The 288,358-nt window shown below is 41.9% G+C and overlaps 10 protein-coding genes and 3 long non-coding RNA genes across 18 annotated transcripts; 7 read left to right on the plus strand and 6 right to left on the minus strand.

The window, feature by feature from the left end:
• Positions 1-8,702: 8,702 nt before the first annotated feature.
• LOC117448638 (uncharacterized) lies at positions 8,703-10,838 on the minus strand. The gene is made up of 3 exons (XR_004552355.2): positions 10,750-10,838; positions 10,063-10,119; positions 8,703-9,167 (listed from the first exon to the last, which is right to left on the minus strand). It is a non-coding gene; the product is annotated as an uncharacterized lncRNA (long non-coding RNA).
• LOC117447637 (uncharacterized) lies at positions 10,137-11,670 on the plus strand. Of its 2 annotated transcripts, none has more exons than XR_004552256.2 (3): positions 10,137-11,275; positions 11,388-11,455; positions 11,528-11,670. It is a non-coding gene; the product is annotated as an uncharacterized lncRNA (long non-coding RNA). The 2 variants fall into 2 exon arrangements; XR_004552255.2 differs by having other exon boundaries at positions 11,554-11,670.
• A 763-nt stretch (positions 11,671-12,433) lies between these two features.
• tbxas1 (thromboxane A synthase 1 (platelet)) lies at positions 12,434-26,507 on the plus strand. Its single transcript, XM_034084267.2, has 14 exons — positions 12,434-12,593; positions 13,055-13,205; positions 13,513-13,606; positions 14,284-14,336; positions 14,488-14,584; positions 14,692-14,808; positions 16,226-16,314; positions 16,400-16,548; positions 16,764-16,894; positions 17,014-17,358; positions 17,517-17,605; positions 24,268-24,405; positions 24,515-24,677; positions 25,137-26,507. The coding sequence occupies exons 2-14, from the start codon at positions 13,105-13,107 to the stop codon at positions 25,284-25,286; spliced, it is 1,716 nt and encodes a 571-aa protein (XP_033940158.1). The 5' UTR covers positions 12,434-12,593; positions 13,055-13,104; the 3' UTR covers positions 25,287-26,507.
• On the minus strand, positions 26,318-36,338 carry parp12a (poly (ADP-ribose) polymerase family, member 12a). The gene is made up of 11 exons (XM_034085099.2): positions 35,916-36,338; positions 34,784-34,919; positions 34,442-34,706; positions 34,209-34,358; positions 30,500-30,689; positions 29,929-30,103; positions 29,214-29,449; positions 29,013-29,094; positions 27,796-27,926; positions 27,272-27,423; positions 26,318-27,112 (listed from the first exon to the last, which is right to left on the minus strand). Exons 1-11 carry the CDS (start codon positions 36,233-36,235, stop codon positions 26,856-26,858), a joined length of 2,094 nt encoding a protein of 697 aa, XP_033940990.1. The 5' UTR covers positions 36,236-36,338; the 3' UTR covers positions 26,318-26,855.
• A 1,855-nt stretch (positions 36,339-38,193) lies between these two features.
• Positions 38,194-39,647, plus strand: LOC139433982 (uncharacterized). The gene is made up of 2 exons (XR_011643377.1): positions 38,194-38,870; positions 39,091-39,647. It is a non-coding gene; the product is annotated as an uncharacterized lncRNA (long non-coding RNA).
• A 2,744-nt stretch (positions 39,648-42,391) lies between these two features.
• Positions 42,392-49,164, plus strand: cfap263 (cilia and flagella associated protein 263). The gene is made up of 9 exons (XM_034085759.2): positions 42,392-42,546; positions 43,043-43,178; positions 43,430-43,585; positions 43,665-43,814; positions 44,453-44,563; positions 44,711-44,806; positions 45,537-45,644; positions 47,667-47,822; positions 48,028-49,164. Exons 1-9 carry the CDS (start codon positions 42,455-42,457, stop codon positions 48,166-48,168), a joined length of 1,146 nt encoding a protein of 381 aa, XP_033941650.1. The 5' UTR covers positions 42,392-42,454; the 3' UTR covers positions 48,169-49,164.
• Positions 49,165-49,259: 95 nt separating this feature from the next.
• srgap1a (SLIT-ROBO Rho GTPase activating protein 1a) lies at positions 49,260-152,419 on the minus strand. 4 transcript variants are annotated; one of them, XM_034084613.2, is made up of 22 exons: positions 151,743-152,419; positions 114,492-114,687; positions 107,571-107,733; positions 93,677-93,739; positions 88,771-88,950; positions 87,913-88,041; positions 86,185-86,406; positions 85,551-85,652; positions 80,849-81,046; positions 80,266-80,350; positions 78,763-78,790; positions 76,818-76,851; positions 75,318-75,378; positions 74,480-74,557; positions 74,179-74,313; positions 71,930-72,035; positions 71,483-71,707; positions 66,716-66,795; positions 62,061-62,241; positions 58,283-58,420; positions 53,102-53,483; positions 49,260-52,240 (listed from the first exon to the last, which is right to left on the minus strand). In XM_034084613.2, the coding sequence occupies exons 1-22, from the start codon at positions 151,804-151,806 to the stop codon at positions 51,833-51,835; spliced, it is 3,258 nt and encodes a 1,085-aa protein (XP_033940504.1). In that variant the 5' UTR covers positions 151,807-152,419; the 3' UTR covers positions 49,260-51,832. The 4 variants fall into 4 exon arrangements, with proteins under 4 accessions (XP_033940504.1, XP_033940503.1, XP_033940505.1 ...); XM_034084612.2 differs by lacking the exon at positions 76,818-76,851 and adding an exon at positions 77,441-77,546; XM_034084614.1 differs by lacking the exon at positions 76,818-76,851 and adding an exon at positions 77,441-77,546 and having other exon boundaries at positions 52,147-52,240; positions 53,037-53,483.
• A 617-nt stretch (positions 152,420-153,036) lies between these two features.
• On the minus strand, positions 153,037-163,677 carry rxylt1 (ribitol xylosyltransferase 1). The gene is made up of 6 exons (XM_034085216.2): positions 163,428-163,677; positions 163,091-163,276; positions 160,802-160,904; positions 160,333-160,647; positions 160,046-160,216; positions 153,037-155,159 (listed from the first exon to the last, which is right to left on the minus strand). Exons 1-6 carry the CDS (start codon positions 163,567-163,569, stop codon positions 154,757-154,759), a joined length of 1,320 nt encoding a protein of 439 aa, XP_033941107.1. The 5' UTR covers positions 163,570-163,677; the 3' UTR covers positions 153,037-154,756.
• A 195-nt stretch (positions 163,678-163,872) lies between these two features.
• LOC117448098 (cytochrome b-c1 complex subunit Rieske, mitochondrial-like) lies at positions 163,873-165,848 on the plus strand. The gene is made up of 2 exons (XM_034085218.2): positions 163,873-164,101; positions 165,127-165,848. The coding sequence occupies exons 1-2, from the start codon at positions 163,990-163,992 to the stop codon at positions 165,735-165,737; spliced, it is 723 nt and encodes a 240-aa protein (XP_033941109.1). The 5' UTR covers positions 163,873-163,989; the 3' UTR covers positions 165,738-165,848.
• An 85-nt stretch (positions 165,849-165,933) lies between these two features.
• Positions 165,934-168,361, minus strand: LOC117447837 (protein C19orf12 homolog). The gene is made up of 3 exons (XM_034084758.2): positions 168,241-168,361; positions 167,713-167,873; positions 165,934-167,620 (listed from the first exon to the last, which is right to left on the minus strand). Exons 2-3 carry the CDS (start codon positions 167,870-167,872, stop codon positions 167,355-167,357), a joined length of 426 nt encoding a protein of 141 aa, XP_033940649.1. The 5' UTR covers position 167,873; positions 168,241-168,361; the 3' UTR covers positions 165,934-167,354.
• Positions 168,362-170,325: 1,964 nt separating this feature from the next.
• Positions 170,326-179,629, plus strand: uri1 (URI1 prefoldin like chaperone). 2 transcript variants are annotated; one of them, XM_034084756.2, is made up of 11 exons: positions 170,326-170,720; positions 171,567-171,601; positions 173,560-173,638; positions 173,889-174,024; positions 175,182-175,273; positions 175,357-175,420; positions 175,571-175,793; positions 175,889-176,120; positions 176,238-176,377; positions 176,483-176,723; positions 178,891-179,629. In XM_034084756.2, exons 1-11 carry the CDS (start codon positions 170,649-170,651, stop codon positions 179,077-179,079), a joined length of 1,503 nt encoding a protein of 500 aa, XP_033940647.1. In that variant the 5' UTR covers positions 170,326-170,648; the 3' UTR covers positions 179,080-179,629. The 2 variants fall into 2 exon arrangements, with proteins under 2 accessions (XP_033940647.1, XP_033940648.1); XM_034084757.2 differs by lacking the exon at positions 170,326-170,720 and adding an exon at positions 170,734-171,359.
• A 4,029-nt stretch (positions 179,630-183,658) lies between these two features.
• On the plus strand, positions 183,659-208,678 carry LOC117448459 (zinc finger protein 536-like). The gene is made up of 5 exons (XM_071203474.1): positions 183,659-183,745; positions 192,080-193,892; positions 199,573-200,484; positions 203,666-203,703; positions 208,252-208,678. The coding sequence occupies exons 2-5, from the start codon at positions 192,287-192,289 to the stop codon at positions 208,309-208,311; spliced, it is 2,616 nt and encodes an 871-aa protein (XP_071059575.1). The 5' UTR covers positions 183,659-183,745; positions 192,080-192,286; the 3' UTR covers positions 208,312-208,678.
• Positions 208,679-239,551: 30,873 nt separating this feature from the next.
• Positions 239,552-256,209, minus strand: tshz3a (teashirt zinc finger homeobox 3a). Its single transcript, XM_034085909.1, has 2 exons — positions 255,840-256,209; positions 239,552-243,769 (listed from the first exon to the last, which is right to left on the minus strand). The coding sequence occupies exons 1-2, from the start codon at positions 255,877-255,879 to the stop codon at positions 240,450-240,452; spliced, it is 3,360 nt and encodes a 1,119-aa protein (XP_033941800.1). The 5' UTR covers positions 255,880-256,209; the 3' UTR covers positions 239,552-240,449.
• Between the last annotated feature and the right edge of the window lie 32,149 nt (positions 256,210-288,358).

Here is a 288,358-nt window from a genome sequence, read left to right on the forward strand (position 1 = left end):
GAGGAATTTTGCAATGAGATGGACGTTTTGAACGATGAATTTGACTATTCGTCGGGAGATGACATTGATGTGGAAGCATCTACAGTTACCAGGCATCCCATGGACTATGCTTATGAACCGATTCGGTCGAATAGAGTGGCATACGATCCGGAATCCGCCGAAAGTACCGACGGTTCTGAACTCGCTGAGTGGGACCACCAGTTCCAGTACCGACTCGGTCTCAGAGGAAGAAGATGTTGCACAAAACCCGGGACGAATGGACAACACAGATTGGTGTACATGTAACAATTGTGTGGTGATGCCATCGGAAAATGTCAAAAAAATAAATAAAAAAAAAAACATACTCTGTTATCCTCTAAGGCCCCACGGAACCGAAACTGCGTCATTTGCAGGAAACAACGTCTAAGGAACCTTAATATTTAATAAACTATGAATATTTTATATCCATATAACGGGAAAAAACTAATTTAACTGATCTTTTTCATTTATTTTTTCAAAAAAAACACACAATGCTAACAGTGAGCCTCTGAATTAGCCCGAGCGAAAAATGCTAACCTATTACTGCACCGAAAATCACTCCTAGCTCCCTTATTACTTATCCTCGCTGCACATCCAACACATTGTTTATGATCGTAAAGACACAGAATCTCACCTCAACACTGAAAGATACAAACTCGCGAGGTTATCAACAAAAACGTACATCAAAACAAGTGGCACTAGGTACTAACATGCGCTAGGCTAACGGCTTACCTTCCTCATTGTCTGGTCTAAACTGGTCTTCAATGGCATTACAACGATAAAAACGATTATGTAGTTAATCCATAGGTTAATATCCAATGGGGCTGTGTCCCCTTTGAAATGTTCTGATAATCTATAAGCAATACAACTGCAATTCTGTAATCTGCTGTCCGCTCTGTGCTCCGTGCGCTCTGGGTCCTGCAATACCATCCATTGAACACCTAGTCCAGCAATACTAGCCTTTTTAGGGCTGTTTTCGACAGATGAGCGTGTGTATGCCAGTTTAATTAGTTGAGCTATAGAACACCCCCAATTCTCCATTGTACGTCATAATAATAGCTACCATTTAGTTTGGACGCGATTGCGTTAATTAATAAGGTCACACTGTGTCAGTAAATACATGTGTGAGCTAGTAATCTGGCAGTGCTGCAATATTTACCTCTCTCTCGGCAGCTGAAGCAACTCGTTTGGTGGCTCGAACTTCACGTAGTTGACACTGTCATTGTCTTGCGCGGCCGACGTGCTGGGACGGTCGGTGTTCCCGACTGCATACGTTGAGAAATCGAATATTGTGGGAACAGATCCTGGCTTCAAATTCAATGTTTTGTATTGAACCAGGCATCCAGACTGGACTTTGAGCAGCTTCTCATCCGTTAGTGGCAGCCTATGGAAATAGGCTAACGGCTTACCTTCCTCATTGTCTGGTCTAAACTGGTCTTCAATGGCATTACAACGATAAAAACGATTATGTAGTTAATCCATAGGTTAATATCCAATGGGGCTGTGTCCCCTTTGAAATGTTCTGATAATCTATAAGCAATACAACTGCAATTCTGTAATCTGCTGTCCGCTCTGTGCTCCGTGCGCTCTGGGTCCTGCAATACCATCCATTGAACACCTAGTCCAGCAATACTAGCCTTTTTAGGGCTGTTTTCGACAGATGAGCGTGTGTATGCCAGTTTAATTAGTTGAGCTATAGAACACCCCCAATTCTCCATTGTACGTCATAATAATAGCTACCATTTAGTTTGGACGCGATTGCGTTAATTAATAAGGTCACACTGTGTCAGTAAATACATGTGTGAGCTAGTAATCTGGCAGTGCTGCAATATTTACCTCTCTCTCGGCAGCTGAAGCAACTCGTTTGGTGGCTCGAACTTCACGTAGTTGACACTGTCATTGTCTTGCGCGGCCGACGTGCTGGGACGGTCGGTGTTCCCGACTGCATACGTTGAGAAATCGAATATTGTGGGAACAGATCCTGGCTTCAAATTCAATGTTTTGTATTGAACCAGGCATCCAGACTGGACTTTGAGCAGCTTCTCATCCGTTAGTGGCAGCCTATGGAAATGTACTTCTTCCTTCTTCGTATAAAATCCATTTGTGCAGCCTGGGGCAATACAATAAACTCCTGACGACGACCGTTTTCTTGTAATGTAAACTACTGGTGCATTGCACGCCATGTTGTTTGTTATTGAGCTTTGGCCCAGGAAGCCGTACCCACTCAGTGACATCACTGGAAAAGTCCCGGAGCAATGGAAGCACCCATGGTCATTAGGCACGTATTTCAAAAAGTAAATTTGCGTATCTCGATCGTTTACATTGGAAATAGACTAGATAAATACATTTCCTAATGGGAATATTGTCGCATGGAAAGCAGTTTGAAAAGTGTTTCCATTTCCCTTTAAGAGAACGGAATTTACAATTAAAAGGCTGTTCAACGTGTGTTGCTAACTTGATCGGTATCCTAGCTTAATCTGTTATCTGTAAACGTTCCCTAAATCTACTAATTTAGGGATAATCCACTGACATCCTTTAATACACATGTTAATTTGAATCAGATGTACTGATAATATCCGCAATATAAATCTTTAAACTTCTTCTTACCTTTAAAAGTCCGTCACGAATAGTCTATTATGCTGCAACTCCACAGCTCTGCTAGCCTTGGCGCTAACTTCCGGGGAACTATTGAGAGGCTCCACGATCCGCCATTGCTGTAAAAAAGTGGTCCATTGGAGTGAACGGAGATGTCGTAACTCTTCTATTATACGGCTCTGGCTACAACCATAGAGGCTACAACGTTAGTTAGTCATAGTACTCTACTTGACCCTTTAGCTTTAGCCGTGTTCGTGGTGATTGTGCCTTTTAGGGAATATTGTTACAAATACCAGACAATTAAAATGTCGTGCTGTGCGCTTGAATGTACTAACAGAACTTCCAAGAAGTCTAAAATGATAATATTATACATGTTAACCCTGTTCGCAGGTGTTTATGTGCTTGGTAGCTTAGCTTGTTACTTATTAGCCAGCTAAGGACGTAACCCTTTATGCATACATATACATTTTAGTTTATGATTCAGCCTTGGGTAAGACTTTTATAGTCTATGGCTATGACGCCCATAATGCTAAACGGGAGCAAATGTTAATAGGGGACCCAATTATAGCTAATTCTCTTGCAGATTGTCTCATTTGATTATGAATGTAACGTTTATATAGGGGAACTACACTGTTAGCAGTAACTTGGTATGCATGTATTTCATGTTAGCTTAGCTTCTTAGCCTGACCTCGCTCTGTTTACTTCCAGTTCGGAGGCAGCAGGTCCCGCCTCGGCTCCGCCTCTTGGCCCTTATTTGGAGCAGGCGGGATTAGACTCTGACGTCACAGTCGAGCCGTTAGTGGCCGACTCCGCCTACTAAGAGCTTCACGGCAACTCTGCAGAATCCTATGGGTGACGTCACGGACACTACGTCCATTTATATATACAGTCTATGGTCGTTTCTCTGCAGGCAACACACTCTCACTCCCTAAGCGTCCAATAGCGACGTTTGGTCAGTGTCCGTGGCGTCCAATTGTGACGCTCCTAGGCTCCTTCAGCGTCATAAAGAGACGCAAATAGCTTTCAACTGATTGCAATGTATTCCCATCTGCGTCGGGATTTGACGCTCATGGAAGCACGGCATTCGTTTATGTCGGCTGCCCTTAAAGGTAATGTGAGCGTCCATTCCCAGGAGTAAAGGATGGCAGAAGACACTACACTACCCAGAATCCCCAGCTATCGTTTGGACTACACCATGTGCTCTTGACAAACCCCGTGATAGTCCTCAAGCTCTGTGATTGGAGAGTGTGCTCCGAGGGTTAAGCCGATTCTCGAACAGCACTTGAAATGGGATGGAACCACGGCAGACTGTCCAAAACTGGATTTGAACGGGTCCACCGCGTCCCCCCTCCCCCACCCCGTCCCCAGAACTACACATGCTGGCTATTCTGTTTCGCAACATGTTCTCTATGGCACGTCTCTACTGGGAGTTGTAGTTTTAAAAGACGTTTTCGTATTTCCCATAATAAGAAGTTGCCAGTATTAAACTGTGTACATCCCTGGAGGTTTAGGGGAAAGGAAACACTCACATTTAAAACATATAATTAATAAATGGGTGAAAATTGCTTGTGCCCATTATGGGCAGTATTACTATATATACCCACATGCCAGCTAAGGTCAGAAGAGCTTTATTTAACAGCTGGTCTTATGTGTGTGACCCCTGTGATAACATTACATTACATTAATTGATAAGCCTGAAACATGCACTTGTCAAGGTTCAGAGGCACATTGTGCAAATATGGCAGTAGCCATCGATCAGCTTAAGATAAGATATACTTTATTGATCCCAAGTTGGAACATTTGCATTACATCAGCATGTGTAACATTTAAATATGCAGTTGTGTTTATTTGAAAATCATTTAGTATAATCACATAAATTCTGTGTTTTATATTCAACAATTCTGTGTTCTTTATTTATTGATTGTTCAATACCTGACAAGGCCGGAGATGAAATATCTACATACATCTATAAGAGTATAATACATTATGTATAATATCAGTTAAAATAAGTGCTTCAACATAGTTAACATTGCTGGAGGTATGCACAAATATTGATAGATGTCTTGTAATGCACTATTGAGGAACCTGCAACCCAAGTTTTTCATTCAGTGCAGAACTACACCACAGTTGTGTAGGCCTATATGATATGTCAATAAACCTTAGAAAATCTTGAAAGGGATGTGCAAAATAGTCATTACATACAGTCTTTAATTAACAATTAGTAGAGAATAACGAGTAATGAATATACTTTATAGGGATCGTATTAATATCTAATAATAAAAATATTGAAATTCAATAACATGCTTTAACCACCAGGTGTCCCTTTATATCAACTGTGCACCTTTATGGTGTAAATACAGCCTATCTACCAATTGGATCAAATATAAAAGTGAGCCGAATTAGTGTTGATACTGCAAGGAGACGCATTGTGTGAAAAGAAATGTAAGATGTTGTTTAATGGCTGATATATTTATGATCCACGTCACGTTTTCAGTTCCTCATGTTTGTCTTCTCATCAGGGCTCTATAAATACAGAACTACGGCAGATATGTAATATGTAATGCAGCCGAACCGTGTATTACAATGCCGTTATGTGATGACTTTCAAAGAGAAAAGCAAGCACACTCGGAATAAGGTATTATTATTATTTCGGTCTGTTTCCGGTATTTGTTAATGACGGTGTGCTCTGAGATGTGAGACTGGAATTGCACAGGGGGGAAATAACGTAGGCTATCTTTAGATGCGGATTTTGTTAAACTAATATGTTTAGGCTGTGGACCAACACTATACATTGACGGGGAAGGGGGTAGCAATAAAGATAACACCATTAAACAGTTACACAACATAACAGAAATAATATCGATAGCAGCGTCCCTAGCAACCACCTTGGTAACAATGAAAACGTCGCGATTTCCTGAAGTAATCTTCGTAATAACTAGCAAACTAAAGATCATGTACATTCACTGCACACATAATCTGAAATAACAACTCATATTTCTCGCATCAAATGACATCAAAACGCATTTTAATGGCCAAACTAACTTTAAAATAGGCATTTTACACCTAGAATAAAACGAAGTTCGGCCATGTTTTCTTTTTCTGCAGGGAGACATTTGAAGATCACGTGACATAGACGCCAGCCATCGGAATGAATGGTGAAAAAAACGGGGTTTGTCAAACAGAGCACATGGTGTAGGCCAAACGATAGCTGGGGATTCTGGGTAGTGTAGTGTCTTCTGCCATCCTTTACTCAGAAAACATATTTGTTTCTCCGAATCGAAGGGGAAAAATACAAAAGCATTGTACACAATTTAAACCAATCAATGTTGTGTAATTAACAAGGATAATCTGGTGTTTTTTAGTCGATGAGTAGTGCAGATATCACTGTAAAATCAATCGACAGTAAGAGGAGTACTTACTTCCGGGTGTAAAATTATCCGTTATCCAATGGGAATGGATGCTCACATTGCCTTTAAGGGCAGCTGGCATAAACGAATGCCGTGCTTCCATGAGCGTCAAATCCCGACGCAGATGGGAATACATTGCAATCAGTTGAAAGCTATTTGCGTCCCTTTATGACGCTGAAGGAGCCTAGGAGCGTCACAATTGGACGCCACGGACACTGACCAAACGTCGCTATTGGACGCTTAGGGAGTGAGAGTGTGTTGCTGCAGGCCTATAGATAGTTTGCTGCTTAAAATGTATCTGGAGATGTTGTGGGGCCCCCTTATGTTTAACAATATCACACGAGTTAACTATAATTCCATCTATCAATTATATATTCTTAAATTGATATAGATTGTATTTTCTGAAGAGATTAGTGGTTTTTTATATGCTGTCTCGTATAGTTATTTGCATTGCTTTGCAACTAATAATTAAAGAGAGTAACCAATACATTCGCACATATATGGCTGTGGTCATTTTGGAGAAGCCCTGTTTTTTATTGTGATGTGGTTAATGAGTAACAACGTTGAAGCTGCGTAATTGCGCGTGTAAGTCCGTGACCATCAAACTTTTTGGCCGCATTTCAGTGTTTTTCAAACAAGATGTTTTCTCATATGTCTTCAATAGCAGAGCAGGATTTTTGTGTTTTTTAAATCGAATTATTCTTACCGAGTCACTGAATAGAGACAGTAGGCTATGCCATTTAACTTAATATGACTAATACAAATCGACCTTATTCACCTTTGCTTTACAGTCCCTATTACAGATAATGTGCTCATTAAAGGGAAGATACAAATGCAAATTAGTTTTGCAAAATCTACATGGCAATAGCATTTTCATCATGCTGTTTTATTTAAGATATCCTAATAAATAGTAACAAAGTTGCCCCTCTCTACATTTTACAGTTATCATTGTCAAAATCGGTATTTAAGAATTGGCAGCCAAATATGCCACACCAAATACACAACAGCAACTTACCTGTGTCTAGTCAAACCACTTCACTGTCCTAAGTTTCCAATACCAGTAGATGAGTTGCACAGTATTTGATAACACTTTTAGAGGGGGCAGTGTTAAGTAGTGGCTTTCCTACAAATGGATTAATTAGGCCTTTAGACCAACTGATTAAGTCTGTTTCATAAGTGCAGAATGTGACTTTCTTTCAAATGTTGTCTTGTTTCTCAGGTGGCTCCCTGTGGCCTGTGACCAACGCTCGCCCCGGTGCTGTGACTCCTCCCGAGGACCCGGTCCTGTCTGAGGTCGATGAGGAAGAGGTCGGCACTGTGTGGGTGGACGCTGTGGACGGGCTTCAGGAGGCTCAAGCTGAGCCTCAAGGAGGTAATGGAGACAGTGAGCAGCCCCCTCCTGCTGCTCCTTCTCCTGTTTATTACCTTGTTCACTATGCTGTTCCCTATCCGGTTCCTTATGCTGTTCCCCATGCTGTTCCATATGGTGTTCCCTACCCTTACTATGCTCCTATGACTTCTCCTTGTGCTTACCCCTACGCTGCTCCTTCTCCTTACGCTGCTCCTCATGCTTACCCCTACGCTGCTCCTTCACCTTACGCTGCTCCTTATGCTTACCCCTATGCTGCTGCTGCCTACCCCCAGGCTGCCGCTTACGATGACCCTTCCTATTACGCAAATCCTTTAGATGATGTAGAGGACCCTGCTGTTGAGGCGTTTCTTAACAGGTACTTGGACGGTCAGGCGTCTGAGGATGAGGAGGAGGACGAAGACGTCGCATATGACAGCCCTGTCTTTGATGATGAGGACATCGGGCCACTCTCCCTTGAAGATTTCTCAGAGGAGCCCGAAGACTCTGTCGTGCCTGGATCTCCCTCATGTTATGGCCCCGGCTACTCCAGAAGAAGATGCAGGGAAATTAGCGACGAGGAGGGGGAAGAGGAGTCTGCTGCGAAGAGGCAACGGTGGTCCGAGGACTGCGATTCGGATTGAGTCTGCAATGGATGGGCTGATAATCCTCCTTGATCATCAGAGCAATATCTGCCCATCATCTCTTCCACTTCACAACTGGACCAAATGATTCACCTGGTAGCCTTTGCGTCTTGCGGGCGGGTCCAGGTAGCATCTTGCTCCTACTTGATTGGAAACTTCTACATGTCGGGGCTGGCCTTTGCGTCTTGCGGGGCTGCCTTTGGATCTTTTTTTGGTGGACTGTCTTATTTTTTGTTTGTCAATCTTTCTTCCTTTTATTCTGAGGGCAGGCTCTGCCCCAGGTAGCCTTTGCGTCTGGCGGGGCAGGTCCAGGAAGCGTCTTGCACTGATTTGATTGACACTTTTCTACATGTCAGGGCTGGCCTTTGCGTCTGGCTGGGCAAGTAAAGCCTCAGGTAACCTTTGCGTCTTGCGGGGCTGCCACCCAGGAAACGTCTTGGATTTTTGGTGTATCATCTTCTAATTTTTTTTGCACGGTAGATCGACGTTTTAACTTGGAGCCTTCACCTTGATGGAGGGTTTGCCTGCCTCACCCTCATGTCATACCCTCACAGTGAAGCTGACAGCACTGTGGAAGCACCTGGAAGACTCTCTGCTGTCTCAAGGTCAAATGAAAGACATCACTGAAAACCAATGCAGTGAAATAAGAAGAAGCAGACAACACATGGCACTTTACGCTCATTGCACCTTTACTGGACACCTTCAAAAATACATAACATCGAACATGAGAACATTTTTGTAAAAAACTTTTAAAAATCTGATTTGATTTAAGCATGCTAACAAACAGCATCTCAGTAGGATTCCTCCTGAATGCTTTTTCTCCACAGGGGCGGGTCCAGGTAGCATCTTGCACTGATTTGATCGACAGTTTTCTACATGTCAGGGCTGGCCTTTGCATCTTGCGGGGCTGCCAACATCTCAGGAAGCGTCTTGCAAGGGGATGTTTGGTGTACCATCTTCTAATTTGTTTGCACGGTGGATCAACGTTTCACCTGGGTGCCTTCACCTTGATGGTGGGTTTGCCTGACTCACCCTCATGTCATGCCCTCACAGTGAAGCTGACAGCACTGTGTGTCCTGGAAGACGCTGCAGTCTGCCGTCTGTTGCTCTCAAGGTCAAACGAAAGACATCACTGCAAACCACTGCACTGACAACCTAAGAAGAAGCAGGAAAAAAGCAACAAAATCAAAGAGAAGACATGACACTTTACTCTATTTGCACCTTTACTCGTCAATTGAAAGGCAATGCACTGGACACCTTCAAATTACATAACATCCAACATGAGGAAACTTTATTGAACCTAAACAAACCTCAGATTTAAGCCTGCTGTAATTTAGGCATCTCATAAGGTTGCCTCCAGAATATCTTTTCTCCACAGGGCAAAATTATTAAAGGGATAGTTTGAATAGTTTAAAGTGGAGTTGTACAGTATTGATCAGGGTCTTAGCTACAGTAGATTGTAGCCTGCACACAGTGCACACCCCATGTTTGAAGAAGCAGACAGGACTTATAGCACAACAGCAAAGCAAAGTATTTCTGTGGAGGGGGGGGGGGGGGGGGGGGTGGTGTGTGTGTGTGTAACTGCTCCCATCTAAAAGAAAGGCCCACCTTAAAAAAGCTATTTCAGTTTAAGCAATGCTATATGCACTGTATAGAAGATACTTTGACTCAGTTTACCTTCCCTTTCCAATGGGGAAACTGAAGCAAGTCACAAAACAGTCATTTTGACCTCGCAGAACACAGGAGCTGCTGGTTTAACGTTGCCACATTCTGTTAGTTAGTATATCTAATTGTGTGACTTAAACTCTCTAGTTTGAATCCACCAAAGTCACACAAAGGTACACAACAGTGCTCTACTTCCGTGCTCAAGCTCTAGACGTGCCGACCTCCATCTACTGAGGAAATACACTGACTGGAGAATTACCTCAAACAATTCCACTTCAAACGGTCCTTCCTGTCAATTTAATATGGCCAAAAAAGGTACAGTAACTTTATAAAATATATGATATTTTAAATATTCAATCATTCAGAGATTATATGTCTTGCTTACCATCATTGTCCTTAATTCACTCTTATCTTACTCCACCAATTGAGCTGCTGTTGTTCACTAAGGACAAACAAGATAAGTATGAGCTTCTGTCTTGTAGAGAAAGTATCCTGAAATAGTTTATTATTAAAAACACAGAAAGTAATATCATGTTACCTACCTCGAAACTGTACACTAAATCTGTTTGTTTATATTATATCACCTGTTTAGTAAATCACAGAAACTCTGCTGTTCAATGTGGACGAAAAAAGGTAAGTAAGAACTTCTGACAAGGTGATTTGGCATTTTCTACAATGGAAAGTCAAATTATGAGTTACTGTGTGTAATATCTGTATGCTTATCCATACTTTTTAAAAAGATCAGATCATGTTTTAGTAACCATTACTTATTCATACTTCACCTTGGACAAAAAGGTGAGTACAAATGTCTGACTTAAACTAAAAAATATATCCACTGCATATGCTACCCCTGTTTGTCTTTCCACTAATCTAAGTTTGTCTTTATATTTCCACTAATCTAAGTTTGTCTTTATACATGTAATAAGTGTTTTTTATTCAGAGATTGCTGCCATTCACTGTGGACATCAAGGTAAGTGCGAGCTAGAGAAAACAATGTTTTTGTGATATCATTGATTCAAAATTGAAATATGATCTGTCTTACTCAACATGTTATATAATACCTCTTACCTACCTCCTTCCTGCTGCGATTCTCTGTGGATAAAAACACTACAGTAGGATTTAATGCAAAGAAAGCAAATGTAATGTTTTGATGTAAACTGTCTGCACCCTGTAAGCTACACTCATTCATTAGGGCTGTACACGAATATTCGTTCGTTGGAGTACTATTCGGGTTTCAATTTCGTTATTCGGATATTCGTTTTTTCCATCATGTTGTTTCCATAGAAACAACAACTTCCTGTCAACAGCGCTAACTCCCCTTCAAAATAAAAGCATGTCCATACAAAATAGGAAGCCAAGCCAAATTATTCGCTGGTATTCGGGACAGCCCTATCATTCATACATGTATCACTTTTCCTATTTACTAACTATTCTTTATATTTCTCTTCTGCACTCCACCCCCTGAGCCTGCTGTTCACTGTACAGTAAAAGGTAAGTGTGAGCCTCAGACTGACATAAAGTGCAGTACATGCAGGGTTACCCTGACGACCCAGGAACCGCTCCCATCCGACCTGCAGGACAAACTGGAGATCAGACAGGTAACCCTAATGACAACAATACAGATATTTCCTACAAGTCTTACTTTGCTTTTTTGAATAATTCAAAGTGTTGCTCATTCTGTTAAACACGTTTCATTCATTTCTCATACAGAGACACAGTGTTCCTACAGCAAATCCAGGCTTACCTCTGAAGAGATAGTCGTCTGTGTTTCAGTCTATGTAAGTATCTTAAAGACACTTAAAGAGTTAACATATGCTGAACTCTTACATAATAATAATAATAATAAGTAGAAACACATTTTTGTTTCTTCTTTTAGAACTCCTTCTGTGTCTTTGGAAGTCCTGGGTCTCCTGAGAGTGGATGCAGCGGTATCACCCTGATCTCTCACTTTCACGGTTTTGTTGTTGAATTCAATAAAACACCTGGAAATCAATCTTTCTGTTTTGAGATGTCTTTTAAATACTTTTTATTTAGATAATGTGAAGTTGTTTAAAAAGTGTATTAACTTCAGGTGTCATCAAATATATAGTGGCTAGAATGCTGCTAAGTCGTATAAGAACAGTCTTATGGATTATTTGTAAAACCCAGAACACACACACATATATATTTATTTGTTTAATCAGTCCATATCCATATTAAAGCTTTGATATATATCCATGAGTTCTGAGAAACAGCCAAAGAAAGAGGAGTAAAACCATGAGAGATGATCAAACCTCACATATACACACTACATTTAAAATCAATACGAATCAATCATGGTAAGAAGAAACGTAGGACTGTAATTTACACATAGCTTCCAGTATAATTAGGAACCAACTCCTGACAGGCTGCGTGCGGTATGTTGTGATAATATCACAGCAAAGGTTATTTGACCTGACGCAATGCAGGTCACAGTCAGATATATGTATACGATACCAAATACATTCATGAATAAATCAGTATTTTTGGGTTGAAGACAAACAAAAGGATGCCTTCTGCTCACATACCAAAACACTTTGAAACCGAAGATGTGGAGATGTTATGATCATTACTAAAGTATTATAAATGGAGGAAACACAGTGCTGTTTTTGGATTACACAAAACATCTGAAGAACAAAGCCGTTGTTTGTCCGGAAGGGGGCGCCAAAGTAACATGTTGCTGCATGATTTATACAACGCTGCCCGTCCAGTAGGTGGCAGTATGAGCCTCAGCTGTCTCTGGTGCTGCGAACTATTACAGGACGAAGAGGACTATTATGAAAACGAGCAGTATGACTGACCATGAACTGATGTTTGCTAATGTCTTATAAAGAAGCGGGATCACATGATAACGTTACATGAACACAGTTAGACGACGTGCTGCAGAGACATTAAAGAGTAAGTCATACAATATGCCATATTTTGTTGTAGCTAGTAACTTAGCATCACATATGACCTACAGAGTGACGTCTGGGTATTTCAACGATGTATTTCACCTCAAATAAATGTAGGCTGATTGGTTAACTGTTTAAGGATCCGTAGTCAGGTTGTAACAATATTCTTACGTGTTTGCTATTGCATTGTGGCATGTTGAGAGGATCCAAACGCACAAACAAAGCTCAGTATAAGAGGAACTAGCCCCCATTGTTTACATTTGAGGTGAAAGGTGAACACAACAAAAGCAAAGCTGCTGGAACAAATCATTAACATGTTTATGGTAAACCTGTGACTGATGCTTTCTTCTCTTGAAGAAGTAGGGCTTTTAAATATTGTGACATTTGAGATGTATTCTACTTGTTTAGTATTTATTATAAATGGATAGACACCGACCTGATTTATTTCTCTGTCCTTCTTTCCAGGTGCCTTGACATAATGCTGGCAGTGGAGAACTGAGAGGAGTTTTTACATTATGGAGGCTTTAACTGACTATCTAAATGTTTTCCACATAAAGGCCAGTGGACTGACGGTGACGTTTAGCCTCGGCCTCATCTTCCTGGGTCTGCTTTACTGGTGAGTGAATACTTCAAACCTCTGTGTTGGGTTGCTGCAGTGGCTGTGGGAATGAAGTCAATATAGTGTAATAAATATAAAGCACATGCCTTCTTGAAATGCAGATAAGCAACCTCCTCACTCATCAGATCTGATAGTTGCAGCTTTGCATGCTGGGTTTCAGATAGATGAGGTTCTTGAAGGAACACTTTATAATATTGTTGACCAGGGAACCAACTGAAGATTTGATTGTACTCCACTATTGTTTTGCCGACTCTTAACAGCGCTATTTTCATTCATCGATACAACTCTGTGCACTGTCTTCTAGGTATTCAATTTACCCATATTCAGTCCTTTCACGATGTGGCATCAAACACCCAAAGCCAATGCCTTTCCTGGGCAACATATTCATGTTTCGTCAGGTAAGATGACCTCTTTTGTCTTCAACTTCTGTCAGATTTGGTTTGGACTATGAAACATATTACCTACCAATGTAAGCAAAATCTTCCTTCCAACATATTATATTACTGCACTAGTACTGTTCCCTTTATACCTCGACCACTGCACTCTGATTATTTACTCTTCTACCAGCACTAGCTTGATTAGCCAGTGACCTCTACTGGCTTGGCTGGGTAGTGATCAGCACTATGAAAAAGGATCACTGATTGTAATGAATTGAACATCCATTATCAATTTGGGTTTTTGCACAACAGCCTACTTAAAACAACATTAAATAGCAAAAGCCATCCTGTAATCTTTTTTAATGCAGATTGTTTAGTATAATATATCTTAATGCCTAATTTAAAAGTGGTTGATCTTATTCCCGGAGATTAACTACAAAATGATATGGAAGTGGGACCTTCCTCATCATCATCCTTGTCCATTTTGTTAGATATAATTTACTTGTCATAGGTTTTTGATCAACAAGTTGGCTATCAATTATAAATATATACATCTCCCACAGTCACATCATACTGACAACAACCCAAATAGTGATCTGTCGCTAACATGGAGTTATTTTACAACAAAAAAAAGAGTTGATGGGTGATGTGCTATGTTTTTCATCTGTTCTGATCTTGTTCTTTATTTTTCGTTTAAGGGTTTTTTCAACCCTATCAATGATCTGATAAAGACGCATGGCAGAGTTTGTGGGTAAATATTAGAAATACTTTCTGTATCAGCATCTGATGAAATGATGCTCTGAACATTTTTAGTTCTGTCACATTGTATAACGAAACCTACACTTCTTTTGTAAATACCCATGGTGGAAGCATTAAGATTAACTCCATTTGGTATATTTCAGGTATTATTTGGGCCGGAGAGCGGTGGTGGTGATAGCGGACCCTGACATGCTCAGACAGGTGATGGTCAGGGACTTCAGCAGCTTCCCAAACAGAATGGTGAGGACATGAAAGAAAACATTCCCATGTACACTTTGTGCTCTCTCTATGATTTAATGATGACATAAGTGCATATATTTTTTGTTCTCTCCTTTCTCTCTGTGTAGACTGTTCGCTTTGCCTCCAAGCCCATGACAGACTGCCTGCTCATGCTGAGGAATGAACGCTGGAAGAGAGTGCGGAGCATCCTGACCCCGTCCTTCAGCTCTGCCAAGATGAAAGAGGTGAGATAAGAGTGAACGCCCATTAGATGCTGCCACTTTTTAAATGCTTTTGTGGTATTGAAATGTGCAGGATAGAAGTTCAGATCATTAATGTCTACAAGAAACAGCTCACAGACATACAAGTTAAACCTTTTTTTTAACAGTTACAGATGGAGGGCAAGAAGTGGAGTTGAAGGAAAGAGAGCTCTTACTGTTTTGTAAAATATTAAAATAATTTCCCCGTTTCTTTTTTAAGGTCACTTTTTTTTTCTTGTGCAATGTTATTATTATGTACATGATTATAATGAAATATCAGTTTCTCGTATAACTAAAGGCTGAAGTTGGTGTAACTACGAGAACTGTTTTTGTATCTAAGGGTGGAGAGTGGTGTCCTGGTACCGCTGATAAGCTTGTCTCTGAATGAATTTACGGCAGCGCAGACCTTCTGCTTTGATCTGCAGTAAATATCAGATCTGTACATTTTGGAGACAATATTTTAGTCCAGGAGAAAAGAGTGGAGAGGGAGTGAAAGACTTCTTTGTTGAAAAAGAGAAATGATTTCCAAGGCGTTTTGAGTTCATGGTCCATCTAAATTCTCTTTGCTGTCTAAATTTTGACTTTGAATGATATCTGATCAAGTAATTTTCTTCCTTCATTGGTAAATCAAAAATATTGAATTGAATGACCTATCTTTATCTTTTTCATATCAACCTCTTAATCACACTATTTATCCTTTAAACTTCTCTTCAGCCGGGATTAACTTTGAATAGTCATCCCCACAGTGTGACTGTACGTCCATGCAGCGTGTGTATTGACTGTTATATCTATGAAAGCCTTTTTCAACTGCGTACAGTAGTCTGAGTGTGCTCTTTATCTGTCTGTGGCACCTTTCCCAAATGATTGGTGATTAGTAGGTCACAAACTATTTTAATTGTTTACAATAGCAAACGTTCTTGTTACATTTTAACTGTACCCATAATGATCATGACTCGTCAATAGATTTTTCAAAAGAATCTTCTTTTTAAAGAGGCCCTATTATGCTTCCTTGGGGTCTTCCCTTCCCCGTAGTGTGTGATATAGTTTTTTGTACATGTAAGTGGTCTGCGAACCCAAACATCTGCCTGAAACACCTCCATTTTAGTCCTTTATTTACTTCCGAAAATAAGCATAATAGGGCCCCTTTAAAAAAACACCTGTTTGATGTGGAGGTTGGCTAGGCGCTAGGTTCTGATATCAGTTTTTTTGTCACAAGCATACTAAAGAGGAGAAAGTAATGCAGGGACATGTTTTTTATTTATGTTTTTATGATCAATAGTTCTTTGAAATAATCAATATCAAATGAGCAGCTCACAGTATTCTTTCTGCACCAATCTATCCGATCCGTGTTGTATTCACTGGCAGCTTTGACGAGTATCAGTGTCTCTCATTGTTCCTGTAGATGGTTCCGCTCATCAACACAGCCACCGATGCCCTGATGACGAACCTGGACGTCTCCGCTGAGTCAGCAGAAGCCTTTGACATCCACAGGTGATCACACTCGAATGAACACAGGCAATCAGTATTATATAATCATCTTCACGGCCTGATGTTTTAGTTTGTGTGTGTTCTGCAGATGTTTCGGCTGCTTCACCATGGATGTCATTGCCAGTGTGGCATTTGGAACTCAGGTGGACTCTCAGAAAAACCCAGATGACCCGTTTGTCCGCCATGCTCAGATGTTCTTCGGCTTCTCTTTCTTCAGGCCCATCATGCTGTTCTTCAGTCAGTCCAATCTCTTTGTATTTCTATTTGTATGTGTTTATTAGAGGCATTTATACAGGAAAGCAATGTAAGTAACCAACATATGAAAACATAGACCAGAAGAGGCGTGTTTCCCTATATATAAATGGGGTTATTGCATTTGGAGAACTTTAATCACAAACTAAATAGGTTATTATAGATGTATTTAAATGTAAATAGAGTATTTGTGTGTCCAGTTGCATTCCCATTCATCATGGCTCCTCTGGCGGGACTCATCCCAAACAAAAGGCGTGACCAGATGAATAGTTTCTTCACGAATAGCATCCAGAGGATCATCCAGCAGAGAGAGGAGCAGCCTCCTGAGCAGGTGAAGCTCATTGTCACTTAATAAGCTTATAAGATCATGTATACTGTATACAAAACTTACCATTTCCTAGTTTTAACAATGTTTTAAGAATGAGTTAATTGGGTTTCTTGTGCATGCAGAGGCGTAGAGACTTCCTCCAGCTGATGTTGGATGCACGAACCAGCAAGGAGCATGTGTCTTTGGAGCACTTTGACTCAGAGAAGCACGCTGCTGAGCTGGATCAGAAGAACCAACTGTCGGCCTCCGATCAGGACGACCGTCCGTCCCCACAGGAGCCCCCCACCATGCGCCCACAGAAAAAGATGATCACTGAGGATGAGATTGTGGGCCAGGCTTTTGTCTTTCTGCTGGCAGGCTACGAGACCAGCAGCAACACGTTGGCCTTCACCTGCTACCTCCTGGCCATCAACCCTGAATGTCAACGCAGAGTGCAGAAAGAGGTGGACGAGTTCTACACCAGACATGTGGGTGTGACGCCTTACGGTTTGATATCATCTCATTTTCTTCAGCTACTAACCACAAGATTTAAGTTTCAGACGTAATTCATGCACACATTTGCTCATTCTGTTTTTAAAATGTACTGAGATTTTCCTGATTTGATCTTATCTTCCTTGCGTTGTAGGAGTCAGCGGATTACACAAATGTCCAGGAGCTGAAGTATTTAGACATGGTGATAAGTGAAACACTGCGCCTCTACCCTCCAGGATTCAGGTAAATCCAGAACATTCAATGAGGATAAGATCGTTTTTGCAGAATGAACAGGGTTAACTATTTCTCTACATACAAACATACAGTATATGTTTTAGTTTTTGTATTTAATAATACAGAAATCAAATGGAGGAGAGAAAGGGAATAATACATGCATTTTCTTTTTCTTTCCCTTAACTGTCAAGTGGGAACTAAGTATCTTTTGTACGTTTTGTGTCTCTCTTATTTTCCTACGATACTGCAATGATTGGCTGTTAATAAGAAAATATGAAGGACAGACCATCTATTTATTTATTTTTTGAGAAAGGGACAGGTAATATATAAGGTATATTACAGGTATATATTATTTTCTTCTCCCTGCTCCTTTTCGGGGATTTACAGAGACATGTTTTGTAAATAATTGTTATACATTGAACATTACATTACATTGCATTTAGCTGACGCTTTTATCCAAAGCGACTTACAATAAGTGCGTTCGACCAACAAGATACAAACTTGAAGAAAACAGAATCATATAAGTACATCAGGTTTCATAGAGCTAAAACATTTCAAGTGCTACTCAACTGGCTTTAGATAAGCCAGTCCTTTATTAGTATATAAGTGCTTTGTTAGTAGTTCTATCGCTCGAAGTGGAGTCGAAAGAGATGAGTTTTCAGTCTGCGCCGGAAGGTGTGTAAGCTTTCTGCTGTCCTGATTTCAATGGGGAGCTCATTCCACCATTTTGGAGCCAGGATAGCAAACCCACGTGTTTTTGCTGATGGGAACTTGGGTCCCCCTCGCAGTGCGGGTGCAGCGAGCTGTTTGGCAGATGCGGAGTGCACGCGCTGGGGTGTACAGTTTAACCATGTCCTGGATGTAGGAAGGGCCAGATCCATTGGCAGCATGGTACGCAAGTACCATTGTCTTGAAGTGGATTCTTGCAGTCACTGGAAGACAGTGAAGGGAGCGGAGGAGCGGCGTGGTGTGGGAACATTTAGGAAGGTTGAAGATCATCACACAGATGAGAGGCGACAACTGAGCATGCGTGGAAGTTGTGTGTGAAGTCTGAGAGCATGTAGCTCCCGTACCAAACTTTTTGAGAAATCAGGTTATGATCAGATGAGCAAGTTGATCACTCAAAGTTTATAGCGAAATACGATGTGGGAAATGTAATGCCACCGAAGAAACCAAACAAAAAGGCTAAAGTGCCATTGAATGAGAGCAGCGGTCTTTCGGGAGTGATTGACACACAAGCAGCAGAGGAGAACGCCATGGAGAGCGGGGCCTCGCAGGTGAACCACTCGGAGCTGGCGGTACTAATACGCTCCATAATAAGAGAGGAGATAGGGGCTGCTTTCGAGAAATTCCAGCCGCAGCTTGATGCTTTAAAGGGAGAACTTGACTCATGTTGTCAGAAGCTCGGTGATATGGAGGAGGGGATAACCGACATGGATTGTAGGGTTGCTATACTCGAAACCGCAAATGGCAATCTAATGAAGGAAAGCAAAGAGTTCAAAGACAAAATAGAGAGGATGGAGATTCAAAGCAGAAAGTTTAATCTACGTGTGATTGGACTGAAAACGGACATTGAGAAGAGCGATCCCATTGCCTTTGTGACAAACTTTTTAAAGGAGGTGTTCGGAAGTGAGCTCTCATGTGAACCGGCAGTCGAGATTGCATACAGGATTGGGCAGGGGACTGATTTGAGACCCAGACCTATGATTGTCACTATGCAGAGATATCAAGCTAAGGAAGCTATCTTGAAGCTGGCAAGAAGCAAGGGAGAGATTATTTTCCGTGACATGCGAGTGAAGATATTTCCTGATATTACTCCGGATGTTGCCAGGAAGAGAGCCCTATTCAATGACGTCAGGATGAAGCTGCGCAAGGCTGAGGTGAGGCATGGGCTATTGTTCCCCGCAACGCTCATCGTAACCTTCAATGGACAAACCAAACTTTATCGGGACTGTAGTGAAGCTGAGCATTTCTATAAAACAGTGATAAGCCCGGTTTCAGTTCAAACCAGAAATGAAGGTGGGAAATGACTGATTGACATCACCAGATAGATGGTATGATTATACATATAGGAGAAGAAATTAATTGTATTATGAAAATGGAAATTGTTGCAGTTTTGGTGATCTCCACAATTGTTTTATTTTCTTGTGGGCCAATATTCACTGGTCTATGAGTTATCTACTCATTTATTTGAAGTTATTTACTTCATCATCTGCGAGTATGAATTTATGTTTATTAGATTTTGAATAGAGACAAATTTCAACTTGTCTCTATTGTTGTTTATTCTTCCTAAAATGTAATTGTGATGTATTGATTAGATCTAGTGTTGCGAGACATTACCATGAATATATTTCATACTATTATTTAAAATGTTCGGGAGCTACCGTGAAGCTCGTCTAATTGAGCGAGTGAGTATGCACATTTATAGCAATCTATGTGCAGATAAATGTTGGGTTATGTATGTGATGGTGTGTGTGGTTGAAATTGTGTTACATGTATGTTTTAGTTCAGCTCTCATTTTGATAGGAAGTGAAAAAGAGATAACATTTAAATTGCCATCTTAATGTTGAATAAGTTACCAAGTAAAGGGTTTAAATTGGCTCACATAAATATATGTAGTTTAAGAAATAAAGTGTCTGAGATAGAGGAAATATTATCATGTGGTATTCATTTGTTAGCAATATCTGAAACTCACTTAGATGACACATTTAATGACGCTGCTGTGGATATTGATGGATATAGAATATTTAGAAAGGACAGGAATGCAGATGGAGGTGGGGTGGCAGTATACATTCAAAAGCAAATACCAGCTAAAGTGAGATATGATTTGATGTCTGCTGATATTGAAGTACTTTGGTTGCAAATTAATTTACCTCACTTGAAACCTTTGTTGGTAGGATGTTGTTACAGACCTCCAAATGCAAACTTAATTTATTTAGACAAATTATGTGAAATGTTAGACAAAGTTTGTGATCTTGACAGAGAGATTTATTTTATCGGAGATTTAAATATTGACTGGAATATGTTGCACTGTGCCCTTAAAAACAAGCTGCAGACAATAATTAATACATGTAACTTGGTACAAATGGTGACTAAACCTACTAGGATATGCATCAAGAAAGATGGGTCAAAAAGTGCAACTTGTATTGATCATATATTTACTAATTTTAGCCATGTATGTTCTCAGGCAATATCAATTCCAGTAGGGTGTTCTGATCATAATTTAATAATTATCGTGAGAAAGACAAAGGTGCCAAAAGCTGGACCAAAAGTCATTGTGAGGAGATCAATGAAATATTTTAGTGAAGAGTCATTTATCCAGGATGTTCAAATGATATGTTGGAAACATGTTTTTGAGAAAGTCGATCCAGATGATGCTCTTGATGTCTTCAATTTGTTATTCATGCAGGTGATTGATAAACATGCTCCACTTAGAAAACAGACTGTAAGGAACTTTAGAGCACCCTGGTTAGATGAGGAATTAAGGGATCTAATGAAACAAAGAGATGATGCAAAAAATGTAGCTCTCTCATCAAGTTATGAGTCAGACGGGCACATTTATAGAAGGTTAAGGAATTATGTTACAGCATTAAATAAAAAGAAAAAACAGTTGTATTATGGAAATAAAATTAAAGAGATAAAGGATGACAAGAAAAAACTGTGGAGCTTAGTGAATGGCATGATGGGCCGTAAGCCGAAATCCACCTCAACATATCTTGAGGTGGATGGGACATTTTTGACGAAACCAGTACAAATTGCTAATCATCTGAATGATTATTTTCTTGATAAAGTAAAACATTTGAGGATAAATATGAATCAAACTATAAATAGTAACTCCACATTTCTAATACAGGATTTAATTATGAAAAATAAGAAGTGTACATTTAAAATAGAAAAAGTGACAATTACAGATGTTGAATGTCTACTAGGTAAATGTAATGATAAACCACCAGGAGTGGATAATTTAGTTGGTACATTTCTTAGATATGTTGCTAATTTTGTTGCAGAGCCCATCTGTCATATTATAAATTTGAGTATTGATAAATGTATTTGCCCACAGGCATGGAAAATAGCAAAAATTATTCCACTTGCAAAAAATCCAGCTGGACCATTTTCTGGTACAAATAGCCATCCAATAAGTTTATTACCAGCATTAGCAAAGATAATGGAGAGAATAATTTTCAATCAAATAGAAAAATACTTTGAAGGTAACAAACTTAATACTGTGTATCAACATGCTTATAGACCTGGCCATTCCACATGCACCGCTTTAACACAAATGACAGATGACTGGAAGGGCGAACTAGATAATAGGAAGTTAGTGGGTGCAGTACTACTCGATTTTAGTTCTGCTTTTGATGTCATTGACCATTCTTTGTTGTTACACAAGCTGGAACAATATGGTTTTCATTTGGAAACGCTGAAGTGGTTAGAAAGTTACCTGACAAATCGAAGTCAAACTGTTTTTTTTAATGGAAGTCTCTCAAAGATGAAAAAAGTCACCTGTGGAGTACCTCAGGGTAGTTGTTTGGGACCACTTTTATTTTCTATTTTTACAAATGACCTACCATTAGTGTTAGAAAAAGCTAAAATTGTAATGTATGCAGATGACTCAACAATATATTATGCAGCATCAACTACAAGAGAGTTGACAAATGTTATGAATAAAGATCTACTACTGATATCAGAGTGGGTCATAAATAATAAGTTGGTACTTAATGCCGGAAAAACAAAATCGTTATTAATAGGATCAAATCATCAGTTAAAAGGTGAACCAAAATTGCAACTACATTTAAACCATATTGAAATTGAACAGGTCAAGGAGACAAAATTGCTAGGTATAACCCTGGATCATAAATTATCTTGGTCTAAACAAATTGATAATGTTGTATGTAAAATGGGAAGGGGTGTGTCACTTGTAAAAAGAATTGTAAAATATTTGCCTATGGATGTCAGTAGACAAGTTTTGGATGCTTTGGTTCTGTCGCAGCTTGATTATTGTTTGGTTATATGGTCTAGTGCTGCTGAAAAAGATTTAAACAAACTACAAGTAGCACAAAATAAGGCAGCACGATGTGCACTGCAGTGCTCCTACAGAACCAGAGTCACTGAAATGCTGGAGACACTGAAATGGTTAACTGTCAGACAGAGGTCAACTTATATTTTATTGAATTTTGTCAGAAATATTACAGTGACTCACTCACCAGATATATTATCACAAAGATTTATAGCGCAATATGCACAACATAACTATCAAACACGACATACAATAGAAGGAAGGTTTGTATTACCTAAATCTAAATCAAATATGGGACAGAAAACAGTCATGTACAGAGCCATGATCAGCTGGAACTCTTTACCGGTTCACATCATTCAGGAAAATTCTCAAGTACATTTCAAATGGTTGCTAAAAAATTATTTAAGTATTACAAAGTAAATTTGAACTGTGCCTGTGGCTATGTATGCATATATTATTATGTACACTTATTTGTATTTACTTTTGTTTGGCCTTAGGATGGCGATAATTGAATGACCATGTTAGGTTCACTTCATTTCACTGTAAATAGCATGAAATTATGAGCTGTTTTGTTTTGTTTTAATTTTGTTGTATGTTTATGTATGTTTTGAGTGTGTGAGGACCCCAGGAAGAATAGCCAATGCTCATGCTAGTGCTAATGGGGATCCTAATAAAGACATAAAGACATAAATGAAGACCAGACGAGCCGCTGCATTCTGGATGAGCTGCAGAGGTCGGATGGCACATGCAGGTAGACCAGCCAGGAGGGAGTTGCCGTAGTCTAGGCGTGAGATGACGAGAGCCTGGGCCAGAACCTGCGTCGCTTTCTGGGTCAGCTGGGGACGCATCCTCCTGATGTTGTAAAGCGTGTATCTGCAGCAGCGGGTTGTAGCAGCGATGTTTGCAGTGAAGGACAGTTTGTTATCTAGGATCACACCCAGATTCCTTGCAGTCTGGGTCGGGGAAACAACAGAGGTGCCGATGTTGATTGTCAGGTCAAGAGTGGGACAATCTTTTCCCGGAAGGAAAAGCAGTTCAGTCTTTTCAAGGTTGAGCTTGAGGTGGTGAGCAGACATCCACTGAGAGATGTCAGCTAGACAAGCAGAGATGCAACGACCTGGGTCTCTGAGCGGGGAAAGGACAGAATTAATTGGGTGTCGTCAGCGTAGCAATGGTATGAAAAACCATGCGGGCTAATTACTGATCTGAGCGAGTTTGTGTACAGGGAGAAGAGGAGGGGACCAAGAATAGAGCCCTGAGGGACCCCTGTAGTTAATTGACAAGGGTCGGACTCGGACCCTCTCGAAGTTACCCTATAGGTACGGTCTTTGAGGTATGAGGTGAGGAGGGAAAGTGCAGAGCCTGAAACTCCAAGTTATTGGAGAGTGCGAAGGAGGATCTGATGGTTCACCGTGTCGAATGCAGCAGACAAGTCCAACAGGATGATGACAGAGGAGAGGGAGGCTGCTTTAGCAGTGTGCAGTTCCTCAGAGACAGCGAGGAGGGCAGTTTCTGTTGAGTGACCTGCCTTGAAACCAGACTGGTGCGGATCCAGAAGGTTGTTCTGATGGAGATAGCAGGAGAGTTAGTGAGTGAGTTTGTGCATACCATGAACGGAACAAATCAAAATGAAATGGTATTTTGCTCTCTACAGGTTTGCGAGAGACATCGACGAGGACTGTGTGGTGAACGGACAGTTCCTCCCCAAAGGAGCAACTCTGGAGATCCCCGCCGGCTTCCTCCACCAGGACCCCGAGCACTGGCCCGAGCCGCAGAGCTTCATCCCTGAGAGGTAGGGGGCTGTTCTTACAGGAGATAAACTATAGAGACTGCAACCTGTGACTCATTGTTTAAAATCTGGGGTTAGTGTTAGGTGGTAAAATACCTGCATTTCTCTCTAGATTTACACCAGAGGCCAAGGCCAGTCGACATCCCTTCGTATACCTGCCGTTCGGGGCCGGACCCCGTAACTGTGTGGGAATGAGGCTCGCCCAACTGGAAATGAAGATGGCTTTAGTTCGTATATTCCGCAAGTTCAGCATCGTGGCCTGCTCTGAGACCAAGGTGGGTTCCAACACTAAGGACAACAATCTCTTAAAAAACGACAAATCTAAAAAAGTATTGGTTAACACGAGACACATTTAAACACTGAGCAGAACTGCAAGAACACTGGCCAAAGCACATGTTTTATCAACACTGCTTCCACTCCTACTGCTATTTATTTACTTTATTATTTGCCCCTTTTGTTTGTTTGTTTGTTTGTTTGTTTGTTCACCATGTAAAGCGGCCTTGGGTCCCTTGACAGGTGCTATACACATTGAATCTATTATTATTATTATTATTTATAATTAATTATCAATAATACAGTTAAATTATTGTAATTTATACCAACTGAACTGTCTATAATTACTAAGGTTGTAATAGTCAAAATGTGATAATCGTTCATCTATTTCCATGCGTGGTTATAAATAGAGTATATGCTAAAATGCTGCTTTTTCATATGGTTTTCATGTCTTTGTTCAGGTTCCTCTTGAGTTGAAGTCAGCAAGCACTCTGGGACCTAAAAACGGCATATTTGTGAAAATTGAAAGAAGAGACGCTGGAGAAGGCGAAGTGAATTCTCCGCCAGCAGACAGTGAGAGAGAGATATCACCATGGACGGTAGAAACCTGATGAACCGTTACAAAGCATACATATTTAATAGTTATCTTATACAAGATTGAAACATTGCATTTGAAGTTACAGTTCACTGTACAGTGTTTCCCCTAGGTTTACTGCTTTGGGGGGGGGGGCATTGGGATATATATTTTTTAAATCCTCTGGAGCAGAGAGAGGAGCTGTGGATTATTGTTATTTATTAATGCATCAGTGTTTCTTGGGGTCAAAAACACGTTTTTTATTTTTTAAACACCTTGAATTTCAGGGGGGGCGCGGGGCTCCGTTGGCGCAGCGCCCTTCCAAGACAATGGTATGGGAAACATTGCTGTATTTCTCGATGATAGTGCATGGTTAGTGCCTTTCTTCTTGGTGAGTGAACTTTAAAGGGTACTGAAGACGAGACGTGAGTAAAAAAAAAAGAGTCGAGCGAATAAAGACGGACTGCATAAAAGTCTGTGAAATGAATGAATTCACCTCAACTATTTGTCTTCCTTGCACTGTAAAATTAATTTATTTTATTGATATGCAAGTGCATTTAAATATTTAAATGGATGTTATGGTCTCTACAAGTTACTGCTGTTGACTCTAGTCTTACACAATGCTGTCACGTTACATCTTTAAACCCCTTCAAAGGAGAGCTGCTATTTTACAGTGAATGGTTTTTAAGGAAATCCTCCTGTTTTATTTTCTGATGACTCAGCATTTATGAAATATCTCACAATAGTAAACAAGATGGAACTTGTTTAAGTCGTGGAGTAAAAACATTTGATTAAATGTATCATGTCTCATTTATTATTCTTTACACTTTATTGAAATTATGTTCAATCTTATTTGGAATTTATTTTATGAAACTTGGGAATTAGAGCCCTGAATAAATTTGAATTGTAAATGTATACAATAAGATGTGATTAATTGATGATTATACATGTAGCTGCTGTGATGAGAGGCACAGGGCTGAACATGCCTTTCTGAATGATGTACATTTAAAATGGGTTGAATGGCACTTGTGTGTAATTAAATATTAACATGTGAAAATCAGATCACTCTTTGTTCTGTTACATACATTGTTCACTTTATTGGCAATTTGTAATATGTCTTCTACACAACAAGGTGATTTAATCTCATTTCATATAACACCAGACCCTCAGATTCCTTTATTGACCAACAACAACGACCTGGAGCAGACTGCAATAGACACTAAACACAAGAATATACTTTTTTTTTGTTTCTACATTCTGCAAGAATTTTCTGATACACTTTACTAATTACTTAACCTCAAACTATTATATCAATACAATGATTATATTGTATTCAATACTTTTAATGATAATCTGTGTAATATGTTTTGTTTTTGTTGTACTGTTTCTGTTGTAATTGTATGTAAAGCGTCTTTGAGCATTAGGAAAAGCGCTATAAAAATCGAATGTATTATTAATATGTATTTTTGCATTGTAGCATTACAACTATAATAAAGACTTCTTCCACCGGTGTTAAACATCACAAACCTTTAACAAAGCCCCCGGCAGTTTCCATTGAAGTACACAGTATGTATCCCATAATAAAGATTTACCCCAGCATTGTGACTCAAGAGTAGTCGATTATATACTCGGGATAGATCTGTTGTTTCTCAAAGACAATAAAGATGCTGGGGTCGCTCTTGCTGTCGACACAACTGTCGTAGAGGTCTTTGCCGCTTCCTTTGGGTGGGGGCCGGACATAGCTGCTGCTCCCCCTGGTGTAGTCCCCGATCAGCACCAGAGCAACAAACATGATGTTGTTCTGTTTACTTTTCAACGTGGCATATCTGTGCGAGTAAGACGCATCTCTGGCAAAGTAGCTCCCTAAAAAACAAGAGAGCGTTAATACTGACTGATAGTGAAGGCTCTGTGTCTACTGTCATGTTAAGCTTCAGAAGTCCCATGAACATATACAACACAGAACATTTTGGGCAAAGAAATGTCTTTTGTGGTCTACATTGTAAACTATTCATCATACTGTACCTTTGCCGTAGGCCGTGCCGTGGACCCCACACATCCTCCAGTCAAAGTTTTGCTCACAGATTGCCTCAATCAGGGATTCTTCTGTCCCGTGGAACAAGTACTGCTCATTCACAGCTTTCCCTCCATTCCTCATCTTCATCTGCTCTTTCTGCCTGAAAACACAACGTAGAAAACATAAATGTAATAACTTCTAAACCCTATGATTTTGGTCAACCCCTGAGAGTTGCTAAATGCTACGCTGACATTCATCAGCTAATCTCTAACTGTGTCTGCTGTTTTAGAGGTTTTTTCAATTAAAACTGTTTAACAGCTTAACACAAGGCCCTGAGAGCAGTGGGAGGACACTAAAACAGTACAGTACCATATTAGCTCAAAATCACCGTAAGGCTGAGAGGAGCTGCAGATTCAGGTGATAACATCGATACAGGTTCCTTATTACAAGACAAGTGATCACTCATTTTAAACATACATATTATATATTCATGAGATAATAATACTGGTATAGCTGCTTAATGCCAATTTACCACTGAAAGATTTTCCACAGAGAAGAGTTCTGGATCCTCTGTATTTTGTTGATTTTACTCTGTGGCATCGTGCGCTTAAACAGCGACTCAATCATCTGATACTCCTTCCCAGATTTGGAGAGGAGTACGAGCTGGAAGATAGAAGTACAGTGCAACAAAAAAAAGGGTCATAAATATTCAATGTTCAAGACAAGAACACATTTAAATATTACAGAGTGTAGCACTGCCACCTCAGTTGAGGGCAGATTGAGAACTGGACCAAGCTAAAATTAGCAGAGGTGAAAGAAGTAGATCCTTTTCTTAACTAAAAGTACTAATACTGCAATGCAAAAATACTCCATTACCAGTAAAAGTACTGCACTGAGAACCGTACTTAAGTAAAAGTATTTAAGTATGATCAAGAACATTTACTTCAAGTATTAGGAGTAAAAACACTCGTTGCTAAATATTTATTTAAAATGTAAAGCAGATCATCTTGAAAGCTGGGACTGTATAATAAATAATAAAGCAATAAGTAAATTGCTGCCCACTCATTATCAGTGGTTTACTTAAATATCATAAACAACATCAAAATAATCTGAGTTGTTGAAGTAAATTGAAACTAAAGAGTGTTGTAATGAAGCAAAAAGTACAACATTTCCTAGTATAAAGGGGTTCTTAAAGAAAATACTTAAGTAAAGTTCAACTACTTCAAATGTGTACTTAAATACAATACTTGAGTAAATGTACTTAGTTAATGAAATGTAGCTAAAAAAGTAAGTAAAAAAATATGTAAATCTGGTCAACTCTGCAGTACACAGCAAGCTGCCTCCTCCTTCCTCCTCTACATCACTCAGGAGCAGCGCCATATCAGGAGCATCTGGCATTGTCAGCATCACCTCACTGCACACCGAATGTATCTGACTGCAGAACTAAAGTCCCCATCGTCCTTCCTCTTTACTTTTAAATAGATATAATGATGCAACCCCGTTTACACTTTCCCTGATTGAGCAGCTGATCTACTCCAACATCCCGGAGAACGGCACAACAAAACAAAATGGTGACCCTGTTTCAATAGACCATACTCTTATAAACAATTTTAAAAAGCTCATTAAACTGTATATTTTGTTTAAACATTGGGCTAAAATGTATAAATAAACAATCGTAAAAACCCTGCTTTTTTTGGAACAGGGAGAAAAGCAGCCCTCTGTCATACAGTATATTCTAATGTAGAATACCTTGTGTCCAAAATCCAGTATGGCAGTCTTGTCCCAGTTGGGGGGGAAACTGTCAGCTGTGGAGGAGCTGGGTGATGACCCACTATAGGGAGACACGCATAGGAATGTTCTGACTATTGAAGTCACTTGAGTCAAGGAGCACTTCAAAACAGCAATGTTAGATTTGAAGCATAATCTCCATTTTAAACCAATAATAAATACCTCTTTAGCTTCACCTCCACGTCATGACCCGACACAAAGACAGGCCTCCGTCGGACCTCCCTCTTGGTCTTAAACTTGACATTCTGCTGATATATCCCCTGTGCTCCCAGGGCACTCTTGAAGTGGAGGATGTACTGGTGGTTGCCAGCACCAAAAGGAATCTCAGTATCTCTGTCTGCCAGGTACACATTCTCCAGAGTCTGAGAGGTCACAGAGGCTGGCCTGTCACCATCTCCCTGCAGAACAAAGGGCCAGTGATGAGATGGAAAGAAATAGTAAGAAATTAGAAGAGGAGCTTAACAAATCCAAGTCTAGTTGTTGCCTCGGTCGGGTACTATAAAGGGTAAGAGGACGCATAGCTGCACCTTCTTTATGAATTAAATTAAATTCAACTGTTTTGTCATTGCAAAGAGTACTGATACAAGCAAATACACTGAGTATCTAACCATGAGTGCAAAAGCAGCAGTAACATGCAGTCTAATGTATAGTATAAATACATATTTTTTTAAAGTATATAGAATATGAACAGCATACATGGGTATGAACACTATGAGACCATAGAGTTGTAAATTAAGAAAGTATAATATATAGACATTATAGTCAGAATAAATATGATAAACAATAAACTGTTTTGGGCATTTTTATAAATAATATGAATAAATATAAGTACACTATAGCAGATATAGCTGATATATTTGGTTATGGTTTGACTGACCTGTCCATACTCCAGCCATTTCCCGCTCTCATCCTTCCAGTACCAGAGCCACTGTGTGGTGAGAAGAAAGTGGGGGGGCTTTGAGACGGAGGAGGCTGTGGACAGGCGGTGGACTGGAGACCCTCCGTATGTCATGGTCATGAAGTCTACTGACTGCCCAGCAGGGGGTGCCGAGCTGAAAGCAAAATCACAAGATATTTCTAAATAATAAATATTGAATAACAATATTCAAATGCACTTTCTACTCTACATCAACAAATATGTTATCTATAAAACGTAACTGTTCCATCAGTAAAATGTAAACTACCCAGCAGTTTATAATGAAAACACCTTTTTTACTGGCTGCATTCAACACATTTATACATCAATAATTACGATCCAATAATATAATATATATTATTATGAAATGGGCCAGTGTGTAGAGTGATTATCTTTTCATACTTCAAATACATTTTGTTGGCAATAATTCTACAATTTTGCAGGACTTACTATTACGGGAGAATAACAACACTTGTTACTACTTTGTACTTTCTCCACTTTCTAATTGTGGTCTTTTTCTTCAAACATGCACCTTGTTAGTGACAGGTATCTCAAAATGCCAAAGGGGGCGGCTGGTGGCTCGATGCAGCTCGTGTCCTGTCCTGGGTCGCAGTAGGCCTTCTCCATGTCTTCCATGTCAGGCAGGTCCTTCCAGGTCACACCATCACGGTCTAACACCTGCCATCTGTAAGGCCGGGGCCAATGGACACGAGCACACTTCTCTGGGGGAAAACAGTGATAGAGACACACTCATTAAACATCTAGGGTTGCACAAGGAATCAACATTTTATAGAAACTGCAATATGGACTAGTAAAATATTACATTACATTGCATTTAGCTGACACTTTTATCCAAAGCGACTTACAATAAGTGCATTCGACCAGGAAGACACAACCTTGAAGAAAACAGAATCATATAAGTACATCAGGTTTCATAGAGCCAAGTATTTCAAGTGCTACTCAACTGGCTTTAGATAAGCCAGTCCTTTATTAGTATATAAGTGCTCTGTTAGCAGTTCTATTGCTCGAAGTGGAGTCGAAAGAGATGAGTTTTCAGTCTGCGCCGGAAGGTGTGTAAGCTATCTGCTGTCCTGATGTCAATGGGGAGTTCATTCCACCATTTTGGAGCCAGGATAGCAAACCCACGTGTTTTTGCTGTTGGGAACTTGGGTCCCCCTCGCAGCGAGGGTGCAGCGAGCTGTTTGGCTGATGCAGAGCAGAGTGCACGTGCTGGGGTGTCCATGTCCTGGATGTAGGAAGGGCCAGATCCATTCGCAGCATGGTACGCAAGTACCAGTGTCTTGAAGTGGATTCTAGCCGTTACCGGAAGCCAGCGGAGGGAGCGGAGGAGCGGCGTGGTGTGGGAACATTTAGGAAGGTTGAAGACCAGACGAGCCGCTGCATTCTGGATGAGCTGCAGGTCGGATGGCACATGCAGGTAGACCAGCCAGGAGGGAGTTGCAGTAGTCTAGGCGTGAGGTGACGAGAGCCTGGACCAGAACCTGCGTGGCTTTCTGGGTCAGCTGGGGGCGTATCCTCCTGATGTTGTAAAGCGTGTATCTGCAGCAGCGGGTTGTAGCAGCGATGTTTGCAGTGATGGACAGTTTGTTATCTAGGATCACACCCAGATTCCTTGCAGTCTGAGTCGGGGAAACAACAGAGGTGCCGATGTTGATAGTTAGGTCAAGAGTGGGACAATCTTTTCCCGGAAGGAAAAGCAGTTCAGTTTTGTCAAGGTTGAGCTTGAGGTGATGAGCAGACATCCACTGAGAGATGTCAGCTAAACAAGCAGAGATCCGTGCGACGACCTGGGTCTCTGAGCGGGGAAAGGACAGAATTAATTGGGTGTCGTCAGCGTAGCAGTGGTACGAAAAACCATGCGGGCTAATGACTGATCCGAGCGAGTTTGTGTACAGGGAGAAGAGGAGGGGACCAAGAACAAAATATCCAAATCGCCTTAAAGAGCCTGTGACACGGTTTTCCCCCATCATCCAAACCCATCAATTTGAGTAAATATTGTCCCCTTGAAACCGTTACTGAACTGATTTTGGATATTTGTACTTTGATAACCCTTAATCTGCCCTTCAAAGTTTACCATATTCTGGATCTTCTCGGGGATTCTTCAAGTCCCGCCAAATTATGGGTGACGTCATTGCGGGCACACCGTTCCAGCTGCACCGTTCAGGATCCCAGCTTCTGCATGTAAACGCACGATGGCGCACACAGCAGCAAGCTCAGACAGCGATGACAGGTTAATGTTGAACGTGTCTGAGCGCTCATATGAGGCTGAAGGATCGGTTTATGTTGTATCTGTTAGAAGTTTAGGAATGAGGTGCGTCAATATGGGCGATCATACGGTCATGTAGCCAGTGGTGGACTGGGACTAAAAATCATCCCGGGACGCTCGACCGGCCCACTTCGGTACCGCTAGCAAATTGTCAACGGGGGGAGTGGGGGATGTCAGGGGCGGCGGGTGCTGTAGATAGTAAATGTAAATATGTAAATATTTGTGTCACTGCATCCTGGTAAAATACAAATATAATGTATAATGTCTGTGTCTTTGACATTAGCGCTGCTAGCCACCTGTGCCCTGTACTACGAAGCCAGTTCAACAGACCCTGGATATGTTTGAGTAACAAACAAACTAACAAACAAGATCTCGCTAAGCGGTCCTACGACGCTGGTTATCAACTCGGTAAATCAAGCCAGGGTTTCTCTCTCCAGCTGAGAGCGCGTTCACGTCTAAGACACGAGTGGATCTGACTTTAATTACATTTGACTCGAGTGTTTCGTCAACATAATGTGTTAAATAATACTTCTGCATCCAGTCTGTGACACTGTGAGTGTTGCACGGCCAGATGAGGCTGGAGAAGCTGACTCAGATAAGGAAATATATGATATATTATGATATTATATGATCAATGATCTGATTGATGATGTAATATGAATGATAAGTGCGACACGTCGGCGTCTCCTCTGCATACGGCAGTTTAAACTGTATTTCCTTTATCCTGTAATATGACTTGAGAGATTGAAACTCCGCACACTGAGTGGATCTCTTTTCTATAGACGCCGGAGGCGGACAGCGTCAGGTAAAATAAGTTATTTAGCCTTCTCAAACCTGAGCCTCACGCGCCGCCTATGGGGGATGTGCTAGTGACTTATCCGACCGATCAGGATTCGTCCCGTGGCCAGTCCGCCACTGCACCCAGCTCACGTAAACTGTCAACGGGGGGAGCCTCGCTGCGGGGAAACGGTGGACCTAGTGTCCCGATCGGAGTGGGAATAATAATAATAATAATCCGTGCATTTTATCCATTAATTTCCCCAACATTGTGGTAAAAAAAACACACGTTTAATCCACGTTGTTGGTGTACTACAACTACAAAAAGCATCGGTTTGTTTTCTCATCAGGAAATGCAGACCGGCACAAACAAACGATTTTTAATCATCATTCTCACGATCATTTAATGTATCATATGTTCGCCGCATTGACATGAAAGCACTAATAAATGTAGTTTCATCCACTTGAGTTTACAACTACAAAAATAATCTATTTGTTTTTATATCACATCCTACGGGAGGAAATTCAGTAGCTCTCACTACCGATTTTTAATCCTAATGTAATCATCATCTTCACCACGATCATTTATGTTTATGTCGCCGAATTGACGTGAAAGCACTGACAAATATGAATATACTGTAGTCAACTTCATTAAAACGTTATTAACGTGCCTAATCTCAGTAATTCACCATTTCTACGCATGACACAACACACTTTGTCCGTGTTTGGCTCTCGAAGCGTTCCCGCATTGACGTCACTTCCGGCTTCCCCCAAAACTTCAAAATGAGTCTAAGGAATTTCCCCGCGATGTCCGAAATTATTGATATTTAACGGAACGGTATCGCTTTTTCTTTTTTAAACTGACTGTTCGAGATTACTAGTAGCCCAATATTTCATTGCACAACAGTTGTTGGGAGGCTGTCACAGGCTCTTTAAGGGCAATATTCGGCAGAGGCAAAGTCCCGGCCCACAAAATGTATTCAACAGACTTAATTAAAAAAGTCTTTGCTTTTTACAGTTGCTCTTAAAAAGAAACAAACACACTATGGTCATTGTAATCATTTTTGATGATGAGAATGTGAATTAGGTTTCAAAAATGGACATCCCACCTATTGTCGCGAATCATGACTTTGTGCAGCCTTAACATCATCTTCTCTTTACGAATATTTTGAGTTACCTTTGAAGCTGCAGTGTCTGCGGATGAAGAAGAGACAGATTTCATCCCTCTCTGCATCGCTTATGGCTTTAGATGGACCAGCAGAAGTAGTTGGGGGTCCAGGGTTGTTGCGAGATGGTTGCTGAGTCGGGGTTCTCGCGACTGGCAGCGCTGCAAGAGAGTAGACACACAAATCAAATATATTGCGAAGACTACAACTCACTTAAGAACGTTTATTTATTAAAGTCCTTTACCGAGAACAGCAGAAGCTTGTCTCTCATGTTGACCCGTGATGATGAATTTATTTCTGTAGATCTGAAGAAGGTTTGTAATATTTTCCTGACTGAATCCTCGGAAAATCTTCGTTCCATTGGCATCAACAGCATGTGTTCTTTTGCACGAGGAGCCAAACTTACAGTCACCCTGTAGATAGTGCATGCAGATGTGGAGCTTGGTGCAGGAAGTGGTGAATTTGCAGGAACCGTGCACACTGTTGCCTTTATTGTAGTGCTGGCAGATCTAGAAGGGGTGACTATAACATTAGGATGTGCATTTTTTTTTTCTACAGAAAAGCTGCTGCTACTAAAACCACCTACCTCAGGCAGCAGATATGGATCATTCTGCAGTAACAGCTGGAACAACTGTTTCTCATTCAAGTCCTGAAGACCATATTTTTTCAAAAGCTCTGCATTGTTTGGAAAAGCCAGGCTATGGGGATTTTTACACTTTGCTCTGAAATATAAGAGAAGGGATAACATAGAGCTCAGTGAAAGGCTTTTTATGGAAATAAATGAAAAAACGTTGGCTTCTGAAAATATGCAGGCACCTGGAGATGAAAACATTGTTTTTTCTTTTCATGTTTTGTCATAATAATGTTGGGTTGCTGTCAAAACATGTCTTCATGCGTTTTCTAACATGGGACAAAATCAACTCCATAATGACTCCCACTTTCTGCTATAGTGACATTGTTATTTAAATCAAACTTTTCTTACAAGTAAAATATTGGCCATAACCCCTTTCAGTCTAGAGAGGGTTATACAAGGCTTTATAAGTGTTCTACACTTTGCTCAGTTCACAGAGTGGGTTATTCAGGTTCATGTTATGATGCAAACTACTGCCATCTCATGGTCCAAAAAAGGACTTACAGTTATTGTCATTTTTAATGATCTAGATCTAGAAGAAAAGGGTTACACATGTTTGAGTCCTTCTATGTTAAGTTAGTTTGTATTCCGTCACAGCCAAAAATAGACTGTCAAGCTATGTAATGTTTTATATTTTTCTTTAAAAAAATTTTTTAAATGCATTGAGCTGTAGGCGAAGATCATGAAGCTGTATAGAGCATAGGTCAAAGAGTCCTGATGACTTTCTGCATTATTTCTGGTTGTGTCAAAGCAAGTTATTCAATCAAATGTGTTCAACTTCAATCCTGTCTGACTGTATCTGTGTGCATACACCTTTAAGAGCCCCACAGCTGATTTCATGTAGGCTCATCTACAGCTCGCTCTCCTTTCTCAATACACGTCCTTTAAACATGATAAAATAGTCTAGCCTTGACAAATTAAGCGTTTAAACCTGAACAGTTGACACCCATTTATTTTTATTTTATTGAACACTAATATGTACGACTACTACCACGTTATTTCAACTCAGGGTAGGCATTTCCTACTGCTTTACAAGACAACATAACAAAGCCTCAAAATGAAGGCTAGCACAACAGTAGCAACTCACCCGAACGTACAGTCTCCAGAGACGTAATACCTGCACAGGTGTAACCCGTCGCACTGTGCACACTCTCCGGGTTTCTTCTGACAGAGACGCAGGCTGGTTTTAGCCACTATCAGACTGTCCGGGCTGATTACTTGGCTGCCGAGGGCCTTCTGCTTTCCTTCTTCAATGGCTATTTTACCGTCGTCAAAAATGACACTCCGCAGGACTTGAGGCGCAGCAGTGAAAGACTGTGCAATCTTCTCATCAAGGTGCTTGAAGTCCAAGCAGCCATGGTGGTCGCACAGGGTCTTGGTGACAAACTTAGAGATGAGTAAAGTCATACTTAAATGAGTTTCGTCAAGTCAGCTAACCAGTTGGTTCAGCAGACTGACCTGATTTGATACATCTCCTACAGTTAAAGCGACGCCCGGTTACAGAGAAACGAAACTGAAACTTTTACAGCGATAGAACAACAAACAACAAATGTATCGGGTATTTAAAGGAGCAGAGGCTGAAGATGTACTTAAAGGTACTGTAGGTCATTCACTTCAGAAACACTTTTAGTTATAGTCCATGTAATGCTCTTAACATCCCGATAGCAATGAATAAATGAAATGCTTTGACAATAAATATATACAAATAGAAATATGTCATCTGTGGAAGAAAAGGAAATACTCTGTTAAGAAAAAAGCCTGCAATCAAAATGTTACTCAAGTAGTACAAAAGTATTAGAATCAAAACATACTTAACGTACAACAGTAAAAGTAGGCTACTGATTATGCAGATCGGCCCATTTCAGAATAATATATGTTTTGATCAATCGTTGTGTTTATCAAAGTTGGTAGGTGCAGCTAGTTTTAATGACTTTGTATACTGCAGGGTAGCTTGTGAATGTTACTCAAGGTGTAACTAAAGTCTTATTTAATTGTTGATTATATTTCACATCATTAATCCAAATCTGTAAAGTAACTAAAGGTATTTAATAAATGTAGTGGAGTAAAAGTACACTATTATAGGGGAGAGTTGAGTCATTTGTTTGTTATGCTGTCCTCTAAGCAAGGAGAAATGACACATAGTAAAAATGAAAACACACACCTATAATTAAGGATGTCTCCTATCAATGGCAATGATAAGAATTAATATTTGATCAAGGGCAGTGAAAATATTACTTCTTAAAAAAAAAGTCTTGTGGCTCAACTTGCCCCGGGTTAGGGGTAAGTTGATCCAGGTCAGGGGGTAAATTGAACCACGGTTCAAACCTGGGCATACCTACAACAAATCTTAAAGGTAACTATAAACAATAAATAACAAACCAAATACAAGCTTAGTTTTTCAAATATTTTTAATATAAATTTCGATTGAATTGATAGATTTTTTTCAACATGTTAAAAGGAAAAGTAATCATACAAATGGTGATACCATTTCATACATCTTACCAATCAAATCAATTAAATTCAACTTTAAATGTAACCTACAATGAGCTCTTATTATCAACTTGGCCTACTTTCATTAATTTCTCCATTGAAAAACTGGCTCAACTTACCCCAAGGCCCATGGTTCACTTCACCCCATAGCCACCATTTTAGAAAAAATAGCCTAGCATTAAAATGCAGTCATCTTTAGCCTAATGACTCACATGGTTTAATACGCTGCCAACACAACATATACAATATGTGTTTAAACCTGGATACTTTTTTTTTACATGATAGCTGACATCTAGAAAATGTACTTTGACAAGCAAAAAACGTTTTTTGTAAAAATGTTTACTTACCAGACCAATAGAGAGGCGAAGTCACGCCCATCTACTTCCGGCCCATGGGACCCCGGAAGCGAAAAATTAACATTGAATTCAATGGAGAGAGAAAACGTATCTTTTGATCCCGTTTGAATTGTGCCACGAACTACACATATGATGTTTGTCAATCTTAAACAATAAGTTCCATGTCAAAAAAGTCACATTTTGTCGTAAAACTGTTGAAATATAAGACTATGAAAAATACGCGACTACAAAGACTACAAATCCCAAATCCCATTCTGGCTCGCGTAAGTGATGTCACAGGCGATAATGCTCCAAGTGGTTGCGACTCGTAATTAAAGCGAAGAAGAAGATCTCATAACTGATTATTCCCTCCAATAAATAAGAGATTGCTAAAAATAAGTTCACTTTTACAAGATGCCTGTGTGCTTTGTACCAGGTTGTAATCACATAAGTGATCATACTTATAGATCATAGCTCGTTCTATCGCTTCCCGTCTGATGAAAGGACCAGGAGTCGCTGGATCAGAGATCTCAGGTAATACACATGTTGTGCATGGAACACAGTCAAGCTAGCTACATAGCTAGTAGCGAGCACGTTAATTAGCATCACATTACTTAGCCTTGTCATTTGTATTAGCCTTAACATGAAGTGAACCCAAATGTTAAACAGTAAGAGTAGTCATGATGTTAAGTATTTTGTGAAACATTTGAAGAGGAGCCTATCGCCAGGTGCTAAGGGGGCGGGAGGTAGGCTAACGGCAGATTAGCATCTGCGATCTTTTCTACTTAATGCTATCTGCTCAAATGGTTAACATTGAACATTAAAAGATCAGGCAGTTCAGGGAGAGTCGAAGGAAGGAAGGAAGGCAGGCAGGCAGCTTTGCATGACATGTATTTATTTATAGAAGGACCATGCATACAAAAACATTAATCTCAGCAAAGAGAAGAGATGCAATATGCCAGATTATAGCTAATAGCTAATTTCCATCTGTGGTCCATTCTTCTGGACGTGTTTCATTGTGATGATAGTGAGTCAATCTGGTTGTTGGAAAGACAGTAGTTGAGTGATTACTGAGAGAACATTATTAAAAGAGATAATTATTCAAAGTGTTGTTACTGACCTTTTTCTCTTTTATTTCCTTTCCCTCACCTGTAACTGCTGAGACCCTGAGGAACATGCACACTGGACTGACCTGCTCTGGCAACCTGATTTCCACTGTACGTAATAGTATTTGGTTATGGTATATTATTTATATACATCAAAGGCACAATGCACCCCCCAGAGACACACATGTATTGAGTGTGATATTGTGCATAGGTCAAGTGAAATCATCTTTACACACGAGGAAACTGTAGGAGCGGCAACTTGTTTTGAAATTGAATTTTTAATATCCGAAAATGAAGTTGATATGTTTTCTTTATTCTTCTCTCTTCCCAGCTCCATCCATCACCGTGCTCTGTTCCTGAGGGTCCTGCTTGCTAATCAATGCTCATATGTTTTCACACAATTACAAATAAAGTCAATGTATTGTATGACATGAAGTTGTGCTTCATTCGGAGTCAATAATAAATCCATTCTGCCTTCAACTGCACTGACTGTGGACTGCACCGACATCCATGTAGCTGCCCCCCAGTAAGATGAACCAAGCAAAGAGGGTCAACATCATGCCCAAGGACATCCAGCTGGCCCGCTGCATCCGCGAGAGAGGGCTTAGACTGACCTGAGACCAGCACACCCAAACACAACGGCTCTTTTAAGAGCCACCTACAGTTTCAAAGAGTTGCAATCCTACGTTATTATAATTATTAAACTGGTTCATGTATCACTTAGTTTACTGAACCGTGATGAATGAAAGAAATGAGTGAGGTAGTGGTTTAAAGAAGTTACAAAGACATTAATATATGAGTAACAGGTCAGTGTAAACACAAGCTTCTGTCAATTATGGATCACTCAAACTATTTATATAAAAATATGTAATAAAGTTCTAAAACAAGTATTCGGTATATTCCTTGATAGCTTTTGGAGAAGGTTGTTGTTAAGTTTACTAAAATCTATCATTTCAACTGTTTCACTTTATAAAAAGGAACAGGTGAGTAGAGCATCATTGAGTTTCTTATTCTGTCAGTAAATTATCCAAATGAAATGTTTATCATTATTTTATTCAACCCTAAACAAATTGATTGTACCTTTTTAATAATGACCTTACATGGTCGCCAAAGTTAAATTAACTTCAGAAAATCAAATCTGTTCTGAGAAAAAACTACTAAATGTTTAAAGATAGCAACTTGCCATCCCACTGAAGAACAGTCCGTAGAGATTTAAAGGCGTAGTTGTAGTTCAGTCCAACGTTTCATTTGGATTCATTTCTCCAACAGTCAACTATTTTCATAAAGAATATATATATTTTTCAAAGTCAACTTTATTGTCAATCTTACTCAGTTTGTGTTTATAGACAGAGATCAAAAATACTTTAAATCAATAAAATTATACAATTTACAGATATGTATATATATATATATATCCTATATAATGATGGTGGACACTTCACCTCCAGCAGGGCAGATGGCTGCACAAGTCCATCGGGGGATGCTCCCAAAACACAGACTCACTCACAAAGAGACCAGACTCGAACACTGTCTCCTGAGAGGCCTGCACAAAAGCCTTCGGCCTCGTTTAAAACCCCCCAGTTGACAGCCATGACTCCGTCCAAGTTGTACCCCCCCGAGCACCCTCTTCATGAGGGACGTGCATGGAGTGGATGAAAGTCCCGACCGCAGCACAGAACCAAACTTGCTGGCTGTCAACCTGCCCCGCCTGTGTAACTGCCACTTTGTCCGCTGTCCTCCGGTGGCTGTCTGGATGGCAGCTTGCTGGTCTCTGCTCAGTCGCATTGAGGCAAGAATTGCCTCAAGCCCCCGACCCCCTTCACCAGCTCCGGCACGGTGACAATGGCATGATGTTGAGGCCGCGGCTCTGGCTCAGGTGACAAAAGCCATGCCATGCCACACTGTGCGCCCCTCAGTGCAGACCTGAACCAGTCTACATCCTGAGTGGCGATGTCTCTGGCCAGTGGGTTGTATGTCTCCTCTCACTGTTGGTAGAGTTGAGACCACCGGCTGGACTACTTTGGAAGTGCCAGGCTTCCTCCACTGGCACTCAACATCTGTGGAGCTGATCTGCCACATGGCACATATTGCCAATGCTGCAGCGTGGCTGCATTTGTACATCCCCCGTGCACAATCACAGACAGCGCTCTGCATCGCGCCATCGTCTCCCATGCAGATCTGTACAAATAAAGAAAGTACCATGTTGTTAGCATGCTATAATAGATTGAATGAGCAATAATACAAGGATGGTCCGGATCTGGGGTGGGGAGGGGTTATTTTTCCATAGTTTGTCCTCTTGTCTGATTGTTGTTGTTGTTTGTTTTTTCTGTATTTTTTGTAATGTGTGTTGTACTGGTTGTGATTGTACATTGTATTTTTCTAATGTGTATGAATACATTTTTGAAAAACATTTTGATCAACAATAAAAAGGATTTGGTCAGGATCTAGACTCAGTGTGTAGTTTATTAATTAATCAATGCTCTCTACATTAGGAAAACACATACCAGTGTACCCGAGGGAGTCACGCACAGCTGTGCCTGGATAACCAAACAAATTGACAAGATAACCAAAACCCTTGAATCTACACACAGCAAATAAACTCAAATGACACAACGAGATGTAAAAGGAAATCACACATACAGTATAGTCGATATAAAACTGGCCGCTTCAATCTGAAGAGCAACTAAAACAAAACACGGGAGTGTACCTTGTTCTTGTGAACACTAATGTTATGCACAGCACACACAGACCACGAAGTTCTAAAGGAGAACACTAGTTACTGAAACAAAACACGTTAGTGTACCTTGTTAGCTAATGTTAGCTAGCTGACATTAACGTTACACATTGCACTCATATTACTCACCAACACCTTGTAAAGCCGGTCCCGCTGCTCTTACAGAACCGAATAACTCCCCTTTCGTGTATGTACAGCTCTCAACGTGTCCAGTCTTGTAGTCACCTCGTTTTATACTTTTATTCTCATTCTGAAAGAAACAGGTGACATTTGCTAACGTGACGGCCATCTTTGTGATGGTGACGCGTATTGTGCGAGACCAAGAGACCTGTAGTTCACTCAGCGGTTTCACACAAAAAATGTGTAACTCACAGTTTTACGACACATTTTAATTTTTTTGACTTGCAAAATATTCTTTTAAATGACAAACATCATATGTGTCATTCGTGGCACAATTCAAACGGGATCAAAAGATAACCTTTCTCTCTCCATTGACTTCAATGTATAATTTTACGCTTCCGGGGTCCCATGGAGCCTCCCGGAAAGGGAGGGACTTCGCCTCTCTATGAGCATCTCTCTTTCACAGGCAATGAGAAATGGGTGGAGCTTGCATAATTCCTGGTCACTTGATTACAACTATAAGGCGTTGCTTGGTTACAGGGGGTGGTTCAATTTACCCACTGGCTCAATTTACCCCCTTCTCCCTACCTCTGAATTGTAGTTGGGAAGAAGTCCAAAAGTAGCAACAAATTGAAATATTCAAGAAAAGCACAAGTATCTTGACTTAGTTACAACACTGTAAAGTAGTATAGAGAATAAAAAATGAATACATTACAGTTGAAATTGAACGGGTCTTTTATTATTCTTTGCGAAATTAACTGATTACAGAGAGTTAGGCGAGCCCCTGAAGGCATCACGAGCCCTAGCAACCACTACTAGAGTTACGTGTACCATAGCAACCATGGAGGGTGAGCTTTCGTTAATGGAAGAAAAAGGCAAAGAGGTCACTCAAGAACAGAAGGAACTCCTCTACAACCAAGTCAAAGAACCCAAGTAAGGAAAACACATACTCAACAAACACCTTGTAGGTCAACCGTGAACTTTGTTAACCTAAAATTGGCTTTATTAGTTTGCCTATTTTGTTGCTAACAATGGGCTAACATTGCTAACAAGGCTGAACTAGCAATGTAGCTTAGTTAGTTAGTATTGCGAAAAATAGTTAATTTAGCATGGAAATATTACAAGCTTAATGTAGCTTTCTATTTAGTCGTTTACTCATAACTGTTAGCTAAGAGTAGAGGAAGTACAGGCACAAACTTGGATAGGTTACATTATGACATGTTGTTCAGGTCTTCTGCATTTTATTATGTTAACTACTACAAAATAACAAGTTGAGCTTCTGTTTTTCTTGCTGAATTATCAGTAGTGAGTCAATAGCTTATATTTTACAGGTGTTTAAGTTAAAATGTTCACCGTACAAACCTTAAACTACAAACAAACCATTATTATTATCTTGACCTGACTATAAAGTTGTCACTTTTACCCCGAGATGTTCCAATGCAGCCCTCCTGGCAGAGATCGACATGTTGGAGCGGTTCATCGGTCGACTGGATCCTCAGGACCTGGTGTCTCAAGCTGGTGGGGACGATTCGGGGGCAGCAGGAGACTCCCAGCTGGAGGGTGGGGTAAGTGCTAACCAATGAGAACAAAACTCCTTTACTACTACAACACAAAAATCAAGATAAGTAAATTATTCTTGAGTAAAGTCACTTAATACTTTCTGGGTTAAAAGTGTGATAGCTATTGCTTCATATTAACTAACATTAGTAAGGCCTGCCACAATCTCAGGTACAATCCTGATTCTAAATATGTTGCCGGACAGATGACCTCTCTGCATTCCGCTTCTCATTTTGTAAATGTGTTTGTGCCTTGTCAGGGACCGAGGCGGAGGTCCCAGTCCAACATATCGGATCGCCTCCAGCAGCTGACCTTGGAACAAAAACTTTATGTGGCACAGAGAGAAGTAGCAGAGACACGACAGGACCAGGAGAAACTCAAACAGAGACATGACCAAATTCAGGACAACTACAAGGTTTTAATACACACTTGCATAAAAAAAACAATGCACGCCTACAAAAAATGTCCCCTGGTAACTCTGCTTGTATCTCCAGGCCTCTATGGAAGAAGCAGATTTGCGTCTTGCCGAAATCAGGAAGGCTAAGATCGACTTTGAACGCAGAATGGTCAAACCTATGAAGGACAAAAGGTTGGAAATGATGGAGCCCAACAAGCTGCTCCGGTACATCGAAGACAAGTCAAAGGTAAGAAATAGGGTTCTGTCTAATGACCTTTGAAAAGTAGCATAAAAACTGTTTTTGAAACAAAACGTGGCTACTCATTTTAACTTAAAAAGTTGGCATTATGTTTGCAGTTGTTCAAAGTGAATAGTTTGAATTGACCTCTCATAATTCAAAAATGTTATACAATTTCAAGATATTTAGATTTTATTCTGTTATTTTTCTTCGTCAAATGATGTCATGAAATGCCTCCTTTGTAGTCCTTTGTTTTCTTTCGTAACATAGAAACATTACTACGTAACACTCCACTTCTACTAGCTAGTAGTCCAACACATTGCGTTTGATAGGCTAAGGGTGGAACATCTCTTAGCGGTTGACCAATCACAAAAGAGCAGGCCAGCTAACCAATCAGAGCAAACTAGGCTCTGGTTTCAGACAGAGGGTGAAAAGAAATGCTGCAGCACAGGCAGTATGAGAAAATCAAAGACCTTTTTGAACATTAAAGCATGGAAACATGTCACAGTAGAAGCACACAATATAAATATGAACCTGAAAATGAGCATAATAGGTTTCTTCCTCATGTTTTCTGTACTTTTACAACCCCTACTCATATTTACCATCCCCCAACCTTCATCCACATGATCTACTCTGTTCACAAACAGGTCACACAGGTGGAGAAGTTGACTCGGCAGAACCATGCACTGAAGGTCCGCGAGAAGAAGCTTCAGCAGCAGCTTCAACAGAAGAAAGAGACGGGGAAAGCCGAGTACGAGGTAGATGATGAGAGTGTGAGGGTTATAACCAGAGGGGCTAACAAGGCTAGAAAGAGTGTTACCAATGATGACCCATCATCATTGGGTGTCACTCTCTGCTTGTCAGTTACTGTAACAATGTGTGGTACTGTGTGTTGTTTTTTGAAGATTTTCCAGGAGTACAGCGAGCAGAGAATAGACAAAAACCGGGATGAACTTCAAGTCAACAATTTGAAAGTACAACGTGTCCTCAGTTCACACAAGGTAAGTCATTACAATGTGTGAGAGAGGTCGTTCTCTCTGTGTTATCTAGTGTAGATAAATGAAATGTTGCAGTATAGCTTGACTTAGCTCCAGCTTCTAAATCTGCATGAGTGTGTTTTTTTCTATTGACGAAAAGGATATTCTACCAAAACTTCAGGTAAACAATAGTACCATGACAATTGCAATTGATATAATCAGATACGAATAGCATACATTACAATTATATAACAACAAATGAGAATAATATACACATATATTAACGTATTCAGTTTTTCTAAAAACCTTTTCAGTTGTTTTATAAACTGAGTGATCAAATAACATAATTCAGTTCATGCATACATAATAATACAATTAATCATATAGTGAAGAGCACCACCATCTGGATTGTCACAGTAACAACAAATATATTTTATGTGTGGGATATTTCCCAATAAAAAAAAAAAAAAGTTGGGACTTTTTCTTGTATCATGAACTATAATTACAAGAAATATTAATGACTTGTTAACAATTACAGTAGCAACGGGTTTTTTATGTTAACATTGTAAAATATACTTCCATAGCTTTGCTCGAAATACAGCAATAATAATGTTAGAGGTGTCCCCTCCAGTTTATGTGGTGGTGTGTGTGTGTGTGTGTGTGTGTGTGTGTGTGTGTGTGTGTGTGTGTGTGTGTGTGTGTGTGTGTGTGTGTGTGTGTGTGTGTGTGTGTGTGTGTGTGTGTGTGTCTTCAGGAGAAGCTGCAGAGTGTGACACGAGAGTCCACAGAGCTGAGCGATGACATCACCAGGAAGAAGCAGATGCTGGCCAAACTTGAGGAGGAGATGGTGCGCGCTGAGGAGGTTTGTCAGAGCGGCAGAGTGCATTGAATAATGCACGGCAGACCCAAAACGATGGAATCTGTTAATACTTCTAGCCTCTTTTAAACTGTACTTCACTAGCAAGGACCACGCCACAACAGTATGATGTGTGTAGGTTTAATGAAGGAAGTAACAATGAATTGATATGGAGGGGGTGATGAAATGATGATGGCGAATGGTCCTGGCAGAGGGAAACTCAAAATGCTGTTTAAATCTCTGGCATGATTTTGCTTGGGCTTATTACGGGACCCCAGATGGTTGCTAGAATGAGACATTTTAAAATATGAACTAGTTGAATAGGAGTGGAGACAGGTGGAGAGGATGAGGGGATGTAGGGACAAGGGAAGGGAGGGAGGAAGGGATGTCGGGATGAGGGATGAAGGGATGGAGGGATAAGGGATGTCGGGATGAAAAGATTCGGGATGTCGGGATAAGGGATGTCGGGATAAGGGATGGAAAGAGAAGGGATGGAGGGATAAGGGATGGAAAGAGAAGGGATGTCGGGATAAGGGATGGAAGGAGAAGGGATGGAGGGATAAGGGATGGAAAGAGAAGGGATGGAGGTATAAGGGATGGAGGGATAAGGGATGGAGGGATAAGGGATGAAAGGAGAAGGGATGGAGGGATAAGGGATGGAGGGATAAGGGATGGAGGGATAAGGGATGAAAGGAGAAGGGATGGAGGGATAAGGGATGGAAGGAGAAGGGGAGGAGGGATGGAGGGATAAGGGATGAAAGGAGAAGGGATGGAGGGATAAGGGATGGAAAGAGAAGGGATGGAGGGATAAGGGATGGAAGGAGAAGGGATGGAGGGAGAAGGGATGGAGGGATAAGGGATGGATGGATAAGGGATGGAGGGATAAGGGATGGAGGGATAAGGGATGGAAGGAGAAGGGATGGATGGATAAGGGATGGAGGGATAAGGGATGGAAGGAGAAGGGATGGATGGATAAGGGATGGAGGGATAAGGGATAAGGGATGGATGGATAAGGGATGGAGGGATAAGGGATGGAGGGATAAGGGATGGAAGGAGAAGGGATGGAGGGATAAGGGATGGAGGGATGTAGGGAGGAATCGATGACGGGTCGATGGTTGGAGGGATGAAGGGTCTTAGGATGAGGAAGAAGTAGGAATGTATGAAGGGAAGGGAGAGGGAGGGTGGGTTGAGAGAATGGAGACAAGCAATGGCTGGATGTTTGGCCGGATAGCAAGGCAAGGCAAGTTTATTGATATAGCACCTTTCAACACAAGGCAATTCAAAGTGCTTTACAAAAAATAAAGACATTAAGAGCATTAAGAAACATATTATAAAATGGTATCCAAAAACACTCATTTAAAAGCAAAGATAAAGAGCAAAGTGAGTCAAAGTTAAAGTGCAGTGTGAGATATGAATATATCAATCAAAAGCAGCGGCAAAAAGAAAAGTCTTCAGCCTGGATTTAAAAGTAGTCAGAGTTGCAGCGGACCTGCAGGTTTCTGGGAGTGTGTTCCAGATGTTTGGAGCATAATAACTGAACGCTGCTTCTCCAGGTTTAGTTCTGACTCTGGGGACAGAAAGCTGACCAGTCCCTGAAGACCTGAGAGATCTGGATGGTTCATAATTTAGCAGGAGATCAGAAATGTATTTTGGGCCTAAACCATTCAGTGCTTTATAAACCAGCAGCAGTATTTTGAAATCTATTCTTTGACACACAGGAAGCCAGTGTAAAGACTTCAGAACAGGAGTGATGTGATCCACTTTCTTAGTGTTAGTGAGGACTCGAGCAGCGGCGTTCTGAATCAGCTGCAGCTTTCTAATAGATGTTTTAGTGAGACCTGTGAAGACACCATTGCAGTAGTCGAGTCGACTGAAGGTAAAAGCATGGACAAGCTTTTCCTGCTGTGACATTAGTCTTTTAATTGACATGCTCAGCTGGGAGTAGAGATGGGGTCGAGGCGTGGCCATGCTCCATAAACTTCATGTATCTCTTAGTTCTGTGAATGTACTTCGTTCCTTGTACTTCAGGAGCGTCTGAAGGCAGAGGCCCTCAACCAGCACCTGCGGCGCCAGATGACAGATTACCAGGCTCCTGGTATCACAGAGTACATGCAGGTCAAGGGCAAACACAAGAAGCTGCAGCAGAGCATTCACACTCTGGATAGAACAATTGGGATCGCTGAGGTAAGCATTCCATTTTTCATTTACCCCAAAGACAACACACTATCTTTGGAATTCTCTCCAGGACTCTCTGACACTTGATGATATGATTTGAAGTGTTGTTTATCTTCTTTTGTTTTATCATACCACACCCACTCATACCAGCTGCATAACAAACTGTTGCGAGAGGAACCAAAACAGTGGGCTCTCTCTTCTCTGTTTTCCCCAGATGGCCTTGAAGACCCGCTCTACAGTCCGCAGCGCACAGAGAGCCTCTCTTCCTGCCGTGTGCAGAGCTGAGGCTGGAGCGAGACCTGCAGAGCAGCACATCCCAGTGAAGCTCCCGCACATAGCAGAACACCGCACTTAGAGAACACTTAGAGAACACATAGAGAACACTTAGAGAACACATAGAGAACACATAGAGAACACATAGAGAACACTTAGAGAACACATAGAGAACACTTAGAGAACACTTAGAGAACACTTAGAGAACACATAGAGAACACTTAGAGAACACATAGAGAACACATAGAGAACACATAGAGAACACTTAGAGAACACATAGAGAACACATAGAGAACACTTAGAGAACACATAGAGAACACTTAGAGAACACTTAGAGAACACATAGAGAACACATAGAGAACACATAGAGAACACATAGAGAACACTTAGAGAACACATAGAGAACACATAGAGAACACTTAGAGAACACATAGAGAACACTTAGAGAACACTTAGAGAACACATAGAGAACCAGAGAAGGAGACTTAGAGAATCAGAGAAGGAGACTGTGCTACTGCTGCAAACACAATGGTGCTCTAGGAGGAGATTCAGGTGATAAGGTGGGGGGGGTCTTACCTTGGTTGCTGATTGGCTAATGGTTACACAAGCCAAAACATCGTTATGACTTCACAAAGTTTCCAAAATCTGATCAGCTCATTTTCAGACAGGTTTTTATAGAAATGGATCAGGACAAAAAGAAAGAGAATCTTTTTCCACATATGTATAAAACATGAAAAAGTGGATCTTGCATAATCGGTGACCTTTAATACTTTTTAGAAAATGTTCGGGGAATACAACCTTGAAGTCTTAGTTTCCCCCCCCTGTACAGGAGAGATGTTTGCATGAAGAATGAACTGTACTGTAGATCTTCTATTCATCTCAATCCACGCTCCATCAAGCCCTGTTGCCTCAATCACTAAACAATCATTGTATACTGAATTATTTTGATAAATGATGTATTCCTTACTGTGTATTGGTTACTATGCCATCACGATGATGTACTCAATTAATTATGTCAGTTATGCTCTATTGATTCAACTTTTTCACCCACTGTTGGGAATAAAGCTCACTGCAACGATCTTTGCATGAAATGAGATTTTAACTGGTTCTAATGATACATTTAAGCCTTTAAATCTTACTTACCTATTAATGTCATCGACTATTTTGCGTTATGCCTTTGAAGTCATCTTTGCTGGGCCATAGTACTGACTTGTCTCCATTTATAGAACATGTGTCTAACTGTGCACTGATGGACATCTAAACTCTGAGAGATGATTTTGTTACCCTCTCCAGCGTTATGCAAATCCACAATTCTTGATTGTAGGTCTTCTGAGATCTCTTTTTTGCCAGGCATGGTTCACATCAGCAGATTGTGAACAGAACATTTAAATGTTTGAGAGCTTAATCCACACTTTCACTGAATACAACGGGGTGTGCTAAGTCCTAACTCGATTAGCTTTTGTTTAAGTATAGGGGTTCAAATACTTTTTCCAACCTACACTGTGAATGTTTAAATTGGGTTTTAAATACGGACAAGCACAAGCAATCATTTGTGTTCATTAATTATTGCAATTCAGATGAAGATCAGACCTCGTTTTAGCACAAATGTAAACATAAATGCAGGTTATTACAAAGGGTTCTCTTGCCACAAAAATGTTTGGATGTCATTAATTTTCTTGTAATGGGTTATGTAAGTTATGTATGTTAAGTAATCGGTTTCCATCACTGACAATAAGTAGCCAAATGTACTCAATATAAAATGCAAAAAATCACCTCAAACTCGACAAACTATTTCCTTTATTAGAAAGAAATCCTCGGAGGTATGAGCCCTCAGAGAACTCTACGTTATGATGTTACATGCCATATATACAGTTATATACATAAAAGTGCAATGTCACAATGGGTAAGCTGTTTATTTACGATTAACTCTGTCATACAACTGCTGTGAGAAAATGGCATTGTTACTAATTCATGTGTTTTCTTCTGCGTCGATGTGAACATTTAACAGCATGTCTGAAGTTCCTCTAAAACATTTTTAAAGGCACTTTCACAAGTACATACTACAGATGTACATACTACAGCTTAAAGCCTACACAGGGCATGAGTCCTACTGTTGATGATAACAACATAGTGACAAAAGCACTTCTTCATTTTTTTTTTGTACAACTGGCTTCATACTGTATCTCTGGATATTTATTCTACATCATTTGTTCTAAGTCGTTTCTACCCAGAAACAAAAATGGTCACAAAAATAATGAAAGTTAGTAAATCAGAAATGAATCATCTTTTTAATTATTATACACACAAGTCAAAAATAGTGTAAACCTGCTATTAGAAAGTGTTGTGGGTGTTAATATGCGCAGCTAGACAAACTATCCCAGGAGGACATCCACCCAGTTTGTTTTGTCTCTACAGTACTGAGGTTATTACAAACACAAGACATCAGGGTCGCAGTCACACAGTCGCCGCTCTGGCACAGACAGCTTTATGGGGCTACTGCATTTCAATGCAACTCTACACACACACTGGTTGTCCATCATTGATCCTGTTTTCTGCCACATGTCAAGCATTTAGAGGTGTCATCCACAAATGCACAAAATCCAGTACGACAATAAAAAAAGAAAAGAAATATTGACAGTCTCACCTGAACATAAAACAGACACAAGTTAGCTTCTGTTTCAGGACAAGCATCTGGCTTTCACGCTAACAGTCATCAGGTCCATGGCTAGCGGCAGCGCTCCCGCCATGAGTCGATACACACGGGACTATGAAGAACGGCTACATCATACAAGGAGGGACACCATCCATGCTGTGTACGGTCATATCTTTGGGTAGGTAAAGCCAAGCAAGGCGTAAAAGAAGCTATGACGTGTTCCACATATAGCTTTGTTTAGTATACTCTAAAGGAGATCATTTGTCATCGTTTTTCACACTTTTGTTATACAGATGCAAAGGCTTAATTTATTATTAGGCTTATTGTATGCCTGAATTAAAAAATGCATCAAACATACATAGTGAAGTAGTGGTTTAATCCAATAGTCATGTTTCCTTCCAGGCAACATGTTCAAAATAAATGTAAGTGAATCCAGCACGGAGGTGACGTTTCTGAAACACAGGAGAAGGTATGCCTTGGCAAAAGTAAGTGTGTACGCTAGTGAAGAAAACACGCTGCTATCAGTACTATCATCTATTAACAACGTACCGTTAAGGGTTTCAATCAGTCCAACCTTCACACCCTTTCTCTCCAGGTAGTCACAGCAACTTAATAATATGTGTGGAATCGGTTAGTAAGGCCTTTCAACCAGTTCAAAACACCTTCACTGGCTCTGCTATAGGAGAGCAAAAAGTTAAACAAATCATAATGTGGAGTGAGATGCCGCCGCTTCAGGTTCAGTGGTAAACGGGAGCTACATGCGGCGTGTTCAGAGTTCATGAATGTCTGTAAACTAAACTACCTTGTGTATATGTGTCTAAAATCATGAAGGAAGCCTCTGTGATTTGTTGTTTGAAGGTCTTTACAAAACAGAAAAAAAGAAGTTAGATAATATTAACCTAAGCATATGAACACATAACTGGAGGTCTGTTAGCATACTCCTGTCCTCTTTATGATGCTTTCAAATGTATTTTCCTGTCCAGGTCATTTACACGTTCTCAGATAGTAGGTTCAGTAAATCGATGAAGACATTGGTAACATTTTGCAGCTCCTGGAATTCGAGGGTTTTTGCTTTACATTTCCGCCTCGGTGGTCACATGGTGCAGGACTTGTCCAAAGGGTCCTGAGCAGACGTGGGTGGAGGCGGTGAGGCCTGGCTGGTCTTGGGCAGGACCATGGGCTTGGGCCTCAGGGCGGGGGGTTTGAGTTGTACCCCCATGCGGGGTGCCACCAGGGGCTTGAAGGTGCTCATGGTGTCGCTGGAGGAGCTGGTGCTGCGGCGGATGGGCGGCTCTGTGTTGGCGGTGGACCTCAGCGTGACGCCGTGGATGGGGCTGAGGGACTCGCTGGAGCTGGCCGGCGTGGGACCCCCCCCGCTGCCCCCGGAGGTCTGCCGCTGCTCCAGGGTGTCCAGCACCACGTCGGGGGCGTGCTTGGCCGAGCTCTGTCTCTCCAGCTCGCGCAGCTCATTCAGGGCGGTGTTCATCGTCTCCTCTATGTCCTGTGGGGGAGAGAGAGAGAGAGGGGGGGGTTTAGGGGGGAGAAGAGACTGTAAGGGTGAGGGAGATTAGCAGCACACAGGAAGGCGGGGGGTAAAAAGGAGAGAAAACTGCCAAGACTTGAGAGTTGGAGGGCAGGGAACATACAAAGTGATGTTAACAGAGGACCACAGTGACAGATTTTCAAGAAAGCATGCATTATACATGCGGAGAGTTGGCAGAGACTCGGCAACTCTCGCTCTACATGCTAATGACTTCAAACAGTGAAGGAGATGCAGAAAACACTGATGATCTGAGCATGCTCGCAGTACGCAGACAGACAGCCCAGCAAAGTGACCTCTAATTCAAATGTAATTCATGGATTCACTATTATATTACGTATGTGACAAAAAATGACATCCACAGTCTTCCAATCTGCAGAAATGTGTGTATTAAAGATCCCTATGATGCTGTCTTTCATTACCTTATTATAGGCCTCAGATATCTACAAAACGTCTCTGAAGTGTTTGGCTCGAAATACTGTTTCCAAAGTGCTGATTCTCCGTCTGTGACTTCAGATGAAAACATGGAGCCCCTCCCCACGCCCCTCTGAGAGAGGTTTGGTTAAAAAGAACACAATGGTGCTCTAGGAGTTGTGTTGTTGTGTGCCTATAACCTATGCCTATAGTAGATGTGATGCTATGCGTCCCAGTGTGCAGCTATGCTCCCTGCTGTCTGCCTGTGCAGCTAGCCTTTAGCGTGTAGTTAGCACACGAACACTAGCAGCCAGAGGAAGCAGAAGACTGACTAAGTGTTTACAGGGCGGGGCAGGGCTTTGATGGTGGAGGGAGCTGCGGTCGGGTCGCTGCTCGTCCCGCGCTGACCTGTGCGATGGTCTCCGGGTCCAGGGGCTTGCCACCGTGGTGGTGGAGGTGGTGGGGGTCACCGAAGGCCTTGTACTGGCCCGAAGAGGTGGAGCGGCGGATCGGGGGGCTCTCCATCTTCTTCAGAGACTCGTGGCGGCTGATGTTGGTCAGGCTGCCGTGCCCGGTGCGGCGGCGGCGCTCCGGGCTGTCCATGGGGAGGTGGGACCGAGTCCGCAGCATGTCCCGCGGGCTGAAGTGGCCCAGAACTGGGGAGCCCATCTCAGGGGTCCCTCCATGTCCTCCGTGACCTCCGTGTCCGTGCTGGGAGGGGTGCACCATGACATCATTGGGGCGGGCAGGGGGCCTCCGAGAGGGGGGTTCTGATCTTTTCTTGTGCCGGCTGGAATAGACGGGTGGGACAGAGCGGAAACAACAAAGCTAATTATTTATTTATTCCATACAGTTTTTGTCTTTTAACATTTTATCCCATAATGGCATATAGCTAGATAGTAAACCTTTTTTTTCTGCCAAGGAGGTTGTGTTCTTGGAACATTTTGTCCATCTGTGTAACATTGTGAGACAGGGCAAATGTGCTGCCTTATATTGGAGTCAAAATATGTTTTAAATCGATACGTGAAAGTGTGCAAAGAAACGTGTGAAACAGAAAACAGCAATACAAAAGAAACACCTTCTTTAAACAATTCATGTTGTTACAACACTACGACTTGAAGCTCAAAGCCACACAACAAGTTGTAAAAAGTACTTAAGAAATACAATTATCCAAGAGGCACACAAATGCTCCATTGGGCTCGGGGAATAACTGCGCACTCTAGTTTTTGGACTAACACAAATATAAGCCTTTCATTATTTAAGGGATGCATTTGGCTCTCATTGTGAAACTACAGTAATCCTTCAGACATGAACATCCTCCGAACCTTAGCACAATATGCAGAAATGAATCCTTGTCAATTGGAAAAACAAAGAGTCATCGGTGGCGATGTCAGGGCTTGAAGCTTATTTACAGATCAGGGAGAGCAGATCAGGCTCGCAGCCAGAGGAGGAGGCCTGAGGTTTGTCAGAGCTCTCAAACAGACTTCCCGGGGGAAGATACACATTCTGAGAAACGGAGCCGAACATGAAGGCATCAGTCATATGTATGACTAACAGCTCTACAGTGGCTACAGATACAGGAGATGTACACATGAATAGAAGCAGATATTATCACTTCAGTCTAAAAGCTAAATGATTGAAGTTACCTGATAATCATGTCATGATTCTCCTTTTTCTTTTAGAATAATAATTTCTGCCATGGCAACAACTTGACACAATAAAGAAATAACATTTCAAAGATGATACACGGCAGATTAAATATTTGAATAAGGCATTATTGTTTTTGGTGAAAAAGCAGAGAATGACTTATCCTTTAATCTCTTTGCTGCAAATGGCTTCATTTGGGAGTTTACGTCTAATGAACGCCCGCACAGCCATTATCATTAAGTCTTCCAGACAGCTGCATCCCCGCGCTGAACTAAGAGCAGTAATGAGTACGGATATGAAGGAGCTCAGGGAATGGAACTGCAGCTCTTCAGGCAAAGCCACTGTTATCCCAACATGTCCTCTTAGAAAACTACACATCTATATAAACCACAAAGTCTCAGAAGGTTCTTATGTAAGAATCTGAAAATATGTACCTGCTTTGCAAAACACACTAAATATTTATAAATGTGCACACAATATACTTCTTGACGGTACTTTGACTATATAACCACCACGGCCCCTAGTAGACCCCACACACACAACAACACAGACTATAACACTCCTTGTTGTTAACCACAAACTATGTGCCATATATATATATATATATATATATATATGCCGTTAATAACTGCAATATATACCTAGCTGCTAAATCCTCAGAACTGAACAGGATGTGTTTTTTGTAAATTGTGTAACTTTTTTTACTACAATATGCTGTCTTTGGCTCTTTGCTGCTGTAACAATGTAAATGTCCCCTCAGTGGGATGAATAAAGGTATCCTGATACTAACAGCTACTAGGGATGTAACGATATACCGAATATCGCGGTAAATAACGTTTGTTGTTGTTTTAAACCTTTATTTAACCAGGTGGTCCCATTGAGATCATCGATCTCTTTTTCAAGAGACCTGTCCAACATGGCAGCAAGTAGGTTACAACATGAACATAAAACAACAGAACACAAAAGGACATCGTATTTACAGGGCTACATTTACACACCTAGAGACATTGACAAGTACCAACAGTATATTTATATCTCGCCCTGTCAATAAGCCTCAACTTCTTGGCAAAAACGGTATTGTTTTTGAAGTGGTGGAGAGACAATGCACAGTTTGACCCACTGCTGTCACCCATGGCCAAAGCATATCTCTCCGTCCCACTGAGGTGGTGTTAGACTAGTCGGGTCTGAACAGTTCACGAGAGAGCACGCCCGTGAAATGTCAACGGGGGGGGGCGGTGTTATGGCGTGTGTGCATGCACCTCGCGGGAGTGCACACAGCGTAAAGCAAAACCTCCCAGACATGTGTTGATCTGTACGGCAAAGTACGGTTTGGAAACTATATAATTTCCTTTTGGAGGGCATGCATAACACGGCATAACACCAGAGCCTCGCTGCGGGGAAACGTTGGCACTGTTCTGAGTTTGTTCTAATCTGTCAAAATGACAGACTGCTTTCAGATTTTTCCGTCATTGTTAAATAAAATATTCAGTTAACGCGACCACTGCTGTCCCAGCAACATCAGTACCAAGCGAGAGAGTTTTTTCCAGAGCAGGGGATATTGTAAATGCACAAACATCCCAGCTTATAAATACCTGGAAATATGGACATTCTCATATTCCTAAAAACCTGTCTGATGATGCTGAGTGAGTGACTAGTGAGTTTGAGCTGAGTTACTTGAAAAACTAAAGTGAAACTTGATTTATTTTATTGCAGGGTCTGATTATTAAATGTCCTTGTTTATTTGTGAGATGCAGTGGCACAATGAAAATGCCTACTTTGTTTGGTAGTACTAGTAGGTACAAAAACACTGGTTTTCTTGTTCCAGTCTGTTACTGTCACTTTGTTTTTGACACTTTAAAATACTGCTATCCTACTAATGCTGTACAAATCAGATTTATTATTTAATTAAGAAACATTTTCCGAGTAAAAAAAATGTGTATTGAAAAAAATTAATTGAATTCCCCCCCCACCCTTTATTATTCAATATTGCGATAAATATCGTACCGTGGACTTGTTATCTCGATATGATCGTACCGTGAGTTTTTGGTATCGTTACATCCCTAACAGCTACTGATGATAGGTTAGACACTGGAGAATAAAGACTCATTGGTGGCTGGTGTGCCTGGCAACAGACCTTTTTTTTCTTTCAGACTGCAGTGAGAAATCTGGATTGGTAAACAACTGTAGGAACCACTGACAGCCTGCAGGGGGGGCAGTCTGCATACAAAACACCTGTGTGTCCAACAACATGCCCTGCCACCTACTCTGTAAACACACTGACAGACCACCCTTTGGCTATTGGGCCATGCCTGATAATAATGTATATCACAAGGGATTCTGGGAGTTTCCTTTTGTTGAAAATGAAAAAAAGGATCATCTGTAGTAGGTGGTTTATAATCAAATAATAATGCATCCTCTCCACTATAACAGTCACTAACTTAACTGCATTGTTTACTAACACTCGCTGATGCCAGCGCTACGAGACCCCCTGTCTGGTGAGAATGCTACAAGAGGAAAATATCTAAATAAAGCTCAGGATCTAAATGATTCAGCACATTTGAGGATTGTTTGAATGGAAGAGCAGTCGGGCGGGGGGGTGGAGATGCAGATGAAGGTGGAAGTCACCTGGGAGCTGTTGACAGGGAGACGGCTTCATTAAGGCTCGTGTGAAAAAGACGGTTCATTGAGACGCGCACACATTCCTGCAGTGTGTAAACGCTGCTTCGAGTATGAATCATCAACATTTCAACAGTGAAGTGCAGGGTGGGAGTATGGCTCTGAATAAAACAGCATTTGTATTTGGCAAGGGCCGGGAGCAGACACGCTTCAAGGTCGCCTACTCCACCGGCAGAAACGCAGCGATGAAGAGGGGAGACAAAACTCTGGCTCGCCCCCAGCTCCCGCTGCCAAGAAGTCTGAGGTGTGACTGGATATGTGTGTGCCATGCCTCCCTGTGCAAATACAGTATGTTCCAGTGTGACTAGCTCATACCAGCTGGGATTTAATAATTCATCTATGTCATAATACTTTGATAAAATACAGCAAGAGAAGTCCTGAAAGGGTGAGCTGAAGAGATGGGATGACAGGAGGAGGCAGCATGTGTTTCACTGAGGATTGGGTGCTTAGTCATTTAACAGGCACATCAGATGTATGCTGTTGAATTGCAATAAGGGAAATGATTGAAAACAACATTCTTTTGACCAATATAAGTGCTTTTTAAGAGTCCGGAGTTGGTATTGACACCTACAGCTATTTCTATATCATTGTTTCTGATTTGTTTTTTATGTCTTACATGTAGTATGTTGCATTGTTGTAGTAGCCTGGGACTTGAGATTTGTATTTTTTTTTTTTTTAAAACTACCCTGTAGCTATTGTGCTTATGAAAATAAAGCCTTTAAACTTTTAGCCGTTTTAGGTGACACAAAACTAAAGCCCACTCAGACAGGCAGCAGGACTGTCAGATGTTATTGCATTGGGTTGCCTTTAATTAGATAAAGCTGATACAAAAATGTGTGCTGTTTTTACATTTTACACGGTGGGATACCTTGACAATATGGATATTGTCGAAAGAATCAATTAAACCTTATGCATTGTTGAATGCAGTTGGATATCCTAAATACCCATCTCTATATTTGCATCGTTATTCTAAAAATATTGCAAGAATATTTAAGCACTTTGGTAAACACATTTGCTTTTTTCTTGTTAGGTATTGTCAATTCTTATGCACAATACACACAAGAATCATCTTTTTCAAAACACTCGAGCATCTCTGCTTGGGAAAACACATCGTCCGTTCCAAATGGAAAATGTTCAGTTCTTGTGAATTGTACAGATAATGAAAATATTCAGAAAATGCCATATTTTTCATGTTGGTCCCTTACAGTAATGGTTAATGAGATATCTCAGTCCAACAGTGCAGCTATCGAGCCGTGGGAAACCAACCTGGTGATATAGGCCTCCGAGATCCTGATGTCAGAGGGCGAGCCCAAGTCTTTCCCCGAGCATTTCTCCTCTCCGGCGTGGCCGCTGCTGGCCTCGCTGTCAGCCTTCTGACTCAGAGTGTCTGAGAAACTGTCATCCCTGAGGACAGGGACACAGAGTGACATTGAGACATGGAAAGAGCAAGCGGAAGTGACAGAAAAGATGAAAAAAAGACTAAATCAGCAAACCAGTCCATCTTTCATATTTGCATGGTTCTTAGATGACAGTATTTGATATCAGTTGTCTGTGAGTCAGCATGTCTCCCTCCCCCCTGCCTCAAGGTCACAGGGTGGAATGAGTCATATTCCGGTGATATACTGTGACACGCACATGCCCACACACAAGCCAGCTGAGTGGGTTTCAGTGAGGTGTGTGAGCGGATGCAGGTTCCTGTCAGGTGGCAGCAATCAGAGCCTCTAATGATGTGTACTATCCGACATAAAAACACACTTACTTATTGAGTGACTATCCGCATGAAAGCACACACAGAGAGGCAAAGCAAGGACGAGCACCTATCCAGCGGTAAACAACATTTTGAGAAAGTTCCTGCGAGACTTCCTGTGCTGGAGTGGGTCTCTCAGATGTTTTATTCTGGGCTCTTTTATTGGACAAGTGAAGATCTCTCACACTCCTCTGCCTGCTCTGTTTAAGTAGAGAGCAGGATGTTACTAAGCAGCGGCACAACCCGTACAGCTGTAAATCCCCCCCCCCTGCTCTTTCATTAACTAAGAGGACACCCCACCAGCAGTGCCCCTCATGGTGAATTATTGATAGAGGCACATTGACGGCAGGGGAAGGAACAAAAGAGGAAGGGAAGGAATTCTAAATGGCCGTTTAGTCGGCCAGCTACTAAGTGATTGGAGTGATTTTGCTCAGGTCCTAACGAGACAGTGAATCCAGTCCATTAGGCGGTCCAAACCGCTGTATGCTCGTTATAGCTGAGAATGACTGAAGGGCTGGTTGAGCACCCTAGAGGTGGAGAAAGCTCCAAAGAGACAGCAGCGCTCAGGACAAACATGTCTTAAGGTCCTTGATGCATGAGCCGATGGCCCATAACCTCCTATAGAGGTAAATCAATAAGGACAAGTGTGTTGTTTAACCATCAGAGATCTCATCAGGGAGAGCTGTTCCTTAAAGCATATCTAAGGCTCTGATTGGAGTAAGGGGGGGAATGTTTCTTCAGTGTACCACCTGTAGGATTTCTTTTAATTATGTGATGACAAAAGACCCTCTTCACAAAGAATGATAACCTAAAATATATTGTTAGAATAATCGTTTTAACTCAAGTGGATTGCAGAGTCCAGTCCACAACTCTAAAGACAAACTATATTGCTGGGATTGCTTTAAGAAAACAATTGAATGAAAGACAAACAGTGACAGCCAATCAAAATCCATCCCAAAATGAAGGTAAGGCAATTTGTTAGGGACAACATGCCTATATAAAGAGGTACAGTACAGTGCTGCACCATCAGTGTCTGATTTATTAAAACAACAACCTCGTAACTGAGAAACACTTAAATGCTACATTTCAAATGTTTACAATCCATCACTAAATCCATGGTAAACCAATTTTAACATCATGCAATAACACTGAGACGACATTAGTTGCATTGAACTGATCTTTTTAATAAGTTGTACAATGTAGTGAGAAACATGGGCTTGTGCTTCACTGAGGACCTTTGTCATTCTGACAGGAGGCAGTTATTACACTTTGCGTTTTGAAATATGTGTAACTCTGTTAATATAAAACCCACACTGCTCAAACTTCGTTACTTTTCCTAAAATTTGTATATTTATTTATTTTGGGGCGTGGGGAATAAAGAGAAAAATATATATGAGCATTTTATGAGCATGGGATTTTGACCCCTCATATAAACATATGCATAATGCTATACTTTGCGGCCACAAGCCGTTGCCAAGCAACGCTTATTGTTTAGGTCCTTTGATAAGCAGGCAGTCATATCATTAACTAGAACTAGCTAGATCTGATAGATTTGGACATAAACGTGAGTGAAGTCTAACCGGACGCGAGAGAGAGATCAGAGATCAGATCAGCTGCTGCTGACGGAGAACACGCAGCTCTGCATGATCACAGCTCCGCCGCTGTGACGGACCGTTGAGCGGAGCAAAATACACTAAGAGTTAGACCTAACACACTTAGCTATTTCATCTAATCTGGAACTAACTAAACTAGTTATACATATATTTATTCTTTACTGTTGGGTCACTTATTACAGGTTCAGCGAGCTGCACAAGCCTGACGAGCGAGAGGAGAGGGAGAGGAAAAGAGAGCACCCCGTTTATTGTTCCCATTTTATTATCCAGAATTACTGTAAACTTTTGAAGAAAGTAGTTAATCTACTATTAGTAGTTTGTTTAAATGCATTAATTACGTTTTGTTTTTCATTAACATAAAATAAATCTTACGTACCACCTGCAGTACTCCAACGTACCCCTAGGGGTCCGCGTACCCCCATTTGAGAACCACTGCTTTAGAGTGTTGAGTCTGTGAGGCTTTACTGAAGCAAAGGTTTACTTTGAGCTAAATGCTAATATCAGCATGCTAACACGCTCAAAGTGACATGGCAGATTTTTTGCAGGAGTAATGTTAAACATGTTAAGCACCGGAGCATGTGCAAGTTAGCGGAATATAATAGTTATAAAGAAAAAATACTAGGGCTGTCAAACGATTACAATTTTTAATCAGATTAATCACAGTTTAAAAATTAATTAATGGGTGTCAAAATGAAAGACAACCCACACACCTATCAATCATCAAACCGTGGGGTCTTAATTCATTACGTGTTGATTTCTATCAACGGGGGAGTACTTCAGGAAAGTCGACAGAGGGGGGGGGCTAGTGGAGTACTTCGTGACCACAGAGTGTGAACGTTGTGATCAGCTGTTTTAGCGCAGTTCTCCAGTGAAGGGGGGAGTCTCCCTCCGCAGCCGGTTGGCGTAGTTTTGGCACAGTTCCGTTGTACAGACCGACGTTAACAGCAGCCCTGTCTGTGCACACGGAGACCGACTCTGTCGTCCGGTGATCTAACCGCCTTCTGGAAAAGCTTCACAAGTACGTCGGTACGCAAATGCGCTTTGTGACACAAGTGACGGTACGCATTTCAGATTACGCACATAACCTGCGTACCAGTTTGTGCACCCCTGTACTACAGCAAAAGTATTCTCCGTCGTTATCTTGATTCTGATTGGCCAGAAGACATTATCAAAGATGTTCTATTGAGAAGACGATCACTACGTGACAAAAGTTTTCAAACCCGTTTTCTAGTCTTCGATATTTCCCTCTACAGTCTATGGTATTTCCAGACAAGTGGCTACTGAAATCAATCTGACTAACTGCTGTCTGTGCAATTTACTCCGCGCAAGTTGGCAGACTTTATTTTGCTTACTTTAACATCATTTTTCATGGTGGGGCTAAGCCATTTCTTGGTATGGGTGTAGCCTACCCCAGCCATACCCTGGCGCTGGTGGGATGTATGGGGCGGGCCATTCTGCACATGCGTTAAATGCGTTAAATATGTTAACGCAATTAATTCAAAAAATTAATTACCGCCGTTAACGTGATAATTTTGACAGCATTAACAAATACATTTGTATCTTGATGTTGGTGCTAGATGAAAAAAAGAACCAAAGATAGTACAATGGCTTTCTCTCATGAGCTTGATGCTGATAGGATACATTGATTTTCACATATTAAATGACGCTCGATGAAAACACTCACATGTCTTGGACCACGATGTACTGGTGTGGCACCAGGCCATCGATGCCGTTGTGCCGCCCCTCCCACCAGTCTTCTGACGCCCGCTGATACAGCAGCAGGGAGGCGCCCTTCTTGAAAGACAACTCTCGGGAAGAGCGCCCGACGTAGTCAAACTTGGCGATGGCTTCAATGGGCTCACCCTCTGCCAACGGAGAGAGAGGATTACACAGGTCAGGTATGTCAGACAGGGCAAACACATTGAGTAGAGTCGGCTATTATCGCATGTGCAGACATTTTTAATGATTGACACAGGTGGTGCTATCGTATGAGATCAAAAATGCTGACTTGTTGGCTTGACTGCAGGAGAGTCACGTCTAAAACCGGCATGTTTGTGCATGAGCAGCCAGTTGGATATATTAGTTTTTGTCATTAGTAACCCTGCTCTACAATGGTAGGCCCAGAGGACCTTTAGTAGGATATTTATAGGAGCTTGTGAGAGGAGATCTATATGACTGAGGGGCATGTAAGTCACTGAATGGATCATTAGGCTGGGCTGACACAGACTCAATAACTGTACCAGTAGAGCCCTGGATCAGTGACATGGCAAATGAACACGAAGAACACTAGGCTAGAAGCTACAGAAGGTAGTATTATTATTGCTTGCTGTCATTTTCCGATGATTGCTTCATAACTCTTTTTTTTATCTGCATGTATATTTTGCTGTCTTATGCTTTATGTTTATATTCTTTTTTAAATGCAATTCCTTTTTATTTGAATTTACGGCTTCTGTTTTTATCGTCTTTTCAATGGAATCTTAACGTCTGATGTATGTCTTTCCATTCCCTTTTAAAAGCAATCTGAATTTCCATTTGTGTGATAACTATACAAACAAAAGAGTATTGTCAGTGATGGATAGAGCAGATACAATTATTATTTATTGGCAGTAATTATTCTCTCCAAGTCCATAGTTTATGAAATCCCTTTCTTATATTCATGTCAACATCTGTGATTTCTACAGCCACAGTCGACTCCTTATACAAAAGGTACACGTCTCTGAGCCCAATATGCAAGCTCTACAGCAACACCGGTCTAAAAATAGCCTTATCTTTCTCCCTCACTCCTACCTCTGCCCTCCTCCCATCTCAGAAGGACCCCCTGAACAGACCTCAGCCTCAACTAACAGCCGCTCTCTTTATACACCGGCTAAATGGATGAAGCTTTTATCGGCTGTGAAAAGCCATCATGGTATATCTTTCACAGGAACTGGAAGTCATTCCCAGAGAGACCGCGAGAGAGAGGAAATACAGGCGGAGGTTTCCTTATTTCTCCTGCTGTCAGATTCAACCTGATCTACTCCTATTATTTATTCATCTTCCAATCTTTAACTTGCCACATTCTTAGCTTCATTTGGTTGAAAGGATTGACAGGGTGGATGTGACGTGAATTCAATAAAATGTGACAAGCAGGAATTTACTGTCAGAATTAATTTGGCTTCACTGCAGCGGACGAGGCTGTTAATAAAGTGACGGGGCCCTTTTTGAGATTTCTATTCCTGGCTTTCCCTAACTTCAACCAATCCATCCATTCTGCACACACACACACACACACACACACACACACACACACACACACACACACACACACACACACACACACACACACACACACACACACACACACACACACACACACACACACACACACACACACACACACACACACACACACACACACACACACACACACACACACACACACACACACACACACACACACACACACAGCAGTGACGTGGCTGCTGCTGAACACTGATGGCTATAAACTGAACTCTTGGTGGATTTTCTTCTCTTTCATGTTGTGCTATAATAACTGAGAATCGCTTTAGATACAACTTCCAAGTTACACACAAAGAGACACACACTGCGACTGTGTGAGCTGGAGGCCTGTGGTTTAAGAGATACAAACTGTCAGATGTCTTACACAAGCCAGTGGAGCAGAGTCAGGGTGAATGTTGCTCTACTTCTTCCTACATAGATAGATATAGGGGAGCAGAAGCCTGTTTTAAGAGATGTTTAAACTCAATACAGGAGAGTGTATAAAACCATGTCTCTTCCTTTCTCTCCTATCCTCCCTTTTCCCTGAAGACAAATATTCATCCATGGTGTTTGCAGCTACAAAGAGAGCAGGAGCCTTCATGCTGGACATGAAGAGATGAAGTTGCTTTAGATGTGGCTCTTTATGGTGAAAAAAGATGACCTTTCCTCTACAATGAAGAACACTGACCTTTCACAATAACTGCACGCCTGCCTGGAGCACTTGACAACAAGGACGTCATGCTACACTCCTGCAAAGTGATAACTAATCAATGTCCTGGATAATTCACCTCTGCCCTTATTGAGGATTGACCAGCAGATAGAACATCAATGTATTGATGCTGTGCGTGAATTGCCACTCTGAAACTGGCAGTTCATCTCCAGGCGTGACAGCAGCGGTCCATGAGACCGTCATGTGGGACAACCCCGAGCAGAAATATGCTGAGGCACAATGACAGCATGCTGATGTTGAGCAGGTTTAATGTTCATCCATACATAGTTTAGCAGGTTAGCATGCTTACATTTGACAGTAAGCGCGGTTAGGTGCAGCTGAGGTTGATGGATTGGAAGGTCATCATTTTCTTTAGGTATTATTTGGTCATGAAATGTCAGTATTGACAAGATTATGTCGCTATGTGAAATGAAAAGAATAACCAACAGTGTTACAGTCAATCTAAAGAGGGACATGAATGTAGGCCAAATAACTAGAAGTAAATATGTTGACCTCGTGGTAGCGCTTGAAATAAAAGTCAAGCGACCACATAATTAAGTAGGTACCAAACTTATGAATGTCCGTACAAACTTTCATTGCAAATGAAAAGGTCTGTAATGGTATTAAATGAGGGTCGAAAAATGGCCCTACGTTTTATAATGCAACTGACCTCACACAATCTTTATCATGTGCAAAATATCACACGGAAACTTTGACCATATGGTGGCGCTTAAGGAACAAATGAGAACATGATTAAAGTCTGTAGGTTTAATCCTCTGGGAACCATACATGTCTGTACAGTCGTCCATGGCTAATTAAAGGCCTGTAATTGTAATACGTGAGTTGCATATACTGAGGCTGAAGCTGCATTCTGACACAATCTATATCATCCACATTTACCTCTATGATATAACAATCATTGATCTTAGCATTTACTTTGTTGTATTCTCGTTGTAAATCATTTTGCCAGAGAGGGATACTTTAATGCCTCCGCCTGTCCGTCTTGTGTCTACTTACTTTAAGGGCACACATTTTTAGCCTTGAGAAGAGGCTATTTCTGTGTCGAGTGCTGGTAAGCAAACAGGAAAAGTGGTTTCCTTGTGTGTCTGAATCCAAATGAGGTCATGGGTATTTAAAAATAACTGACGACAATAGCTTGACCACAGTTCAAGACTCCGCAGGGAGGGACTGGATGCAGTGAGGACATCCTCCCCGTCCGCTCAGAGAAGCTTTTGGAACAAAACCATGGTAGCAAGGGATTTCTGGAAAACATAATCCTCTATTAATTACTCAAAGAGTTGATAGCTGCCATCTGTGTTTCGCAGTGGGAATCTTTCGAAGTTTCCTCTAATCAGATGTCCCTTTTTATAAAGGACATCCAGTTGATGACTTTCATTTAGAAGCAGTGATGAACAGCTGATGTAGTGAGATCAGATCAACCAGATGTTCATACTAGTCAATGGGGCGTGGTGACAGGGAGCCCCTAAAAATCATCTCAGGGTGTCAAAGGAGACAGGATTTGGGCACTTGTTACCATGGAAACAGGTCTAGGGGAAGTCTGCTTCTAAGATATGAAGCTTGGGCTCTCTTGTCATAGCTGCAGCTTTATTGTGTTTTTCTGCTTTTACACAGCAGTGAATGATCCCGGTTGATGTTTTGGTTTCAACCAACTCACTCATTTGATTCAGATCGGACATATCTAATTATTTCAATCAAACGAATGGAAAACATGTCAGACTACATGAAGGCACAGTATCCCACCATGAGAAGAGAAGGCTTTTGTGAGTTGGTTTTTTCATCATATTTCTCTTGGACATGGAAATGTAGTTAAATGTAGAGAAAACACAGATGTTTATAATTTGGAACGTTATTTCCATACATTTTCTATTATTTTACGGAAACCAAGGTAGTTGACCATTTTAACCCAAGAATGTGACCCTAAGAAAACAAAGCTTCTCTCCCAAAAGGGGTCCAGTTAGTGTTGACCACCCTGGATTTGAATAGGAGGATGTGGAAGTGTCCCAAGGCCTCGAGGGAGAAGCAGAATCATTAGAATATGAATGGCTGTCCATCGCTGTGAGCCCAGTTCCCTGGCCCTTCAAGGATACAGCATTTCACAGACTGAAAGGCAGGATTAGCTGCTGGATTCAACCCTCCCAAGACCAAGGACAGGGGAGGGTTTATACGGACTTAAGTATTTCATTCTATGATTGAGTGTTCAGGCGTGATAATGAACTTTAATTAATGTGATGTTCATAAATGATGCCGATCACAATACGGATGGAAAGCAATGGTGCAAAATGACATGGTTACATACATATTGAAGTAGGGTGTTGTTGTATGACATGCATACAGATATGTTTGTTACTCACCGTCCTCGCTGGTGTGTGTTTCTGTCCCTCCCTCATTTTCCACTTCCTCCAGGGCTCCGTGCTCACTGTAGGGGCTTTCACTGTGGGGGGGACAACATGCAAAGGGTCAGAGTCACAGCCAAGGCGATGCAGGGATTAAGGGAAAGTTTCAAAACAGACACAGAGCCTGAAGGTTGTTTGAAGACACCGTATCTTCTAATTAACTTTGATCTCATTTCAGTGAAGATGACAGGGTAAGACAATTATGAAGAGCAACAGGAAGAGGCAAATAACCTCTATCTGTGGTTGGGCCTCTTTTTTCTAAATGGTGATCTTCTGGCATCGTGCTGTGAGAGCTGGCTGGTAATGCCACACACAGATTAGCTCAGTGTCTCCTCCCATGCTAACATGTCACCTCCTCTTCTACAAGAAAGGGAGGCAGCCAAGACAACAAATCTCCCCAGGGCATCATGTATGTTGCAGGGGGAAAATGGAGGTGCTTTAGACGGGTCAGCCCGTGGTAAAATGGGGCATCACAACTGGGGGGGAAAATTGATACAGAAATAAGTGAAAAGCACTGCTTACATATTTAGCATTAGGAAAGTGACTCAGGTTTGACTCAGCTCTGTTTGACCCCAGTATGTGCTGCAATTCCAAAAGTCATAATTTCCCAGCCAGATTGTTTTAGCCCGTCTTACCTACAAAATAGTCCATGACCTAAAGTTAGCACTGAAACATGCTTGACCATGTCATGTTCCTTAACCACAGACACATAATTGGTGAGTGTAATTACTCAAATTATCTCCGCTGACATACTACTGACACAGCTGCTGCGTTGTAAGCCGATGCATACCTGCTTGATGTGTGAGCACCTAATGAAGGACGTTTGGCTGCGTGCCTTTGTTCCATTCACGGAAAGAAATGTAATAAGAAAATCACCAACCTCTGTCTGACTCTACATGTTGTTTAGAAAATCTATGCAGCTGCAGGAACTGATCTCATCAGAATGCTTTCAACATTCTCTTTTAATCCTGGATAACCTACAACTTGACGTTCATACAGTGGTGACAACAGGCCCTAGTAGCGACAGTGTGTGCTTTGTAGCTCAGACATCAAAAGTGATTTGAACCATGGCTCCATAATACTGACTAGCTAACCTTTTGCACATTTCTAAAACATTATAAAGCAACCAACACCATATCTATAGAACCTAGCCATAGGCGGCACGTGAAGCTCAGGTTTGGGAAGGCTAAATAACTTTTTTTTTAACTGACGCTGCCCGCCTCAACTCAGTGAAAGCACTGCCTGCTGACCAATCAGAGCTCAGTGTGCGGAGTTTAAATCTATCAAGTCATATTACAGGATAAAGGAAATACAGTTTAAACTGATGTATGCAGAGAAGACGCCGACGTGTCGCAGTTATCATTCATATCACACTGATCATCATCAATCAGATCATCGATCACATAATATCACAATAGTTCCTTATCTGAGTCAGCTTCTCGAGCCGTATCTGGCCGTGCAACACTTACATTGTCACATATAGCCTACTGTATGCAGACGTATTATTTTAAGCAACACATTAAGTTGACTCAAATGTAATTAATTATATGTTTAAGTCATGGATGTTTAAAGTTCATATTTGTCTAATATTAGTATACTTTTCATTAATGAAGTGTGATGCTGCGCTGTCAGTACACTTGTCCCTGTTTGTGATTGGTCAAATGTAGCTAACCCCGCCCCTTTCACAAACGCGCTCTCAGCTGGAGAAAGAAACGCTGGCTTGATTTACCGAGTTGATAACCAGCGTCGTATGACCGCTTAGCGAGATCTCGTTTGTTAGGGTTAGTTAAGATAACTCAAACATATCCAGGATATGTTGAACTTGCTTCGGAGTAGGCCTACAGGGAACAGGTGGCTGCATAGCAGCGCTAATGTCAAAGACACAAACATTATACATTATATTTTTATTTTACCAGGATGCAGTCACACAAATATTTGGGAAGGCTTAGCCTTCCCTAGCCTACAGTACCTGCCGCCCCTGACCCTAGCCGCATTTCAGCTTGCTGGTTATCCTTAACTTATGCCGCAGAAAGCTAAGAAAGCTAAATTCAACACCCTTTGTCATTTTACATAAATTAGTATCATAGATCACATTAGCTGGTAAAGTAATTTGGAAAGCTAACCTAGTGGTTCCACTCAGATGCCACTTTGCTAGTGATAACATTAGCGAGCAAGCAAGCTAAGGTTTACAACCTCGATCCCCTCCGCAGGAGTCGAGTCACGTGCCCCTGCGCGCCGTCTGTGTTCTGATGTTTTTAATGCTTCTCTGATCTGTAAATTAGAGATGAACTGTGCTTTTAGTGCTGATGAGCTTATCTCCATGTTTGGCTCGACATGTACCCAAATACTCGATTCTGTTGCTCCTTTTACGCTTAGACGCACCAAAGCGCTCTCACAGCCATGGCTCAATGACTGTACTCGTGCTCTTAGACGCGCTTGCAGGCGTGCCGAGAGAAAATGGAAAAAGGACAAACTCCATGTCTCCCTAGAAATCCTTCGTGCTTGCCTTGCTGACTACCAGACGGCAGTCAAAGCAGCCAAAACACAGCACATGTCTCTGTTAATCTCCAAAAACAGCCATAAACCTCAGGTTCTTTTTAATGTCCTTAACTCGATCATTAATCCCTGTGATGTTTCTCCAATTGTGCCATCGACTACTCTCTGTGATACGTTTCTTACATTTTTTATTGAAAAAGTATCTGTGCTTAGGCGAGCCCACACTAGTGCTAACCCAGATTCTGCTCCTTTTCTGTGCCCTGCTGTCCTCGACCACTTTGAGCCTGTATCCCTCTCTTCTCTCTCGGATGTAGTCATGCACCTGCGGCCGACAAACTGCACCTCAGACAGCATTCCCTCTCGCCTTCTCAGAGACGTTTTCGAATCAGTTGGAGCAAGTATTTTATTACTTATAAACACCTCTCTCAGCTCAGGATGTGTCCCAGCTGCCTTCAAACATGCCGTGGTCAAGCCACTACTTAAAAAGAAAAATCTTGACCCTTCCATTCTCGCACATTTTAGGCCCATTTCCCAGCTACCTTTTTTATCTAAAGCCCTGGAGCGAGTAGTCTACGCCCAGCTGCAGTCATTTTTAACCACGCATGGTATCCATGAAGTTTCAGTCTGGCTTTAAACCCATGCACAGCACTGAAACAGCCCTTTTAAGAGTTTTTAATGATCTGCTCTTTGCCGCCGACTCAGGTAGCCCAGCTGTCTTGGTGCTGTTAGACCTGACAGCTGCCTTTGACACTGTAGACCATAGCATCCTGTTGTCACGGCTTGAACAGTCCGCAGGCATCACAGGCTCTGCCCTTGCATGGTTCAGGTCTTACCTGACAGAGCGTAGGTTTTTAGTGCAGCTAGGTGCCTTCTCTGCCAAAGCCCCTCTTACCTGTGGGGTCCCCCAAGGCTCAATTCTGGACCCCATCCTCTTTTTACTGTACATACTGCCCCTAGGTTAAATTCTTACGAAACACAATATTCCCTTCCACTGCTACGCGGACGATGTACAGATCTATCTGCCTCGCAAAGCAAATGTCAACTCACTACAGCAGTTGAAGGACTGCTTAACAGAGAAAAAATCCTGGCTGAGCAAAAACTTCCTCACCCTCAATGAGAGTAAGACCGAGGTAACCTTTTTCGGACCCCAACCTCCAGCCTCTCCGGTTGATATTCTGGGCTCCCTAAGTAAAAACATCCTCCCCTCTGTCATGAACCTTGGAGTGACCTTCAATAGTACTTTTAAATTCGACAAGCAGGTCAGCACCGTAGTAAAATCCTGCTTTTTTAAAATAAGACTATTGGCCAAAACCAAGTCGTATTTATCTTTTAAAGTCCTGGAAAGGGTTATTAATGCCTTTGTGACCTCAAGACTGGACTATTGTAACGCTCTGTAAATGGGTTGGCTCCGGCCTATATAGCTGAACTCCTCCAGCGCTACACCCCAGGCAGAGCCTTAAGATCTGCTGATCAGCTTCTGCTGGTAGTGCCTAAGACTAGGCTCAAAACCCGAGGGCACCGAGCCTTCGCAGCAGCTGGCCCCAGGCTCTGGAACACTCTTCCCCTCCATGTGAAGTCGGCCCAGACCCTAGGGGCTTTTAAATCCACACTGAAGACACACTACTTCTCTCTGGCCTTCTAGTTAGAGTGGGGTCACGACTCCTGACTGTTCCATGTGTCTCTTTATCTGTTGTGATTTATTGTCTTTTATTGTGATGTATTGTGTTTTTATGTGTTTAAATTACATGTACAGCACTTTGGCTCGACCAAAATCGTTTTTAAATGTGCTCTATAAATAAACTTTGATTTGATTTGATTTGAAGGTTAGCAGCTAGCTGCAACTTAGCTATACCGCACTTGGCATTTGCTGCCTTGTTAGGATAAAGTAAGGTAGAAAACTGTTAGCAAGCCAATTCACCAGCCAGACCAGCACATGGTGATGAATTAGCTTTCGTCTCCAACTTAATACAGTATTATGCTAAGTTAGCTCCACACTGTTTAAACTTCTCATCTTTAGAATATCCGTAGCAAAACCGCCACAGGCCTACATAGAAGTAAGTCCACAGGCTGTTATAGGCAACGGAGAAAGTTGGGGAGGATCTCAGTTGAAATATTAAAGTCAAGTCTGTCAAAAAAAAAAAGTGGAACACAAAGCAATTAAAACATGTGTAACGTTTCCTAGAGTGCCTTTAATCAATAGCAACACCAGCTAAATGCATCATTGCTCACCAATAGTCTCCTCCGGCCATACACTTCTCATAGATGGGCCCCTCCAGTTCTTTGGCATCAGGAAAGATGTTCTCATTGTGGATGATGATGGTCTTGACAATCTCGTTGACGTGGGCCTGGCAGGAGACCTGGTCCTGGGTTTCTGGTGTGGGCATAAGCGTGGGGCCGAAACATATTGCCAGGTTGTACGGGTCCATCATGTTCTCATCACTGTACTGGGACACGCTGAAGAGGGGAGGGTGGATGTAAGAGGGTAGGAAAGGATAGATGGGGACAAGGACACCAAGTTAAGGCAGATTGAGAGGAAACAGCACTGGGGAAAGTATTTCAGATAGAATCATGACCGACAGCTGTGAATGCTTTTTAAAATGACATTTCATAAAGAGGAAGCAATCCTTAGGAAGTGAAGTAAAGGATGGTTTTACTGATAAGTATCCATAAACCTACTGGTTGAGGAAGGCGAAGAGGTAGCGCATGACGATGAGGACTGATCTGGGAATGGTCAGGAGGATCTTACGGATGAACAGCGCCCTCTCGTACAGGCTCTCTATTCCTATAGAAGCAACACAAGAGAGGTCAGTAATGTCAGTACAGTTATATAAGTAGAAAATAATAGCAAATGAACAAAGCCCTCTTTTTCCATCCACGCAATATATGAGCATATAAACAAAACTGAATATTGAAGCTGAGCCTTTTACTTATCAGAATAAATGTACGTCTCTGGATGACCAACAATGATTTATAACTAAAGTGCAATGTAAAATGTGTATGTGTGCGCGTGTGTGTAGAGGCCACAGGAAATGTATCAACTCTCTGATGACCTTGATCTCAGCCTGTGTCTCACTGCTGACACCAAAAGGAAGAAGAAGAGGAAAAGAAGGAGGAAGTCAGCTTTTCTGTTTGCACCTGGCGACAGGGACGCCCAGTTTGTATTCCTGCTCGAGAGGAATAGAGTATCTCGTTTTCAAAATCATTTCGTCAAGTTCTCTGTTATTCACTAACCCTACCAACAAAGAAGTGACTTTTTCTAAAACATAATTATTGGAGGAACACAATTGTAACTTTAAAAACAAAAACAAAGCATGTTCAATCCTTTCCCTTTATCAACAGGGTTGACTGTGAACCTTTATGTCTTTCATTACTATCTCATTTGTTCCGCTGTGGCGCTTGAAGCAGCCTATTTTATTTGGCTTGGCTGGGGCTCTGCTGGGTGCTAAAAATAGCGTTGTCACCCTCCAGCCACTTGCCATCTGGGATTTGAGCTTCTGGGCTACTTGTGATGTATTTCATTTTTCATGAATACCTAACTAGGATTCTGCAAGGCTCCTGAGCACTTCAGAAGATCTTATTCAGAGACCTACTCCAGTGTACACTTATACATCAACCTGGAAACACACACGCGAGAACACTCACGTGAAACATCCCTGCTGTTAATTCCCAAAGGAAAAATATTAGCAGCTGCAGTAAGCTGCTGTGTTGGGGAAAAAACAGTCAACTGAGAGCAGTTAAAAGGAAAAACGTTCTTGTAGCTGGTCGGAGCTTCTTCGCATGGAATAAGCAGATCATTTTTAATATGAAGCCTGCCGGGCGTTCGGCCCACACTGCAATCACTGGCATGTTGAGCTGGGGAATGTAAACAGGGAATCCCCATCACTCACGCTGTGTACAAATACACCCAGGAAACACTTTGCACACTTGCCAGTACACTAAAGCCTGCATGAAGATAAAAGCACACACTCACATGGTCTACACAAAGCTGCACCAGGCATTGCAGCACACGCTTTGCCCATGTGACGCGATGCATGTTCAATTGTTCTGTAACAGAGCCTAAAGCCCCCCTAATGTCTTAAAAGATGAGAAAAGGCCACACAAAGAGCTGACTTGTCTTTGAACTGACTCACAGCAGAATGACTGGGACTATTCTTCTGTTGACCTCAGTGTACAGTAGATTCAGCTCTGGATTCAAACGCCGCCCAGTGCTGCAGACATTTAACATTCCACTGCGATTTGGAAGCATGGCCAGCTTTATGCCACTTACGATGGATAATTTCCTTCTCAGTACTCGACCAAATATCTCAGAGTTGTAATAAAACAAGGTGCCAAGGAGAAGTCAGAGCCATTCTGCTGACAAAATACTGCAGTCAGTGGGAATTATGCTAACGATGCTAGCTAATAAGATTACCACAAAGTAAAACATATCCAGGAATATAAGCAAGCTTTAATCTTCACAATAATAGACATATGGATGGAACAAACAGAGAATATGTACTCTTCATTCCTTCAGCTTGTAGATGACTGTAGTTTTATGTTTACGGTTATGATTAACAGTGTGACTTGTTTAATTTCAAACCTGTTTTTTTATAGTTTCTTACTTTAAAAAGGGGTCCATGTGCTGGTGACAAGTGTACATTTAAGTCCATCAAAAATGCTCTAATTTATGGGCAATCTTGGGAATAAAACACATGTGTATTTTAATTAAAGTTAAGGACTCAAAATTGTGCTTGTGAAAAACTTTTTCCGTTGTTTTTTTTCACATATGTGCCGTAAACTATAAGTTAATTTGAAAGACAGATTCCATCTAAGTGAGATGAATTAACCACAGTATAATAACAGTTGTTATGATAAGATCATTAGAAAGAGATGCACTCAGAAAATAAACGACATGTCTGACACAAAGCAAAAGTGTTGTTTCTTACTGATGCAAGACAGCAGATCATTGAACCTCTCTTTGGGGAAAAGAGGGTTCTCCAGACCACGGAAGTAAAGTTTGAGAACGCCGGCCACCGAGTTGATGTCATGATTGTTATCATCGTCCGCCAGGGGGTCATTTCCTAAGACACAGACAAACGATATCCTAAATGATTAAGAATGCACACGACTGAGGTGTGAAATATGTCTAAATTACAATTAGCCCACTGGCTTAATATGTTCCATAGATTGTGTAATGATTGGTTATAATATGTTCCATAGATTGTGTAATGATTGGTTACAACGTACCTCTTTCAAACGAGTTCTTGATGTCATTGACTTCGAGATGGGATCCAGATACGCGAAATATTCCTTGATGTTGAAGGCCTGAAAGGAAATAAACAAGGGCAGACGGTAAGGAAGACAGAGTGTACACGACAGATACTCAATGTGGTCCTAAGTCTACTTACAGAAAGAAAGAGACCCTCACTCCGGACCTAAAAAGCACATCCTCCCTGTTAAGCCCCCTCACTTTTCTAATTAAAGATAATTAATGAGTCAGGGAGGCTGCAATCAAGCTTTACTCAAGTGTCTTCCAGCTGGGATTAGGACGTAATAAGGGGAAGGGTCAAGGGTGAGGAGGAAGCATGATTAGTCGGCCGTTTTGTCACTTTTAAATGTCTACGTCATTACTTGTTCCCTGTAAGATGCAGTGCCTGCAAACCATGACATCTCACTTCTGTCACATATTTAATGCTCAAAGAGTCTCAGTTTTTATTGTGTATCTTTTTTTCAATTTGGCTTGAAAATTAAATTGTTTTGCATCACTTGTGCCAGGCTCAGCTGTCTGTCTGTTTGTTTGTCTCATGGTGCGTTTGAGAAACTGGGTGTAAAAAGGCAGCGCCGCTGTAAACAGGATGGAATCTGCATTTCCCCATGACTGAACACAGTAGAGCCCCAACATGAAAAACTATGTACACACCCAAGCAATGAATGCCTGGGATTCACTTGAAGTCCCCTTTAACCAAAGTCAGACAGATTTGGAGATGAAGATGCTGGTTTATGAGAAGAACCCATAAATACTGTCATCAAGTTATGGTTGCATATCTGTCGTGACAAACGTGTTTATACACAACATCCAACTCACCATACAAATTTATGCAGCGAATACAGCTTTCAACCACGCGGGGGATAGCTTGTCCAGAGTCCTGTGTAGGAAAAGTGAACAAAAACACCCAAATGTCAGATCATGTACAATGTGCTGTTTGTATAACATGTACAACAGCTAGAGCCCGACAGATACAACCGGCGTTTCAGATGTTATCGAGATCAATAATTGAGAAAATATAAATAAATCAAATACAATCTGGTAGATTTATCAATGTAAATATAAAAAAAAAGACTTCTACATGTACTTCTTTTAAATAAACATGAAAAGTAAATCTAAGATAATGCTTAACGTTAATCAGTAAATATACAGATAACATCAATTTGCTGAAATATCTGTCGGGCTCTGAAAGAAACTGGTTAATGTGAATTTAAAAACATGCACACCCAGAGGAAGTGAAGACGGTATTTATATAAAAAGGGAGGGTCACCATTTTGTGATGTTACTGAGACAGATTGAGTTGACATTTCCAGCTATTTGTTCATGCCCAGTCTCCCAGAATAACTCACTGAGCATAAAAAGATCAGAATATATTAAAAAAAACAACACTTATAATCCACAGCAAACTTGTTGTAAACACATTTCAACTGGCCTCTAGTGTTGCTAAACATACTATGTGTTTTGTTATTCTAGCAATCAAATTTAAATTGAGGAGAGCTTATCTAAAGAGCCACACACTCGGTATGGAGCTCGGGCAGGAGTGGTGAGATGAGAAGGGAAAACACTCTCCTCTCGCTGCTCAGACGCTGACTGTTCTGCTGTGGTGCCAGCTGATCCCACGGCTCCGTGCTGGACAGGGACTCAGTACATGCTTTTAATGATACAGTGGATCTGTTTACAGTCCTCAGGGGTAAACGCACGGCCCGACACAGCGACCATGCCAACATCAAAACTATCTATTGTCAGAGTGGGCAAAGAGTCTGGTGCAGCAGGATTATGTAATACTATCTCTTTAGGTATGCGAGACTGGGGATGACTGCTTTATATCACATCGATTTCATACCGATGTGGTTCATGCTGGGAAACACAATTTAAACTAAGATCAGCAAAATCAGTTTAGAGGAAAAGGTCCCCCCAAAATCAAACATTTATCTATTTCCCACTTGCTTGAAGAGTCAATTACTGCCTTCTCTCCATTAGAATGGAACTAAAACACATTTGAAAAACTCTTTTTAGAAATCATGCCCCGGTTACTCAAGGTTATCCACAGACCTTGTTGTGAGCCGTTTTAACTGATATCAAAAACAATCTAGATCTAAAGAACACTACAAGTAAGTGGAAATTATACATGTTTGATTGCGGTGTCCTGTTAAGGATAAAAGCTTCAATTCAGTCTGTCTCAGTCTTCTCACAGATGTCAGGTTATGTATACAAGATATAGACAAACACAGTAAGATATACAAATGGTGTTAGAGCAGGACAGATGAAGAAAATGAGCGCAGGAAAGCAGCATGGGCTCCCCAAGGTGCTTCAAGGTACCTGATGTCGAGCGTGTGAGTTCCTTCGTCCGCGGCTATAGAGAATTGTCGCAGAGAAACAGAAAGAGAGAGAAAAGCAAGACCCAGATTAGGACCACAGCAGCTCCCCACCAAAGCTTTTGCTAAGAGCGCACCCTCATTCCCCTCTGTGCATCACACCCATAAGGAAACAATGAGAAGTGGACAGGCAGGACCGGACGTGGAGGCAGAGAAGAGGCCCGAGGAGGGAGGCAGGGCACCTTATCAGTCTGCCATCTGCTCCCTGACTGCCAGTCACCCTGCAGTTCCCACTGGCCTCTGCTCTGCCTCTGGAGGAATTCATATCTCTGGCAGAGCAGCGCAGTGATGCCAGGTCAGCAGCGAGTCAGGGGAGCTGACTGAGACAAACATTCCTCTCCTCCTGCAGCCCTCCAAATCTATCAGAGCCAACCTCACAGGTCTGACACCAGAGCTCACTGACCCACGAGGAAGGTTTCCAGAATTATTTGTTTTTGTTGGTAAAAGATTAATGTGAGCTCAAATGCTTTTGGGGAACCCACCAAAATGGCCAGTGAGCCAGAGCAAGACAGAAAATAGATAGGAGGAGGAGGAACAACGTCGGGCAGGCAGATTGGTAATCAGTACCTTGATAAATGACTCCAAATTGCCATTAAATAACCTAACATTAAAAACAGAGCGGGGTCTAGCCCGCCGGGTGCCGGTGTGGGTTCTGAACTGCCCATTGGGATGTCTAGAATACAAAGAGTGTGTTAGAAAAAGTAAACAATGCAGTTTGTTGTAGTGTGGTTCATCTATCCTTAAATATCCTCCAAAAACTGAAGTTGAGGCTTCAGACATGAGGCAGGTGAAAAAGGTTATTTTCAGACACCAGTGAAAGCCATGAATTTGCTTATTCTTTATAATCCTGTCACAGGCCAGTGAAATATCCGACCTGCTGGGAGCATCATATGTGTCAGCATCCTCCTCATGGCAGGCCCTGCAGGGGATTTCCTCTGTGTGTGTGTGTGTGTGTGTGTGTGTGTGTGTGTGTGTGTGTGTGTGTGTGTGTGTGTGTGTGTGTGTGTGTGTGTGTGCGCGTGTGGCTTGGTTTGTGATTTCATTCTATTTGGCTTCTTGTGACCAGTCTGACTAAGATTCCAAAGTATGGGACTTTGGTCGCTTCTGCTGCTCAATCATAATGAATTATTCAGCTAGAAAAGCCTCAAGGTATTTCAAATATATTATCATGCAAACAAAAGATAAAAACGTTGCCATGCCAACGGATCACTTTTTTTTAAAATTCACACTTGTTTAGAACTAGTGGTGATTATCCCCACCCAAGAACATGGCTGCCTCTCAATTTGCCAAACATGTTCTCAATACATTTTTCTATCTATAAAATGTTAGAAAATCGTGAAAAATGTCTATCACAGAGCTCAAGGTGGCATCTCTGAATGCTGTGTTTTATATGAAGGAAGAAAGGGTATAGTATATCCAATAAGCTATCTCCACTTTTGAACATAAATGATGGGTTTTCAAAGATGTGCAAGATAAACAAAGATGCAACAGACATTTTCTATTACTTTTTTTTTTGGAACCAACTCCTTCTTATTTCAATGCAAATAATTTCCCTTATTTATTAGGTTGAACATTGTCTACTTTGTCACTTCCCACTCTTTTTACAGGTAGGGAAAGGAAAGTAAGGTCACCCTTTTACACATTAACAGGTTGGACTTTAAAACATGGAGGCCGGCACATCTGCTCACTGCTCTCCAGGTTGTTTTTCCTAACTAGACTCCTCTGCTGTCATGGTAACAGAGGACTTCCCATGAGAATGTCCTGATGCAACCTGTGCGCACCATGATGTGCTGCAACACGGCACAAATATCTCTGTCACAGCTGAAAGAAAAGTGCACTGGATGTGTGTTTTAAATACGCTGGTGTCCTGAAGCGTGTGTGTACTTTACCTTGTGGTCATGTAGTCGGCTCTGTGGCCTGCGGGGGAAGAGAGAGAAAAGAGAAGAGATGTGAGAGGAAGTTAGATGTGTGGACATGCCAGGACCTGTCTCTGAGGTCCCTGCGGTGCACTCTGCATACGGCCAGTGAAGCATTTGAAGCCTGCCATCTGTCCGCAACCGCTGGCCTCTTGAATGGCACAAACAAAACACATACACACACCTACACACACACATACAACAGCTCATAGCTCGAGACACATTAGCTTCATTACAGTAAAAACATCAAGCAGGCACACAGTTTACAATCTACAAGTGTGGACTAGCAAAGATTAAGCGCAAAATAGCTTCCAAATGGTTTTGGAGAACAGAAGAGGTTTCGTTTGCGCGGCCATCTGTGCCTGTGAACAGGATCTGACCTGTCTGTGAGTCTGAGGGACTCGTACTGTACTACAGCTCATTAACAACTATATGATCAAGGAGTTTGTGAGAGAAGGCTTTTCTCCCCTTGTTAGCACAGCTTCATCACTCATCAGTTTGACTGAGACCACCAGCACTGCAGGTAGAACAATGACTCGACTGACTCTCTGAGTGGCAGATTAGCTGAAGCCCGAGGAAATTCCACCAATGTAGACCGTTTGTAATGACTGACGCCCCTCTAATGCACGATATCCATTAAGTTAGGAGCTAATCAATCACTAAGACGGATAATACAACTTTACAATCCCCCCCAGCTCTCGCTTGCCGGGCTCAAACCCAGATTACAATCGAGGAGTTTAGAGTAGTGAGAAAAGCTGGCAAACCATGGGAAATGTGCCACGTTAAAAGGCCGATTGCTTGACTAAGACTGCAGAAAATAAATAAAGACAACATTTAATAAAGAATTATTATTGATTGTGGCTATTTGGATATTGAAAAGGACTTATACAGCATACACCCATTATATTGTATAAACCAACAGGCTTTGAGTTTGGAGATAACAGGGCGAACGTCTGTCGCTGAATGTCGGGCGCTCGGGGAGCGCCTTTCGTCTTCGCGGTGTGTTCCGCTTTTTCACCGATTCTTGCATGCTGAATTTATTAGGGACCATGTCGTTTAAAGAAATCAATCTGACTGGCTGTTTAGCTAAAGCATGACTTAAGTCAAGAGACACATAGTTGCGTGCGTGTTAGATTGTCCATCTTCATGTAATCTTTTCCTTCCAATAACTGGATATTTTCACAAAAACATTGCCATCAGGAATGACGGGCGGGTGTAAAGATGGTTGGCAAACGAAGCTCCATTTAATGTTTGTATCATAACAACAACAACTTGTTGATGCACAGCCCTATGTTTTCCTATTGTACTCTGTTGAGGGACGACGACTGTTGCCATCTGGGATGAGCAGAATGTTTGTGTTCCCTTTCGTCTTTGTGATGTGTTCAAACCCAGCTTATAAGCAAAAGTTCCATGATGTGTACTTGTTGTGTCTGGGCCTTAAGAGAAGTGTCTATAAGTAAAGGGTTTTGACTGTACCTTCACCAAGTGTCCTCTTCAGCAGGTCATGTTTGGCCTGCAGTTTGGAGATGAGATTACTGCCCTCCAGAAACTCCCGGAATTTCTGTGGAGAATTGAGAGTAATTACACAGCGGGCCCAGAGTGCCAGCCAGCGCTCCTCAGACAGCAATCTAGGATAAGAAAAGCTAAGGGCAAAGGACACTTAAAAAAAGCCTTTATCGGAGCATGTCCATCTTCAGATGGGAAAAAGATAGCACTTAGACTTACTAGATGAACATATTTTGGGAAGCTACCCCTTTGCCAGCTAATCAAAGATAATAAGGTGCATGAGCAAAGGACTTTTAAGGACAACGTGGAAAGATTAAGCTTTTTAAAGTAGCAGATAATAACTTTAGTTCATATTCTCTGATTCATTTTACAAACATTTGTAGCAGATATTAAACAGACCACAATAATCTGGCATTTTCACAAATCTAAGTAAAGAAAGCTTACTAATACTTCAAAGAGAGTCTATAAGAGGGATGTATTTCTATTTTCATACAGAAATGAAAAGACACCTTTAATGTCCATCATCTTCTTCTCTTCTTCTTCTTCCACTCACCATGAAGTAGAACTGCTCCGTCTCCTGCTGATTGGCCCTCCTCTTGGCGATGCTGGGCTTGCTGAGGTACGTCTCAGAAACGGTGGATTTGACCGACTCCGTGGACCGGCTGTGGTGGAAACACTCGGACACGTCGTAGTCTTCGATAGTCGTCATGTCCTGGATGGTGGTCAGGGTGGCCTCAGATGTCTTTTTGATCTGGAAACACACAAAGGATAAGGGGGAAAGATGAAGAAAAGTTGAACAATTGCAAAAACACAGCCAGCTAAAAAGCTAGATGTCATCTCTTCACTATCACCATGTTACATCACAGCATATCTCGCGGTTTAAATCATCACACTCCATAAAAACCTCTCTCGCTATCCCATGACACTCTAAACAATGCAGGTGTTTTCTGACAAAATGCCTAAAGTTCCCCAAAAATCCATCAGCCCCTGAACATGACTCCCGGCCAAAGCAATCAGTTTGCTTGCACTCAGAGGGAGAGAGTATGCTAGAGACGATGCATTCAGTCACAGGCTTTTAAGATACATTTCCAAAACCGCCTCTACCCTCTCTGAAAAAGTGATTCTGCCGCCGCCCATAAACGTCAGGACTTTGCGGAGTGATCCCTCCTTCTTACTGCCAAGGATGTACGGCCACTGCTAGTGGCTGTGCCCAGTAAATGAGGATGTAAGATGAGGGATGATGTCAAAACAAAATGGGAGGGCAAATAAGGATGCGACAGCTTTTTACAGTTGAAGAGACCAAAAGAGATGCAAATTAATTGTGCAAACTATTAATTGAGAGCTTGCCGTACAAAGACGTGATTTAGACTTCAAGAATCATGTCTCAAAAGCCCTGGTGTTATAAAAATTGTTGTCAGTAATATTTTTGAAAGAAAAGTGCCACTTCATAGCCATGCTAGCAGCTCTGTGAAGCTTCATTTAACATAGCACATAGCTTGACTTTGAGATAATAGCAAACATTAGCTTTCTAACAAATCCACAGTGACAGAGAAATGGCAACATGTTGATGTTTAGCAGGTATAATAGTCTAAATCTTTGCACATGTTAATTAGCGCTCAAATGAAAAAAATGGAGGCTGATGGAATGTCCTCAGTTTTGCAGACAGTTAGTCAAAACCCCTTTAGTCTGTACGAAATGACATGGCAATCCATCCAATAATTGGGATATTTTAGTCAGGGTGGATTAACTGACCCATATCTCCCTCAAGCCAAAGATTCAATTTATGCAACAAAATCCACCCCAAGTCTATCCCTCAATTAAATGACTATTGTCAACATAAAAATGTCCAATTCCTAATTTAAATATTCCATGTCCAAGACATTTAAATAAAAAATGTCTTAAAAAAAGGGGGTACGTCGAGGGCAGAAATAAACATATAATAACACATATAATCCATATATGTATGTACAGAATGGTCTCACATAAATGGATATAAACACATAAAATAATATAAACATAGGGCTATATAGGTTAAGGAAAAGTGCAAAATGTGGAGCATTGAAAAAGGAGACCAAAAAAGATAAAAATAAGACAAGGACGAAGGGCCTAGAGACTGTCAAGCCCGAGAGCACGAATCAGTGATGTGAAAAAGCTGCAGAAGGAAAGAGGCCCTGCTGATGCTGAAACATCCTCAACCAGCTCTGAGCTCAAAACGTTTATTTGTCTTCAACAGAGACTCTGGGGTTATGAGAGCTGTGAGCATCGCAGCTCAACTGTGTGCGCATCACAGGTCAGCGCCGCCGACAGCGAGTCGCAGCTGGAAGCCCTCCTAATTACTCCTAATGGTCAGGAGGCCCCCTATTCAAAGGTAGTGACCCTGTGTCTGGGTTATTAAGTGAGTCTGACCTCAGCGCTAATGAAAGAACAGGCTGGATTCCTCATGGTGCCGTTACACACACCGAGACAACGGGAGATTAGCTTGTTTTTCTTTTAAATAGTTTAACCTGTGACTCATTTTGCCTCCAAAAAAGAAGAACAAAACACCTGAAAAGCAAGGTGGACTCTCTTTCAAGTGTAACACTGATAGATTACAGCGCTGACATACACAATGTGGATGTAGTTAAAAGTGTCATCCATCCCGTCTTGAAGCAAAAACACACGGCAGGTTTAAACACGACTAATGACGGCGTAGTGAAGGAAATGGGGGATTCTGCCGTCGTAAAACTTTGCTATAACATAATTCTGTCTTGTGAGTGAAATGAAAAACCTGCTGCCTTTAAAAGACAGAGAAAACATTCAGAAATCTACACTGCGTTTTTTTTAATCCACGGCAGTCATGAGTTACACGCTCGGAGTGTGTCGGGTCCCCCTCTCCCTAGAGCTACATCCCGGGTGGCCCCCGTGGAGGCGAGAGGCCCAGCTGTCAGCAGAAAGACAGGACCCATGCATGCGAGAGAATCGCTCCCAGTGAAAAAGCTGTTGAGTTTATCCATTATTCAGCAGACCAATAGTTACCAGTGTTCACTGCTGGGCTCGATTACAACAGGGCTTTTAAAGAGACTCGCTAGGTATGCCTATTAGTCCGTGTAGCGGCACAACAAACCTGGTGAGAAGTCCCCGGGATCAAATTAGGTTTGTTTATTTTCAATAAGGAACCATGACTCATGTGTTCCCTGCGTAGCTGCAAAGACGGCGCAGTAATACGGTGAGCTAAATATAATCCCAGACTTGTTTACAGTCGTCCTTCTCTGCACTGAAAACTACTTCTGCACGGGCAAAATCCAAAATAATCCCTTCACAATCAGCAGCTGTACAAAATCCCTTACATGTATCCTCACAGCTCAAAAGGCAAACTGCTCTCCATAGTTGTTAACAGAATATGTAGTAAGTGTGTAATCTGCTGATCGCCCCTCTATTAACACAGACACACACACAGACAGACACACAAACACACAGGCTTTGATGTGCCTTCCTGAGAGGAAAACAAACAATCCCCGCGAAGGAGATGCTATTCGATTGTCATAGTTTAGTGTGAAATGTCTTGAGATTACAAAAGAAAGGGACATCAGCCTGCACTCTTTTTCATACGGAGGCAAATGAGATCTAAATGGCAAGATTATTAAATCTGAAAAGGAGATGAAGCACGCTGACTGGCTGACGAGCTGAAATGAGCACCGTCTTCAGAGAGCAGACTTTTTTAATGAAAGAAATTCAATTGTAATTTCTGCAGTGCGGCACCCAGCAGGGCTATGTTAACCCCAACCCTTTAGTAAGAGTGAGAGTTTTCTCTCCAAGCCGCACCCCCTCCCGTCACAGTGCACAGTAAATTATTCAGCAATGTTTTCCTTCACTTTTTCACGGGAGTAAAAGAGGTTTTAGAAAACAGCTACACTTCTATTAAGAAATGCCCTGCAGCCTTTCCTGGCCGGATAACGACCTTTTTTCATTCTCTTCATTTGACAGTTGTGCTTGTAGGTAGGTTGTCACAGAGCCTTGAAAGTTCATTTTTTTCAAGGATGCATCTGGCCCGCTGTGCCCAGGAAGAGAGGCCATCTGCTGATGCTAACACAAGGCAATAGTGCCCTCCAATGCTGACCCACCAGGACATCCGCTACAGCGAGGCAGCCGACAAGGACATGAAGCAGGGGGCAGCCACTAGGGATATTTTCATTAAGGGTAACAAATTAGAAAGAAAGACAACATGTGATAGGTGTAGGGGAAAATAATAGTACCTCCTGATTTGTTGAGAAATGGCAAAACATATCAGTTGTATTTTTATTTTATGTCTAATTTATTTGGGAAATGTTGAAGTTTCTGAGAAAAAGGAAGATAGCTGGACTAAGCCGTCTTTCATCATGGTAGACTAGGATAGGTCCTGAAATTAACACACCTATGTAGGTCAATAATCAATTTCAAAACTAATACATTGAGAGTGAAAACAAAAAAGAGTGATCACTTTTGCTTGATTATCAAAATGATGACAATTTTCAGTTTCAGTTTAAGTCTCAGTCTATTGACCAATCAAGGACTTTCTTCAGCTTTAATCCTTTGCACATTCAAATCCGAAATGTTTTTGAAAAAAAGGCAGGATAAATGAAAGAAACATGCACTCATGTGGGGGACAACAACAGAGAGGGTAAATACGGATAGCTTTTATTGTGATATAAAAGCGAACATAATTGGTGTAATTGTACTCCGTCAAACTGTTGCAGTGACAGTATTTATTTTCGTTCCCTCTTCCCATGTGTTGTATAAACAGAAATGTTGCGTTCTTCAAGCATCCTGTAGACAGGTTCAAATGAAACTGCCTGACTAGAGATGCACCTTCAATGTCAAAACAGAGCAGCGTAAGACAGGTTTGTGCAAATAAAAGCGAGACAGTGGAATCTACCAGTGGGAGCAGAAAGGAGTCTTCACAGAGAGGTTTGATGGCTACCTGCAGGGCATGAGAGGCAGGAAAAACACTGTGTCTGTGTATACCCAAACAACATTAAGATTCTTCAGAGATCATCAGCAACTATTTTCTCTGTCTCACCTTGGACGACTTCTGGCTAAAGTTAACTTTGGTAGCTTTAAAGCTCTGCAGCTGTCAGCTTCTTAAAACCAACAAACGGTAACATGGAGAAATGTACGCATCTCTAGCAGGAAACGACGCCGGGACGAGGGAGAAGAGTTTTGACATGTTGGACAGAAAAACCTCACGGATCAAAATACAAATATACGTGTAATGATTTTATTTATTTGCATTGCTTTACCTCTTCGTTCTCAATATTCAGAGTTGCCAAGCGGGACTGAAGCTGCTGGAACCTCAGGATGAGCTCTCCGTTCACCGGTGGCTGCACTGAGATCTGACACACCTGGGGGAAAAAGGAAACACTGTCAGGAATTAGGATTTCAAGTGACAACCCTCTGAAATAAAAGGCAAGCGATGTGTCCTCTGTTTTAAACAAGTTGCAGGCACTCAAATTCTTCTTCAATTGCAGAGCAAACCACAGTGACGTCTCACAACTGAATGCAGACAACAACAGAGTGTAAACAGACATGATATCAGCGTCCGCAGTGCTAGCCAAACAGGAAAACTCCAAACACATGTTGAGCTTCATGACTGCAGGGGGAGAATTAACACATGATTTGTCATATTCTGTGCCCCATAAAAAGCTGATCCAGCCGCTCAGACGCAGTAAAACACTGCACTTAAGCCACTGAAATCAGACCTCATTAAGTCGGAGACCTTTTTATAATAAAATCCAAACCATGTTGCTCAGTATATGTGCATTGCAGCTCAAAAAGTGGATGATTTGGAAACAAAAATGTGGAAAACATTTGTATAAATGCAGTTTTTCAGTTCAGTTTTTCCTATCAGCTTCTATTGTTGACCAATATATGTACCTCGTCTCCCATATGAGGCTGGAACTCAAATTTTGCCGGTGGGCAGAAGGCCGTAGGGTACATCTCCATGAACCTCTGTCGGTCACTCCGGGGGTCCAGACTGTCCACGGCGTTCTCTATGATGTCCAGACCCTCGTGCCGGGACGTCTCCAGGTTGTATTCGGCTGACAGGTAGGTTCGCAGGGCCCGGTTCAGACTGGCGTGGTACCCCAAATCACAGCACTGGAGGAGAGGGGAGAACAGGGTCAACGTGATACTACAGGTCTCATAATAAACACACTAATACCATACAAGAGCTGCAGCAACCAACAATTCCTGTTTTCCTCTTAATGCATTGTAAGAGAAGTGAAAATCACAACCTCATAAAGCCTATGTTTACATTTTCAAATGGCTTGTGTTGTCTTATCCACTGTCCAAAACCCGAAATATATATTAAATATCACATCGGAAAACATTAAGATTGAGTACATTTAGTTTGAAAAACAACATAACTTAATGCGGTCATACAAAACACTTTCTTAGAATTAAGTCTCAGATTGGAAGGCTAAACAGACTACAAATTAAATATACTTTTAAATAAGCCAACAGTTTCTTATAAACAGTCAGCAGTGTTTTCCTCAATATTGTTAAATGTTTCCTCCAGGAAAGTATGCTGATATTTAATAACTAAACCTTGGCCAAGGTTTCTCCTAGGAAGACACACAAGCCTCAGGCAACCCCAAAAACACACACGCACATTTACACAAAGAAATGTAACATGGCTTGAGTGATAGGCAATACCTCCACAAGAAGGCATGTACACTATATTTTCGACGATAAAAATTCCACTTCATTAATAAACAAATGTGTGCGAACGTGCTCCTACAGCTCACGCAGAGCGCATCCCACACACAGTAACACACACACACACACCCTGGTGCGATGTGAAGGCTTTTGAGCAAAGCAGGCAGAGGGGTAATTCCAGCACACAGCATGCGGCTGAAGAGAGGTTGCATTCCTCTTCTCTCGTCTTGGATATTAAACCCAAAAACCCTGGCTAAAAACCTGGCCTCCACCCATTTCCTTAGAAAGGCCACAGGAAATAGCAAAGTAAGTTTATTTATCTAACAAAATAACAATAATAACACAGGTAAGCTATATATAAATAAGCCATGTATATTGGTACGGTAACACAAAGGTCAATATTGCATAAAAGAAAGCATAGGGAGACGTGATTCTCAAGTAAATGGAGTGATGACCCACAGCTGAAGATGACAAAAGAAAATGTCTGAAAGATGTGGAAATGTCAGAATATCAGGAAAACAGAGTAGAACTTAATATAATATGTGGGTTTTCAATAATGACAGGAATAGAAGGAAGTGAGGAAAGAATATTTTTCATCACACATGTAATAAGCTGCTTTAATTCAGCCCTGAACTGTAATTTCCATCCCACAGTCTGCTGTCCTGAGATCATTGTTATATCAGAACCGCCTGCTTAGGTCATCAGCCTCTCCTCTGACCAAGATTGAAATCTCTTCTAAGAGTCTGTGAAAGAAGAAACCCTGAATAGCAACGGGTCTTCTGTATGAAGAGCATAAAGAAGCATAATAACATCTTTCTGATGTGGCTGCAAGGTGTTCTGTTTATGTGAGAAAGTCCTCAGCAAAATGTTCCCAGCATCAAGGGAGACAAAAAAGACGAAGCTGTCTCGAACAGGGCTGACCGAGGCATGTGGTTTTACACTTACATCAATTAAGTCCGACAAGTCATGGATGTAGTATTTGAAGACGGAGGAGTTTGACGCTTCCAGAGTCAGCAGGTACTCGTTGCGCGCTTTGATCGACTTCAGCTTGTTCTCGGAGTACTTGGCTTGACGCTGATGAGAGAATTAGAGGAAGAGATTGAGAAACAGACAACAACAACAACAACAAAGCGAAGGAGAGAGGATGGATTTAATGAGTCGAGAATTGCCTTTCTGACAAAGTGCCTATGTGCTTTCATGTATTCCTCTAAGAGCTGAGACCGGATTAACGGCAGAACAACAGCTTTAATAAACATTACAGTAGAAATATGTACAATTATGTTAAAAATAGCACAAAAAAAGGAACGAGAACGGAAAGAGGCATAAACTAAAAACAGCCCGTGTCCTTCACTTCAACCTCTGCAGGAGCCATCTGTTTTCATCATACACTTCCTCTCTACCAGACAAGTCTGTTAGTTAGTCACCATCTTCTGACCAATGTTCCTGACTCACACTTCCAAATCGTCCATGTTTTTAACACTTCCCGAATGCATTCCAGGAAGAGCCACCCTTAAAAGGCCATTGGAATATTAGTCGCAGAGATTAAAACAGAAAGCAGGCCTGTTCTGGGAAAACAAAGCCCGCTCTCTGGTCGTGAAAATGCTCTCAGTCTGTTTTGCTTTTCTCAGATCAGGTCTGAGTACAAAAAACATGCTGTGTCCCTGATGAGGCAAATGTCCTAATCAGATATTTTAGTTGTGTTTGAACTACTTAAATTAAATAGGGAATGCTGTTACTACTAATGGAGTTGAAAAGCAACGGTCACAAATGTGATTAGATCGCCAAGTGCTGTAATCGTTCTACCTTCTCTTTCATCTTCTCGATCTTCTTCACAGAGCTGCGCCTCTGGTATTTGTCCTCCATTCGGATGCTGAAGACGGGTTCTCCCCTGCCGATCTGCTTCTCCTCCTGCTTCTCTGCCTCCTTCAGCTTACTCTCGGCGCTGATGCTCTCCGTGTGGTACATGTGGTACGTCTTCATCACCTGGAGACAAACAAAAGTGTCAATAAGCTGCAAAACAGTTATTCAGTTATCTTTGGAAGTTTTTCCTTGTACGATGTGAGGGTCTAAGGACAGAGGGTGTCGTATTGTCATACTGATATTCTGTACACACTGTGAAGACCACTGAGACAAATGTAACATTTGTGATATTGGGCTATATAAATAAACATTGATTGATTGATTAAAGAGGCCCCATTATGTTTTTGGTTTCCCCTTTTCCTGTAGCGTTATGTGCATGTCAATGGTCTACAGAGGCTAAAATCCCAAAGTTACCTCGAGGGGGGGTTTCCCACACTCCCCCCACCCTGCCTGAAACTCCTCCATTGGACTCCTTTTTTTTCTTCAGTGACATAGTGAAACCAATATGTACACTTTTTATTGGCTAGCGCTCAAACACATTGTACGTGACAGAATAAGGGGCGGGACATCTCTAAGCTGTTGATCAATCACAAAAGAGCCAGCCAGCAATCAGAGCAGACTGGGCTCTGGTTTCTGACAGAGGGTGAAAAGAGGTGTGCAGCGCTTCTTAAGATTGGCAAAGGGCAAGATCCTGAAAACGTGTTATGTTATGGTGAGGTCAAAGGTCACAGTAATCCATCTTCATAGAGGAGACTGACCTCTTATAACCCACAACTAAGGTTTCCATCCTTGGACCCTGTCATTCATCAGCTCTCAAATCATCTCACAGCTGGCAGTCTGTCTCTCCGTAAAGCAGCAAACCAAAGACAGATTCTCTCAAGACTTTGTATGAGGCCTCTCATTTGACCACAACCACCACAAATCACTGCAGCTAAATCTAACATAGGGCCTTCCTTGATCTGAGGTTTCCTGCATCTGGGTTTCACTCTGGCTGAGGATATAAAGGGGTTGGTGTATCTTTGAAGCTCTATTTTGTTTTAAAACATGAACAAAGTTATACCTCGCTAGTTCCAAAATGTATATCTGTTTAACATGTAGGATATGGCTCTTAAATGTTTCCTTATAGAGATCCAAGTGATGCTATACTGAAGTATAAGTTGAATTCTTCCACCCCTTGTGTCGTCACGTACTAGAGAAAAGCGTCAGCTTGATAATGAACAACTGATAAGAACTACTTCCTAAAGTCTGAGTCATCCTCTTTGGAGTGCGAGCGTTACTCACACACACTCCATGAACCCATTGGAGGGTGACTCAATCGTAGAGTAGCAGGTTAACACACGAACAATGAGTTCTTGAAGAGAGCAAGCGGGTATAAAAGTCTCATTAGCTCTGGCTACCATCGTCGGGAGGAGGGACAAATGAGGGCGCTCGAAGGACGGAGCTGATGAATCACTTGCTGTGGGAGAAAAACGTAATCTTTTGACGATAACATGGAGTCATCAGCAAGAGCGCTGAACTCCAATCAATGGGCATTTACATTAGTATAACTAGTTTGTATGTAAAATAATTGTATGGGCCCTAGTAAAGTCCCACCCTTTCATTAAGTTCCCAAACCACATTCTGGTGTGGGGTATATCAGTATAAAAAGCCAAAAAGCAGGTGCACTGCTCACAACATCTCATGGGTGTAGGAGTGGAGAGAAGGAGAAGGGAAAGACTTTAGTTCATTTGAAATAATTGTTTTTAAAGTTTTTAAAGTAATTATCCAAACATTAAAAACATATAAACTGTCAAATATTATATTTATCTTATATTCTCTTTCGAATATATTAGTCAACTTATCAATTATTGAAAGGAAAGTTATCACCGAGCATTTTGATAAAGAAAGTCATATTTTGTGCCGTGGCAATAAGAGCAGTTTTTTAGCCTGATATATTGAGATTTTCCAGCTTTCGTTTATTTAAAACTGAACATCTTTGGATATTGTACTGACAATAGATAACGTTTAAAAGGTCTCACATTGGACTCAGAGAAACTAGGGAAGATGTTGTTGTTGTTGTTAGTTTCAGCCCCATTATGGAATAAAGTGTGTTCAACTACAGCAAATGAACTATATTTTGTGAACCGCTTACATCTAGTCAAACTTCTCCAAACAATGAATCTTCTGAAAAGCTACATACTGAACTAAAAACTGGCTAAACATACATTCAAACTCCCAGGAGAAGGCGGCGATATAGAGCACCTGTGGTTTAACCTGAAATGAACCAACTTCAACAAACCTTCAACACACACACACACACACACACACACACACACACACACACACACACACACACACACACACACACACACACACACACACACACACACACACACACACACACACACACACACACACACACACACACACACACACACACACACACACACACACACACACACACACACACACACACACACACACACACACACGTCTGCAAAAAACCACAACCTCAATACAAAAAGAGTCCCACCCATCTCAAACTCCAAACATCTTTCCCCCAAGCTGAGATATTTCTGTATGAGTGGAACAACGAAGCAAAGCGAGATTTGTGTGGAGCGCTTTGGTTTGACCTAACTGGAACCAGTTTAGAGATGGCTGACTGACCCTGGGCCCTGTACTCCTCACTTACTGGTCTGCAGTCTGCCGCTGCTTTGTTTACTTTGGCGTTTCTTTTTAGAGGGACATATTTAGAGACGGAGCAGACCTGTTATTTCATTGGCGGGGTTCGACATCTGTCTGATGCAATAGCTAATGTGTGTTTGAGAATATTTGTGTACGTGTGTGTGTGCGCTTTCCCATAGGGGCTAAACCAGGTCATATCTGGAGTGTGGAGCATGGTGGAAGTGACACATATTGAGTTTGGAGTTACAGGTTTGTTGTGTTTGGAGCAGCACGCCCAGAATCCTCTGTAGTGGGGAACTGGAGACTGAGAAGCCAACCGAGCTGCTTTTCACTCCATCTCTTGGGAACCAGCAACAACTGCCTCGACTAGTACCTCTATTTGTGTGCAAGGTATATGATTAATATAAAGTTGTTGATCAATGGGAAGGAATGACACAAGATTACACAAGACCACAGATGTTGGTCTTGTGTGGTAGAATTATATGTGTTTCTCTCATGTTATGTATTTCTATGATGTCATGTTTGTAATTGTCGATGCCTGTGAGTGACCTGGAAATAATTTATTTAAACAAGTAGTTTGACTACATATCGCAGAAGCTTGCTAGTAGTTATTGACATTGCCATTTACGATTCAAGTAGTCAGGATCAATTTTTAAGCCAGTCAAATGGTCTAAGAGAGTGAACATGTTAAGACATTTGACTGTGGCAGCATTTTGGTTCATGAATGACCAGTGACCATTTCTCAAAAACTTAGTTTTGCTGTAGTTCTTGTGTGAAGTAATTGGTAGCTTGCAAAGCAGTGATTTCAAAGAAGCTTGCCCAACAATACTTAGGGTAGACTATATCACACTATAAACCTAAAGCAATCATATCAACATGGTTTTCATTTAATTCCGGTCGCCCTTTCTAAGAATACACATTATATTACATTGCATTTAGCTGACGCTTTTATCCAAAGCGACTTACAATAAGTGCGTTCGACCAACAAAATACAAACTTGAAGAAAACAGAATCATATAAGTACATCAGGCTTCATAGAGCAAAAACATTTCAAGTGCTACTCAACTGGCTTTAGATAAGCCAGTCCTTTATTAGTATATAAGTGCTTTGTTAGTAATTCTATCGCTCGAGGTGGAGTCGAAAGAGATGAGTTTTCAGTCTGCGCTGGAAGGTGTGTAAGCTATCTGCTGTCCTGATGTCAATGGGGAGCTCATTCCACCATTTTGGAGCCAGGATAGCAAACCCACGTGTTTTTGCTGATGGGAACTTGGGTCCCGCTCGCAGTGCGGGTGCAGCGAGCTGTTTGGCAGATTGCGGGCGGAGTGCACAAGCATCTGATGGTCAAACAACATTTGTGAGGCAATAAAAAAGGCAAATAGGCTAGCAGGGCTGACTGGAGCGATTAAGGCAGAGGAATTAGCTATTGATTCATGATTTTAAAACTTTTCCCTGCCAAGGTCATAGCAACTTACAGACAACAATTTCCAGCAAAGGCATTGAACAGAAGAGATGAAATGCCTCCATAGAAACTGGGCAGCAGCTATGCAGATGATTTAACGCTAAAGTGTTATGGTCGGTTAAAATGCTACTAATCCCCCTGAGAAAATGCAACCTCTGGGTTCAAAGGTCTGCAGCCAAAGCTATGTTTACCGTGTTGTGTTTCTGAAAATACCATGTAATCACAACATTCCTGATTTGATTCCCACTGAGGACTTTCATGCATGTAATCTCCCGCTCACTCAAGGCCTCATATCTGTCTCTGTCAACTTTTGAATGAAGGCATCATTGCCAAAAATAATTAATTGTTTTATTTAAATAAAGCAATATGTATCCACAAGTTGTTATCTGGCTCCAACCACCTGGTGTGGCTTTGCATGCATTTGTTTTGAAGAGCAAGCAAACCAATCTGATAAAAGCCAATAAAACAGAGAATATGAAAACTAAGGAGTCAAGCAAACATGATGCTGAAGCTTTGCCGTTTGAATATCCAGTTCATTTGGGTTAGAGAGGTTGTGTTTCAGTTGTGTGTTGAAAAAGAGATTATGCATATTTAGTTGAATGTTTAATTTGTTATTCCTTCAACATCTCCAACAACTCAATGCTATAAACCAGTCTCCACCACAGCACAGACTAATGTACTTGAATTAGTAAAAGAAGAAAAAGAAGGTGAGTCATTACTACTTACTGTGTATAGCTCATTAAGGACCTTCATTAAGTCTTCCTGGAGCTGAAAGGCTATTTCCTTGCTCTGAAAAGGAAACACAGAAGAACAATAAATGAGACAATTACAACAAATCAGTAAATGGAAACAATTAAATTCAGAAAATAAGTTATCCCAAAGATAAATTAAAGAGTATACCCAATGCAAGCCATTTGTGATTTTCTATTATAAACACGACCTTTATAAAACTGAAACTTGACAAGACTGTTTACTGTATATGTTATACGAATGGCGCACAATGACCAGATATTGACCCGTGGTTTGAATGGTACAAATAAAAAACAGAGCAGTGGATTTATAACCCTGTGTCAAATACAGGGTTTCTGAGTGATAGCAGTATCAGTGTCACGGGGGGCCTTTCCACTCTAATCGTCAAACACGACTCTGGTTTCACCCTCCACATGCTCAACACATTATCTGGCTCCTACGCCTCAATGTAAAAGATTTTTCCCAAATATGTTAACTCAATCAGCCACACCACAAGGCTGACTCAGTAACGCACCCACACACCCACACGCACCCCCACACACACACACACACACACGGTTGCCGGATACAGTTTAACAGTATTGCTGTGATGGATTTAGAGGGGCTTTCACTGTTAATTTGACAGTAGAGCTCCCATATTTCCTCCACACTGACTCAGATTCTGTGAGTCATGACAATGAAATGGTGGATCTCTACTACAGTTGATACTACGCTCTGCTACCTGGATGAAGTTACAGCCTCCGCCCAGCACTCCAGGTCTTTCTTTAACCCAATTATCCGTAGACAAATCTCATTTTGGGAGCCTCTCTCAGCAAAAGGCGGAAAGAGGGTTCTGTGAAGGTATTGAACCAGCGGGCGTAGTGGGATAGAGTGGCGTTGTACTTCTGATCAAGAATGGAGTGCAGTGCTTTTTTTAAAGGGCAATAGGCGCTTTCACACCAAGTACTTTTCCCAGGAATAGTTCCCGGAACTTAATTCCCCGGAACTCTTTAATTCCTGAACTATCTAGTTAGATCGCGTTCACACCGGAATAAGTCCCTGAGGGAGGATTACGCAAATGAAGCCGCTGACGTCACATCTTCTTCTTTGGGTTTACTGGCAGGCCGCAAACAACTTCACGGCGTATACTGCCACCGGAAGTCCCGGGTAAATCGCCAGAAGCGCCGACACCTCCTCACCACTCCACCACTCCCACGTTTTATTTTGTGTAATCCCAGGAACTATCGGAACTATTCCTGGGAAAAGTATTCCGGTGTGAATTAAACTATAGCTACAACTGCAATAAATCATTTAAAATATGTACCGTGGAGTTTCTGTCCAAAGGTAGTGCTATACACAGATTTTTTTTATGAGGGGGTAGTTGTTTTCCTTATGTGCAAAACAGGCAGGGAGCGTAAGACACAAGAAATTGAAGGAATGCAGCAAAGAAGGCAAGAAAGAAGAGTGCAAGCTAGTAAACCTCCATAAGAAATGCAGGTTAAAACGTTTTAAATGTTGACTTTTCTAATGTGTAATGAGGAACACACACACACACACACACACACACACACACACACACACACACACACACACACACACACACACACACACACACACACACACACACACACACACACACACACACACACACACACACACACACACACACACTGCATTTTGAGAAAAATGTTGAACCTAAAAGTAACTTTTGTGTGTTGACAACAAACACAAATAGTACCTAAGGGCAAGTTGGAGAAAATGTATTTACATTATACAAAGTTAATTGTTAGGTTTAACAATGAATTGTTGTTGTATGCACTATAGATCTTTAATGGAAACTTTTAATTTTTTTTCATGGTTGCACTTTATGGCAACCACAATGTATGAGCACTCAATCTGCTGTTATTAGCTGCAGGGCTCAATGCATACATATAGGTAAGCTAAAACAAACAACACTGCATGCATTTGCACATGCCGTTGTTCATGGCAACAATATCCTACGCACTGCACTGAACCATGTATTGGATTTCCTGAATTAAGATAAGAGTCACACACATTATGTGACCTTGCACACGACTTGCCTCATGTGGGTGTTGGCAACCAGTAAGAAGCCCTATTGAGGTCACACACCTTATTGATCCAGGGCACTTCACAAGCATGTTTGTTCTAATGCACAGTAACACTAATACAAACTCTCACTCTCGTTCTTCACAAGTACAGGTTAAGATCCATGACGTGCCAGAATACGAATAGACAGCAAAGAGGATTACACTTAGTTACAGGATGCCATGATGGCGACTTAAACTAGAGCGTAATGCTGGTTCTCCTGGTTGATTGGCAACTCCTTCCCAAACACCACCTTTCTGTCACTTCCCTGATTCTTACGTAACCTGAGTGTAAACTGTGTGTAAGCCGGGATAATCAGAGCTTTAGGAACACCAGCACTTGGCAAGAGTCAAACTCAGGCATGTTGGAGAACAGCGTGTAGATAAGCCAGCTACGAAACATGTCTTAAATCTGTGGTTAATAAGAGGATGATCTATGCGTTGATTTAATACTAAATGTGTATCTCACAAAACATGACAGTTTAACAAAAAGGCCTTACATATCATGAAGGATTGTAAAGACACAGGCCTTCTCCTGTGGGAAAACCCATTAGCAATCTTCAGTTTAGAGGACAGAACTTTTGACTATCTGTCACATCCAACACTCGTCAGCTCTTCTCCATTCAGAAGAGATGCAGAGCTCAATGAAAAGCCCTCTCAAGGATCACATGAGCTGTGAGTGTGTGTCTGTGTAAAGAATGAGATCAAAGTAAAAGGGCATTACATTCAGCGCGTCTTCCCCGGAAAACCTACAACTAACATAATTATTTTAAGAACTCTGTGAAATTAACTCTTTTAAAGTGTTGCTAAATGCAATACACACACATACTGTGTACCTCAAATTACAAGCAATAAGGGCTGTTCACTAAACGCTGTGTTGGGCAACTGATGTTTTTGATTTAATTTGCTTACTTACCCTCTTTCATTTTAAAGGAATCTCAGTTAGGGGGGTTTCCAATCGGGTCTAATTCATTAAAAAAGATCATACCATCTGTATTCCAACCACATTAGGAAGATGAAAAAAACCCAGAGAGGAGAAACCAAGTCAGCCCTTGGGGAGTGGTGGGTTTCATATTGCCACTGACATTAATCATGGTATAGAGATTGCCTTCTTATACCCTGCAGGGAACATTAATTACAAGAATGAGATACATAGATCAACATTAGTCCCATGTTAATGCATTGCTGACAGAGCGTTAGTCCTTAGTTTAGCATATAGATTAGCATGGCTATTTCTGATATTTTAACTAGATATTTTTGTTTTTTTGAACCACGCTTGAACAAATAAGTGAAAAAGAGTTGTTTATGTTTTAGGTCGAGTTACACAGTTTATTCTTCTGTCAACCATTCTCTGAATAATCTTTTGCTATAGCAAAGGTTGCCAGATTGAGTCATTGAGCAGGTTTTGGTTTAGACAAAAGGGCACAAAGCCTGCCAGCCCAAGCTGTGAGAAAAACACTTTGGGAGGATGTGCACACTACTGTACTGGCTCCTCTAACTCCCTGTAAAACCAGAGACTGACGTTCTTACCTCTATGTTCATGTGCAGGTTAAACTAAAAAGTATACTAGTGATAGTTGAGGTATTGGTAGGCATATTGTTTCACTTTTGACAGGGCTAAGCTAGCGGTTTCCTCCACACCTAGTCCTAATCTAGGTTTGAAGATAGACAACCCACATCCTGACTACAGCTCTGCACTCAAAGCACAGACATGTTATTAATTTTGATTAGCTTCTCACGTTTTTTTCACAATGTTGAAGTAGGCTTAATGTGTGAACAACTATACGAGGTGTTCACTGAACACCTAGTATAGTTGTCAATAGAAGGAGAGACAAACAACATTAGCCAGTGGCGAGCCGTCAGGGCCCTCTAGGCCCTCTCTGAGTGCCTAAGATATTCTAAAAGATGATATTTGAAAACATTACAAAAACATTTTTTCTTTAAATATTTAAAAAATATATATTTTGTTAGTTATATATTTCATTAGTTTTACCAAAATAACTTGATTTAATTGTATTTAAAATAACATTTCCAAAGAAATAAATCCTTCGAATCTGCCTGTTCAGTTTCTGTTTGAATGTGAAGGGTTAAATTAAAGAAGCTCCTTTAGCCATCTCTGTGAGCCGAGGTGAAGATAGGAGCTGATTGGTGGTCCCTCTCTACATTCACAGAGGGCCCGCTATAGTAACTCAACGAGAGAGTAATGTCAAATGACAGTACAATTGACCAATCATATCTTCCCTGGCTGTGGGTGCCCTGTCATGATAGGTGTTTATATAAATGGTGTTGTTTTGTGTGGTAGAGGGTTGCTGTCATTGATGCGTTTTGCACCCCAGGTCGTTATTCTGATATTCCTCTGAAGTATACGCTGTGACGTAATAACTATTTTTCGAGGGAAGGGGGTATAAAAGTCACGGCTCGCCACTGACATTAGCAAAGGCTTGTTTCATTCAAGTGCCCCATACACAATGACATTGTAGCAGTGAGTCAGCATGACATTTCAAGGACGCCTGAAACTAAGCTGCTAAATGGAATTCAAACATTAACTTTATCATTTACACCAGTGGCTTATAAGGCTTATTGTGAGATAAACACTTTCCAGCACATGCTTTGCCTGAGAAAAAGTTCAAGGCTGGCTCAGTCTTCAGGATCTCCACCGTGTAGCCACTAAATAAAACAGGGCAGAGTAAAACAAAGAGATGGTTGTATGAATAATGGAAACTGAATACATGTGAGAAGACCTACACAAACATAAAATAAGAGAGGTTCAATATTTCACTCATGTAGTCAAACAAAAAGAGGTTGTTTCTAAAAGATTTTCTGGCTGTGTCTTATTTTTATAAAGTGACTCGCAATGCAGCACTGAAGAAACAAATGCCAAACGGCTTAACCGGATGATGTTGACGAAGACGCCGAGGCTACTCTGAGGTCGTTCTCCGCTGTTGCTCTCAGCATGCGACCTGAACATACAAGAAAAATAAAAGCACGGGTCTTTGATGTGCTGGAAGGATGACAGCAGTACAGCTGTCTCCTCTGAGCTGGGAGTGAGGCCACGTAACATGGGGGACTTCTCCGTTGTTTGTGTCTAGTTAGTGAAGCTCTGTTGAGATCAAAGGCTCAGGGAAGCTTTAATTAGAGGGTGAGCTGTGTCCCGGGTCTCTAAAGAAACTGAACCTCCCATCAGTCTGCACAATGTCACCTGGATCCACTGGGAAACTGCATTACAAACTTTAAAAGGGACAGCAATCAAACAAAGTGCGTAGACTTTGGAAATTCCACAGGGATGATGATGCAGACATGAATATAGTAGAAAAATCACTTAAATCATCTAAAGAGGTTGATACTTGTCCGGTGTAGTGATACAATCCTGCATGTATTTGGAGTCATTAGGTCACAAATCAATTTTCAATTAAAGAGCTGCTGATTTTTTTAAGAAGATATGCGTAAAAAAATAAAAGGTTTCCTACTTGGCCCTGATGATTGTGAGGACGTTTTTTTGAGAAATTGGAAAAAGCATTGAAAGCAGGATCTCATTATAATCATCAAAGTGTTTTGAGTCGGGGGAGGCAACAATTGTAGCTTGTGAAAAATGACTGTCTGTTTCAAATTTCGCCTCATAAGCATTTAAACACTATCAAAAGGAAATGACTGCTGTAGCTTCCTGTTTGTGTGTTGGGGGTATGGTTGAGTATGCCACGCCCCCTTACAATCAGATCAAACCACTAACATCAAGGGATGTTAATAACTTAACTTCAAGAACCAAAAAGGAGCCTCACTTTTTTTTATTATCTGGAGGATACATGGTCAGGTTTTTCAGTAAAGTGGAGCAAAAAATACAGAAAAATACAGAAAAAAAGTGGGAACAGAGGTAAAGAAAAGTCGCACAAGCTTTAACTGACAAAAAGGCACTCCTCTGAAGAGAGGCCACTTTGTAATTTTGGCCTGTGGTGAGTTCATGTGACTCTTGCAGCATAGGAGCTCATAATCTTCTAGGGAGTTGTCGTCTTTGTGGTGAAAAAAGGCAGCAGAGGCCCAGTTTCAGCCATGAAGCCACAGTCCTCAGATGGGGGAGTGGAGGCATACTGATCTGAAACTGTGGTGACCAAGGCTCCCCCGCATTACTCTAATTCACAAAACTCCACCACAGGAGCCTGACTTTCATCCCATCAAACGCAGAGATTATTATTATGTACTGTTAGTTTCCTGTCATGCAACTATATATACTCTACTGTCAAATGAATAAGTGCATTGAAAGTGAAAGTGGGGTGGGGTCCAACTTTTGTTTTGTTGATCAAAGGAGTATCACATCTGACCTCTTCTAGTAGAAACCAAACATCAGTACAGTAGAAAGTACAACAAAAATAAATAAGAACGAGTGAGGGAAAAATGAAGCGAAAGGAGGCCGAAGGGGCATAAAAGTGCCAGGAAAATGGTGAGTGAGACGTACATGAGGGCAGCAGGCTACGTTTGAACAGTGTTTAAGAATAAAGTACACATTAGATCAGAACGATGAGTGTGTTCCAATATGTGAAAAAAGTAACCACAGTAACATTAAACTTGGTACAAAGAAGGTGCTGTATTTTCTTTGCCGATCTTTCCAATTTCTTTCTGAGCAAAATGTTTTTTGTCAGCTATTTCATTCCAAATATAGACCCATTTATTTTCAGTCTGTTACATATTTGGGATTCCCTTTCAACCTATACATCTAAAACCCTCTATATGGGTACCACAAAAACAACTCTATACAGAGCTGGCCCGACCCATTAAGCGACATAAGTGGCCGCTTAGGGCCCCACAGCCACTAAGGGGCCTCCTAGCAAAAAAATAAAAAAGTAATTAAAAAATAAATCTCAGTACACCGTCGCCGTGATAAGTATGTTTAATTAATTGTGTTAATATGCCTAGATTGCCTACTCTCAAAGTCATGTATTATATTATTGAGTCAATAATATAATACATTAACCGTGCTTTACCTGAACCTCATCATGACACAAGAGAGGATGGCAGGATTGTAATTTCCCGTGTTCAGTGAATGCAACAGAGGCAAGACACCAGACCAACCAGAGAGTTGAATGGAAATAAACATATGTCTTATTGGCTGACAGGTACCTATCCTGTGAGCTGTGACAATGTTTAAAATAAACTGTCAGTCGGACTCAGAGTTTTTGAAGATGGACATAAGAAAACATTTTCTTAAAAAATACGACAATTCTCAAGTGGTGGCTCACACAACAACCCCAGAGCCACCACTTGAGCCAGGTAAACAAGGTACAGTGGGGCAAAAAAGTATTTAGTTAGTCAGCCACCAATTGTGCAAGTTCTCCCACTTAAAAAGATGAGAGAGGCCTGTAATGTTCATCCTAGGTACACTTCAACTATGAGAGACAGAATGGGGGGAAAGAATACAGGAAATCACATTGTAGGATTTTTAATGAATTAATTGGTAAATTCCTCGGTAAAATAAGTATTTGGTCACCTACAAACAAACAAGATTTCTGGCTCTCACAGACCTGTAACTTCTTCTTTAAGAGCCTCCTCTGTCCTCCACTCGTTAACTGTATTAATGGCACCTGTTTGAACTCGTTATCAGTATAAAAGACAACTGTCCACAACCTCAAACAGTCACACTCCAAACTCCACTATGGCCAAGACCAAAGAGCTGTCAAAGGACACCAGAAACAAAATTGTAGACCTGCACCAGGCTGGGAAGACTGAATCTGCAATAGGTAGGCAGCTTGGTGTGAAGAAATCAACTGTGGGAGCAATTATTAGAAAATGGAAGACATACAAGACCACTGATAATCTCCCTCGATCTGGGGCTCCACGCAAGATCTCACCCCGTGGGGTCAAAATGATCACAAGAACGGTGAGCAAAAATCCCAGAACCACACGGGGGGACCGAGTCAATGACCTGCAGAGAGCTGGGACCAAAGTAACAAAGGCTACCATCAGTAACACACTACGCCGCCAGGGACTCAAATCCTGCAGTGCCAGACGTGTCCCCCTGCTTAAGCCAGTACATGTCCGCCCGTCTGAAGTTTGCTAGAGAGCATTTAGATGATCCAGAAGAGGATTGGGAGAATGTCATATGGTCAGATGAAACCAAAATAGAACTTTTTGGTAAAAACTCAACTAGACGTGTTTGGAGGAGAAAGAATGCCGAGTTGCATCCAAAGAACACCATACCTACTGTGAAACATGGGGGTGGAAACATCATGCTTTGGGGCTGTTTTTCTGCAAAGGGACCAGGACGACTGATCCGTGTAAAGGAAAGAATGAATGGGGCCATGTATCGTGAGATTTTGAGTGACAACCTCCTTCCATCAGCAAGGGCATTGAAGATGAAACGTGGCTGGGTCTTTCAGCATGACAATGATCCCAAACACACCGCCCGGGCAACGAAGGAGTGGCTTCGTAAGAAGCATTTCAAGGTCCTGAAGTGGCCAAGCCACTCTCCAGATCTCAACCCCATAGAAAATCTTTGGAGAGAGTTGAAAGTCCGTGTTGCCCAGCGACAGCCCCAATACACTGCTCTAGAGGAGATCTGCATGGAGGAATGGGCCAAAATACCAGCAACAGTGTGTGAAAACCTTGTGAAGACTTACAGAAAACGTTTGACCTCTGTCATTGCCAACAAAGGGTATATAACAAAGTATTGAGATGAACTTTTGTTATTGACCAAATACTTATTTTCCACCATAATTTGCAAATAAATTCTTTAAAAATCAGACAATGTGATTTTCTGGATTTTTTTTAGTCTCTCATAGTTGAGGTGTACCGAGGATGAAAATTACAGGCCTCTCGTCTTTTTAAGTGGGAGAACTTGCACAATTGGTGGCTGACTAAATACTTTTTTGCCCCACTGTATGTAAATGTCAGTAAACTTCCAAGTTATGTCAACATGTAAGCAAAGCATAAATTACAGCTACGTTGACGTTACTTTGAATCGCGGGGGTAAGCTAAACCGTTAGCAAGTAGCTATAGCTAGCCAGATATATTAAATAAACACTTTGTCATCCAATCTAAATGTAATGTTTGTTAGCGTTACCTGGTGATTTCAAAGAAAGCTCTCTGGGAAATGTTGACTTACTGTTTGACATGAAGCTAGAAGCTACCTTACAGTACACAGTTGATCTGGAGTCCTGTCAGTTAAAGTGTTTCATATTTAGCTTAGCTAAGCATCAACCTAGCACTGAAATATATGGATGTTATGTGACAGTATTTCTGAGAAAAAGTCAGCTGAAATGGTGGCATAGTTGCCACTGCTTTACGTGTCAACAGCATGTTTGAACGTATTTGCAGCAGTAAATGTGGCCGTTTGGCCACTGACGTCGCCATAACAACACCTGAATTTAAATGTGCAACCTCTTTTTGTGACAGATTTTTGCAAGAAATTATAATTCTTCTGAATGATATTCCTATTGACAGCTAGTTTCTATGTGAACATTATGAGATGGACAGCCAGAGAGAATAAATCAAAAACAGTTGTGAAATACTATATGACAAAACAAGAATACAGTTTAAAGGTGGGGTAGGTAAGTTTCAGAAACCGGCTCGAGTGCACTAAAATGTGAAAGTACACAGCCGAAAAGATTCCGCCCCTTCCTTCAGACTTCCTTACAGAGCACCTCCTCCAACACACATGAACGCACATGACTTAGGTTGGCTATATAGTTCAGGGGAATTGTAAACCATACAAAACAGATAATGACCTGTCCAAGAGAAAAAGAGCGACCACGGCGTCAGATTTCAACTCGGTGTGTATGGGGATTATTTCCTATCTTTATTCAAGAGCGTGGTATTTAAATTTGAGAGCATACTTTATTGATTTCCTTCACTCAAACCCTGTCATCGCACCAAAGACAAACCAAAGAGTAACCGCCCTTACGGGACGCTGTAATAAGTAACGTGAACGCACCCGCAAGGACACCTGGCCTCCTATTGGTTGAGGGATTTTGACAGGATTGTTGCACAAAAGTTTCGAGCGCGAACAGAATAAATCTGAGAGCAGAACAAATCTGTAAGCAGCAATATATCTGAGTGCAAGCGTACAGTTTGAGCAGAAGCAGAGCAAATCTAAGTGCAAGCAGGCACTATTTGAGTGCGAGGACAGTTTGAGGGAAATAAATACATAAAGTATGCTCTCAAATTTAAATACCACACTCTTGAATAAAGATAGGGAATAACCCCCATGTGTTCCATCAGTAGTCGCCATCGTTGAAAAGCAACTCCGATATTGACTCTGGTTTGAATTCTCCTAGTTTCCACTTTGTTTTTGTTCCTAATTTGCTCCGTTACATTATTTCTTTTACCACCAGTAGACGATGTTGAACCAAACTCTGCCATGGTGAAAGTGGCCGCCTGTTGCTGGCGAGTCATTGAAGTACTGCTGCAATGCACGCCCAATGAGGGCACGCCCAATGAGGGCACGAGATACATTTGTGCGTGCACGAGATGGAAGGCTGACAGACAGGGCGGCAATCCAATCCGATTGGTTGTACTTTTTACAGTATTACGGCTTCCACAGATTACATTTTTTTATGGATTTTTTGTCAAAGCACTTAAGATATTCATTGCTATCGGGATGTTAAGAGCATTCCATGGAATATAACAAAAAGTGTATCTCGAGCCGGTTTCTGAAACTTACCTACCCCACCTTTAAGTGATTTGTAAAATATCCAAATATCCATAAAGATATATAATATCCATCTGTTTACAGTTCTGTTTCATATGGGTGTTGAGAGTAGGGATGGGAATTTGAAAGCAAATGTATATTCGAATATTCGACCCCCATATCGGTTAACCGGGGGAGAGGCGGGTGCAGAGGAGATTCACAATCAGGCCAGCTGTAGAGAAGACCCTCTCAGCTGGAACGGAGGTTGCGGGTATAGCAAGGTATTCCTTCGCCAGGACACTGAGTTTTCTGTACCGTCCTTCATTTTTCCTCCACCACTGTAGTGGGTTTTCCTGTGGTGGGATGCCCAGCTCATTGAAATAGAGTTCCACTTCATTATGGTCTGGGTCTTGAGTGAAGTAGTCCTCCCCAAACAGGGTGTTTAACGACACGGGCCGTGTGTCGGAGCCGGTCGCTGCTGCAGCTCGGGCCGGCTGGTTCTCGCTGTCTGACTCTGTTGCTGTGCTGGTGTCCTCAGCCTCATGGCCACTAATTCTGGTATCATTGGTGGTAGCACTGGTCCTCCTGTCGGGCACTCGCCTATACATTTCAGACAGGTTTTTCACGATCTCCGAGCGGAGAGTCTGCGCTACAAAACGCAGGTGTTTGTGTCGGGGATCCAGCGCACTTGCTATATACACGGGCTTCTTGCCTATCAGGGAAATAGAAATAGCAAATATTTAGGCATATTTATTATTTATGCCTAATATTGTCGATTCAATTAAATATTCTTTCTTACTAATTATTACAATAATTACCTGCTGAGGTGTCGTCTGATTCTGGGATTATGCGCTTTCTCAGTGAGGTTGCAACAGCCTCCTTGAACTCGCCAACCACTCTCCAGGGATGGACATTAGGTGACATTAGGTGCCTTGTCAACAGGCTGTTTGTTACAGGCTGTTCCAAGCTGATGCATACATGGGTCTCGCTGCAAAGTGCTGTGATTGCGCACTTGAGAGACTGGAGTGCGGGCAGAATGTCTTCGATAACCTGCCAGTTCTGATCTGTGAGTTCCAGGGTCCTTGCGTCGTTCAGTTTTGTAATGGTCCTGTCTGAAAGGGTGGCAGACACTGCCCATCTCTGCTCGTGTAGCCTTTCAAACATATCACAAATCGAGTTCCATCTCGTACGAGAGTACTGAATGAGTTTATGTTTGGGGAGATTTTGTGTGTCTTGTTTTTTCTTCAGGCCAGCGGTGGCTACAGTGCTGTGATGAAAATGTGATACCAGTCTCCCACAAGCTGCCACAACCCGATGCACACTGCCCACTTTAAATCCATCGTTGATGGCTAGCTGAAGCGTATGAGCGTAGCAGGGTACAGACTCCCAGTCCGCAATTGTGCGATTAGCAAGCACCATGTTACTGGCATTATCATGGACACATGCGGTGATTTTATCCGTTAAACCCCACTCTTCAGCAGCAGCTAGTAGCTGAGCTGCTATGTTCTGTGCTGTGTGTCGTTCGTCTGAACTGCGTGTCTGTAACACAGCACTTTTCATCTCCCAGTCATCAGTGATGTAGTGGCAGGTGATGGTCGTGTATGATTCTGTTGTGAGAGCGGTCCATGAATCGGTGGTGATGGCTACTTTTTCTGATTGACTAATGTCCATTTTCAGCTTTTTCACACCCTCTTCGTATTTTAGTTCAACCCTGGAAACGATAATCTTACGGGTGGGCACCCTATACTCCGGTTCAACAAAGTTCATGAGTTCTCGGAACCCCTCTCCCTCAATGAAGCTCAGTGGTAGCATGTCCTTGGTTATCATTCGGGTATGAGGGCTGTAATTCTCTCTCTTCTTGCGGGGTCACAGTGCCGTCTTGCGCTGGTGAAGGAGGTGATGAGTGGCTGCTCCTGTCTTTCGCTCTCGGGCTCCAAACTCACTATTTTATGTTTTAATTTTAAGTGGTTGAGCATTGAGCTAGTTGACTTATGATACACAAGTTTAACTTTGCATAGTTTGCACTCTACACCGCACTCACTAACCTGGTCGAAATGATTCCACACATTACTTCTTTTTGACGCCATGTCTGTCTCCGTTGTTGAATACCGGCAAAACTAAATCTCTCCTGTCAAAATGTTTTTGAACTTTGCCGCCACACACGGCTGCCAAGCAGCGCTTATTGTTGTTTAAACTGGCCGCTTATTGTGGTTTAAACTGGCCGCTTATTGTTGTTTAAACTGGCCGCTTATTGTTGTTTAAACTGGCCGCTTATTGTTGTTTAAACTGGCCGCTTATTGTTGTTTAAACTGGCCACTCATGTGTCGTGAGTGTTGACGGGGCGGGGGAGCATGCTCATGAACTGTTCTAAGCATAATATGAGGTTTGAATCTGTGTGATCTGCGTGTAGGGAGGGGCAGCAACCATATCATTAGCTAGAACCAGCGCCACATATGCGGAGAAAAAACACACCTTTAGATTAGCTATGGGACTGTCGTATACATTGAATTATTCAATTTGATAATATGTAATCAACTTAGGCACCCCTCCAAAAAAAATAATTGTTTTAAAATAAAAAAATAATAAAAAAAATATTCATAACTCATATTCGAATACATGAATAATATTCGAATACCTGAATAATTTCGAATATTCGATTAATCGTTCCCATCCCTAGTTGAGAGATGTATCCATAGATCTCTTAATTTTGCTCTCAAAGTGCACCAGATTGAGGCTTTTAACTTCAATATTTAAAACAAAATCTTCCCGGGGGAGCATGCCCCCGGACCCCCCTAGAGGAGCTTAGGTCCACGGTGTTTACATGCTTATTTATACAATATGTGTGCTTATGCTAACATCATAAGACAAAAGTTGGTTCCGTGTTGTGTGTAGTGAGAACGCGCAAGAGTGAGGGGGGCCCCCAAGCCAAAACTTGCGTAGGGCCCCCAAAAGTCTAGGGCCGGCCCTGACTCTATATGTTCGACCATTTTGGAAGAAAAAACCTTAAAGATTACATCAAACCTAAATTGACACAACAAGATCAAAACATGTCAGATTGAGAAGAAATCTTTCATGCATTTTATGACCAAATGTGACCAAAAGCACCCTATTTAGAAGTTTCCAGACAGTCCTGTTTAGCAATAGTGTGATCAAAGCCGAAGTGTTGTCCTCACCTTCTTGAGTAGCCGTGTGGAGTCCTCGCTGATCTGCATGAACCTCATGATGACGTTGTTGAGGTAGATGTCGCTCAGCGTGGCGTGGTCCTTACTCTCCCTCCTCACCTGGTTCAGCAGCAGGTACCAACAGTTGACCGGGGACAGCAGGTTCTGGTCTTTCCTGAATAAACCAGGGAAACAGTCGAGTGTCAGATCAGCTGTCTAAAATAATACATGTGGAAAAGTAATATCCTGGTGTCATTTAATACATGTTACAAAATAGGAAAAGGAAGGATGTATGGAAGTATTGTTTATATGGAATGCTTTGATGACTCAGCATGTTCCTGTTTGTTAGGTCACACGTGTAGAGCATTAATTAACAACAACACATGGGTTCATAGACTGAAATCCAAAGCAATATCAATTGAGTGTGTTTATAGTTTGTATCAGTGCATTTCAACATTTTCCTGTGTGTCTGTATCGATGTCAATGTCTCTTTCTTTAGACAATATTTGTCATTTTAACAAGCAGACAGTGGTAGTTCCTCGACTAGTTCTCACCCGGATCTGGTACAAAAGCAGAAGGGAGATGCGTCACAGGTCTCCCTTGGGGTTAAATGTCCCATATACTGCTGGTTCCGGGCCTAATAACGCTCCCTATATATGACACGGACTACCCAGTTGAGCTGGAAACACTTTGTATCTGTGACATTTCTGGGGCAGAGCTCTCCCAATGCTCTTAGCCAAGCCGACTTCATATAAACCAGGGAAGAGTGCGCCACAGGCTTTAAATACACTTAGTGGAGTGACGTTGAAGAAGCCAGTATACATTTTAAGTGGAGTTGAAAAGTAGAAACACGCATGAACTGTGACAGCAGAAGACAGACAAGCGAGGAAAGAGAAGTCACAGCAAAGGGAAAAGATTGTGATCTTGAGTGAAAAAAGAGTGAAATAGTGGAGGCTGAGAGCTGTTTCCTGTGCTGTGTACCGGCTGCTTCCACGCTAACTGTAGGACATTGTCCAGGCCAGAGCAGGCAGGGGCCCTGCATAAGCACTAGCCTGCAGGCTGACTTCCTCTGGGTTAACCTGTAACATTCCTCCTCCCTGCTAACACAGCACAGAATATGAATGTGTAGATTCTAAGGTTGGGTCTGGGGGTCAAGCATGGCAGGAACCATATGTAGACTCGCCTCTGCTCTCCAGTCATGGTGTCAGTTTGTTAGACAGTTAGCACTTGTCATCACAACAGGTGAAACTCTACTGTTAGGTGACCTAGCCTTGAACGAGCATCCACCTCTGGCTCAACATCTGTTGCAAGAGCAGAAAACAAAGCATTTCCCTAAATTAATAACTCACACAAACATTCCAACCAGCTGAAATGTTTCCCGAGTCTCTGCGAAAACAGGAAGCAAACTTCATTTGATAAAGGCAGAGCCAAACACGCCGACATGGAAAACATCCGGGAGCACAGACCATTTTCAAAGACACCAGGAAGATGGTGAAGGAAAATAAAAGATTCAGCTAAAGGATGAGTGGTGTAGTCATGCCACATGCCTGGGCTAAAGGAAATGTGGTAAGTAAGAGGGAGCAAGAAAAAGAGAAAAATAAATGAAGCAGTCCCAGAGCTAGCAGTAGAACCGCCGGACACTGCATCGCACACACACGCTGTCAAAGAGCAATTACCATAAATCCTTTCTGCATTATGTATCAGCAGAGTGCAATACTGCCAATCTAGATACACGAGGACAGCACGTGCATGTGTACCTCTTTAATAATTCATGCTCACTTTTGCGTGTGCAGAGGAGGCATAATGTCCAAGTGGCCACTGAGATGAAGCTGGACATCGCACCACATGAGCCCCGACAAAAGTTAATGAAATAACCTCCAAGCATAGCTATCTTATGATCCATCTGTGAACCTGTTGTGGAGAAATAGATGATATGAAGATAATGGGATATAAAACCGTTCAAGTAATGGCAGGTTTAGCGAGAGGACTTTTAGTCAGTACTTGAATTGCCTTCTTTACTTTGCTTTATCCGACCTTATAGCTCAAAGTACAGCAGGACTCCTCATCAACAATACATGCACACATTAGACATTAAACCAATTATAGCACTGTTCCTTTCCAAGTCATTTCAAACGATTAAACAAAACAAAAGTCTGCCACACAGAGCAGTTAGCCAACTGAACTCTAGGGGAGGACTTTGAAATACCAAAGCCCTCCCACAAATACATCAACAGTTGTCAAAGTACCTTGTACGTTTGTTATTGGGCTGATTTACTAAATGAAACTTCTGTAATGAAGAGAGGACAGAACAAAGGGGAGGGGACTGACACGGGCTGTGGCGACAAAATGACCTCTTGGGTTGCTTACTCTACATAATGGCAGGAAAATCTCTCAATGTCATCGTTTCCTGCTCGGCCAGGGGAGGAAGTGGGTCAGACAAACACAGACAGATAGGCGTGCCCCAGAAGGCCTGCAACACAGGTAAGGAAGTGGAAACTAATGTGCAGGACAGGCAGGGAGGGGGGGTGTGAGTATAAAAAAGAAGAAGCTCATTAGCAACTCACTGGCTACTATCAACGTGTGGTAATGTGGGTTCTGTCTATTCATGCAGTCTAAATCCAGGAGTCCCAGAGTCAACATCAACAAACCCTCATACAGTAGCAGGACGCCGACAATAAAGGATCATTACCACTTCAGTATGCAGGGTATTGAAACAGGAGCCCATATCAACATCAGACGGAAAACGGCAAAGTCCTCCAGTGCCAAACTGATAACATCTTTCATTAATGAACTGCAGCGGCAGCTTTCATACTGCAGCTGGCTTCACCAGAATGATCACTGTAACTCCGAATTGGAACAAGGCTATCATGAAAAAGAATGGTGGAGTTTGAAGAAGCATGCAACAGGGCGCAACAGCCTAATTAAAAAGTCTAGTCATTCTGTAGATAACAAATGATAAACTTTGTCCGACTTTATTCTTTGTATCTCAAGCTGAATAGGCGGCGGATGGAACCGTCTGAAGAAACACGCAGCCGCAGCATGTTCTACACCTTCTTTTTATCCTCACACAAAGAGAGGAAGTCTCTTAAAGCCCCTGTCACACTGTCCCGAAATTGACACCCGATGGACACACGATAAAGGAAATGTTCAAATTCGGCTGTGATCGTACCAACATCGGGCCATTCGTGAGGGCATCTAAATCCATCGTATGACCGCCGGTGGAGTTTCTCAGGCTCCGGCAGCAACTTCGTGAGCGGCAACTTCGTAAGGCACTTGTGAGGGCATCTTGTCAAATTGCGTCATCTTCGTGTTATCATCGGTGCATTCACCCTCACTCTGATCGGGGCGAATGCCCGATGGCACCGATGATAACAAGATGCCCTCACGATGGCCTTACGAAGGGCAAAATTGACATACGAATTCAACATGAAAATGAACCTTCGCAAGGTCCTTCGGCTATTTTTTGGCATGCCAAAGATTTTGCCACCGCTCATGAAGTTGCTGCCGGAGCCTGAGAAACTCCACCAGCGATCATACGATGGCTTAGATGCCCTCACGAACGGCCCGATGTTGCTACGATCACAGCCGAATTTGAACATTTCCTTTATCGTGTGTCCATCGGGTTGTTTTATTGCACAACAAAATCATGTAAATATATTATGTAAATAACCCAATTTGTGTTCTGTGAAACTAAAAAGGATATACTATATTATTTTGAAGGACAGTTGACAGGAAGTTGTTGTTGTTATGGAAACAACATTACGGAGAAAACGTAATATTTTCTACATATAAAGACGGATAAAGTAAAGAACAAAGTCTGAAGATATCAGTACAGTATCATAGTACTGTAACATAATTGTTTTTGGTACTTTCATTGCAGTTGTATGTCATAAATGTAATGTAAATGTAATGTAAATGTTGCCTTTGTGTGTGGTTCGGGGCCATCTTCGTGCGAAATTCACAATTCCATATTCGTGTGTCCATCGGGTGTCAATTTCGATACAGTGTGACAGGGGCTTAACCAGACACTAAATGCTGGATAAAAGCTGCCTATTTAAGATGATCCCAGCTGTGGCTTTTGCATTATAAATAATTCAGTGATGTCCCTTATCATCTCCACGTCCCTCCCTGAACAAACTTTGCATAATACTGTATCAGGCTGTGTGCATGTGTTTTTAAAAAAAGCGAGAAAGATAGAGGAGAATGTTTGCCCCTACTTGTTCATTTGTGCGTGTGTGTGTGTGTGTGTGTGTGTGTGTGTGTGTGTGTGTGTGTGTGTGTGTGTGTGTGTGTGTGTGTGTGTGTGTGTGTGTGTGTGTGTGTGTGTGTTCTGCAAACAGCCAAATGGAACATTAATGGACGGGGCAGTGAATGGCTCTCCCACAGATTGCCGCTCTAGGCTGCACACAGTAATCTTGGTCTGTTGTTTTCTTACAGAAAGGAGAAAAGAGTAGAATGTATTTCCCGCCATTAACAGCCATCTATATTTTTAACCCATTGATATTTCTTCCAAAATCACTAGCGATCATACTCTTTTCTGCTGGAGCGTTGCCTTACCAACTGGAAGCTATAAGCTCAAACTGTTTCTAAATAGCCATTATCAGCAGCTCAAATATACATGCACATGTTGACACTTACTACACTATATTAATGTTGAACAGCATGTGTTATACAAGCTTTTTAACACCTATGCTGGAGACTATGATTTTTAGCATGTAAAGCAAACCTGTAGCTGCTTCTTAGTGTTGCAAGGACATTTAATAAAATGACAGGCAGTAAAGTATTATTTAAACCTAGAGGAGCTACAGGAGCTACAGCAACGATTCAGAAACAAACAAATACTATTTATTGTAAAGAAGGACACTTATTTTTCAGTTTTTCACAGACCAACACTCTGGATTGGACTCTGTTTTTATATGTGTGTTCATGTGTTCATGTGTATGCAGAACAACAGCTCAACAGTGAGCACTTTAGCAGAAGAAAGATGGATTCCTCTGCAGAAGTGAGCAGAGGCATTTAATCCTCCCACAGTTGGCACAACATCTGAAACTTCTGAACAACACTTCTCGCTCTGGAAGAAAAACTCCTACTGTGCCAAAACTTCAAAAGTACAATAGTACCTCCATTGTCAGCTACTTACGGCTAACGGCTACAGCTAACTAGCTTTCCTCCTGTCGATTTCAGTATGGTTGTGTATTGTTTAAGATGTCATATTATAGTCAGTTATCTTGAGCCCTCCAAAACCTACAGTTCAAATGGTTCAAGTCAATCACATCACGATTTCAGAAATGTGGCTTCAACCTGCTTACCCAGTATCCTTTTGGTTGGGAAGACATCCCTAACAGAGGTTGCCACTTGCTTCAGTGTAACAACAAACTAAAGTTAACACATTGTGTATATTAATGCAGTCTTAACTGTTTGAATGCCATCTTGTCAACTTGTCCCCACATCAGTTATGTAAACCCGATTAAAGCATGCACTGACGGCTTTAGCAGTGGCGCCCTTTTGAATGCAGCTTGAATAGACCAATTACCCACAGATCTAGGGGGTCATTTTAATGCTACTTAAGCATTTTGCAGCTCCGCCTAGCTGACCTGTCAAATGACTATTAGCTTAATGCTACAGACGGAATGAAAAGTAATTTTTTCACACCACATGTATGTCCAATGAAAGCAACCTAGAGAATGTGGAGAGCATAAAAGCCTTACTGTACGTGTAGTGTTTATGTGAATACAAAAATACAGGTTAAAACCCACAGGAAGGTCTTTAATTGTATTCAGACATCTTGTATTTACTTAAAAAATATGCTCCTAGGCACTTGCCAAACGTTCACCCTGTGAATGAAGTGACCGGACTGTGCATCACGCGATGAAACCACAGAGCGACATTGCAGTCGCCCGTCACAGACATGGGCACACACAGCTGCTAGAGCCATTGCCGCTTCAGACAGAGAGCACTCGCTATTTGCAGACGGCGAAGACAAACATGGGTTTTATTTTCGTTCTCACCGCGGGTTCAAACAATATGCTAATGTATGCTTTTTCCATGAGCAGAGTGTAATAAGGCCAAAGACTACAGCAGACTTAACTGTGTCAAGATCTTTAAAAAGGCTCCCAGTCAAACTGTGATGCACGGTAACAAGATAGAGGGAGAGAGGTGGAGAGGCAGGGAGACAAGCTTCCTGTAAACATGATGAAGAATCATAATTCGTTCGATTTTGTACATGTTCCTCAGCCAGGTTAACTGTATAATACGAAGACAAATCAAATTCTATATTAAGTTTGTTCTTCCAGTTCTCTTGTACCTGCTTTAATGACACATATTTCTTTTATTTACAAGTTTTGAGGGCTATCCAAAACAACATTTCCTTTTATAATTGGCCCAAATATGTTTGAAAAATAAAGATTAACCCTTCACTTATACATATTTAATTGCGTAATTTGTTATTCTTTAAACATATTTACAATAGAGATCATAGATACAAAAATAGAAACAGGCGGTAATGTAATTATTGCATAATATATAATAGTTTGGTCAAGAATGTATTTGGTGAGGTAAAGATAGGACTATGAATTTAATTTATGGATATGGAGGATATGTTTGAAAAAAAAAATTTTTAGATGAAAAATAAGTGTCACCGGTGAACTGATACTCTCTCCTCATTTGACCTGCTTTGAATATATAATGAAGATTGATAAAGCTCATGAGCATAATAATCCCATCAGAAAAAAAGAGATGATATCAACATTACAAAATGAAATTCAGTATGACTTCCATCTGGCCGCCACAATAAAACAGCTTTTCTTCTAGATATTAGGGAAGCGGGCTAAGAATGACAATCATTTCGACTCACAAAGTGTATTCTGCGCCCCATAAATAAACCCAGATGACAGACTCAAATTGAGAACAAACACTAAGACAGCGTTTCCTCACTTGTACTGCTGGTGATCCTTGGTGCTGCGAGTCTTTGCCATGAAGCGTTCGGCCAGTTTCTCCAGGTTTCTGGAGTACTCCATCTCAATCTCTGACTTCTTCCTGAAGAAGTCCTGCAGGTCCTGCAGCAGCTGGACCCGCATCTCCGTCTGCTGGTCCAGACATTTCTGCTGCTCCACCAACTGGGCCCGGATCTCTGAGGAGAACAAGAGAACAAATAGATTAGGATGGAGCCAAAATCTGAAGACTAGAAATATGGTGTTTTCCGACAGAGCTTTGTTTTGGTTTTTTTAAACCAATCATAGTTGCTATATATAAGAGCAAGACTTTTATTTTTTCATGTGGACAACTCATGGAGAAACTAGAAGCGTTTACATTTGGCTGCTTTCATCAGTAATATTTGCTACACTTGCGGATATGTACCTATTAAGACTTTTACAACATGGTCAATTTGCTTGCAATGCAAACTACTTTTCAAAAAAGATTTAACAAGCATGCAAACTTATGCAGCTGAAATCTACCAAAACATGTAAGATAAAGAATCAGCAAAGGCCTATTACAGAACGGCATACACTGATCAGTGAAAAACAACCGCCTGATGAAGCTTATTATCCATTCGTTATGGGTCTGAATGCTAAGAGATGTGAGGATGGATTAAGGCTGAATATCTTTAGGATGAATTACACACACACACACACACACACACATCCTCATCAGCGCTTTGAATGAAATCCCAGGCCACTTATGGAATCAGAGGGGTGACAGCAGGCCTCACTAAAACAAGTTGTATGTGCAGGTAAATTACCCTCTGAGGTCCTTTCTGAGGAATCACACCCGTCAGAGCGACTCTCATTTAAATGTACAGCCTGCAATGACAACTGGGAACCAACACACACACACACACACACACACACACACACACACACACACACACACACACACACACACACACACACACACACACACACACACACACACACACACACACACACACACACACACACACACACACACACACACACACACACACACACACACACACACACACACACACACACACACACACACACACACACACACACACACACACACACACACACACACACACACACACACACACACACACACACACACACACAGTTTCCTCTGTGTGTCCTCCCTGGCCAGGGCCACCATGTATAATGGATTCGTCCTAATGGAAGGCGGCTGGGGCCAGACATCTTCAGCAGAGGAAGCAGATTAATGAGGTGATTTAGAGCCACCAACAGAGAGCGCACAGATCCATCCCTCATACCAGAGTTAAAGAACAATAAGGCTGCAACATGCCTTCACAAACGGTTTGTACAACTCACACGACAATGCTGCACCATTATAAAAAAAGTTGAAGCCTGCAAGGTCTTACTGAATGTCCCTTGGCGCACTGACAAAATATTAAAAATAACGGTAATAAGATCAGTTGATGGGGAGAATGTTTTCAGGGCACAGTTTAATGTGCATTGTATTGTTCCCACTTACAGTTGATGAGGTAATACAATTGCAAATACTGATATGTAAAGGTCCAGTGCTCAATAGAGGGTATGCCAACCTTTCAGAAAAGATTCAAACATCAACAAAGTATTCCGATATGCGTGTATTGGTTTTTGTAGGCATTGATCACTTTCTTAAAAGGTCACCTATCATGCTATTTTTAGGCAATAGCACAGGTCTCAGATATATAAAAATATATAAAAAACATGTCTATGAAGTGTTTTGCTCAAAATACCAAACAGATCACCCATTCTAGCCATGCCTCGTATCCCTCTATTTAATTTCCTGTTTCAAAAGTGCTGATTTTATGTATAAAGCCGTAAAAAAAAAATGCAATGGAAATGCGCCATTACAGTCCCTGGCAGGGAGATTCAATTGCTCACATACATTATGCGTTTGTTTTCGTGGCTAATAGACTGTAATTTGGGCAACGTTTCCTCCTTTCCTTCCTGCCTGTAATGTCTGTGCTGCTGTGTAGGGGTCTCTGTAATTGTGATTTACTGAAGTTATTGCAATGCTAGTAATCTCTTTTCAGGTGTATTATGATTGTGTACATCTCTGTTTGAGCTATAATAATAATAATAATAAAGGAAAACATATGATAACTTCAGATTTTGTAGTCAACCTAATTTGAACTAAACTGAACCAGAGCCAGGGGAACAACAACTGTAAACCGCATGCTTGGTCAATACTCCAGCCAACCTGCTGCTTAATGAATACTCTCATTAATATTAAAGTAAAGTGGACTGAAACAATGATAAGTATTTGACGAAACAATTAGACGGCTACAAATGCCTTTGTGAAAAAGTCAAGAGATCCCTAAGAGCTTTTATGGGATAGCATCAATAGTCCAGTATGTCAAGCTCTTTCCTGGCCAATCAACGGCTGACTAAATCAGAAAGCTTCCACTCAAAGAGGAGTGAGAGCTATATGGGCACACGTCAAATCAAATAATGGGAAAGGCTCTGCTCTATTCATCAGTATAAGGTCTTGATAAATAACAATATACATTGGGACTACTGTTGACTATTTCTTGCACTGCAAGTAGCTCCTTCCTTTTGACACTCGCAATGAAATAAAACACTACAAAAGAGACAAGGAACTGGGTCTAAGTGAAAAAATAAACAATGAAGGCATTTCAGCAATACTCAATCAAAATACATGCTTATCACAGCAATTAAACATAAACACAGTGAACTAAAGACATCATTAACAATGACAAAGGGATTTTAATAGCAAAGCAGAGGCCTGACTTCAATTAAGAACTCAACACTTTAACATCCAGAACACCAAAACTTGGAGACCACCAATGAGCACTGAGAAGGATGTTGGTTTTAAATAGGACTGCGTTAAAGTCCACCAGGCATTTTTGATGAATGGGTAAACCTTGCAATTGCTTCCATCTCCAGAGGATGTGGGGATTAAAACAAAGCTACCATGGCACTGACACAAAGGAGTGTACTGGATCATTTAACACAATTACATTCATGACTGCGCACGGACACTCATTAAATCATTCAGTTTCCCAGTCAGACACCGGCTACTGAAGCTGTAGTGCGGAGGAATTAATGTTAAAATGTGAACACCTGTCAGAGGAAATTACATGTTTGCCGCTTCCTGAAACTTGGATGTGTTGTGAAAACTATTTAGTTCAACAAAATTCAGCTGTGACAATATTCTCAAAACTCGATCATGGCCACAGTAAGTAAACCTGCAAAGACAAAAGGGTGTTATGGGTAACTGTATGTCACAGAATATCCGATACATAAATACACCTCCCAAATCTCAACAGTGTGTCATGTGGAAAAGCACATAAAGCAAGCAGATTGGCTGATCCCAGCTCCTGTGGAACTATCCAGAAAAGTGTGGACAAAGTCATTATCACATGTAAAAAGGCAAATATTTTTAAATGAATATGTTGAGGAGAGCCAAACAGCTCCCTTTGATCAAACTGATGTTTAATCTGCATCCCCTGCTGCAGGCATCATCAGCCATCGGACTACTTTCTTACAGAACTCACAGCAACAACAGACACTTTAACCAATTAAATCCTACGTTTTTTCAAAGAAACATAATTTTTACTGTCATTGTGAGCGTTGATCTACTATTACATGGTGCATTCCTGTCGTCCTGAAGTCATTTGTATGGTAAACACGTGTGGAAGCCTGTGTGCTGAGGGATTTGGGGTGGAGGGGGGGTAGTGCGTAGAGGGGAGGCATCAAAGCCCTCTGTGATCCCTTTCAAACTGAGTAGCTGAGGGGAGATGAGAGCACCTGTGAACTGGGTTGAGAAATTGACACTAGGATATAGAAAGAAACCGTACTTTGTTACCAAAATAGAATAACCGACTGTCACTCTTTTTCTCTCACCCTAACTAGTGAGTCAATAGCTGCTTACAGAATTAAAGCAGGGCCTTTAAAGTTGTCAGCAATAATTCCAGCTGACTGATGGACATCCAGTCAATGTGGCCCAATGTACACAATGTCGATATGGACAATGAGAGAGCGCTGTTGGCCTCTTTGTGTTGTCTGGACCAAAGCCCTTTTGTTTCTAATCTGGATGTTATCCAATTGCTTCTTTGGAGGCCACATCGCATACTTCCCATAACCCCATTCATGGCGACAAATATGTCCAAAGTTGCAGTTCAGCATGGCTTCTGATTTGCCAGACAGGACTGTTCCATTGTCAAAGAAACTGCCTTGTAAGCAGGATTGGTACTGACCCACATTGTTGAACTCCAGAGAGAGTAACTTGGGCTTCAGTAAAAACAACTCTCACAAAGAGAGGGAGACTTTTTTACTTTTGAACTCAACAATATTTTCGCTCCTGGTGATCCCAATTAACCTGACTATTAAACAATAAGCATTTGCTGAGTGTTCCTTTTACCATATAAGACATACAGATGAACTCAGATTTTCTTAAGTTTCTCCTAGTTGGTTACAGTCTCCACTAACAGCTATCTGGGACGAGCCGTACCACATTAGTCCCAGGGCTGCATCTCCATGTGCAGAGTGGCTCATCAGCAGCACCTGAAATAGCAGCTGAGGCCTGGGGAGGGACGATGCGAGGGGCTGCCCAGCCCCACCATCTGCTTCAGATCTTGGGTTTGGGAATGTTGGATTTGTCCATTCCTTTTTCTAGAGGCTGGATACTATACAGGATAAATACCATCAGAGGTAATTACGAAATGGCCGATCAGTTTTTAACGGAGCACAAGCTTCTAATTACAGCTGGAGTGGGATCACATGCCAGAAGGAGCTGAGCATCCACAGAACGCTTTCCTCTGACATTTTTTGAGTACTCTCATAATCCAACAAGGCTCTACTGCCATAGCTAATTATAGCGGGGTAATCATTCATGTTCTCGCTTCTTTGATAAATGCATGCCATATGGCAAAGATTATACAAAAAGTAGTTTCATCCAATCGGCCTAAAAAATAGGCCTACTACCACATTGCTAATTTCCACTGAGCATGACTCACTGAACACTCCATTGGTTGTTTGGTCTGGTTTACCTACTAATGCCTGTACACAGGGGCTTTTTCCTAAACATATATACTCATTATCTTTTTTTTGTTTTATAAAAGAATGTCCTAACTAAATGTCAATCAACGGTTAATTACAATTATATATTAAAGGTGGGGTAGGTAAGTTTCAGAAACCGGCTCGAGATACACTTTTTGTTATATTCCATGGAATGCTCTTAACATCCCGATAGCAATGAATATCTGAAGTGCTTTGACAACAAATCCATAAAGAAATGTCATCTGTGGAAGCCGTAATACTGTAAAAAGTATATCCGCCCCGTCTGTCAGCCTTCCATCTCGTGCACGCACAAATGTATCTCGTGCCCTCATTGGGCGTGCATTGCAGCAGTACTTCAATGACTCGCCAGCAATAGGCGGCCACTTTCACCAGTCTGCTGCCGTCATGTGCGCGTTCATGTGTGTTGGAGGAGGTGCTCTGTAAGGAAGTCTGAAGGAAGGGGCGGATTCTTTTCGGCTGTGTACTTTCAAATTTTAGTGCACTCGAGCCGGTTTCTGAAACGTACCTACCCCACCTTTAAGAGAACAAATGCAGCAATGGTTGTAGATGGGAATGTGTGAGATAATAAGTTGGACGTAAGCCTATGTGGAATACACCTTAGCCAATGAAGCTCCCAGCACAATCTAGGGCTGCTCAATTATAACAAAAATCATAATCACGATTATTTTTGGTCAATATTGATATCACGATTATTAAATACGATTATTCATTGACTTCGAAAACATCCATTTATTGAAATAAAATTCAAAAAAATTATAATAATTTGAACAGTATGTTTTTAACAGTTGATTACCCTGAACTTTAAAGATAGGGTATGTAAGTTTGAGAAACCGGCTCGAGATACACTTTTTGTTATATTCCATGGAATGCTCTTAACATCCCGATAGCAATGAATATCTGAAGTGCTTTTAACAATGTCATCTGTGGAAGCTGTAGTACTGTAAAAAGCACGACAAATCATTTTAGCCGGCCCGGCTAAAGTAACTGGATGGCCTACCTGCCTGTCAGCCTTCCATCTGGGCACAAACTTATCTCGTGCCCTCATTGGTCATGTGCGCGTTCGTGTGTGTTGGAGGAGGGGCTCTGTAAGGAAGTGGCAGATTTTTTCCGGCTGTGTATTTTCAAATTCTAGCGATCTCGAGCCGGTTTCTCAAACTTACCTACCCTACCTTTAAGTATAATTCAACTGAAAAACCAATAAGAAAATACATTTAAATAAATAATATCAAAATAATAAATACCAATAAAGATCAACAAATATTTTGGAGCGCACTTCCACAACTTACTAAACATATATAAATATAATAACTAATGTCACTCACAACCTGTAATGTTTAATTATACTGCTACACGCAGTACTCTTATTTTGGTAACCCCTTATCCGGAAACCGGAAGTAGCGAGCTAAGAGAATAAAGACACGGCAACTAAAGCTTCCCTTGCCACGTGTTTATATGGGTTTATTAAACAGACTGCAAGTCACAACACAACCTGGCCGCGAGGGCTTTTAGGGAGGGGCGACAGCGCACGCGCGGGCAGGATGTATAACGCAAGACAAATTAAGAGCATCATTGCGAAAGTGAATGCAGCAAAATAATCGTTTTATTTCGATTACGCTGTTTTCGTAATCGTTGCAAGCCAAAATCGTAATCGAGATTAAAATACGATTTATTGTACAGCCCTAACACGATCCATGCAGTCACAGTGTTCAACAGATTCCCACTGATGTAAACTGATGAGGCTCATTCTTCAGCATTCCCAGATGTAAAATACACTGCTGTAAGCACTCTGAACCTCCCTCTACCATCTCACGTCTAATCTCTCCACCTGAAGCTCTCTCTGCCTTCTCTTCCCACTCAGTTAACGAGAGGCAGATGGATGTGAACTAAAGGCCCGCTGGATGACTCTTTACCACCACTGTTCTACTGATCTGCAAAGGAGTGTTTCAAGGCATGGCCTGCCAGGCCCTGGACCAGATGGGGAGACACTTGAGGGACTGCTACAACAAGCACTGACAAGTGTCCTGTGACCAATAGAGGTAGAGACGTTGGCTTTTAAGTTAGACTACTTGTGCTGTGAAAGACCAGACAGAATCTTAAAACACAACTACTCTTGAAAATTAGCATTTGAAAATATCATTACATTTACCAAATGTATACAGAGCATATTTCTATATTTTGCTTTATCATGCCTTGGTATTAGATTGTGTTGCTTATTGACAAACATAACGTCAATGATCAATAATCATCAATCAGAACTTTTCATGAAACAGAAAAAAAACATTCAGTCAAAACCCTTGGCAAATGTTGGACTGTATGCTAACAGTATATTCGTAGCTAGGAATGGGAATTGATCTGATTGTATTGGTAGCAATGCTATTATTGATTTTGTTAATCATTCCCATTCTTTATGGATTTCTTTATTGATTCCTGATCTTTGTGGAAAAATGGGTTTCAGCCTCAAACCACTGCTTCATTATCTCTGAACACAAAGTAGAAACGGATCAGACCAAAAGTATGTTCATCATAATTATAATGGATACAATTAGGAAACATTTAAAAAAGGGTGCTGTTGTTTCAACCCTCTCTTGAAATGATAATTTTAAAGACAATACAAGACAACACAACACAACACAACTCTCTTGTAATGTTTTGCAATGCACTACTGTTAGAAAACCATGGCAGCATTGACACAAGGAACTAGTACTCTCAAAAGAATATGTTTTCAACCAGAGAAATTCGATCTGGTTCTCGATTGGAACTTGTTCTCGATTTCCATATCTGTTAGTAGCTTGCTAGTACTTGTGTTAACGCCCACTGGTCATTTAAGTAATGTCATATGTGTGGGAGAAAGACTCGGATGAAAAGTAGTTCTGCATTCGACATCCAGAATCATGGCGACCAATAAGTAACGGCGCACACAATACAATTGGGCAGTCACTAATGCTATACAAATCACACAGTAGCCTTGTGAAGGATGACTTTTGTAATGACTTCATTATGTTGGTGGAACCAGCAAGGAATTCATCATGTGCTTGGTATGTCAGAGATTGTGACCCTACTACCCTCTCCGTCTTGCTGGAATGTTTCCCATGTAGTTTTTATCTGAGACGACATCATTAAATTACTATTGTCAAGGTCTCCTTCTATTTACCAACATGTTTCCTGCCTGCTCTGTCTTTGAGAAAAATATATACACAACTGAAAGAGTGACGACGAACCCCATTTTGGTTGAAATAAAGCGGTCAAGGAGAAAGCTACGACTGGATGAATAGCCAGCTCTCTCTGAAGTAAAACAGACCTGCCAACAAGGCTGAACAGACTCTCTCCGATCACATATAGCACAGCCAAACTATACAGCATACTGCCATACTAAAGCTTTTCTATCTCAAACTAATACAGAACTGGCAATATGGTCCCCATTACAACATCTGACTGACATGTTAGCAGCTTCCAAAACCACAGGGAGAGTTCCAATATAGGCTTCCGTGATCCAGAGAATGGAGAGTAGAAAGGAGCCTTGCCTATAATCATCTGCTTCTTTCTAACACTGTGAGCTGAACCAATGTCCTTCTGGATACGGTATGATCCAATAGGAGTGTGGTGCTACTCGTGTGAAGCGATTTACAAGATGTGCGTTTAACCTCATCTTATCTGCCCTGGCAGCTTTGTTTGTTGGTCAGTGCTACCTTATTCTTACTGCTGATGATAGGAAGACGATGAGCTGCAATTAGCTCACTTAAATTATGATTTCCTTTGACGTGGACACACACACGCAAGTGTTACTTCTCCCGACAATTCCAACACACACAGGAAATGCAGTTATGGCGGTGAACTGAGTCCATGTGTTTTCTCTTGGGCCGGAGAGAAGTGTGGGCGGCAGACCTTAAGGGCTCAGGTTCCTTCCTGCTTATATTTGTATAGTCTGATTCAGAAACAACTCGGCTATGGTGGCTAACTGTTCAAACACAATACACCCCAGCTGACAATATAACAGATGTTAGTCTACAAAGTTCTGACTGGACAAACTCACTTAAATCGAGTCTGTTTCAATCATCAAGGTAATATTTTAATATATAATTTCAATAAGTGAAATGTAATAATATCTGCAAATAAAATGTAGCTCTGCCAAACTGCATAAGAGCCAAAAAGCGAGGGTTGCTAAGGCGACGTCCCCATAGACGAGAGGCATGCAGCGAGCAGGAGAGAGATCAATCACCGCTGACATTACGGCGGCCATCGTTTTGATCCAAACTAAATAGAGTAAGGAGCTAAATGCTGGGAGAAGTAAGCACACTTTAGAGGCAGAGCTGTTTGCTCAGCTGCCGGTTAACATCGAGATATTTTGTTTGATCTGGACACTAGTCTGTGTGTGTGTTTGCTCAGAGCAACCCGTTGAGATTTGTGTGGCTGGGTGTGTTCTTGTGTAAGTCTGTTTGATTACGTGTGTCTTTGCTTGTGTGTTAATGCGTAGATAAATGCGTGTATGTACATGTGTTTAGACTCTTAAAGGGTTGCTTCACCAATAGGCTTGGAGGTGGGTCTGAAATGCTTGTAGCTTGCTCCTTCACCAAAAGCAGACAATGGAGTCCTGCCAAAACAAAGGTGTCAAAGCATCTCCCAATGTCGACAGAAACTTCTCACACCATTCCTGCAGCATTATCCACTTTTGGTCCATTTGTGAAGTATGTTTGCATGTGCATGTTGTGCATTGGTCCCTCGTAGCTCCAAAGTTTAGTGAGAAGTTCTGTGTTTTTGCCAATTCAAATACTTTTGGGAACAAGCTGAGGTTGTGGCTTGAAGGCAGAGAAATGGATTTGGGTTTGTCATCTGAGGAAGTGTCAAAAACCATTTCTAGAATGTAATACAAAAAAGATTGTGCAAATGAACAAGCAATTCCACTATTAAACAGTGAATGGTGTCACAAAGCCTTTGTTCAACAGAAGCAGATTGAAAAGTTTTCTATGGACAATTTGCTTCTTTCTTTTTTTTGCTGTAGCTCTAGGTCACCAGTGGAATCCTTTTGTAACTGCTCTGAATCAAAGCAGACCACAGCTGCTGGCCTATGCAAAGAAGCAAGCTACACATTGAAAGCCTGAGTGGGAATTTGATACTTAAATAGATTTTTGGTAGGATATCCAAAATATGCTACTTAACTTTAAAGGGGACCTATCATGCAAAATGCACTTTTTGATGTATTTTATACATAAATATATGTCCTCGGTGTGTCTGGGAACTCACGCAGCGTCAGGAAATAAAACCCTTTCTCTTTTCCTCTGAACCCACATCTTTTAAAAACGGGGGTACAACGAGCGGATACAGATTTGCTGCCGATATTACGTAATTACGGATGGTGGACCCACAGAGAGTTGCTATCATAAACAATGCCTGACGTGTTTCGGACATAATATGGTATTTGTTTAGAGCACATGTGTTTAAAAAGCAGGAAATTAAAAAAGGAACTCACCTTGTGGTGAACCTGCGAGAGAAAAATAATTTGAGCTCTAAACAGGGCTGCTATAGAGCGATATGAGAGATGTCTAAAATGCATGATCTGTTTGTATTTTGAGCAAAACACATCATAGACATGTTTTTATATTTTTGTATATATCTGAGACCCATAATATATGCTTAAAAATAGCATGATAGTTGCACTTTAACACTTGTGCTCATACAAATGTGGACAATTAATGGTCAGGATGGGAAGTGGTTTTATCTGTGTGGCTCCAGAATCAGATAATGAAAATACATTGATCTCATTCAGTCTCTTGGCCTGACCTCAAGGCCAAGAGATTCTAGCGCACTCGAGCTGGTTTCTCCAAAATGACCTACCCCACCTTTAAGTTAAGAAAACTAGTGTAGTTGTTACACCTCATATGTACTGACTTTTTAAATTCTATCAAATGAAACATGAGACCTCGCCTTGTATCTAGCCCGCCTTTGTCCTTTTGTTTGGGGATATTAGTGATGGGAGAGATAAAGAGAATAAAGCTCATATGTCAAGGCAGCCAGTAAGCCTCTCATTTTCAGCAAATCTAACCTCAGGCAAAATACTTGGCTGAGCAAGCCTACAGCTCTTACAGTTGGGATGTTTGTTTGGGGTAACAATAGTATGGAAATTCTGCGGTCCGACACATGAAGAGATAAATGCCTTTAAAGAGTGTGTCACGCGACAAACATCTGGAACGGAGGAGCTCAAGCTTTCATCTATAGGTATATTTACTTCCCCTCGCAATAAACAAATGGAGAAGGCTGGCAGAGACTTGATTATAAAATCTGAAAGATGAACCTAAAGAATGGCAGAGCAGTTCTGTGACCTGCGGTGAAAATGTTTTGAAGGTAAGGTTGTTTCTAAGGAGATGGTGGATATATTCCCTCCTCGTGGGCCCCAAGGAAGCGGGAAAGAAACAGAGAGAGCATATAAATGAAAAGTCACACAATGTAGCTCCTCAACACACACAACAGGTAGAGGGGGCCAGTGTGTGCACCTGTGTGGGGGTTGAGTACATTTAATTGCAGGTATGCAGACCAGAATTTTCCATTTGGGGCCGATGAATCTATATGACAGCTCCGTCACCAACAAGCTCCCCACTATTATTTCCAGACTGCCCTGTGTATCTCCTGACCTCTGCTCTCCACCCGTCTCCCTCCATGCACATTGACAGTTTGGTCTCAGGTCAGGTTTGTGCTTCCGATAGCACTCCGAGCTGCAATGTTGTGCTGCTTATTCCTGTCATAAGCAAGGATCGACCTATTACCCCCCTGACAGGTTACCAGCTGCGATAGTTTGCCTTTTATTATAATACAAATATATTAAACTGATAAATAAAATGTTCTTCTTTGGCTCTCATGCAGTCGCGTCTTTCCCTCAGCAGTCTCACTCACTTAAATGTAATCTTTATATTTGAGAATGAAACATTTGCTTGAAAAATAATGACCTCAATCCATAACCAAACTGTTAAAGTATTTTTGTTGACAGACTAAACAATAATAAAAAAAAATCGTATTAAAATGTCTCCAAGTTATGATTGCAGAAAGTGTTCAAACATTGAAAAATTCAACAACTTCATTTCTGTTCGTTATAACTAATAAACCAAATCTGGCAGTTCAATGCTCTGATACATCCCTGGCCTTGTATGTTTATCTTCAGGCTGTTTGCCTACCTGCCTCTGTTGTCCATCCATCGGTCTGCCTCTATCCAGACGATCTACATAGCTGCCGTCCTAAGCCATCTGTCTGTCTGCCTCTCAGTCCAGCTGTCTATTCCCCCGATGTGTTTGTACATCTGCCTTTCTGCAAAGTATGCACACCTTAAAGGCCTCTTCTTTTGTCTTCCCACACAGCAACAGAGAGACACCAGAGCTGGGCAGGGACACCATGATCCATGGCCCGGAGCCAGCTGGAGCCGCTGCCGGCTTCGGTTGACAACGTGTTCCCACAATGTGGACACCGTGGCACCAATGGACCCGTGGAAAGTATAGGGGAGGAGAGGAGAAGACTGTACACAGTTACAGCTGAGATGTAACTGACAAAGCTGGACCCCCATCCAACATTCAACCAATGAAAAAGAAGAATACACTGGGAACTCAATAATATTTATATTAAATTAATATGGCTCACTTTTCTTTGCTTTACATTTAACAACAATGGATATGTGTGTGTCTTATTCAACTTCCTCTAAACGTAGACCCAGTGAACCTAGTGAAAACGACATCTGATCATTCAAAGTCAAGGAGCTTCCTGAGGTAACAAGTTCAATGTTTTGTCTGAGCCTCATGCATCTAAGATTATCCAAAAGCAAAGCTGAAAAAGCTACAAATGAAGGATAGCATGCAAGAGAATAAGAAGCCACAGTATTGTTGTTGAGTGCTTGCAAACATCCAGTCCGCTGACTCAGACAAGAGATTAATGAAACTAGTCCATGTCCCACAGACATTTCTGTTAAAGCATCCTCGTAACTCTTATTATACACAGCATCCTTTGTAAAGACCTCGCTAATGTGAACCTCAAGAGTTTTCAGAAAAAAGAGGTAGTGGGCGCCTCTCTAAAATGAATTCTACATATTACTGCAACGGAGATTAAGGAAACATACCTAGGGGCTATTTTTTCATTCTCCTTCTAATGCTCAAATATTTCATCTTTCCACATAATGAAAACAAATACCAGCAAAAAGACTAGGCAATGATTAGCTTAAAGTTAAACCATCTTTTAATGACTCCAAGAATAATATCAGGAGATTACGAGAGGCTGTCAACTTCAAAAATATGTTAATGTTGGAGGATCAGGTTCAGACCTTGGCTTTAAGAACAGAAAGTATTACAATAACAAAATATATAAAGTAAGAAGCAAGCTCCATGTGCTATAATCAAGTCATGTCCTGCAGTCACAGCCTGTATTATTATGTGTTGGATTGGGGTCATCGAGATGCAAGCAGTATTTCCAAATAGTACCAGGCTAGTGCTGACCATCCACACACTTCCTTTAAAAGCCTTCATTGTAGATTGTAGAATATTTCGGACTTTTGAGTGGCGGCTATAAATACTCAACCATGTGCCTGAGAAAAAGCCAAGAAAGATCAATTATTTTGGAAAAACAAAAGTAAGTCAGTAAATAGTAATACTGTGCCAATCCAACCCGTAGAAGTTGAGATATTTCATTAGATAAGTAAAACGTCTGATGTGCTTGTGGGTCTGGGGAACACCAAATAGGTTAGGATTGGCCCTCTAGGAACTGTGGATATGTGTACCAAATTTCAAGGAAACCCATCAAATATATGTTTAGTTATTTCAATGTAGACCAAAGTGGTGGAAAGACAGGTTGTGAGACCAACAGTGCCATCCCCAGAGCCCTTTGTCTAGACTGGCTAATAAAAAAAGAAACATCCGAGTTAGTCCACATAGCAACTTTACCTCAACGGCTTTAACATGAGAGAAAGTTCCTTACAAAAAAAACGTTAACATATGGAGCATATGTCTTCCAAAAGATCATAAGCCCACGACAGAGAATATGTAGCGAATATAAGGTAAATAATATAATGTATGTGGTCATTTTCCTACAGTAAGGGGGGGAAAGATGTATCCCCATTGATACATTTGTTGATTCCTACTCATGTCTTCTTGTGGTTGGGTCAGTGATTAATGACAACTTCAGGCCAGCATGTGTGTGCCAGAGACTACAGCAAACCACAAACTGGCGCAGTGGAGTCCGACATCAGAGGGGTGAAAAATACCCTGTATCCAGTGCAAACCTCTACATGGGAAACATCAGCCATTCCTTTGTGATTTGTACTACATCCACTAAACAGGAAAGAACAACATCATCCTCTGCTTGTGTGTTTTCCTTCTCGTTAGTGAACACCCCTCACTGTGCGCTTCCCCTTTCCCCGCCACAAAAAACAGCAACTTGCAGGATTTGTGGTATCTGGGCCTTTGATAGGGTTGAACCAGCATATGAGCTGGAGGGACCGAGAAGGAACAACCCTACTATTCAAGACCAGGCCTGTAATTCCAGAGGCAGGGACATGTGCAGCAAACCTGCTGGGGTGAAAGAGAGTAGGGCTGAATTCGCACAAGGTTGAAAATCTGTTGAAGAACTGGGGACAAGTACATTCTCAAACAGAAAGAGGTTGCAGAGTTTGTTGTAGAGTCTGGAGGTTGTATTACTTATGGAATAAGAAATCTCACAGAAGAACTAAGTCTAAGGTGACATATTCCAGACAGAAATATACTAAAGTTGGTCGAGGACATTAAAATAAAAACCGGAAGATGGTTGTGGATGCCTATACTTTTACGAACTGCACACGAACAGTAAAAACGGTTGAACACTTTCTGTTTGAGTCTATTTCCAATGTGAAAATAGTGTCATTGTTGGAAAAAGAGTTCAATAGAAAGTTAGCAGGACTGCACATGTCCCTGTACAACAAACAATGTGGTCTTTTCTTGATTATACACAAAGGCGGTTGCTCTCTTTTAGCTAATCTGTCCATCTGAGAGTAGCTTGGGTAGACTTTCTTGTCCTTCGTGTCCTGCTTATCTCCCACTTCAAGCTTAGGTTTTGGAAAAGAGGTCCCCAAATTCAATTTAAGCCAGACATTTAAACAATCAGTTTCCGGGAAAAATACAAACAAATAAAACAAAGATGGATCCCTAATGGAAACTTTCATAATTTATAATCAGCTCGTCTCCTATTCAGCTCTTAATGTGACAAGTTTAAAGAGACATGGCTACTTTCAAGGTCGAAGAAGATGGATCAAATGTATTATCTGCAAAGGAGCAGCTGGCTGAGACAAAGCACAGCTGAAAGTGTGTCCAGTCATGCACAGTCTATGTACACATCACACACAGACACACACATGCCCATTCAGCCTTCACTAAAAATACTTTTACAAAGCCCACTGTGTCTACACACAGGCAGTATTGATTACTGGGGTAATGCCTTTAAATTAGACTCCAAGTAGCACACAGCATCCTTGTCTGGTAGCCCTGCTGGTGTTAATAGGATGTATAAATGCTTGTTTAGCGATGTGCTTGGTGTAAGCGTTATTTCTCTGTTTGCTTCTCTTTATGTATACAACCATTTGTCATATATTCAATATTACCTTCACCTTGTGAATAAATGAGGAAATTAATTCACACAGAAAGGGATTGCAGGTAAATGGAGACGTTATGCAGCACTGAAATGGCGTAAAATTAAGTACACGTGCATGTTCTCAATAATAAAATAATGATGCAGAATTATAGAGCATAGCAATAGCCAAAGTTAAGAAAACTGTTGAACATGCAACTGTATGTAATAGGTAGCTAACCATGAAGGCTATTCATGCGTCTTTGAGTTCATGAAAAGCGCCATACAAATATTATTTAGTCACATTTATTAGTGGTGCACGATAATTATCGGCCCGATAATTACCGGTCCGATATTAGGAATTATGACGTCATCCCGATAACAGTATTAAAGGTGGGGTAGGTAAGTTTGAGAAACCGGCTCGAGATCGCTAGAATTTGAAAATACACAACCGGAGTAAATCTGCCACTTCCTCACAGAGCCCCTCCTCCAACACACACGAACGCGCACATGACCAATGAGGGCACGAGATAAGTTTGTGCCCCGATGGAAGGCTGACAGGCAGGTAGGCCAACCAATCCGTTTAGCCGGGTACAGTATTACGGCTTCTACAGATGCATTTTTTTTATGGATTTGTTATCAAAGCACTTAAGATATTCATTGCTATCGGGATGTTAAGAGCATTCCATGGAATATAACAAAAAGTGTATCTCGAGCCGGATTCTGAAACTTACCTACCCGACCTTTAATAGCCCGATAATATTCAATATATTTTTTGGGTTAAAAAAAAGAAAAAAATACTGCGGTGTGGGTGGATTGGGATGAGGGGAGCTTTTTTTTCACTCGGCTCCTCCCGTTTTGCCAGTAGTGTGGTATTAGTGGTTTAGGAAGAGGGGAGTTCTTCACAAATCCAGCGCTCTCTAACTCATGCCTGGCTGTGACGTAAATGGTGTGCGGCCGTGAAGCCAGGACAGTAAACAAACATGTCGTCGGTAGTATGGGACTATTTCAAAGTTTCAGAGTTAGATAGTTCGCTTGCTATTTGTATTAACAAATGCAATTCAGAAGTTCCACGAGGAGGGAAAAAGGCAACGAGCTATAATACGTCCAACCTGATTAGTCACCTGAAACATCGCCATCGCTACGATGGTGTGTTAAAAGCGTACGAAGATGCCTGCGCTGCTAAACTAGCGGCGAATCCAAAGCCAGCTGCAAAGGCACCGGGGATTTTACCTATCGACGAGGCTTTTGGAAAAGGCAAGAAGTTTGCCAGATTTGTTTGGGAAAATAAATATGGTCACTTTGAAGAGTCAAAACTGTTCTTGGCTTTGTTTTGTTCATAGTAGTAATGCTCATGTCGTTTGCTCACTACTAGTCTTTTTTTTACCACCAGGTGTGCAAAAACTACAGGTACATTTAATATATATATATATTATATTATTATCGGTTATCGGTATCGGTCTTGAGAAGCAGGAAGTTAGGAAGTTGCCAAATGTTTTTAGCTTGGAGCGCTGGATGGAGAGCAGCCCTTTGTCAGAGGACCGCAGGTGACGAGAGGGGGTGTAGGGCTGAAGGAGGTCAGAGATGTATGGAGGGGCTAGGGAGTGGAGAGATTTATAGGTTAGCAGGAGGAGTTTGTACTGGATGCGTGACTTGACCGGGAGCCAGTGAAGGTGGATGAGGGTGGGGGTGATGTGTTGCCAGGGTTTAGTGTGGGTGAGGAGCCTGGCTGCAGAGTTCTGGACGTACTGGAGCCTGTCCAGGGCTTTGCTGGTGACCCCGAACAGAACTCCATTGCAGTAGTCCAGACGAGAGGAGATGAAGGTATGAATTAATGTTTCTGCAACGGGGTCGGGGAGAGAGGGCCGGAGTCTGGAGATGTTTCGTAGGTGATAGAGAGCAGTTTTGACGGTAGACCTGATGTGGGAGTTGAAGGTGAGGCTAGAGTCCAGAGTGACGCCCAGGCTGCGAACCTCAGGGGAAGGGTGGATGGAGCCGCCATCGATGGTGAGGAGCAGATCTCCAACCTTCCGGAGCAGTGTTTTTGGGGCCACGACCATGAGCTCTGTTTTGTTATTGTTAAAATATAGTCCCAGCAATAAAAACCGAAAGATATATATTCTCCGATTTAAAACTTTACTGTAGTGCAGAAGAAAACTTTTTACAAGAAGCAGAAACTTCTCCCAAAATCTTCAGAGGAACACCAGTTCATCTTTTCCCACCTGGTGCTCAGAGTTGTGACAGCTGAAATAATAACTCGTGGAGACAGCTTCAACCTCTTGTAAACATATTCACTTTGGGGGATGTAGAGTCTGATCTTTGGCAGGAAGGATAGAGTTATAGAGTTGACTAACTCAAATATACAGCCTTCACTAAACTCCTGAGTGAGACTAAATGCTGTTATTGAAATTTTAACATCAGTATTACCTCACGTATAACTAGGGTTGGGTACCGAGAACCGGTTCCGGTTCGGAACCGGTTCCAACATTTCGATTCCAACGGCATCATTTAGAAATGTGAATTTCGGTTCCGCTTTTCGATGCCTGAGGAAATGTTTCTCGCCGTAGCCTACTGTATGACTGCGGCGAGGCGGGAAATGTAGCGTTGTACCTACACTTCCTACAGTGTAACCTGAGACCAGGGCCGGCCCGTTGCACTGGCATTATAGATGTTCGCCTAGGGCGCCAGATCTGTGGAGGCGCCGCGCTGACAGCTCTGGGAGGGAAAACAAATGTTTTGACCGTTGGTGCTCATCCTAATTTTTGGCCTTGATGTAACAACATTCATAATTAAGTAAATGTAACACCCTTTTTCACCCCGGTTACACGTTTCATTCGCCCTGTACGATGGGCGCTGCAAGTGATGAAAATGGGGGATGTTGGCTTATCTGGCGCCCGCAGCTCACAGCCAAAGTGCGAGTGAGCGAGGGAGAAAGGGAGGGTGCACTGGAACCGGCGCTGTTGTTATTAGCATCTGGTGCTAGCGGCTCTAACGGAAGAAGAAGATGTTTCTACAATGATGTGGAGGGAGAGTCCTCTCCAGTCAGACTGAGGCTGATAAAAGGACTCTTGAGTGTTTAGATAGCTCACTTTAGTCTAAGTTATCTCAGTGGGTCTCAAACGTTTTGATCACAATTGGCAACTGTTACATTTCAAACCTGTAATGCTTGAAATATGTGTTCTAGGGAAACTTTATTATTCATAAAAGTATACCGTTACAATGATACAAAGTTAGATATAGAGTAATACAAGACTGTAGTCCTACTAGTTCCTTGTCCATTTCCAATTGGTATTCCGCCTTCATATGTCTGATATAAGATTTGTTTAGATTAAAGAACACCTCTAAACGTTTCTATGTCTGACCAGCTGCTCCATCCAAACTAACCCAGATCTGACCACATTCTAAAGAGACACAGGGATAACCTCTCTACAGTGTTAGGTCTGTTGACACCTCAGCTTGGTTTGAATGTTAGAGGAAAAGCATCAGAATGACTTTGGCTTTCAGCGTGTCTGGTCTCAGGCTGGGGATTGAGGGCACAGCGGTTGGGGGTTAGAGTAATGAGGTGCATGGTTGGGTGAGCTAAAGCTGGGATTGAAGATTGAGGGTAAAGAATTAAGGGCAGGTGGAGGATATTGATGGGGGTTTTGCCTTAGATCTGGGGGTCAATCATTTCACTAACAAGAGGAATGGACTCCCCTAGTAAGCTAAATCGGGTGAACTGATCTGAACAATGATATTATGGATAATGGATACATAACACTAATTCACAAGTAAACAAAGAGATATCTTGCTTACCTTAAAAGTAATGTAAAAACCATGATGATAGTGGCAGTAAATCAAAACTGGGGGAAAGCATACATATATTTGGAGGGTCTTTTCCTGCAGCCACAAGAAAGAGCTGGAAACATTTTGCCAAGAGCCAAACTTCAAAGCAAAAGCATAATCTAAAATCAAAGAGATATAATTATATGCTGACATGGTACACTTCAGAGTTTCATCCAAATATGCACACATACATTTTTAATGGCTGTTTAAGGGCTGTGAATGCATCCCCAGAGGTAAAGAAAGAGGGACCATCTAAAGCCTACCATCATTATCATTTTATTATAAGGTCATTTTTAAATGTTCCCAGAAAAGAACAAAAATATTAAGTAGAACCCCGTGTTTCTTGAGCTGAAACTAACCAAGCTGACAGATCCGAGTACAATTTTAAAAGATGGAGGGAGTTTAATTCTGTACAAGGAGGACTTGAGTTTCTTTTGCTCCAAGCATGATGCAACAACTTCTGTAACGCCGAAGCCGCACTGCAAGGACATAATAATGAGACAGCGCACTGCAGTGCAGGTCGAGTGTGCCGTTTTATACTAAGGCACGGATAAATACTGGCTCTTCCTTCTCAAACTTTAAGAACAACCACAGAGTTCCACACATGAAAAAGGGAGTAGGAGGAGAAACAGACAGGATCATTATATGCTTATGCCAGATTGAGAGCTGGAACCTTCAATTCCTCAAGCAATAGAGCACATGTTCTGAAGGAAAACACTCGGTTGAACCTACATTTGATAAAATAGACGTATAGCTTATTCCGTACTAAAATGTAAATCGGTGCTTAGAAAGAATCAGTGACAGGCATGCAAAGAATATAATACGTTTATTATACGGTTACATGGGGATTTACAGAAGCACAATGCCCATAAACTACATGTCCCACAATGCATCTCAAAATATGCCTTTTTTCTCAGAATTAGATTATTTTTTCAAAATTTCACTTGTTTTGTTTTTCAAGAATGTGGCGTTTCTTTTTCAATCCTTTTGTGACACTCTCACTGAAGAGACTTGCAATTATTTGCCGTAGACTTCTGCTTTCAGACGTAGTTAATTATGAAGTCATTACCCTATACAATGATAATCCAATGCAGAGGCAATGATGAAATATAATAATAATAATTATTTTATATATATTAAATATATGTATTATTATATAGTCTTAAAGTTACAACCGGCCCTTTGAGTGCAATCATAATGCTGATGTGGCCCGCGATGAAATTGAGTTTGACACCCCTGAGTTAGACCATCCAATGGTCTTTTTTCTGTGCCTAGCATTGCTGAACAAAGATCACATCCTGATTTTCCCCTGACTCAGATTACAGATTGAGCGGCTCACCACAGCACAATCAGGCCCCTTGTCACAGTCCCAGTCACAGCCAGCAGGCATTGATTTCTCACAATTCATCTTCAGTGAAAGCCAAGCTGTGGAGAATGAGGAAGTCCACAATGACACCCCCCTCACAGCCCTTTTTCTTGTCGGACACCAGAGGCCAAGAGAGGCTAGCATGACCAACCCCTACACACACGCACACACACACGCGCACACACGCACACACACGCGCACACACACGCGCACACACACACACACACACACACACACACACACACAGAAAGAATGAGGAGGCTTCACAAAGACCTCATTCCCAGATAATTATAGTGGAAGCCAATATGGAGGAAGTTTCAGAGAGTCGGGTGCTGTTATCTACTCCGACCTACCCTCAGGAAAGCTTTAACTGCCAGTCCTCTCCCACTTTTTAAAACACCAGTGGTTGACTCTGAGAGTCGGCTCTCACACTGGCTCTCGGCACTGAGGTGACATGTCTTCCACTGAAGAAATGTATGTAATAATATCACGTTATTAGCTTTTATCATCGCCACTGCGTGAACACAAACGTGACAAGACTAGGCAAGTGTAATCCAATGCCAGTTTTGCCTAAAGGGGGCAACACCACACTGATCCGCCAAATGCTTTAGGATCACCACGAGTCGAGATCTGAGCCTAGCATGTGGCCGACCTGAGGGCAGCTGCTCGGAGTGAGAGAGCAGAGGACAAAGAGCGAGAAGAAGAAAAGAACAGACAGATCAGCTTTCACTGCTCATTGTTTCCCTACACTATAGTGAGCAAGACTGGGGCTTTCTCCTTTCTGTCCCCCACAGAGGTGTGTGTGAGAGAGAGAGAGAGAGAGAGAGAGAGAGAGAGAGAGAGAGAGAGAGAGAGACCCCAGCCAGGTTGCCATGTATCCCACCCCTGTGACACACCATTAAACAGGACAAATCACAGGACCCCAGGGGAGACGGTAGCTTCCTCCACACTGCCTGATTAAAAAGTAAGATATATGAGGTAGTGCTGCACGATTAATCGAAAAAAGATTGTGATCTCGATTCAGACACCTATGTGATCTCATTTCTAAATTTCTATTTTGCTTCTGAATAATACCAACTTGCAATGTCAATCATACTTAAACGATGTAAAGCAAATATACTCTATACATTTAACATTAAAGTACCATGATCGCATGCAAATGGTAGTGTTCTGTCTGCCTCTCCTCCTCTCATGCAGTGTTACGCTGCAGCCACTAGTGTTGTCAGTTTTTGCGGAAGGAATAAGCAACCAGGTCTATGAAAACAAGCGCAAAAGAACATGAGCACTTTAAACCTATATATGTCGGGTCTACAAGCTCACAACCGCAACAACCATTATTACTTACCACCAAGCAACTTTACAGAAAGATAAGCCCAATGTGGCTTATAATAAGTATACCTGGCAACACTCACTGACTGCAGCACGTGAGGGCAGGAGCCGGCAGTATGTTTACAGAAGCGTTAGCATCAGCACTGATTAGCAAAGAGTGACGAGAGCGACTAGTAGTACAAGAAAAACAGAAATGAGTGACACAGAAATGAGTGACGAGGAAGTCGAGGACAATGACAACAACACCGATGAAAATCCCAGTGGCGACTCTGGCGAGAGTGAGAGGGAAGTTGTGCTTGTGCCGAAAAAAGTAGATGGACTGTGCTAGTAGCTAGGCAGCTAGGCTTTATTTACATTTATTCTGAAGCTGTAACTTTATGTTCTGTTCCGTTTTTATATTCAGTACTGACTGCAGTATTTAAGTTAATCCTTTTTGATTCAGTGACATTACTACTTCTATGTGGAGTCTAGCACTTTGTTTAAGTTTATGGTTTTTTCAGTACAAGAACCTTTAAGTGCAGTAGTTGAACTGGGTGCTAGCCGGCTAGGCTTTTTTTATATTATTATTCTAAAGCTGTGACTGTTTTGTTTTTATATTCAGCACTGTGGCGAGGTATTTTGATCGTCCCCTTGTGTGTTATGAAGGTTTTTATGCATGTAAACGGTCTGCAGAGTCAAAACCCTCAAAGTACACCATGTAGCGAGTAAAACTCTAACACAGAAAATACCTCCCCAAAACGCCTCGTTGGTGAAACGTCATCATCCATTTGATTCTTCTGGGGACATCTGATGTCAGGTCGTACCCGGATCGAAATGGACCAATCCATGGAGCCGTTACGTTACATCCGCGGAGCCGTTACGTTAAGCCCCCGCTGATTGGTCCAAATTGACCAATCCACGGACTTCCTCACACACACACTCAGTGCATGCAGCTCTGCTGATCTCTCCTCCCTGGCTGCAGGCTGATAACAGACAGTTGGGATCGCGGCGAAATTCTCTCTGCAGACCCATTCTCACAGCGTTTATCAACCTTTTTCTTCTCAATATCAAGCCACACGTAACTTTGTGTGTGCTCAGGGTGAGTTTGGCTGTGTTTCGCTGTGTATCGCTAAACAAGGAAATCACACCTCCACGGAGCTCAGCGCGATTCACAACGTCCTGACCAATCGGAGCACACTGGGCTCACAGGGAGGGGGGGGGCAAGAGCTGCAACGAGCCGTTTAGTGGAGAGAGTGAATACACATACTTTACAGAGATGCTGTATGCGAAACCAATGTGAGTTTGGAAAATTGCACAGTATAAATCTATTCTAGTAGACCTCAACAATGGAATTATGATCAGTGGAAATGGCCATGACATGGGACCTTTAAGTCAAGCACTTTGTTTAAAGCCACAGTAGTTGGCTGTCAAATTCATTTGATTTACTCTATGTTTTTGCTACAAGAAACTGAGACTTGGATTTAAGTCCAGCACTTTGATGTTGATGGTGTCTGTTTAAAACCACAATAGTTGGCGCCAGGTGCCACATTTTGAATGTAGTAATGTTTGTTCAGTATTCAGCAACTACAGACTAAAGACAAAGTTATGTTTTTGTTACAAGAGAGACAAATGTTGTCTGTTTAAATTCATTGTACTCACGTGACGTATAAGAGTGAGAGTGCAATAAATATTTTCATTGAAATGATGAGAATCGTGATCTCAATTCTTATGGAGGAAAATCGTGATTCACATTTGAGCAAGAATCGGGCAGCACTAATATGAGGCATGCCCCCAGTGTCTGTGTCCACGCTGGGCAGCTGACTGAGCATTTGTATTCTCACACACAGATACAAACTGTGCAGACATTGTTGAATTGTTCTAAACTATTCTATTCCCTTCCTATGGTGTTTCAGCAATGACTGTCATCCAGCTCAGAGTGCAGATCACAATCTATAATTAAGGAGAAATAAAAGTGTCCTGCATCCTTTCTTCCTCATGACCATTCGTGTCAGATTGGCTTTGCTCTACTTAGCGTTATGAGAAAAGGGGCAGATCAGGACAGTGCTCGCTATTTTTCCAGACCAATTTGATTCAAAAAGTTTGCATGCCAGTCATGCCACTCCTAGAAGACTACAAAAATAATGGAACCAAGTGAACTTTTTGGTGTGAACACAACGGGCACTGGCACTAACGGAACTAAAGGGGAAAAGTACGGGTGAAAGTACTCCGGTGTGAACGCGGCTATTGACTCTAAAAAACGAAGTGATGTTGTCTTTGATATCACAAGGACATAATCTAGCATCCTTTCATTCATACAAACACCATTGGGTGATTAATTGTGAGTAATTTGTTCTAAATTCACATTTATGAAGATGTGGTAAAAAAAGAAGAATTCATAAAAGAGGATTCAGTGTTTTTTTTTTTGTCTTCTGCTATTGTCTCCATGGTCTGGTGAGCTTCAAAGTAATTTTTCCGAGGCTCCATACTACCGGGGACAATTTGGTCAAAAAATTGCTGTATTTTAGAGGTTTGCCATTTACCGGTTACTATGCAAATAGGTTGCCCGTAACAATATATGTCTGTTTCTGAAAACCTTCTTGAAAGGTCATGAATAGGTTGTCTGATTGGACAACGAGCATTCACGATCCATGGCACAGTGACCATTGCATGTATATAAAAAATATGTGTGTAATGTGTATCTGTAAAGCGCTTTGAGCATCTGGAAAAGCGCTATAATAAATGTAAGGAATTATTATTATTATTATTATTATGGCGTCAGCACGGCAGGGAGGAATTTGGCAGAGATTTGGTCCAGGATTCAGGTCAAGGAGCAAAGGTTAGTGCTTTGATGACCAGAGGGTCAAGTTGTCCTGGACAGAAGGCCGCCAGCAGGGGGTCAGTGAGAGGACAGAGACAAAAGGCAGGACAGACAGAAGAAAATACCAGTTAAGTTGCATGTCACTAGCATTTTATTCATCAACTACTAATACTAATTAGTCTGCTGTGTGTCAATGTGAGAGTGTGCTGGATATTGTTGATGACTCAGTTGGAGTCATTCTTTTCATCTGACTGTAGCAGAAGATACAAGAAAGCCCTTTCATCGATTGCATAATAACCGCATGACATGAGGACTCATGACAATAAAATAATTGTGATATTTATAGAAACAGCTGACCAACATTGCATAACAGCTTGGAGAGTTTCAGGGAATACCAAAGCTTCATAAATATGTTAAACGAATTCAAAGAGAACTGAATACAAAGTACATCTTCACTCACATTAAGTTTATTTTACTTTTATACATGAGCTGTGTGATGGCCACAGCCACACAGGGTAAACCAACTACACTGCATCCTCATCTTCAGTAGTTTTTCTCCAGTGCAGCTACAATAAAACATGCCAATTAACACCACACATTTGCTCTAAATGTTACCATGTCCATTGGGGGAGGTTACTTCCTGGTTCAGCAAAGGGTGTGGCCGAGCACTGAGGACTCATAAATACTGCAAGGAGCCAATTGGGACAGATTGGGACAAACCACCTGCTTCCATGTCAAAGGGGGGATTTGGGTTTTGTCAGTGTCCTTTGTGTATGATGTGACTATTAATTATCCCTTGGGTTCAACTTGGTTTGACCAAGCCACTATATAGGTTCCTTGGTTTTTCATTGTAGGAGGTCCGTTTTGTTGAGTTAACACCTGTTATGTTTCTTTGAGGTATTTTCTGTTGACCTCTTTTATAGGCCTTGCTATTATATGATGTTTTGTGGATTTTTGGGTAAATAAAAACCCTAGTTTATTTAAACCACTCCTGTGTCCTGTTGTCTTACTGCTTGGTCCCTGACAAGCTGTTAGCCAAAGAGAAACACTTTTAAGCTTATAAACTGAGCGAGTTAGACTGGACATAAAGCAGGACCACTGGCAATGGGACACATTGAGCAGTGGAGGAACATGGCTGACAGATCTTTATCTGTTAATTGCTCTTTTTTAGACGTTTGCCACATATCCTCTGCTGGACTATAGCTATGGCTCCAGCTTCCATCTCTGGGGAGGGAGCATTGAGAACAAACCAGAGCTCACAGGACCTCAGACACCAGCTATGACTGCGCACTCAGCCTTGGTCTCCTCCTGCTGCAACCCACCACAACCCTTCATTCACAACCTTTCATTCACCCTTCAGTCTGGCTCCAGCAACCCCAAGCGTCTGTTCTCCACCATCAGCAAACTTCTCAAACCCTGTGACAACGCCACCTCATCCTTCACCACAGAGCAGTGCAACTCCTTCCTCTCGTTTTTCCAAACCAAAATCAGCAACATTTACAGCAATCTGACACCCTCATCAGCACCCCCCACCTCCCCTCCTGGCCCCCCCCCCTTAACCTCACAGCCCCTGTCCCACTTCTCCCCTGTGACCCCCATGCAACTGTCCGACTTCATGACTGGAATTAACTCCACCTGCACACTTGACCCAATGCCCTCCAAATTTGTTAAAGAGAGCCTCCCTGCCATTTCCCAACTCATCGCCACCATCATTAACTCCTCCCTCAGATCTGGATCAGTTCCCCCCTCTCTCAAACTGGCTGCTGTCACACCCATTCTCAAAAGACCTGGACTCACACCTGACATCATGTCCAACTTCCGGCCCATCTCAAATCTCCCCTTTCTGTCAAAAATACTTGAACGTGTCGTTGCCTCACAACTTAAAGCCCACCTCAGCTCCAATGATGTCTTTGAGCCATTTCAATCCGGTTTCCGATCAAAACACAGCACCGAAACAGCTCTTCTCAAAATCACAAACGACCTCCTCCTCTCCTCTGACTCCGGCAACCTTAACATCCTCATCCTCCTCGACCTCACCGCAGCATTCGACACCATCAACCACGCCATCCTGCTGTCCCTCCTCGAATCATTACTCAACATCACCGACACTGCACTCTCCTGGCTGAAATCCTACCTCACCGACAGACATCAGTTTATCAACATCAACAACTGCACCTCCTCCACTGCTCCTCTGTCCCAAGGTGTCCCCCAGGGTTCGGTGCTTGGCCCCCTCCTCTTCATCCTCTACATGCTCCCCCTTGGCAAAATAATTCGTCGCCACAACCTTCAATTTCACTGCTACGCCGATGACATCCAACTTTATATCTCAACAAAAACCATCACCCCCACAACACACTCCACTCTCACCAACTGTCTCTCAGAAATAAAAGCATGGATGCAAACAAACTATCTCCAACTGAACAGTGCCAAATCAGACATCATCATCATCGGTGTTTAATGTGTGATTGTTTTTGTATTATTTGACTTTAACTTTAACTATATATTTATTTGTTGTTCCTTCCTTTTCTTTTCCCTTCACTATATCTGTAAAGCGTCTTTGAGCACCTGTAAAAGCGCTAACAAATTAAATCTATTATTATTATTATTATTGTGAGTTGGTAGGCAAAGAGCTGAGACCATGGGAAAGTCTTTGCAGAATCTCTCAGCAGTACTAAAAACAGGCTGAGGGAACCAGAGACAGAGAGAGAAGCTACCACATGAAACAGTGAAGTCATCTTGGGATGTCCTCAGCAATATATTCTTAAATAGAAGACGGGGTTAGCTTGAAGCTATAATCAATCAAGCTGACAGTCACAAAAAGGGGGTGAAGCCTTCAGTTGACATTTCATTGACCACTCCTTCTTTATGATACTATTTCCCCCTTAGACTTTCATCTAGGCCATCAGCCCAACATGGCAGCCACGCCTCGAGGGCTGGTCTCTAGCTATGGATTAGAAGGGCAGCCAGCTCAAGGTCTGCTTCCACTGGGTCATGAGGTTACGGTAGAAGAAAGGAAAAGGGGGGAGGGGACCAAAACGAATTGCGTGATCAGTAAATTAAACTTCTGTTTGTCAATGTTATGGGTGGATGGGAAAGGAAGTTTACGACAGAAGGCGGAGGGATCAATTGTTCTGGGGGGTCAATGTGTAAATCTTTACAATGTAAGTAAATTGCATTGTATGCCTCTCATTTATCAGAACAGACTCTGTAAGGATTTTGGTTTGTTGTTGATTTGGTCAGAAATTAGAGACGTTGTAGTCATTTTCATGTTGAAAATAAGCTTAATTAGGGTTATAATTGCCTGCAGGTTTGGTCTGCCTGAGAAGACAGCTTAGGGGAGATAAAGTCCCAGAAGATACAAGCATTATAAAATAAGATGAGTTGTTGACATTACTATGTATGCAGTGAATAACATTGATTGGTAATGGACATTTTAGGAGCATTTCTTTATGAGAAAATGAAAAGTTGGACCAATCTTTTTTACATATTAGATACTGCATTTAATTATTTATTTAATACAAAGCTAAGTATACGGTGGGAATTATATAAGAGCGGGAAATATGAAAAGCCATTTTTTGATTGCATTTTATGATTTATTTTTGCAACGCTTGGAAGCATGACAGGTGAAAGCTGTTGAATATAAACAAATATAAAAAGGAACAAGTGACCTTATCTGGGGTAAGACAAGATGAATACAGCGCTTAAGTTGAGACTGTACATCTATATCTATTCGATTTTACGTAAGACATGTCTTTTCCTTTTGAGTTTTGGATTGTTTATGTCTCACTGCTTTGATGAAGTCAAAATATTACGCAGAATTTAGTTGTTTCAGAAATGTGAATCAAAAAGGGGAAACATTCTGTGGCACAAGAAAGGTGATGTTTATTAAAAGTTAGTTTAATTTCATGGTTACTGCAGATAACACAATTACAGTATTTGTTCAAGGAAGGTTTTTACATGTTTTAAAGTCATTACCTAGTAACCACAGTCTCTATAAATTGTGGTGCAGTGAGATTGAAGTTTCCAGTAAGAGTTGCTGAAGGCTGGTAGTGTAATAGAGCTGGTTAGTGTGGAATCGTCAATACAAACATAACTTGTTTGTTTGTTTACAAGAAAACTCCACTGGGCAGCTCTAATATCTGGAGGATTATGTGGTATTCTGGGGCCAAACAGGAAGTAGGTTTTTTTAAACTTGTGGACTTGATATTTGGCTGTTTCCCAAAAACATTAGCTACATTTTTCCACCACTGCTAGAAATGCAGCCATGCTGATGTTCTTTCTTTTCAAATCGTAAATGATGTGTCCGCGTTTTGAACTCAGATTATGCTGTACACATGCCAATAGTAATGGGGACTGATGTGCTCATGAAAACCCGTCATTAATCGGGTTGCACTTACTACATTTTGAACTTATTGTAAGAATGAAATCTCCTAGATATTGGTTATCAGTCTCATTGATTACTTAATACTCGGTTTCGTAAATGGCCCTAGGGGAGCCAAGGTGGCAGATGTCCCAATGTTTAAGTGAACACAGGTAATAACGACCAGCAGGACACTTCACTTGCAGCATGTTTGCACCCATCTTAAAAAGCTTTCCCCACCACTAACCACATCAACGGCTTACATGTGGCAGATGAATGGGCCTAACACACTCAGACGCAGATTAAAACAAGTCAACCAAGTCGGAGCTTATGACCTCCGTCTTCACTTATTCCTTCGTTGACCTCATATCGTCCTTTCCCCATCCCCCAATCTCCTTACCCTAAATCCAGCCCTACTGGGTGGCAGACAGCAGCATGGCCTGATGGTCAAACGGTGTCTGTCTGCCTTCCTGTCTGTCCATCTGCTGGACCACAGCAGTGGTTCAAAGGAACTAACGTTGTTCAGAAAGTTGCCAAAGATCTCCACAAATCCCCCTTTCAACCTTCCCTTTAAATGTTCCCTTAGTTTTAATTCTTCTGTTTCACTTTCTTTGGACACGGTCCAATTCCATTAACACCCTGTACGTCCTATTAGCTAATGCAGTACAGCAACACACTGCATCCAATCCAGCTCATTAACCGGCACTGCAGTTCCACACAGGGAGTCGTTTTATGCCCCAACACCAACAACAGAGGAGGAATAGAAGCTGAATGTGGTGTATGCAGCTGTCAAAAGAAGGATGCTCAGTCTCTGTATGCTTCAATGACAGGTAAAACTGTCTCGTGTTGTGTGATGCTTCAGTGGGTTTGATTTGATCCTTTCTGGGAAGAATTTGAATGAACTGTGATTTACAACTGAAGATAATACAGTGGAGCTTGAATGACTCGTTTTTATTGGCAGAAGTTGGCATCGCAAGGTCTCCAAAACAAATATCCAATATATTGCAGAAAATAAGCTCTGAGGCAACCGCACAATTGTGATAATTACACGTTGTTCAGCAGGATAATCTTCATATATTTACAATTGGATTTTAAGAGCGTAAATGCAATCAGCAGAAGTTTAAAGCTAATGTTAATCGATGAGTCTATAAACAAACTATAGGACAATTTCAATGGCTTCACATAAACCTTACTAAGCTAAGGACGGAATCATTCCGTCACATCTCAGGTAGTTACTTGTTAGGAACCCCCTTTTTTATTACAAATTCCCAAGTAGGAATTTACTCGCAAATTTAAATGGAATAAGCTTGTGTTAACCACAGACCTTATTTCAGGCATCTGACCAACAACTTGTTCAAAACATGTTGACTTTGAGATGAGGGAACCGTAAGTTGTCAAATGCTAACTCAGTCCCGGGTTTTAAGACTCATTCATCCACCACTCTTAACACCATACTTTTTGTTTTGTCTTTAACTGCAACAGTGCCACTTGAATTGCAGCCTTTTTGTTTGGTTTAGGGACGCAGGGGCATGGATAGGGGTTGGTTTTTAGGGGGGAGGTGAGGGGTCAGGGGGGGCTGCAGTAATGTCCTGGTGGCCTTTATGGCAACAATGAAAAGCTCAGCAGGGAAAGTGAAGCCTTGTGTGTGCTCAGCAGAGTTTATTAAAACGGCAAAAAGGCTGAGTAGCCACAGATGCTGCTGTCAATAACCAATTCACCCACCCATGCAAATGCACGCCCACATACAAAACACACACCAATGCCACACCCCATGCCATACCGCCGGGTGTGAAACGCACTACACACACAGTTACAGAAGGAGGGGTAGTAAAAACAGATGGTGAGTGTGTGGATGGATGTGTGATGTTGTGGAGAAGTGCTCCGGTGGCGTTAGGATTCCGTTAGTGTGTCAACCTCTAACGTCCATCAACACCTCGAGAAGCTGTTAAGACGCACGGATCCAACAGTCTCCACTGAGGAGTATGAGCTGCAACTTAACTCCACCAGGAAGTGTTAAATCATTGGTTTCAGTGCAAATAAAGGCAGCATCCGCTAAATGAAATAGCATATCGATGCAATTTAGATTAAGTAATTGAGACCGCAAGAAAGTGGAGGAAGGTTAAGATGGATAAAAGCCTTTTCTTATTGTATCTAGTGTCCAATATCACAAGCAACACTTTAATAGCACTTGCTCTCAAGTTGCCATTCAGAGATATGACTTCCCAAAAGAAACATCAGCATGACTCGACAGTACGGGCAGAGGAACGTCCTCACGTGGCTGCATCTTGGTGCTAATGGGACAAAATTTGACTGCCACCAAAGGTCAGGTTATGGCGACAAATGCCTTCATGTATGAAGTGCCAATCCCACAATGTACAGTATTTACCAATGGTGAAATAGCTACACCAGAGTCTGACAGCTGAAGTTTGAGAATCCTTCTCAAAGTGTATCTGTTCTTATTAAAAATGGAATTACAAAGCATTTGGTAGTTCAATCAACCTTTAGTTCATCCATAGTAAAAGTGTAGAACTGATTAATAACAGATTTCAGTTTCAGATCAAGTACAATATCTTGTGCCATCTTCATAAACCATGCTTCTTTTCAGTTTGACACTATTACAATATGTAATGTAAAAAACAGAAAATGTAAAAGAGAAGTTCCTTTGGAGTACAGATAGATATAATTATACTTAAAATGTGTATTGGGATCTATTTTGTTATTTTGTTTGCATAAAAAAGTGAGTGTAATGCAGTGGTTGCGTTAGACTTTTTCGTTGTCCGTCATTTTGACGGACAGGATCGTAACATTTCCGTCATAATCCATTATTACCCGTCATTTTATTTGATAAAAGTTTTTTAAGAGTTTTAATGATGAGATGAGACATGTTTAATATTTATGTTTGGGTACTGAGCAGCAAATGTTCATTCATTCATTTTTATTTAATGATTCATACAGAACTTTTAAGGGCATGAAAAAAAAAAAAAAGATGAACAGAGGCACTGACTGTGTGGTCACTTTTCATGTCAACACGAACATGAATGATTTATTTTTTCCTGCACTGACAGCACTGCAGAGGGGGGCAGAGCAGAGACCGCTACAAACACCACGACCATTGTGCCTAAACAGGCAAATATGAACAATGCCATCGTTTTAAATGAGACAATTACAATCAAAATATGAACAAAACATTTACAAGAACAACTCAATTGATCTGCTGTAGCCTGAACGCTGATTTCTGCATCGCCGTGCACCCTCGGACAAATCCGTTACTCATCTTAGCTTTTCTACAGATGTCGCAGAACATTTTGCCATCTTCCCTCCTCAGCCCCTTAAACTCTTGCTCCCACTGAACCCGGTACTCCCGCTTGAACTCCTTGCCACTCCTTGCCACCTCGAGCGATAGAATTACTAACATAGAACTGCTAACAAAGTACTTATATACTAATAAAGGACTGGCTTATCTATAGCCAGTTGAGTAGCACTTGAAATACTTGGCTCTATGAAACCTGATGTACTTATATGATTCTGTTTTCTTCAAGGTTGTGTCTTCCTGGTCGAACGCACTTATTGTAAGTCACTTTGGATAAAAGCGTCAGCTAAATGCAATGTAATGTAACTTGCTTGCCCCTCTGCCGCTGGATGAACGTTGTCAGTTTTAGTCTTACTGGCTTGTCCTTCATCCTCCACCGCATCAATCCCTCTTTTTTCACCTCGTTTTATTCCACACCATTACAATTACTGGGCTTATTAAAAAAGCTTCGGACGATCAGCTGCCGTGACGTTTTGCGATTGCTAAAGCCGGTTAAACAACAAGGTAATCAACGAGGTCAACAACTAGACTAGACAATAACTACTTAATATACACACACTCGCCACCAACTGGACAGGGGTGTGAATGACTAAATAGTAATAGTTACAGACTACAGTGGAGTACAGTAGATCGCCCTCAGTCTACCTGGCCAGTAAGGATGTAATATAATGTGGGCCGCTGGTGGACATTTTGGCGCTGTTCCGAGTTGTGTTCTAATCTGTCAAAATGACGGACTGCTTTCAGATTTTTCCGTCATTGATAGAAAAAATCCGTCATTGACGGAAAATATTCGGTTAACGCGACCTCTGGTGTAATGTTGCTGTGAAGACAAAAAACAAGCACCATGGACACGTTTTCTGTAAAAGCACTCTGCAGCTGTCTGTTTGTATTTATGACCCTGAAGAGACTATTTGCTTAAGTACTCTGTAGCATTCCAAGTAGTCTTTTAAATCAAGATGAACCTTTCTAAATTATAAGAAGGCAGCTTCAGCTCACCACATTCTCCACATCATCACAAGCTGAAGTCTGGAGACATGCTGCATTTATTTCACCAAAAATACATGAAAGGCCCATTTATAGCAAAATTACAGATGTGACTCGGTGTGATCCAGATGTGACATATGTGTGACATCTGGATTGTGTAATGGAGACTAATCAACACATACATGTTCATCCCCTGGCTGCCACGCAATTGGAAATGAACTTCCGCTATTCCAAATGTAAATAAACTAATGACTTTTAACCACAAGACAAATCCTACTAATTTGAAAGATAACTTGAAACCATACCACCTCAAAGCAGCTTCCTGCCTTTAATCCCCCTGCATACAAACACAAGCAGACCACTCTGTTTGAGTGTGCAGAGGGGCAGGGCTCGGATTTCAAACAGCAGTGGAGGCAGGTCAAAGGGGGCAGCCTTTATGATGATCCGGAAGCGAACCCCTGACAGGGGCTCAAGGGCTCCTGCCATCAGAGCCACGACCCCCAGGCCACAAACAGCAAGCCACAGGCTGACATCAAACAACACGTTGCCCCAGAGAAAGCACGGCAGCGCTGCCATGCCCTGATCCACCAGTCCACAGAAACAAGGGCCCACAGAGAAAGCCAACATACCCACAACCTTCCCTTAGCCTGCTATAAATGACTTGAATTGACTGCAACCGATGTGCACCATAAAGCACAAACAAATTCCACCGTCTTAACCAATCTTCTTAATGTTGTTGTTTTCCCAAAACAAGCTGTGCCTTGATGTAGATGCTGATTTAGGCAAGACAAAATTAAATCCCCCTGCTAGAGAGCTCCTTCAATAAAAAGGATAATTTCCTCAAATTGCCAAAATGACATATCCATTTCACTTTATCTGTGGGAGAAAAAAAGGCAGTTTGGATGTACTTAAGAAGTAAATGTCCACTGATGACAAGCCCAGCCTGAGAAGAGTAGTGTTACCGTATAAACTACATTAATACCTCTCATCTACTGACCCGAATAACAATTCCACTCAGCACATTGTTGCTGCTTTGTTAAATATATACACATAAAAATGATGAATCCAAAAAAAAGAGGAAAATGTTGGTTCAAATCTGCGTAACTGCTGGATTACTGGATAATGGCAGACGGCCACAGATCAAAGAGGTTATGTAAGAACAGCATAAAACCGGCAGCCAGTTATTTGATGAAATATTGTGAGAATTAAAAACAAAAGTTCCGACTGTGAGACAGAGAAGATGCAAGCCAAAGGATCAAACATGAGCTCCGGCTGCTTGTTGTTCTACTTCTTGAGTAATCAATGCCTGCTCACCAGAATCTGCCTCTGGCTATCAGCGACACTGCAGATGTGAACCGGCTCATTATCACTGCAAACTCTTACCTCATAAAACGCTTTACAGCTGCAAATCAGGAGCTGCTCTAAGTTATGATACTTAATGTTGTCTGAATGCATTTTCTTTCACTGATAACTATTCATATTCTAACAAGCCTGGCAGACATTTTCCAGAATAATCAGAGTCTGCATCTGCAGGAGACATCTGACCTACTAAAGACTTTCATTACCATGCTTGACAACAAGCGTAAAGCTAGTAGAGATGATACAGTAGGTCTGAATATGCTGCGTGTGAAAATATGTAACATGAGGTCCCTTAATGGTTCATTTCAGTGAGTTGAATTTGTATAAATGCAGAAAAAGGTTAATAGGTTTTGAATTAGGGCTGCAACTAGAACTACATTCATTACAGATTAATCATCAGATTGTTTTCTAGATTCATCAATTAATTATTTGGTCTACTCTATATAATGTCAGAGGCTATAGTGATGTGTTCAAATGTCTTGATCTCTTGAACCCAAAGATATTCAGATTACTATATATAAAATACAGAAAAGCAGAAACATATTTATTTAAGAAGTTGAAAACACCCTTTTCTGACATTGTTGCCATATCAACAACAATAACTGAAATGATTAAGAGATACAAAAAACGATGATGATTGGATGTCGATCGATGTATTGTTGTAGCTCTTTTGTCAATGCGTATTGCAACACATAGGATGATCCTTACACAACCACAAAAATGTCTAAAGCCAAAATAATTAATTGAATGATTGGAAATAAACCAACTCCCAAATGTAATACCCGCAAGCTATTTGCAATGCAAACGGATCAAAATACAGTACATTATGCAAATAGCTACCTGTGAGAATATTTACAATGCACGACAATAAGCCCCTGCGCATTACCCTCGGAATTCAATTCTGCCTTTCTAACAAAACAATACACCTCAGTAGGGTTTTCGGAGTCTCCAGTGGACCTGTCTAGCAACAGCTATTCTCAGAAGCATCAGGTTGTTGTTATTACCCCGCTGGGTTCTGTAAATGGGAGGCTTCGTCATCTCTTGTTCAGCATCCCCCTATGACTCTGCATCATCTTCTATCATTGGCTGAAACCCCTTAGTCATCCTCACAGGGGGAGGAATGAACATTCCTCAAAAATGAGAGCTTGTGCTCAACCACATGCAATTTTGTAATTCCTCAAGAAGCACTGGTGCCTTCTCTTTCATACCCTCCCGACCCCCGCTAACCTTCCCCCTTCCTTTGGATTTAAGGCTGTGTACGGGGACGTGAATAGGTGGTATTTCAGCATGCTAACAGGCACTGAAGAACAGAGCTTGTTGGCTGGGGGCCACGTCCCCATGGTTACCCTGAAGCAGCGACTGCTTCTTTCCTGAGCTGGGCTATCTTGGAATAAACTATCTCTGCTCTGCATGCATGGGGGTTTTAAAGGAGACAAGATATAGGTCCCTAGTGCACCTTCCATCACCCAAACATTGCAGTTTTATGCTTGGGAATCTGGCTGATGACTTTGAATGGAAAACACAACAGAGTGCATAGAATAGTAATAAATGACCAATCCCAAACAACCAGTTATTCTGATGTGGCCCCTGAGCAACAATCTTTAAAGACAGGTCCTAACGTGTGCTCTTCCTGTGTTTGGGTGCATAATCATGCTATAATGCCGTGGGAACATATCAGTAAAGATCCTCACACCAACTCTGATAGTAACAGGTTGTTAAACACGTCATCATAATAAAATGCACTAGACCAAGAAGTAGTAGTAACGGGTGTCACAGAAGATTAAGATTGAAACATGATTGCACAAACAACCTGAACATAACAGATCACTTGATAGGTTATATCTGTGGAAGATAAGGATCGGTTCAATGGTGAATCTGCTAAGCACTTCCATTGGTTTTTCACATGAAAAACTGTCAAACAAAAGGATTAATAGCCACTTCTGAATGCAATTACCAGTCTTTTTATTTTGCTAATGAAGTTCACACTGCTGGTATACATGGTACGTTATACCCATAGACTGTATGGTTATACCAGGCCTGTAAGATTTGTATACAAAACTAAGTTATGTGAAGATTAAATGTTCTGGTTAGACATGTGATAGTTTGCCTTGCAGAAAACAGAAATGGGTCTTATTTTGAAACGTTTAGAATGTAACAGACCACATTACTAGCTGTAATACTATGGGCTGTATGAAATAGGCTGTGGCTCTTATGCAGGTAGTGGTGAACTAACGTTAGCCTGCTCCCAAAATCAGGATCCGAGCATTTCCCAGCCAAACACCCACTTACCTTTGACTTGACTCTCGTAATCCGCGATGATTTCTTTATCCTTTTTGAACCTCTGCGAAGACATTTTCTGTCTTCTTTTCTCCGAAGCTTGTTGTAAACTTATTGTAAGAAAAAAAACTGTTTGTCAACAAGCGGAATCCTACAGCAGCCGACGCATCCCACACAGGTCGAGAAAAATGAACGCGGGTGGGAGAAAAGAGGCGCGATACAAAATTACACTGGAAAATATTTAAGTTTGCGACAAGCTCGACCTAAAGCAGCAAGAAGAAGACGATTAGTTCTTCATTGTTCCTTTCCCCCCTGGATATACAGCGGTGTAAATGCGCAATGCTGCTCCAACCAATGATTCCCCTCAAGTAACAGAGCAGTCGGCGGATCAACAGGACTGCTGCTACCACACAAGAAGAAAAAACAATCACGCAAGTTTCTCCGTGGCGGCTTTTCACTGCTCTAGGTAAAGTAGTGCCAACAATCCGTCCGGAGGGCTTTAAAGTCGGTCTGAACCGTGAGCGTGTGTGCTTTTTGGTAGTGGTTTTCCAGTTTTGGGACCCACACACACACTTCCCCCCTTGCTCGCTCTCCCTCGACGGTTTCTCCCCCCAGCTCCCAGCAGGCTCAGAGGCAGACAAGGCAGGCCGACTGCAGCACTCCGCAGCTGGAGCCAGGCAGCGACAGGAGGGAGGGACATGCTCACAGACAGCTAGTGGACACCCGCGGACTCACAGCCCTGCTCGCGGAGTTGAAGGCGGTTTTTTATTTGACCAGATTAGTCAGCAGAAAATTACATTCAGTGTAACGAATGGCTTGTAATGTGTAGGTTAATTGCTTTTCCTACTTATCGTTTTTAATAAAATAACACACGTTTAATTTCTTAACAATTAGCCATGCATTTTCACTAAATTCACATTCATAGAAATGTTTAATTTGAACAAAATGTAAATGCTACTTTGCACCCATGCACTTTCTGCTAACATTTAGGACAGAAGCACTTTATCCTATTTAACTCTAAAAAATATACATCCTCCTTACTAAGGATTTGTATTTGATTTGTATTGTTCCATTTTTCTGTTGTTTCTGTGCTCAGCTGTCAAATGTAATCTAGTGGGAATTTAAAGAGGAACAGAACTGAACTCATAACGTAAAGGAATTCAAATTACCTTTACACCATTAATTTACTCTTACAACTAACAATTTATGTTCTTAGATTGTTTATGGCTACACCACCATTAACCAAAACAAATACCTTGTATGTAAACGTACCTGGCAATAAACAAATCCAAAATAAGATCCCATACAGACTTTTATTTATTTTTTCAGCTATTTGTAGGCTCACAGCTGCAGTGCATATTTCCAACTACACCCATGCACTCATAGAGGAGTTATCTAAAGTAATGTATGGTGGTAATGTGTTTTACATGTATGTTTTTGTTAAGAAGTTATTCATTGAATATTAAAAAAACCAAACAAAAATCAATGCTTTCTAATATATACTAGTGTGGGCCTGTTTTCCAAGCTACTTCCATTCCCTCATATATAATTAGACTAAAGTAGATAATGAAGGTAATAAAGCATATATTTATAGTGTTGAGAATGTATTTGTTGAATGTTGCAAAATACAACAAGTAGTCAAATAGATAGTAAGTACATTGTCTAAGTGTAATTGTGAAGATAGCAGCATGCTTGTGCGCCATTGTATTTCTTGATCTCTGTTGATGTAGTTTACTCAAGTGTTCCTCTTTTTTTTTTCTATTTCAAAATACTTTTGCTCTACATTACAATTGAAATCATTGTAGCCTCTGAAAATAAAATGGCCCACAGTGCCACCTGTAGGGGAAATAAAAGCACAGGACAAGCACATCCACTTCTTTTTCTTCGGGATAACACTCAATTTATATTTTCTTGCACTGTCTAAAAAATTCCATGCGTTGCACCAATTAAATAAATAGAACACTAAATAAATAATGTTGTTATGTTTTGACCAGAAAGAAGTCACATGCCACAGCAAACAACATCCATATTTTAGTCGCTCACAATTAGGGCTGGACGATATGGCAAAAACCTTCCATCACAATATGGGTCATTTCATATCTGATAACAAATATACATGATAACACATATCTGGTAATTCAATAAATAAATAAATGAATAGTTATATAAAATAAACTATTTTAACTAACTAAGACAGTTAGTGCAAAAAATAAATAAAAATGGTCACAAGTGAAATAAAATAAATAACAAAAAAATATATTTCCACCTATAGACCCATGTAAACATCCATGGCACAAATTCAGAGTACTGAAATAAAGAAAATAGCTTGATTTATCTGGAGTCCAGCTTGTTAATCGCATTAAACTGAGTGGTAAAGTGTAATATAAAAACAAATCCTCAATCTTCAAAGGATATCAGCCAAAATATTTCATATCAGATTTTCGGATCATTTTGAGTTAGTATGTGCTTGTTATCAATATAGACTATGACATTCCGTATCACAATATCTGATACAAGACGATATAAAGGATTTCATCACAACATGATTCTATTGAAAGACGATGAATGATTATATTGAATAATCGCCCAGCCCTACTCACATTACAAAAATAATAACTCTAAAAACAAGGCATAATCATTTCATTCTACTCCAAAGAAGTGTTTCTTAAAAATCACAATATTAAATGCATACAAACAGATATAAAACATGGTTGAAATGGTATGCGGAAAAAATGCAAAGGCAGTTTAAGATTTAGTGTTTCTAAATGCCTGGACATTCCTCCATTGTAAACATTAAGATGATAAATAAACCCAAACAAAGTCATGGAGCCCTTTACCAACTGGCAGCTTTACAATATACATAAATGTTTTTATAATAACCCTGACAGGAATATACCACGGAACATCATCAGGTTCACAAAGCCAGTAGTATGTCACATATCTCCACAGACCACAAAATAAGTTAAACCAATATCAAACATCTACCCCTGTATATCTTTTGAAATGTTGTTAGTTGAGCACCACAGTCAGACGTTTTTGAAGAAATTCTCCTCTAGGACCTCAGTGAACCTCTCCTTCATCTGCTGACGGAAGCCGGCGTACCACTCCAGCAGCCTCCTCCTGCGGTCCACCCTCTGCTCCTGGCTCATCCCCCGCTCCCTCTCTAAGATGGCAGCTAGTTCTTTCCAGTCACTGATGAAGATGAAGGGGGCTCCTGCAGCTTTGAGCAGTCGCAGAGGAGAGCTGGACCCGGCAGCACAGCTCCCAGGTGTCAGAACATCCTCCACCACGGGCACGGAGCCATAGGAGCAGGCCTCGTAGATGCGGTAGCACTCTGAGTTGATTCCGACTGGGCAGAGTGTGAGCTCGCTCTGGACCAGAGCGGTCTGATACTGTCTCAGACTGTCTGCTGTCTCCTGAGGTAGCCACCTGAGGAAAGGAATATATTTAATAATCAGTAATCGGCAATAATGTTCCAATGAGATGATTCATATAGTATACATATTACCTCAACTATTTGTTGAAAAATGTATGAAATGCCCTAAGGCAGGGGTTCTCAAACTTTTTGTTTCTGCGGACCACTATTTATCATCAAGGATTTCCGCGGACCACCTCATATGCAAACCGTAAAAATAAGTACATATAAACGTAGTGTTAAAACGCAGATATTTTTTTATAGTTAATTATAGACAATCAAAAGTAAATTGAAGCCTATCTGATACTTTTGTTGCACGTGTGACCTGTGTCTGTCTGCGTTGTGTATGTTTCTCAAAGAGGACGGCGGACAACTTATTTTTTTCTTTTGGTCCTTGACCATATATTCAAATCTGTATACACTCATAGAACACAACAGCTGCATCAGTGAACATGAACTGCAGCTTCAGCTCTTTCAACATCCGATTGTATCCGTGTACAATAAGGAAATAATAAATAAAATAACAGATTTTGTGCAATTATAGGCTAATTAAACTCAAAACAACGCACACGCACAGCAAGTCCATTTTATTCAGCTTTTTTCCACGGACCACCTGCAGTACCTCCGTGGAAGTTTGCGAACCGCTGCCCTAAGGCATAAAAATGAAGCTACCAATAACATCATGATTCTGCAACAATATTACCAAAGCAAAAATAATCTCAAGTACCACAGGTGTGGGAAAAATCACAGTGCTGGTGTGGGTCGTGAGCTAGTTAAAGCATATAATACATTTCTAATGTAAGTGATGGTGGACAAAATCCTCCTACCTATTTGTATGAAAAGTAGTGCATCTAAAGATCAGTTTAACAATAAAAGGCCTAACTTGGTCAGCTTCTGTGATGTCTAATTTGAACTAATAGAATGTGATATCAATAGAGGCGAGGCCACCCTCCCTTTCCGGTGGAACTCCATGGGACCTTATATCGGAAAAATGATGTATTGAAGTCAATGGCGAGAGAAAAGTTATCTTTCGATCACGTTTGAATTGTGCAACTAATTACACATATATGATGTTTGTCAATTTAAAAGATAAATTTGCAAGTAAAAAAAAAAAAGTTTTGCCCTAAAACTGTGAAGTAATACTTTTTTTGGGTGAAACCGCTCAATGAACTACATCTCTGGTCTCGCACAACAACACACGTTACCAAGATGGCTGTCACTACTGTCTTGCCAAAAAAGGGATTGACTACCCTCACTATCACCACAATGAAACACGTCCGGAAGAATGTCATGCAAAGCTGCCTGCCTTCCTTCGATTCTCCCTGAACTGCCTGATCTTTTTAATGTTCAATGTTAACCATTTGTGCAGATAGCATGAAGTAGAAAAGATCGCCGATGCTAATGTAGCGGTTGCATTTCTCCCCCGGGCTTAAACGGTGTATTATAGAATGATCACACCGGTGTGACAGTACTCTTCAAAGGGTTCACGAAATATGACTACTACTCTTACTGTACATGTGTGGGTTACTTAAAGAGCCTGTGACAGCCTCCCAACAACTGTTGTGCAATGAAATATTGGGCTACTAGTAATCTCGAACCGTCAGTTTAAAAAAGAAGGTGCGATACCGTTCCGATAAATATCAATAATTTCGAACATCGCGGGGAAACTCCTTCGACTCATTTTGAAGTTTTGGGGGAAGCCGGACGTGACGTCAATGCGGGAACGCTTCACTGTGCGACGAGAGCCAAACACGGACAAAGTGTGTTGTCATGCGTATAAATGGTGAATTACTGAGTTTAGGCACGTTAATAACGTTTTAATGAAGTTGACTACAGTATATTCATATTTGTCAGTGCTTTCATGTCAATTCGGCGACATAAATGATCGTGAGGATGATGATTTAAAAATCGTTTGTTTGTGCCGGTCTGCATTTCCTGATGAGAAAACAAACCGATGCTTTCTGTAGTTGTAGTACACCAATATGGATTAAACGTGTTTTTTTTTTTACCACAATGTTGGGGAAATTAATGGATAAAATGCACGGATTATTATTATTATTATTATTCCCACTCCGATCGGGACACTGGGTCCACCGTTTCCCCGCAGCGAGGCTCCCCCCATTGACAGTTTACGTGGGCTGGGCTGGGTGCAGTGGCGGACTGGTACCGAAGTGGGCCGGTCGGATAAGTCACTAGCACATCCCCCACTCCCCCCGTTGACAATTTACTAGCGGTACCGAAGTGGTCCGGTCGAGAGTCCCGGGATAATTTTTAGTCCCAGTCCACCACTGGCACTGGACACATTCAAAATTAAACTGTCATCGCTGTCTGAGCTTGCTGCTGTGTGCGCCGTCGTGCGTTTACATGCAGATGTTGGGATCCTGAACGGTGCAGCTGGAACGGTGTGCCCGCAATGACGTCACACATAATTTGGCGGGACTTGAAGAATTCCCGAGAAGATCCAGAAAATGGTCAACATTGAAGGGCAGATTAATGGTTATCAAAGTACAAATATCCAAAATCAGTTCAGTAACGGTTTCAAGGGGACAATATTTACTCAAATTGATGGGTTTGGATGATGGGGGAAACTCGTGTCACAGGCTCTTTAATGTTACTTCATGTTAAAGGTGAGGCAGGTAATTTTGGAGAAACCAGCTCGAGTGCGCTAGAATTTGAAAATACACAACCGGAAAAAATCTGCCACTTCCTTACAGAGCCCGTCCTCCAACACACACGAACGCGCACATGACCAATGAGGGCACGAGATAAGTTTGTGCACAGATGGAAGGCTGACAGGCAGCAGGTAGGTCATCCAGTTACTTTAGCCGGGTCGGCTAAAATGATTGGTCGTACTTTTTACAGTACTATGGCTTCCACAGATGAAATGTTGTTATGGATTTGTTGTCAAAGCACTTAAGATATTCATTGCTATCGGGATGTTAAGAGCATTCCATGGAATATAACAAAAAGTGTATCTCGAGCCGGTTTCTCAAACTGACCTACCCCACCTTTAAGGCTAATACAAATGACAAGGCTAAGGCTGTAATGCTAACTAATGTGATTGCTACTAGCTAGGTAGCTAACTTGATCCAGCCAGCCACTCCTGGGGCCTCATTTATAAAAGGAATATACGCTCAAAAAATGGCGTACGCCAGTTTCTACGCAATGTTTGCAATTTATAAAATACTAACTTAACGGGAAAATGTGTGGTCCTCCACGCAAACTCTAACGGCCCCTACACACGGCGGCGTGCATTGCCGCTTCAACGCTTCTGCCCATTCACTTTGAATGGGGTGACGTCATGATTCGCCGAACTGCATTGTGGGAGCAAAGCGTAGCTTCTCTCACGGTGCTCGCTGCAAAAGTAGAGCAATGTTCTACTTTTGTTCTACAGCCAATCGAGTCAAACCGTGTGCTTGTGTGTCTGGGGCGGGAGATGCATGTGATTGGTTGTTGGTCGAGTTTCAGCCCCCTCCGCCGGCAAGCGACAACGCACGCCGCCGTGTGTAGGGGCCGTAACGGTTAACCCATGCGTACGCACTAAGCATAACAATGGGAGAGACGAGAATCTGCGACGCCATTGGCAGAAGGAAGAATGGAGAGAAATATGTGGAAAAAATACCATAAATAAAATGTTACCTCTCATTTATCATATATGAAGAATTCATTTTCAAACATTGATTAAAGCCAATCTTAAAATGATTAAACAAACGCCTGTTTGCGACTCCTCTGTGCACACAAAAACATAACTTGGAGAAATAAATAAAATACGGATATGTTATTTAATACCACCTCGAATATGTTGTGTTAATGTTATGAAATGTTTTCTCATAAACAGAAGGACAGAATTAATGGTGTAAAGGTATTTATTTTGTCATTAACCTTTTTCGGACCACTTATTTATTTATTTTGGTGACGATCCGACCTCCATGCTGCTACTCTGGTTCAAACTGCATCCACAAAACAATATGATTTATCTCGACCTCCCCAAAATAACCAAAATCTGACACGGTGTGAGATGTCTTTTTTAGCTGTTCTGTCGTCATTTCCTGCGATCTTCTTCATGCAGTCAGTCAGAATGAATGAGCGTTTATTTGACTATTTATAGGCAAATATGGGCGTTACGTGAAGCCCGCAAAAGCTGCACCGCATTTCGAGTCGGTTGTGATTTATAAAGGGAAACCGGCGTAGGAAGTGCCGTACGGACTTTCCTCGCCGGTACGCAATGTTTTGTGAATCGGAAAATGTCTGAACATTTCTGTACCTATTTTTTTTATTTCTACTAGGTAAGCAACCTTCCCACGTGAATCCTTATAAATGAGGCCCCTGGTCCTTTCATCAGACGGGAAGCGAAAGAACGAGCAAGTCGACCCATTGCTGGTATGATTACAACCTGGTACTAAGCACACAGGCATCTTGTTAAAGTTAGCTTATCTTAGCTATCTCTTATATTTAGTGGAGGAAAACAATTATAACATTGCTTACGCAACTCTGGGATTTGTAGTCTTTCTAGTTGCGTATTTTTCATTGTCTTATATGTCAACAGTTTTACGACAAACTGTGACTTTTTTGACATGGATATTCTTTTTTAAGATTGACAAACATCATATGTGTAATTTCGTGGCACAATTCAAACGGGATCGAAAGATGACTTTTCTCTCCCCATTTACTTCAATACATAATTTTTCCGAAATAAGGTCCCATGGGTCGGAAGTAGATGGGCGGGACTTCGCCTCTCTATATCTGAAATGTATTATAGTTGAATTTCACCACATAATATCTTGACACTAATTTGAGAGCACTTCATTTTATGTCAATGTGAGAAACCCAATGACTGCTGACTTGAATCTGAATTATGTATGTATGTAATATTAAAGATTGGTCCGGAGCAATGACTTACTTCTCCCTGGCATTGGTGATGCATTCCTCTTCCAGACCAGATTTTTTCAGCACCTGCATGAGAGTTTCCCTGGAGGAATTTTTGTAAACAGTTCCCAAGAAATTACAGAGGTATGGCCTGTTAGAGGTAATCAGTTGGGCATTCGGCCTAATCATAGGAAACTGCCTGTACCTGTGAAGAGAAAAGAAAAAAAGAGTTAGATAACGTTTTTCAATAAAAAGACAACATACAATGTTATGTACTGATATGTAGCCTTGAACATGTAGGACTATTAAGAGATGACCTACGTGGCGACACCCAGAGGCCACTGGAACACATCCTTGTCATTAACCCAGGGGCTGTCGTACACTACAAACAGCAGGTCCACAAAGCCACCGTTCCTCTTTAAGTAAGGGCCAATGAAGTCGTTGTGGCAGTGCTCATTGCCCAGCAGGACCACGGCCACATGTGACACTGTGTGGGACTTTACCAGAGCTTGGACATGCTCCAGCCACCGCGTGGAATAAGACACCTTCTGCGGCTCACGGCCATTCAGAACCAGAACCAGGCTGTTCATATCCAGAGGGACATGACCCTGGACCACAGCAGGACCAGTATAGAAACTAAAGATGGAAAAGCAACAGGGGAAGGAGAGCATGTCAGAATGATGGTGCTGTTTTATTATGTAGTTATTATATGATGGGGTGTTTTTCACAGATGCCAACAAGTAGACTTTATCGTATGGCATTTTTTAAAAGTCAATATGTTTCCTGTTACCTGAAATCGATCTTTCCTGACTGCAACTCTCCCTCTCTCCATTGTGCGACCTTGTCAGTAGGGTTGAGGGGTCCCTCTAAAATATGTTCCCAGAGATAAATGCCTGAGGACAAAAGAATGGGACATTGGAATTTGAGTTCAAATGTTAACATGTACAGTGCCATTATGTTGTACCTCTATCAGGCTTCCACAGCAGGGTACATATCAAATGCATGTAGTTTGTATATACAACTACATCTTGTGTGAACATAGTATTATCAGGTGTATACAGTACACAGTACCTACTAAGGCCAATTGAGCCAAGCAGCAAAGTGGAGGGTACCATTATCAATCCAAAAGATAAATAGATCCCAGTTGTTTTTCTCCAAGATGTTGTTTCAAGTAAGCAGTGGCGGCGCCAGAGTATTTTTGTTGGGTAATCTATGGTAGGGCTAACCCATACAGTGGTGGGGCTCAAGTCAGTATTTGCAATGTAATTACTTATACGCTATATTTCCCCACTTGACAGTGAAACGCCACGCGTGAGGTTTAGATTATTTCCCTGTCTCAATCAAAATGGACCTGTATGAAATAAAACGGCACATGTCTTGTAGTAAATAAGACATGTGTAATAAATAAAAAGGGATCACTGAATGTGACGTATGATAGTACACGTTGAAGATCCAATGGGGATACTGAATGGCGGTTCCGATTGATCTCAATCAGTAATGCATGACGCAGACCCAACGTTTCGTTGCTCTGATTGGCTGTAGGTCTATTATTTTATTCTTTTATCCATGTATTTTTTCTTTTAATGTTTATTTGATTATCTTTTCTTTTTAATGACTGATTTTAAATGCCATTTTCTTAATGTCTTTCGTTTTTTGTAAAGCACTTTGAATTGCCTTGTGTTGAAAGGTGCTATTTAAATAAACTTGCCTTGCCTATTCAAATTGCATTCGGAGGCATTTTGATCTGACCGCGGCCGCGCTGATATTATAACGCCAGAGAATTTCCACACACCTTTAGTGTATAAAGTTCCCCCACTACTTAGACTATTCCTTGTACCCCTCTTCTAGCATGGTCTCAACCATATTGCATCAGTAACGTGCACTTGTTGTTACAGCAGGATCAGTTTGTGTGTTGTGGACACGACCCGTATATTTTTGCAAGCCGTGTTCTCAACATTTAGCATTTTGCTTATTATTTAATTTAATTTGCTTACTTTAACATCATTTTTCATGGTGGGGCTGAGGTGGGGCTAAGCAATTTCTTGGTATGGCTGTAGCCTACCCCAGCCATACCCTGGCGCCGCCACTGCAAGTAAGTATTATGAGCTGGAGACTTTTTCTAAACACTTTTGAGATATAGTTGCATATGGTGTTTGTTCCTATGATATGTGCCCGACAGTAGCCTTTTTCATTCTGGACCTCAGGAAACTACATGTGTTTAAAACTATTTTATTTTTTGGCTACTGCCTGAGATCGAATGCTGTGGTTTTATTAAATGTGCCAACTGCTAGGACTGTCTTAGGGAAGACAGCTTTTAGATGCGCAGCTCCTCTGTCTTGGAATAGTCTGCAAATTAAATGGAAACTTAACAATCTGGTGCCACTAAATGTTTTTAAAGCTCGGTTGGATGCTACTCAATCGGAAGCTATTGGTACCTGTTTATGTGGATAATTTTTGTAAATGATGCTGTATGATGTCCTTTTGTTGTTCTATTTATGTTTTTATGTTTCATGTGGAACTACTTGAGCAGGTCTCCCTTGGAAAAGAGATCAATGATCTCAATGGGATTTTATCTGTATAAATAAAGGTTTGAAATGAAATGAATTTAGTTTAAAGCACAACCACAAATGAAAATACAATACAATGTTATTTTCAATACAAACATTGTTGCCTTCATCATCAAAGGTGTTCCTGCCCTCTGCAATTCCCCTACAACAGTGATGTAATAATAACATTTAGATTTTCAGATATTTAATACATACATTCACTAAATATACCTAGGAGTTTAATACATTTCAATGATGTATGCAGAGGTTTTGTATTTCTTGCACTCCATCTTCAGCAAAGAATACAGTTCTGTGCCACTGTATCATTTTATATAATAAAAACATACCTTGATATAAAGCTAAATAAAAAAATCAAATCACCAATCACAGGAATGACAAACTTGTTTAGCTGTGATCTAATTCAAAATAAAGTAAAACTAAATTCATAGTGCATCTATCTAGTGATGTACTACACCAACACATATCTTCTCCTCAGGCTGTGATTGATGACATCTGATAATACCACGACCTACCTATAGCAGCTTTGCCCCAGATTTGTACCCTGTATCTTGTGGCTTTGTTCTTGTCAATGCGGGCCAGGTGTTGTTTGAAGGCCTCCCTCTTCTTGGTCAGAGCAGAGTTGTAGTCCACCTGTTCGTCCTCCCACGGATTCCAATCACGCGCTAGAAATGGAGCTCCACCACCATCTTTGACACCACCTGCAAATACAACAAACAGTTTCCATTTACCGTATGGGCACTCATTTTCTATTTCCAAAATAAAATAGAAACGAGTTTCATTGTGAAAAACGCAGGCCGCTTATTTGGAATCGGGGCTAGGTGACGGCTGCGCTAGCTAACGTGAATTTACCCGAGACTGTCTCTTTCTTCACCACCCGGTGAACACGGGAGATTACTTTGGTGCTGAAGAAGACATTGTATGCAGCATACAGTGAAAATACCACATACGCAAAAATGATTAGTAGAAAAAGTTTTCTTTTTGGTATTTTCATTTTTCTTTTCTTTTTTAATTTGTCTCAGGTTACCATTGTGTAGCTACTCTCCATATTTTGTGAGAGGACCCTTGTTTACATCACAAGGACCTCTGAGTACAGCTGACTTAAAAAATGCCTGTGCTAAAATAAGCCGTTATTTAAATTAATGAACGTTTTCTGCTGTTTTAAATTAACTTTTACAAAAGGTAAACACAGAATATATATCAATTGTAATTTAAGTATGAAATAAAACCCATAAAACAATGTCATAACCCTAGAAAAACGAAAGGCACGCTTCGGTCAGACCGTACGTACTGCGGAACCTTGTATAGGCGGAGCGGGTTTCTGGTAAAGCAGATCAGGGAAGTGCACGTAAATATTTGTACACGCAAGGTCGTGTCCCCCGCGCCGGTTTGGAGGTAACTTTTTTGGGCAAAGATGATGTCCATAGCTGCCCGTTCCGGGGCTATTACCCCGTACATGCAGGCGACACAACAAACAGTTAAAAGCCTGTTGTCCCCGGGAGTAAAGACCTTGGTGCCTGCTGCTGGTAAGGCCAAGAGAAGGACGTGTGTGTCTGCTAACAGTGAAAGTGATATTGAGCTGCTTGCTGTAACGCTACCTTAACATACACAATGTTTTTAAATAATTTGTTAATATATTCATGATAGACAACGTGGGAATTGTTTGTATCATTTTGTACCTTTTTGGTGTGCAACTAACTACATACAACTTGCAGTGGTTAGCTTGAAATAGCCGGTGTCATAACTGACATATCGAACCTTACCGGGGGTCAACAATAGATAAGAAGTCTGAGGTATATAAATATACACTTGTGATATGTAAACACCTCAAAACACATTGCTGTGGTCCAGTTTCTGCATTTACATGTCTGATGTTGTTTTGATTTGTGTTATGCAACTATCAAAGTTGGGCTATGTAACCATGGTTTAAAAAGTTTTGCCTAACATGCCTGCTAAGGTATAATAATAATAATACACGTATTACTGTTGATTGTACAAAAGAAGAAGCCCAGGTTTGTTTACCTTAAGATAACTCAAATTATTGCTATTATTCATATTGTCTTTCTTTTTTAATGCTTAATGTCTTTTTTTTTTTTTTTTGTAAAGCACTTTGAATTGCCTTGCGTTGAAAAGTGCTCTATAAATAAACTTGCCTTGCCTTGCCTTGCCTAAAACAAGGTTATGTGATCAACATAAAAAACAGGCAAATATTTTTAGCAGCTATATTGTGAGGTTGTTATCTAATATACATGGGGAAAACATACAAATTCGTATGCAAAGTTTTATATTGTTATAAATAGTGTGTCTCGTTTCTATAATCAATAATGACTAATGTTTATGGATACAATAATTACATCTGTATCAATTTAATCAAAAGTAGGAATTTATCACCATGATAAAAGTTAAGATGGATAATAAAATGTCCCTGTCACATGAATGCACCAGAAATGACTGTTTTTTTTATTTCTTTTATTATTTTGTTAGATACTGAATCAATTTGCCAATATGCTGCTTATATCTTTAAACACTGCATTTTATGTCTCATTTTCAGCTCCAGGAGGGGTCCGCCTCGCCCACACAGATATCAAGATTCCTGACTTCACGGACTACCGCCGCCCAGAGGTTACCGACCCCAACAAGTCCTCCCAGGGGAGCAGTGAGGGAAGAAGGACCTTCTCTTACCTTGTCACCGGAGCGTCCACCGTCATTGGCGTGTATGCCGCCAAGACGGTGGTCAGCCAGTTCGTCTCCTCGATGAGTGCATCAGCAGATGTCCTGGCCTTGTCCCAGATTGAGGTTAAGCTCGGTGACATCCCCGAAGGCAAGAACGTGACCTTCAAGTGGAGAGGAAAGCCCCTGTTTGTCCGTCACCGCACAGAGAAGGAAATCGCTGCAGAGGAGGCTGTGAACATCGCAGAGCTGCGTGACCCCCAGCACGACAAGGAGAGAGTGCAGAACCCCAAATGGGTAATCGTCCTCGGGGTGTGCACGCATCTGGGCTGTGTGCCCATCGCCAACGCAGGAGACTATGGAGGCTACTACTGTCCTTGCCATGGCTCCCACTATGATGCTTCAGGAAGAATAAGAAAGGGACCCGCTCCTCTTAACCTGGAAGTTCCCTACTATGAATTCCCTGATGAGGACACAGTGGTGGTGGGATAAATACTGGAGCTCTGTCCGAGCTCCTCTCTGTAATATGTATTTTTTGATGCTTTTAAGAGGTAGGGGTGAAATAATGTGTATTTACTAATAAAGACATATTTCCAAACTCTATGATTGAGTTCTTGCGTATGTTATGTAAAAAGTACGTTTTTTCTGCATCATTTAGCTTGATCACTTTTTTACATCAGGATCAATTCACTTCAATTCAAACTGCATTTAATATTTAGCCAATACAATTATTCAACACAAAAAGTGACAAAGTTACAGAAATCTCTGTGGAAAAAGTCAAGCTCTAAAACAAATATCAGACAAAATAAAATGAATAATAACTTTTTTTGAATTGGCTTTCTTTTCCTTCATTTTCTCATGTGGTGGTTGGGGCCAGTTTCATAGCTACATAAAGCTGAGTTGTCAGTATTTATACACACATGAACTAAAAGAGACCCGGGTACCCCAAAGAGCAAAATAAGGGAGATAAGATGAAAGGATTATCAAGGAAAGCCTCGGGCAATTTCAACAAGTACCAATAAGGTGTAAACAGAAGAGGAGTTTGTACTGAGATCCAACGGTTGTTTCTTTGCAGGAGTGTTTTGACCAGGGTTATGTTATCTAACTTTAAAGAATGTGTAGATTACTTGTTCTCAGGACCCTGTTTTTCCTTTAAGAGACTTTCTGTCAAACATGATCACATTTTCATACCACTAAAAGCAGCAGCAAATAATGTAAACTGTCACACAGGAAAAAAAGCCCTATTGTTTGACACAAGTCACAGATGGTTTTAATCGTGGTCAATAAAGTGTGATGTATAAAACTTTATAAATCAGTGAAAAAACACAAACCTTTAGTTTTAATTGATGAAATAATTTAAATACGATATAAGGTGCACAGATAATGGTGAACTCCCAGTCATAAAGCCAATAAATGGCCAGCAAATCAAAAATATTTCACATTGTACAGTTGGCACTCATTCATTGCATAATCACCAGTGTGTATATATTGAAATCAGTGACCTAACCATGACCTTCAGTGCCATGTAATGCTTATTAATAAATAGTACCTTAAAGGTGGGGTAGGTAAGTTTGAGAAACCGGCTCGAGATACACTTTTTGTTATATTCCATGGAATGCTCTTAACATCCCGATAGCAAGTGCTTTGACAAAAAATCCATTAAAAACATTACATCTGTGGAAGCCGTAGTACTGTAAAAAGCACGACCAATCATCTGAGCCGGCCCGGCTAAAATAACTGGATGGCCTACCTGCCTGTCAGCCTTCCATCTGTGCACAAACTTATCTCGTGCCCTCATTGGTCATGTGCAAGTTTGTGTGTGTTGGAGGAGGGGCTCAGTAAGGAAGTGGCAGATTTTTTCCGGCTGTGTATTTTCAAATTATAGCGCACTCGAGCTGGTTTCTCCAAAATTACCTACCCCACCTTTAAACTGATGTGTGTCACAGCTTTTCCACAATCATTTGCTAAACCCAGAGTGTATCCAGGAGTGTGATGGTGGCTGGACACTTTTAAAATATCATATTTTACATTAAGTAAAGAGTCTCTCAAAACAAAAGTTCACATTCTTTTCAAAGGCTCCATCCTTCTACGCCCCTGACTCCACAGACTCTAATCCACGTAGTGCACCTCCGCCTGGAGCTCCTTGGTGATGTACCCGAGGAGGGCGGCTGTAGCCTGCTGCTTCAGGGCAGCGTTCCCCATCACTAGAGTAGTTAACTGAAGCACATCTGTCCACTGAATGTCCCCCAGGACCGCCATGAGACCCTCATAAAGCTTCTGCTGCTGCTGGGGGCTGAGCTCCATGATAATCTGAGGCAGAGGTTTGAATTGTCCACTGGTCAGCCAGCAGCCCAGGAGGCCCCCAACAGCACCGCCTGCATGAGGAAAAGTGATTAAAACGTGTGAAGTACCGTCTGTACATATATTTAAAGTTCCAAGAAGAGCAGTTTCATTTGTTTCCACTCACCGACTGCAATACCAAGGGGACCCCCAACCAGGCCTCCAGCAAAGGCGAGCCCCCCTGCTGCTGCGGCTCCCTTTCCCGAGCCTTTCACTGTGGTCTGGATTTGCTGATGGGCAGATAACTCACAACACAGCTTCATGACATCATTAATTCGATGACACATACTGTGGATCAGAAGAATTTAGTGAGATAAGACATATTTTATAATTGTAAAAGACTTAACAATCAGCGAAGAAGAAGAAATCTGGATAAAACTGACCATTTAAAGTATTTGTAGTTGGCTATTTAACTTAACTTAAAAAAAACATACATTAATCAATTTAAAAATAGCATAACATGGTCTTAAATGTATTTAATAGTGTTGCCCTAAAGTTAGTTTCAAAGGCAACCCTGTGTACACCAGTGAAGTGGTGGATAGGTCTGATTGCATCAGAAAGGATCATAAGGCAAAGGTACAGGTTTCACAATGTCACATCTATAGCATTAGACCTCACGTAGTAACCACAGTCATTTTATCTAATATCTACATACCTTGCAGTGTTAGAAAATCCTCATCAATATGTGTTGTCAGTCTTATTTCTATAATGTTGTTATGATATACTGGTCAGCCGGTTACTCTTGATTTCTGGGCTTGTATGACTGACCGCAATGCCTGATGGGAACACAATAATGGTGCGTTCAGGGACACTCACTACAATCCTGAATTGCTTCCTTTCCGGTTGATAAACAACCAATAGCTGAACAACTATGAATAATGAGATATTAAGTCATAATAATGACTTACAGGATATTTCACTCCCAGCTGCACAAATGGACTTCCATGACATTGATGAGAGAATACATTAACTAGTATTGTAGCAGCAATAAATTAAATCTTTTTGAATGTTGAAGGTGTGTTGTTCCCCCTAATAAACATACTTACCTGGCTTCTATACTGCAGGGCCCTTTCTCATTTCATCAAATCCCCCTCCTCGACTCCTCGACTCCTCGGCTCGCATCTCCTGTGGGCGGGACTAAGGATTGAGGATAGGAGTCGAGGATAGGAGTCGAGGAGGGGAGTTAGAGAAATGAGAAAGGGCCTAGGTGTTTGTTTTCTAGGGTAGGCTACATTAAGAATGAGTAAAAGAGGAATTACTTAAACAATATATAATAAATATGAATTAAGTTGTTTGGGTTTTGTATTTATTAAGTTAATATCAATTTAAATAATGATACAAATGCACTTTCCAGATATTTCAGATTAATCTAAACTAATTTGTGGGATAATTAATTAGTTCAACAATTAACAAATTAAGACCTGCCTAATCCAAACCTTACAAAACACATTTGTAAATGGTGTACCAGTACCTTTACACATGAAGGGACCTCTGGCTATACCCATCATAATAGGGTAGTTGATCTTTTCTTTCACAGGATTTTTTATTCTTGTTTCGTAGTCCATTATATGCATTTGCTCCCCTTTACAATTCATATTTCCGACAGCAATTGAAGGCAACAAGAACAGCCAATGAGCGTCTAACAACAAGGGGGCTGGAACCATAGGTTGATTATATAAAATATCTGAAACCAAACTTGTTTATCAGAACTGACCAGACAAAGCCAACTTTAATATCTAATGATTGCTTTGTTGGCTTATATATGAACATGTTTGTGGTTAAAATATGATGTTGAACTATATATATGTACAGCTTCAAGCCTTTTTACATGAAGAGGTAACCCAGTGCTACTTTTGAGACAAAAACATCTCTGACAGTGGTGGTGCTGGTTATTTTGTTACTGTGTGTTTTACTTTGCAGGAGGATCTTGGCTGGCTACTGTAAGGCGACTGTTTACATTTGTGCAATCATCCATTTTACTCAGAGTACATTGGCGGACACAGAGTATCAGCTGCGTCAAGATAGCTTTATATAACTGAATACGGGTAATGCATTGGTGTCTCTTCAAAATAAAAGCATGGAGGGGGACTTCACTGGAGTGGACTGGGAAGGGGGAGAATATTGAGATGTTTGTGCTTTACGTGAATGTCTCCATGTTATGCCACTCCATACTTCTTCTCAACTAAGTTTCAGAAATGTACTTTTTGCACCCCTTTGTTTATTTAAACCTAGCCTACAGGTTTAGCTTTATAATAACAATTTGCACACAACAGGATAAAATCAACTTATAAATATAGAACATTTGCTATGATAACACTAAACAATAACACATTTTAATGATGGCTTTTCAGTATTTGATGCCAATATTTGCAAACTTCTACTTCCGTTTACTTAAGATTTATTTTTGTTAGTTTGCTTATTTAATAACAGGGTTAACTCTTTTTATTTTCAGTAATTGATGACAGTACTAACTAAAGTCTTGTTTGCCAACTGCCCTCAGACCCCAAGGGGCTTTATAATCCCAGAGCAAACTGTTTTCCACAGACACAGTGTTATGTGGTTATGTGGTTACTTATTTTGTTGGAATATGGATGGAATATTGGAATATTTTTTAACGAAATGTGTTGTTAGATACTAATTCAATAACATTAATGATAAACTCTTTTTTTTCTTTATTTGTAGCCTCACTGAGAGGCGAGGTACCAACGATAGCTTTTATTTTGAAAATCATGAGCGGAAGTTCCCTTGTTATTTATGCTGTGTTGACATCGGACCGAGGTGCACGTCGCAGCGAGAGTGACGGGGAATATTTGCTGTTCTTTTGGATTAACAGCGTGGATATTTTTGGAGATCATGCAGAAATCTTGAAATGAGAGTGTGAAATGGTATCACTTCCGAAAGTGCGGATCTTTATCACTGCCCCATTGATGACTACGGCCAGAACGGGTCTCAGGAATCGCTGCGGCTGCATTCATAAACACTTCTTTAGGACTCACAACAACCCCTGAGCTTTGTTTTGGGGTTTCAAATAACACAATTTCCTGTTGTGCACCTGGGTTAACAATGGCGGAAAAAGGTAAAATGAGCAATGAGCATCTCGGAGGAGTTGCCAGGCTCCGAGAGGAACAAGAGAAGGTAATTTAACCAGTTGACATGAAACATTTAGCTAATGACGTTTAACGTTAGCCCAACCATAGTGTGCTGCTGGCCACGCGGTGGATCAGCAAGGGTATTTGAACTACCAGTACATCTACTTTAGTGCATTTTAAAATGAAACACAGACCTTTATGCACTAATTGCACACACGTTTATGTAGAATTAGTTAGTTGTAAGGTCAATGTCTGCTTGTTCGAGAAGCTTCCTCTCTGGCAGCCACACACATGTTCAAGGTCTTGTAATGAAAATGGTGCCTGCAGGAAGGGGTGTGTTTTGTGTCCTTTTCTGTGCCTCTGTGTTTGTACTGCTAGTGGTTAGCATTCACACTTTGTGAAACTGACTTGTATTGTGTTTATGAACTGTTGACAACTGCTAGCTAACGGTTAACTAAGTGATGCACGTGACAGTTTGAAAACAATGGGAGCTTTTTAAGTTTCGATTTGTTAGATACGAATCTGTATAAAGTCAACACTGAGAAAGTCCTGCAAGCAAAACTTTAGAGATGTTTTGTTAACATGAACTGTATGTGTCACCATATATCCCATTGAAGGAATGTTTGTGCAATTCTATTTGAATGCAGTTTTGACCGCTGTGTTTGTCTTCCTCTCCTGCTTCCTGGTTGGGTATTTTTTCAATTTCCCTGTGTGTGATGTTTCTTTAACTTATATAATCACAAGTTGTATGTTTGCAATTTGCATGTTGCAATTATCATATTTTCCATTATACCAGAACATGTTATGGCTATTCAATCCTTGACTTAATACTATGTAAATTCCATCAATTTTGGACAACTTAATTTTCATTAAAGTTATCTGTCTGAAACAGGTGGTGAAAGACTGTGAAAGTCGGATTCAGCACTGGTAAGTTTGAAGAAGATCACATGTACTTTGTCAAAAGATGCATAGTGATATCTTTCTATACTTTTGTTTCTTGTCTTTGTAATACACTGTTAAAAATATTGATGATAAACAAAGTAGCAAAAAGCACATGTTCAATATACAGTTCCTTTGAGAAATAAATAACAAAATATAAACAAATATCTGTGAAAATAAAACACATTCAAGAGGATTCTTTTTTAAATGTTCTGCTCAACTCAGTAGCGTTTAACAAATGTATACATAGTTATTGCTTTGCCTTGCACTTGCTTATCCCTAAGTGATCCAATTATAATAATATTTCAGCTTCTGTCATCATCATCATTTCAGGGAGGTTTGTATTTAATCGAATCATATTTTTTAAAGATCCATTTAGAGCTGCCTAATATTTTTCTCATAATAGCCTTGAGGTTTTTTTCTTACCCAAATAATCAAGAATGATTCTTTGCAATATTGATGCTCTGTATTTAGAGTGCTGGCTGTGGTCTAAATCTACAAATTAGACACTCCCTGACCAATCAGTGGCATTTGTTTCAAGCATGCCATAATTAGCCCGTTTATCCTTAATCCCAAGCACACTTGTAGTTGGAAGGAGAAGCATTGTTAGAACACAATCAACCTTTAGGCCCTGCACACTGCACAGTGGTATTTAGTCTGATAGCCTACTCCAGATGTGCCAAAGACAGTTTTCCAGTGGTCTTTGTGGACGAGAACAAGGCTCTGTTGTATTTAAGTGTCCCGGTGATCCTTGACATTGAGCCATATTGCAGAACACCAGGATCTTGAAAGCAGCTAAATGGAATTAAGCCATCATTAACTTTATTATGTCCACTGGTCTGTTTGAATGATTCACTCAAACAGATACAACAAAGCTCACACAAGAGTGTAGTAGACATCAACAACAAGTAGAGCAAATACAAAGTGGAAACACCTGTGTGAGTGGACCATAACTCATGTAGGAGCTCTACTATAGTGTAACTACTATACAGTCAAATGTATTTGTATTGATGCAAGCAGTGGTCTGCAGCAGTGTTATGTACTGTAACTGCACAGCAGATGAGCAGAAAAGGTCAAAGTGCAAGGCACCAAGTAAGGACTGAGTACTATATCTCAATTACTGACATACTACACGTTACAGTACAGTATGCAACCTTGTAAAGGCCACTGCAGTTTTTACTAAAATAAGTATTTGGACCTCAAACACAGTATTCCAATGTGTTGGGCTGATTGTGAGTCTGGGGGCGTGTGCATACTTGACTTCTCTGTGACTCTCCTGTTTGTGTTGTTGACAGACCAAAATAAATGTACCATTCTTATTGGTGCACTGAATGAACAGCCTGGTTCTGCCGATCATTACATCTGAACAAAGGCTGATTAATTGAAAACACTTCAGTCGATGTGCAAGGCCCTCTTTACAAGTAAACTGAATACAGATATTTGTTAAGTTTGAAAGAGCAATAAAACATAAACTAGTTCTCGCTTGTTTCAATATGAATGTTGTAATTGCACCTGCAGGCATGAAATTGGAGAAAGTAGGGCGCCTCAAAAAAAGGTTTTAATCGTAAAATATTTTTTTAAGATTAACTGTACATAGCTATGTTCTTTTTTTTTACCTGCAGCAAGAAGGTGTGTTGTATAGCATAGTATTATCATCATGATTTTCTCTAAAAATAAATAAAATCAATATATACCAGGGACATCTTGAGGCGACTTTAGTTTCTCTAACGCCCCCCTCTGAAGGGGGAAACAGGCACTTCCTAATTGCTGAATAGCTATTTTTTACTTCCCATTGTTCTTCCAATTGTTTAACCTTCAAAAATAAGTCCAACATACCAAATTGGATAACAATGGCTCAGAAGACATCTGTGACTTCAAATAAATAAACAAAAAAACGTTTATTTGAATAGTGGTTTGCCTAACATTGTGAATCTGTGCTTCTGCAGGAAGAAGTTGTCAGGTGACTATGAAGCGCTGAATGACCGGCTTAAAACTCTTCCAGATCAGCTTTCTTATGACATCACGGTGAGTGCTGACCTTGTTGCAAATACACAGGAGAAACACACACAGTTACACAACTTGTGTGTCTTTTGTAAATGTCAAGTTTTGCATTTAGCAGCTTCATGAGCTGTGTTTTAGCTTTGCAGAAACTGAGCCTCAATATGCACATTTTTGCGGCATTTTTATTTCTTCTTCACTCCTATCTTCACGTCCACATCATGACTCCTGCTCATTGTTTCTGTTGCTGTTGTTCCACCCCATGTGCTATAAACAGGTGCCCTTTGGCCCTCTGGCCTTCATGCCGGGGAAGCTGGTGCACACCAACGAGGTCACAGCGTTGCTCGGCGACAACTGGTTCGCCAAGTGCTCCACCAAGCAGGCTCAGAAAATTGTGGATCACAGGATGAAATGTGAGTCTGTTTTTGAAAAGACACTGTTGATTCTCAAAGTAACGGCTCAGCACTGCTCCTCTTCCTCCAGCAGAGGGTGCTGCTGCACCAAGCTCCACTGAAGAATCACCGAAGTGATAAACATACTTTTAGAGGAGCCATTATTTGCCACAAGACTTTGGGAACAACTTGTCAAATTGAGTCTATTTTAAGGATCTGTTTGGTGAGCTGTAATGCTGCTTCCCATAAGTGCATAGATATCTTGAAGCATGCATGATTTTTGTCATATGCCGGGTACTTAATTTCACATTTGGTTAAAGGGTTGCACGCAGCACAGCACATCCACAGCACTCATGCGCTGTGCTGCTCTTGTTTCATGTCACCGCTGTCCCTGCTTTTTTTGTTAATCTTTCTATGTCAATTCACACTTTTTGTTCCTCTCCTGTTGTCAAATCCCATCCTGTCAATGCAAGATTATTGTTTGATCGAGTGCGAGAAGTCTTTTTGAAGAGAAGAAATGTGTTTATACCGTCATGGGTTATGCACGGCCGTGTTTTGTCTTGCATTTATTCCCCGCCGCTCGTTCTAGGTCTGAAAAAATCTCATATCAAGTGAAATGGGCCCAAGTAACGACCTCTGATGTGAACATTATTAGGCTGTTTAGTGAAGCAGAAACACGCTGCCACAGCCCATCCGCAGCCGGCTGCCCCCTCCCCCCCCCCCTCCTCCTATCTGCTGACCCGGCCCACCCCACTATTACAGAGCTAAGTGCTGTAATACAAACATAGCTGGCTGAAATGTGTCAAACAGCGGCTGAGTTGTCAGGCCTTCTGTGTTTGACCTTTCCTCACTTCCAGTTGATGCACTGACTGGAGGGGCTCCCAATCGCCATGGAAACAAGGGCCCTCTGCTGCTATTAGTAAAAGGGCTTAATTGTTGTCAAGATTTAATGATCCGGAGTAGTATTCAGGGCAGAAGATATTATGAACTGTTTGTGTCATCATTTTCCAATTTTTTTTCCCCTCAACTTGTTTAGTATTTTAACTCTTTCGCCGCTGGTTGCCATTAAATGTTTTATTTAAATCTCCATTAGCCTGCAGCCAGCCATTGTGTTTTGTCAGAATGCTTCCAACTTTCTTCATGTTGAATGATAATGTACCCTTTTTTTTATTCTGCAGATGTGAAGAGTGAAATGGACGATCTTTCAAAGACGATGAAAAACTTTGAAGCCAGAGTCGGGCTCACCAAGGATTTGGAAAACATCTCGTCGGTATGTTGCGTTACTGCAAGTCTTCTCACAGATGAGATATTACCTATCACTTAAAAGGTATATTGACTTTGCTTGTTTTTTAGGGGAAAGGGGACTACATTGACATTAGAGAAGACTCCAGAATCATCGAAGCTGCTGTCACCAAAGGTATCTTTGTCTGCCTTTCTTCTGTCTCCATTTTACTTATCTATCTTGCCTTGTGAAAGAAAGTAACGAGAGTTTAATTTTACAACAAACTCATATTAGCATTAAGCAAAACAAAGCTAATGAATTTATTTTCCATCTTGCTTTTAACAGGAAGGAAAAGGATAGCACACAAACCTAATTCTAAACCCAAATTGGATGCCATTTTGGATCTAAAAGAAGAAGAAGAGGAAGAAGAAGAAGAAGAAGAAGAAGAGGAGATTAAAGTGGAGGGCGGAGATACAGAGAGAAGAATAAGCACCATCACTGAGGAGGAGTTGTGGGCTAGGTTGGATGAACTGGAGAAGCTGGAGCAGCAACAAGATGATCAGGACAGGTAGAGAAACACACAGGGGTGTTCTCCTAATAACCTTAATAATTGCTACCTTAGACAGAATAAAAAATGTCTCATTGAAATGTTTTTTTCTTCAGATTATCTGATAATGGTGACATGAATGGTGAGGAATCCTCATCCTCTGAAGAGGAGAAGGAGGCAGATGCAGCACCTCCAGTAAATGGACAAAGTGTGAAGCCAAGCTGGACCCCCGCGCCTCACAGTAAAAAGCCGCCGTGCAAAGACAGCATAGCAGAGGAAGACGACGAGGAAGAGGAAGGCCACGATTTGCCTACCATCCTTTTCTCTCACACAATGGAACCTAAGAAGGTCAGAGTGATAAATCACTGATAGCAAGAACTTGTTTTATCTTCATTACTTTTAATTTCACTGCTTATTTCCGTGTTTGCGACTTTCTCTTAACCCTGTCTCTGTATTTTGCTTCAGGTGAGGATAAACACAGGAAAGAACACCATGTTGAAGTTCAGCGAGAGGAAAGAGCAGCATTCTAAGAAGAAAAAGAAAAACGGCCTCAACAATGGACATCATGAACTTCACAAAATCACAACCCCGGTGGACATTTACAGGTAAATGACAAACTAAATGTAGGAATATAAATATATATATATATTGGTCTGCTAAATGAGGCTCCTGTCCTCTGATTGGTGAAACGGGTCTGCTGTCTTTGTCAGGTTGTTTGTGGACGTGAAGAACGGGGAACCCATCCCCAGAAAGTCCATCCTGAAGTCTCGCAGCCGAGAGAACAGCGTGTGCAGCGACACGAGCGAGAGCAGCGCGGCAGACTTTGATGAGCGCCGTATGATTGGACGAAGCTTCAGCCACGACGACACGACGCACAGCGACACCAGCGACGGCCTCACGGAGGAGGACAGTCCCACCGCCGTCCCACTGCACCCCGCCAGTCGGTTTGAGGTAAGCAATACACATGTTTTTTAGTTTTAGTTCCACTACTGCTTAGATCTGCTCAGTGTAATGTCTGTAATCTCAGTTACAGTGTGGAGGGATCTGCAATATGGCTACGTTATGAAACTGTTGTCAAATTGCTCCTCTGAGCCTCAAAACCCCACAGAAGCCTCTTTAAGTTGAAACAGGGGCTGCATTCGGTCAAACAGATATTAAATGTTAGTCACACGAGACGATATGAAGAAGAAATCACAGCATGAAAACAGTAGGAAGCATTTTGTGAGCCTGAAACTCCAACCATCATACCACGGTACACGCACAATGTGTAGCCGTATTATCTGCCGCTGGGGATCCCAAGCAAAACAATAACTAAAGAGGGAGTTGGGGAAGTCGTGAAGTAGTGTGGAATCAGAAGAGCTGTTGTACTTATCACCAACGCTGGACGAAGATTTTCCTGTAGGTGCTGCGAGCTGCCTCTTACGTTTGCTCTGCCTTTTCTTTGATGATTTAAGATCCAGAAGTTCGGTAGTTATTTAACGCGACCCACGTTATCAACAGAAGCCTCTTCCTCTCCAAAACAAGCAGACCTGGGGCCTGTACTACGAAGCTGGTTCAACCTAACCTGGATATGTTTGAGTTAGCCGGTTGGCCTAATCCAAAACATACGCGCTCTCGCTAAACTGTACTACGACGCGGGTTATCAAGTGGATCGCTCAAGCCAGCCGTGTCCTATCTAGTTAGGTGCGCGTTCACATGAAAGGGTGGTATCTGGAGCATTCGACCAATCACAAACATGGAGAAGCGTACTGACAGCACAGCGTCATACTTCCTGAATGAAAAGTCAACTATAATATTAGTCAAATATGAAGAAGTTATACTTTAAACATCCATGACTTAAACACTTGATCCAGGATCAAAGCCACAGAGCTGCACCTGCAAGGTGAATACAGCTGGCAACAGAACAAGTGTTTGAATGCGCACATTAACAGGTTTATGATATCACTGCCCCGTCTAAAACACGATCTGACTTTAATTACATTTGTCTCGAGTGTTTCGTAAACTTAATGTGTTGCTTAAAATAATACTTCTGCATCCAGTCTGTGACACTGTGAGTGTTGCACGGCCAGATACGGCTCAGCTGACTCAGATAAGGAGATATATGATACATTATGAAGTGATATGCCGCGGACTGTACTTAATGTACTCTGATCCGGTTACTTATGTTGTGGCCGATATTTAAGTAAGCTTTCTTAACGCTAATGTTATAATAGTCAGATTGCTCTGAAGATGGAGGTGATATTCTAATAATGTTCACGTTCACACAGCCGGTGATTTTTGCCGGCCGTCTTTCCTGCAACGGCAGCTTTTCTGTATTTCCTTTCTCCTGTAATATGACTTGATCGCTTTAAACTCCGCACACTGAGCTCTGATTGGTCAGCAGGCGGTGCTTTCACTGAGTTGAGCTCTTAGCCTGCAACCTGGTCCCGAGCAGGTTAGCCGCTAAGCATATATTACCATGGAGATCTAGCCTGCTAAAAAGAGAACCAGCTTCGTAGGACCGGAAAGCTGGAGTTTTCCTTGAATTTAGCCGGCTTAGCGAAAATCCTGCTTCGTAGTATACTCTCCTGGCGATTAAAAAAAAAACACTAAACGTATTGAATAAAGCAAATTCACATAAAAAAAAAATGGTGTTCCTCCAAGGCTGTTCAGTGAACACATCCTGCTTATATTTGCTCAGCTTGTTTCTTTGATAATTTAAGATCCAGGTATCCAAGAACTAAAATTCTTAATCTGGTTGAATAAATGGAGTCATAAACAGCTATGATCTAAAGGAAAATTGGAACAATGTGGCTTAAAAATGTATACAAAATTCTGACAACCATAATGCTGACACATGCGCAAAGGAATTACTTGCTGACCAATGAAAAGCACCGTTACCCTGATTTCAAATTACAGATTTCTCTAGATTTCACACAACCGAAAAAAATATATAACATCTTGTCATTTTTTTTTATTTCATGCAGGAAAATGTTATGTTATGTTGTGCAATGCCTTGTTTTGTTGTTTTTGATGCTGCTGCCACGCAAACATTTCCCAAATTGGGATCAATAAAGTACCTCGATCTAATTCTACCTTCACACCAGCTTTTACCACAATCATTCTCTCTCTCCTCCAGGCCTTTTCAGGTACAGTGGTGGAAAAGGACCCGATGCCTACAGCTGTTCCTCACCTGACCCTCGCTCCACCAGCTCTGCCCACCATCATGGAGAGGAAGCAGGAGGAGGTGGCGTCTGAAGTAGCCCCCCCCCAGGAGGCCCCGAAGAGGGTGTCCAAGTTTAAAGCTGCCAGATTGCAGCAGAAGTGATGGTTGGCAATCAATTATCATTTTTCACAATAACATGTCGGTCTGTTTTTTTACTAAAGTGTCTATTCTACAACCGATGACCTGCACAGCATCTCTCTTTTCCTTCACACATCTTTCACCTCCTTCAATACAGGGTTTCTGTCATTGAGAATTCAGTGAGAAAAAGTAGAGTAGCAACGCTTTGTGTGTAACACTGCTTTTTAGCAAGATCCAAACACTAGTAAATACTCCCTTGCTCACTCATCTGTTGCTTATCCATTATTACAGTTTAAATGGCGACCGATTTCTGTCCGTCATCGTTTTACCTTTCTTTTGTGTTTCTGTTCATCAATGCTAGAGCCAGTTAAGGTAGGACTATAGGCTGCTCTTAAAAGCAGTTGCCTTGGTTTTTTTGGATTGTTAAGCAGAATCGGGTGCCAGCTAGTTCTTATTTGTATTTTTCTTGACCTGCCTAATGAATGTATGTATTCCTTTGTGACAAGCTTTATGTAAAGACAAAAAAAGAATATTGATGGAAACCAAAAGGAAAATAAACAATTTTGGCTACAAATACGGCTTCCTCTTCCTTCCTTTAAAGAAAATATGACCTTTATTTCATTTGTTTTGTGCAGACTTTGATCTTTTATCAGCCCTTTACCTGAAGTTTTGAAAGAGTTTCTCACACTGCGTAGTAATGTTTATGATTACATTTTCTTCCCTGATGCCTAGCGCAAATTGTTTTGGTATTTAAATTGCTATTACCAGTCACTGAATGAGCTAATATGGTATTTTTATGAATTATTGTTACTCTTGTCGTGTATTAAAATTTGAGCAGCTAAGTAAAGCTTTATCCCTGCCCTATATTGCAGCCAAACGTTTGTTAGCACGGGAGCAGGGAGTATACATATCCAGTTCCAGTACAACAGTATTAAAGTCCTATATTTAAACTCCTACTTCAGTAAAGGTGTACACACCAAAATGTACTTTTAAAAGACACACTACTGTGAGTATAGCATTTTTGGGGGCTGGTAGAGATGGGGAAATGTTTCACTTCTTATAAACAGTTGGGTAGTTTAGTTCTCTTCCTCCCCGTGACAACATACATCTGAAGGGGTCATGAATAGAAAATGTTGACTTAGATTTGCATTTTGTGACTGATCTTTGCTTTTGCTTAATCACATCATGGCTGCCTCAGACGGAAATCACGGTCTTCAGCAGGTCATCGTTTCACGTGCAAGCTCATCAGAATATACCGCCCTCCATCAGAGTGTCTCCAATAACAACGGGGGTTTAAAGAGACAGGTGTTAAAACAATGTGTTTCAAAATGGAAGGAAATAGAGGTATATTCACAGACTATGAGAATAACAATTAAAAAAACATCAGAAGCATGTTAACAGGTTTTAGAAATCCAAAATACAAATATGAAAGTCATCAATAATGTACCTCCCTCATCACAATCCCCAATTTCTAATTCCTTCATATTGAGTATTTTTTGCAACAACACCTTAACACAGTCTTAAATTATCCTTTTGTTTGACTCCATAGTTAATTGTGCTGTTTTGAAGTCCCTAAATACAAGGGCATGTGATTATTTAATAATATATTGGGTGGTTCATTAAAATAAGCTCGGTTTACAATTCTCATAGCTCTCTTGTGTAATTATTTTTAAGGAAGATCCATGTTTTTTTAAATCCTCATGTAAATGTTTTAAAGTATAACTTTAAAACAATTGTGTCTGGTTGCTGAGCGTTTGGTACACTCAGTGTGTGTTAGGAGTTTAGGAGATTAATATGGGGATTTTTTCATTGGTAATATACTTGGAAATCACTCCGGACTGAGCTCTGTTGTTTGATGTAATTTAGATTTCTTTTTGCGGGGCAACTCATACACACCACTGGACTTGATCTCCCCTACAAGCCGCTTTAATTCAAGCTGCGGCTTGTGAGTTGAAAGGCTATCACTCCCCTTTTTAGTTAAATGGTGGGAGTGCAGGTCTCCGATAAGAAGCTTTTAAACAGGTCCTGAGGTGACTCGGGGCCCCCCCCCCCCTCCACTTCATCAGGATTATTTCTCCAATATGAAAATCCAGGTAGCATGAGACAGATTAGGCAATGCTTAACATACTAGACTTGTGTTGGTGAGACACGGATCAATGGACTTATGTAGGTTAAGCTGCAAAGGTATATGCTGCAACACAGCAGAACTACATTATAAAGAAATCTTGCATGCAAACTATGTAACGGTCTGGAACACACATGCGATCTACATTTCAGGGATTAAGAGGGATTTAAAGAGTTGTGTGATGAAGGATTCAAGCAGGTATTGTTGTCCAGACAGGTGCCTGGGCCTGAGAGGGGGAGAGGAAGTGTTGCACTTAGCTCCAAATGGATTAAACAGCACCAGCACGTCTGCTCAACTGCAGTTTGAACGTATTGTATTTAAGATCCAGCCACTTACGCCGTTTACACTCACGGCCTGAAGAGTCAACTGAAGGAACTCACAGGAGAAACCAATGTTGAGGTGATTCATTGTGATGTCGCTTCATGACACTTAGATTTTCGCACTGATGTTTTGATTCTTCAGATTGCCGACAAAATCATTCAGAGATTAAAAATATCACTTCGATTTTTAGTTTTTGCACTTTCCTAAATGTATTGTATTAGTGGATTGACAGAGAATGTATTGGTCACTTCTTTCAGAATTCACATCCCACATATATAAAGGATTTTGGTTGATTGGTTCACTGCAAGAAACAACAATGTAGAATAGAAAAAATATATAATAAATGTGTTTCTAAATATACAAATATGAATAGAAATAACTACAATATAACCGGTTAAATAAAGAGCTGGACAAGGGTTGACAAATATGTGTTTCATTGGAAGAGCAATTCACTGCATGGATTAAAGAGAATATTGTAATGTACAAAGACAAAAAGATGGGCATTAATGTTATGTCACTTAATGTAACATGTTCTTTTTATAATTAGCTAATTTTATAAAGTAGTTTTTCATTACATGTCAAAATTGTCTGCTTTCAGTTTCTCAAATGAGAGGATTTGCCGCCTTTACAAATCTGAAGACATCCTCTTTGGCTCTGGGAACTGATAATGCTTCCCCCCCACAATTTTATGAAAATGGAGCAAAGAATGAAGAAAATAGTAAAAAAACATGAATCGCTTTAATCATTATATATCTTTGAAATATGTAGAGCTTGAGAACCTGTAGATAGCTTTAAATTCCAGTATAGAAAACAAAAAGAAGCATATGTATCTAACAAATCAAAACCACAACATCGAAACCAAGGACCTGTTGCTGTATTGATGTCATTTAAATGTTTCTCTTTATTTGTGATGATGTCCAAGAATGTTTTTCTTAAAGGAAAAATATTTGAAAAGCTTTCACGTGTTCAAAGTAAGAAAACTCTTCTCACTTTGTTGGAGTTGAATCCACAGTCAAGGTCAGCAGGTTGGTGCAAATGTGAGAGAGGTTACATGCATCCAATTACTCTTCCTTAATAGAGCCATTTACCATCTAAAATGCTAAATCACCGAGGTTTAGTTTCCTCTCTTTCCTTACACAACATGCTGTGTAAACGGTATGGGTACGTCAAGCAAAACTAATCTGAAATAATACACAACACACAGGATAAGCCTGTGTAAAAAAGAACATCTGAATAACATGTAAGCATGGCGGTTCTAGGGAGGGGGCAACAGGGGCCATTGCCCCCATAACACTGAGCTTGGAACCCCCTGTGCCCCCCCCCCCCCCTCCTGAAAGACAACTGAAAAAAAGAGTATGATAATATCATTTGTGATAGTGTTGAAGCCAATACTGGGCTGTAATTGGAGCCAAAGTTCTGGGAATGTGTTTGTTTGGATTTGTGTAATTACAATTTAATACAAATAATTATTAACACAAATTATATAACTGAAACAAACACTAATCAGGGTCTTTTGTGAGGTTTTTTTTTTTACGCTATGACTTAATACTGGACTAGATATTTCTCTGTTCTCCTGCATTTGTGTGCCCCTCTCATAAAATAACTGATCATATGGCCCACCAATACAATTGGTCTACAACCACCACTGCATGTAAAATACAGCATAAAGATCTTGACTCCTTATACATCATGCCTTTACACAAGTTTCCAAATAATATAAAAGTAATAGCCTACTCCTGCAGGTAATCTCCTTAGTGAATTTGACATCCATAATACCACGTAATACTTTAAATTCCAAATGCACGCATGTCTGAGTGAGAAGAGGGATTGATGAGGGCTGCGTCCTGGAGACGGCAGAGCACATTTTACGCACGTTGCCAGTCTGTTACACTTACACACCAGCGGCCAGATGAGGGAGACATACGGCTTCGGGACATGTCGAAGTATCCCGAGTATTTTTTTTTAAAGATTTCATTACCTCTTTCTTCAACTGGAAATACTACACAGCTAAGCGCGTTGCGGTTGCGTCTGGTGCGAGTGTTTTTAAGGTTTGTTTTTTAGAGAGGAAGCGACAGTTCAAGAAGCGGGAATCTGGGTCCGACTGTGTGTTGGGCGTTTATGATAAAGCGTGAGAAGCGTATACACTCCGTCAGTCAGCAGTCAGTCATCCAGTTCAACATCACTCTCCTCCTCTGAACTCCAGCTGTCACCTCGTGTCCTCCGCGCCTCCTCCAATCTGGCCAGGTAAGAAACAAATAAATAACCGATTCAGATTTACTGGAGTCATTTGTGCGAAAAAGTGAGTGAGTTTAAGTTTCTGTCGGATTCTGATAGACATGCGTTTCCTAGAGCTGCCACTGTTGGCTTTTTTTAGGGGGTGAAAAAGTAAGTAATGGCGAAGGGCTAAAAGGCGACTATGGAATTCAATTCGACATAACAAAATTGAACGACAGCTTTTCAGAAGAATGCAGAAAAAAGCAAATGTATGTTTCCTGATTGTTTATTTTTACATATGTTGTTTGTACAGTAGACCGTGAACATCTTCCATAAAATATATTTAATACGATTTTATGTCATATCTAATAAAACCATGACGTTTGTTCTTAATTCCCTATTGTTTTAACACAATTTGGAGCCATACATCTTACAATTTAAATAGAATAAAAAAGTAGCAGCTACAATAGAACATTTGGGCTAATGAAGTTGTCTGTGACTGATAATATTGATGCAAGGTGTCTGCATGTATCATTGTACAGTTTGTCTACAGTGAATTGACTGATTTTCTTTTACAGCTGTTACAATATGTATCCAAAAGTGGCCTTGCTTTAGAAAATGTCACCTTTTTTTGTTGCTGTCACCTGTACAGAGTGGCACAGCCACTTTCAAAGCCATCCTCACCCTGTGCCCCCCCTCCTTCCTCCTGTTTCCAAATGCTCTCCTTTGAAGCGATGATGCCCCATCTGTCATATGTGAGCAAAGAGAGACCATGCTCTGCTCTTCTCAATTACTGAATTCTCCTCATGCCAGCTCCGGTGGGACAGGAGGAGGAGCAGGTGGGTGGCAGTCAGTTCGATCAATCAACATGAAATATTCAGCTTTGAATATACACATCATTTACTGCTGCTGCTGCGGCTGTCATTGTTAGAAACACCCCAAAAAGAGTTGGGGCGTTTGTGTGAAGCGTTTTTTAACTGGGACCTTGTGTGCCGTGACACAGTTCCTGATGAAAAATGAGGCCCATGTTCAGGTGACTCCATCTTTTTGTCCCTAAACCAAACCTGTATGGAGACTGGAGGGTTATCTGAAATAATTAACTGAGAGGGGAGGGTGAGTGGCTGAAACTGTATCACATGTAGCGCCACAGCCGTTTTCTCATTATGCTGCAGTACATTCATACAGCTTACATGACAAAGCCCTGCTTGGCAACTTTGTCCCCTGATGCAGGCACTTGTTTGAACACGAGGCTCATGATTTGAATATCTGTAATCCACGCTGAAATCAACAGGCCAGATGAACTTTTTGGCAACCTCTTACCACCACATTGAGTGGGATTTTCTCACCCCCAAAATGCCTATAAACTCAGATGTAGGCTTAAGATCCCATGAAAGGAAAAAAAGGGGCAAAAGTTATTGGATTTGTCTTCCCTGTGCGGGGCCAACAGATATCACGAAACTTTGATATCTTATCAGGGCAAAATCGAAACCTTTCCAATCATTGAACACTCTTCAGGAAACTTTTAATCTCCTAAGTGTCTGCCTCGTGATAATAATATCTCTCTGTGATGTTGCCTCATGAAATTTGCCCGAGTACCATGGCCCTAAGTATTTGAGCTATGAGGCAATACAGTGAAAAGCATAGCCCCCTCATATGAGAACACAACAGTGAATAATTAATAACCTTGCTCCCAATTCCAGGAAAACAATAGCATATTGTAGGAACACTGCACTAATTTAACTAGAGGAAGAAAAAAAAAAAACTTCGACAAAATGTGGAATGCATCGCCATTGTTGTAAAGAATGTGTGCACAAGTTTTCGATGTGATTATCGTAGTATAGCTTTTGCACACTTTGCTGCTTTACTGCTGTGTATGTACTGTAGTGTTGCATGCTGAATGATATTATAGTATAATGTTGTTTGCCTTTGAGATTAATCAGAACCCATTAAATACCCCTCTCTCACCTGCTGGCAGTATGTGAGGTGGAAGTGCACATGCAGGAAGCTATTTTCCACAGGCCTCCTCTCTTGGCTGTCAGCTCCCATTAAGGGGGAAGGTGTCATATCTGTAACACAGCTGAGTGCAGATGGCAGAGTGGAGGGGATGGCTCACCGATTTAAACAATGATTAATGAACAGAGATGGAAAACAAATTACATTGGACTATTGGAGGCAGGGAATTGTTTTTATGAAAATGTTAATTGTGTCTGCCAGGCTGATACCAGGAGTGGGGGAGGGGTGGAGAGAGGGCAAGGCAGGGAGGCAACCGAGGGGCTACTGATAGGACGTCTACTACTCCCCTGGCTCAGATTATCGGCGTGTCTCCGCATGCCATGTTTAATACCGAACCTTACCTTTAAGACCTCTAATGTGCCATAACGTTCAAGGTTTGCCTTTTTTACGATGAACCCCATGAAGAATTGTCGCCCACCACTGCACCAATTAGCGTTATCTTTAATAATAAGTGGTTGTAAGTGACGAGAGAAGGCGCCCTGTTCTAGTTGTAATTATTGCAGGCGGGTGCAGCTGCACTACTTAGGGAGATGATGATAATTATTTTTCTTTTTTTTCATTGCCGGTTGATTATTTAAGAGCATCATACACTCATCAGAGTAATCAGGAGAGAGTGATTAGTGAAAATCCACGAGGCTAACAGCTGCCACATTAAACACTTGCCTCTGTTGCCAACACACCGAGTCAGAGCCCTTCCAACGGGACAGAGACGAAACCAAAGCACTTCACCTTCAACTCCACGACCACATGTGTTTGTTAGAAAGTCAAGGCTCGGGGCATGCGGAAAAATAAGAGAAAACAGAGCGCCCAGTGAGAAGACTTGTTGTCGTGCACCAAGGTCAATGCTTCAATGCTTCGATTCACAAGTACAGGAGTACACCGAGGGGGAGTCAAAGTTTGATATGGCTTTTTTCTGGAAGTGTGGGAAATAGAGATAGTTATTGTGCAGTGACCTTGCCTTCCTCCCGAATTGTGTCATATTGTATTCAAATGGGATTGTTTGATAAGGCCTTGATCCGACAATCTGATACACAAACTACAACAAATCTGTCTCAATTAGAGAAGTGTGCCACGGCCATGTCCGGTGTTCATGCTGCGCTGCTTGCTACTGTGTAAGGCCTGCTAAACTAAGGGCTAATTCTCTTAGCCCAGATGTTGCCTGAGCACAGTCCTGGGATCCCACTGGGTTGATGAGCTCAATCAGTGAAATGATGAAAAGATGATTTTGTCCCTGTAATTACAGTGTGTAAACTACTTAGCTAGGATTGCAAAGGAAGTCATTTTCTAATTACGCTGGTACCCCGTTGTCTAATGGTGGATGTTTTGTTGTTTTAGAGAGCGCGGGAGAGAGAGAGAGAAGGATCGAGAGGAAGAAGTAACGTGTGTGTGTGTGTGTGTGTGTGTGTGTGTGTGTGTGTGTGTGTGTGTGTGTGTGTGTGTGTGTGTGTGTGTGTGAAGGAGAGAGAGAGAGAGAGAGAAACTTCACGAGGGGTCTGTGCTCGGCTGCTGCGGCTGAAACAAAAAGCCATCATAAGGGCAAGATGGCTGCCAAATGAGAGTTCATTGAATTATCAGCCCAGTTAATGTGCCTTGGATTATGCTCTTTGTTTGTCAGTTTTTTCCTTCTTGGAGATGCCATAGCTTAATGAGATACTGTAAGTGGCATTACCAGACTCCTGCTGTGATTTTGTGATGACTCGTTTAATGACTTTTTGTTTTAGTGCCTTGAAGTGCTTTTGCAACTGAAAGAAGACACTTTTTCCTCCATTTTTTGCCATCTCTTTGCCAAATTTGATCTTCTAAAAGATGATGTTAAAACGAAATTACCCTGCCTTTTAAAGGATATAGTGACACGTTTGCATTGGCAAGCCTGCGTTTTTGCACCGAGAGGGGTGGGGGTACGAAAGCATACCGTGTCAGTATGTTGCATTAAGGAGCGCCATTCTTCGAGATCTGTGTGAGTTCCGTTTGGATCTGGCTGCTGTCCTGCAGGGCCCAACCATCTGATGCAGCCTACACCATGTGGATAGGCTTCTCGAGTGCAAGGCATCCCCTCCGCACCCCTCACTGTTAACATACCCCAGTCTACGCCAAAGCTTTGTTTGTGTCCAGAAAGAACAGGTGGTCTGTGCAAACAAGAGCAACTGTTTACACATTAGCGATTGAAAATACATTCTAAATGCATGTGTTTGCCTGCCTGCACGTATGTGTGTGTTGGAGGGAGACAGCATGCCACAGTGGGTGTCTGTGCATGTGTATGAGGATTTTAGGAGACGGTGTTTGTGTTTCCTTGTGTGTGAGGGCCATTGAAAGCATCAGGGGAGGCATATGAATGCAACGTTTATAAATGACTCACACACACTGTAATGAGGTTTTGATACACTCAGACTTCTTCACATCGTTTCTGCTGAATATAGGTTATTTGTTCATAGGAAATAACTATTGTGAATTCAAAGTGAGGTTTTCCACCAACTCCTACAGGTACAACCACAGCTGGTCACCACTTACATGCTGTTGCAGTTCCTATACCCTGTAGCTTTTAGTATGTCACTGATTTCCCCCTGTTGCATTGAATGCCACTGATCTGCATTAGTGAATGAAGAAAACTAAATTAATCGAAAGGCTCCTTTTGCTGACTCCCAAATAACATCACCGCTGCACGCCAGATTTATTTTTACGGGGCACAGGCCAGATTTTTTGATAGTTGTAAAAGGAGTGGCATAGATTTACTGCATCCACAACAAATGTGTATGTATTCCTTTATGAGTTCTTTAGCTATTACTCACAAGGAGCTAGTTTGTCAGTGCTGTGTGTGCTCTTTCTGTGCTCTGTACTCCCGCAGTAATGAATGGTGCTGGTTAGACTATTCTGTCTCCGTCAGGCTTTTGGGGGGCCTACAGAGGAGCTGCTATAGGGTTTCATTAATCTGGCTGTCAGAAAGTATATGGGTGCTATCTTTTGTACAGGTCATGGTGGGCAGCTGTGTTACCACTGCCCTCTTCCTTGTTCTGGCTCTTCATCCCCTGACAGCGCCGTCCGCCGGATGCCTGGCTGGCTGCTCTTTGGTGGGTGGGCGCGTGGGTGAAGTGAGACACACAGGGCATAATGCATGGCAGGGGGCTTTTACTGTCCTCACATACAGCCTGCTCTGTAATAATGAATACAACTGTTGTTATTTGCAAACTTGGACAGTCAGGGAATTCCAGGAATTTTGAAAGTCATGATCTCTTGCTATGTGGTTTTGAAGTAGGCAAAAACACATTGCACAGAGTCTGGGACATTAACAGATGACATTGCACAGTATCATTAGTTAGTGTGTAGGAAGTATATAAATGTGGGTGTCGTTAGATTTCATGAGAATATCATCACATGTCACTTGTAATCTTATGAATAAATGAAACTGTTTTAATGTGTCATACAAAGATGCATTCAGAAGGAATGCAGCTATATACTGTATATGTGGATGTATGTGTGTGTGTGAGTGTTACCTTTCTTTAACACTTACAGTAAAATGCTTCAATGGAATTGATTTTTATTTACATTTTCAATAGTTATTTCCCCTTTCTTCTATTTTGATGAGCTTTTTTATCTGGTGGTACTGTTATTATGTTCCCATATAACAACTTTTAAAAGCCAGTTAGACAAGAAGGGAACTCAAGAGAGCACAGACCTCCGCCAAAGCCATGCCCCCCCCATATTTAAAAAATAATAATATAATAATAATGTGCATGTCTGCCCCATGGTTTGGATCTGCTCCAAACTATAATGCGATATTCCTTGGCCGATGCTGCACCCTTTCTCATGAACGCATACACATATTACACCAATTCAGATTTCTGTACAACACAATACATTAGGGTTTTATTGACCCATTTCATAAAAAATGAATATTCTTGAATCATTCTATTCTGTACAATACAAAAAGGAAAGATTATGTTTAAAACTCATGTTTACTATCATTACATATGTATCACACTGAATATTCTTTTTACCACCACTCATCTCCTAATATAATCTTTATTTGAGGTTACATTATGTTACTGTACTGTAGCTGCTGGTTGCAGGCTCATGTAGCAGTTTGTGGTACATTCATTGCAGCTTTCAGCTCAACCATGCACATCAATTATTAATGCTTTTTAACTGCTGTTAAAAAGAAATATGAAATATGCACTTCTGATCTATAAATTTCACTCCAGTGTCAACGCTCTATGGATTTACAATATTGCCCATCCATCCTCGCTGACAATATGCTGCAACTACAAAGTAAAAAGATTACACTTCCACCCTCTTGTAGATTAAATTCTGAAGCACAGATTCCTCTAGTCTGACTGCTGTAAAAACAACTGTAACAATGTTTGATATCGGCGGATCCGAAATCATCCGGAATGCACCACTCCCATGGCTGGTTTAATTGTGTATGTGTCAATTTTTCCCCCCTTTTATTGGCTGTGCTAAATCACACCTGCTCCTTGTTCGTCTACTCGCGGCCACACCTAAAAGGCGCTACAGTGACACGATGCTTAATAACAATCAAGCGTTCTCTCAATCTGCACCAAAAAGATCCTAATCCACTCTGACAGAGAAACACCTGATGGCTATGCATACCGCTTCCCATCTCCAACAATTCCTACACAACCTGGGACACACACACAGTCACATACACACAAGTGATGAAGGTTTTATACCTCCTTCTTATGCTTAGTAAATCAGAGGAATACCACTTTAACAAATATGAAGTGGATCTAGTGTATGCTCACTTTCTCCCTGTCAGATTTGATTAGGTCAGGTCTGTATCCTTACATTGATCTCAGTGCGGAGCAGACAGGCTGCAGGCACACCAGCTCTTTATCTGTGTGGTTGTGTGTACAACATTTCCTTGACTGACTGAGGTTGCTATGGACCATAGGCAACAGCAGCATGTGGCTCAGACTAGTTGTCAGACATTTCATTTAGAAGAGCTGTATACACATCAACTTTAGTGTCATGATATAGAAAGGGCTAGTGTTTAGCTTGGGCTGCTCCCTTTCAGCCAGCTAGCTGGATAGACAGGTCAAAAAGAGAACATTTCTTGAAAAAATGCACATAATGTTCCTACAGTAGTCAAAGTTATTTGATGCTGCGGCGCCGTTGAGTTTGATCAATCATTATTGATTTAGTGCATACTTCATTGGATACACTGTGCAATATTACCATCCAAGGCTACAGTACGGTAATGACATTAATAGAGGCAAATGCGATAATAGCTCAAATGACCGTAATCCTTGGAAGTGGGTGGGGAGGTGGGGGTAAACATCCTCTGCTACACCCTCCCCCTCTGTTTGGGCAAAAGGAATACCAGGTTATACAAATATGAAGTAGATCCGCTTTATTATACAATTTACTAAGGTTTTCCTGTCAGATATGATTAGGTCAGTACATTGAGTTCTGATCTGCAGCTCAGAGGAGACACACCAACTCCTGCTGCCAGCCTGCCAGCTTTTTATCTGCGTGGTTTTGTGTACATCATTTTCATGACTGACTGAGGTTGCAGTCCAGGATGATGTAAGCCTGTGTTAATTCAGTGTGGACAGTGCCGGCTTTGTTCTGTGCCCTTTGGTGCTGCACTAGAGCTGTGCAGGGCTCGCTTATGTGACCTCTACCATTGTAGCTTGATGTGAATTTGAAGCTTTGTTTTGTTGCTGCAAAGAAGGGGAAAGCTGGGCATGGGAAGAAGTGAAGCATATTTTAGCTTTCCATTTTGATATTCCTTCTTTAACTTTGCATGTTTGCATCATCAAGTTGTTTATTTCCCTTAGTACTCCTGTGACATAATTATCCTGGTAAAGGTTTTTTATTCAACTATGCAATAGACCTGCTGAAAAAGCTTAACTCTGATACTTTAATCTTTTCTTTTTTTAAAGCGCAGATTTGTGAAATGCAAAGGAAGGGCAAGTAGAAGCAGACAGTCTTTGATGTTTGTGTTGCCTTGTGTGTCGGTTCAACATGAGATCAAGACAAAGATGTTCACCTTACCCTTTAGTAAAGATGAGATATTTGTTGAGGAAGTCTTTGTGGTGAGACTTAATCAGCAGTTTTTACGGTCTCCAACAATATTCTAAAACCACAGGTATACATTAACACAGGATGAAGAGAGTGAGAACATACTTTGCTCCATTTCCTGACCTATTTGTGGTGCATCTCTGGCATTATACAGCAGCTGCAAAAGTACAGATTTACACTATTAATTGACAGCCCAGAGCCCCGCTGACATTCTACTCACCTGCTCTTTGGCTGGAAATTGATGTATTTGAATAATTAATTTGTTTTGACAGAATTAGAATGCACTTAATGTTCCTTTTGTTTTCTCTTTAGGCCTGAGCTACAACACACAGACGATTCATCTGAACAGCATGAATCCACATCCTGTTTCAACTGAATGAGTGCAAACAATCAACACACAGTTCACTGCTAACCTTCCGACCGTCCCACACAGACACCCCTGACCACCATACTGTAACATCAGCCAGTCCCTGAAAGGACAGCTTCATTACCCCGTCCACCCACCCAATTAGGAGCCAGATGGCGCTTCTGGCCAATCAAATCATGGATGCAAGGATTCTCAGCAGCATGAACGGCAGAGCAGAGCTTTCCCAGTTCTTGAGAGTTACCAATCAAAGCATGGTTTCCCAGGTGAATTCCTCCGAGGATGACAGCCGCAAGAACAGGAAGTACCCCTGCCCGCTGTGTGGAAAACGCTTCCGCTTCAACAGCATCCTTTCCCTTCACATGCGCACACACACTGGGGAGAAGCCCTTCAAGTGCCCATACTGCGACCACAGGGCTGCACAGAAGGGCAATCTGAAGATACATCTCCGCACCCACAAGCAAGGCATTATGGGTAAAGGCCGTGGGCGAATTAGGGAGGAGAATAGACTGCTTCACGAGCTTGAGGAAAGGGCGATACTAAGGGACAGGCAGACACGAGCAGGTCAAATCAGCCAACAGCAAATATCCAACACAAACCAACCTCAACACACACTGTTACACACTGTGCCAACACAACCCCTGTTCTTCATCAACTCTGCTGCAGCAGAGAGCCTACCACACACATCCACACCCCCTAAGGTGGCTGCCATCCCTGATGATCCCATCCAGCCCCAACCCGCCGGCTTCCGCTGCTCATTCTGCAAAGGAAAGTTCAGAAAGCAGCAGGAGCTTGAACGCCACATCAGGATCCTCCATAAGCCCTATAAATGCACCTTATGCGAGTTTGCTGCCTCACAGGAGGAGGAACTTATCGGCCATGTTGAGACAACACACATCACTGCTGAATCAGGCTCAGGGCAGAAGCCTGTGATGGGGCCTGGTGAGAAGAAAAAGCCCACGGGTGAATTCCCCTGTGAGGTGTGTGGACAGACCTTCAGCCAGGCCTGGTTCCTGAAGGGTCACATGAGGAAACACAAGAACTCTTTTGAGCACTCCTGTCAAATCTGCGGTCGTCGATTCAAAGAACCCTGGTTTCTGAAGAACCACATGAAGGTCCACCTCAACAAGCTGGCTGCTAAGCGTAATCTCCCTGCTGAGCATGACACCTCTGTTAGCATGAATAGCCTAACGCAAGACCACCAGAACAACCTTTACTCGCAGTACATCACCCACATTCACAACAGGTTCCTCACGGCTGAGAGAGCCGAGCATCAAGACTACAGCCAGGTACTGGCCTCAGCAGGCGTTGACATGAAGGTTAGGGAGATGCTAGGGAGGATGATTTCCTCAGCTCAAGGCCCTCTGACGGATGCGGAGAGCTCCTCTTTACTGGGTTTAAATCATCTCCCCCCTCCACTGAGCTCCACCAGCATGGCATATCTGCAGAAGGTCATGTCTAACAGAGACACTCTCAGCAGCTACCCAGGCTGGCAGATCATGACCCCAGGGCTGAATGTTGAACAGCAAATGTTCTGTCCTAAAGAACAGCAGCAGAGTTCCTCCTACCTGACGGAGAGATGTTTTCCCGTTGACGATGGAAAGGTGGGTCAGAGCGACCCGGACACCAAGGCCACCAGCAGGCCCGGTAGTCCAGGCAGCGTGAGTCGTCATGGGCCGACGGAGATCCTCACCGAGACCGGGAGCTCCCACTCTGGCAGCGGTCTCGACCAACGGCCACAATCTTCTTCTCCAGCTACAGGTAATTCAGTCAAAGAACATTTTCTTTTCTTCTGAAAGCTATTGTATAAGGTCTAATTTTTAATGATTTATTACATCACATTTTCCTTATTAGTTTATGGTCTCATTTGTTTCTACAATACATCATGATTTTCATTCGGTAAATAATGGTCCCATTTAGAGTAAAATAGACGATAATACAGGGTATGCTTTAGGTTTTGCATACCTTGTGATTGAGTTTTGCTCTCATTATTTCTTACAATTTTAAACTTTCAAAATGAGTTTCAATAACTTTTCAGTTGGTGAAAGTGAATTATAACATTTTGGTCTCCTTAAAATGTATTTTACAGCTTTTGGTTGTACTTAGCTTCATTTAATTTCTGGTTGCAGAAAAACAAAATGGCAACTGCTAAAAACCAATGGTCAAAATGCAAAATTTCAAAACTGTAGTCCACCAACTAATGGGTGACGTGATGTACAGTCCTTTTGTTTCACGTACTTCTTTTGCTTTTTGCCCTTAATTGACAGACAGAAAATGCAGGTAGAGAAATGTTGTATTCCAACCAAAGCGTTTTAGTTAACATTGTTTATATGGCTTAGTCTGTCTCGTGCGCACCCCCTAAACTTTATAGAAGCATCAAACTGAATGACATGATTGCCCCTTTATTATTTTGCCAGTTTTTTGCAGGACTACATGTTTCTATTCTGAGAATTTATAATATGACATACCGTATTACAGTGAACTAAATCAGCTTCCAACAAAAGATTTCTTCATCTTATACATTCTCTTTCTATGTTTTCTTTAAAACTATATATAAAGTGGCTAAGTGACAGCTATGACCTCATCTTTCTTCCCACTAAGTGTAGGGGGACATGAAGCTCAGGGTCAGCAACACCACCACAGATATTACTGTCATCCACAAGGACTTTGTCTTCCTTTAAAAGATAATGGCATCATGTTGAATTGTAGGGATAATTAGTACCCTCTATTTTATATCCGTCACATCCCCACCCCTTGCCTACGGGGGCACAAGATGTTAATGCATGCCATCTGGTGTTTTTAATGATTTGATATATACCACCCAGTGATTTTTATGATTTGATCTACCACCTGGTATTTTTATTGATAGTCTTCTGTTCCACCTGGTGATTTGGATGATTCGGCTCTCTGGGTAAATGCCTTTCTTGTCATGGCGTCCTGCTAACATGTTATCATGGGCCTAAATTACTGCTTTAACAGCGTTGTTAAGAGAAGAAAAACAAGCAGAAACTTTTGTTCTGTTTTTCATCGCTTACCAATATGGTTATTTTCCACTGGAATACTGCTGTTATAATAATAATAATAATAATAATTTATTTGTTATGTACATCCAAGTCTGATGCGCTCTTGTGGGATTTGATCCAGCATCCTCTTAAATGATGGCCGTATAGCAGAGATAAATGGATCAGGTCTAATCTCATTAGATGCTTTGTTTCCATATTGTACACACATACAGCTATCTGCATATTTACATGTAAATTCTCGGTGTTTACGGCCAAATCCCTCTCTGGTTGCTCTTTAAAAACATATTCAAGCTCTGTTGTTTTTACTTTCCCTCTTCTCCCCCTATCTCCGAGACCATACGGTGTCACTTCCAGAAACATTTATGATAGCTGGCTCGCTGAGGATTTGAGTGCACACAGTTCTGGGATGGCACATTCAGTATCAGACTCTAATTTCAGTCAATATTAAGCATGGAAACTAATTCATTGTAAAGGTCAGGCGTCATTGCTTTAGTCAATGATGGATCCGGCAGGCTCTCTCTCCCCCTTCTCCTCCTCCTCTCCTCTCTGTTCTTAGTCTTGTGTAATGGTAGACTCACTCTGGGGGCTTAGCAGCGCATTGTTTAGCTCTGACAATATATCCCAGAGACCTCTGCAGCTGCTCCCTGCGCTCACAATGACAGATTAATTAACACAATCACACGCTGCTGGCCCTGGCTCAACACACAGGTCTGCTGCGGGACAGATAGGTAAATCCTACACATATGGAGAACACGCACCACTTGATGAGGGTTTAATAACAGGGATACGTTTTTTCGGAGGTGGGGGGGGGGGGGGGGGGGGTTGTAACTGATCAAGTCTGTCTGTCTCCATGGTTGGACGTGGAGGAAGAGAGAGCGAGTGTTTTCTAATTCAGGAGAGCGGAGATGCTGAGGAAGAATTACCACTGCCAGATGTTCAGCTTGAGGAACATTGATTAGTCCAGAATTACTGGCTGCATTATTCATAGTCAGCCTATGGTGGTCATGAAGTTATTGATGTTCTCAATATGGATAGCAAATATAGTACAGTCGTGGCTGTCAGAGTGAGAGACGGCTTCTTTGCTCGATACATCCAGACACAGTGCTGGATTTAGATTTTGAACTACAAATACCCGGCATCTTAAATTAGAAATCGCACTTTGATTTCAATAGAAGGCGTGTGTTGCAAATTACTTCTCTCAATATCTCATCAGGACAGATATGAAGATGCACTTTGACTTTAATTATAATCTGAGATTAAGACTAACGACGTCTTCTTAAAATGATAAACTAATGAAGGGTGCATGCTTGAGGCCTCTGACCTACATTGGGCCGGTTAGATCCCTGCTCAGAATGAAAAACATGCCTAACAAACATAAAATGCTCTGACAGTTATTAATTAGTCCCATTCAATACTCTTAACCTCAAGGTCAGTGAGCAGACACCATGTAATGATGTTGTCCCCACATGTGTTTTGTCTCTTATTCCATGCTTTTACACTTACTTTACTGTGAGCGTTACAGCTACGAGAGCCTGGGATGATAAGCGTCTGTAAAAGGTTGATTGGTAATATGAGCAGCATAGATAAAAAGCTGCTGTACAGAGTATCACTTTTTAATGTGCATGTTCTGGTTACATCCTTCTATTATGTGCGACTGCTGACAGTAAAAGCATATTATAACCAAAGATGTCCTAATCTAACAAATTCTGCTCTCATTCAAAGACCACACTCTTTCTGACTGGGTTGTCTAAACTGATTACCTGTTGGCTTTCCTGTCTCACTCTCACTTCTGTCTTTTAATCCTCTTTTTAATTACTATTGCAGATATGAGGCTCAAATTAAGCTCAAAATGCTTGTTTTCCTAGCATGCAGATAAAAAGATTTACCCAGGGAGTTCTGAACACCTGCCTTGAAATATTGTTCCACCGTCTCCTGAATGCCATTTGGCTTAATTGACTTGGAAACGTCCCAAATGCGTCATTGACTATGTGGTCTAATTAATATTAATAATATATGCTATTATAAACATCAAAGAACATCTGGTGCCCCTGTTTTTCTCACCAGTCTTGTGTGTGACTCTCTCGCTCTCACTCTGTTTCATCTTAAACCAAACCAGCCACCATGTATCTGTGCTTTGCATGTTCAGGTGCCTGATTGCATATGTAGAAAGAGCCAAAGCCTCACTGTGTCGAGTTTGATATGTACAATATACCTGCCAAATGCCTAAGTAAGCATATAGTATGTGAGCCAGTGATTGCATTGACGGTGATGTATGGTTGTAAATCTTAAAGCCTATTTCCATATGAAATGAATCACTCGTCCAAGCCCAGCTGCATGCTTTTTCCAAAGACACGGCTCACTTGAAGCATTTATTTATTTATTTACCTTTTCCCTCTGCCTTGCACATCCAGTAAGGGCGGATAACTCATACGCATCACTTCATTAGATGCTCTGTGTTAGGTGAGAGAGGCTGGGGTTTGTAACGATGCAGTAATTGGAGTTTTGGTTGATAAATCTAAGCTCTAAAATGACTCCCCTCACATAACGGCAGTGTAAGTAAATCTTAAACTGATTAAGTTAGCATGAACCAGGCAATCACAAAGATGGCACCCATCCAAATGAAGAGGGAAAAAAAGGGCAGAGTCTTCATTATTTGTATTGTTTTACAGCTCTCATGTAGGCTGGCAAATGGGTCCACGCTGAGAGATGAGGTCAGATATGTGTTTTCTGCATTTGGAGCTGGCCGGTAATGTCATCGTAATTCAAGCCGCAGAATAATTTAGATATATGACGTGCGTCTGAAAGAGTTCCATTAAGCTGTTTGGATTTTTTTGTCTCTTACTGGAGACGAGGGTGTGGCACTGTTGAAGTCTCTTTCCCGCTCTTGCACGCCCACGCACGTCGCCACGCACATTCAATGTATGCAGACATTAAATAAAACACGCACGCACGCACGCACGCACACACACACACACACACACACACACACACACACACACACACACACACACACACACACACACACACACACACACACACACACACACACACACACACACACACACACACACACACACACACACACACACACACACACACACACACAATCTGACATACAGTACAAACAGGGGTGACTGCATTCTGTCAGGGGCACGGATTTGCCATTTCAGCAGTGATTTTTCAATTTCATTAGGTTCAGCTCTATTTAGTTAATATGTGGCTGTTATTTTATGGGTTTGTGCATTTGAAATAGTAAAAAAAAATCTTCTTTTACTACTGTTCAGCTCACAAAAGCGGGGTTTTCTATTAAAGTTGGAAACAAAGTGAAGTAACAACTACAGATCATTAGATTTATATTTACCTCAGAGCATTGCCTCAGGGTCAGATCCTGAGGTGTATGAAATTGATATTTCTCTGGCGGGGATGAATCACTGTTGTAACTCAGATATTAGTCCATTAAAGAAGAACAATAAGACATCAATATGCATAGAATTAAATTAATGGTGGTGGGTTTATCTCCCTATCCCAGACGCATCCCTAAAAGACACAGTATAATGTATGACCTGACCTTCAAATGCCAGGAGAGTGTTGGGCAATAAACTGCCAATATTTGTGGCTTAATGGCGTCGGATGACTTTTACTGTAATTGGAATGGCAGGCAAACAGCTGGGCTGTTTAAAGACAGTGCAAGGCTGAGGTCTTAGACAATCACTAACTCAAAATGGTCACATGCAGTGTGTTTAACCCTGAAGGGAGTTTCTGTGATAGCTAATGATTAAACTGTAGGTAAACAGAGGGAAGAAGATTTAAATTACCTTTAATTAAAAGTTATGGTGAGCGAGATCAAATCTTGTCTCCAGATGGATATTTTTAAAAGGAGAAAAATTACCCTCAATCATTCCCCACAATAATACACTTTTTACTTTTTGAATTATGGCTCAGACACACAATTTTTCAAGTATGAAGCAAAAATAAAGTCAGCTACAGTACGTGGCGGTTAATCAGAACAGCTCACATGTTGGACGTTATTTTGACCGGGGAACGGATGGAATGAGGTTCTTGTCTGCGACATCTGCCTTATTCTAGTTGCTTTGAATTTGACTGTTTATTATTTCTGGAAGAATCTTGTTTGGTGTTAACATCTTTGGGTGTATTTATTGCACATGGTGGTGGCGTCCATACTGTAAAATGATGGATCACTGGAGCTGAAAGCTGATTACAAGCTTGATTTACTGCAGGGCAGCCCTTAAATCATTCAACTCCGCCTGGTGTGGGATTGCAACATTTTTCATGTTTAGACATCGGTTGTTGGTACATACTTTTCTCAGAACAGAACGCTCAGTATATGCCTCATATAAACATTGTTTCCTAATTTGATTTGGATTGTATTATGTCTTTGTTGTTCTTGTCTGTGTTAGGTGAGAAAGTCTACAGGTGTCCGGTCTCCAGTGACTTCACTGCTGCACAGACAGCCTCCCTCAGCTTCCACCTGGATCGCTACCACTTCCCCCACTGGCAAAACAGCAGGGATCTTTCATCTCCACTGCAGCCCACCAGCAGCAGCAGCTCCAGCCCCAGCCCCAAGCTCAGACCTCGTCCCAGGGAAGGCTGGAGCCCGGCCGAGTACCTTGGCTTGGAGAACCACAGTGAAAACGCCCTGCTCATCAACAAGCAGCCCGACATCACTGACAAAGATGCAGCTGTAGACACCTCTTTATCTGCTCCAACCAGGAAGTCCCAGTACGAGCCTTTAGACCTGTCTGTCAGGCCGGACTCTGTCATGTCTCATTCAGGGATGTCTCCGGCTGAACTGCTTCAGATGGCTGGCGTTTTCAGCAATGGACTCTCCTCCTCCCTGGCCCGAAGGCTACAAAGTTACTCTAATGCTGCAGCTGAACTCGGAGTGAAGCCCGCATATCAGTGTGACCTTTTGGTGCAGGGAATAAAGGGAGAGATGAACGCGCTGAGTGCTGGCTCCACAGGTCACAACGGTGAAGGTGAATTTGAGAAATCTGAGCAAGGGAGGGATGATGAAAATGATGATGCTGCCATGTGGAAGGTCCTGAGAAATAATATCCTCGAGCCCGAAGAGATGGGAGAGGCTGATTTCCAGATTCCAGGAGAAAAGAAGCATGAGAAGGCGGGACCTTGGGGCAGAGCAGTGGCTGAATCTCCCATCTCCTCTCTGGAGAACCTGACTCCAGGACAGGCAGATCAGCTCCAGCACCAGGGCGGCCTGCTCTCCTTCCTCAGGTCCCAGGGGAACATGAGCAGCACACACAACGTCAGTCTGAACCATGTGGGGAGCATGGAGACAGATGTTGCATCAGGTGAGCATCGGCTTATGTATCATGTATGTTAAATGCAGCTGTCACTGAAGTAAAGCCAGGGCTGCCTTCGGATTTGAAAGCATCTATTGCCATCTAGTGGACAAAGACGGGTCCATTATTATTTTTTTCATCTTGTTATCTCCTTTCAGATCTTTTGTACCAACCCATGTCAATGTGACTGCAGATGGCCATATAACAATAATACAATTGCTTAACTTAATTGTATATATAAGTGGCTGCCTAGCATGCATGACATTGTGAGCCACAAGGATGCTGCCACCCCAAAAAAAAGTGTTTGGCAGAATCTCCACCCTCACCTGTCACAGTAAGTGTGAAGAGCGAGTGTGAGTGTGTGAGAATAAATCCTGCCAATTACAAACAACACCCTTCCTTTATAGCACTTACGTTTTTGTCTTCATCCCAGTTCGTATCTCTGATCTCAAATAGGGGCTAAAGAAGACACAGGTGTGTGGCACTGATTACCCCCACACTTTAAAGGATGATATAATCTCCTTGTGTGATAGGTTACAAATCACCCAAGCCAATGGAAGCCCACTGATGGAGAGGCTTAAGCTCTTGTGCTGGTCTGATATGCTTGCTGAGTGCAGATTTAATAATGCTGTCTCTCAAGAGAGGGAATCCAACAGCTGGGGTCTTTGATATGCATGTATTATGAGTGCAACATGATACACCTTCCCTCTGATCCCCCTCTTATTCAGAAACTCAATATGTTCATGTGAAAGACAGGAAAGTGCCTGTCAACTCCATTAGGGATTAACATCTGTTCCCTTTCTTTATGATTCTAACAGCAAGATGTAGTTTTCTATTTGATTGTACAGATGGTTATTATAATATGCCGAAAAGCAGCCCTCTCCTTCAACTCGTGTCATGGAGATTGCGCTGTTTATGTTTCTTCCACTCTTTTATTGCGTATAAAGTAGTTTTAATTACAAATCAGATCAAAAGCTGTATGTTTTGAGTCGTCGTCTTTGAGGGAACCTTATGTTTTATATTTCGTGTCTTGGTATCGCAGCAATGATAGCAATGTTTTTGGTTTGGAGTTATTTAAAGCATCCCTTCCCTTTTGATTGCTGCAGAATTATCTTCCATATTGTTTTCCTCCCTGAGAGGAGGAAGACACGGTAGACACAATAAACACCTGTCAGTCAAACTGGACATTGAGACGAGTATGTGACATTGAGAGTCCATCGAGCGTCCTCCAAAACTGAACTAAGCAGGTGGCCCGGCAGCCTGTCCTGTGTGCAGTGCTGACCAGGTGGCTTTGTCATGGGGCTGTCTCCTGTTGCCCCATCCTCACCATACTGTATGGCACGTCGAGTGGCATGGTGACATATTGCCGGGCAGTTTGGACATGGAGTGATGTGTTTGTGATGACAGTTCAGGTCGGCTCCAATGTGCCAGCAGTGGTAATTGGCCAGATGGTGACCTCTGGTTGAACCTGTCTGCATGCTCATTAGTCTCACTGAGCCCTCCCTTGTGTTTTTAAACAAAAACTCCCATCCCTGCACTGCTTTGACTCCACCACTAGATGGCCACATTTACCACTCTAACGGTTAAGCTGTGGTAACGCCTCTACATCTTCCTGTACCAGGTGTTTAACATGCTTTCATTTTTCTCAGGAATAATTAGGGCAACTATTTGTGTGGCACCACAGATGCCTTGAGGTTCAGAGTGTTATCTAACTTTAAACAAGCTCACCTAAACCTGCTGTTTCTTCTGCGACATCAGAGCAGGCCTCTCAGGCTCATGAGAAGAAGTGAACATGAGAAGATCGATAAAGAAAGGATTAAGAATGAAACAGAGGGCAGAGAGAAAGGAAAGGCCCTGATTTGAAAGGTTGAAAGGGGTGAGTCATTATCTCATTGTCTGACCTCTGTGTACCCTCCGCGGAGAGGGTGACAAGAGAGCGAGAGAAAACGCGAGAGAAAAGGAGCGAGAAAGATCACCATAGATGGAGATAGATGGAGCGACAGCGAGGTGAAAGAGGAGCGGTAGTGCGGCTGTCTCCATGAGCAGATGTCGTTTGAGGGCAACGAGAGGGCAGCGCGGCCTGCCTTTGTGCCTTGCTTCTCCCTATAGAGATAATGAAGGGTGGAGCTCTGGGAAGGATGTGCAGTCATCACTCACTGTCTGTGTGCCATCAGAGCTCAGCCCTGTGTCATCCGTCACCATTCAGCTCCTCTGGCCCCCGTCGGCCCCGCCACTGTCATCATGGTCATTATCTCAGCCTGTGACACAGAACACTCTCACCACACACACACACACACACACACACACACACACACACACACACACACACACACACACACACACACACACACACACACACACACACACACACACACACACACACACACACACACACACACACACACACACACACACACACATGAATACATATAATTGTACAAACACAACAAATGATGCACCTTACCTAAAGGGCAGACTATAGTTGTACAATTCAAATACCAAAATAAAACTTTTGACACCGTTCTTTCACACAAAAGAAGCCAAGGTTCTAAAATGTGGGTTGAACACAAGGGTCAAAAGAAATGTGGCACACTGCTGCCTACTTGATGTTTAGTACTGCACTACACTATACTGTCACAGCTCTACGTATTGCAAGGGTACTGCCTTGTACTTTAAGGAGTAGTGTGAAGAAACCACTCTCATATCTGTCAAATAAATATGAAGCTTAGCCAGGAGAAGGTTTGCATAGCTACCATAAAGCCTGGGAACATGGTAACAGCTAGACTATATATTTTAGGAATGTGTACACAAATCTAAATGTAAAAATAACACAAGAATTTGCTAATGGTGGTCAAATGATCATACATTTTTTTAAAGTTTCACATTAGCTTAAGATAGAGAATGACTACCTAATTACTACTACTACTACTACTACTACTACTACTACTACTACTACTACTACTACTACTACTACTACTACTACTACTACTACTACTACTACTCAAACTATCCATTGTAAACATCCATCACAGTTTGCAGACTGCCTTCCTGGTTGATATGTAGCATTCAAGCTAGTTATGGGCACACACATTTCCTGTGATTTTCCCTGATAATCAGGCTGTATTGTTAGCTTGTTTACAATCTGTCTGATTGTCTGACTGCCCGTGTTTCTTGTCTGACTTCGTTATAGTGATGTTGCCGTGTTCCCAGATCTCAGCAATTGCTTTGGTGAGTATAATGTTATCATAATAGATGCAAATGATGGCCCAGAATTACACAGGGCCCCCGTTTTATTAAACAAGAACTGTCATTTAATCCAGTTCAATGTCAGCATCGTGCAGAGTCAAAGTCAGTAATCACTCATTCTGTTTTTCTTCCTTCACTCTTTCTCTCAACACCACACAATCCCACCCCTCTCATTTCCTGTGCGGTCTATTTGTGCATCTGTGTGTGTGTGTGTGTGTGTGTGTGTGTGTGTGTGTGTGTGTGTGTGTGTGTGTGTGTGTGTGTGTGTGTGTGTGTGTGTGTGGACTAGCATTACTATACTTGCGGGGACCTAAATCTGTTTACATAGTCACGTGTGGGGACTCGCCTCCCTTATGGGGACAAATTGGAGGTCCCCATGAGGGGGATCATTAATGTTAGGGTGAAGACTTGGTTAGGTTTAGGATTAGGGTTAGGGTTAGGCATGTGTTGGTTATGGTTAAGGTTAGGATAAGTCTCTAGGAAATGCATGTAAGTCAATGTAATGTCCCCTGAAGTGATGTATACATGGTGTGTGTGTGTGTGTGTGTGTGTGTGTGTGTGTGGTGTGTGTGTGCGTGCGTGTGTGTGTGTGTGTGTGTGTGTGTGTGTGTGTGTGTGTGTGTGTGTGTGTGTGTGTGTGTGTGTGTGTGTGTGTGTGTGTGTGTGGCTGTTCTGAAGCTGTGGCCCGAGCAGCCTATGAATGGAAGATCATGTGGTGAAGAGATGGATGGCTCTGAGCCCACTGCTGTCTCCTCTAATTGTAAAATATTAGTTACATTAGACTTTGGCCTGTGATTAATGGAACTTATTTGGAGGTTGCCCTCTCCTGGACCTCCCCTCTCCTCTGGTGGGAGGGAGGGAAGAAAGAACTGCAGACCCAGGGAGACGAGAAGGGAGAGAAAGAAAGAAAGGCGAAGGAGAGGAGGGGGGAGACAAGCAGGGCAACAAGCGACTGATGTCGACGCAAGACCTTTTGGCTTATTATTAACTGACGTTATACGAGTGTAATGGGCTACAGGATTGTTCGTGTCCTGTGAGTGCATTTACAAGATTTGAACAAGATTGAGGGAAATCTGTTCATTCAAGTTACAATGTAACCGTTGAATGTGGGAAAGTAGGATTTGTTCAGTTCCCTACATGCTTATTTTTAAAAGAGCAATTGAATCAGATTAAGAGATGCAGAAGGGACCGCATGGTAACTCAATGGTTTCAGCGCAAGCCACATTATCCCAGGTTCATTTCCAGCCTTCGATCCTTTGTTGAATATCATACCCATCTCTATCTCTCGTTCTTTTCAGTTTATTGTTTCATCCGTCTAATAAAGGCAAACATGACCAAACAATGGGTTATACACAGGTCCAGTGCGTAGGATGTGGTGGCATCTAGTGGATAGGTTACCCCTCCACTCACTCACTCACTCACTCACTCACTCACTCACTCACTCACTCACTCACTCACTCACTCACTCACTCACTGGAGACTCTGAGAACTAGGTGGAATTCATATAATGTAAAAAACACATGGAGGTGTAACACGGTAGACACAAATCAGTTTCAGTTGATCAAACACTTATTATTTCCGTTTTTGTAAACAGATCTCCCCATCTTACATGCTCCTCTTTAAAGAGAGGCACATCATCAGGGATGCTTGTCTTTTACTGTTCATTCCTATATCCTGTTTATTCCACTTCCACTGATTGAGGTTTGGAGACGGTGAAGTGAGATGGTTGGAGATTAACACTAAACTGCTCTGTACCTGGATTTTGACAAAGCTTCTCTTTCACCATTGTTCCTCCCAGACGGCTCACACACACACACACACACACACACACACACACACACACACACACACACACACACACACACACACACACACACACACACACACACACACACACACACACACACACACACACACACACACACACACACACACACCACACACACACACACACACACACACACACACACACACACACACACACACACACACACACACACACACACACACACACACACACACACACCATGTATACATCACTTCAGGGGACATTACATTGACTTACATGCATTTCCTGGAGACTTATCCTAACCTTAACCATAACCAACACATGCCTAACCCTAACCCTAACCCTAACCCTAATCCTAAACCTAACCAAGTCTTCACCCTAAAATTAATGATCCCCCTCATGGGGACCTTCAATTTGTTCCCATAAGGGAGTTGAGTCCCCACACGTGACTATGTAAACAGATTTAGGTCCCCACAAGTATAGTAATGCTAGGCGACACACACACACACACACACACACACACACACACACACACACACACACACACACACACACACACACACACACACACACACACACACACACACACACACACGCACGCACGCACGCACGCACGCACGCACACACACACACACACACACACACACACACACACACACACACACACACACACACACACACACACACACACACACACACACACACACACACACACACACACACACACACACACACATTCACACACATTCACACAAACACCCTCTGTGCCATCCTGATGATATTCAGATGTGTCAGGCATTATCCTCTCTCTGACTGGTGTGTGTGGATATGTGTGTGTGTGTGTGTGTGTGTGTGTGTGTGTGTGTGTGTGTGTGTGTGTGTGTGTGTGTGTGTGTGTGTGTGTGTGTGTGTGTGTCCTTTACGGCCATCAGGTTATTATACACCAACAGATGGAGCATTACCTTTTATTGCTCACACCGTCTGTGAGTTTTCCCACTTTCCCTCCCAAAAAAAAAAAACCTTTTTTATGTAGATGTGAAAGTGAGTGTTCAGCTGCGTACAGCTGTCTCGGCTCTGATGAGGAGCATGATAGAGAGGAAGAGGCGAGGGTGGGGTGAAAAAGGCTGAGACAGCCCTCAGTTTTTGGGAAGTGATGTCAAATGACATCAGCACATAATGGTTTACTGTAACCATGAATCACAGAAAAACACATTAAAGCGTTCGACAGAAAGCAAAAGAGAATGTCACGATATGAGGTAACATCTCCAAAAGATCACAGCAGTGAACAAGGACACATGGCTGTCTATGTGGACAGGTAGATGAGTCATCCAGCACTGTTTTTGTTTTGATCTTAGCTACACCTTCAGGCTTGGGTGTCATAGTGATTTGTATTGAGGTCAGCTAAACTTCTGGAAGCTATTAGCGGTTTGCTTTGTTGTTTGTATCTTAAAGGTACACTCTGTGCTCTGTCATTCAGCTTCACATTATTTGGAGTTGCAGTTCTGTAGCGGGCGCTAAAGAGGGGGACAGACAGGAAGTTGTGGCATGCCTCCCAGCTGCAGACGTCTGTCATTCCTCAACTCAACACTTGTGTGTGTGTTTATTTGTCTGTGTGTGTGCGTGCGTGCGTGTATGTGTGTGTGTGTAGGGATGTGTTTGAGTTATGGTCGGGAAATATGTTACAATAACTTGAAACTTGCTGGCCTTTTATAAAAACCTGTCTACTGATGAAGTGCTATTGTTTAAAAGTACACATAGTTATTATTAGGCCACAGTTTTAGACTTCTATTTTCTATTTATTTTTTCCAACAAAACCACAGTGAGTTTAGCACTCTGTCACTAAAAGGAAACTTGTTTTAGCCCCATTGAAACTTGAGTGTCTTTGTGTGTTTTCATTTGCCACCCTAGCATTTCAGTCAAATTTTAACTTCACACCTGGCAACATCTGGTCTCGAATACAGAACATAAATGACTTGCCAAGATTTATAACCATACAATTTTCACAGAACTAAAATTCGACCTTGCTTGTTTTCACAAAGCCGTTCCATGAACAGAAACCTGTCCCACGGAAGCCTTACAAGGTGTAAATCATGTGATCTAAGTCTGACTTAGTAAAACAAATGTAAGGATCATAACTCTAAAGTGGTGTTGTTGTAATACTCTTTTCAGCCACAACAAGCTTAAGTGCACCTCTACACCATATTCTAATTATGAATAAAAGCATTGTTTTCTTCCAGGTGAGTTAGAAATGGGGTAGTGGTGCACCACAGTCTCATAAGACCAAAACAAGTATAACAACAAACACTTGAATTCAGTTACATTTGTGTTATTTAATTAACAAATACAGTCCCCCTGCTTTCACTCCTACTGCTATTTATTAAATGTTTGACTTTATTATTTGCCCCTTTTGTTTGTTTGTTTGTTTGTTCACCATTATTATTATTATTAATTTAGAAAAAAAGAAACTTAGAAAAAAGTATTCTGGTTTAACTATTTCTCCCACTTGTTTTTAAAGAACTTTTAAAACATTAATTCACCTGTTATTTAGTCATAAACACAGATCCCAAAACGATTCGGATCAGACGATGAAAATAAATCCCCAGAATGAGTTTTTATTAACTTGACTTGGCTTCCGTACTGTACTGTGAAGTTTTGTTTTCCAACAGAGCTGCTAAACTATTTTATGACTGGCTCACATTAATAAGTATTGGTAATAAGTCTGAATTCTCTGTCTTTTCCAGGTCGGAAGCCATTCCAGTGCAGGTACTGCCCCTACAGCGCCTCCCAGAAGGGCAACCTGAAGACCCACGTCCTGTGTGTCCACCGCAAGCCCTTTGACAACAGCCTCTACCCCGACCGCCGCCTGAGACGCTCGCACCAGCCACAGAGGCCCTCCAGATTGCCTCAGAGCATCATGAGAGATAATCGTGTGGCAGGAAGAGACCAGATTGGCATGACATCACTCTGTGGGACTTGATGTTGTCATGGCAACAGCAGATACAGACAGTCATGCTTATTGTTTTAGCTTCACCTCGAAGGGGTTAGGATGATTGAAAATGTAAAAAAAAAAAGTTAACAACCAACCTTGATGTACATTCCAGTGTTTACTTGAAGAGCCACAATATGTATTTATCTGTAGCAAAGAAGCTGCCTATAATAATAATAAAGTCCGTTGTGATGTGAAAGTGTAGCGAGGGTATTTAGTGCCGTTCATTTTGTCAAAAGTGTCAAAACGATTTACTTGTGCTTACATGCATCGATCAGTTCAACACTTGTGTGATAGGGAGAATGTACCATGCCTGCCCAAAGCACTTGTTCTTTCATCCAGTAAATACCCTGTGTTACATTTTTGTAAATATCGCTCGACTTCCCTTCCAGTCCAGAAGTCCTGTCTATCTGTCAGGATATGGTGCCAGATGTTCGGGCTTTAATCGCGGCAGATGTAATGAAGTAGAATGTTGCACATCGGAGCTTCCATTTGTTCTGGATTCCACTCCAGGGAGAAAGCCTCTCTCACATATAATTATTGCCCATTAACTCCTATGCTTCATGCCCTCGTGCTGGAACAATGCTCAATTAAGGGGAACCAAGGAAATGGAAAAACTGCAGAGATGCATTGATAGTACGTTCAAATCCTTTTTTTCTCTACTTTTGCTATACAATTGAGTGTCACCACAAATGTGTGCATGCACCAGATCTGCCCACTTGTATGAAACAGCCCAAATCAGCATGGCTATTGTATGCAGCTACTATATGGTAATTTTAGCATGATCTGAGCAGCTTCGGCCTCCTGTGCCAAAAGTCTGCCCGCACATCCAGAGTTCACCTTGGGCAGCTGTGTGCCTGTTCAGCCAGGGCCTTGTAGCCACAGCGATGTGACTTTGACTGACAGTCGGCCTGACAACTCCATTCATGCGCCACCTGCTAGCTGTCAATCAGGGTGGCCATCCTGGGGCTATTGACGGAGCTGTCAGCCTGTGTGAGATGTGTCTGTCAAAGCCCACCCACTCTGCCACTCTGTCTCCCTGCCTGGGCAGTCTGACATTCGTTTACTGTCCCCCTTCCATCTCTTTCTCTTTCTTCCACTCTGTCTGTCCGTCTCCTGCCTGTTTCCCTTCAGAGACATGCCAGCCCCTTAATCCCCGATCCAATCACAGATTCTTTGGGTACACATTTGTCACCCTCAAACCCTCTGGACTTCTTCACATCACTTCTACAGGCCTCATATACATGTGTTTTCTATCGCTGCTACTTGTGTTTGCACTGTACGCCAATGTCACCAATCCTTTCTCTCCTCTGTTTCCCCTTACATTTATCTATCATCTCTTGTTCTGCTGCACCTTTGCTCACCCGTCATCTCTCTGGCTGACAGGTGACAAGTTCTGAGCCTCCAGCTGACTGGCTAATCGGAGACCTGTCATACCTGTCAATAGTTTTTCAGAGCCATGCCAAGCCACATCAGGCCGGCCCAGACCATCGTGTGAGTTGACCAAGGGCACAGAGTTTTGCAGCAAGTGGAGGAAATTCTCCCAAAAAACTCAGCAATGTAGGAATTTCTGTCACTTGCACCCCTCCAACAGCCCTCTGGATATGGATCATCCCTAAGGCCTCGTCCTGTCAAACTTCCTAATTAAGCACAGTTTCCCTTAAAGCAGGGCCCTTTAATTAATGCCGGGGAAGTTTGTTAATTACTCCTAACGGTGATGAATGCTTTAGTTAACGTCTCACAACCATGGTCAATGTCATACTCAGGTTTTTTTTGCTGCTTTGTTATCTTTTTTACTCATTGCTCCCAGCGCTGTTTTACGTTTGAACTCAAGGACTCATCGTGTCATCGCACAGTACATTTCTCTGAGTAAAATTGACTCAAATTGAAGAAAATGTTACATTTGGTCCCAACCTATATAGAGTCAAATGTACTCTTTGTTCAGAGTTGTATTTTTAGAGTTCATTTTACTCCATTATGTGCTTAGATTTGACTCTGCTTAATGGTTATTTACTCTATGTAGTGTATATTAAAAACAACTCTACTGCCATTTTACTCATAATAGAAGGCAATTTTACTCCCAATCGAACGTAATTTCACTCCAACTAGAAGGTAATTTTACTCACAATAGAAGGTCATTTTACTCAGAATAGAATAAATGAACCATAATGATCTTTACAATAAAAAAGGTCAATAAACCAAAGTGCTTAAGGAACATGAGTGGGCGTGTGTGAAGCTGACCATTGAGCGGCCCGACCAAGCAAGGAGGCAGAGAGTTCAAATGCAACCCGGTTGAGGATACACAGCCTCAATATGACTGTTTCACAAGAACACAGTCACTAGCAACAAGGATCTCACACACAGGGGCCGTTTCTCAATCTCGAGGATACTGGCTTCCAAGCCAATATTTCAAGGCTATTACATCATCGAGTGCCGCCGAAGGACTGTTCCAATCTCCAGCATACTTGGAATTCCACCGAGGCCGCGTCCTTGGTTTGGGGGAAATTTCGATGCTGCACATGGGTAGACTTTGCGTCCTTAAAATCCCCACAATGCTTTGCGCACGGACCAATTTCAAAAACCCTTGCGGAGAATGGCTGAACCGACGCAGCACACATGTAAATGTAAGTATGTAGTGGCATAGAACATGTGTTGGTAAGTATGTTACTTTGTTACATTTGTTTGTTATCACCAAAAATGTGTTCCGTGAAAGTAAAGCAAGTTCATAATTAGATAGACATTGTGAGGTATTTATTTTCGGTACAGTTTATGTTGAAACCGTTAGAGAGAGTGGCACACTTGTTAGTCTGTTCCATTCTTCATCGTTTTCCGAAGCTGTGGCTTGGAAGCATACTGGCTTCGTTTCTGAAGGAAGTGACTTGAAACGCGACTACCAAGCCAGCATCCTCGCGATTGAGAAACGGCCACACACTAAGGAAAGGCAAGTTTATTTATATAGCACTTTTCAACACAAGGCAATTCAAAGTGCTTTACAAAAAATGAAAGACATTAAGAAAATGGCATTTAAAATCAGTCATTAAAAAGAAAAGCTAATAAAATAAACATTAAAATAAAAAATACATGGATAAAAGTTACAGTGCAGTCTAAGATATGAATAGTTAAATTAAAAGCAGCGACAAAACTAACAGGAAAACAGAACCTAAATACACACAGGACCAGAGGCAGCGCTAGGGGGTGGCTACTTGGGCTCAAGCCCCGGATGTTTTCTGAAAAGCCCCGGATGTTTCACTTAAAAAAAAAAAATTAGATTTTTTTTTTTTTTTAAATGTCTCGGGAGTAATGTGCAGTACCGGAGTCCACCAGAGAGGCAGCCGCTACGGGACATTAGCCTGCGTACTGCGTAGCCTTCCCTGCCCTGAAGAAGAAGTGATCCTTCCTAGTGCCTGACGAGTTTTAAGCTAATAGCCTAAGTTATGGATATTAGAAAGTTATTTTCATCGAAGCAGGCGCCACAAGCTGCAGCAGCAGCAGCAGCAGCAGCAGTATCAGCAACTGACAACAATGTCATCACCAGCAGTGAAGAAATGGATGATGTTTCAGGTGTGTGAATCTAATGGTGATATCTGCACTCTGGCTGACTGAGTAAGAAGTGAAAAAGAGTGATGTACTGTAACGTTAATCTTATAGCTAGTAAACATGGAGTAACCAAGGCAAGGCAAGTTTATTTATGTAGCACCTTTCAACACAAGGCAATTCAAGGTGCTTTACAAAAATGAAAGACATTCAGACAAAGGCATTTAAAAACAGTAAAAGATAATAAAAGAAACATTAAAAGAAAAAATACATGAATACAAATTTACAGTGCAGTTTAAGATACGAATAGTTCACACAGAAGTTCCACTTTACTGATGAACACAACAGCTCAGTTTAAATTAAAAGCAGCGACAGAAAGATAAACCACACTAAGTCAATACCATTATATGTTAGTATGTATACAGAACATGACTACAAATTATTCTAAGATGTAACGTTAACCCTTCATACCTCAGTCTACTTTTAAGACACTAAAATAACGTATTCCAATTTTTATTTTGTTTTCCCGCGTGGAATTATACCGGCTCTCGTTTCAGTACACATAACAACGGAACCATAGCAACGGAACTGACAGGCAACGGAACTGACAGGCAACACTCTGAATCCGATTGGCTGTGACTGCATCCACTCAGAGTGCCCGATTCAGAAACGTGACTCTTACACTCTTTACGTCACAAACAAAGATGGTGGATGAGAATAGATCTATAAAACGATAAGCAATGTGCAGTGGATCGGAAGAGGACGGTGTGTCGGCTTTGTTCGATAGCGGTGCGGTATGCTAATGGGAACACACGCCAAACATGCTAAATCACATCAGAAGGCAAAATGCAGGATCTGTTTGGTATTTTGAAAGAAAAACTATTTATATACTTTATATAGGTATGGCCCTACAATATATTGTTCAAATATAGCATGATATGTCCCCTTTAAGGTATTATTAAGGTAGGGTTAATGTTGCTCTCAAAGTGCACCAGATTGATGCTTTTAACTTCAATATGCTCCCCCCGGACCCCCCTAGAGGAGGCGACGACCCCCCTAAAGGATGTTTGGTCCACCCCCCACTTGTAAAAAAAATAGCACTTTACCCCTGCACCCCCCCCCCCCAACAACTCCTGGGCTAAGCCCCGGATCTCCTACAATCCTAAATCCGCCTCTGCACAGGACTAATCAAACCAACAAGACACAGGTGAGGAGGGAGGAGAAAACACAGGGCACCAGGTGAACGCAATCACCAGCAACAGACAAGACGGGAGGGGGAACACTTTTCAAACTACAGGAAACAGAGACAGACAAACTAAAACACAGACGGATCGCGACAAACAGCTGCTTAAATTACATATAATCACATGCTTCCGGTGCAATGTTTTAGCGTGGAACAAAGTAATATACTTCACCAATAATGAAGCTATATAATCCGTTACAGCGTGGTCATGGTTTAACTCCAATAGAATTGACTCTGCATTTTTGATCGCACTCTAGAAGCTATGAGTAATAAATACACTCCAAAATGATTAAATATCACTATTTTAGAGCAAAAATAGTAATTACTCTGGAGAAAATACTCACCAATATTTCCTGTGCAGGTTCCATCATGCCTCCACAGCCTGATTAGCTTGACAGATGAGTGAAATACACGGATGCTTAATTCCTGTATTTGTTCCACCTAGCTCTGGATCACCTTGACCTTTTGGTTAGAATGACATCCTGTTTACCTGCAGTAAATCAATCCTCATTCTATGGCACCTATAAATAACTCTTCTCAGGAGAAAAGGCGGACATGTCAGCCTATGTTGGAAATGGTTGTCAGCATGGGTTTTATTATCAACCCCTGTTTAGAATAATGTCAGTTTAAATTGAAAATACAGATCATGAAAAAAAACATACTTTTTAGTGCTTCTTCACGCGTATCTTGAATGCATGCCAACCCACAAATTGGTTAATAAAACAACTATAGTTAGTTTCTATGTGGGCTGCCTTGGTCAGGAAATATTGGAATCAAGAAGCTATTCAGATTTGTATCCCCTTCCTATGTCACCTACAAGCCCATTACAATATACAGCTCTCGCTAACTATTGTTTTTTCTCCCAGCCAATCAGAGCAGAGATGGACTTAAAGAGACGGGCACTTAAACAGAGTGTTTTAGATAGAGTGGGAAAACCAGTATATTCAGGAAGATAGTTTGAGAGAAAGACTATGTTTATTTAAACCAAAATGTTTTAAACATTATTCAGTAGAAGCACAATATAATATGAAACTTAAAATTTGGATGATATGCCCCCTTTAAGTCAAATGTTCATGTAAAAGTGAAATCATGCTAATTGGCTGTTAATGAAAATTATCACCTCAATCTTCTTTTTTCCTTTTTCGACATGCTCCTCTTCATTATCCCTCCCATCATTATTACTGTTTACAGTTGCTTATCTGCAGACCATGTTTGAGGTCTCTTTCTCAGCCTCATTGAGAGAGGCGGGCCATGTACAGCTAATCAGCTTGAATAAGTAAAGGAAACACTTTGACAGGCCAGGTAATGAGAAGTAATGAATCACTAATCACGGTCTCCTACAACCCTTGGAGCACAGATGAAAAATTAAAGGTAATTAGCTTGCACAGTTGTGAAAACAATATTTAAGACTGTTGGCATTACATGGCACAGACTTCACAGATTTTCTCTGCCGACAACATACATCAACACGGCGCTGAAGTCCTAATATCAAGCTGTTATTGGAAAAGCTTTCTCTATGTTATTTTAGTGACTGATCTGATCAGGGTATTAAAGTCCCAATTTTTTCTCTCTCACAAAAGCAATCTCTCCAAAACGCACGCATGAAAAATGCTTCACTTAGTTTTGCCCTAAGGATTTTGTCTACTGAGGGAAAGAAGGAACACGCCAGCAACATGCTTCTGAAACTCAGCTTTGGTAAAAGAAATACTGAGGAACAGCGGAGTGTGAGATAATATTCATTCTCTACTACACACACACACACACACACACACACACACACACACACACACACACACACACACACACACACACACACACACACACACACACACACACACACACACACACACACACACACACACACACACACACACACACACACACACACACACACACACACACACACACACACACACACACACACACACACACACACACACACACACACACACACACACACAGAGGTAATTTAGAGACATATGGTCAGAGCTGCGAACCCTCTGCAGCTCCGTGGTTCCTGACAGCAGAGTGAGGGATGCTTTGACAGGGCCTGTGTTTGACAAGTCTGCGCGAGACTCAAAGTACAGGATCCAGACATGGCCTGTCAGTCAAAGCCGGTGCATCTCCCTGCTGAGATGTGCCAGTTTAGTCACAGTTACAAAGGAACTAATATGCGTTAACTGGAGCAAGGCACACATATGGGCCTAGTAGAGCCCCGTGTCCCGAGGCTGGGATTGAATGAATGCCAAAGAACATAAGCCCAAGATATAAAAAGAATTACAAGGGGACAAATAAAACATGGGGATTATGTCAGTGTGAGAAATGGAGGCGTTGTAATTCTGCATGTGTGCCGGCTCGCCTCTCCTGTTTCGGCATCCAGGGCCTGTGGGCTGTAGCCCCGCAGTCCTGCACCTGTGCTCCGAAGACTGTACGTGTCAGGGCAATATTAGGGGATAGAGGAGGTTTGAAAGAGGAAAGTGGGACATTATAAGACTCATTTGGGGTGTTGGAGACAATCAGGTCCATTCCTTTAATCGCCAAATCAGATGCCAGCTGCCATGTTTTGAGTTTTAGTACATGTAAGAGGGTAGCCCCCCTCATATTGTACAATACACATGTTCAGTTAAACACCAGTGACAAGAATTACTAGATTTAAGCCCACAACTACACCCCTGCTCAGCGGCTTGTGTCGTGTTATCACTCGAAGTTCATTTGAGTTTTAAGCATCCTCTCTTTCTCGCTCTTCTGCTTCCGAACGTAAGACCTGTCTCGCATAACAAACAATTGCACCAAAGTCCATTAAAATCACTTCATGGGGATGTGCTAGTGCCTCAAGTTAAAGGCTGTAATTGAAAAGCATTTGACAAATCACGCACCGCAAAGCGACAATAGACAAGCTGTGATTCTCACTTGAGTTATTCAGTGGAAATGATTATCATAATTTTATTCTGTGCCCTGCACAACTTGCTTGAATAGTACGTCTCCAAAACACTGATCCTCGGATTTGTTCATGCTAACGATCTTCAGATGGATAGACGCCCTGATAATGACTTTCTTTCTCACAACACCAGACACTATTTAACGGCCAGTATACTCCTGATGAAATGAAAGCCTCAACTACTTTTGGATTATCTTTTTTGATTTTGAGGACACCTAAGCGGGGTTCCCTGAATGCCACTTTGACAACTTACTGTTCTCCAGCTTGCACTGAAGCGCAGTGTAACCAGACAAACCCTAAGAAGTGTCTCCTGGGAAGATGCTCCCGTCCATTTATTTGAAGTGACAGCCACATCCTTGACAAACACACCTGTCATTGTTCAAGTCACATCACATTTTCAGTTTCATAGACAGAAGACAGTCGAGGTGTGTGTGTGTGCGTGCGCGTGTGTGTGTGTGTGTGTGTGTGTGTGTGTGTGTGTGTGTGTGTGTGTGTGTGTGTGTGTGTGTGTGTGTGTGTATGTGTGTGTGTGTGTGTGTGTGTTTATGTACATGTGAGCATGTGAGCATGAGTGCCCATAAGAAAGTTTCTTTCTCCTATTTTCCCCTCTGTGCTCCAGCTGTTGTTCAGGAACACAGCCAGATTCTTTCATTGGCTTCTTCAGCCGACGTTTATGAAACAAGACATCTGGTATATTTATTTTCAAACGCGCGTCAGAAATGGATTCAATGTGCCAGAGCCTGCTGACCATCACCTGGGTGTTTAAGTTATTGTCGCTGAGCTGGTCAAAATAAATCTCCTCTCTGTGTGTCTCCGCAGTGGCGTGGCAAGTTGTTGGTGGGGGAGGGGCCGGTTATGGGGACTAAAGGAAGAGGGGGGCGGGTGATGAGCTGCTGCAATAATAAGCAGATTTTAATGATTTACTATAAATCAGCAGCCGAGGCCTCTGCTTGGGGAGACTGAGGGGGATGACAGCTCCTGACTCACACACCTCGCAAATGCCTTGCTGATGATGTGTGTGTGCTTCAGATCATCAATCACCGGGCACACACACACACACACGCCCGCATACGTCCCATTTTTACAAAAACATGCTTTCAACACACGTACACAGGTACACAGGTACACACACACACACACACACACACACACACACACACACACACACACACACACACACACACACACACACACACACACACACACACACACACACACACACACACACACACACACACACACACACACACACACACACACACACACACACACACACACACACACACACACACACACACACACACACACACCACACACATGTTCCGTGTCTCTAATGTCTCCTCTGCTGTGGCAGGGGACAAATCAATCACGGGTACAGAAGTTCAAGGGGGTAAGAGATTGTCTGGTCCGTTTTTCCCTATGCTATTGATCCCATTTTACTGGCATCATCGCCAAGCTGTCTCGCACACCCCGGGACGGCGATGGATTGAAAGTGGATGATTGAGAGAGGAGGTAGGGTGACATTCACTGTAATCTCAGCTCCCCACCCTCACCCCTTACCCCCAACCCCGCCCTCCTCCTAACACGCAGGCAAATCCGATGACATTGGAAGTTAGTATTGTACAGGGAGTTTTTTGGAGCAGATAGAATCAGGCCCATCACCTTAAATCTGCAGTGAAGGAAACACACTTGGCAGAGATTAACCATATTTTTTGTTTGTTTTCTTGTCTCTCCGCATTCCTTCTCCAGCCGTCATACCGCGCGTCTGAGTGTCGGAAGGTGTTGTGTGCCGTCTCCTGTTCCTTGAATTTGATGAAAAAGACATGGGTGAGAATACCTTCTGACGGCAAAGTGTGTGGGAGACGCAAAGAGAGTGACACAAAGCATGTCTCCTACATTTTTTAAATGAAGCTCATGTGAAAAATATTGATGCACGCTGGATTATCTCATAAATACTCAAAGTGTTTTCTTATCTCTTGTGTATAAACAAGTGATGCGTGATTTTTTTCCCTCGTAAATGATAGATTGAGTGTGCAAGGAAAGCAATACGGCGAGGCGTCCGAGGGATCACAAGATAAACATGTAGCAGACAGAGATAACTGTTTCTGCTGAATCCTGGGAATATTGTATGACATCTTTTTCCAGTGAAGTGTTGATTCACATTGATGGGATGATGCAATCAGTTGATTTCCTTCCAAATAGTTAAGGAATAAGGATGTATTTACAGAAGAAAATCCTAATGATAACTGTCTATCATATTGATACGGTATAGGAGCAGCTTGCCTGGGCTTCATCAAAAAGTTAATTTTGTGTTGATCATTAAAATAATCCACTGCCAAATTATACATAAAATATACAGTCTGTATCTATCCGCACGCAGTTTCACAATGTAAACACATAATGCCAATATAGCTCAAATTATTTACCTTCCGCACTACAAAGCAAACCTCAAGCGAGGATGAAACTCAACTCACTCACCACACTATTAGTATCAGTATATCACCGTCAGGCTGTTTATCACATTATATCTACATTACGATGATGCACAAGTTTAATTACACATAGATGGATGCTCCATTCATCTTTCCTGTAGCTGACGTCTTGATTAAAAATGTTTAAAGGATTATCTATGGGACTCCTATTTGTGTCCTTGTGTTTGTCTTTTCAACTTTCATCCACTCGCCTGATTTATTCCCCTTGTCTATAAATAAGTAGACAGGGTGCATGTGATGGATTAGTCTGTTGACATTGTACCAACTGCAGGTAAACAATTACTATTCATGCTTCATCGTTGCAGAATCTATACCAGGATACTGCCACTTAGCAAGGGACAAAAGGTTAGGTTGCCAGTTATTGTTCTGCATTTGGTCAAATGTCATTCATCTCATAATCCTCAGCAACGTATAGAAGTAAGTATACTGATGCTGTTAGTGATAGCCCTTCATGTGAAAACATGGAATCAGATGAGTCTCACAATCAACAGCAGGCCTGTCTCTAAATCAGTGTGCCCAGGGTCTGTGGACTATGAGTATCCTTTTACTTCAGGGTCTGTGGACTATGAGTATCCTTTTACTTAGTGCTGCAGACTATAGTTTACGGCAACATCCATCCCCTGCCCACACGTCATTCATTGTTTATTCAGAACCCAGTGTTGCTCCAACCCTCAGCCCCTGTGGGCTTGATCAGTCTGCGGTCATTATGCTGATATGAGCAGTGAGTCACTTGGAAAAGAAAAAAGGGGGTTAAATCTGTGTGTGTGTGTGTGTGTGTGTGTGTGTGTGTGTGTGTGTGTGTGTGTGTGTGTGTGTGTGTGTGTGTGTGTGTGTGTGTGTGTGTGTGTGTGTGTGTTGTAGGCCTACATCTGTCAGAGTGTGATTACAGTGTTAGGAGTTTATGAAACAGCTTCTGTATCAACAATTATTCATGTCCCTTAGGCCACAGACTGAAAGGCCTTTTTCAGACTGTGGAAAAGAGGATTAGGCAGAATACTATGAAGATGTGTGGCAAAGGAGAGCAAGTTGTACAATGCCAGCATTCGATCACTATTTAACTAGTCTTTTCTCCAAAAGATGATTTGTTTGCTCGATCAGATTCAACTAGATCGCATTTGTCTTCTTTTGTTCTAGCTTCTAAATCCATGAAATATATTGTCATTCATAGTGTATATGGTTATTTTATTTTTACTGTGTGTGTGTGAGCTATCAAGTCAAGATGACACCCAACAAAAACTGCTTTAGGGTCTACAGACAGACCACCTACATGTCATTATCTATGAGGATAATTTTGTTTTTTTTGTTCCATATCGTAACACAAGTAGTCTGCAACACAACGGATTTTCTACAGCTATTTACTTTTTAGGAAGTAAAAGTGAAAATGAGGGCACCAGGAGTGCAAGTAAAATACTTTAATTGTACAAGGAACTGATTTGCATGTCTTAACGACGGCAAGAAGAGTAGGTCAATGATGCGTCTGAAAATCACTCTGTAATCTGTAAGGGATGTTTATAATCGACAGTTTGAGTAATCATTTACGGTTTGTTTCCTCTTTCAAATAAATATGGCTAACCTTGTGGGTTTTGTAACAAATCTTACTGATGGTCAGACAGCCGCATTTCTTGTCCCAGAGGACTTCCTAAAGCGTCGTCATCAAGTTGATCCAAGCAATTAACATGACGAGTAGTTGGCCGAGAAGTATTCAGATATTCTACTTCAATGAAAGTAGCAATATTACAATGTGTAAAATGTAACACATTTAACAAGTAAGTAGTCAAAATGATATGTAAGTAACAGCAGAAATGTACTTGAGTATCAAAAGTAAAAATGCATGTAGAAGAGCCCCTTTCAAGTTTTAATTATAAAAAAATGGAATGAATATATGTATTTTAATATTGATTTACTCCGATCAAAATCACATCCAAAGTTAGATCCCAAACAAAGCTGGAACAAAGCGATAACGATAACGGGTCACATGAAAGTGAAGCATTGACGCGGCTAAAGGCAGGTGTTTATGTGGAGACACATTAACAGACAGTGACAGCAGCAGGCTGCTGTTTGGACTCAGCTGTGATGGAGGGACAAAGCTGCGGCCTTTGGTTCATTGGCTGAGACATTACTGGGCCACTTCTGTCTGAGGCGGCGTGATGCCTTGTCACCTGACACTGGGCTGCTGTGACAGGCTGCAGCACCTCAGCTGAAGTGTTCTGAAGAACTCCAACACACACCATCAGTTTCTCTTACTCATGTTTTCTCCAGGAGTTGTCTCATGTTGCAGTGTGTTGGGGCTTTGTGTTTGCCTGTCATACTCCCTTTAAGTCAGGTAGGACTAGTATAATTTATAATGATATCAATTCATAAAAAAACAGATTGAGTATAATTTGTGTATCCAGAATTAAGCAGTAGAATCAGAAACATCCGTAAAAGCGAATTGAAAGTGTGCTACCTTTCATGTAGATGTCCAATCAGTGTTGATGGTAAATGTAGTCATTTTTGCGGTTGGACAATTGAAGCTAGTTTAAAGCTAAGAGAGCAAGGAAATTATAGGTTTGTGTTGTTCGTAACTATCAATGGATCTTATAGCAATATAGGGTAAGTGAGTAAGTGCGCTCAATATAGCTGCCCAGAGCTTAAAAATGCTGTCTGAAAGAACCTGTATTCTTCCATGCATCCAACTACATCACAGTTACATCAAATGTCACGTCCTGGGTGCGGGAGGATTACATTTTGCAAATCAATCGACACTAATTGGACATCCACATAAGATATGGCCAATTCCCTTTAAATTGAGCCATATTGTCAGCAGATTAAGTCATTTGTCCACGTCTGTGTTACTCTATTGAGAATCAATTAGAAATGTGGAGATGCTGACCCCATGGGGTCATTAGTCTTAAAGATTTGTTTGTACCCAGCAACAACCTTTGACCACCCACTAAGTACAACTTTCCTGATACTAATATGACAAGTTAAAAGGTAAATGTGTATGCTTGTAGAAAAAGCTCTTTCTTGATGAGTTCATTGGGATTCATCTGTTCGACTCCAGACCAATCTAAAAAATATATAATAGTACGATTTTAGCAAAAAAGCGTACAGCTTGAGAAATGAGACCTGGATTGTACTGCTCAAGTTGTAATAGAGTTTATTAGAGGATGTGTTGATATAGTTTTGCTGTTTTGTGAATCATTGATATACAAACAGTTATTTTAAGGCAAATTATTCCTTTAAAAGGATTTTGTGAATGTAGAAGGATTCCTTTCCGTAAAGGGTAAAACTAAAGTTTATTAGGTATGAAACTCCTCTGGCTCTCTAAACCAGCCAACCGTTTATTGTTAAAAAGCCCTCTCTTCGTCATTACAGAGCTAATACTGGTTAGCTTGTACAGTTTGACAATCAGGATAACATGAAAGGTCAGAAAAGGGATTTGGGAGACAGCTGCTCATGTTGTAACTATTGATTGAACTGTAGTAGACCATAGGGAAAACATGGCAATTGTTAAAGTGAGCTGTAAACCCTTAAAGTGGTGTATATGCTTTAAACATTAACCTGTGACTGCCTGCAGCATGCATACCATAACGTGTTGTGCTTCCAGGTATTGTACATCTGTTTCCTTTCATAATGAAGGATGAATTACAGGACCTACTGTAGCGCTATTGTTACAAGTTCTGAGCTAATGAATTCTCTGTGTGTGCCATACAGTATGAACCCTGAATGTGTGTGTGTGTGTGTGTGTGTGTGTGTGTGTGTGTGTGTGTGTGTGTGTGTGTGTGTGTGTGTGTGTGTGTGTGTGTGTGTGTGTGTGTGTGTGTGTGTGTGTGTGTGTGTGCGTATCGACACATGTCTATAAGGACAATACATTGTCCGGCATGTCTCAGGAGGGATCAGTTTCATTTCCCCTCCTCTTCCTCCTCCTCTAACCCTCAGGAATGGAAGACATTTCTTGTGAGTACAGACCTTTAATTGTCCGTCCTGTCGACATGTAAAGGAAGTGATGCGTTATATTATATCATCACTCTCCCTGACGTCCCCTGAATGACCCCAGCATCAACGATTCAGCTAAATGGACCTATTGTTGCACACATTTTCATCCTAACCTTTCAGTCATCTGATGAAATATGTATGCGGCTTAAAAGAAAAAAAAGATACAACGTCTGTTTAAATCACTTCCTGCGTCTATTTAACTGACATCACTGATATCCGATCGGGATTGACACGGGCTCCAGCAGCAGTCTGCTCCTAAGGGCCACGGTCGATGGAGAACATCCACCATCCTGTTCGAGCCTTAAACTGTGACTGCTCTATCTCTTTTGTTCTTCCCTCTTTGCGGCAGCACCAGAGGGGAGAGCTGAAGAGGGACTGCAGCTGACTGGCGACACTGACTGAATTACCCTTCACCCCATGAGGGTGCAAGTTTGGGTCAGTTACTATTGACAAGCTTCTGCCGAGCTCTGGAGTAGCTGCAGGGGAGAAGAGAGGATTGCTGTCCTTTTATTGTGCTGCTATTACTGAAGTAAATGTTACTGAAGTAAGACAAAACACAGAACTCAAAGCTAATACATTACATTGAACGTACAAATCCCCCCAAAATATCTGCATTATCCTATTCTCCGGTGGTTAAAGGGGGGGGGGGGGGGCACACATTCTTTCCAGTGACTGACTAACAACAAAATAAGCTGTGGAATTACAATACTCTTTCTCCCTTTTGTACATGTTGCTTTACGCAGGCTGGGCCCATATTGGGTAACTAATTAGGCAAAGAGAGTTAAGTGTGAAATCCTGTATGGCTGAAAGGTTTGAGAGCAGCAATGCATTCTCAGACTAGCGACTGTTTGGTGGACCTTATTGATTCCGCGGCAGAGGCAGAGATCAATGAAAAGAAACAGACTGAGACAAAGAGTGGCATTTAAGGCTGGGAAAAGCTGACATTTTCTCCATCACTGTCACAGCCGCGGCCATAAAGCAGCCGCAAATATTAAAACATTTCTCATCCGCGCGGGAGTATTGGCAGCAGAAATTGTTTTCTCCTCGGTGTGATACTCGGGCTGAACTCCCAGTAGATCCCCGGGGACTGCAGATTGGTGCCTGTGACATATCGGCACCAGCATTTACACACACCTGCCACTCACTCCCAAACAGCCCGGGAGCAGGGCTGTAGAGGGCAGATAGCAGCCGAGGACTGCTGTGAAGGTGTGGTGGAATTCATCACTGATAACACGCTTATGTTTGCGGGCCCAATAGAGTGTTTCTATTAGTCAGCAATGCCCCAACGCTGTGTGCTGGTTATGCATATGTAATGAGCATGTGTGTATGTGTTGTTTCTTATCGGTGTGTGTGTGTGCAGTTGTGCTCATGCAGCATCATTTGTGTCGAGCGCAGGCATGTGTGTTATGCGTGTGTAATAATGAGTGTGTGTCCTGTCCTTCGAGTGCACTCCCCGGGTCTGAACTCTGAGTGACACAGGCACGGCAGGGTCACGTGTCTATTTGTGGGATAAATGATATTATGCTACACTAAGAGAATTACAAAGAGGATGTCCCTTGGAGTCACCAGGCTCGGCTATCAGTCATAGTTACTTTGGGTGTCTCTTAAGCCCCTCTATCTGCACTCATCCACTGGTCTGGAACGGGTGTTAAATGAATCCTAGACTGCATCCCGTCATTAGGAGCTTATGATTTGAGCTGAGAGCGAAACGAGGGAGAACAACTCAGAGGGTAATTAAAAATAAGAGAATCATTGAAAGAATACAGCACGTTCATCTTTAGTGCACCTGCTTGTTTTCCATCCCTTGTGTTTACAGGATCACACATCCCTCCCTTATCCTAACTGATCATCTCTTTATCTTATCTCCCTCTTTTCTTTCTCAATCCCTCCAATTTGTCCCCTCTCTTGCTCCTTCTTTGTTGAGCCTGCTCTCCCTCGCTGGCTGGAATGCAACTTTTCCTTCCCCTCCATCCCTCCCTTGCTTCTTCCTTCCCTCCTTCACTCCCTAGGTGGTATTTGATAGCAGTAAAGCAGGAAGCAGGAGAGCAAACAGCAGGTGAACCCACTCTAATACTCAGCTGTGCCATCTGCTGCGGTCACATGACTGAGCTGCAAACCCGCTCTAACGCCATGATGCCCCATCACACCTGACACATCGATCAATCATGACCCAAAGAGCAAAAGAGAGACGGAGAAAGAGAGCGGGAGAGGAGCGATTCGGAGTGGAAGCAATCGAAGGATACATCAAACGCTCTATGAAGGAATTATGACTCATTATATCACCTTGTTTTAACTTGTCGTTTTGGATTCCTTTCAGGATTGTTTAGTATAATTAAAACAGATATGATCAGTCAAAATCTGATCAGCTGTTACGAAACACTGTCAAAAATGTTATACTTCATCAAATTAGGCAATGAGACACTTGTTTGGATCAGTTAAAATCTGTGTATATATTCAAGAGATATGGTCAAAATGAGAAGCGGGACTTTTCACCACTACATTATCATCAGTTCAGCCTCGAGTCCAAGTGGACGTTTGTTCCAAATCGGAAGAAATTCCCCCAAGATTCGGCTGCTGCAAAAGAGTATGAGGCATTATAGCAATAAAAGCCAAACATGCAAATTAAAGAAATAATGTCCTTGATCAATTGGTGTAATTGCTTTGCAAATGATCAACACATGAATCAAAATGTGATCACTAAAGTCTGACTGCTTTGCAACAAATACACAATTAGACAACAAAGCATATTAAGGGAAAGCCAACAAACCTCTTTATAAACCCAAAGGTCTTGATGGAGTGAGAAGAACACATTCAATTACAGCAACATTCTGAACAGGAAATGATTTCAGTCAAAACTGTCCCTACCACAATTAAGCAGTGTTAATTATGTATTTCATTAAGTAAGTGGATTCGAAGCAGTGCAGATGAAATCATAACGGGGTTTGCCGGAGGCCAGGCTGCAGAGAACAGACAGGAAACGACTGATATGGCTCTCTCTTACCTACACTTCTCTGTTTTACCCTGAAATAACCCTATAAATACTTAACACCTTTACCGGCCTATATGGGCTGTCTTCATTCGCACACAATCACCCAGTATCTGCATACCGCTTTTGTGTAGGATCATATAGTGTAATTGTGCCATAGATACTGTTGACATCCACTTGCTGTTTTCAAGTCCTGCGGAAACGATGAAGTCTCTCCATTTCATCTAAGCCAGTTCATTACCATTCAGGTGCAAAAAGGAGATAAAGCAAAATGCAGATCGCTCTTTCTGTCTCCCCCTCTTTCACACCCATACTCTCTCCCTCACTCACATGTACTCGTTCATTCTATCTCTCTCTCCCGCTCTCTGTGTTCTCTGATGTTTTATTTGATATCCCACAATAAAGCCTCTCTTTGAACTGCCATCAATTGTGTATGGATTTTTCCTCTGAGGAGAAACAGAGAGCTGTCTGAAAGGGCTCCAGTCCCGCAGGCTGCCTTCATATTGATGCAGAGGAGTATTGCCATCTTCATTGCTGGATCAATCACTCACGTCACTGTTGTTTTATGGCTGGGGCCACTTCACAGAAAGAAGCCTGACAACATCACCGCAGAGGTTTGCAAAACGATACAGCTCTGATAGTTGAGGAGGGTGGAGAGGGGAAGCGGAGGGCTGCAGGAGGCTTTCGGAGGCAAGAGGGGATGAATTTTGATTCTGCAACTGTCACACACGGCCCACGTTTGCACATATCTCTCCTCTATACAGCTGTGGGAGCCGCTGGTTTATCGCTCGGTGAGGTTAAGTCAAACAGAAAGCAGTGAGAAGACCACAGGACGTCGTCAAAGCTTGATGTGATCTGTGTTACCCTGTGGATGCAAACATTTGTGTGATGTGCCTCCACTTCCACTTCTTGTCTTTCACAGTACATTTTGTGGATGGTGCAGAACTTTAAAGTTCAGTTCCTTGCAGCATTCCTTATTCTTTGTGTTTTTGACACAAACTATTCATATGACAATACATGCTTTGACTTTACTTTTGGAAACAACTTACAAACAATAAAATAAAGAGCCTCACTTAAAGCATCAGCCATGAGTTAGCTGTTTGATCTCTACAAATCATTTTTAAATGTTCATATGGATCCTCTCTTAAGTCAATATAGTTTTATTTTGTATACAAATATACTTACTTTCAGACATTTTTATAATTTTACCATCACTTAGGATTTGTGATATGGGCCATTCTACCGAATTGGACCAAAGTCAGGTTAGAAATGTTTTGACATTTTGTATGTTTTCTTCCCAAAACGTTGTCCATATATATATTGTACCATTTCTAAATTACACATATCTAGTAAAAGAACCGTGTATTTTTATATCGTATTTTCACACTGTATTGGAATGTTCTACCTCTACCAAAAATGGTCACTACCGAATACATACACTGTAGTAAAAAAGTATTATATTAACCTGTTCTTAATAGGTTAATATAATACTTTTTTACTACAGTGTATTCGGTTTTACCTTCCCTTCTCTAAATAGTATTTAAACAAATATTTCTTGAGGGTTTTCACAATTAAATTAATATAAGTTCATTTTTAATCAAATGTCAAAGTTCAATTTATACAATTCATAAAAATCATAATGCAAACTTTCTTTGTAAAATGCATAATACTGATCATATTGATTCCAGAGTTGATGATTGTTGAAATTGAACATACATTAAACCAATCAGTATCATATCATTTTATTTGATAAGTCAATATACTTTATTTTTTACAAAACATCCACTGTTTCGTTAGTGATCACAGTATTTTGTTCTCAAGGTTGTATCATATTCCCTCAACCTTATTGCTTAATCTTAACTCATAACATGACTTATGTTGAAGTGTGAATGTTTGAAGCTACTGACCCAGAATCAGCACTTTAGTAACAGGCTGAAATAGAGGGGAATGAGGCTAGAATGGGTGTTTTTTAGAAGGTTTGGTATTTTGAGCAAAACACTTCATAGACATGTTTTGTATATGTCTGAGACCTATAATATATGCCTAAAAATAGTATAATAAGAGACCTTTAAAGTAACACACTGATTTTCAGACTTTAAAACACATTTATTTCAAAACTATGGGATTTACCTGCTTACCATTCCATTTTGTCAAACGATCATGTCAATTACCAAAACTTAACCATATGTTTTGGTAGTGACTGTTTCGGTAGTGACGATTCTAGCTCAAAATGAGCATAGCTAAAGAATGCTAGCAAGTACATAGCTAGCTTTAAGAGGTTTACACACATAAAAACCTAATACTTTGCATAAAACCCCGAAAAAGTTTACTTAATTGAAGATAATATGTGTTAGGTAGTGACAATTCTTAAGGTTACACAACGATTTCAGATTTTGGAACAGATTTATATCAAAAGTATGGGATATAGCTACTTGCCATTCAGCCATGAGGGACAGGGATGCAGTGTCACTGCCTTGTCAAAAGTGCAGGGGTGTGGCTAAAAACCAGGCTCAGCCATTGGACTAAAACCCCTTGTGTTTCGGTAGTGACATGACAACTGGGGACATGATTTTTTGAGTAGGCCTATAGTTTTTTTCATAAGAAAATTATACCCACAATAAATCTAAATATTCCAACTTCTGTTTAAATGTAATCATAAAGATCATTGAACAAAATTAAAAAAAATGTTTTAAGTGTTATTTACAGAAATTGACATTTTAATGTCAGGGTTGGGGACAGCTACTTCCCAAAGTACCCTATACATGATGTGTTTGTATATATTAAGCTTATCACTATCTAATGTAATGCCTTATGTTTGAATAGACCATAACATATTCTTAGTAAATATCTATATCTGAATACTTAATAGTTTTTCTTGTTGTGGTACTAATTCGGTAGAATGCCCCATAACCATATCTTCCCTTCTAAAAGGGTTACATTAATAATCTTTTTTTCTCAAAGAAATGATAAACCTGTGAGTTGGATGTAGAAAAGTCAGAATCAATATAGATGTTTTTTATTTTAAAGAAAATTCAGATTGAACATAGTAAAAAACTGTAAATTATAGTGTCCGTCCAAAAAATCTTTTTTACTTATAGTGAAAAAAACTACCCTTGGATGATGGGTTAGTAGACTAAAAGCTTTAGGAATCTAAAGTACAAATAATAAGTAACCTGTATCAAGATTGATGCAAAACAAGTGTCATTTGACCTTTTTAGAGAGATTTAGCAACACAAAAAAAACACTTCTGGGGTCATTTTGGTGGATTTTCCAAATCTCTGGCCCCCCTTGGTCGATTTTGACGAATGAAATCTCTTTATAACCGCTCGAGCCAATGGAATCGAGGGGAAGTTCTACACACACCAACACATGAACAAATAAGGAGAGAGAATGACGCGTAGCCAAAACCGGAAGCTGCATACACTCTGGTGGCTACCATTAGCAGCTAACTTTTTTGCCCCGAGTTTTACATAAAAATGGAATTATGGATTATAAATAATTGCTTCAAAACCACAGATACATTATTAACCTATGGATCAACCGATTCAGCTGCGTTTTTTTCTCGTTTTAATGCCATTGAACACAGTAGCGTGGCGTGGGGAAGAAAATAGGGCAAGCCAATAATACGTCCTTTCTTTTGGGTCGGGGGTGTGGTGGTCAATGTAATAACGTAACCAGATGAGTGATTACAGCACCCGGTATCATTTTACACACATTTTTATCATACAGATGCAGGACTTACACACGCCTGTTATCTAACCGACAGGTCCGCACGCACTCTCCAGCCCAAACTCTAATAAGCATTCATTCACAGACTAAATCAGGAGACCTTTAACGTTTTATGTCCGATTCGCTCCTTTTTTCCTCCAGTTTGGGCATTGGCCTGTCATCAGATTTTATTTGTTGTTGCTGCTGTAGCGGAAGTTTAGTACAATTATTTTTGAAACATCTCCACCCTCATAATTGCACTTGCTTCAGTTGCTTGCTACTTTCTAACGGCGGTGAGAGTGGTGCAGTGACGCTATCTATCTTCTATCGATTAGATTTAAGATTCGAAAAGTATAAAAGTAGGGTAGACATGTGGATATTATCTGACTGAACAAAACGTGCATTTATCTAACAGGTTCGTTATCCACTGACCTTATTACGAGCTATTTTCCTAAATCCTATGGAGAAATCCCATTGCTTTTTTGTTGAGGGAAACATGAGGGAAACCGAGCGCAGCTTACTTCCGGATTTTAGGACGCGTCACTGCAACACTAAATTGATGCGATTTGATTGGATTGTGAGGCAAGGGAAGCCAGCTGCCTCTGGCTTCCCTTGGCATGGCCCTGACTAATCACAGCTTGGCAGGGGCATGACGTGAGCCTTGTCTGATTGGTCAATCCCTCCATTTTTTTTACCAAGGGAAGCCAATTTCGGCTGGCCTCCTCTCGCAACAGTGAGTGCAATCTACTGTTTCACCATAACATCTAGAGGGGCGCTGTTTCACTGTTTGTAAAATACTCAATGAGAATGGGGGAGAGATGGACCGGCAGCAACACACACCAAAGAATTTCCGAAACTAAACGAAGTGTTTTTATTTATTTATTAAAATTATAACTACAATCCGAAAAAACAGGGGAAGCCTGGCTTCCCTTGGCCCCCAGGAGAAAACGCCACTGATTGAACACGTCTTTTGATCAGATTGACAGCTACGGTGAGACGATCTTCCGTAAAAGCTCCGTAAAGGTACGTGTTGTGATGTCTGTGTTTGCTTCCCCTGTCGCGAGTTCGGATCGCTTAGTGATGATACTATACTTAAATAATCTGTGGAGTCTCAGCTTTAATCGGATATATTGTAGGCCTATGTGCAGTTTCGATAAGTAATAAGGGTGTCTTTATTTTGAATTCTGTGCTAAAGTGCGTTAGCATTTTTTCGTTTAGTGCTCATTCAGAGGCTTGGTATTACCCTTGTGTTTTGTTTTGGTAAAAATGGTTCATATCTTCAGTTAGCTGAGATTCTTCCCGTTAATCTGGTGCTACACATTAATAGTTTCATAAATGTTAAGAAGCCCTGAGACTGTGTGTGTGGGGGGGGGGGGGGGGGGGTCCACTGGGGGGACCACCGTGCTTAAGAGGTTTTAAACAGACTCAGTCTTTTAGCTTGTATACAACACTTACAAATCATCCTAAACTGTGGACAGCTTGTAGAGCCACAGCCACAAGATTCAGATTCAGATTCAACTTTATTGTCATTACGTAGTAGGCTGTACTAGTGACGAAATGTAAGTTTAGGCATCTGACCAGAAGTGCAAAAAAGCAGTGCAGGAGTCTACATAATGAGAATAATTATACATGGATTATTATAAATAGAATAATTATAAATAGGCTATAAACAGATGAATATATACACAAATACACAAAGTCTCACATGAAGTCATGGTGAATCTTTTCTTGATCAAATCAACATTGTTGTTTCCTTGTTAGCGTTTCCTAAATCTCTACAACATATTTAGGTAATAAAATTTAATGAAACAAAATATAATAATAATAATCATTATAATAATAATAATAATAATAATAATAATAATAATAATAATAATAATCAATTCCACACTGTTCATGGGCGTTTTGTGTGATTGGTAATAAGGGAAAAAGTGAATCATGTATGCGCTGTTGTTGTAAAGCTTAAAAAGAGTAATAAAGTTGTCCATCTTGATTCAAATCAAATCAAGTTTTATTTATATAGCACATTTATAAACGATTTTTGGTCGAGCCAAAGTGCTGTACATATAATAAAATTAGCCTACAGTAGAGACACTTTACAGCAAATACAACAACACAGATTGTTCAGAATATCAGTATGAGAAAAATGACACCCTCTATCCTTAGACCCTCAGACCACAGAGCCTCCGTGTTGTTGTTTTATAATCCTCATAAATATAAACGCTACACTACTATAGTGTACATTCATCTGTTCCATACATTGTGATTGGTTAATGACTTTATTAGCAATGCCAAAGTTCAGAAAAACCCACCTCGCTGCGCAGGAAAAAAAACAACTATTTTTTGTTGCCTAATGTTCATGTTTCTTATGAACTTATTTATGAACATTTTTAGCAAATGAACCAGACAGAAACAAAAGCTGACGAAAAGTTTACAAATAGCAAAATGATCTTTAAAGGGGCCCTCAAATGATTTAGTATTGAACTTCTTAAAGTTCCCGTAGGGACACATACAAAAGAATGGTCATAATCAAAGGTAGAGATATCCTGATATCAGTCTGTAATATCAAGCTGCAGAAACACTAATGACATCATATGTTTTCTAACTTTAGAAAGCTCCCTACAGAACCACTGAGGACAATACACAACCGTTTCCTCAGGCTGAATAGTTCTGTTTGTGATTAATGAATCGAACTTTACGTTTGTCAAATTAGTTGAGTGTCCCTTTAAGTAAAATTGCTATTGCCAGGGCTAACTTTTCCTGAGACATTTCTTGAGAGGAAGGTTTACTAGTATATAATATACACTTTGTATCTGGAAATAGTATGTGAAAGTGGATTGACTGAGGTTGAGTATATTTCAACTTTCAGATCAACTTTTAACAGCTGAGTCACTGATGGCTAGGACTTTTTAATGTTGATTTCTCAGCAGAGAAAACACTGGCTCTCCATTAGTTGTTGGTCCAGTTAATGGCCGTCACACTGTGACCTGAGTTCAGTCCTGGCTGTCCTTGGTCCGGTCCCAGTGAGTGAAGCCTGGTCTTTAAGGTGCAGCAGCAGACACCAAAGTCCCTACAGACATCAGTCATCCCTTTCACTCTGAACTCTGTATGACCTTCCCCTCTGCTCTGGAAGACTAGTTGGCCGTGTGCACTCTGGCATGTCCACACTCACCTTAAAGAGACAGAACCTGCCTTTTCCCCCTTGAATGAACCTCGATGGGAAGTTTCCTCAGTCAGTACCATTTACTAGTGATGACCTGCGAGTAGAGAGCACGGTGAGAGGGACTGGACGTGGCCTGTGTAAGAGTCTGGAGAATGGCCCTTTAATTCCCATTCCTGACAGAAGGCAATGGCAGCCTGTAGGAGGGTCAGGACACCAGTTGGCACGAATAGACACATTTTTGTCTCGTCTCCAACTTTCTCTGCTCTGTCCCTCCACTGACTGTAACATCACATTTTTTTCCCCAAGCTGGAAGTCTCAACAGCCATTCTCTTGTCATTGAAAGGCGGGCTGGCAGCTCTCTGTCTCTTCACTCACAGATGAATAGAAAACATTGTGCCAAAAGCATCGGAATCACCAAGCTGTTTTCGATTGCATATAAAACACAGCATTTGAGAACATGTTTGAAAATGACAGGCTGATTGGCTGTGGTCATTTCAGGCTGTGTGGGCCTCGTTTTTTCCTGTGTTTCATCAGTGGGTGCATTCATCCATTCAGGATAGATTGAAGCAGTAGCCTTTAATAAAGTCACTAGGCTTGAAAATATATGAATAAAATGACATCCACTGCCTTGGATGGATCAAATTGACGTATCCTGGTAATAGCCCAAGGATAATGTGTGCAAGTGAGAGTGTGTGTGCCTGTGCAGAGAGGAAATGAGAAAAAAAGAGAAAAGAGCAGAAACAAAGATGGATATCGAGGTAAGACAAAGGCATGAAAGACAACAATATCAGAGAAATAAAACAAACTTGACCTGAGGGGACAGAATTCAATGAAAACCTGGAGCTGGACACATGACTTTGAATCTTATTTGTATTGGTGAAAGTGACCCATCTCAGGCAAAAGCATTATTAGGGATGCTGCAAAGGAGAAAAACAAAGCCATTAAAGGAGAGAGCAGGAGAGGGAGAGTGACAAACTTGATCCTAACAAAGTTAAAGGGTTATTCAACACAAAACATCAAAATTACGAGTCCAATTTCTCCAATTCTACGGCAATTTGATCGCGCTGAGCCACTGAGGACTCCCAAATCCAATGATGCACCAGAAGAGGCATACAGACTTGAACGAAGGGAGCAATGGTGACAGAGAAAGTTTTATATTTCTGTCTATGAGGGGGAAACAAATCATATCTTGAACCATTGCTTTCCCTCTATTTCCCCCAATTTCCAAACCTTGTTCCACTGATGGGTGTACGACTGTGATGTTGATGGAGTGGTCATGAACCACAATACTGACAGTCAGAAGCGATGCTGTACAAGGAGACACATGTCTGTTCCCTGCTCTTCAAACGTCCAGCTTAAACTCCTGCTATGTGTGAATAAAGAGGACAGGAAGTGGCAGTTTGGCAGCTCCAACCAGGAGTGTCACTCTCAATTGCGTCCCCTGCCAGTTCCAGACACATCGCGCGGCCGAAGAGGTCACGGGTGGGACTCCTTTTTTTTTTCTCCCTCTCTCTCCCAATCTTTCCTTCTCTCCCCTGTTTTGTCTGCTTTACAGGACATTCCATTTCAAGGCCACCTACGCAATGCATAACATTCAAGGAGAAGACAGAATGATGTACGGACGACACAAGCCAGAGCGACGACAGCACATTTCTGAACGCTCCGATATAACATGAAGCTTGTCTTGTCAGATTACCCTGACACCCTGTGTCAAAATCCCCTCCACGTCTCCGTGAAGCAGAGAAGCAGATGTCCTGAGTTTGCCTTCCTCTTCTGGACAGAGCTGTCAAGATTTGCTCGTGAAGGACACTGAAGACAGCGCAGATGGAAAGAATGAGTTGTCTGAGGTTGAGCTTGTTTCTCTGTCAGGAATTACTCGTATGATGAGAAACAGTACTGAGTTGTTGGATTTTTATTTTACAAATCACACGCTGAATTCCCAGTCTTGAACAATGTTCTTCTGCGAAAAACAGGTCTGCCAACTCAGCTTGTTTGGGAACGGCTTCATTGTAAGGCATAACCATTTTTACTTAAGAAAGTATATTAATCTATGTATTAACCGACAAAAGGACATTTAAAAAACGTAAAAATATAAACAAATATACATTTATATTCATAATTCAAGATTATATAGTGTATAACCATACGGAAGTCCTGACGGCTCGTTTAAAGGCACTGTTTCTAAATAAAGTCAGTCTGCTTTTCTTTATGGATTTATTGTTTCCATAGGTTCACAGTAATTATATAGCACATTCACCTTAGATCTTATAATAAAAAAGATTTCAGAAAACAGTTACGCTGAATACGTACCATATCTAGTTACACAGGACTTTAACGTGTTATATAACATCCTCACAATGTGATAGTTTTACATTTTTGAAGGTAAAAAATCCCGTCCATCATACTTTAGCTTGGATTCGACTTGTGTTCACCCACACTTGAAAAGTCATACAGATTCTCGTCTCCAAATGTCATTTCCTACACCGGCTGATAAAACCAAGATCCACTGTTATAACATTATATGAATTAAATTCAGGAACTTAGATTAAAATGCACTCATAAATGTCATTTGTTTCTGATAAGAAATGATTCGTGATGATAATAAGCCCTTGGCAAACAGAAGGGAAGTCAAATGGATTTTGATTCCCTTCCAAATCATTCAGTAGCTTCCCACTAATGTAACTTGATCAGAGCACTCTCAAACCGGAGCTCTATGAAATGACAGTTGAGATTAATTTTGTCAGCCTTGTAATCACGCCGTATTGATGTGTTTCCTGTGAAATGGCACATCGGAAAGAGCAGCTTCAGCCACGGGGCGTCTGTGTTATATACAGTCGTCATGGATGGACATTTGATGTTGACCTCCTGATCGCACACCTTCGTACCGTGGGGGAAGGCAGGCACGCTCACAGGTAATGCTCTATTATGCTGATTTATTGAAGGTTAATTTAATCACTCTTGTAATACCTGACCAGAGGGTGTTCTTACCCGTGAAAAACCCAAGAAGCAGGAAAAAAAGGAGAAAAACATGACAACAAATCAAAAAGTGATTTCATGAAGGTGGCACCAGAGACAGGCCAATCCATCAGAGCGGCGGCAGACTGTGGACGTGTTGCCACGCGTGGTGCCAGGCGAGGTGCCAGGCGGTCCAAGGCACATCCTCCATGCCAGCGCCCCGAGGCTGTGTGTCCTCGTCACAAGGACAGAGGGGTCGTTAGGACCAACCGCACTAAATCACACACCTCCTCCCACCCACTGTTATGACCGACAAAGCAGGTTGATGCAGAAATACTGGGAGAGGCACATGGGCTACTGGTCGATTCCACTGGTTCGTTCCAATAAATACTTATCTCATCCTCTTATTCCAATTGATATGGTGATATATGACATTGTTATGACACTTCCCCTGCTTTTTGAGAACACCGCAATGTCACCATGGCTTTAAACAAGCAGTGAATGATTCCTCCTAAATGCATTTTAGAGTTTTGCACAAACACATTTTTAGAGCTAAGTAAACAATGCGGGCCATTATCTAGATGTATTGTTTATGCATTTTTTCGCCTCGTGGTTGGGATGAGCAAGTGAGCGGCAAAGAAGGAAAGACAAGGAAGCAGAGAGAAGAGGACGAGAGGCGGAGAGACCTCCCTCTCCAAAAGACATCAGCTCTGTGAACAGCAGAGGCAGGTTTTCCATTCCGTCAGCATTTTCCTTTACGTGCCGAACAGATAGCTAAAGGTACCACTTAATGTGACGGGAGACAGGATCTAATGGATTGATACACAGGTTTTGACATGCTATTTGAGCATGGAGCTCCCTATAATTGGTCATGTCATTGTGCATTAAACTAACGATATATAGAGTAGTGCCCTGAGACGAGTGTCTTTAGCAAATCTGTCAGATATCACACCAAAATACCTCTGACAGCTATCTCAGGCCGCGGCAGCACTCTGCAACACAGCAGCACGAAAATCTGCACTCACTATAGTGAAGGCGCCTTTTTGGAAATCAGACCACCTTACCTTTCTGTCTCATCCTCTCGGGATCTCTGTTCCCGTCTCTTTTCCACTTGCCAAGCACGAATCCCTGCATTTCATTGTTGGCTTAAATCTTGTCTGCCAATTATATAAATGATATTAGAGGCGATATTTTCTGTCTGTCGTAAATAGAAACAGGCCAGTGACCTTTAAATTGGCTGTCATATATGTGTGTGACTCCTCCCATACATTAGAGACAGGGGTCAGAGGTCCAAGGTGAAGCTAACTTGGCTCTACCCATGACTCCCTCACTGCTGTCAGAAGTCATCATGTCACCTTTCCTATGGAGGCTGCGTGAGTGGACAACACTTCTTACATTGTCTTCCATCTTGGCATGCAAGGGTTTTAGGGAGATGCTCATTTGTAGCCCACGACACGGTTGTTTATCAAATTCAGCGTCAAGCCAGAGACACTTAGAGGAACATTTGATTTGTCGTTTCTTTTTTTAATAGCAATTTACCAATTTTATCCCCTTAACCTGTTGATATTTTTAAGACTTTGTCTGATTAACACCAAGCAGTAAACCACACGAGCGTGCTGGCTGCTATAAATCTCACTGAAATCACAATTTATGTATTTCCAGAACCACATATCTGCATGTGACAAACACAGCTGCCCATATCAGTTTACACCACTGCACAAGCGCCGAGACAGGAGTGATATATTTCAATGCGCTCGAAAGACATCCACCGCTATTTTGGCAGCCATTTTGTTTTCCTAAATACATAGCCTCTTCTCCTCAGCTGTCGGTCTGTCGGTGCTGTCAGCCACTCTTGTGTGATTGGTCTGATGGGCTTGATGCTCATCACTCTGTCAAGCCAGGCTCGCCTTTCATTAGTCTGGGCCCCTCCATCCGCCACACTCACACAAATCACATTGACATCCAAACTCCTCAGATCCACAGAGCAATTTAACTGATATTCATTAGAGGGATGACAAGAGCTGATGGGAGATCTGTGGAGTGGAGGAGTGGGGGGACTCATTCTCCTCCTATCCTATCCCTGTCCTGTCCGCCTCCTTTCTTCCCCCTTCACTGCTGACTTTGTTTTAGGAGCATTGAGGCGCATCGGCGTCTATAACTACCCAGCCCTCAAGGATAGTCAAGACAAAAGAACAATGGATAACACATCTAATCTCCTCTTTATTATCGCACAAAAATACAATCGAGAGGAGTTTTGTGTCGTTCATGTTAAATAATTGGCTACAGCAGAACCACAGCTTCAACATTGCTCTCCTCCAGCAGCCACTATAATGCTCATCCAAGCAGAAGTCCAATCATTTAGCCCTCTCCCTCCAGCCCCTCATTAACCCCCAAAGTGTCAACTATCTCATTAACTCCCCCAACCACCCTCACCCGAGTCCATCACTATAAGCTTAAAGCATTCATCAACACATACAGTGTTGGGAAAAAAATTGATCATGTCCAAGAGATAATTTTATATCTGCGAGCTCTGTAAACGCAACAAGATATTCAATAAGGCAGCTCAGCCTTTTTCATTTGCATTATCAATGGCTACCGGTCTGAATCCCATCTTTCAATTATCATCCTTTGTTAAGGGCTTTATTCTGCTTGTCAGATGTGAGTCATCACTGGGTTCTCCCACAACGTTAGCCCAATGTATCCTAAACGTCGGAGGGCCGGGAGCGAGTCTGAGGCGGTAATGAGTTTGTGTGAGAAGACGGGGTCAGGACACAGTATGTGTGTGTTAATTAATCTGTTCCCGGGTGGGAGGAACTGAAGCGAGATGATGAGATTTAAGAGAGTAAATGGGTGTGCTGCACTCGAGCTGTCCTCTGTTGAGTGAGCGAGCAGGGTTAGAGGCTGGGCAAATGGCCGTCACCATAGTAACCAGATAACTTCCCCGTCCCCAAGTCACTCAGTCAGTCAGTCATGACAGGCAGAGCCTGGGAACATCAAACAGAGAGAACATGGTGTCCCCGGGCTTCTTCAAATAAGACAGAGGTAGATGGTGTGGACTCGGAGAAGTATATGTGTGTGAGGCTTTATCATGCATACTGAAAACCATAACACAAAAAACTCTCATTACATGGCACTGAGCCTGAATTGTGACAACTCTGATAGCATCAACACCTGCCAGTAATATTGTTAGATCCAAAAGCCTGCTTTGAGGGAATAGCACCTGTCTGTGCATTCTGCACCACTGTCAGCTTGTCTCAGCGCGCGTATATAGGATCTGCTTTATTTTTTCCAAGGGACAGTCTTGGAGTCCAGGTGTGTGCCAGATCTGCTGTCTGTGCCCAGGGCTCCTGATGGCATCCAAGCCCCCGTGGTAATCAGCCCACTCTGCCTGCTGTTGCTTCCCGCCTGCCTCCTCCTCCTCCAGTGGCTCATTTCAGAAACATCTGGTGGTTTACATGCAGCACACACCACCTGCCAGACGCCTCGCAGGCAGTGGCACCGTCGCACCTCCCCAGTCCGCCACACAACAATGCGACGACACAGGAATCACCAGAAATATCTAGACAAATTGTGGCTGCAGACAACTGCAGCAGCAAAATGCTGATGCTTTTTAAGTTCTGCTCAGTGTTTCTGCAAATGTAGCCTTGTGGGCCATCTTGTCAGCTGATTTGTAAATGCTTAGTCATCAGAATGTGGGAAAACAATTGGAAAGGGGGGGAATTATTTAAAATGTCTGGATTTCCCATAAACCAGTTATACAATTAGATGACATTAGATATAATTACATTTTGAGCTTAACTGTGATGTTCGAGTTATTTCTCTTCATTAGCATATTATATAACTATTTTTAAATAATCTTGAATGTCATTTTCATATTCTCTTTGGTGGCACTTTGGTAATAAATGGGATAAATACAATCCAACTCCCCAGAAATGCTTACATTGTCGGTTATTCCTTGGAATGTCTTAGAGATTATAACTTACATTTTAGCAATTCATATTGGACCATGATCTACACATTTCTATAATACAAAAGAAAACAAATGTTTTATGCAGCAGTTAATTCAATTTAATCATAGAAGCACAAGGCATTAACATATTTGTAGTGTTTTTTTTTATCAAATAACATTTATAAAACTATTGTGCAAAACAATGTCCTTTTCAATCTTCTTCAAAGGCTCTGCACCAGTGGATAGTCATAGTCCTCTTAAATTAGGAAATATAACAAGTATGCATAATTTAAACAGCAAGTTGTAAGCTTATACACTTTATATACATTTGTACACAGACCTGGATTTTAAGTGCCCCTCACTCAATGATAAAGAACAAGGCAGCTTTTACAATCAGCAAGAAAATCAATAGGCTGTACAGAGAAAACTATACAAACAAGCAATGAACTTTTGCTGTTTGGCAGATTTTTTTTAAGAAGCTTCACCAGGCATTTGGCTGTTTGAAAGTGTTACAAAAATGACCATTTTGAAAGGGCATTTTAAAATCTGGACAGGACAGGACTGTAGAAAGTTAAACGTGTTGAACATGCAGTCTACCAGCAAATCAAAATCCAACTCACAAAAATAAAAAATAAATACAATTAATACATTTCAAGTTATTAGCTGACCTTCTAGTCAAGAAATTCACCATGACCATGAAATAATCTGTCTTCTGCTGTCTCATATTACCAAAGGTGTACATAGAGTGAGGCAGACAACAAAGCTTACGACAAATCAGGCTTAAAATCTTTGACCTACATTATATTTTTATGTGAAATAAATGTTTTTTGAAATACGCAGAAATCCGAAATGTTTATAGGCCGAATAGATGTAAACACCTTGTGCTGACATTTTTAACAGTAGTTCATGCCTTCTTTGTGCATTACCACACTTTCAAAGTCTATATTTTTTTGTTTTAAATAGCCTTTCTGTAAATGTTTCCCAGTACGTCTGCTGCTGAGAGTAACTTAGTGTTTCTCTACTTCGCTCACAAATAGCAGATGGTCCTCTGGAGACTTCCCATGGCTCTTGCTGAGGTGAAGCTTGATGGCGTGCTTAGTGGCAAATTTACGGACGCAGAGTTGGCAGCGAAACACTGCCCCATTACTACTGGAGTCATCTTGTGATTGTGGAGAAAGGAAAGACTCCAGGGGCACGATTTTCTCCGTGAGAGTGTGAGAGTCCCTTACAGTCTGTTTGGGGGACAGCTTGGCCAGGTCCCTGATTCTGAACCCTAGGTGGGCTTCCAGGTGGCATACATACGCTGCTGGAGAGCGGATCTGTGATGCACAGTCACTACAGAAGAATATAGGTTGACCAGAGTCTAGGTTCTTGAGGAACTTGGTTCTGCCAGTTCTCCGTAGCTGGTACTTGACGTTAGCTAGCCAGTGGCTGATGGTGGTCATGGAGAGGCTTGTGAAACGGGACACATGCATTCTTTCCTGCGGGCTGAGATCGTTGATGATGTACTTCCCCTCTGACGTCTGCTTCAGGCTCGAGGCAAAGTGTGCCTGCAGGAGTAGGAGGTGCTGGGGGTTCCAGTTGGAGTGACGGCCTTTACGTTTGTGTCCATGCAGGGACGCGTCATCATCGTCATGAGTGGAGCCCACGATCTCGGCTTTGTCTGCGACCCGGGACCGTGAGGGGGGCTTTGGGACATGGTGGGATTGCGTCAGGTTCCTAAGCATGTCTGAGATATCCGACAATGCGTTTTCATGCAGAGGGCTGCTGGATGTGTAGGGAGATACAACGGTTAGCTTTGCGGGGGTAACAAGGGAGGAGGGGGAGATAGACGAGGCTGTGGATGAAGGGGTTAGGGGGGCCGAGCCAATAGATCCCCCTCTATCGCTTTTCCCCTTTGTGAGGTCCATGGGCTGATCATCACTAGGCTGGCCAAAGCTATTATCAACTACACTCTCTGGCTTTTTGGTCTGTGAGGGGGGGGCGGCCACAGCAGCCCTCTCAGCCATGCTCTGGCTGAGTCTGGAGAGCAGGCTCAGGGGATCTTGGTTTGGCATGGAGGGCTTGGCTGCTTTCCCCAAATGAATGTTCATTACTGACTGAAGAGCACTTAAAGGGTTGACAAAGGGTTGCTCTGGAGGAGTATGGCCGGTGATAATGGCTGTACTGCTTCGAAGCGTAGAGGCGAGCGGGGATTTGACTGTCGACTCTCTCCTGGGTTCTGTTGCCGGGGATGCTCTGTCGCTATGGCTTCCCCTGTCGCTATTGGCTGGGGTGACTGCCCTCCATTCCCGAGGTGAGTCGGCCTCTCCTCCCCGGTGCGATTCTCCAGCCTCACTACTACAGGGAGAGAGGTGGTTCTCCATCTTGGGAGACAACTGCTTCTCCCTTTGCTCTACTTTTGCTACTTTCTCAGTCACCTTTTTCACTAGATCCTCCATTGCCTGGAAGTTGTTGCTGGGGAAAGGGGAGGACTGGCTCAGAGGTGGGGAAATAAGGGGCTGGTTCTTGGCGAGGGCGGACAGTATTCCATCCCCTCCATTGAACAAGAACTTCATTGGGGAAATCTTGTCCATGCCGCCCTGTTGGAGCTTAAGGGCACTGGGGAACTGGTAGGCAGCATGGATGCTCGGATAACCCCCCCAGCTTGGGTTTCCACTCTGTGCCTTGTTGATGGCGGATGCCACAGTGTTTTCCAGTGATTTGAGAATATCAAAGCCCCCTTTAGGGCTCTCCTTCAAGTCCTCTTCAGTAAGATAGCTATACTTTGAGATGTCATATTTTTCCTCCTTCTCAGCATCCTCCTCTTTCCCAACTGATGTGGCAGCTTGCCTCTCATTTCCAACAGCCTCCTGCTGAGAGCACTCCTCCTCTACCTCCTCCTTTTTTATCTCTTTAAGAGGAGGGGAAGTAGCGGGGGGAGTCGTCGTAGTCGGTAGAGGTGGAGGAGAGAAGGTGGAGGGTGCCAGAGGGACGGACTGGACCCTCTGTTCAGTGGGTGTGCCGACCCTAACCGGGTTGGGGGAGGTGGCCTCAGGAAGTGTTTTTATTCTCTTCCCCACAGAGCTTGTCACCCTCAGGAAGTGCCCCGTCACCATCATGTGGGTTCTCAGCTCTTGCAGTGTATTATGGGAACTCCCACACTCCATGCACTTGAGGATTTGAAGTTTGTTGGATTCAAACTGCCAAGTATAGCTTGCGCCGTTCTGGTGGCCATAGCGGTTATTAGGGGTGGTGTAAGGGCTGGAAGAGGGTTTCTGTGAGTGATTGTTCAGGCCTGAGTGCTTAGATTTGGGGGTTCCTTCTCGAGAACGTGGCAAGGCAGCGAGGTCCAACCCTACGAGTCCCCTTTTCTTAGAAGACATGATTTTGGCTGCCACAGGGGCAATGGGCTCCTTCAGAGGCACTTTCTGGTAATGTTTGGTCTTGATCATGTGGACACTGAGATCTTGGAGCGATTCGAAAGAGTGGCCACAATACATGCACTTCAAAACTTTCTGGGCATCCTCCTTGCCCTCCATCTCCATCAGGGATCTCTTTCGTGGTTTAGACCAGCGCTTTGAGCCGCTGCCGGCCTTGTCGTGGTTGTCATCGCGATAGTGGCCTGTGTCATTCATGTGAACCGTCAGGTCCACCAGGGTGTCATAAGCAGCAGTGCAGCCCTTACAACGGAACTTACTGGCCCCAGTGAAGATGGAGCCAAACAGCTTTGGGTTTTGCCTGTGGAGCTGGACTGTGCTAAAGAGGCTGGGCTCAGAATGTGCATGGTGACGGCTCTGGGGAGGATGCTGCTGTAGAGACTTTGCCACTGCAGACTGGTGCCAGTCGTAGCTCCCGCTGCTGCAGCTACTGCTGCTACTAGTGCTGTTGCTGCGAGCCGGCTTCTCTGAAGGAGCCGTTGTCTGCACCTGAGGAGGTGTGGAATTAAAGTTCAGTGGTGACCACAGGGGGTTGGTCATGAAGCTGGAGTAGATAACCTTCATTTGCTCTAAGGTGTCCATGGCTATTGGAGGTGTTTTAGTGCCACCATTTACAGGTGCGGTGACCAAGTTGACCTCGGCTTTTGTTGAGGGGCTCTCGAAGTCTGAGAGGCGGTCACTGGTCTCGCTGACATGCGAATCACTGTCCATCTCTTGTCCTGAGAGCTCTGCAGCCCCAGCTGATTCCTGGTCAGATGTCTGTTCTTTGGCAGGCCCTGCGCTCTGCTCCGCAAACTCATCATTCATTGGAAGGTCATCCCGAGGGGCTGAGGGCAGGTCTTCCGCTTCCTCCTCCTCCTCGTCTTCCTCCACCACAGTTTGCATTGCCAGCTCCTCGGGAGAATAGGCTGCAAGGAGAATGGAGACAAAGAGAGAAAGAAAGAGATGAGTTGAATTGCAGGGAGTGAACACGCAATGTTAGAATAACTGGAGAAAAAGTTTCCCTGCTATGTGTGCCCGAGGACTCCCAGGGATAAATGAGCCATCTGTGTGGGAGCCTTTAAAGCTGAGCTGAGAAATTACAGTCATCCCATTTCACCTCATCAACCGTTGAGGTGTTATTTTCCTCTAGGCGAGCCTGTATTTATATACTACCCCAGCCACACGGAACTTATGCCTCCCCTCTTTTCACTCCTTCTATTGGAGGAAAACAAAAAAGAAATATCTTGGCAAAAACATAATGCGCCATTTTATTTATCTCAGGGCGCAACAGCTTGAAATGAAAACTAAATCTGAAATTAATGAAGCCCAATCTCACTGTGGCATTCTCCTCTGGGGTAATAAATGAGTTGGATCAACCTCCATCTGTCAGTTAATATGTCTGACGCCTCTTCATCTGCCTCTTCTATTATTGCACACACATACATACAGACACACAATCACACAGACATGCGCACACAGGCAAAGAGCTACCTTGAAGAATTTTAAGAAAAGAATGTCTCTTGTTGAATAAAAGTTGACATGTTGAATAGAAATCCTACTTTGTCATCTGAAGTGAAGTGAGTTCATTAGTTTATTAACATTTAGAATATAATCAATACTAGGCTCAAGCTAAATTCTAAGAGAAGAGCTCCAGCAAGGTGTTAAATGTCATGCAATCATTATACACATTTCAATGATCATACAAAATAAATGAACCAAAAAAAGGAAGGGCGAAAATGAGACCTTTGGAAAAGAGAGATAAAGAAGGCGAGGTGAGAATGCGGAGCATCAACATGATGGAAATGCATACGAAATCTGCCCCTTTGCATGTTGGCGCCCACTGTTTACATGGAGAGATATGATAAGTGTGTGTGTGCGCATGTGTGTTTCTTAGCCCCCCGAAACACACAAAAACAAAACTCCTTTATCCACGCACCTAGAGCCGACACACCCACCACTCAACCCCTTCTTCCGCAGTGTCATCATCCCCCCACCCTCATTTCCTGTCCACCTCACTCAAGAAACCGCTCAATTTAAGGAAAAACAAATAATCTCTGAAAATAGCGGATGGCCTGTGGACAGTTCTGCGGCCATTACATGACATTATTGTAAACTAAGACAAATGCCACAGAAAGAAGCTGTAGGTATAAGGCAGCTTTAATAGTTTTGGCACTCATACTCAGTGGAGCTTGGACACACAGATACACACACTGTGACTAAATCCTTCATTCCCCCCCTGCTCCACGCACTCACGTCCAGTCTAAACAAAAATGTCATAGCTGAAATAACTCTCATTTCCAGTGCTAACAGCCAATCTCTAGGCAGCCATGCGGCTGGCGCTGGTCTGATTTGGGCCCTGGGGGTACAGTCAGCAGGCAGCCTCACTGAGAGGCCAGCCTAATGGAGACCTGGCAGGTGCAGCCCACTCTCCGTCCTCCCGGAGATTTGGTTTGTCACTGGGTATCCATTACCTGCCATTCTCCGCTGATAGGTCCCGACAGCCCTGATCAAAAGATGTCGTGGGCTCCAGTCCGCTTGGCAGTCAGTGGCATGTCGTTTGTAAAAAAGGCCAAGCAGGGTGTAAATAAAATGACATGATCACTTCCCCAGCCCCTCATGTTCTGGACACAATTATGATAATGTGGACGTGGAGGGGAGGAGGGAGGGGTCTGGGAGGATGGAGAAGGGGCGAGGAGGTAAATCGCTTACGCTCGGGCAAACACGCAAGGGAGATATCTCCCTGCTACCAGCGCTCAAGCGGCTGCCCGCACCCTCTTTCCTTTCCTCTCTCTTTTGGTTCTCCTCGGGAAGGTATTCGTGTCAGACTCTCGTTTGAAAGAGGAAATCCAGACAGGATGCGGTGGTTAATGTGTTGTTCGTCCTGACTAGCTGGTCACGGATGTCAGCTTGCATCAGGCCAGCATGGCACACCGCTTGACCAAGTTGTCAGGTCACCTTTCTCTTACTCCACATATTTCTTCACATTGTCACGCTATTTCATCAAACTATTGCCATATCCAATTTCACGTCACGTTATCACATTCGGAAACCTTCCCAGGGCTCTATCTCTCTGTGCCTTAACTTAGTCGTAAATGTTTTACATTTCATGATAATAGAGCTGCGGCCCTATAGGTTATTGTTCATTTGTCATTAGTGAGGGGGAGAGAAGTCCAAAAGCACCTGCTATAAAACCTACATAGTCTAGCCATGCTCCCAGGCAATTTAAAATGCAAAACAAAAACCATTATGTCTGGGCACTATCTGTTAATTTAATCCCCAATGACTGATAATCCATCACACACGGCGACAACCACATCCAATTATTCTCCTTGGCTTGACTGACAACAGAGGTGATTTATCAAGCTAATAAAAGGTGATGGGAGTATAGAGGCTCCCAGAGAATACAAAAAGAAGAGGATTTAGATACAACAATACTCCCAGATTGAAGTCTTAACTAAAATCATAGCATATGGTGTAGAGCCAATGTATGAGTTCTGTGCCTGCGTATATGAGAGAGAAAGAGTGTGTGTGTGTGTGTGTTCATGTTTTGATAAAGTGAGCTGATGCCATGTGGGGAAAGACAAGAATCATTAGGTTCCATGATTGATTCCTACGGGTGGGGTGTGAGGCGGGGTGGGGGGGGGGGGGGTAAGAAGAAGGGTAGGAGGTGCACTTTCACACAATCAACATCTCAGTCACGGCTCACACGGAAATAGCAATAACACATTCACACTAACACAAAAGCTGCGGAAAACAAGGCTCCGCAGCAGAAACACACACTTCACCTTAAGATACGCGACGTCAAACACACCCCCCACGCAATTATAAATAAAGCTAGTCAGTCAGTTATGACACCAACCCCCATCCCCTCCTCAAACACACTCGTACATGCACGTAGATGCAAGCGATGAGGAAAGACAGTGACATCTTGGCATGCAGGAGGCATTCCTGTGGAGTATCATTTTCATAAACATAAGGGCCGCAGACGAGGAGGGAGAGATCATCTGATAGAAATACTGCAGTGCTGCTCTGACGATCAGGAACAACAGACAGGGAGGGACAGGGGGTGATTAAGCAGGAAGGTGCTGTGGCTGCCTCTCGTGTCTCCTTCCTTCTGTCCCATGGGTTACTTCTCCTCAAGTGCTGCTGAAAGCTGTTTTTGATTCTGCATTTTAAATAGGCCTTCGAATGCAAGAGTGATAATGTGAAGACCGAACAAAAAAAAAAAGTGTTCTCAAGTAGAAATCTATTTTCTTATATTGTCACAGTTTGAATCAGCAAATGCATATAAATATATGTTTTGGTGAAAAAAAGATCTTTTTTATCTGTGCCTTGATGGCCACACTGCATGTTCCTGCTCTGGCCTCCACAGCTGGTAAAACAGTCCGATCACACCCAACAGCAGCGCGGGGTAAACAGGATGTGTCATTAACATCTCTACCTGTGTCTGACCCTCGCACTCAAATGACTGCTTGGTCTCTAAAAGAGAAAAGACACAACCTTGCCACAGGCATTTGTGCGGTCATCTTGAGTACAAGATTTCATAGATCTGTGATTTTTAATGCGTGAAAACAGCATAGACAGCCGATGTATATTTTCGTTGAAAGAACAGAAGCTCTATTGATATTTGTGTAAATTCACATGTGAAATAATGTTCAACCCACTTCATTTTTTTTGTAAATTCCAGGGGAACATTGTGTGCATTACACAGAAGACCAAAATACGAATGCTTGATTGACATCCTGAATTTTTGCGGACAATAAAACAGAAACTATCTCTATGGCAATAGCAATGTTCATATGTGTTGCTTAGCTTGATTACATCTTTATTTATGATTTAATCACTGTATGCATAGAGAACTGTATTGTGCACAAAGACGCAACTGGGATACAGGGAGGGGAGAGGAAATTGTCTACACGGGTGGTCCCTTATAGCTTACTGTTTAGATTACAAACACAGTTTAATGTCATTGTTCAAAGACAACAACAAGTTAAACAACAGGGGGAAAAGCACAGATATTGCAGTCTATTGTTTATGCTTTAATATAAGAACAATGCATGAAAACAGGATTTTGCCATATAGACATTGAGCTGTATATCTTGCATGAATGATAATTTATAAAATAGTGTTTTTTTAGGACTTTTATACTGTTGAATAACAGAGGAAATTAGGTTGGACGTATTTGCCAACACCTTTGATCACATGTTAGTTTAGATATTTGAAGTCAGTCGGTGATCGGACACGGGGGCGCCGAGAGGAGAAAGGTAAACTGTATCACAACATGACGAGTGTGTCTCGACATGTGTACAGTATTTCAACCGGACCCTGACGCCCTTAAACCAACATGGCCCCTCAGCAGGGGGCTCTTACTGACAGGAAACAGCTCCAGAACGCTAAAGGACAGGAAGTCACCTCAGACTCAATAAAAAAAACCCACAAACCACCGACTTCCACTCACTCTCTCAAGTTTCCCAGCAGCCTAAAACTCTTTAAATAGATTAGAATAATTTAGTCCAAAACAGCCCCATTCTGTCAAAATAGCAGCAGATCAGTAACATACCTCAAATGCCTTCACTGTTGCACACATTTGTCAAAGCAACACACTCAATCAAACTTAGTTCACTCCCTCTTTTTCCTTTCATCCTTACAGCCTGGCCAAAAGTCCCACGAGAAAATATGTAACAGGTGATCTGCGGTCATTTGAAATTATAACAAGTTTGGACATAATACGATTTTTTGGATAAGACAAAGGTTTTTGATACATAACTTTGCTGCTACAGCACTAATGCTTGTACAGGCTATCATGTTACAAAATATCCTGGATGTCAGTTTTTTATTTGTGTGTGTTCTCTACCCCCTGATGGCATTGTGAATACATTGTGTCCGCCGATTGTAGTGCAGGATGTGTGATATGGGAGATGGGAAAAACAGAGAGATCATTCTGGCCTCAGGCAAAGCTTACGGCTGAACCTTGTCAATGCACACAGTAAAACGAGGGAGAGGGAGAGTAAAAAAGAGAAAGAGAGAGGCTGAATAGATTTAACCGGCGGCTGATTGTTGTATTTTATGAGTGGACCTCAAAGCTGCCAGCTGCACGTACAGACCTTCAAGATCTGAACATGCATCTCGTTTATCTGACAGTAGACGAGCCACAAACACATTCACTCCTCCCGTTACTAACTCTAACGTAGTGGAGAACGAGGTTGACGCATAGTTCCAGTCTCAGTTTGAAACTTGCCGCAGCCAAAATAAGCGTTAAAAAAGCAAACAAATACAATCACAACACCAAACATCCTCCACAGGTGCAGAACCAAGGGCAGTAATAAGGAGCGAGATGCCGCGGGAAGGCTGTGTTCCAGTCCGACATGCACGCAGAGCCTGTCTCTTCTGATGATCTGTAGTCGGGCGGACTTTCTTAAACTATCCCACATCTCTGCCTCCTTCCATCACTCTTTCTTAAAGCCTTACTCAGGCAGTTCTCAAGCAGAGCTCCATGAAGCGGAACCGCTGTTTATTTGCCCATTCTTCCAACACTCTGAGCTCATATTAAAATGTTGTTCAAAGGTCAACCGGCTCTGTGAACATATTACTCTTAACGCTTTTTTGTAGGGACTCAAGTTTGCAAGTATTATTTAAAACACAGCTTTACAACACACTTACAAACACTAGTTAATGTAAGGGTCGTAGGGTTGTTAGGACAGTGGGTTCAAGTCACACAATTACTTTACGACGATCAGTTTAGTTAATGTAAAGTTCATATTTATTTTCCGCTTTAACTGAAGGTTTTCATAACCTTGATTTAACTGGAACTATTAGATACCGAGACGATCTACTCATGTTTTCACTATCATGTGAACCTAAACCAAACTAAAAACATAACCTCCGCTAGAAAGATCTTCCTTAAAAAAAACAGACATATTATGCTAATTTTCAGATTCATAATTATATACAAGGATAAGCACGAAAAAGCCCAGTCTGCTCTCTTTGGCCTGCAAGAAAAATGTGGTTCACCAAAGATAGTTTTCAAGCTATGAGAGGAGATACTGCAGGGCAAATATTCTAATAACCTAAATGTGACATAGGAACGTGCGCCAACTCCCAATGGTTTGTTGAACCTAATGTTTTCTGACTGAAACACAACAACAAAACAAAACACTGAGATACGTCTCATCTCACATTTTGCATGTTGTTAGCATGGAAGTGAGTTTAATTATATGTCCCCTTTAAGGTTTCTGCTGAGACCTGCATTACTGTAGGTGTGAACATAAGGCCGGGGTTTAAACAGGGGTAATGGAATTCTGCAATTTATCACAGCTCTAAATGCAGGACTACGGTAAAGAACCGACACTAAGTCAGGACGTCTGAGTGGGGCTACAGTGGAAATAACACTGAAACTGGTAATACGTTTGGAGCTTGTAGCTGGAACTAAAACTGGGTGGTTAAAGTTGAATCGGGGGTGAAGGAAATAAAAGTCGGGGCTTGGGAGTGGGAAGACCAAACCCCTCTCACAACGCACAGCTGCTGCCATGATTGCCTAGCAACGAGGAGGTGATGGACGCAGCCTGAAGATGGATGGCCACCATAAATCACAGTGGTGAGTAGTAGGAGGAGAAGGAGGTAGGAGGGACAGAAAGAGGGAACAAGAAGAGGACGAAAAACAAAACTGTAGCAGAGCTGGCCTTGCCTTGACCTCTCACTGTATTCTTTTACTCACGAATGACATGGGGCTAGGGACTCTTCTGGGCAAAGCATAATGGAAACTTCCGAGGTCATCATCGCAATCAGTTAAAGGGGATCCAATGGATCATTTAAAAATGTACAATTGCTATAAAGCTCCATCGAGTGCCTACGTGCCCTTCAGAGTCTGGAGGTTTTTTTCATGATTCCACTAACTTTTTAAAGATGATAATAATGATAGACGATAGCTTTCATAAAGAAACCCTCCAGGCAAGGCAATCTGGGTAGTGTAGTTGTGAGATAAACATCCCTGGGCTATCTGATTATGGCCTACTGCTGCGGCACTGGTGTCTAGTAACACTCAGAGAGAGCGCTCAGCCATCCATCACACAGTGAGTGTCTGTCTAAGGCTTTCCACCCTGCTTCTTCTCGTCCTGGCTCTCCAGTTACAGCCATACACGGCCGGCCTAAATAATATTCCTCATGATAAATGGCACCATAAGCCTGGTATCCATCATTAATCTGATTTTTAAAGAAGCATCCATCTTGGAGAGAGCCTGTTAGGGCCACGGGGGAGCAGAGCAGCTCGGGTTCATTTAAAGGCCAGGCTGCTGCATGAGTGATACCTGTCAGCCCTGCTCAACACACACACACACACACACACACACACACACACACACACACACACACACACACACACACACACACACACACACACACACACACACACACACACACACACACACACACACACACACACACACACACACACACACACACACACCACACACACACACACACACACACACACACACACACACACACACACACACACACACACACACACACACACACACACACACACACACACACACACACACACACACACACACACACACACACACACACACACACACACACACACACACACACACACACACACACACACACACACACACACACACACACACACACACACACACCGACTTTGTGTACTCACAAAGCATATTTCTCCTCTTATTCAGACGTCTAGACGTGTCATGGAAGAACATTCTGTCACTCATCAAAACACAACTCAGGGTAACTCAATCCTCCCTGTCATCTCGAAAAAATCTCCCTCCCAAACGCTTCTGCTCAAGGCTTTCAGGAAAACTCTTCCCTGGAAAAAAGTCTCAAACTGGAGTCTCTCTCCCCAGTCTCTCTCCACTGACTCTGCACCTCATTCCTCTCCTTCTCTCACTCTGTCTTGTTTTCCCTCTTTCACTCTCTCTTTCTCCTCCTCTCTGCCCCCTATCCACCTCCCTTCTCTTGTGTGTTTGGTAAAGCCTGTTTGATAAATGACACACGTCACTGTGTCAGGAGCGAAGGGTGGGTCAGTGATAAATGACTCTGTTGAAAAGGAAATCGGCTCTCTGGCACGGCCGGGCTATTCTCCTCCTGGATTGGGTTTCAGGACCCCTGAAGACCGGAGCGGCTCAGTTTCCCCGAAAAGAGCACACATCCCACCAGGCTCTGACGCTCCCTACCTCTGGGAGGGGTGGGAGAGGGGGGGTGGGAGGGAGGTAGGGTTGGAGGGATCCAGCCTGTCCCAATTGTCGCTACAGTGCAGCTGCATCTATCACAACAGCGGTGGGACTATTTTTACAATGCCTCCGACTCAGTTTCCAGACAGCAGTCCCGGCTGAAAACCTGGGCTGAAAGCACACTGAGAGCTGAAAGGGAAGAGTGGATGGCTAACGGTTTTCTATTTGTGACACTACTACAGCACTTAAACTCCGCTTTCTCTCCTGAAGCCCAACCCTATGGCTCGACATCTGCCAAGTGTGTGTTAAAAAGGAGAGAAGGCCCATTTCACCGCCCCCGCCTCCTCCTCATCCCCACCTCCTCCTCCTCCTCCACCACCTCCACCTCCTCCTCCCTCTTACACTGTCTCTTTCACTCGCTTGCTGGCAGGGTGGCACTGTTATCATTACACAGGCAGGATTTATGGAGTCAAGGCCTATGGCAAAAACAAAAAGGCATCTGTCAATACCTGTGGGAAACACTCTGTCAGCCTTCCTCCTCCTTCCACTGGTGCTCACAGCCTCATTAGGTATGCACTTATCAGACACATAGATCACAGACGTGACTCAACCTCACCGGAATCCAGCCACAGGACTTTTCATTAGCAACAGGGCCTGCAAAGCCAAAACATTTGCCGCGCTCAAACCTGCAAACAACACCATTGGAGGCGTGTGTTGTTAAGGCTTGCTAACGCTGTCAGCCTGTATGTCGGTCGGACAATTAAGTCCCTCGCGGTGCTTCCCCGCTGCTTCCGTAAGGGCATGCTTTTCACACATAAACAACAGGAAGGCAGACCGATATAAAAACAGCTTACTTAATTTCGCTTGCCGCTTTCACAACCCCGCCACAACACGTGTGCATGTGTCTGCAACGTGTGCTGTAAATGCTCCCATCTTTACTACATATGTGTGTGTGCTGTGTCTACAGTTGAATGCTGCATGTTGTGCAGGGACAGAATAAAAGAGAAGAAGAAACTGAGAAACGTAGATGGGCCTAAAGAGCTCAGAGAATTACGGCCTAACCCCAGCAGGTGGTCTACAGTTACAATTCCTTTCATCACTATCGCAAGCCAAACCACACACACACACTCAACCCCAACAAATCAGAGTGCATGCCCACTGATTTGAGTACACACAGTCACCGACAGACGTGAGTGATGACTGCCAGTCTGGCAGCTATAATCCTGACCCTGCAGAAACAAGAGACTGTAGCTGTAAGCCCGGTTCAAATCAGACTACCCCCCCCCACCCTTCTCCTTCTGTGTCTCTCATACATGACCAGATCACACATGGTCTTACAGTATGCTAACACATGCAACACTCTGGATACTATAAACACACGGACAGCATTCAGCAAACATACTGTACAGGTTAGACATTCCATTGAAATAGCTGCGTCGTTGCCCACACGTTCTAAAGCCGATGTCGACTTCCTGTTAAGTCTGCGGAGTATTTTAACTTTCTGCAGCCGTTTCCACAGCTTTAGGCCTCAGGCGAAGCTAATCGCCAGCCATGAAGGAAGTAAGTCTGTATTTCCACAGCTGGGAGAGTCTCTTTCTCATGTTTGCTCGGCTGTTTACGTGGCCAGCTGCCCTCGGTTGTTAAGAGCACTCAGACCTGACCCAGGTAGGCAGGCCCATTTGTCACCTGCAGCGGAAAATTGAGTTACAGCACAACCAAAGGCGAGCGGCTCTGTGTAATATCAAGTTGATTACATCAAAGTGGTGGCAAACCTCATTGGGCTGGGCACCCCGAGCTTGTCATCTCCAATCACGGGGCCTGTCAGGACTCCATCAGCCTCACGGCTAATTGGACCAACGCTAATGAAGCAGGCAAAACAAGTTTTGTACCGAGGAGAGAAAAACCCTTTTAGACAGAGGAAGGCAAGAAAGAGAGGGAGAAGCTGAGAGTGTGTGTTGGAGAGACAATGAGAGAGAAAAGTGTGTATGTGGAGGGGAGGGGGGTAGATTTTTCATGCAAGTCTCAAGGTTGCAGTGGGCTGACTCTCCCCCTAAGTCCCTAATCAAGGCCCATCATCTGTCATCCTTTTCTTTGCTCTCTCTATCACCATGCTCTGTGCTGCAATCAATTCATCATCACCCTTTGTGTGCCACTGAACAGTTGACAACTTTATAACTTGCAGCTGCACGGGCTGACTGACAGGGGTGGAAGGGGAGCATGAAAAAAATGAAGAAATGAATGGATGAATGAATGAACAAAGAAGCCTGGTTTCAGGGAGAAAAAGTTGTTTTCTAAAAACACAAAACGATCCATATTACAGCCTTTTATTCCCTTTCGTCAACAGAGCAATGGCAGTGTAGCAGGGAGAAGAGAGGAGAGAGGAGAGGAGGAGACCAAGGGAAGAAGAAAAAAACATCCTTCTCACTGATCTGAAATCAGAAAGCTTTCAGTCATTCTTTATGTGCTCCCCGCGGCCACTCTGAGCCAGTGAGCATGTACATTAGGCTGGGGCATTTTGATGAAATAAAAGCCCAGGCCAGCTTATGGCTAAACAGAATGGGAGCACTCACTCAGCCTGTCTCTGATTGACCATTAAAGCCATTGATGAATGGGCCTGTCAGGGGAGAGACAATTAAATCAAACATGAAACAAAGCCGTTGTGACGGCCCGGTCTGACAGAGCAAACCCATTCCTCCCCTCCATTACATAGCACACGGCTCCTTTTACAACCTCTAACCCACTCCTCCCGCCTCCTCTGCCCACTCTGTGTGTGAGTGTGTGTGTTCAAAGTGAACATGTACACATGGGAGTGTGATGTTCTCTGCTGGAAGTGTGTGTGTCTGTTTGTGTATGTGATGTCTCACTGGGAAACCACTTTGTCCCCCCCTTCGTTCACTTTTTCGTGAGTCAGTTGACCATCAGAGAGAAAGAGTGTGTGTGTGTGTGTGTGTGTGTGTGTGTGTGTGTGTGTGTGTGTGTGTGTGTGTGTGTGTGTGTGTGTGTGTGTGTGTGTGTGTGTGTGTGTGTGTGTGTGTGTGTGAGGGGGTAAAAAGTACACGGGGCCTTTCAAAGTGGTTTAAACGTGACGTCAGGGGCCTGCAGCACATGGTGGGAAGTGATTTTTTGATGCAAATCGAGAGGGATCAGATCAAAGCCGCATGACAGCCAATCAATCAACCGTCAAATCAGACATGGCAACTGTCGATTATGGCTCCTTCCAGCCCACGAAACCCCATTGTCTGCTCTCAAATTGTTTATCTTATCCCAAGAAAAGAAAAAAAGCTCAGAGGTAGGTTTTTTTTCTTTCTCTCGCCCAGCTTGTGCAAAGAAGTTATGCGCTCGGGATCAAATACGCACAAAGCCCTCATGTTCCCCTTATGGCACGCCTCGGGCACTCACTATTGAGAAAACACTGCTTATTTCCACAGGGTTTACACTAACAGATCACAAGGTACATGGCAGTTATGATCGCTAAACTGTCAGGATTCAAGTTGGGAACAATAGGAAGCGAAAGTTTACAACAGGCAACTCATCCGAGGGGCTGCACAGCGTGGAAAGCGAAAACGCAATATTGTTGTATACAAAGTAGCCTATACATCCGCTTTCATAAAGAGAACAGTTTCTATGAGGTCTCACAAGAGTGACAAAGCGGATCGTTAGAGAGCAAAGAAAAAAAAAACACAAAGTGGAAACGGAAATGCAGTGACTGTAAAGTGAGCTCTACAAAACAAAGGTAGCATCCGCAGTTTTATGACAGTAACGCATGTCTTTTTACGCACATTGTAACAACACATACCTGCTGCGCGCTTGGGCGCTTCTTGTTTCCTCCGTGGCATTTTTATTTTCGGGGATTTCCGTGAAACTCTTCTTTTTTATTTGATATAGCCCCGTCGCCGTATCCGGGAAGATCCACCTCTACTCAAAAAGATTCACGCCTTCGTGTAGTAGACTGCACAACATCGGAGAGTCCGATGGAAAGAAAAACTAAAAATCATCGTTACGGAATAGCAGCCTGCGGGGAAAGTCAGCGTGAAAAATAAATACACGAGGAAGTGGGGATTATTGTTTTGTTGGTGTGATCGCGTAAAGAATGTCAACGGTGATAGCCAGCGTCCACCTCGGCTGCCTGGTCTGGCAACAGGCAAAGTTGAGGGATAAGAGAGATGATCGCGTCACTCACAGCAGGAGAATGGGCAAACCCACCGCTCAGTTAACTCTTTACTCCTCACAGAGGGGCGGACACCACGCACGAGTGTCCTCCCACCTCTGCTTTTTATGTGAATCACAGTTTATATGAGCTATTAGTAGATTATTACAACACAGCAGGCTGATAATTACCAACAAGAACCGTAAACTGTCTGAATAATATTACAACAATGTTCCCAGTGTATGTGTCATGGATTTAACACACTGGATTTAACCTTACACATGTTTTGTTTATAGTCCGTCTCGGTAATATTTCTTTAGAAATGTACAATTTAGCTTTATTTATTTATTTAATAATTATAACTGGCGATTTAAATGTGTTACAGGTGATTATAGTCCACAGTATAATGTCAAAACTCATTTAGGCTTGGCTTTAAATGCACTCTTTTTATTTTATTAAATGTTACAACCTTTTGAAAGCTTTTGTTCCTGTTTGATGAGAATAATTACATTTGAATTGTTGACTTGGGCAATGAAAAACTGTCTGACAACACGAGGACAGTATTTTTTTCAGATTTTACATCATATTTTGTCAAATGTAGAACGTTTCTATTTGTTTAGATGACATTACACACAGTAAGTTTAGCATCTAGCATACAATGCAGACATTGTCTCATTTTAGATACATTTTAAAACAAAACAATGTGTATTATAACCAAAAAAACAGCAGTGTAGTGTTAGTAAGAGAATACGTTTGGTAAACAAAATAAGATGAAAAAAATGTCAGTTATGCAACTATTAAAGAACAACCAGAAACCAATTAAAGTAAATACATCAAATAAGTCTTGTGAATTGAGCATGCTTGTATTATGTAGCCTTAAGTGTTTAAAAAGGCAAAATGGAGTGAAAATGGAGTTAAATACAAATAACATGCAATGGATAAACCGACATGCTAATTCAAAAGGCAGTGAGTCCTATATGATGCTTATGTCTTTTTTGTACTAGTATTTCTAAGAAGAAAAACAGGCTCAAATAACTGCTACAAAATGTGTTAAGCAACCCCATCACAACTGCACCAAAATGCAAACATGCCTGAGGCCCTGTCCTCGCTAATTTAATGTGAGCAGTTAAATGTTAGCTTTCATCACAGTAAAAGCATCACTTCTCCCATACATCCACATTAGGTAGAGATCAAAGCCAGTTCAAGGAAGGAGCGTTAAGTCTTCGTGCCAGGGTCATGAGTTTTCTCCACCACCCGTCTTGCTTTTTTCTCGAGCCAGCAGTATCTCTGCAGAGTGGGACGGTCCCGGGTCTCCCCCTGTGCCTCTGATGTCTTCTGACCCCTGCCAGCACAAAGACACATACAAAACAAGCTGCATGAGGGGGCTCAATGCTGCACACATTTGATCCACACACAGAGTGCTCAGACTCAAGGATCTGCTCACTCTTTCAGATACAAATCTAAAACACTGCACACACAAGGGCAACATATGTACTCCTCCATTATCTTCCTTCCTCTCACACACACAGGCAGGCTCAGAGAAGAAGAATTAAAGACCTCTCTGATCAGCACTCCCCCACCTCCCCGTCTCTAAGACCACAGAGGCCGGGTCCCTGTCACTTTAACAACATGAAATTACAACCCAAATGGGATGTCAGGGGTTAGCAGTGTCTCTAAGAGAACTATGTGAATATATATCCTCCTATGGACTTGCCCCCATGGTGACCTCCCCCAGGAACAAGAAGTAGCCCGGTGACTGGCGTTTTTACAGCCAAATTAAACCGTCTTGCAGGCTGCTGAAGGCAGGAGGAGAAAGCAGCCGTTCCAAAATTAGTGAGCCATCATCATGACAGAAAGTACCGGGACATGGTGTCATCCAGCTACTGTATCGATTAACCCATAAATAGTATATGGCCTCTACACCGAGGCTCTCACAGGCTTACACTGTAAATGGAAGTTATCTCGGCTGTGCATCTGTCTTGCTTTGCTGCGTGCATTAAAAGCCGTATATAAAGTGAGTGAAACCTGGTTGTGTGTTTAGCACATCATGAAAAAGAGGACATTATGCTTAATTAGAGACATGCAAATGATCTTGGCTGCTTTTAGTGCTTTGCCATTATTGTGCTGATGAAAGTGTGAATGTGTTTTAATTAAAGAAAACACAAAAGCATACATTTCCTACAGAATGGGTTATTGCATTCCATTAGGAAATGCAATTTGATACAGGAATAGTGGATATTATAAATATTCAGAATGATTTTTTTGAATGTATGATTCTCTCTTATGTCAGGTAGCCCTGCTACATTATTCCCCTCTCCTTCTCTCGACACCAGGATTATCATAAAAGAGACGCGTCTGTCAAACCTGCACACAAGTTCGCCCAATCAATCTCAAAGTTGCGATTAAAAAGCACGAGCTGCCTCTATTTTTCTATTGAAATCTTTTGGTAAAAAAGGGAGAGGCCTTTCAGTTTCATAGCCTCCAGAACACTCAAGTATTCATTGCGCTCTACTTTTCGCTTTCAATCTCTCTGCGGGAGGTAGGACTCATGACATCTATGTTCGCTGCTCCTATTCACAATGCTATTCAGCCTTCAGATGTGTGCTGCGAGCGATCCCTCAATACCATCAGATCGCTCATATTGGCATGCACCCACTTATGGGCCTGTCCGGGAAGGCAGAGCGGTGTCAGAGTGCAAACAGACACCTCTGTCCTCATAAGGAGGGCCATTCTCTGAAGCTTCTGCCGTGTGGCAAAGTTGTGGCTGCTGCTCTTGGAAAGGCCTCCGAACGAACGCTTAAGAGGCAGCAAAACGACTCTGAATGGGATTTCCATTTATTTCCTGCAAACACACACAAGTGTTTGTCTGTGTGCATGCTTTGTTGTCTCATCTGTGTATTCATGTGGTGTGCGTTCACGTGTGGGTGTGTGTGCGTAATGCATGGCCCTGTTGAGAAGAGTGATTGCTTTATTCCTGCCATGTAGGTGCTGTGGGGGCCGGGCTGTGTCTTTGGGCAGCTGTATGGATGGCTTGAGGAGGTCTCCATCATTCATAAAGCGCACTCCTACATGTAGAATTGATCTTGCAAAGAAACAGGGTGGCAATAGCAGTTCATCAGTCTTTCCCCACCACAAATCACTCGGAGGTGTCCCCCCGGGGGAGAGGTGACACCATTGTCAGTGCAGCGGTCCCCTCGGACAACAAAAGGGGCAGGGCAGGAACTCTCGCTCATACGGTGGCCCCAAAGTGTCCGGTGAAATCTGGACAGCGTTTGTGTAAATATGCTCTGAGCTCAAGCAATATCCGCACCATAACTAATGTGCAGAAAAGACCATTACAAGTACTTTGGCTGACAATGTAGCTAAGCTAAGCCATACAAATAAAGAACAGTCTTTTTCTATTATCTGTTTGAATACACATTTCCATAATGTATTGCCAGTGTTTAGGGTATAGAATAGATATATTAGAAGAAACATATTACTCAACAAGAGGAAGAGGCCTTAACTCTAATTTTTCACGTTTCAATTTGAAAATGTACCTACACGCCTGGCACTGAAGTCAAACAGGTTTTAGAAAGGATGCATAATTAAAGGTACCTTTATTCGTGGTGTTTAATATATGCATCTCCTCCTATTAATAACCCAGGTCATTAATTTGTATAAATCAGCTATGTATGGCACGGAGTAATTTCCACTCCTGTAAAGAGAATTGGTGAGATGAAGCTCTTGCCTTTGGCCTTGGGTTGCGCATTACACTCATCTTACATTAGGGCATATGCTTCTCCTGTTCCTCCTCCCCCCCCCCCCTCCTCCTCCTCCTCCTCCTTACACCGTTTGGACTTTATCATTGATCTTCATTCTAAAATAATCTCTTATCATTTCTCATTGTAAGCCTGCAGAGAAACCTTTCCCAGTCCCCAATTCATTAGTTTCACCCTGAAAATAGAAAAAGCTCAGGGAAAGGTGGACAAGTGATGAAGGCTCAGAGTAAGCACCTTTAAAATATGTCCACCAATCCACCTTAAACACTCATGATCTTTCTTTAGGATTTGGACATGCGGCATTTTTCTCTTTCAGGCCATTTGTGCCCTTGAGCATGAACATGTAAAAAAAAATCACTTTCCCGCTGTAATGTTGTCACTCTCCTCTCGGTTCCCCCCCCCCCCCCCCCCCCCCTCCGTTATCAAGCCGTATAGTTCAGTTTTCAGCTCGTGTCTTCATTAAAAACATTAACATTCACAAACTGAATGCGTCTGGAATTGAAAAGGTCTCCTTAACATTTCGCACTGCTTCTCCCCAGACAGCCGACAAGCAACTCTTTCTCAATCATTGTCCACGCGGGAGAGGAGAGGCAAAATGTGAGGCGGGTTTTTTCTAATTTAGTGGCAAATTATTATGAAGAATCTGATAAGGTTCATCCTTTATGGGAGGTAGATGACTCCACGGCGTTTCAATTAGCGCACTTCTGATTGTAGAGGCAGAACTCAGACGATTGATCAAGTCTCTCTCTCTCCTTTTCTTTCCTCATTGCCCAAAAGACCCTTTTAAAATATTCAGGTAGATTATGAATGGTTACACCCCTATCTATTTATATCTCCTTTATTGACAGTATTACATTTATATGGAGTCAAGGTGAGGGATTTAATTTAAGACTCTTGCAGAACTGCTGGGAATATTTAGAAGACTGATTAAGGAACAGTGAGTTATATGATTAACACTTTTCAGGGGCAAAAGTTTAAGAAGCAGTTGTAGCTCTATTATAGATTTGCTGGTTTGAACAATTCTTAAAAAATTCAGGACCATTTCAATACGTTTTTGGAGCTATGGTCTCACTGAGAGACTAATAATTGTGGCGTTACCTTGTTATGGAAATTCAAAGCTACGTCTGGCACATCGCTCCTCTGATGTCACGTCAGTCTGCTTAGTGCTGTCAGCTCGTGTTTGAGAGAGGGCTGATTTCTCTCTTTCCCCTTCCCTCTCAGGCGGGGAACATAGAAGGGAGGATGTTTATGATGGACGGGCAGCTTTTTAAAGAGAAGCATCACAGGGTGTTGGATGGGAGGGATCCGAATCAGGACGGCTGTGATGTGACGAGACAGACAGGAACATCCTTCTCCTCGTGTCGAGATGTCAAGCACGGGGAGTCTTAGCAGAGTAGACAGTATCATCACTCTCCTGGGTGAGGCAAGAATTCGCTGGGGAAGAGAGAAGTGCAGGGACAGTGGTGCAGAGCGGGCGGCGTCTCCTCCATGCGGGCCTGACTTTTGTGTCAGGTTGGGCTTTTTCTTTGTTGCCTTGCATGTTTGCTTAATCGTTGCTACTTTGCTCATATGGAGATATACGTGTTTCCATGTCAATATTAGTTTGAGGTAATTCCTCAATTTGTGTGGAGCAATTACCGTACAAACAAAGTAAGAAACTGATGTGTCAAACTGATACAGATGCATAATACATAAAGACCTCTTAAAGGAACATTTGGGGAAATGCATCAGCTTTCTCTCTGAAAGACGACAAGATTGTACGTAATCTACAGCCAGGAGATGGTTAGCTTAGCCTAACTTAGCTTAGCAAAAAGAAATGAACCGGTTTAGACAGTTCCTGGCTCTGTCCAAAGGTTAGAACATCCACATACTCGCACCTGTAATGATAACGTACTTAAAAGTATTTTCTTTTTAGTTTAAATCTGTATAAAAAGAGTGTTAAATGGTTATGTGCGGATATATGTAGCACTAGGCAACTTCCTGATATCTTGTCATCTGCATGAGATTGCCATAGTATTTGTTTGCACAATACAACAGGCAGCGGAAACACAACAACAAAAGAAAAAAGTTGTTTGGCCAAGAATGTGAATTAGTTTATTTCCCAATTTTTAAACTATTGCTTTCTGATATATATGATAACAAAATATGAGGTTGTTTCATTCGTCCCCTACAAGACATAAACCAAAGGTAAGCTCTCACATACATATTCTTACACTTTACATGGCTTCAGTCTGCGGACGCGTTTTGTGAGGAGCCTCTTCCTCTTGAATAACGATCGAAAGACATTCCAGTCTTAGAAATAATCTGCATAAATGTACACCTTTTAAAAATGTGCAGGTTCTGTCTTCCTCTTCCTCTTCCTCTTATCCTGTTTGGTAATTAGCCTTTGACCCCCCAGGCTCGCGCAGCCGTGAAGATTGAAGGACAGAGATAGTTTAAGCGATGGATTTGTCATCAAAAATTCTCATCAGCCAGAAATCTTGAGGGCAGAGCTCCCAATGTATTACATTATAGAGCACATCTTGTAGCACTATCACTTAGGAAGGAAGTGTCAAGCGGAATCTAGCTTTGACTGTCGTGCCAACTCCATTTACCTGGGTTTCACAGCGCGCCCCTTGACTTTGCCATGTGTGGAGAATCACTAGACTCAGTAATTCCCTCGCCTATATGAGTGAGTGATCAGAATTCATATTAGCATCTTTACACGCTGATGGCAGCCTGTCACTCCAGGTGCCAAGTGGTCTCCTTGGACTGCAGTCAGTCACTTAGGGAGGAAGCCGCATCACATTTTTATCCTGCCGGAGAGAATAACACGGCTAGTTGTAGTAGTTCCATCTGGTACAGAGAAAACTGTATTTTGACGAGTCATATCTGTTTCTGGATCAGAATCAGAATACTTGTATTTGTCCCACAGAGGGGACATTTACATTTGATACAGCAGAAAAGAGCCAAAGACAGCTTAATGTTAACTAAGAAGCATGCATACAAAAAAATATTAATTAAGATACAAAAATTCAAAAAGAAATTACACAATTTACAAAATACTCATCTTGTAACAGTTCCGAAGATATATTGCACAGTTATTAATGGCATATATATATATTGCACATCATTTGTATTTCACAGCAAGGGGTGTTATAGCATTGTCTGTGTTGTTGTGTGGGGGGGGGGGGGGCTCTACCAGGGGCCATGCTGGTTGAATAGGTGAATAAACGTTCTGCTTTGGTATTACTATGTTATGGTAAAATGTCTCGATGTGTGGTGCATATGTTATGAGCATCCTTATCTATGTTAAGGATTCCAGTAAAGCAAAAAATGGTTGCTCTATGTACATTTTCTGTTAGCAGCCTCTGATTCGGTTCTATTGGTTTCTCTGTCTGTAATTTAACTAGATTAATGACACTGTCACACACTTGTGAAGCGTCCTTAACTAAGATTCAGCGGCGTAATGTCCACTCCATCTTTGTTTCATTTTTCCCATTCAAACGGCATTCCAATCAGCATTAGGCCATCTTGAATCCCTCCTCGTTCTGGCGACTGCGCAGCGATGGTGCCGGTGTTGGACGGAGAATGTTTTTGCCAAACAGATGGAAAAGCATCAGCATGTTGCACACACACAGACACACATACGTCCCTCTTGGTGATTTCACGGCCTGCATTGACATTCAGTCATTCATTACAAAGTGAATTAATGTGCCAGAGTTGCAGTTTCCCCTTAAAAACAGATGTCGCCGGAACATCTAATTAAGCGACACACCAAATCATCGCCTCTCGGTCATCTCCAGCCATTTTGCTTCTGTGCTGAAATTCCCGCTCAGAAGCACGTTCAGTAAAGCTGTATCACATCTGGATCGGAACAGGTAGGAAGGTGTTGTGGCTGCGACCTCGGTGCCCAATAACCTAAATCACCATTTAAATTATTCACACAATAACGACATCGGAGCACTCCATTATGAACATTATTGCTGAGAAATGGGCTCTGCTGAGGTGAAGGATGAGTCTTATCTTTCGCTGTCAGTCGGGGCATTAGTCATGGTAACGGGTCCCTCAGACCTGTGTTCGGAGTTTTCATTGAGCTTTACATAGCAGATTTATCATAGATCACAGGCTGATGTCAACGTCCTAACAATGTGATGAGATGACCGTCTAAAGCTGTTCGGCTTCAGTATTGTAATTTAAGGCCCGGATGATGCAGTGTGTGGATATAGGCGTGTGATCTGGGAGATGGCGCAAGCTTAATCTCACCTATACGCTGTCAAAATCTACCGTTGCTTTTAGAGATAGCCCAACTTTGACGTTTACGTCTACATTTACCAAGGCTTGGGAGTAAATGAAACTTCACAGACGGAAAAACTTTCCATTTCAACCAAACAAGACAGAAGAACAGAAAGTGTTTTCTCTGTCATTGCTCTTTTTTTTCCCTCCGTCAAGAAGCCAAACTCAATTTATGTCAAACAAGGTTTAAAGGACCTTGGGATTAAAGCCATAAACTGGCTGCTGTCAGACCTGAAGCCCTGCTAACAATTTAGTGCCAAACCGGCGTTGTTCAATATAATTTCATATTATATCATGTCACGACACAGTGACAGCTACACATCAGCCCAGTCACAGCTGGTTTGCCCTGAAGAACTCCTCCGATGTCGGCTCCAATCGAAGCTGACTCCGCTTTGGTCTGATCTAAAATGGGAAATCTATCTGAAGTACTCTGCGGGGAGCGGCTACAGCTTTTGGTAACGAATGCTAACAGGTCGATCAGGTAATGAGAAGAGATATTTGGGTAGGTGGGTGTGCAGTGGGGGGACTGGTGCTGTAATGGGCCTGCCAAAAGCCTTCACTGGCTCCATTATAACGGCTAGAGACAGCGCTAATGGAGTACTCACCTATACAGAAATACAAAACAGCTACAGTGGAATCAACAGCTTACACGTAAGGGTTTCTCTTTAAAGCTGCAAATGGGTTTGTGAATTCAATTAAGCTTTGTCCTATTTAAATGCAAACTAATGCAGACCCTCAGAAACAATGGTTAGGTGTCAAAAGTGTTCACATTGCTATCTCAAACTCTGCCATCCTCGTGAGATGCCAACACATCAGACACATGTCTCAACCCCTCCTGCTGGGCAAACGCAGGCAACTTGAACTAAAAGCTTGAGGCCGTTTCTACTAAACAGCTTTCCACCTGTTTAAAGTGTTGAGTAACAAGCATGGGGAGGAGTGTGCCAGCCACACTTTCAACAACATCACATGTCTGAATTCACTTAACAACCATGCCTAAGTCTTTTCAGATTGCAATCTATTTACCCTTTTCAAAAACACGAAAACAAAAACACTTGGGTTTATCAATTATCCATGTGGGATAACACTATTGTATTTTGTATTTGAATATAGAAAGGACGATTGGCCAATACGATTCATGTTGCTTTATTTACTCACTCTGCGGCAGAAGGATGGTATCTGCAGCCAACCAGTCTTTAAATGCTTTGTTTGCTTTAACAAGTATTAGATCAAATACATATATTTATTTATTTAAGAAGTCCTTCATCTCAAGGGCTATCAATATTCTTATCTCTTCTTCGCCCACAGAGATTGACATGACCTGTTTAAATGTGTACTATGACCTTGTCTATGTGTTTGTTGCTGCTCTTCTTTTTTTGATGTTGTTTCGTGTCTTTGGTGAGCGGAAGAACATTTTCCACCCTGGTGAACAATGTATACATAAATGCATTCAATTATATATTTAGTTCATTATTGATCATTATTTTATACGGTTATAAAAAAGAGGTCATTTCCGGATAACTCGCATATCTAATGAGACATATACAGTGTAGCTGCAATATATGTTGCATACAATAAGTAGCATATTATGAGAATATGATGTCCCTGATATGCATTCACTACAGTATGTACAGTATGTACAGTATGTCTTTACAAATGCAGAAAACACTATAATGTTGGGCCATCATAGGTATACTATGTTAATACACATTATATCTTTGTGTGGGTTGTGTATATGTCAGCATGTGGACTTATATGCAACACATGTACACTTTTTGTTTGAGTTTGATAGTGATGTTGACTCAGCAGTCAGCATTGTCTCTTCAGAATAAAGAGTTCCTGGTTTCAATCTGGTTCTTTACGTGAAACCAGACTGCATGTATGAATGTGCTTTTCTGTCAAATGTTCAAGTTGTTTACCCAACATGACCATGTACCCTCAACATATTCCTTTCCTGTCATATCCTTACGTTCCCCCTTTCTGCAGTCCTCTCCGTCCAGGCATCCACGATGTCCATTGGCTAATGAAACAATCATTGGGCCTCATTCCAACCTCATTCCTCTCGCAGGACGTCACTGTCTCTGCTGTATCTCTGTAGTCCTTTAAGTCGATCCTCTTGAGCACAGAGCGATAGAAGAAGGGATGCGAGGCTGCAGCAGCAGAAGGACGATGGGACAATTTGTACAATCGGAGGAGAAGGCAGAGAAGGAGAGTGACAGAGGGAGGGCGAAACCTCCACGTGTTTGATGGTGATTGGAGACATCGCTTACACAAACAATGAGGCGGAGGATGACAACATCTTCTGCATGACGAGTGTGTTTGTGAAGGCTGTCCTCACACAACGAAATGGCACTTTGAATCATCCTCACGCCCCGGACGTGAACGCACAATGACACGCACAAACACATATAAACACACATGCACGCACAAAGACATTTCACATCACATTTTCCAGTCCGATGTCATAAAGTATGCATCTACAAGAAGTGGGGAGGGTCACTTTGTAGGAGAGGGGGATGTGCCTTGTTTGTAAATCAATATTCAAGCACTCAAAGGGAGGACATGAATGCAGGTGTTGGAGTTTTAGGATTGGAAAGATGAGCACATCTGTAACTCGGAAAAACATTGTTTGGAAGAACTCCGCCCAGTCCGCTCTCCATCTTCGTGTACCCTTTCTGTCTTTCTCGCCCAAACATAAATGGCTTTGACAACTCACTGGTCTATGGTCATTCCACAGCACTATCCTTTCATTCACCTTCCACTTTAGGGTAATGTGATTTTACACAGTGGAAGTGGAGGCTCTCGCACATCCAGGATGGGGGGGATCAGTGAGCTGAGCAGACAGGCCAGATGTGGCTATAGAGCACATTGAGAGGTCCACAAGAAGAACAAGACAGTATCAGAACCAGAGGCGACCAAATCATTAATTTCCGTATGATAAGTTTGCCATCATTTTTTATTTTATTTGTATTTATTTATTTTTATAGAAGGACCATGCATTCAAAAACATTAATCTCAGCAAAGAGAAGAGATGCAATATGCCAGATTATAGCTAATAGCTAATTTCCATCTGTGGTCCTCAGACAGGTTCATAACAATCAATAAACAAATAATAACAATGTATGATCTTAAAACCTGATTTAAGTACAGCTCAATAAATTAATACATAGTACACTTGAAATACACTGACATGATTTCAGTCACTCAAATAATTATAAAGCCTGATTTAAATTCAGGTTACGAACATAACACTTAGTACACTTCAAATACACTTAAATAAAATATCCAAGATATAGTATGACATTGACAAATACAGTTCAAATAATAAAAAAATAAATAAATAAAAAAAACTCAGATTACAGTGTAATTAATGTTGGCATGACTGGTTGCTTAATATCATTTTGTTTGCACCATAGGAAAACGAGTTAAAATCAGTACAGGTTTTAAGTTCAACTGGAAGAGTATTCCAGTGCTTGATGGCCGTAAACGAAAATGCTGATCGTCCAAAGGCAGTGCGCCTCAGAGGGATGGTTCGATCTGCATTTGATGCAGATCTAGAGTTTCTGCAACTCTGCTCACGGCGAAACTGAAAAAAGCCCCTCAACGGTGGTGTTGTAGAATTGTGAATGATTCTGAATACCAATCGAACTCGGGAAAGTAGAACAAGACTATCAAAACTGAACAGTTTGTATTTGGACAGTATATTGCAATGATGGTGTTTTAATGACTTTCTATCCATAACTTTGAAGGCTTGTTTATAAAGAACCTCAAGTGGTCTCATAGCAGTCTTAGTTGCTTGGGACCAGCAGGTTATACAGTAGTGAACATGTGATAGTATCATGGCATGCAACAAGGTTTTCGATGCTTCTATGGTTAATGAGTTCCTAATATGTTTACATTTGAAAATGTTATATTTCAGCTTGAGATTCGTTGGTTCGAAAAATTCCAGTCCATGTGAATTACTTTTGCATGTAAATACTAGGTGTATGCCAATCTGGATCATTATACTGATTCAATGATCAATCATCCATTGAAGTGAAAACGTGTTTCACCATAGCTGCGCATGCAGGTCCAGATAATGTTATTCTCAAATGATATTTTAATTGCTTTTGGGACAACATATAAATGTAACTGATTGTGTTAAATGATCATATGATATCGTCCTCGAGCGCAGGCCCCAAGTTTTAATCAAATTAAAATCGTACTGGCCAGACTTTGTGATATCAGCAAATGTCGTAACCCTGTTCATAGAATCGATCAAATATTGCATTGCGATGAACCTTGTATTTAATACCCATCGTAAATATTAACCTTATCATAAAGGAAACAATGTTGGAAGTGTATCAGGGTGTTGACCTTATGTTACAAGCAGCTTAAAGGTTCTAGAACATCACAACATTTGACTTGGGTTTGTTTCGAATGAAGCTTATTTCTAACCGGTCAAAAATGCACAGGGATAAAAAGACACCTTTCATACGAATTACCCAAACTGTTCCCTAATCAGAAATAACAATGTGTTCATGTAGCACTCCATAATTCATATTAGGAAGCTGATTGAGAATATACTTTTGGTTTCAAAGCCCTTTTTATTGCCTAATAACTCACACCTATAGTAATGCAGGAAGTAAGATATTTATCATTTCAAATACAGTGACTTAGTTGTTTCAAATGTTACACAATATTTATTTGGTGGGTTATTTTTTTTCAATTTTCATTTTCGTTTTTGAATATTTAAATAAAAACTACTGACAAACAAAGAAAAGTTTAAGGGGATAAGGATGATTTTGTTCCAAAGGCTCTTTTGCAGGCAGTAAATAAAAGTATAGAAGGACTATTCGGATATGCATTTTTTCGCATGTTATGAATATATTGTTGCCCTTTCATAATTGAATGAATAGGACAGGTATATGTGGAATAAAGGCAGAATAACCTGAATCACTAACACAACATTATTTACTGCATATGGTCTATGCTCATTATCCTTATCTAACCCATTACATTCATGTTTTCTGCTTGCTATTTTAAGGGTTACTTGCGCAGTTGCCTTTTGATTTGTGATTACTCCTCTCCACATCCATCTTATGTGACAAAGGATCATTAAAATGGGTGTGATCACTGGAGAAAAAGGTCTGCTGCTTTTGTATGCCCTTTCCACCGGGAGGTCAAAGTGCACAGTCCCACACACAACAGCACCACTGGAGGTGATCGTTTCTCAGTGCTCAGTGGAGCAGATGATCAAACATGGTGCTTGAACACTACAGTGCATTGTGTTACATGGTTATATTGATTAGGTCATAGTATGTTGTTTTATATTAAAATAATGTCATCTGGAGTAAGGTAATAACAGTATACTGCACAGCCTTTGAGTCATGATCACAGAGTCTCTACCCCACGTCTCCTCCTCAGGTGTGGTCCTCCCAGATACAGACCATCAGCTGTGCAATACACCATATTCTGCTGCCAGGCTAATAAATGGCTTGTGTCAGAGGCAGTGTCAGTCTATTGGTTGCTCATTTTCAGTTTGTCTGGGGGTTGGAGTGGAGCTTTGCATTCTCCGCCGCTCTGCTCAGTGACTGGCAAAGTCCTGACTTTATTGATTTCTTTCTTCACTGCTCTTTGTCAAAAATATCCAACTGCAGACCTTAAAGACCTCCGCCATTGCTCGACATCTGCAGCCACACACGGCTCCTCTTCTAATGGTTGACTCCTGCACTTTGTTTTTTTATTTCAAGGGGGGGGGGGGGGAGGGATGATAGGCCGTGTGAGCGGAAGATGATTGGAGAACACAATCTAAAGCCTCGGCAGCTCTCTCTCTCTCTCTCTTCTTCTGTTTTCCTCTGTATCTCACTCTCTCTCCCCTTTCCATTCTGACACAGAGAAAATATTGTACACTGACTGGCTCCCATTGAATCCACGTTGTGATTCATCGCCCAATTTCAAACTGCCAAGCAGCTAAATTGCACCAGGTATGCCAAAATTCATCCCAGGAACACGCAGGAGATGTGAAAAATTAAATGTCATCGTGGCACAGTGGAAAACTTTCACCTCTCATCGAGCAGAATATGCTCGCTTCATTCTGTACTGATGGATGATGGCCCGGGGCTATACTTAACCTACTTAGTAATGTCATGTACCGCAGAATGTGTTTACTTTTGAAAAATTGGGAGAAAACATAAACTCTATCAGAGCTTGACATCTATGCATTCTTCCTCCAAATAAAGTGGCTTTTTATGTTGATGCAGGAATGAATTTTCCCCCTCATCAGACTTGTTTGCTGTACATCATGAACTGACGTTGGAGGTGTAAAATAATGAAAAGACAGATACTGTTCCTAAATATTAAGGGATATCTTTCAGACCGCCCCGCTAAAATATCTGGATGGTGATTATATTTCTTTTCACATGATTACTCTTAAGGGCAAATGCGACATTTTATTAAGGAAAATGATGCCGTCCAGACATTTTGAAAGGATAAAGGTACATTATTGAGCGTGAATGAGAGAGGATGAGAGACAATGGGCTGAAAAGCAGAGAAAGGATGAGGTTGGGAGGCAGGGAGAGGGTAGGAGGGCTGAGCGATGACTGGCTACTTTAGCAATTAAAATGTGGGGCAAAGACACAGAGGCTTGGTTTGACCGAGAGACTGCACCATTCATCATCCCAGCTGCCATAAAGCAGCAGTAGATGGAATCTTTGATTTGAGCTTCACAGGAACATAAATCAAAATCCAAACCATGGCCTGTCAGGGCCATCGCCAGAATAACCCATTTGAGAGCGGGAGGAAAGAGGAAGAGAGGGGAGGTAAGGTTGTAGAGAGTAAAGGTAGTTACTTCTCCGGCTTTGCACTCACACACACACACAAAGACAGATGCAGTTTAAAGACACACACCTTTGTCCCTCCATATGTATTTGAAGTTCAGACGCAGCTGCCTCACACACCCCAGCATAATATCGAATCCAGGGATCATTGATCAAGTGGCTGGGTCCTGTCAGTGGCCAGTGGTGTGCCTGACCCGCCCCGCCCTGCCAACATCTCCCGTCCACCCCCCTCCTCTCTTCATACCCTCGAATACAAGGCAGAGAACAAGGAAGTGAGGTCATGCCGCGTGTACACCCATCCATCTAAATAGCATGACAACGACAGCTAATAAATCATTCATTCATTGTTTAATCTATTGTCTGCCCGGGCAAAAGTCATGTGGCTGATATGAAGACAGATTTACCCCATGCAGGTGGGGCCCGTTGGAGAGGGATTTTTACTGTTACTGGTTTCCTTATCAATTAGTAATGTGTTCATTATACCTTGGAGCAATTAAAACCACTAATGATTGAAATAACATGGAGGGTCTTTTATCAAGTCAACGCCAAAGTAATTTAAGCCAATTTAGTCATACATTTTATTTTCGCTTGAGGCTGGGGGTTTTCAAACATTGTGATTTACTGGTGCGCGTCAGAATTTGACTGAAAGATGAATGATCACTCATCTACACGTTATTCCAACATTAGGTTCACCTGCACATACGAGGACTGACTATAATAATATATTCATTTGGGAGGGCTGGGGGATGAGACTCTCGACTCACGAGCAAGGTCAGGGAAGGTTCACTTTAAATGCAACGCGCATTCCCAGAGGGATGAATATTTAGGTTCATCTTCTCCACTGTGAGCCATGTCTAATTCATTATAATTACAGAAAGTGTAAGTGAAGGCAGCGTGTTATGAGCAGAGGTAACAACCCTAACATAACCTTATTACAGTGAGGTTACGTTTCCCCAGTGCAGAATCAATGTAAAACACGCGACCTGAAACAGCTCAGGACAGGTTAATGAGGCTACATTTGGGATATGCATTTCATCATGGCAGCCAGAGGGAAGGTCACTACACTCCACTGTTTACCTTAGCCCGCTGTGTTTGAGAATCATACTTGAAAAGCAGTGTGAAATGTACCACCAGCAAACCATCACCCTGTATCACTGGGAAACAGAAAGCACCCAAGCTCACATTCCATTTTGCAAAGGTCATCTGCGTTTGTCCCACGACGATCACGACCGCCATGTTTGACCTGTTGTTAAAGCGACGATAGCAATTGTTTTACGCCAGATGAGTCTGATACACAATATGATTTAGAAGCCATAAAAAGCGATGAGGTAGTGTTGATCTCTCAGACAGCTATCACGGCTGATGAATGATTGAGCCCGGGACGAGCTTAAAGCCGGCGATGGGAGGCCATGAGAGGGTGCGTGTTCATTTATGTGGCAGCGTATCGTAGCCAAAAGCGGTGTGTGGCACTCCTGTCTGTGCCCGCATGCGGAGCGTGGCATTAGTCAGAGTGTGTAAAGCCCTACCAGTCAGACGGGAGATGGGTTGAGGGAGATGAATGGGAGGCAGGTTCACTTTATTACTGTCACTCTGCTCTCTCCCAGTCTGCCTCAACCTCCCCACTACCACCCATCCATTAATCACATGTTACTGCCTCCTCCCTCCCTCTCTCACTGTCTATTTCTCCTCCCTCCACCTTTCTACTCCTCCTCCATCACTCCGGCTATCCATCTATCCTTCTATCGTTCACAATTGCATCACTTTTTTTGAACTTACTTCTCTTCCTCACACCCCCCTTTTTTATCATCATATTAATTCCTAACTGTCACGAGTGTGCTACTCCCTCCCTCAGCTTGAAGCCTACACAGACTTGTGGCATTACGCTAGAGGAATGTACCTCTAATAAGACATATATCAGCATAAATAAGAGAATCCTCTTCTGCTGGATAAGGTTTTTTGTAAATGCATAACAATGTTTGTGTGTTAAAGTCTCTTTTGAGTTCTTGGTGACTAGTTCTATTCTAAATGTATTACATTCGGTTTAACAATACAAACTTAGGGTTACTTATTAGTCAAGGAAACATTTGTAGCACTATCCAGTCATGAGCTGTAACACAAGGAGCTGAAATTGGTTTAGGGAATCGTGATATCAATTATATTTCAAAGCCAATTCTTTTTAAATGTACGTACAATGCCTCCTTCATCTTTTTCCCCTTGTCATTATTTATTTGGATTTACTGTAATAACGTACCCTGTTGCTAGTTTATTAAATTATTTATTTTGTTTTGTGTGCCTCAGTGGCTTGGACGCCATCATGCCATGCCTCGTAAGCTTTAACAACTGTTATTGTGCCAGTTCCATTGAAGGGCAGCAAAACATATTTGTTATGATGTAACTATGCCTGCAGAGAGAATGAGTAAACAATATAGAATCATAATCTGATCAAGCCCTGGTTAATACAGAAAGTGGCCAAGTTAAGGACTCATGATTATTTAAAAGAAACTTGCCAAATAAGTGTCGGATCAAATATTTTTGACCACATTTCCTATTATCCTATTTTCTCTTTGAGCTAAACAGATATTAGCGATAGCTTAGATAGCACAACACATTACACCTGGCAGTTACTAAAAACGGATCTAAGCTCTGGGATAAATTGCATAAAGGGCTGAGACGGCTTGTTGTCCATAAACATACGGTGTGTTATGTTGGGACACGGCAGATCATATGGAGCAGCAGCATTACCCCTGCAGTGATGCCACCAGCTCTCCCTCTGTCCCAGCAGCTATCAGCCTCTCTGCAGCTCCCCTGGGCCTCACGTCAGACAGTACTGCTGTGTTGATGCTTTTGCAACATGCCGTATATATATATATAGCCAGCTAGCTGCCTCTCTGGGGTACCTGGATGAGCTGTGTGCTACGTGGATACCAGGGCTGAGGGGGAGGAGGGAGGGAGGGAGGGAGGGAAGAGAGGCCCCCATAGGCCGGCCATGCCGCCGCTCCCCCGGATCCTAGTGGCTAATGGGTCGGCAGGGATTTGGGGAGGGGGGTGGAGGTGGACAGAGACGGATGGCTCCTGACAAACTCACACTGACAGCCAGTGAATACAGGGCAGCCTAGCAGAAAGGTCAAAGCAGGGATGGATAAAGGACCGCTTGACTTTCAAAGTTTCACCCTGCTTGGTGCCACCGCATTGTCAGCGCGGGGAGAGAAGTGTTTACGGCTCCTGGGTTGGTTTTTCTGTCAAGTTAGCCGGCAGTCTTTGTTAACTGCCCTTTTTAAAAAAAAATACAAAACAAATTTGAGAGTCTTTCAAACATTTACATCCTATGCGGCACACAAACAGATGTGTGGTTACAGGCAAAAAAGGGAGGCTATTTCCACAATGACTATGCCTTTAAAAACAAACTCCAGGTGCAGCAAATGCAACAGCGCTGACCTTCTCATTAAGTCCTTAGTAAGCTGTGTACCTTCAAGGAGAAAGAATCAAACCCTCTCTAAATGAACTAATCTGGTGTTCACCCTAGAGGCACAGTTACTGTGTGTATGTGTTTGTGCGTAGGTGATGTGTTTATTGACTCCAGTAGAGGAGTGGATAAGAGGAGAGCTTCTGACTGAACAACACTGATCCAGTCAGATGTCACCGGCCCTCAGAACTGCTTCTAATGGGGCCCCAGGGACTCTCTCTCTCTTTCACCCTCTTCCTCTTTCTCTCCCTGCCTCACTAGCTCTCTATAGTCGGTCTCTTTCTGTCATCTGCCCTTAGCACACTGCTCCTATTACACTATGTGAATCTACAGATACAAGAGTCAATTAAAAGACTGGTTCTAAATACACAAAGTCCGACAATAAATGTTTTCACTTCTTGGAAATACCATTGTTTTCTTTGCTGGTCACAAATTTGATATTATTTTTACGTTTGTAGAGTAAAGATTCAGCTTGAACTCCCATTCAGCTCAGTGGTTACATCTGGCTCATGTCCTGGGATTCTGTTCCTATACTGCGAAGGACGCAAGTTCTAATCCAGTCTGTGGTGCTTTCCGTGTGTCACCCCCTCCACCCCTCACTCTCTAACAAAGGCTAATCTGACCCAAAAAATGTTGAAATGAATGAAGCTAAAATGGAGTGAGATGAGTTTAGCACAAAAACTTTAAAAGCAGAGAAGGCTTGCGTTGCTCTGTAGGTAGGTTTCAAAGTAGCCTGTTCCTAACACAAGCAAAACACATTGTGTTTATTATCTATCTTCTGAATTGGTGGTAGGCATCTTTTGTTATATTACCTTTCAAAGTTGTTTCCCTTATGTTCAAAAAGATAAACTATAGTAGTGTAGTGCCGAGAGATATGGAGTCAGAGGCGGTGCATGAAGGTGCAAGAATAGTAGTAATTTATTCACAAGCTGCAAAGGACATGTTGTCGGGTCGCAGCCCGGGTCGACAAGAGAGAGAGCCAAGAGGGCACACACTATTTATAGGTAACCCATAACATGTCCGTGTGGGAACAATAACCGCAACTGTAGTTCCAAGTTTGAATTATGTCCCAGTGGTTAAATAGGTGGTCACCGCACAAGCCCCCCCAGAATTCAAACATGGCAAAAAAATATATCCCCACGTCCGTGGAGGAAGCACCACAAGGGCCGAGGAGGTGCATGGGGCCGCAGGTGAGGACCGGGCCACGGAACGGGCCACGGAAGGGGGCCGCAGGAGAGGGCAGGGGCCCTAACGAGGGCGAGGGCACCCCCACTGGGGGCGGGCCGGAACGGGCCGTCGTAAGGGGGCCGCAGTAGGTGTCGCGGAGAACCCAGCAGGAAAGAGCGCAACCCGGCCGCAGGCAGACGCACAACGGCGGCGGGCACGAAGTCCTCGGCAGGCGTCGAGGTATCCCCGGAAGAGAGGAGCAGTCCCCCCGGGAGGAAGGAGCACAACCCGGCCGCAGGCAGACGTGCAACGGTGGCCGGCACGAAGTCCTCAGCAGGCGTCGAGGTATCCCCGGGAAGCAGGAGAGCAACCCGGCCGCAGGCAGACGTGCCGCGGCGGCAGGCATGAAGTCCTCAGCAGGCGCTGAGGCATCCCCGGGAAGCAGGAGAGGCCAGACAGGGTCCCAGAGTGTGCCACCCATGGGCCGATGGAGCATGGGCGACGTCCGGAACTGTCGAGGCGAGAGGGGGTCCAGGAGTGCGCCACCCAGGCGCCGATGAACGTGAGTGGCGTCTGGATATCCCCGGAAGGCAGGAGAGGCCAGACAGGCTCCGGAGCGCGCCACCCACAGGCCGATGGCAGCATGGGCGACGTCCAAAACCGTCGAGGCGAGACGGGGTCCAGGAGTGCACCACCCAGGCGTCGATGAAAACGTGAGTGGCGTCTGGAATCGCCGTCGAGAATCGCATGTCCACATGAGGTCAACCGGCTGGTCGAACCTCCTCTCCGGCACCAGAAAAAAAAATCAAAAGGGCCGATAGCCGTTAGCACTAGCCGTCGTTAGCCCCACGTGGTTAGCCGCTAGCTGGCAGCCATGGGTAGCTGCCAGCCGTCGTTAGCCCCACGTGGTTAGCAATGGAACAAGAACAAACCCACGAGGTAGTAATGGGGTTGCTGGTCGACCCAGCAGGTCGTGCATCGTCCCCCCGTTGGATAGAAAGCCGATGCGGGAACGGCGAGCAACGTCTCCAGCCTTCTGCGGAGCGCGCACCGAGCCTCAGTCCACGTGCCGGTAGCAGCCACGGACGTCTCCAATCAAACCCCGGCATTTCGGGAAAGAACCCGAGTTCCTTTTGCCGTGTTCGGCTCCGTCCCGGAAACTTCTCAAGACGTATCAGGGTCACCAGTGTAGTGCCGAGAGATATGGAGTCAGAGGCGGTGCAAGAATAGTAATTTATTCACAAGCTGCAAAGGACATGTTGTCGGGTCGCAGCCCGGGTCGACAAGAGAGAGAGTCAAGAGGGCACACACTATTTATAGGTAACCCATAACATGTCCGTGTGGGAACAATAACCGCAACTGTAGTTCCAAGTTTGAATTATGTCCCAGTGGTTAAATAGGTGGTCACCACAGTAACCATATTATTACATTAAAGAGACATATCTGAGAGTTGTTATGCTCATCTAACTCTCGACAAATATACATAAATGAAAATAAATATATCTTGTTAATAAATACTTTCATATAATAATTTGTCTTCTCATTGTGTTGTTTTAAAAAGCTAAAAATCTCATTAAGATTATAACCTGCCCAAATAGGCAGGGCAATAAAATCAATGCATAATACATACAGTAAGTATGTTTGTATTTAATCTTCTAAAGTAATCAAACATTTTAGTTTAGCTTAGCTTATTTTAGCTTAGCTTAGCTTGCTCGCTAAAGCTTTTGCTAAAGTGTCGCAGGGTTGGGTAATATAATATATTTTACACAAGTTCCAACAGTCTAATGAGTCTAGATATAAATGCAACTCTACATTTTTTATAGTCAGCACATTTGCTAAGGTTGATCAGCAACCATGCGAATATCTAATAAACTTTTACAAGCCCCCTCTGATTACACGAGAAATTGTCCGCACTTAACCACATTTGATTTGCCATCTTAGCGTGACTCTCATCATGTGAGATCAGCGAGGACACCACTCGTCAGCGGGCCGGAGGAACCAGAAGGGACAGTTCCTGGCAGGACGTCCACTCCTCCCACCGCTCCCAGAAGGCCATGCTTCAGCCATGTGTCCATCATCACCGTCGGGAGGCGTCGGTTTTTGAGTCCTCGCGTTCTCAATCTGAGGCACCCCTGTCTCTTTGACGAGTCGTGTGACCTTTTCCCCACGTCAGGTGTCGTGCTCGGTTACGTCAGGATGGCGGCTGAGTGTCAAAATGTGCTCCTGTTTGTGTCCGTTCACTCTGTTAATGGTTTTACCCAAAGAGCACCACTTTGGAGTGAAACAGCATCTGATGAGGGGAGACAGGGGTGACACAGAAGAGGCCGGCCTGGCTGTGTCCGATGAACTGGCCCCGGCTCGGTGGGAAGCGTCTTATCAAGATGGGACACATGCTGTTCAGTATCAACGTGCTGCAGTGTGTTTACCAGGTTGAATGCCAAATAAATAATGTAGAGGTGTTACGGACACCTTAATATTAGCAGAGGGTACTGAAGAGGCAACAAGAAGGTGCAGTCACTTTTACACAAGTATCACCGACACTCACTAACATCAGTTGTCTTCAGAGGGAAAGGTTAAAATTGCCATTCATTCGAAGGAAAATGTACTCTTCTGTAGCACTGGTGTTTATTGGCTCCAGAAATGGAAACAGAACACCTGGGACAACAAAATCTTGTCCATTTTGAGTAAATCTCCAGAACGCCGACATCTCCTCATCTCCACCGCTCCCATGTTTTATTTTGTGTTGCCATAAGTTAGTCTCTCTGCGCTGGGCTAATGCTAATGCTGGGCTAATGCTAATGCTAATAATGCTAATGCGAGGATAATAAAATGGCGGCTTCACAAAACTTTTTGGGAGTTTTACGGGGCGTGGTTTGCAATTCGCCCAGCCAATCAGGAATATAGCTCTTTTCTCAAAAAAGAGCCGCTCGAAAGTCCCTGCTCTCTAGCAGGGACTTTCGAGGGGGTAAATAGGTTCGCATTAACTACTTTTAGTACCGGCTCTTTTTGGTGTGAACGCGATCATGAACTCAGTTCGCACGAACCTTTGTGGGAAAAGTACCGCAGTGTGAACGCGGCTAATGGTGCTCTAGGAGGAGATTCAGGTGATAAGGTGGGCGGGGGTTACCTTGGTTGGTGATTGGCTAATGGTGACACAAGCCAAAAAATCGTTATGACATCATAAAGTGGCCAAAATCTGACAGGTTTTTATATAAATGGATCAAGATAAAAAGTGAGTGAATCTTTTTTCCTGAAACGTTCAGAGTCTCTTTACACAGAGGGGACACATGTTGATGTATAAAAGACAGGAAAAAGTGGATTTTGCATAATAGGTGACCTTTAAGAAACAAAAAATACTATTACAATGCTCTCCTTAAAGCCACCAGACACAATTGACAGAATCAGTAGCTTTAACTCATATCATTGTAAAACACTGTTATTTACGAGGGACTATTAGGGCCACACTTAGAAAAAAAACCAGAGAGATTTCGAGAATAAAGTCGAAATAATAAGAGAATAAAGTCATAGTTACGAGAATAAAGTCGTAATATTACGAGAATAAAGTCATAGTTACGAGAATAAAGTCGTAATGTTACGAGAATAAAGTCATAATTACGAGATTAAAGTCGTAGTTTCATAAGTGACTTGAGAAGGAATCTTGTGAAGCAGTAGGCCTACTTTGGTTTAGGTTTCTCAAATAACTAAATACTTAATCTTTTGGCACATCAGCATCAGATTATCATAAGTATTAGAACTTTTAAAAGGTTGTGCAAGAAACTATGTCTATTATTTCGAAGAAAGAACCAAACGGACTTGGAGGAGATTGTCTCCTTTCTGCAGGAGGCTGGTTCTGGCCGACTACAAGGCTATCGTTGGTTACATCTACGAGCTGTTCAAAGGGGATTTGTTGTTTCACAAGAAACGATGAGACTTGTAATCAAGGCTTTGAATCTTTTAAAATGCGTGCTTTCTAAATGGAGCTTGGCTAAGCTAACGTTATATATGCTCCGACCGTCCACACTCACAACAACGGCCTATACAGACATAAATAAACCAGCGACTGTATTCACCATGACACAGGCAGTCTGTGGTTTGTACTTGTTTAACTTTTGTCTAGTTTCTGAACAGATAAGAAGAGCTGTGAGCTCTGAGTGCTAAGAGCTAACGGCTGTGTTGTTTTTTGGGGCGCTCATTGAAGATGACGTCACGGCTCCGCCTACACTGCGATACTATAGTAACTACCCCAGTTCCTAAACTGTAATGGAAGCGCAGCATTAAAGTGAGCCGGGCCTAATAAGGCCTAACCAAACCGAGCGAGGCCTGCAGTGGAAACGCGCCATAAGTGTGGCCTTAATACTCCGTCGTAGTTATTATATCCACAAGTCCAACAATAATTTACTATGCTAAGAGAATTGTATAGAAAGACTGAATAAGTAACATATTAAAAGAGAAGTTACAATTTTCACTGTTTGCTGACCCTGCTTCTGGTACCAGCTGGGCTCGTTCCTGATGTAGAACGTGAACAATAAAACAGAAAAGACTGCAATACAAGCATTAACTTTGGTGAAAAAGGCACTGTCTTTGTTACAGATTCTTGTGAGATGTAGATGTGCACTGAAAAAACTGAAACGTTGATTTAATTAAATGTATTTACGTTGACATTTTTTCAGTGTGTTTCATGGCCAGCTTTTAAAGAGGCTTTAACCAGTTTAGCCCTGAGCCTGTTTTTCAGGTCTCAGGCTGGAAAATGACATTCCCAGAACAAATTACCATATCTTCCCTTCTAAAAGGGTTAAATTAATAATCTTTTTTCTCAAAGTAATGATACACCTGTGCGTTGGATGTAGAAAAGTCAGAATCAATATAGATGTTTTTTATTTTAAAGAAAATTCAGATTGAACATAGTAAAAAACTGTAAATGATAGTGTCCGTCCAAAAAATATGTTTTACTTATAGTGAAAACTACCCTTGGATGATAGTAAGGTAGACTAAAAGCTTTAGGAATCCAAAGTACAACATATAATAAGTACCCTGTATCAAGATTGATGCAAAATAAGTGACATTTGACCTTTTTAGAGAGGTTTAGCAAAAAAAACTCCACCTCTGAGGTGATTTGGGTGGAAATGGGGGTTTTACCGTTTCTCTGGAACCCATTGGTCGATTTTTGTGATTGACATCTCTTTCTGACCGTTAGAGCCAATAGAATCGAAGGGGAATCTCCTCATTCACACACATGGTAAAACAAAAAGGTGTGGGCTTCGCACACGCAGTTTTGCACCAGAGTGAAGCTGTCTCTAGGTCTGAGTTCTAGAAACGGAAACGCAGGTTTATTGCTTATGGATTATCAGAAATCATTCAAAGTGACACAGACACATTGGATTAACCTATGGATTAACTTCAGCAGCATTTTTATCGTTTTTAATGCCATTGAAGACCACTTTTGACCAGACTACGACACAGGTGAGCCATGTTAGCGTTTTTAGCTACCTAGCGCCTTTTTTTTAATGTCTGTTCTTGTTATTATCTCCGCGAGTTCGTAATTGATTCTGTGTCACCTCACGATGTGAAACGATGGGTTGGATGTGCGGCAAAGATAAATAATAAGGTTTTGTGAGTGAATTTCGGTGCAGTCATCTGTTAGCATTTTTCGCTCGTTGCTAATTCAGAGTCTCAGCGTTAGCATTGTGGGAGTTTTTTTGAAAAAAAAATTAAAATGATCAGTTAGATGAGTTTCTTCCCGTTACATGGATATAAAACATTCATAGTTTATTAAATGAACATGCCCTCACACACTGTTTCCTGCAAGATGTTGCGGCAGTGCCCCGGTACCGGGGTCTCTCGGGCTTAGCAGGTTAACAGGGTTAAATTCAGGTGAACTAAAGGTTTTTTTTTTTTCAAGAGCATGTTTATGTGAGTGTTTTCAATGCACAATGGTGTAAATGCTGACCTTGCACACCCACAAGAGGCTTCATCTAATGCCAGACAGACAGACAGTGTATGTCTCTCCACTGTGTCATAACCCCTTTTCTTCTCCCTCATTACATTTCTTAGGGTGGACAAAACACATTGTGCTCACACACCATTGCCTGATCATGTTAAAGTTGACTGGGACACCAGAGCTGGCGTCCACTAGCCTCCCCTGAGGCTTCTTCCGTACCCCCCACTGCGACTGTGCAATGACTGGAACAAGGGTCAACCAGCCAACCCCTTTGAAAACCTGAAATATGTTCCTGTACATTAGCAATACATTGCGGTGTTAAAAACCCTAACACACACTTCAGCTAAAGACCAGTTTTGATTGATATGTGTCATTATCTCTTTGTCATGATTTCCCGAGGTGTTCATTTAAAACAGATCTGATTTGTTTCAACGCACAGCCATCTTTTGTATTTGACACACATTTTCCCAGGTAAAACACGTCTTAACTGATGGTTTTGTTCCAGCGTTTAAACCTGTGTGAAAAACCTGTTTGAAGCCTCGAACATTTGGTGTTAATAGGGCAGAACGGCGGGGTGTATTTGATAACCGCAGCAGCTACAGTATGACATCCACAGCCAAACGATGGCTACCAGCTTTGCAAACAACCACCACACCCTCGATCCATTTTTATTGTATTTGAGCAGCAGTGTTATATTTCCTGGCCTCCCCTTAGCACCACACACACAGGGCACTCCAAACAAAAAATCTATAGTATCGACCCGCCAATGTCACCACAATTACTCTTCCCAAACAGCCATTGAGGACAAATTACATCTGCACTGCCTTTTCACCCGGTCACTATGGCTGAGCAGTAGCCTCCTCACAACACTGCCTCCTCCTCCTCCTCCTCCTCCTCCTCCTCCTCCTCCTCCTCCTCCTCCTCCTCCTCCTCCTCCTCCTCCTCCTCCTCCTCCTCCTCCTCCTCCTCCTCCTCCCGTCTCCCTCCCTCCATTTGCCCCCTAACTGAAGTCTGGATGGAGATATGGAGGGGTCACAACAGGGGAAAGGACAGCAAAAGAGCAAAAAGAAACAGCAGCTTAGACCATATTACAGAGACATGAAATATTGCTTGAGCTTATCACTGATCATCACACAAGTCTTCTAAGCAGCTGTCACTAAATGCGCAACAGTTATTCTGCTTGAACACTCACTTATCAAAGCAGAGATTTCTTCACCCCTACACTAACATGATGCGTGGGCAGTCAGAAAACATATTGCCTGATATTTGCATACGTCGTAATGGAATAGGTGATCTTCAAACAACCGGTGGCAGACTCAAGCTGAGAGCTGCATCTTCCTCTGCACTCGGGCGAGCCTCCAGTGGTGAGAGGTAATCTCGCTCTGAGGTGTGAGGAAAACCACTTCCCATGTTTACATGAATACAGAAGCCCAACGCCACAGAAAACCCTCTGGTATTGATTTCCCTGTCTGTATACACTGCCAAAATCATTTATTCACTATTGGCAGCAGTGCTAGCAACAACCAGCATTTAATGCTCTTAGCTATTAAGTTTCTTTGCAAGTAATCTCAGGAAACGTTGTCCTCCCTCCAACAGCAGACAGGGTGATTGAATTTTCGTGATGCTGCGATGGCCCAGGAGGACATTTAAATGACTTCTGGTGCAAGTGGTGTATACCTGGGTGTCGGGGTTTGATTCTGTTTCAGACGATGTGTAGGTCCCCTTTCTGAATCAGGATCATCAGTCACCGCCCACACACACTCTCTGCCTTTCACCTTCATCTTAAACAATGAAAGGGTCTACAGTCTCTTAACTGTAATAGCTCCAATGCCATCTACTCACTATTTCTCCTCATAGGAGCGCTCTTGTAGAACAATTTCTCTCTAAGGCACATCAGCAGTTTCAGAGGTATTTTCTGCAATTGTAAGGCTGGAGCACATTTTTCTTATTGATACCACATCCAGAACAACACGCATGCAGAGGTGCTTCTGCTGAATTCAAACCAGATAAAGTATATGACTTGTCGTAAGCATGTGGGAGGTTACATCTGAAAAGACAGAATATAAATAATTTAGTTCAATTTATTGAGATGTGTCAGAAACTGACATCAGATGTCATGCTTACAGATATAAATGATACTCATAAACAAACATTTTTCCCCTCGCAGAATGAAAACAATAGTGAAGTTTAACAAAAGGGAGAAAATATGAGAGAAATACATCTTTTCTGGTGGAAAATGTTGCAGCCTCGAGTCATACATCAACCAAATCTCATATTCTTGAACTTGATGTAGAGACAGATGATATTTTACTCATATATATACACGCTATGTCTCTAAGAAACTAATATTTCGGTGGGGAAAAGATGAGACTTAAAATTGCATTTGCACCGGCAGCTGCTGCTGTGTTTCAGGCCTGAGACTCTAATAGCAAAGCAGCATTTTAAACAATTTTGCACCGCAGAACAGCAACAAAGACGTATCCAAATCAATCTTAACTCGCACAGCTATTACGCTCGCTTTTCAGATCCTGCATTAATGCACCAATCTGCATTATAACACTAAAGCTCCACCTATCAAGAGCTTATGCGTGTGTGTGTGTGTGTGTGTGTGTGTGTGTGTGTGTGTGTGTGTGTGTGTGTGTGTGTGTGTGTGTGTGTGTGTGTGTGTGTGTGTGTGTGTGTGTGTGTGTGTGTGTGTGCGAGGGAATCATTCATGCATCTGTAAGTGTGTATGTGTATGATATATGGTGATCAGTCACAGGAGGGGTTTTTACTGCGTGATTATTTCTGCTGTGACACTAACGAGCTTCGGCTGCAGATCCACTGCAGACCAATTACACCGGAGAAGAGGCTGCTTGCTTATTACACTCAGATAATCAGAGGGTTTTAGCCTCCGTGTTACAGCTCCTGCTACACACATGAACATTTGATTTTTCTGCAGGATGTGCATGACTGAATTGTGCTTTGATATATATATATTTGCAGTATACATATGTGTGTGTTTGTGGGCATATTGCAGCCCTGCAGATGGACAGCAGGCTATTGTCTGTGATGCTGTCTTTATTGTGGAGCTCCAGCTTGTTGATTTATCACTCCTGCATTGTGTTGCCAGTGCTCTCCACTCGATTTTATCTTTTGGTGCACCAATATGCCACCTCTGCATGTGTCAGATTGTGGCCAGGCCCGGTATGAGGGATTTGTGACTGGAGGGGAACCGTGCAAAAAGGAGACCTATGAGAGGAAGGCGAAGATGAGGAGAAAAAGAGGGGATCAAAATCTCTCTGTCTCCAGTGATTGGGTTATTCAAGACAGCACTGTCAGCACTTTCCACAAAGAGTTGCAGGAAACCAGGGAGGGGCGGTACTGGGGAGAGATCTTTTGATGTATACTGTACAAGTGTGTGGATGTGTGTGCGTACGTGCACGTGACGCACTCTAATCACCTTAATTATTTCCTCTAATTACCTGCAAACAGCTAATGAATTCCTCAGGAATCCTATCATGTTGTGTATGTGCTCACATCATCATCCGTTTTGCACGGCTGCCATTAATTTGCTCATAAACAAATACAATTAGCATAAAATGTTTCATTACAGGCTCATATATCTGGCTCAGTCTCTGGTAAGGATATGAAACAGCTGAACAACACAGCAAAAGAAAAACGACGTGAGGAAATGAGCGGGGTTTAGTAAAATATTTCATGGTGTGTATGTTTGCTGTCCTTGGGGATGTTGATGTGTGCACTGGTATGCGTGTTTGCGCTGCGTCTGTGTTTGTATTTGTGTGCGTTTGTTATTTTTTCGCTTTATATATTTCCCTTTCAAGGTCGTCCGGAGAAGAGGGACAATGCACTCTGCGCTGGGCACGCTGATGATGAATGTGTACATTTCATGACAACAAAAGCATAATGACCTTATTCTATAATGAATGGATTCATCATTAAAAATCTCTGGCCTGCGGCAAAGTCTTTTTTGCATATTCTGATGTCACCTCCTCGACGAAACATCACATGCATTTGTAGTCTACGCCTCTGGTGTACGTGTGTGTGTGTCTCTGAGTGTGTTTTTCTTAGTGCACATGTGTGTATCCTCTGTGGTGCACCAACAGTCCAGACACAGCTAACTACGCCAGCCATTTACACAGTGAGACATGCTGGTGTTCAATCACTCTTGTCGCAGACATGTTTATGGAAATACTCGTGTTTATGTTACTAATGCCTCCGTGATTGCAGAGTGTATATGCAGCATCTTTCCTCAGATCATTAGAGAAGAAAACCCCCGACCGAAGTTCTCTCCTACACAATGTCACCAAACCCAACAGTGAGGAACAATGTTTATCAAATCATGAAACAATGTTGTAACTCTATTGTGAAATAACCATTGAAAGTAACAGATGATCTGGAAATTGATTTATGGTTTGGTTTTAACTTAATGATGTTTAAGGGCAACTATTTTACAACACATGGCTCTGATGTGATATTACTTGATAACAAAAAAGATTATAACTGTTACGGTACGGTACTGGTTATTAAAAAACTATTGACATTTAAAGGGGCTTTATGCAAATATTGTACTTTTACGGAAATGTATTTGACGGATCGCTCCTGTATAATAGACATATGGTATATCAAAGTGCATTTTGCCTATTTAACACATTTATTTGTTGCTTATTCGTAGTATTGAAAGAAGAAATTAGCAACACTATAGTCAAGAAACCTTTCTTACATGTAAAAGGCCATCATAAAAGAATGTATAACACAAGTACATGAATACAAGTAGAACGAGTATTAGCATTGATATGTAGGTAATATAAGTAGTGGCAGTAAAGCCACTCAATATCTAGTATTGTCTTATATTTATTCATGCTTTATATGCATCACTTTGTTGCTGGTACAGGTGGGGCTATAGTTTATACTTTATATACTGCTCAGTAGTTTTATTTACAAAAATAATTATTTTTTCGGAATAATAAAATGATACTGAAGATTGAAGATACCAAAGCTTGACAATAAATGTACTGAAAACACTGAAACGTTGATTTTAATTAAATGACGTCAACAGATTTCACATTACTGTATTGGATTGGTTGAAAGCAGTGATATTAAATTTAAATAAAACATATTAGGTTCAACTTAATATCATTGATTTCAACCAACCTACTGTAATACAGCTATGTGAAATGTGTTGACATAATACATTTAATTAAAGTCAATGTTTAGGTCAATGTTTGGAAATAAAAGTCTGAAGTAGCATACAGTAGAGTTTGTCGAAATTGAGTACAGTGACGTACTAACCACCAATCCTCTTGTAGTATTCTGATATTGCAGTATTGCTACTTCTACTTCAGTAAAGGTTCTGAATATTTCTGTCATTGTAGCTGTGAACTTAATTAGAGAGAGAAAAATCTCAACCTTTTTTTTCTTTTCTCTCCCCGCGTCTTCTCTAGACGGTTAATGGCTGAACAAACACGGCGCTGATTGATTGACAGCGGTCAATTATCAGTGCCTCTCTGTGCCGTATTGATTCCCGGGGCGAGATTAGTATCTGTTCTCTAGCTCTCTGTCCTGCAGGTCATGTAACATGCTCTGACCCTGCCATGGATACAAATGGCACATACATCTCCTGAACCGCTCCAAATGTCACCTGTCAGACAGCGACACAGAGAATGGGAGGCAGAGAGTGGTTTGGAGTAAACACACACTTAAGCACACACTCCCATCAGGGTAAAGGATCAGCAGCTGTAGAGACGTGTCTTTTTAGAAAATGGCAATTATGTCATTTGACAGGTTTGCATCTCGTCCTCTTGTACTTGTCTTCTTCTCTGCCCTGCAGGTGTACATTTATCCTGAGGTGAAGCAACTAAAGGCCCTTGAACTGAATCACCCTTTCACAACATTCAATTGGAATATCTAATACAGGGCGACACGATTACTGAGCCAGCATCGCTTTTCACAGATAAAGAACTGAAGGTGGATGCAGTGAGGGTGGGGGGGGGAGTAAAGGAGTCTGGGTGCCAAGTTGAGAATTCAGAGCTTCCCCTCTGTCTGTAGTCAGGTGGGATGACAGGGGGGGGGGGGGGGGGCGAGCGCTGCTTGGTGGCTCTCGCCGCCTCTGACAGGCTGTCACAGGTAGATCACTGCCACATGCCTGTCTCTCCACAGCGCTGACGGCTGACCCGTCCAACACGGGCCGGCCCGCTGGTCATGCCATCCCTGTCTGCTGTCCGACGTCTCTGACAGCAGACAAGACACCTGGGACACGCAGGTAGGGGCCAGAGAACTGCTACCTGTATAGACATCAGGATTTACTGCTGCCAAGGAGAAGAGAATAAAGGGAAAGGAGGAGAGCATATGCTTCAAAAGAATCACATACTGTAGTCGCTTAAATCTATTATTATAAACAATGGGGATTTGTCTCTAATTAGTGAGTCTTTGTCATCAGTCCTTGTCTAAACACAGATACACAATATAGCATATCCTGGCTTTTGACAAAAAACGTGTTTCTAAATGTGCTTTGTTTGCGTGTGTGTGTGTGAGCATTACATTTTTCACAGCATAACTCCCTTTAGATGTGGAGACAAAGGAGGCTGGCGGCTAAAGTCTCGGCTGCTGAAACATATGTGGCCTGTCATTTATCACGTCTGCTGGTGAAGGAATGAGAGCCCATCAGTGGCCTGGCATTGATCCCTGTATGGGCCAGCCATTGTTTCCAGCAGCACCTGGTGGAGTTCAGTCTGCAGTAATGGGGAGGA

Source organism: Pseudochaenichthys georgianus, chromosome 6, assembly GCF_902827115.2.
Source record: "Pseudochaenichthys georgianus chromosome 6, fPseGeo1.2, whole genome shotgun sequence".
NCBI classification, from domain to species: Eukaryota; Metazoa; Chordata; class Actinopteri; order Perciformes; family Channichthyidae; genus Pseudochaenichthys; species Pseudochaenichthys georgianus.

Coding starts and splice junctions, on each gene's coding strand:
- LOC117448098 (XM_034085218.2), top strand. CDS start 163,990: ATGATGTCCATAGCTGCCCGTTCCGGGGCTATTACCCCGTACATGCAG. Junction 164,102..165,126: donor GACCTTGGTGCCTGCTGCTG/GTAAGGCCAAGA, acceptor TCTCATTTTCAG/CTCCAGGAGGGGTCCGCCTC.
- parp12a (XM_034085099.2), bottom strand. CDS start 36,235: ATGACTTTACTCATCTCTAAGTTTGTCACCAAGACCCTGTGCGACCAC. Junction 34,920..35,915: donor TCTGGAGACTGTACGTTCGG/GTGAGTTGCTAC, acceptor CTTATATTTCAG/AGCAAAGTGTAAAAATCCCC. Junction 29,095..29,213: donor GTGGAGGTGAAGCTAAAGAG/GTATTTATTATT, acceptor GTCTCCCTATAG/TGGGTCATCACCCAGCTCCT.
- LOC117447837 (XM_034084758.2), bottom strand. CDS start 167,872: ATGTGTCATCGAATTAATGATGTCATGAAGCTGTGTTGTGAGTTATCT. Junction 167,621..167,712: donor TCCCCTTGGTATTGCAGTCG/GTGAGTGGAAAC, acceptor TTCCTCATGCAG/GCGGTGCTGTTGGGGGCCTC.
- cfap263 (XM_034085759.2), top strand. CDS start 42,455: ATGGAGGGTGAGCTTTCGTTAATGGAAGAAAAAGGCAAAGAGGTCACT. Junction 44,807..45,536: donor GTGTCCTCAGTTCACACAAG/GTAAGTCATTAC, acceptor GTGTGTCTTCAG/GAGAAGCTGCAGAGTGTGAC. Junction 45,645..47,666: donor AGATGGTGCGCGCTGAGGAG/GTTTGTCAGAGC, acceptor CTTGTACTTCAG/GAGCGTCTGAAGGCAGAGGC.
- tshz3a (XM_034085909.1), bottom strand. CDS start 255,879: ATGCCACGGAGGAAACAAGAAGCGCCCAAGCGCGCAGCAG. Junction 243,770..255,839: donor AGCGCCCAAGCGCGCAGCAG/GTATGTGTTGTT, acceptor TTCTCCTTGCAG/CCTATTCTCCCGAGGAGCTG.
- rxylt1 (XM_034085216.2), bottom strand. CDS start 163,569: ATGAAAATACCAAAAAGAAAACTTTTTCTACTAATCATTTTTGCGTAT. Junction 160,217..160,332: donor TGGCCTCTGGGTGTCGCCAC/GTAGGTCATCTC, acceptor TTCTCTTCACAG/GTACAGGCAGTTTCCTATGA. Junction 155,160..160,045: donor ATCACCAATGCCAGGGAGAA/GTAAGTCATTGC, acceptor TCCTTTCCTCAG/GTGGCTACCTCAGGAGACAG.
- uri1 (XM_034084756.2), top strand. CDS start 170,649: ATGGCGGAAAAAGGTAAAATGAGCAATGAGCATCTCGGAGGAGTTGCC. Junction 171,602..173,559: donor GAAAGTCGGATTCAGCACTG/GTAAGTTTGAAG, acceptor GTGCTTCTGCAG/GAAGAAGTTGTCAGGTGACT. Junction 176,378..176,482: donor ACCCCGGTGGACATTTACAG/GTAAATGACAAA, acceptor TGTCTTTGTCAG/GTTGTTTGTGGACGTGAAGA.
- LOC117448459 (XM_071203474.1), top strand. CDS start 192,287: ATGGCGCTTCTGGCCAATCAAATCATGGATGCAAGGATTCTCAGCAGC. Junction 193,893..199,572: donor ATCTTCTTCTCCAGCTACAG/GTAATTCAGTCA, acceptor TGTCTGTGTTAG/GTGAGAAAGTCTACAGGTGT. Junction 203,704..208,251: donor AGATCTCAGCAATTGCTTTG/GTGAGTATAATG, acceptor TGTCTTTTCCAG/GTCGGAAGCCATTCCAGTGC.
- tbxas1 (XM_034084267.2), top strand. CDS start 13,105: ATGGAGGCTTTAACTGACTATCTAAATGTTTTCCACATAAAGGCCAGT. Junction 14,585..14,691: donor GCAGCTTCCCAAACAGAATG/GTGAGGACATGA, acceptor CTCTCTGTGTAG/ACTGTTCGCTTTGCCTCCAA. Junction 16,549..16,763: donor GCCCATCATGCTGTTCTTCA/GTCAGTCCAATC, acceptor TTGTGTGTCCAG/TTGCATTCCCATTCATCATG.
- srgap1a (XM_034084612.2), bottom strand. CDS start 151,806: ATGTCTTCGCAGAGGTTCAAAAAGGATAAAGAAATCATCGCGGATTAC. Junction 77,547..78,762: donor GCCGACTACATGACCACAAG/GTAAAGTACACA, acceptor TTTGTATTCTAG/ACATCCCAATGGGCAGTTCA. Junction 66,796..71,482: donor ATGGCCGGAGGAGACTATTG/GTGAGCAATGAT, acceptor TCCCCCCCACAG/TGAAAGCCCCTACAGTGAGC.